General features: G+C 39.0%; 2 protein-coding genes, 1 non-coding gene and 2 pseudogenes across 12 annotated transcripts; 2 read left to right on the plus strand and 3 right to left on the minus strand.

Annotated features, from left to right (window-relative positions):
* Positions 1-16,795: 16,795 nt before the first annotated feature.
* Positions 16,796-142,413, minus strand: ARFIP1 (ADP ribosylation factor interacting protein 1). Of its 7 annotated transcripts, none has more exons than XM_007084183.3 (10): positions 142,048-142,410; positions 127,767-127,846; positions 92,937-93,038; positions 75,793-75,901; positions 69,399-69,494; positions 67,702-67,814; positions 59,006-59,227; positions 50,882-51,039; positions 44,250-44,424; positions 16,796-16,977 (listed from the first exon to the last, which is right to left on the minus strand). In XM_007084183.3, the coding sequence occupies exons 2-10, from the start codon at positions 127,842-127,844 to the stop codon at positions 16,822-16,824; spliced, it is 1,209 nt and encodes a 402-aa protein (XP_007084245.1). In that variant the 5' UTR covers positions 127,845-127,846; positions 142,048-142,410; the 3' UTR covers positions 16,796-16,821. The 7 variants fall into 7 exon arrangements, with proteins under 7 accessions (XP_007084245.1, XP_042839693.1, XP_042839692.1 ...); XM_042983755.1 differs by lacking the exon at positions 16,796-16,977 and adding an exon at positions 33,713-36,394 and having other exon boundaries at positions 142,183-142,413; XM_042983754.1 differs by lacking the exon at positions 16,796-16,977 and adding an exon at positions 33,713-36,394 and having other exon boundaries at positions 142,048-142,413.
* On the minus strand, positions 63,009-63,117 carry LOC122238189. The gene has a single exon (XR_006217151.1). It is a non-coding gene; the product is annotated as a U6 spliceosomal RNA (small nuclear RNA).
* Positions 98,024-99,415, minus strand: LOC107179811 (annotated as a pseudogene).
* On the plus strand, positions 99,693-100,922 carry LOC102958544 (annotated as a pseudogene).
* Positions 142,414-142,525: 112 nt separating the features above from the next.
* Positions 142,526-173,508, plus strand: TIGD4 (tigger transposable element derived 4). 4 transcript variants are annotated; one of them, XM_042983762.1, is made up of 5 exons: positions 142,526-142,807; positions 144,683-144,766; positions 149,642-149,720; positions 169,397-169,591; positions 173,005-173,508. In XM_042983762.1, exons 2-5 carry the CDS (start codon positions 144,755-144,757, stop codon positions 173,136-173,138), a joined length of 420 nt encoding a protein of 139 aa, XP_042839696.1. In that variant the 5' UTR covers positions 142,526-142,807; positions 144,683-144,754; the 3' UTR covers positions 173,139-173,508. The 4 variants fall into 4 exon arrangements, with proteins under 4 accessions (XP_042839696.1, XP_042839695.1, XP_042839694.1 ...); XM_042983761.1 differs by lacking the exons at positions 144,683-144,766; positions 169,397-169,591; positions 173,005-173,508 and adding an exon at positions 153,519-153,779 and having other exon boundaries at positions 149,642-151,067; XM_042983760.1 differs by lacking the exons at positions 169,397-169,591; positions 173,005-173,508 and having other exon boundaries at positions 149,642-152,088.
* The last annotated feature ends 52,907 nt before the right edge of the window (positions 173,509-226,415 follow it).

A 226,415-nucleotide genomic window follows, 5' to 3' on the forward strand; every position in this document is an offset into this window, starting at 1 on the left:
TCAAGGAGTGGGAATGTAATGAAAGGGAAAGCCCCATGCTCAGGAAGATAATATTAATCCCAAAGGAACAGCGACTGCACAGGCAAAAGCTGAATTATAGAGTATCAAAATCGAGGAGCCGAATGGTATCCTCTCCTTTTCTTTTATGTGGGCCTGGCCAGATGAGGGGTCTACACCCACTGAACACTTCCCACTCTTCAAGCACCCCCCCACCCCCCCCCAACCCCCCAACCTGGGCTTTACCCACACTGTACTAAGTATGCACTTTAAAATCAGCCACTTTTTTGAAGGGTCAAATCCAGTGACCCATCCTTAACCTCGTGTCTTTTTGATCTCCCTGCAGCATCCTGACCTACCGGCCTTCCCTTTGCCTCTCTGGCCTCCTCTGCTGACCCTTTTTGTCCTTTGAGGACAGTAACTAGATTCTTCCAACTCTTTATCTCTCATTCCCCCACGGGTGCTACCTTCTGACTTGAACCTGGAAGGTCCAGATTTTATGGGGCCTGAAGTTCGTTTAACTCTTGAGGGAGCTTTTTAAAGAGAAATGATAACAACCTACAGACACAACACTAGGTATGTGTCCTTGGTAGTGTCCGGGAAAGTAAGGGGCAGCAAAACTTGAGCTCCAAGGCAAATCCACTTCTGATTTCACCTCCGTGTCACAGACTCTTAAATCTTAAATTGTCTCTGTAATATCTCAGGTCCAAATTAAGTGTCCAAGGGTCAATTCTTCTTTCTCTTAAAACTAGGACTCTTCCTGCCTGCACCTCTTAAGACCTGATTTTTAAAATTTACAATCAAGGGGTGCCTGGGTGGTTCAGTCAGTTGAGCATCTGATTTTTGATTTCAGCTCAGGTTGTGATCTGATAGTTCCTAAGATTGAGCCCTGTGTCAGGTTGGGATTCTCTCTCTCTTCTCTCTGTCTCCCTCCCCTCCCTCTCAAAATAAATAAACATTAAGAAAAAATAAAATAGGGGCACCTGGGTGGCTCATTGGGTTAAGAATCTGACTTTGGCTCAGGTCATGATCTCACAGTTCATGAATTTGAGCCCCAAGTTGGGCTCTGTGCTGGCAGCCAGGAGCCTTCTTGGGATTCTCTCTTTCTGTCTCTCTCTCTCTCTCCCCCTCCCTCCTCAAAATAAATAAACTTTAAAAAATAAAGTAAAATAAAACTCACAATCCCAGCTTTCCTCTGGTTCTTTTTCTCTTCTAAATTCCTTAGATCTAAGTATTTGCCAAACTTGCTCTTTCCACAAGTCATGTCTCTTACATCTGTACTTTGTATGCACATCCATTAACCCCAGTTAGAGGAAGGAGGAGCTGATACTTGCTGTTGGCCTTGTGTCAGGCATCACACTTGATTCTCACAACAATTCTAGAAACTCTCCATTCTGCATTTTCTAGCTTACAGAAGTTAAATTGGACTCCAGAGTCCACTCCTTGGCATCAGTACACGAAGAAAGCGGAGATCTTCAGTCTGATGCTGGCTGCTTCCTACCTCCCCCTCCTGCAGTCTGAAGTGTTCTATTGTGCCCAAACAGCATTGTGTGCTGGTCCTGAATGTGTCAGCCTTAATTTTTGGCTCTTATTTACGTTTTTTAAAGTTTATTTATTTTGAGAGAGAGAGAGAATGCGTCGCAAGTGAGTGGAGAAGGGGCAGAGAAAGAGAGAGAGCGCTCGCTCGAGCCAGTTGGCGAGGGACAGATAGAGGGGAGAGAATCCCAAGCAGGCTCAGTGCTGTCAGTGTGGAGCCCAGAGCCCAACGCAGGGCTCAATCCCAGGACGGGGAGATCACAACCTGAGCCAATATCAAGAGTCAGAATCTCAACTGACTGAGCCACCCAGCACCCAATTTTTGGCTCTTTTTATATGGTGTGCAAATGAGGTGGCCAAAAAGTAGTTGAGTAGCACAGAGCCCAAGTCTGAAATACAGTCAGTGTCCCCATGGATTTGAATCAAAGGCTGCAAATCTGATGGGCAGTTTGTTCTTCATCTGTTTATATGCAGATTGTTAACCAAGCCTTCATCTCACCTAAGTTTGTGCTTGGGAGTTAGGGTCTGCTGTTTGTCTTCTGTACCCCAGAAACGCCAGCAGCCCTCTCTGGGAGGAAGGCTGGAAAGACTCCTGAAGCCAAGTGTGTTCCAAGTCAGCCCAGGCCCTGGAATTTGTGGCTTGGAGGAAGCTGCTGTTTGACCACAGGGACATCTGAGCAGCAGGGAGTGTGGCCGGCACGCACTCTTCCAAGCAAGCTGACCTCTCTGGAGCGTGTTCTAGCTTAGTGTGGCCCAGGCCACGAGCCTCACAGGTGCCAGCTCCGACCCTGCAGAAGAACTTCTCTGTCTGCGGTTTGCTTTTCCCTCTCCCCAGACTTTCCTTTCCAGATGGCAGATGGCTCCTTTTCCTTTGCCCAGTTCATTTTTTCTCTTCTGGCTTCACTTCTTCAGCCCTGAGAAGCTTTCGGTTTCTCCTACATCAAGCATTTTGTATTTGAATCTGTCATTAGGAGCCACTAAACAAAACCTTGAAACCAAAATGAATCAAATGTCAGAATCCATCCTTTTAAAAACAAAACAAAACTTTCAGTTCTAAAGCAGGCGTGTTTGCTTAAGGAGTTAAGTCTAATGCATGAGCTGACTTACTGGGCCCTCTAAGGAACCACAATGGACACAACGAAATAAGTCCCCTCTGGCATAGGATTGAGGCATCAAACTGATTTTTTAAAATCTCTTTCTCTGATGCAGACTGAGATTTACTTAATCTTTGTTCTTAAAATATAGCTGATGAGATCAGTTGTTCAGTATTTAGATTATAGGCTCTTAAAATTGGACACTGCAAAAGAAACTAACTCTACCAACTCTAGATTTAAACAGACTTGCAGACAAATGCAAAGACTCACCAACCCTTCTAGTAAGAGCCATGTCTAAGAGAAATCACTAGGCCTTGTTCCATTCAAAGGTTGAAAAGTGTAAAATAAATAAATTCAACAGAATTGTTGCCGTCACCATGAATGTGAATTTGCATCGCATACCTTATTGGCAAAATGCAGACACTGGGTTGCTATAGTTTTCTAGACAACTTTGAACTGAGAAGATGATGTTTTCTTGTTGCAGGCTAAGAAATGTAGACAGTAAATTGCTTTTAAGTGTAGTAAATAATGACTGGGCTCTGATTATGAAGAGGGAGAAAACTTTTTTTGTGGGTGCTAACAAGTGATTTCTGAAAAGTTTTAAATAGAAAATGCTTTCACATGTGATGTTGATATCCATGGTAACATCAACAGGCATTTCTCTTGCCAGAAGTAAACACAGGTACTTGGTCAACAACAATGCCTGATTTGTTTGAGGATAAGAGAGATTACAGACAATCCCTACCAACATGTAAGAATGAGGTAATTAGGCAGCTGATGACCTTTTTCTCCTGCTGTCTATGTTTCCTTAGAGCACATTGTTCATTTGCTTTTTAAGGTGTATGTGTGTGTGCGTGTGTGTGCGTTTTGGAGACCAGGATGGAAGCGGAGACTAAGGTAAGAGAAATAGTGTACACATTACTGAGGCTCTCCCTCATCCAGAAAACCCTCAGCTAGGCCTTTTCTTAGCTTACAGTTGATACAGTGCTTAGAAAACCGCTCAGTACTGTTTGAAAATGTAGGTACTGGCTGTTATAACATTCAAATTTTCAGAAGAAAAATACCTTTAAAATACAACATGAAAGTGTATTACTTCTTTCCACTTACCACCATCAAAAAACAAGTATGTGAGTCTCAGTGAGAGGAATTAAGTTAATGAGGATGTCAGATGCTAATTTCTTTTGCTACTGGTTTTAACTGTTTTAAATTGTTTATCCTTTGAAGAAGTTAGAAGAACAAAGAGTAATTTGAAACCATAACACTCACAGTTACAGGCAGTCAGCAAACAGAAACTCAATGAATCAACGATATTGGTATGTGGTGGTGGTGATGGTGTGTGTGTGTGTGTGTGTGTGTGTGTGTGTGTGTACTTCCCTGGGGAAATAATATGTGCAATCTTGTACAAGATGTATGGCATATAAAGGTGGGCAAAAGGACATGTTGGTGACTTAGCAATTTTGTAAAGCCCTTTTTATTTCCCTTGCAAATTGAGTTTGTACTTAGTTTAGGGACCAATTATGCACAATACTTCAGCGCTAAGCTTCTATTTCCAATAAGATGGTAAATACTTTGGGTATGATAGGAAATAATAAAACCAGCCCGTAACAATTAGCATCTTAGTATTACTTAAGCCAGATACCTAGAAAGAATTCAAATGGACCCTTTTTTGAGAACGACAGTAAGCCTTTTGGTGGCAATACCATTCATTATTCACGTTTTGACAGGCCTTGGCAGCAAGGAAGATCCCCACCAAAACATGCAGCATCACAATTAGCTCATATTTGCATCTCTTTGTGGGCCTGACCAGGCCAAACCTGAACAGGGTTGTGTTGGGGTTAAACCCTGGACTTCTCTGTTCATCTTCACTCCTAACTCCTGGCCCCCTCCTGAAGAAGGAGGTTCTTATATTTAATCTAACTCAGAGAGGTGATATTAAACATCCAGCCATTTGTAGTTTACAATAAATGAAAGACATTCCCCTCACATTTCTAAGTTTCTTTTACCTGGTGTTTTTTGTGCACATGATCAACTTTTCTGTGTTAAATTGTATATTGAGCTATAAAATGGTGGTGATTTCTCAGGACGAGGCTACAGAAAAGAGCAAATAATTTTACTTTTAATTTTTCTCGAAATGTTGCTGATATCTGAAATTAAACCTAGGCTCTTTCCCCACTGCACCTCTTTGCTGAAGGCACGGGTACGTGAATTTCTGGAATATTTGCATTTTGAGTTGTGTCGTGTTTCCTGTGGGGTGATTACTAGGCACTGGCTCTCCGGGTGTCCTTTTTACACAGGGGCAGAGGGGATGTGGGCAAACACACAACTGAACACAGGACTTTAACTTACACTATGAAATGGAATCATCTTTATGTTGGAAATTGTGCCCCCACCCATCCCCAAAAAGGACAATTTCTCTTCCCAGGGAAATTGAATACCATCTCACTGTAGATTCTTATTCTCCCCAAGTTTGGGGTCACAAAGACACATCACATTTGTAATTTCAAGAGGAATATAAATAAGGGAAAGCAGAGAAAATGCTAGCTGTTCATCCGTCTTCATTTCCCCTCTACCTTCCGGCCCCCTTATCAAAGATTTGAACATATCTTCTAGCTTTGCATTCTTTTCGTTATAAGCATGCCCTTTTCAGACTTGGTCTCAATAAGGAGACTAATTTCCAAAGGCGCCTATTTGCCTGCTGGGCACAATCAGGTTAAACCTTGTCTACTGGAGGGGAGGGCAGAGGAAGGAATTCTGCCCTGGCAGCGTCCTGCACAGGAGCTCATAAAAAAGGGGGCCCCTTGTGATCCTCAGGCTCATGGTACAGAGTCTACAGAAATCAAGTTGATGGCTCAGAGACCTTTGTCCTATGTGACAGGCTAGGTAGAGCCACCATAAAGAAATCAGAGGGGCTAATTCAGAAGGCTGAAGCAGGGATGGGGGATATAGGGGGCAAAGGGGAACAAGGAAGATTATGACTCACTCCCAAATTTTTATTGGCATCTAGATTTTAAAAATGTTTTTCTAATGTTTATTTTTGAAAGAGAGAGAGAGAAAAAGAGAGAGCACGAGCAGGGGAGGGGCAGAGAGAGAGAGGGAGACACAGAATCTGAAGCAGGCTCCAGTCTTTGAGCTGTCAGCACAGAGCTTGAACTCTGGGCTTGAACTCATGAAATGCAAGATCACGACCTGAGCTGAAATTGGCGCTTAACCGACTGAGCCACCAGGGCCCCTGGCGTCCAGATTTTTAATAGTTGATAAAAATTAATCAATTTTTAAAGTAATCTCTACACCTAATGTGGGGCTCGAACTCATGACCCCAAGATCAATAGGTGCATGCTTCACCAACTGAGCCAGCCAGGTGCCACGGCATCCAGGTTTTTAACAAAAGTTACATCTTCTACTTTAGCCAAAGCTCTAACGAGATTACCACCAAAGACATCTTCCGCATGCATTTGTATTCCATGTCAAAATAAGCTGATTTCTTCTTCATCAGGCTGCAACGATCAAAACTGCAATAAAGGACTTTACCAGGATTGTGTTCAAATTCTCATGACCATGAAACACTCATGCACCCCACTGCTTGGGTGCCTACTTATAACCCACACATTTGAGCGCTAGGTAAATGGTTATTAATTTATTAGTTCTTTTCTTTCTCAAAAATGGGAGCACTCAGGTTGGCCTCCAGATGTTCGTATCTCCTTAAGGTCATATACTAAACTGCTAAACCTTCTGACCAACAATTTTCTCCCGAGAATTGAATAACCTAGAAGCTATAGACAAATTCTGTCTCTTTGTCCAAATTCACACTAGTCCTAGTTGGTAAAAAGGAATTGAGCATTCTGTTGAATGACCGGTAGGGGAAAGGAGTGTTAAGATTCAGAGCCTACAAGGAAATAATATTGTATTCATATTGAAGATGTGATTTATGTGAGGTTTAGTTTGACAACATGGATTTGGCCATTTCCACAGACCCAGCTGTGGTGGCAGGGTGGTAAAATATACTCTTCTGTACCCAACACACATAGACACATGCACAAGACATTCCAATTTGGAGCTGAAGGCTGGCCCCTTGCACACTCAACTGCAATAGCATGTTCGGCATACTGGTCCCTCTCCTTGTCCCACACCATTCAGTCCCAGGATTTGCATAGACTTTCTCCCCATTAAATCAAAAAGTTTGAGGGGGCACCTGGGTGGCTCAGTCGGTTAAGTGTCCGGCTTTGGCTCAGGTCATGATCTCACCGTTCATGAGTTCAAGCCCCTCATCGGGCTCTGTGCTGACAGCTTGGAGCCTAGAGCCTGCTTCAGATTCTGTGTCTCCTTCTCTCTCTGCCCCTCCCCCTCTTGTGCTCTGTCTCTCTTTCTGTCAAAAATAAATAAACATAAAAATTTTTTTTAAAAAATGTTTGAGAGCAGGGCTGTTTTATTAATCTTTATATCCCATGGCACATACTGTCAAAATTCTGACAATGGTTGGTTGCAGTGTCTGTCAACTACACTTGGGCCTCATCACCAGTAAATGACACGAGTGGGCCTCATCCTTCAAAGTGAGAGGCTCCACCAATGATAATCGCCATTACTGACAAAACTGAATGCTTTTTGTACACAAGGCACAGGGAGAGCCACACAAACATTCTGTCCTCAAGGGGCTTCCCTAATCCAGAAAGGAATCCACCAGATCAAGTTCTTTGAAGCAGGATGTAAGAGCACACAGAGAGAACGGCCAGCTATGGTAACATTTTATGGGGAACCAAAGACATGGAGGCATGCATGGGCCAGTCACGCGAAACCTCTCCGAAGACATGTTGATGATCCACAGAAAGCCATGTGGCTGGTGCCCGACTGAAAAACACTTCCAGCTCTGACATGGTTTGTGGAGAAGACTGATTGGGATTGAGTTCTGGCTTCTGAAATCAGATACAGAGGACTGGGAATCAAAGCATGAAGCTTGGATCCTCTCCTTCTCTCAGGGCTTCACCACTGAGCTGTGGATTCCGGATTTCAAAAGAGAAGAGACTAAGCATGCCCAGGTAAGCCAGCTGTCTGGCTCTGTCACTGCCTGGGTAAACTATTTCCATAGGCTGTGTGTACAGGATTTCAAAGAGGCTACTGTAAGGAAAAGAGATACTCAAACAATGAAAAGTCAGCGCACTAGTAATTTAATTAATCATGAAGTTTTTCTTAATTAATTGGGTGATCTCAGCTCACTATGAACAGAAATTCACATAAAAATGAGCTAAAAGGACTAAACAGAAAGAGTTCTTCCTAGAATAAGTAAGTCAAGGTCAGTGTTAAGGTCACTGGCAAGGAAGTCTGGAGTGGCTTGAACTGAGGCTACTTGTGTCTTGGGGAAAAAAAGACTCGTTTTCATTGCTGTAGTCATGAGCACAAATAGTGACTCCAAAAGCTTGAAAAGCAAAGACAGCACAATGACTCTTATTATGTCACTGTAATTTTTTAAAAGGACAAAGAGGCAAGTTAAGACTAGAGTCTGCTATGAAGCTTTTATACTTTCTCTTCCATTGGCAGTTTAGGCAAGTTATCAATCTCTCTCTCTCTCTCAACATATATATGTGTGTATATGTGTATATGTATGTGGGTATATTTATGATATGTGTGTATCTATCTACCTATCATCTATAGTTGGACTTGTAGCTATTCATTTGCAATTTCTAACCAATTTCTCTTAGTTTTTGGCTGGCTTAATTGAAGGAAAATGTTAACCAAACTTTACAAAGAAAATATAGGGAGGCTTTTAGATAAATAAATTTTAGAGAATATAAAAATATATTTTTATACGAAATATATATAATATATATATACGAAATCTAAATGATAAACTAAAGGTCTGGCCTTGTCTGATGGTCAACATCGGTGCAAGAAGAAATTGTTAGACCCACTTCAGGGACCATCTGGACCTCTGGAGGGTATTAGTGGAATCAGGTGAGGAAAAGTCAACATGGGTAAACAGACTGGTCCTTCAGCAAATACTCATGACTGTTTAAACTTAAACTTACTTAAACTTTTTTTCGACTCACTTGATTGTACCAGTGATTATTATAGTAACCATTGCCATGGTAAAACTCAGTTCTCAAACATCATCTGGGCTTTTTGCTGCTCCTATTATTGAGGCAAACTAGTTAGAAAATTTCAATCCGCAACATTTTCTGTGTTTTGACCTAAGGGAGGGGAGGGGTGAGGGAACAGGAAACAGAGGATTTGAGAACAATGTAAACATCCATTATTTATTTGGGGAATTCTTTAAAGATTTAAGCTATTTTATTAATTTAAGAAGTGTGCATTAGGAAAAATTTGACCAGCTCATAAAATAGCTTTATAGATTGAAAATAACTTATTAGAAATTATCAATGTACAAGTATAATTTATTTTAAGCAGTCTAAGTTGTTACAATAAATGAACTATATAATCAGCTACGTTTTAAGAAATCCAGAGTAGCAGTATGGAATAGTAGTATATACTTATTTATGAGAAGGGGGGACGGGGAAATTGAGACAGTAGAAACCATTGGTTTTAAGCTAAAATAAAAGTGTTTTGTTTGGGGGGTACCTGGGTGGCTCAAGTCGGTCAAGCCATCCAACTCTTGATCTCAGCCCAGGTCTTGATCTCAGGGTTGTGAGATTAAGCCCCACACTGGGCTCCACATTGGGCATGAAGCCTACTTAAAAAAAAAAAAAAAAAAAAAAGTGTTTTATTTGGGGCTTAACTTCTCTTAGTTTCAAATAGCTATTTAGAAAGCTGAGAGAAAGTAGAGAAAAGAACCTAGTTTAGTGAAATGCAGATTTTCCTACATGACTTCTTTTTCTAACTAGCCTCATATCCTAAACTAGTTATGCCTCTTTAGTTGCCCTTTTTCTTCCTTACTTACTTCAGTTGCCCTAATTCTTACTAATAGAAACTTGTTCGACTTTACACTTTCTTGCATTTCTGTGTTTCCACATACAAACCAGTTTCTTTCATATGCTAGGGAAGGGATTTGGTTATTTGCAGGAGTGAAGCCAGTGTTATCATAAGCTTTACCAAAATAAGCCCTTGATTGCCACCCTGGTGCAAGAGGGAAAACTTGGCAGAATCCTACCTGCATTTCTAGACAAAATATCCTAATAATTTTTTTTTTATTATGAAAAATTTGTAACAGGAAGAGTTAAAAGACTGGTACAACAAACCCCCCCACATCCACCCATTTCAATTGCTAACATACTGGCATATTTACTTTAAAACATCTTTCTCTTCTTCCTTTTTCTCTCCAGCTTTCTTTCCACATACATAAGTACATATGAATGTATATATTTTTGCTGAGCCATTTAAAAGTAAATTGTAAGCATCATGCCACTTCTCTTTAAATGCTTTAGGCATGGATCTCCTATAAGGCTATTCACCTACAGATATAATAACATACCTAAAAAAACTAACAGAAAGCCCCTACTAGCATCAAACATACATTCGAATTGTTCTTGTTCCCCAAACGTCTTCTGTAGTTATTTTCTGAACTGTGATCTAAAGTATTTTATTTAAAACTTTTTTTTAATGTTTATTTATTTTTGAGAGAGTGAGAGCAGGGGAGGTGCAGAGAGGGAGACACAGAATCCGAAGCAGGCTCCAGGCTTTGAGCTGTCAGCAGAGCCCAATGAGGGGCTCGAACTCACAAATCGCGAGATCATGACCTGAGCAGAAGTCGGATGCTTAACGGACTGAGCCACCCAGGTGCCCCATAAAGTCTTTTATTTTATAACAGTATTTCTAAAATATTTTTTCTTTTGTGGCTCACGTTTTAGAGAGACCAAGTTAATTATCTTGTAGAATGTTCCAGATTCTGGATTTGTCCAATTGATTCCTCATGGTGTAATTTAAACTTGTATTTTAATCCCCTCTATTTTCTATACACTGGAAGTAAGGGCAAAGGCTTGAGTAGGCTTAGGTTAAACACTTCCAACAGGAATATCTCATGAGTGATGTTGCATAATTATATTGCCTTATATCTGGAGGCACATGATTATCAGGTTATTAGTGATGCTAACTTGATCACTTGAGTTGGATGGTAAGCACAAATCTTTTATTTTTTAAGAGATTTTATTTTTAAATAACCTCTACACCCAACGTGGGGCTCGAATTTACAACCTCGAGATTAAGGGTCACATGCTCTACTGACCTGAGGTAGCCAGGTGCCCCAACACAAATCTCGTATTAATGGTACTTTTTCCTTTGCAAATTGAGTAGTATGTAAGGTCATACTTTGGTATTATGACATAATCTGTTTTCCTTCAATCTGATGGTTTTAGCATCAATTGGTGATCGCTGTGTGAATCAGTATTAAGTGGGGGCTGCAAAATGGTGATTTTTCTAATTCTGCCAATCTTTCTACATTTAAAAAAAAAGTTTATACTTGAGAGACAGTACACACACATGTGCAAGTGGGGGAGGGGCAGAGAAAGAGGGAGACAGGATCCAAAGCAAAGCAGGCTCTGCACTGATAGAGAGCCTGATGCAGGCTCGAACTCATGAACTATGAGATCACGACCTGAGCCGGAAGTCAGATGCTTAACTGACTGAGCCACCCAGGTGCCCCTCTTTCTACATTTTTTAACAGGCCATTCTTCTGTAAACATCCTAGTATCTGATGTAACATCCTAACAATTTAGAATAAGTTATACATATACTGCCTTTGTTAACTCCTACCAATGAAATGGCAGTGCAACCACCAAATGCTTTCCTGCATTGAATTCTGTATCAAAAAAACTGAACAAATGTTTATTACATGGCTCCTTAGAAAGAATTATGCATGGAGTTGGGAACACAGGGTAAATAAGAAAGCATACACCGTGTCTTCCTTAAGAGCTTAGAGTCTAGCCATAATAAGTATATGCTCCTCAAAGGAAAGAACTGTAATTATCTGCCTAAAACTTTAGCTAGGTTTTCATAAAGAGATTCCTAATATAGAATTAGAAATCATTTAGGGGGAAGACAAAAATAAAGTTACATTATATAAATAATTTGGGTATGTTGTTATTCTAAAAATTTCATCATTTCGAAATTTTTTTAAATGTTTATTTTGAGAGAGAGTGTGTACATCCAGAGGAGAGGCAGAGGGAGAGACAGAATCCCAAGCAGGCTCCACGCTGTTAGCTTGGAGGGGGTGGGGGGACTCGATCTCATCAACTATGAGATTATGACCTGAGCTGAAACCAAGAGTTGGACGCTTAACCAACTGAGTCACCCAGGTGCCCCTCATCCCTAAAGTATTTATATAAACACATACACCTTTGCTTTACAAAAGCAAAGCGATATGGAAGTCTAAGTCATGGAAAGTTACTTTTGTCTGAGATCAACAAAATGGTATCTTGTCCCTTTCATCGTCCTTATGAATCAACAATTCATGATCAACCATGGTTGCAGAAAGCTCACATTCCTTTACAGAGGATATTCATGACAAACCCTAGATTTGGTCCAAACAAACAAACAAACAAAAAAGTGTTTGGCTTTTTTTATGTTTAAGTTTTTTTAAAGTTTATTTATTTTGACAGAGACAGAGACTGCGTGATCAGGGGAGGTGCAGAGAGATTGGGCAAGACAGAATCCCAAGCAGCCTCCTCACTGTCAGCACAGAGCCCGAAGTGGGCCTCAACACATGAAACCTAGAGTCAGATGCTTAACTGACTAGCTGCCCAGGGGCCCCAGTGGTTTTGTTTTTTTATGAAGTTTCATTTGTAAAAATGTCACTGAAATTCCTAGCTCTGATATTAATCCAATTAACTGCACAGAAATAGAGTCCCAGTTCTTGGACTGGGTCTAATTTCCTTTCCTTGTATCCATAGTCTTCTCTTCCCATATCAGAGTTACCACCAGAATACCAAATAGTTCTCACTTCATTTATATAAACTACTAAGAGTTAACTTTCATTTCGCAAAACAAAGATGAACTGCACAGTTTTCTGTACATTTAAGAAAACCACTTGGCAATTTATTATAAAGGCCCATTTCTGCCAGAAACCTGTTGAGCAGGAAACCTTCAATGGGAACATGGAGTATGAATTCATCTTTTTTCCTAAGTTTGTTTATTTATTGGGGGGGTGGGGTGGGGAAGAAAGCATGTGCACAGAAGTGGGGGAGGAGCAGAGAGAGAGGGAGAGAATCCCAAGCAGGTTCTGTGCTGTCAGTGCAGAGCCCATTGTGGGGCTCTATCCCATGAACTGTGAGATCATGACCTGAGCCAAAACCAAGAGTTGGCTGCATAACTGAGCCACCCAGACGCCCCTTTGGAATAGAATTTAATAAAAGTCTTCAAAAAGAAGGAAGTTGTTTGTGTTGTCTACTTTCGTGTCTTGCTATATTGTAACAATAGTAAAGAACCTGTGGCCCTTGGAAAAGCTTTGAGCCAATGCAAAATATAACTGGCCTTTTGATTAGAAAGTAGCTTATTCACAACTGGGTAGTCTGAGCCAATATAAAAATTTGCAGTCTTACAGGTGGAAGATGTTTTAAATGGCTAAATATGGTTAGAATTGAGTGGTGACGGATCTTACATGGTCTCAAATCTCCTAGGCAACTGGAAGTTTCAAGGAAAGAGCTACCTGGCAAAAGATATTTAGGAATATTATTACAAAATACAGGCATTCTTAATACTTCACAAAAATTAGTACAAATTATATACAAATGTTACACTTAACTATTAGATCATTTGCTTTTATTTTTCACATCTACAGTCATCTCCAGTGAAGGAATAAGGAGACTGGGCACATTTTGAGGTAGACACATTATTCTTCAAATTAACAATTCCATGATTGAAAGACACTTACATGTAGCCTTTCCAATATGCTAATTTTACTTTATATAGCACTTATCAGGTTCACATGATTTCTTTTTCAGAACAGTTTTAAGATAAGTAGATTGGAATATATTGTAGATATATGAAATACACCTAATATGAATCTATTTTAGGGTGAATGGATTATTTTTTGAACCAAAAAGACCTTTAATACACATTGTACTTGAGGAGAAGAAATGCCATTTTTGACACATTGATTTCATTATATAGTTGAAATGGCAGGATTTAAAGGGAAATTCATATATTTAGTTGCGAATAACTTACCTGGCCTTACGCTTGGAAATGGGGGTTGTCTAAGCCAGTTTAATGTATCTTTGGGCCTTCATATCTTCACCTGTAAAAATAAAGACCTTGAACAGATCATCTCTAAGGAAGCATCTAGCTTCACACTCTGATGGGACAAGCTTGGCTAACATTATTAGTGCAGTGCACTTTGAATATGGAAAAGATGGTTCTTAAAGTCTAGCAGATTTCAGATAAATTGCTTCTACAAGCCCTGGTCCTTCCTGGGCCCTACGATTTGGAAGCTTTGGGGCTATTTAATTAAACAAGGAGGCCATTAGATTGAGGTGGTTTTAAAGACTTGGTAGCCTACATAAGCAACCCAAAACCGAAGCCTGAAACACCTCAAGGTTAAATCAAAATCTAAGGATAATGACAAATAGTCAACAAGTCCTTCCTAAATAAGGCAACGCTTCAGCTATAGCCAATCAAATCATTTCCTTGCTTTGCTTCCACTCTTCTAAAATGTCTTTTCCCTAGCTCCTGTTGGTGGAGGGATCCTAACCATTTCTAATTTGATCTTGCCTGATTTGAGTCCATTTTTATTCAAGTAAACTCTTAAGTTTTTCTTTTTAGTACACTCCACACCCAATGTGGAGCTTGAACTCATACCCTGAGATCAAGAGTCTCATGCTCTACTGACTGAGCCAGCCAGGCGCTCCTGGTAAAATCTTCCTTGAAAGCCACCAGCACTACTTAAAAGTCTTAAAAGTGAATATATACTTTGAGGGCTCATCTTCACTTCTAAGAATTGAACTCAAGGAAATAACTACGTAAGTGGACAAAGATGGATGCATGCAGGTTAAAGAATATTCAAACTAGACCTTATAATATAAATAACTGGGAACTAAAGAATCTCTAACTCCAGGGGAGTTAGGTGGTCCCATGCAGTACTTACAGACTTGGGAAGTTATTTTATCTTCAATTTTTTGAAGTTATCTTCTAATTTTTTCTACAATGAATATAAATTACTTTCCTGACCAAGTTAATATACCACTGGCTAATATGTTAACTCTTTCTTTTGCACATTTACTCACTACTCAGAATCACTGACATTTTTAGTTTAGTGTAAAAAATCATCAGTCCCTGAAACTGCTTAATTCCTGAGCTACTAAAATTGTTTCCAAAATGTGGTAAGACTGGACATGTTCTGCCCCCAAAGGGGCTCCAACTGAGGAAAAAGAATAACTTACTGAGAAAAAAGCAATTATAAGTGACAGATCAACCAATTATTTGTTGTTTTTTCTTAAAGCCAGGAAAAGACAAAACATATGTCCTCAGAATTTCCAAAGAGTTGCTTCTTAAATCATGAAGAGCCAGAGAAACAAGGTACTGCAGCAAACACTTTTAATAAGAATACAAAATTCACACCAGAGGCACATTCTGGGGAATGTAAAGGAACTATCACAAGTATTAATTCTGCTGGAAGAATAAAATAAGGCTCTCTCAGAGTACAAATATACAGGAAGGAATGATTTAAAATAGGCTTATGATTTACAATCACATTACATTGTACATATTAAGCACTGAAAACAGGCATATTAATTAAAAAGCCAGCTAAAAGGCATTTGAACATATATAACAAATCTTACAGTCCACAAAGTTCATGTATAACAGTAATTTTAAGTACTTCATTTCAACACAAAAGAAATGAAGATATATTAATTTATGTTTATGACAAAAATCAAGGGAACTTATATTTAAAAGGCTTACATTACTGATAGAACCACACGGCAGACAGGTCAACCACATAACATGAAACCAACCAACAGTGCTGAGCAACTAAAACAGTACTGGCCTTTCCAATCCCCTTTCTTGTTACCACCGCGCTGTCCCGTATTACCTTTTCATTGCTCGAATGAAAAATATTTCTTTATCTTCTCATTCCACGAAAGGAATGAAGAAACACCAAACAGCAAATTCAAAAGTTGATTTTACCATAAACCTTAAACACGGTTTAACGAATACAAAGAAACCCAACACTGATACACGGTGTTCCTCTCCAAGGAAGGAATAGACACGTCAAACATTATCTGAAAGGGGTTTCTTTATGGATTATGTACATTGGTTGAATGAGAATTACTGTATCTGAGAAGGCACATATCTGTGATTTAAGGCTTAACCGGTATTGTTACATATGGAAGTCCATGAAAGCTGTCTAGGAATTCACTTCTGTCAAAATGGAATTTACCCCAAAACTAGCATTCTAAGCACAGATTTCTACTCTAGAAACCATCAAGAGTTTCTATTCCAAGTCCACCTGCCAAAAAAAAAGAAAAAAAGAAAAATTCTCTTAAGCAGGTTTCATTGTGAATCAAAAGAAATTGCTAACATAACTGCCCAATGACTTTGGGTGATGCAAACTCTTAAGCTCTAAAGCCTCACAGAAATGACAGTGTGATTCCTGCGTCTTAAAAAAAAAAAAACCAAAAAGAAAAAAAAACCCCTAAACAAAAGTACAATAGTACAGATTCATTTTTAAAAAGGTATTTGCCACAACTCCACAAGCCAATCAGTCATTCATCAGAGCTGCTGCCTCTGTGTGGATGCTGCAGGAACACCATATAATTTTACTCTGCAAAATAGTTTCTTTTTTCTTTAAGACAATACATGAAAATGAATCTCTCAAAGATGTTGAATATATTCATATATAAAATATCTGATGTTGATACAAATCATGTAAACCTCCCTTTGGAAAAGTTACAACTGGCCCTCACTGCCAGGACCAAAAACCTTGAATTTTTATCTTGTCAGTGCAAATCTATATTAGATGTTTTCAAACTACAGAAATAGCCATCAACCCTCACAATACAAAAGGATTTCTCAAAAAGGAAAATTATTGTGTTCCGATTATAGAAATTATGTTTACATTAAAATCACCCACCTTCCCATCAAATTTAACAGTTCAATTGTTAAAGTATGAAAAAGGGAAAAATTAAAGCTGTTTGTGCAAGAATCACTACAATGGTTGTGGTCACCCCTTCCCTAATCTTAACCTAACTCTGCTTAATTCTTATTAGGTTTGTTTAGAAATAGAACAACATGACTTTTTTTTTTTCCCCCAGGTATGCTTTTACTGTTCTTCAAGCCAAGATGGGGCATCCACTCCAGGGGTTTTCAATTTGATATGGAACTGTTTAAGCGTCTGTTCAAGCTGCTTCTGATTCCCAGCAAAGTAAGCGGCAATGGCATTGTGGAAAAGGACCAGCTGATTGTGCAATACCTTAACCTGTGAACAGGGCAGAGTTACAAGACCAAGCATTAACACCAATGGCAATGAAATTTAAGGTGACTTATTACATGTCCTAACTAAATGGTGTATCTCTCATCAGGAAAAGCTGCTTTAATAACGACAAAGTATTTCACACACACACCAACTGTATGTTGCTTTGCAGGGTCACTGAGGCTTTGATGACTTTTTAATTTCTCTAAAGGGAATAGGTCATTTTAAGAAGCTGAACCATACACAGACATTATTGAGGGCATTAATTAAAAATATTATTAAATATTATTAAATCCCCCCTCAAAATAAGTATATTCAAAATTAACTACTGCAGAGGGAAAATTACACAGTTACTCTACAGTATATGTTATATACCAAGTACAGACATCATTAAGGCTAAATCTTCTATAAAACTGAGTAGGTCAGATACTTTGAAATACTGCAGTTCCCTGCAAAGAATCAAGCCAAGTGGCAGCAAGTGTTGCCCAAAAGCCAATTTACTTGAAGTTCATATGACTCTCCAATGTTTTCAAATACTTAGCGTTTCTAACGATACCAAGAGTATGTTTTAACCAAGTAATGCTACTTGTGTAAATCTTTATTAAAGAAATCAGTAAAGGATTGCAAAGATTTATGAATAAAGGTGTTTCTTTAGCTCTCATTTATAACTGTAAGTGCTTGACAATAAAGTATAAAATACACTCTGACTTACCCAGCTAATGCAATATTTATTAAGATTGAACTTTAATAGTTTTAATGATGTAAAAACATCTGATATAAATGCTAAGAAGAAATAGGATATGGCATTTTATATGTGGTATGACATTTACATTCACTTTATTATACACACACGCATGGTCTCTCTAACTATTTCTTCATCCATTTACCTCTAATAAAGGACACAATGCAAACATTTAATTGGATATTTTTGATTTGTAAAGCCTTGATTTAAAAATTAAAATATTATAAAAACAACACACTCAAGATTATAAAGTAAAACCTTCTGATCCATACTTTTGGCACTTATCCCCTCCCCTGCCACCCAAAAATCACTATTAACATTTTACTGTGTTTCCTTTGAGAATTTTTCTAGGCATATACATAATATTTAAAAACACAAAGAGACTGCACTATGCACACTTTCAGTACTGCTGTTTACTCAAAATATCTTAGTTTTTTTATTCTAGTCATATATTTATTCACCTAATATTAAAAAAAATTTTTTTTAATGTTTATTTATTTTTCAGAGAGAAGGAGAGACAGAGCCCAAGTGGGGGAGGGGCAGAGAGAGAGGGAGACACAGAATCCAAGGCAGGCTGTAGGTTCCAAGCTGTCAGCACAGAGCCTGAGGCAGGGCTTGAACTCACCAGCCGTGGGATCATGACCTGAGCCGAAGTCTGATGCTTAATGGACTAAGCCACCCAGATGTGTCTCAACTATTATTACTTAACTACCTTCTATGTACCACACACTGTTTTAGGTGTTAGGGAAATAGGAAAAAATCCCCTCCCTTATGAGCTTTTAACCTTAGGGGGTGGGGAAAGAGAGGAGGGAAGTAAGAAACAAAAATAAGGATTGACATCCCAGGAAATTAGTATCTCAAGCCTTGAGAAGAGGTTGGGCTAACTCTCGGACCCGGAGGGCATCTGGCATTGCTGATTTATCTAAAAGTTATTTAAAACCAAAGAAATTTCTTCTTTCCGTCTGATAAAGATTAGAAAAATTTCTAGCAAGGATATAGTTTAAGAAAACCAGATAGCATGAACCAATGAAAACTAAAAAATATCTGTACAAACTAAAAGAGGTACATCTTGCATTTACCTGGTCAGACCTTTAAGGCCTGCAACCTTTGTAAATAAAAACCTTTGGTACCGGGTACAACAAGGACAACAATGAAACATTTAACACCACGTGTCAGGCACTGTACTAGGGATACAAGAATACAAGAATAGTAAGACACGGTCAGTAGAAAATGCCAGTATGATAAATGGGCAGCACAAGTACCCTGGGTTAACTTTTTTTTTTTTTTTTTTAAAGGGCACTCCTGGGAGAATAGGGTTTTTTCCAGAAAGGCTGGAGGAGAAGTCTGGGACAGAACAATAATTCCTCTGCCCTCTGCTTTTGAGATATGAGGGCTATTTCAAAAGATGATGAGCCTCAACCTAAGAGCAATTACTAAGGAAACAGGATAATCATACGGAAAGCAGGTTTCTAAAAGGCAATTTAGTAAGCAAGCAAAGTATTTGATTATATTGGATTGTTACCATGATGGCCCCAAAGAATTACTCCTTTCCGCATCCACACCCTTGGGGAGCCTTCTGCCGTGAAAATGAGCCTGGCCATGTAATACTAGAAAATGAGGCCTGATAAGCAAGTGCTTGCCTTCCTGGACTGCCTCCACCTTGAGAGGAAGCGCAGTCTAGCCTTTCTCCATGAAGCTCACAAGGAGGACCTGTCATTTCTGCTATGCCCAGTGCCCCAGCAGGCCTACCAGCTGAAAGTGAAGCCAGAAGAACCCATCTACCCAGCCCACATAATTGTGGTAAATAATAAATCATCGCCGTTCTAGTCTACTAAGTTTTGGGTATTTTGTTATGCAATAAGAGAGAAGTGGTACATCTATGAAAAAGGTTAAGAATGCAGCTTCCTCACAATGAATAAGGGGGAGAACAGGCTTAGAAAGAGGAAAGGCTAAGCTGGGTGATAAATAAAGGAACTGAAGAAAGGCCTGTACTTGGGGAGGTTAGGAGTTGGGAGATGACAGAAATGGAGACAAAGCAGCTAGGAAACAGATTCAAATAAGAGAGGCATACTGCTACTAACCAGTCCCAAGATCTAATTGCGCTTTTGGAGTAAATGTAATATAGGTATCTTTGAAAACTTTTACTTCCAATTTTCTAGGAAGACCTAACAATTGCATTAGGCATAGTTTGATACTGGTCACAGCTTCCCCAAATTTGTATTTGTTATTCCTAAAATTTTTTTTTAATGTTTATTTATTTTTGAGACTGAGAGAGACAGAGCAGGGAGGGGCAGAGAGGGGGGAGACACAGAATCTGAAACAGGCTCCAGGCTCTGAGCTGTCAGCACAGAGACTGTCGCGGGGCTCGAACTCATGGAATGTGAGATCTTGACCTGAGCTGAAGCTGGATGCTTAACTGACTGAGCCACCCAGGCACCCCTATTTATTCTTTATTTGAGAGAGAGCAAGTGAGCGAGTGGGGGAGAGGGGCAGAGGGATGGAGAGAGAGAGAAAGAGAGAGAGAGAGAGAGAGAGAGAGAGAGAGAGAGAGAATCTTAAGCAGGCTCCATGCTCAGTGAGGAGCCTGATTTGGGGCTCCATCCAATGACCCTGAGATCATGACCTGAGCCAAAATCAGGAGTCGGACACTCAACCAACTGAACCACCCTGGTGCCCTTGTTACTCATTTAGATTATTAAGTAAAACGTCCCCATTATTGGTATTGTTCCTTTACAGGAATTACCCTAAAGAGCTTTGGAATCAGAAAGCATATATGGCGATCTTAGTTGTACTACTTTCCAGTTTTCTTTGTGATACCAGGTACAGGTCACTTCCAATTTCACTGCCCAAGGTCTTTATCCGTTTATCAGGGATGCCATTACCAAACTGAATTTGCAGGGCTATTGTAAAGGGTTAAGTGAAATGAGATACTACCTAGCACAGTGTCTGACACAGAATAAGTACTCATTCAATTTCAGTGGAATCTAAGTCTACCTAGTGGACAGTCAAATCCTCAAACGACATGGACTTTTCCTGGTAAAATTTCACTTATTTAGAACCCACTGATTTGGAACTTGCAAGAAGTAAGACTGTAATATTGTGATTTAACATTAAGAAACACATACTTGGTCTTAGTCCTCATTTCTGGCACAAAGCTCCTAAAACCCTTGTAATTTCCAAAGTGATAAGAGTGAAGGGAGCAACTTTTGTTCTAATATTTAGTGTGTGTCTTGTTCCTGAAATAGCCCCAGAGCTATACAGGTGGGAGGAATGACTTTTGTTTGGAACAATCACTTTCTAATCATACCTGACTTTGTGTTAATGAGATTTCTGGAAAGCCCCTAGAAAACCAGAGCTAAGAGCTGGTTGTCAGGGGAACTAAATTGTGATTACAGGGTGGGAATTTCAGCTCCACTCCCTAACCTCTGGGGAGGAGATAGAGGTTACAGGTTGAATAATTCACCAATGGCCAATGATTTCATCAATGATTCCTATGTAATGAAGAGTCCTTAAAAATCTCTGAAGTATGAGGTTTGGAGAGGTTCTGGGTTGGTGAATATAGCCACATGTTAAGAAAGTGGGGCACCCCCAACTCTATGGGCACATAGGCTCTTGTGCTCAGGAACTTTACAGACCTTGACCCCTATGTACTTCTTTATCTGGCTCTTCATATGTATCCTTCAATATTTCCTTGTAATAAACTGATAATCTAGTAAGTAAACTGTTTTCCTGAGTTCTGTGAGATACTCTAGCACATGACCCAAATTGAGAGGTTGTGGAAACCTTCAACGTACGGTCAGAAGCACAGGTGGCAACCTGACTTGCAACCGGTGTCTGAGGGTGGAGGGGATGGGGGCAGTGTCAGAACTGAACCAAACTGGAGGATACCCAGCTGGTGTCCAGGATCGAGCATCAGTTGGTGTAGGAGAAACCCCAGACATCTGGTGTCAAGAGTGTTTGAAAAGTGCTATGAGTGTAAAAGAAGACAGAGTTTTCTCCTTTCCAAAGGAAGAAACGGATGTGAAGTTTACCCTAGCATGATGGGAAAAAAAAAAAAAAAAAAAAAAAAAAAAAGGTGTGTGCTAAGCAAATAAATTTTGTTAAAAAGGTGCAGGGGCACAGCTGGCTTATCAACGCTGATTGCCTTGACATGGCCTTCCATCCAAGAGGCAGAAAACAGCCAGGGATGCTGCAGAAGGAATTCCTCTGCTTGACAGATCACTCAGAAGAACTATTTTTTTTTTAAATGTTTATTTATTCATTTTTGAGCGAGAGAACAAGCGGGAGAGGGACAGAGAGAGAGGGAGACACAGAATCTGAAATGGGCTCCAGACTCTGAGTTGTCGGCGCAGAGCCTGATGCGGGGCTTTAGCTCACAAAGTATGAGATCATGACCTGAGCCAAAGTTGGATATTTAACCGACTGAGCCACCCAGGTGCACAAGAACTTTTTTTTTTTTTTAAAGATTTTATTTTTAAGTAATCTCTACAAACATGGGGCTCCAACTTACAACCCCGAGATCAAGAGCTGCATGCTCTACTGACTGAGTGAGCAAGGCACCACAACTCAGAAGTTTAAAGGGTCAATTTACAACCCCACAATTCTGTGCTTCTAACATGAACATATTTTTCAAGCACCACAGAGGCACTTCTTCCAAATTATTCATCAGTAAGCACCATTGGAGTTAATAGTATTACATATAAAATTTGTTTAAAACATTCTTAATACAGACTTCTACTAAATTCATATTGACCTTTCTCCATGTCTAGACAGAAAAGTTTTACATTGCAATCGCTTTTAAAACAAGCTTTAAAATGATACGCTGATTTGCATAAGTACTAAGAAAATGTCAGATTATTCTAATTAAAGTTATAACCAGGGTTCACCTTACATGGGTAGAGTTTAATTTCAGGACCAAATCTCTTTCTTTTTTTTTTTTTTTTTAAGTTTTATTTATTTAAGTAATCTCTACACTCAACATGAAGCTTGAACTTACAACCCCGAGATCAAGACTTGCATGGTCTTCTGACTAAGCTAGCCAGGAGCCCCCCAAATCTCTTTCTTGTAAGACATTGGTCAATTAAAATTATAATTAGCAAAAAATAAGCAAAATAAGACACTGCAGCTTAGCTCTCATTTGATTCCTATTTACATAAAAATGTTTTTAAAAACTGAGCTCTTCTCAGTCACCTGTTCTTCTGGAGAACAGGTTATGAGGGAGTGGTCAAAAGAGGGCTCCAAGAGCAGTATGTTTTAACAGAGGGTGGAAGAGTCCCCACATGACCTTAGATAGGGAAGAACTTTTTTGTTTTTAATGTTTTTTTTTTTTTAATTTATTTTGAGAAAGACACACACATGCAGAGAGAGAGAGAGAGAGAGAGAGAGAGAGACGTTTACAGTGCAAGTGGGACAGGGGCAGAGAGAGAGATGGAGAGATGAAGAAAGAGAATCCCAAGTAGGCTCCATGCTTTTGGCACAGAGCCCTATGTGGAGCTCGAACTCACTAACTGCGAGATCAGATCATGACCTGAGCCAAGATCAAGAGTCTGATGCTTAACCTGAGCCACCCAGGCGCCCCGGAAGGAACTTTTCAAAACTAAAAACTCATAAAGAAAGGATTGAGAAATTAAATTCATTAAAATTTAGAGTTTCTATTCATCCAAAGACAGTGAAAAGACAAGTTACAAACTGAGAAAATATATCTGCATTACATGTACTGACAAAGGTTATGTATCTAGAAAATGTAAAGAACTCGACAAACCAAAAGCAACCCAAACCAAAAGAACAAATAACGTGGATGGGTATTTCACAGAGGAGGAAACAGCGACAGCCAATTAAATCTGAAAATATATCCAGCCTCAGTAGAAAACAGGAAAGTTCAAATTAAAACTAACTTGATGAAAGAGGACTTCAACTATCTCCATTTTGACCTCAAAATCTCTAATTGACGAAGTTCTTTCCAGCTTATCTCTTAAGTCAGGCACAATACCCTGCGGGCAAGGCATCCAGTGAGGAACAAGAACTATCGCCTCAAGCAACAAGGACTGCCGAGAGCCCACAAGACCCCACGAGCCTCATCCCGAGACAGTGATTGACTTGACCTTTACTGCCTACCTGTACAAACCCATCGCCCTTTGTCCCACATTTTCCTTACAGAAACGGAGAAGTATTTCTAGCACTTTGGAGGACGGTCTTTGAGACATTGTCTTCCCAGTACTGGCCTCACTGAAATAAATTCTTTTTCTGTTTCACCACCGCTGGTCTCTCTTGCCTTTGGGTTCTGTCAGCAGTGAGTGGCCAAACCTGGTCTGTTTGGGACCCTCGGAACCAGGCTCTCTGGCACCCCTGCGCCCAGCGACACTGGGATGCCATTTTATAGCCTCTACATTAAGAAAACTTAAAACAGTTAAAACTCTTGCCCACTGTTGATGGTTGTATAAGTTCGTACAACTACATTTGAAAACGACTTGGCATTAATCCGTAACATGAAGGATGCATATACCCACCGAACAGCGTTTTAACTTGTAAGAATACACCCTAGAGAAATCTGCACCTGTGTTTTATGAGACAGGGACAATTATGTTCACAGCAGCACTGTTTTCAGCATTAAAGAACAGGGAAACAAACTAAAGCTTGTATTTACAGGAGAATGGATAAACAAACTGCAGTCTCTTCACGCAGTGGGGATACTATATAGGAGTGAAAATAAATGCACTGCAGCCACGTGCATCAATGTGGATGAATCTTGGGAACATCAGACAGAGCAAAACAACAAGCTGCAGAAGAACACCCATAGGAGGATTCCATTTATAGAGTTCAGAAATACACGTGTGACTGAATGACACATTCACAGGTGGCAAAACTGTGAAGAAAACCAACAGGAACAAAAAAATAGGGGTTCAGAATAGGGGTTCTGGAGGGAGGAGAAGGAGAAGGATGAAGTAAGAGAAAGCATGGAGGAGGCTTCATTTCTTAACCTGGGTGGTGGGTGGATGGCTGTTTTGTTGCTGTTATTCTTCATATTTTGCCTATATGTTAAACATTCTTTTGAATGTACTTAACATCTTTACATTATTAAAAAAGGGAAAAGTTATGAAAGATAAAGTCTGTCTATATATCATAACTTTGCTGAGCATCTGCACTATTCAGTGCTCTAATGAACTAGTCATCCCCCTTTTATATTCAGAGAGAAAAAACACCACACCTAAAATGTTACTTACGTTCATTCATTCAATAAATATTACTAAGGGTCTGTTGTTGTCAGGCACTAGTCTAGGGTCTGGAATGCAAGCAATCAACAAAAAGACAATTCTGCTCTCAAGAAGCTTATATTCTATTGAGAAGAAAGAGAAACAAGGTAAGTAAAATATACAGTATGTTAGATGATGGCATGTGTTACGCAGAAAAATTAAGCAATGGGGAATATGAGATACATATATGGCAGAGTGCAGCAATGTAAACAGAACGCTAGAAAAGGTCTGAGGTGACATTTGAATAAAGACCTAAAGGAAGTGAGAGAGTAGCTTTAAGATACTTTAAGTTTTCTTGTTTTCTTTTTTTTTGAGAGAGGGCGCGAGTGAGGGGCAAGGGAGAGAGAGAGTTCACAAGGTGGGGGAGAGGGGAGGGAGGGGGGAGGAGGGAGAAGCAGGGCTCACCCAAAGTGGGGCTCGTGCTCACTTGAAGCAGGACTCGAATTCATCACGACCTGAGCTGAAGTCAGATGCTTAACCGAATGAGCCACCCAGGCACCCCGATACTTTGTGTTTTCTAATGAGGCTAGAAGAATAAATAATACTCTGGATAGAGGAAATAACAAGTACTCTAGTCCTAAGGTGGATGGTGTGCTTGGTATGTTTGAGAAACAGCAAGGAGGCTGTGGCTCCTTGTGTGAAGCTTGTGTGAAGCTCCTTGTGTGAATGACCAGTGTGGCTGGTCATTGTATTAAGGGTGTGGTAGGAGATGTGGTCAGGTAAGTAATGGGGGGGCTAGATAATGTGGGACCTTAGATGTCATCATAGAGACTGTGGCTACTTTTTTGAGTGAGATGAGAAGGCACTGGAAGGTTCTGAGCAGAGACATGACAATATCTGATTTACTTTAATAAACATGCAAAGGTAGAAGTAGGGAGACCTGTTAGAATACTACAGCAATAACCCAGGTGAGATAATGGTGGCCTGGACAAAGGTGGTAACAGAGGAAGCAGTGAGAAGAGGTGGGATTCTCAAAATACTGTGAAGATAAAGCCAACAGATGAGGCTGTGGGAGGGATCAAGGACAAAGAAGGTGCCGAGAGTTTTGCCCTGAACAACTAACTGAAAGCATAAAGCTACCACACACCGATATATGGCAAAGGCTACGAGAAGGGCAAGTGTGGAGGAGGGGGAAATGTGGCTATCAAGAACTCAGTTTGGGACAAGTGAGAGATGGTTTTTCAGGCAGACACATGGCAATGCTGATTAAGTAACTATTTTTGAGACTGGATAGAGTTCAGGATAGCAGTACAGTGAAGAAACAGATTAAGATAACTTTTACGGTTCCTTTCTACTAAAATTTTGAGAAAACTGCTTTCTAAATAGAGGTGTGTGTGTGTATGTGTGTGTGTGTGTGTGTTTGGAATAAAATATATATATTTGGAAACTCAAATGGCTCCCCCAAAGCCTTTCAGTTGAAAGGCTCTCTCTTTCAACAGAAAAACATTATTTTAAGGACAAAAACTAGCTTTTCTTTCAGAGATTTTTAAAATGCAATTGAAAGTTTATGAACCAGCCCATTAATTAAACACTCTTCCCTATTTAAAGGTATTCTTAGCTTTCACACTAGTAACCTACCTGGGTCGCAAAGTAATTTTACAACTTGCCTTACTAGTATGATCTGGCCTTTCTTGTTTTTTTTGTTTTCTTTGGATGATCCTTGGCTCCTGGAGTTATAGAGCAACTGAGGGGTTTCTGTATTTTTAGTGTGAGATTCTAACTTTTAGAAATAGATTCTAGACAATTACTTTATGGCTTTTTGGGTCATGAAAATTTTTGACTTGAATGTTAATTCCCAGTGTTTTAGAATGAAAGGAGACAGTAAGCACGGAGTGCGGGATTTGATTCATGTGGTGTACCTGGAGAGAGCTGTTACAACAGTCTGAAAGTTACTGTCAGAAAGTGGGAAGGGCGTCAGACAATTTTGTAGCTAACTCTACGAGTGTCAATCAACACAGATGTCCACTGAAAAGTCAGTTTCTGTACCCCCTTGAGGTGGCTGACAAACCCAACACAAAGACACAGCAACAAAGCCTCAAGCCAGGTGTATTACCTGTATGCAAAATGTTCCCCAACTCCATTGAAACTTAACCCGTGGGAAATCAAGGAAAGAGGGTGCTTTTTAAGACTGACTTCTGGTTTTCACAACAAAATGACACAATACCCATTTGCACCAAAACATTCTTCCAGTAATTGTGAGAAGGTTGATGTGTAAGCCTCTTGAAGTATATACACACTTCAGGACAGTTCCCTGGTATAGAGACAGCCGGTAGGGATTCACAGCTTTTCAATTGTAATCATGGAAATAAAGTATAAAACTTCATTGTTACTTTCATCTCAGAAGCCTTTTTATACCAAAACAGGTTAACTTACCTCATTTTTCCATTAGCACCGATTATGTAAGTGTTATCCTAGTACACTATTTAGTTTTGGTAGTAGGTCTTAAAAATCAGATGGACATTTAAATAGGAATGGTAAACTGACTCTTAACCACTCAAACCATTACTAGCCCAAATATAAATGGGAACTAAAATAAATTAATAAAGTCAATTATCAATATGAATATACTTGCTTTCTACATAAACAAATTAAAAGCTTTGGGCTTTTCTGCCTATTTTTGCTTCATTTTCTCTAAATTTTTGGTAAACTAATTTTCACTATAGTATGTATTCATATGATGTCTTCATGTAATGACTGTATTATTTATAGAATATCAATGCAGCTCTGACCGATGCCACAAAGAATCCTCAGGACGTTTAAGAACAATTAAGTAATACAGAAAAAGAGCTGCAAATACAATTTTAAAGAGAACTAATTTTTGCAATCTTTATAATGACTGTGCAGTTGTCACTATGTATAAGTAGTTTTAATGAGACTTAAAAGTGTTGGTCTAAGTTACTTGGCTTGTTTATCAGGTTTACTTTAGTAGACTATTTGGCCTTGTGAAAGTCAGTGTAGGGTAGATACCAGTTTCTCAAACACAACTGGGAGGAAGATAGACGAAGAAAGTAAGGTGGAGGAAAGGTCAGAATGTACTTTCAGGAGAAGGTGCAAAAAGCCAAAAATGCTTGAGGAAGTATTTTAGGGTCATTACACTTCTGCAATTTACGTTTATATTTATATTCTCGGATCATGAGAAGTGATGAGCACACAGAATAAAAAAAACGCCAAGTATTTTTGTCAGACTATTTGATATGGTGGGTGACACTCACTTTTGTGAAGCACTTTCTATGTGACAGGTAATATGTTACCCTTACATCTACTCTGTACAGGCTTCTCTTCTCTCCATGTTACAGGTAAAAAAACACTCAGAAAGTTAAGTAACTTGCTTAAGGTTAGATAGTTAGCAGATGAGCTGGGAGTGGAAGGTCTTATCCCACGACAGGTCCATGTTTTTTTACCTATGCTAACCTGACTCTATTCATAAGGCAACAGACATTTTGGAAAGCTTTTAAACAAAGCTTGAAACAAATAAACAAAAGGTATGGCAGGGCACTTAAAGGAAAGGTAGCAATGTACAGAAGGTAAGTTTTAACCTCCTTCTTCATTTTGTCACTGGCTCTGATGTGGCATTTAAACATCCTCAAGACAGGATCTAACACAAGGTTTGGAGCAGATGAAAGAAATAAAAGTTAATTCTTTTTAAATTATGAAGAGTAATGCAATATTAAACTTTTGTACACTCTTTCCATACTTACACAGCAGGAACTATTTATTTATGTATGTCCTAACTTAGAAAAGATTTAAAGAGGCTATAAGGATGAGTGAAATACAAGAGAGAAGCAGAGACTTAAAAAAGGAGCAAAAGAAGATAGAGGTAACAGTTCCAGGCAGAAATGGGATGATGACAAATTTGACAAATTTTCAAAACCTAACAGCAGAAACAATTACAGTAATTTAGAAATACACTAAATCATTGTGAACTCAATTACAAAGAACTTTCATAAAGATCTGCCAAACAATGAGCAACCCGGATCAGACATAAGCAAAACCACGATAGCAACATCTGGTGAATGACCTAAAATATGCCATACAATACTTTGATTGTTAAAGGGCAAAACAAACTTCAACACTGACTACTAAGGCAGAGACAAGCTGAGGTTTTAAATAGAAACTGGGTAAGAGAAATTTAAGAGCAGGCCTGAGAGCTGATGCCAAGTGGATTATACTGAAAACTTTCTCCTGCTTACACAGCATATATCAATAGAAGATAAATACCATTTACAAAGTTTACCAACCGAAAAATTTAAAGTATTACTGCACAGGCATTAAAACCATAAAAAGGTACTTTATTTCTACCAAATGAACTTTTTTTCCAAATCAAATTTAGATTAATTACCTACTTTCTTATCAGAGATACTTTAAAAAAGAGGCACTTTTTAAAAAAAATTTTAAATGTTTATTTCTCTGAGAGACAGAGAGACAGAGCATGAGCAGGGGAGGGGCAGAGAGAGAGGCAGACACAGAATCCGAAGCAGGCTCCAGGCTCTGAGTTGTCAGCACAGAGCCCAACGCAGCGCTCGAACCCATGAACGGTGAGATCATGACCTGAGTTGAAGTCAGATGCTTAACCTACTGAGCCACCCAGGCGCCCCAAAAAGAGGCAACTTCTAATTCAAATAAAAGTAACTTGTTTTAATATATTTATAATTGTTCAAAGCATTGACTCTCCCAATAACTCTATAAAATAAGGGTTTATATTAAGTGAACAACAATACCGAGGTTAGGTTAAACATGTGAGGAAAAGTTGAAATAAAATCATTTTTTTTTAAGATTTTATTTTTAAGTATCTCTACACAACGGGGGGCCTGAACTTACTACCCCGAGTTCAAGTCGCATGCTCCACCAACTGAGCCAGCCAGGCACCCCTAAAATTATTCTTTAGTAAGAAGTCTCTAAACCACTAACATGTAAAGAATTAACTCCTTTCTTTACCTCTAATTATTTAAACAGGGAAGTATACTTGTCTTGGCCTTTTATTAGGTTTGTGAAGTGTAATTTTATTACTTTGTAATAGCTTTGGAAATGCCTGTCATGTCAAAGCAACAGCTGAGAAAAAAGTACGATAAAAAATATGGGTGTGGACACTGGGAAGGGAGTTAAGGGAAGGAAAGACAAATATGAACCACAAGTGGAGGTGGAAGAATAGATTTTATTTTTTGACTCACTGGGATAGGTTTCAACAAATCTTGGACAAGTATGTTTCAAAAAAAAAAAAAAAAAAGCATCCTAGGAGGGAAAAAAAAGGGCAGTCCTATTTCGAAAAGCAGATAACCGATGACACATAATTCCAGTAATGATAGGTCACAGAATGTGCTGAGGCCTTATAATTCTTTATCCAATGGTAGGTTAAAATTCTCAATGCACAGGTTTTCTCCCCCTTTAACAAAAATGTCTATCGCCCTTTCGTTCTATGGTTTACAGTGTTAGCTCCCTCCCCTTCTCCCTTCCTTCTAAGAGCTCCAGTTTTGGATATGACCCACATGGCTTCTGTTTTTCAAGGTTATCTCCCATCTTCTTCCTCTGCTATGTTAAGAACCCTACTTGGAGCAGCATTATAGCACATTAATTAAAAGCAGGGTTGTGGAGTCAAACAGATCCAGATTTGAATCCTGGTCTGGTTGTGAGACTTTGGGCAAATTATTTAACCTCTGAACCTCATTATCATCATCTGTACGCTGGTATATGATCATCTAGATTACAGTAGATAGATACACACATAGGTATTAAACAAAATACTTATAGAGCATTTCCTCCATATACAGATTACTCAAAGATCAGTGTGCAGCAATTCACTTGCTGGAGAAGGAGAATGCTCTATAGATGCAGCCATGGAGCTTACCTCTAAGGAAAGAAACAGACTAACAGACATTCACAGCACAGTATGGTATGTGCTTTAATTGGAGAAAGCCCTGGGTAGCAGGGTAGTACACAGGGGAAGAAAGAAACTTTCAAGTTGCTAGTGGAAATATTAAGTACCAACAATCATTCAAGATAGCATCTGAGCTCCTAGATAAATATGAATTTAGGTACAGAAGAGTAGTTAAGGAGCTGAGTATTTCCTTCAACCAATTAGGTGACCTTGTTCTCACTGGCCTTTGGACATTGGGCAACAAGAACTTCCAGCTAAACCAATGGCCCATTCACACCCATTGTTATATTCATAAAATAGTTTTCCATTGTAAGTGTGGTTCTGTATTATATCTTGGAAAACTTTTTTTTTTTTTTAAAGATTAAGAACCCAATCTCTTATATGACTTACAAAAATTCTGATCGTATGTACCTAACAACTGTTTATAAGCTTAATAAAAAAGCTTTATCAAAATTTGTTATGATAAAACCACTCTTTTTCTTTAAAAAAAAAATCCACAAGCAGTTATACTACACTCTACTTTAAGAACAGAAAATTTAACAAAAGTTTACAGATAACTTAAAACATATGCTCCAGAGTTTCTTCAAGAATTTTTTTTTCCTAACCTTTTCCACTAATGCTCATGTTACTCATTCTTGTGTGGTTCTGTTCAAGTCATCCCACCTAGCCTAGCAGGTACTTCTAAGAGCCCACACTGTCCACACTAATATTCTTCATCAAATTCCGTAGTTCTTCTTTCTCCTGCATAAATCAACATTTTGTATATAGTAGGTTTTACTAAATGTCCTCCATTAGATTGTATATTGCTTGTCAGCAAGAAGTCTGTCATAATACCTTTATACAATACTTCCTTAGGATAAGGCATTATAATAGCCCCAAACAAGCACCTTAAAAATTTTACTGGAAGTCTGTGAAAAGTGCATTTTTTGAAAATTTAATGGGAGAAATACAGATAGAAAACCAGAATATTGTAAGGTGTAACATTATAGGTGGAAGGCATATGGTCAAAACCAAAGTGTTGAGTCATTACGGAGAGGACTTCAAGTAAAGGTTAAAAAGAACAATGCTAAGTCAAATGATTTATTTTTTTTAAAGTTTATTTATTTTGAGAGAGAGAGAGAGAGAGAGAGAGAGAGAGAGAGAGAGAATATCCCAAGCAGGCTCCCCGCTGTCAGTGCAGAGCCCTCCATGTAGGTCTTGATCATGTCCTGAGCTGAAATCGACAGTTGGGACACCAACTGGGCCACCCAGGCATCTTAAACACTGCTAGTGTCTTCTGCAATTTTACTCAGAGATGCCAATTAAAGGTTTTATTTTTAAGTAAATCAAAAGACTGTAACTAAGGAGAAAAGTACAGTACTGCCACTGCCACCAAAACTAATGCAGATTACTAGTGATCTGTTCAAATCTTAAATTGATCACTTGAAAACTCACCTTAATCACAAAACCTGGCAATCTGACTTGGGTGATACATAAGGTTGGCAAAATAAGTGAAATGTGGATCTGAGCAGTACACAGGTATCAACCATTTTATAGAACAGATAACACTACAGAAGTAATAAGAAGTAAATTTTTTAAAATGTTTATTTTTGAGAGAGAGAGAGAGAGAGAGAGAACGAGCGCAAGGAAGGGAGGGGCAGAGAGAGGGAGACACAGAATCCAAGCTGTCTGCACAGAGCATGACTCGGGGCTTGACCTGAGATCATGACCTGAGCCAAAGTCAGTCACTTTACTGACTGAGCTGAGCCACCCAGGTGCCCCAAGAAGTAAATTTTTATAACTGCACCCTATTCACACAAAGTGAAAGCAAGCAATCCATTCCCCTCTAACATACACAAAAGGAAAATGAAACTCAAACTCTAGCCTCCAAATGAACTGATCACTTCTGACCAAAAAGGGTCAGAAAACATAAGTACCTTATAATTGCCAGAGAGAGAGAGAAAGAGAGAGAGAGAAGACTAAGTCAAATCTATAAAAGCCAGAGAAGACCAAGTCAAATCTATAAAAACAACAGTTGATGACTATAAAGCTATCCCTTCTGGGAGGCTTTTAAGTCTTGTGTATAAAATACTTCTTCATGGGGCGCCTGGTGGCTCAGTCGGTTGAGCGCCTGACTTCGGCTCCGGTCATGATCTCAAGGTCCATGAGTTCGAGCCCCGCGTCGGCTCTGTGCTGACAGCTCAGAGCCTGGAGCCTGCTTCGGATTCTGTGTCTCCCTCTCTCTCTCTGACCCTTCCCCGTTCATGCTCTGTCTCTCTCTGTCTCAAAAATAAATGAACATTAAAAAAAAATTTTAAATACTTCTTCACAAAAATCTGGAAATCTCAGCACAACTGACGAATTGGTTAGCTAGTTGTACTCTCTCTCTCATTCACCAGTTGATGATTACAAATTTCACACTGATTCCAGACAGGTATGCCTTAGATGATACTAATTTCAAAAGCAACCCTCAACTCCCAATTCTTTTTGGCTGCATGGTTTATACAAAGATAGTTAATTTCTGCCTCTTTTCCGAAGAAAGAGAGGAGGCAGTGCAGACCCCAGACAACTTTTTCCTCCTTCACGTGGGTCTAGCAAAATGTTTAAAGAGGCATGGAGGGGCGCCTGGGTGGCTCAGTCGGTTAAGCGTCCGACTTCAGCTCAGGTCACGATCTCACAGTCCGTGAGTTCGAGCCCCGCGTCGGGCTCTGGGCCGATGGCTCAGAGCCTGGAGCCTGCTTCCGATTCTGTGTCTCCCTCTCTCTCTCTGCCCCTCCCCTGTTCATGCTCTGTCTCTCTCTGTCTCAAAAATAAATAAACGTTAAAAAAAAAAAAAAATAAAATAAATAAATAAATAAATAAATAAATAAATAAATAAATAAAGAGGCATGGAAGCCAAACCACTAGCAATAGCAAACGCAGTACTATACATGAAAACATTTTCTTTTCAAATTTGTATTTAGGAAATATTTTCTGATATAAATAAAAGGTACTATATCACACCATTCCTACATTTCTAATCTGTCACTTAAGAATAATGTAGGGAACTCATGTCCTGGCAAGTTAACTGTTTTTCTATTCTCTCCAACACAAAATTGATCATCTGATTTTAAGCCTAAAGAAAAATTATAGGCTATATAAATACATGTATTAGATCATGTCTGAAAAATAGAAATCTAGTTGGGTCTCATTTTGAAACAAAGATAAGGTGTACACTCCTTAAAAAACAAGTATTTTCTAGCTATACTTACTTTCATTTTTTTTAAAAATTTAGTCTTATCATTTCAATAAGTAGGATCAAAACTGAAAGAATATAAAAAGTATATAATGAGAAGTCTCACTTTCACTCCTGTCTCTGACCAGTGTCCCCTTATAGGTAACTGATTTTAGTTAATTCTTCCAGGTTTTCCTATGCAAGCACAAATCTTTATGTAAAATTATACATTTTTATTTCCTTCCTTTCTTACACAAAAGATATTCTACCATTTACACTGCTTTGCACCTTACTCTTTTCAATTAACACTATGTCCTAAGGATCCTTCTATCAATAGCATACTTACTCTTTTTTTCTTTAATAGCTACAAAATATTCCATTCTGTAAATGAACCACAGTTTATTTAACTTGTCCTCTACTGGTGAACTGCTGCATTGTTTCTCTTCCTTTGATATTACAAGTGATGCCGTAATGAATAACCCTGAACCTATGTCACTTCATCCTTATGTAGGCCCTATATACCTGTCTGGTTTCATCCAGAGCTATTCTTCCCCCATCCTCATTATGCTCTGGCCTCACTGACCTCAATTGGCTTTTGCATATTCTACTCCTTTTATTTGAAATCCCTTTCCTCCACACACCTTAAGTCAGCTCCTTTGTAGCCCTCTGGAATTCAGCCTCAATGTCACTTCCTCTAGCCTTCCACAATACCCCACACCAAGCCAAGTCCCCTTTGTATACTCACATGACTCCTCTATTTTCCCTTTACAACACTTATCATAGTTTGTATTTATATAATTATTTGGTTAATGCCGATTTCTCTTATTTGACCATAAGCTCTACAAGGGCAAGCCCATTTATATTTTTACTATTTATCCCTGGCTCATAACAAAGCAACCAATAAATATTTGATGAATAAAAGAATAAAATGTTAAAGGTGCCAATTACGTATCGATCTGCTCTTAGTATTTTATATGTTTTTTTGTTTTACCTTTTAAGTATCTCTTGACATCCTCAGTTCATTCCATATCCACTACCACCACCCTAAACAAGTTCTCATCATCTCTTGTCTAAACTACTATATTCACTCTCAGGTTCTAACTAAGATCTATGCTCCATATTTTAGACTTCTCATTGGCCAAGAATTCTTTCAATGGCTCCCCACAGATACTAAAACAAACTTTTCCTTAATGTAGTCTATAAGACCTGCATGGATGGTCTGGCCTTTGCTTGCCTCCCGGTCAGTCCTATACTCTAGTCACATTGGCTCCTATCATATTTACTCTCTGAACATACCACACCCTCTCCTACCACAGGGCTGTTACATATGTGGTTCTTTCTATTTGGAATACTCTTTGCTTCTCATTTTACCTAGTTAATGCTCAACATCACTTTCTCATGGAAGCCTGCCCTGACCACTTAATGAACTATGTACCTCTCCTCGAGACCACCGCTACAGCGAAAATTTTATATACATGTTTCGGTGTGATTTGATCAATGTTGTTTCTTTTATTAGGCGATAAGCTCTTTGAGGGTAGAATTTGTTTCACTGGGTATCAACAATATCCAGAACACTTCCTGGCACGCAGTATGTATCTAATAATTGTTTGTGAAATGAATGAAAAAAAGAACAATAACAACACGATATTATGATACCAAATTATATGATGAAATATACTCAGGAATTAAGTCTGGAAGTAAAGTTGCATGAGTAAGGGAATGTTCCACAGAATCCAAATGTAGGTAATCATATTTGGCACAGTGTTGAGGTTGCTTATTATACATACTTACATATTTCAATCTATAAATGCTTATTTTTTTATTTAGAACCAGTAGGGTTCTTTTACTGTGGAACTTAATTTCATTTGACCTATGAGCAAATACCAAGAGGTAATCCCATTTATACCTCCAGTTGTAGAAATAAAGATGATGGTAAGTCATTGGCATGAATATTTAAAAATTATCAAGAGTAAGAAGTTAGGGTCCTTTTCTTTTGACAGTGAAGAAAAAGACGTCAAGAATATCTACTTGTACATATTAAGTAATGATTAACATGCTTCTTAATATTTGGCAAGAAATAGCCAGTTTTAAAATTTAGACGTTTATTTTTTTTCCTCTCAAAGACAAGTTTTAGTAAATAAGAATACCTTTGCCTTCCAAGCTTTTCCAAACATTTATAGCCTATTTTTACAAAGATGTACTAGGTTTTAAATATCTCCTATTACCGTATGTATTTGCATAGTCACCGAAGCATCACAACTACACATATAGCTGGATATTACATGAATATGTTTACTTTGTTCTAGGTGTTTTATTCTCTGTGTATTCTCTCTTTCTCCTGCGTCCCATTTTAGTTCATGGATTTTCTGAAAAGCCAAATTCATAATACGATACAAATGAAATAAATCTGTAATATACTAGAAAAAATAGTGTATTAAATAATATATTAGAAAAGAAATCCTAATATTCAAGAATATTATTGTATTATGATTATATATGAAACATGGCATCAAGTGAAAACAACAGTTTTTTCATCAATCTAAGATTCAGAATGACTATGATTTTTTTAAAAAAGGTTTTTAAATTAAGTAAGTGCATTAATCAAATATGTGTCCAGGATACATCCCCAAGTCTGGTTCATCTTTTTTAGTCCCCCTTGTCATCCTCAAGTCACTGAAATATAACAGAGGGAAAAACCCTGCATTTAATGGGTATTGCTAATTAATTGACATTACCTTAAAGTAGGAGTATATTTCATCTTTCTTAAAATAATAACATAATAAAATCAATAAGATCCTTACTTTTTATTTTTACTCTAAGCTGCTTTGTTGACTCTTTTGATATATTCAAGTTTTCCTCCCCTAATACATTAGGAGCCCTGATGGGAGATTTACCACTCCCAAATTAAATTATAGTTCTGTTAAAGGAAATATTAATCTTAAATGACTTTTCATGTTTTATGTGATTCCAAGCCATGTAAAAAGTTGTTTTAAAATAATAAACATGAGGGTTGCCTGGGTGGCTCAGTCGGTTGAGCGCCTGACTTTGGCTCAGGTCATGATCTCAGTCTGTGGGTTCAAGCCCTGCGTCTGGCTCTGTGCTGACAGCTCAGAGCCTGGAGCCTGCTTTGGATTCTGTGTCTCCCTCTCTCTCTGCCTCTTCCCTGATCACACTTTGTCTTGCTCTCTCCCAAAAATAAATAAAAACATTAAAATTTTTTTTTAAAAAACCATGGATTGCTCACTACGATGTGCATATTTTTTCTGTAAATTTTTTGCCTTCTCTTCACAAGCAACAGTACACACTGCAGACGATAGCGGCATTTTTGAGAGTATGCTTTGCCCTCACTAAAGCAAAGAATGAAGTAATCAGGATTTGCCCTTTTGTCCTGTTATGGTGGACTCTCATTTTCTTCCATCTCTTTCTCTTCCCTGCAGTATACCTCAATTCTGGGAAGACACACAAACTCACGTTTGCTAAAATAACTATTATATATTTAAACACCATTGCTAGGCATCATGAGGCTGTAAAAGGAGGCATGGTACCTTTCTCACAAAGTCTACAAAATTCCAGGAATGTCTATTCTCTTCTTGTTACTAAAGTAGCCTATGTTTTGTTTTGAACCATGAAAGGAACAATGAAAGGTAAACAAACTGCCTTAAGTCACAAAACAGTTCATGTTACATTACTGAAAAGACAGGAAAAAGAGAAATAATGATGAAACAGAAACATTAGAAAGCCTAATTAACTCTGTTGTTACTGCTATGCAACTCAATGTTGTTTAGTAAAACAGGAAGAGAATATCAGAGATTAATAAGGATTGTTTAGGTTAAAGGTAAACATAATATATCTTGGGGGTGGGTGGATAAAGAGCACAGATTGTACATAATAGAATTCAAATTTCTCCATTAAAAGTAAATGACAAGAGAGATGTGCACGTATCACTCAGCATGAATGCACACACAGGAATGTGTGTATGTTACACATCTATTTTCTTTGTTTTCCCAGAAAGAAGGAAGGCTAGACTAACTACATATAAACACTTCAATTTTCTAAAATATAGAGAAGAATCCACCTTTCAATCCTTCTCAAAAAAATTTTTTTTAAGTTGTAAGAATGAAACAAAAACATTCTCACAATGTTTGGCTACTAAAATATATTACAACAGTCACAGGAATGGTTCTTAGTCCTTTACTCAGTGACTGTTTGCTTTTACTTTATGCATCATTTTAACTGTTGGGTTATCTGGCCTCTCATTTTAGAACAGAAGTGTTGCTATGGGAAGACACTTGAAAAGCCATGAAACGAGAGATGTCAAAGAAAGCCTCCTCCCCCAAAAGCTGCAAAAAACAGCTGTAAAGACAAGCATTAACCTTTGGGATATTATCAAATTACAAACTAACACACTACATTATGTTTAAAATAACCTATGTTTTAAAAAATTCAATATACAATATTTAAGAAATAGGAAGAGTATATTTTGTTAAAATTCAAGTGCTACAGGGATTACCTGACACTTTGTATAAAGGAGATATTAAGGTACAAATTCAGCTTATTTTAACAAAAGAAGAAAAAACACAAGATTTCAGGCATTTCACACTGCCAAGAAAGCAAACAGGGATGATAAGACAGTTTGTAAGCCTAAAGGCTTGCTTTTTCCTCCTTTTGTTAGAGTTATTAAAAATAAAAGGGTAAAAGTTGCTCAACAATAAAAAAGTTTTCTCATGAATCTAAGTCTTCATCCAAATTACAGTTATTGATTGCTTAACATAAAACAGAGATCAATATTATCTCTTTATAGTTTTTAAGAGTTAAATAAGAGAAAAAGATCAGAGTTTCTTTATAGATTTTACTTTAGTTGATTTTTAGCTGATTACGGAGTTCAAATTGAAACTTAGGTTAATGACAACTGTGGAAAGCTGAAAACAAAGACTATCTCTAGGACTCTCTAAGAACATAAATCCTTGAGAATAAAGGCAAATTAAAAAAAATTTTTATAGTAAGGTCAAAAGAAGATGTGACAACAATGTTATTCTCAAAGGCAATGACTTCCAAACCTTTTATCTCTGAAGCCTTGACCCTGCTCATTCCAACTCCAAACTCACATCATTAACATCCTACCAACTGTTTCTATGTGAATATTTTGTCATCACCTCAAACTGAGCACTGGGTTAAACGGAATAAATACACATTCCTCATCCCTTACAACCTTCAAGCCAAATTAGCTTCCTCTCTTGATTTCCCAACCCCTGTCATGCAGACTTGAAATCACTGTATTCTTTCCTTTCTGCTCTTATTGGAATTTACCCTACGTCAGGCTCTTTATCACTTCATTTGGCTATAAAAGATTCCTCACTGGTCTGCGTGCTTCTACTTTCTTTCTTCCTTTAAACTGTAGTGTTTTTAAGTCATATATTTTGTTTTACTCCTAACTTTACAAATTCTTCAATGCCAACAAGATAGAGTTGGATTTTAAGAGCCATCTTGACAGACATTTAAACTTCACAGAGATGACCTGGCTGGTCCCTCATTACTCAGTATGCATCCTTTTTGAGGCCACAATTCAATCTTTATGTGAACAAGGCTCTATACAATGTGGCTTCCAATTACCTTTCTGATTCTCTCTTCCTTTAAAGCATGTGAAGGTTATGTTCCATCATGGTAGTCTATTTCTCTACTAAACATGAGTATTCCTCTATTCTTACATGCAGGCCACTGCCCTTGCCAAGAAGGTTCTCCTCCCAATTCTTTTAGGCCTGTCCTCCTGATCTTTCAAGGCTAGGCTGAAGTCCTTATCTCTTCCATGGATCTTTAAGATTTCCCTGAACAGTCAATGCATTATCTTCACTTACCACTGAGAAAGTATTGCTTATGTAATGCCAAATGATATAAATTTAATATTTCAAATTAATATGTTTGTTGAAATAAATATAGTTCATGTCTCCTGTCACATCTTTTCTAATGTCAATTTCTGCTCGTATCCGCAAAAGAGACACAAGGGAGGCAGGATATAGGTTAAGTTCAAAAACCACCAGGGGAAGGTGTGAAGGTGATGACTTCTAGAAAACAAACCCATCCTATGTTTTTGTAACTCCCTAAGATCATAAACTTTATTTTCCTTCTCCTTCATCCCTTCACCTAGCCAAGTGCCTGGCATACAGCAGGAATTCTATAAATACTGGTGAACAGTACTTTACCCCTTATAGACAGTGTGTTTTTTTTTCACTTGCTTAACACAAGGCATGATTTACCCTCATTTTTCCAGAGGAAAATACAGAAGCTTGGAGAGACTTGTCCAAGATCATAATGTTATAGCAGGTGGCAGAAATGGGTCTGGAACCCAGGTTTTCATGTTCTTACTCTGGAATTTTTTGCAAAAGATACAGTCCAACTTGCCTATTCATTAGCCTATGCTGCTCAACTCTAGAGCAGAGCAGAGGACAGCAAAAAACAAGTGAGGCAAAGCAAGGACAGAGGAGAAAGTATACAATTTCTTTTCTACCTGCCACCTCTGTACCTCCTTCGTATTTCTCACATTAGCAACACAGGGCTACTTCAGCCAGTCATGACACTAGATTTAGGCCCCAAATCATTTCTTCAGTCTATCTTCCACAGCTCAAATATTGATTTTGGTGTTCCCAGATCTAGAACTTTTCCTGGACACATGAAAAGGAAGAGCCTAGGTTATGTCATACAACTCTTCCTCATAAGTGAGGAGCAACTTTGCAGTGGGCAGATCAGAGAGAGGTTCAAAAGATCAGAAGTGAAGGGGATACATGATCACAGAAGATTACGTGAGATGAATTCACTCATCTGGGAAATACAGATGACGAGAGTATATGACTAATCAGAAAGTAAGCTTCAAAAGGACAGAGTTTTGTCTTTTTTTTTCACTGACCTATTCCCAGTATAGAAAGTATCCAGTAATTTTTACTGAAAGAATGAAAGTATGAAGATTGTCATGAGGATTGAGAGAATACATGTAAAATGCACAGTAACTGACAAATAAGAAGTGCCTTCACTAATCCAAGTCTACATCTGGGATCTCCTAAGATCCAAAAGTAGTTCTATTAAGACACGTAACAGTCACGTGGCCACTGCTTATCTTTGTGTGGTTTGTCTATTTTTATTTACTCTGGCAAGACCATATAAGCAGAGCTGCTTTGGGATACTGATTCTTTCAACATTACTTTCTCTTTTTTAGAAAGGCAACACAATCATCTAAAATATAGAAAAATATATAGAAAACAAAAATTACCCATGATCTCACCATCCAGAGGATAGCACACAATACCATTACATTCCGACGGAACAGTTACCATTTTATAGATTTCCTAAAGTCATTTTCTTTATTTGCAGAGGTCCTGTACCCGTAAATTAGGTGAATTCCTTTCCCTTCAAATTAGCTTTGGATAGAGCCTCTAAAATGTTAGCTGGCGCATACCTCAAGTAGCACTATACAGTATACAGTGCTGAACTGTTACAGTGGGAGTATATAAAAAATATTTTTGTATTTAAAACATATATCTAAGTATTAATATATTCCTATCCATTAAAATATTAAGCAGTGTAACTGATCTATCTCTCTGTACATATGTACATACAGAGAGATACATCTACAGAGATATATACGAATGACTAAAAAGAATGACATCTGATGTGCTAGCTAATGAATGCTGAAAGGCTGCACTGCATTCTTGCTGGAATGATGCGGAAATCTGTCTGATAACTCTGCTCAGGTTTCCTTTACTGACACTGTAATGGCTTCTGGTGAATAATTTTCACCCACTGCTGCTAAAAAAAAAAGTGAGTGATGGTGCAGGACTTGGTCGATCCTAAGGAAATGTATTATTCTGCAACTCTTATGGTAGCCAAAAGAGGTTCTAAAAAAATGTTAAGGAAAAACAAGAAGATATCAACAGACAATTAAAACTGAAGAATAATTTTGAGAGGTACGGTACCTAAAGAAAGCAGATTTGAAGACCTACTGTGCCTTCAGAGGATGCGAAAAGCACGAGTGGACCACTAACATGCAGTGGGAAGACCCCATCGCCACAAGACTGAGCCACTCGCCTGCTCTGTGCTGCGTCCACTACTGGCTCCTCTTTCCAGAACTGCAATCCCCCTCACAAAACTGAGTATGCAGACATGTTAAACAAAGGAACCTGTCCTATACGTAAACCAAAACTCGGGAGCTTGTTACTATGTGAATCCACCTCCACATGAAGCCTACAGCAGGCCCATCTCAGCTCTCACCATTCTCGCCTTTGGATGGGTTCACGTTACAGAGAAGTAATGTGGAAAACTGATTTCTTGGCTTATTCCTTCTAGGTTATGCTAATGAGCCTTTTAGTCATTCCTCATTTATCAATTACTAGGAAGAATGTTCTTCTCTTCCTAAAATCTGTACCTATCATTAATAAAAAAGTTTCAAAATATTCAAAGCAGAATCTCTCACTATGTAACTTTTTATTTTATTATTTACTTATTTATTTGTTCTTATTTAAAGATTTTGGTTTTTTTACGTAATCTCTACGCCCAGTGTGGGGCTCGAACTAGTAACCCCGAGAACAAGAGTTGCACACTCCCCCAACTGACCCAGCCAGGTGCCCCAATTATGTAACTTTTTAAAGCATCTGTTAATCAACACCAATCTGAACATCAATAGTTAAACATCAAATATTTTTTTGCAACTCCATGTGAAAGACTGGGACAGTAGGGTTGATGATGACTTTTATGACAGAAAGATAAATATATTTTTTGTTCTTCTAAAAACTCAAACACTGATTACAGCTGAAATTCCATTTTGCAACTGTAATGAAAGGGAGTTAACAGAAACAAAAAACTTTCTATTTATCTCTCTTTAGGGTGACATTTTATTTTATTTATTTACTTTTTAAATGTTTATTTATTTTGGGAAGCCTGGGTGGCGCAGTCGGTTAAGTGCCTGACTTCAGCTCAGGTCATGATCACACAGTTCGTGAGTTGGGCCCCACATCAGGCTCTGTGCTGACAGCTCACAGCCTAGAGCCTGCTTCGGATTCTGTGTCTCCCTCTCTCTCTGCCCCTCCTTTGCTTTCTGTCTCAAAAGTACATAAACATTAAAAAAAATTAGAAAATCATTTTTAATTTTTTTAAAATTTATTTTTGAGAGAGAGAGAGAGAGAGAGAGAGAGAATGAGAGAGAGAACATGAGCGGGGAGGGGCAGAGAGAGAGAGAGACACAGACACACAGACACACACACACACAGACACACACACACACGGAATCCAAAGCAGGCTCCAGGCTCTGAGCTGTCAGCACAGAGCAGGATGAGGGGTTCTAACTCACAAACTGGGAGATCATGACCTAACCTGAAGTCGGACGCTTAACTGACTGAGCTACCCAGGTGCCCCAGAAAATCATTTTAAAAAAAATGTTTATTTATTTTGAGAGCGAGCGAGCTTGTGTGCATGCCCGTGGGGGAGGGGCAGAAAGAGAAAGAGATTGAGAGAGAATCCCAAGCAGGCTCCACACTCAGCACAGAGCCCAACATGGGGCTTCATCTCACGACCATGAGATCACGATCTGAGTAGGAACCAAGACCCAGAGGCTTAACCAACTGAGCTGTAGGGTGACATCATTTTAATGTCCATAAACACATGCACCCCAGTGTTTATAGCAGCACTATCAACAACAGCCAGATTATGGAAAAAGCCTAATGTCCACTGACTGATGAACGGATAAAGAAGGTGTGGTATACATACACAATGGAATATTACTCGGTGATCATAAAGGATGAAATCAAAAGGCCATTTGCAACGTGGATGGAACTAGAGTGTATTATGCTAAGCGAAATTAAGTCAAACAGAGAAAGAAAAATATCATATGATATCACTCACATGTGTAATTTAAGAAACAAAACAGATGAACATAGGGGAAGGGAAGCAAAAACAAGATAAAAACAGAGAAGGAGACAAACCATAAGAGACTCTTAAATACAGAGAACAAACTTAGGGCTGCTGGAGGAGTGTTGGGTAGGGGTAAGGGGTAAATGGGTGAGGGGGAGTAAGGAGGGCACCTGTTGGGATGAGCACTGGGTGTCATATGTAAGTGATGAATCACTGAATTCTACTCTCGAAATCATTATGACACTGTATGTTAACTAACTTGGATTTAAATTAAATTAAAATAAATAAAGTCCGTGAAAGTTTATCTCAGAAGGTAAAGACTGAATTTACCTTATTTTCTTCTAGAAATTTCAACTTGATAGAAACATCATTGCGCATCTTATCGTATTTTTCCTTATGTGCTTGAAACAGATGCTGTGACTGCTCAATCTTTGGCAGGGTGTTTGCATCCCGTGGTCCAAGATTCAATTCTTCCAAATCAGTGCGATAGGCATCATATTCGATCCTGGAAAGAACAGAGTAAGTGAAGCATATTACAAAAACAGAATGAAATAAATTCAGGAGGTGAGCTGGAAATACATGACAGTCTCATACATTAATAAATAATAATTCTCGTATATATTATACCTTATGCTTTTAAAGTCATATATTTCTTTAATACAAAGAGCTGTTAGTACAAGCATGAAGGGGGAGCTGGTTATTAATCTAATTAACTATTCCTTCCAAAGTACAGTATTTTTTTTTTTTTAATTTTTTTTTCAACGTTTTTTATTTATTTTTGGGACAGAGAGAGACAGAGCATGAACGGGGGAGGGGCAGAGAGAGAGGGAGACACAGAATCGGAAACAGGCTCCAGGCTCCGAGCCATCAGCCCAGAGCCTGATGCGGGGCTCGAACTCATGGACCGCGAGATCGTGACCTGGCTGAAGTCGGACGCTCAACCGACTGTGCCACCCAGGCGCCCCTCAAAGTACAGTATTAACTGACATGCAGAATTTCCAAAATTGAAAAACCAGTTTAAAAAACAGGTGTCAAAACCTAATGCTAACAAGATCAAGTGATCTATCTCCCATGGGAATTGGTTAATACCAACAAAACAAAGCATATTAAGATGGCGGACTTGAGGATGACATACTTTAAGTGGGAAAAGGAAGGTATATTGAGGGTCAGCATCCTTAAAGTATGATCTAGCCAGCAAGGCACAACAGAAATAAAATGCAAGCCACATATGTAACGTAAAATTTTCTAGCATTCACGTTAAAAGAATAAAAATTAATTTCACCTTTTAAACAAAAGATTTTATTTTACCCAATGTATCTACAATATTATCATTGTAACATGTAATCAATGTAAAAAAAACCTGTTACTGAACTATTTTACTTTTGGGGGTGGGCTAGTACTGAATCTTTGAAATCCATTGTCTGTATTTCACTTCTATCACATCTCAATGTAGGCTAACCACATTTCAAGTGCTAAACAGACATATGTGGCTAATGGCTACCATATGGGACAGAGCAACTCTGAGTGGATTTCTGAAACATTAGTATTGACAACGTGACAGTGCCATCTATTATAGAGCACTTAACACCTTGTGCTCCTTAAAACGCCTACTCCCTAATATTCTCCTACCACTAACTGAAATACTACCCACCACCATCACTCCATGATCACACAGCACCTCACGATGCCTCTGTCACAGTACTTGTGTACATAGTACTACCTTGCTTATTAAACAGGGACTTATCTAGCAGTCTCTACTGAAGAACAATGTGACCTCTGATTTAGTCAAAATCAGCATTACAAAGCTTATGCCGTAGAACTAAAGCTCTTTATTCAAGTATCCAGAGTACAATCTATATCTCCTATTGTGGCAATTAAGAATATTTTAAACAACATAAACTATATCGCATATGTGACTTGAGAAAGAACACATCGGTCCCTTGTACTGAGTCTAATTTATTTTTATCTTGTACTGAATTTAACAAACTTGAACTTTCAGGGCCAAAAGAATCATTCATTCATTCACTGGCACATTCAACAAATATTAAGTGAGCACCTTCTATGTTCCTGGCACTGTACTAGAAACCAGAGCTCTAAAGATGAATAGATAAAAGTTTATCTTCAAGAAGCTTGCAGTTTAGAAGGAGAGAAGCTCTTAAACAGCTATAACAAAATGAGACAATGGTAACTGCCATGAGGGAGGGAGAATAAGGCAGGGTGGAAATCAAGAGGAAGAGTTGCCTAATTAGGTATCTCAGAACAGAATTAAAACACCACAATTAAATTTTAAAGGATGGTAAAAGCTTCCAAGGTGGACTGGGGCAGGGAAATAGAGCAATCCAGGAAGAGAACAGTACGTACAAAAGCAAAGAATTGTAAGATACCATGATACATTTGGGAAGTAATTCACTATGTTAGAACCTGAAGTTGGAACATGATAATGGAAGGAATTAAAGTCAGACAGGTAGGCAGGACTGCCATTATGCAGGGCCTATAGACAATGTCAAACGGAATCAGATTTAATCCAGAAGGTCAAGTAGTGATGGGAAGCCACTTAGGAACTCTGATCTAGAAAGTAACATGTTCTATCTATTCAGAATAGATGGATGGCTCTAGTGGTAAAAAATGGAGGATGGACTAGAGGAGATTAAGAAACAGAAAGCAGAAACCAAATAGAAGACCATGGGCAAAAGACAAATGAGTCACTGAATCAGGACAATGGCATTGGGGCTAAAAAGGGGAGACAGATATTAAAAATTTAGGAAGCAAGACTGACTTAGTAATGATAACAAATTAAATTCCATGGGTTTCTAGCCAAACTGAAACCACTCTGATCTTTGCTGGCTCTAATGTCTTGAACTAGATGTTTTTACGTTTCCGCTCTAGTTTTTCATCTATAAAGGAGAATAACAATCTCCACAAAATAATCATGTAAAGTACTTAGGATACCTGGTAATAACTAATATCTTTAGAGTGCTTATTATTATGGCCAAATTAGAAGGGAGCTAGCCAGAAGCAAATATACTAAAAACAATAAAATGTGAAAGAAAAAAACAATGAAAGAACAAAAATAGTGATACATGGTGATTTAATGTGAAGACAAATATCCTTCATTAGTCTTAGAGAACATTTCTAAACAATAAGATTAATTTCAACATATTCAAGGTTACAATACTGACCTTATATCCCTTAATTTTTACATCCAGAGTTTGTAGATGGTATCAAAGTAAAACTTTCCGTAAGAGCTTCTCTAACAGTGCTCATTACCAATAAGAGAAGCACACTAAATTTTCAAAATGCAACTCTTCACTTCAAGGGTGCCAGTCTGAACTGAATCCATATCAATATAGTTAGTGATAGTTGGTTACTCTATGGCTTATGTAAAACTTCTAGAGAACAGGTGTTGACATCTGAAAAGTCCTGACCACAAATGACTCCCTTGTTGGTGCTGCTATGGAGAAGTGCTGAATGGGCTGTTATAAGATTTTCTATACACGAAGCACCAGAGGGCTAGGAAATACTTGTACACAATGCATAATAGGGAGCATTAAAAGGCCACCCGGACATTTGCCTAAATTGCCACTTTTTGTGCTGATCAAATAGCTGACCCTTGCCCTAAAAGTCAGTAAATTCTGGTTTTGACAGAGAAGAAAATTCAGCTACTGAGAAACTTTTAATCTGGGATTCTTTTTTAATGTTATCCCTCTGTAGGCAGAGGTTGTCTAAAGGTTTCCTGATAAGTACATACAACCTGATTTATAACTCTGTTCAAAAGTTTCAAATAAACCTATATAATGGATAGATTGAGATCTTTTATCACATTGTACTTTAAACATCAGATATCTCAATATAAGATGTGAAAATTATTATTATTGTTAAAGATTTTATTTTTAAGTAATCTCTACCCCCAACATGGGGCTCAAACTCACAACCCTGAGATCCAGAGCTGCACGCTCCACCAACTGAGCCAGCCAGGTGCCTTATATTTTTTAAAATAGATACGAAAATGTGAGATAAATCCAGTTCAAATTTGAGGCTGAATGATCAAAAGTAAAAGGTAGAAAGCCAATGGGCTCTCATTTTGGCTTTGAAATTGGCTCCAAATGAGCAAACCTTTTAATCTCCAGAGGCTCTTCTCTACAAATTAAACAAAAAATGATCTGTGTGCTGTTCAGTGCCTTATCTAATGAAATTTGTCTTTCTCTAATACAGGTAAATATTAAGAAAAAAAATTTTTTAAGTAAGCTATACGTCCAAGGTGGGGCTTGAACTGATGATCCCAAGATCAAGAGTTGCATGCTCTACCAACTGAGTCAGCCAGGCACCCCATTATATGGGTTAATTTATATTTAAAATTTTATTTTATTTTAGAAAGAGAACAAGAGAGAGAAAGTGCGCAGGAGTTGTGGAGAGGGGTAGAGGGAGGGAGGGAGGGAGAGGGAGGGAGGGAGGGAGGGAGGGAGAGAGAGAGAGAGAGAAAGAGAGAGAGAGAGAGAGAGAGAATCTCAAGCAGACTCCACGCTCAGCATGGAGCAATGTGGGGTTCGATCCCATGACCCTGGGATCATGACCCGAGCCAAAATCAAGAGTTGGACACTCAACCAACTGAGCCACCCAGGCACTCCTATTTTTCTGTTAAGGTTTATTTATTTTGAGAAAGAGAGAGAGAGAGCAAACATGGATGTAGAGAGAGAGGGAGAGAGAGAATACCGAGCAGGGTCCTGTCCGTCAGCACAGAGCCTAACGCAGGGCTCCATCTCACGAACTGCAAGATCATGACCTGAGCCCAAATCAAGAGTCAGATGCTTAACTGACTGAGCCACACAGGCTCCCCTGGGTTAGTATTTTTAAAAGCATTAAAAAAAAATTTTTTTTTAACGTTTATTTATTTTTCAGACAGAGAGAGACACAGCATGAACAGGGGAGGGGCAGAGAGAGAGGGAAACACAGAATCGGAAGCAGGCTCCAGGCTCTGAGCCATCAGCCCAGAGCCCAACGCGGGGCTCGAACCCGCGGACCGCGAGATTGTGACCTGAGCCGAAGTCGGACGCTTAACCGACTGAGCCACCCAGGCGCCCCAAAAGCGTTTTAGAAATAAAGGCTGAAAAGAAAGATTTTACATGCTTAAAATAAAACATATTTTAAAACATACTAAACAAAAATATATTTTAGGCACTAAAAACGTATTTCAGGATAGGTGGACAATTACAAAGTACAGAAACAGAAACTAGATTCCTATAGTTCTTTACTGGGAGGTGATAGTGGGTAATTTTGGAATAAGAGAATTTTTATCTTCAAAACCCACAAATATTAAAACAATCTGAAACAACAGAAAATAAGAATGCTTAAAATAACTAAAGAGATAAAAGGAAGATTCACTATAAACAAATTAGGGCATTATGAATAAGGGAACAGATTTGGAAAAGGACCAAATAAAATTTATAAAAATAAAATAATATACATAATATTCCTTTGAAAAATATAGACAATGTCCACAAAAAGATTTAAATAGAGACTGGAGAACCAATTACTAAGAGTGTTATTGAAGGGATTCCTATTGAAGGGTATCTTACTGAGAAATTCCTTCAGTGTTACTGATAGACTCCTTCAGTTTATTTTTTTCTACCTTCTGATTTTAATACTGTGTTATTAAATAGTTCAAACGATAAGGAAAAGTAAAAAACCAAGTCTAAAACCTAAATAAGGCACACAACCCCATCTCTACCCTTCTATCAAACACCCGCAGCTATTTATCTTGACCTTCATTTCCAAGTCATTAAGAGTCACATTAATACTAAACCTAAAATTACAAACACAGAATAAGACAGAAGCATCTGTTCTTGTGAAAAGATTAAAAGTTAACTTCCCAAGGGTTTTGGACTTTACTTATGTAAGGCATAAGGAAACATATACTTCAGAATAAGCACTGAAAGACTAGAGAGATGACTTTAGTTTTCATGGCCATTTGTCATGTCATTATATCAGGGCAAGGGGCCCAATACTTCTAAAAGGTATAGTTTGCACTTATTTTCAACAATGCTATAAAAAGTTTAACAGAAAATAAGGATTTCAAGTATTTAGAGGAAAAAAAACTCAAAGGAAATCAGAATGAATGGGAGAAAAACTGGGCTGGAAATCAAAAGTTAAAAAATGCTATCACTGATCTGCTACTTTTTAGATCTTTGTAAGTATTTATTAAAATGTACTTGGGTTACCTAACAGGGGAGTTATGAGATAGAGGAATAATGAGTGTATGTGTGTGTGTATAAAATGTATGAAAACACTGCATTCAAACAGTTCTGAAAATAAGTAAAAGGTAAAATATGAAAGAGTTCGAAGCTGGTCATAGCCTAGATAAACGGAAGACCAGGAAGTTGGTATCCAAAACACAAACAAAATCACGAAAGCAGGTATGAGCTTGTACACTGAAGAGAAAGTGAAACTGTACGTCTGCTGTTGCACTGCTCCTACTGGGAAGCAGCAGTAAGAAGGCTGAAAAGATAGGCCCAGGCCAGACTGTGGAGAGCATCTAGTATCTACCTGGTAGAACACAAGGCCCTTGTCCTCTTCTAAGGAAGCTGGAGCTGGGAGATCTTCCACCTCCCTATTCTCTAGCAGGCAGGGTTGGGCACATGACCAAGGTTCAATCAGACACTCTCTAGGCAATGAAGCAAAGTATTCAGGGGCCTTTTGGAAGTGACGTATGGTAGCGGTGGCAACATCAAGTACCAGAGGTACCCAGCCTCGAGGTCCTAATTAGATTCTTCTGAGGCATCACCTTGACTTTGGTTCCTGCTTGTTTCTAGAATCTGTTCTCCTGCCTTTCTATTAGTTCTATGAGCTATCCTATAACCTTGCACTGCATTCTTTTTCTGGGTTGACTTCTATCACATGCAATCTAAGACCTTAAATGAATTATGTACCATCTGCAAACAGACAATATAATGAAAATTTACACCTACCTCGCACTTTCATATTGTTTCACAGTCATTAATGTATCTTCAATTGTTTTATTCACCAAAGTGTTCACACTGGCAATAAAAAAATTAATGGCTCCAAGAAGAGTCTCTCCATTTTTTGCCAGTAGCTTCTGGGTATCTGCATTATAGCCAAATTCTTCCTAAAACAAAAAAGTCACCTTAACTTACCCACTAATAAGTTAGTGAATGTGACAAAAAAAAATCTCAAACATATCACTAATGGGAAAATATTTGACTTAAAATACTTAGCTATAGAAGTTTTTTCTTTTATTTTTTTAATGTTTATTTATTTATGTATTTTGAGGAGGGGGGTGGGGTACACACACAGAGAGAGAGAGAGAGAGAGAGAGAGAGAGAGAGAGAATCCCAAGCAGGCTCTGCACTGACACTGCAAACATAGGGCTTAATTACATGAACTGTGAGATCATGACCTGAGCCGAAATCAAGAGTCAGATGTTTGACTGACTGAAGCCCACCCAGGCGCCCCAGAAGTTTTTTCATTTAATGTTTAAATAAACGGAAATCTAAATCACAGCTAGCTAGCTATATAGTTACCAAAAAAGTTTAATAAACCAAAATTGCCATCAGCTCAGATGTATAGCTAAAATTAAATGATTTTGAAAGTTAAACTACTTGAAATAGAAAGAATATTTTCATTTCCATGTTTTGTTTCTACTATACTATAAGCACAGCTGTTAAAAAGAAAAATATAGCAGATTATTAATCAAAGAAAACTATAACTTTCACAACCAAATTAGGTTAACAATTGACTAAAACTTTCAGCCATAAGACAGATTGCAATTTTTGTGTTTTGACATAATCTCCTCAGTCTATAAATATTAACAATGTACGTTTCTTTGTAAACTCAGTGACTAGTTGACTCCCAAGCTCAGGTCTACGTAGGTGCACGGCTGGGGAAGGATCACTCAACACCAGTTTGAGCACATTCTCTCTGAATAAACTGAGTCTTGGCTTAGAAAATATTACATATAACTCCTTCAGATATGGCAAGTTGTAACTCTAATTTTCAAACTTGGACTGGTTTTCCAGTCCAAGTTTGATTAATTAACCTATTATGAGGACACATCTGACCAAATAAAAACTTTGGTCATATCTTCAGAGTTCTGAAGTTATGAAACACTTTTTAATTTCAGCTGAAAAAACATATAACATTAAATTAAATATTAGAAAATGCAAGTTTAATGTTAGTGCTACAGATATAAATCAATTTCTAGGTGATAAAATATTCAATACTAATAAATAGCAAGAAAGTAAGATTATCTTTATTGTGCTAAAAGCATTTTCCATTTAAGAGACATCCATATAACTGTTTACTCTGGAATCAGTCTTCAAGATTTTATAAACCTTGATTTGTAAATATTGGCAGATACAGGATTACATAAAGGGAGTATCAATTAATGTATATAAAAACAAAAATGAAAGGCAGGACAGCTGAAGCTTTTTGGCATCAAGTATTTGCAAGCTAAGTTATATACTGAAGACTATATGTTACTGGAAGTATGAGCGCCTGGGTGGCTCAGTCAGTTAAGCATCTGACTCTCGATTTCACATCAGGTCATGATCTCGTGGTCATGAGATCAAGCATGAGCCCCACATCAGGCTGGGTGTGAAGCCTGCTTAAGATTCTATCTCTCCTCTCTATCTGCCCTTCCCCTGCTCACTCTCTTGTTCTCTCTGTCCAAAACAAACAAGCAAACAAAAATGCTACTAGAAGTAGAATAATACAAGAGAAAACAAGCTTTGTGCAGTGGCAGTATTGTAGTCAATGAGGTTTATCCGAGGAGCTATTGTTGCTAATACAAGAGAAAACATTTTTACAACTTTTAGAAAAAGTTCACATAACATACTACAAGTACTTATTGTCTTTGGCATTCATTAAGAGACACAGGGTAAAATTAAAAATTCTATAAATAAGAGGAAGAAAAATACGAAGTTAAACTGGTGTTAATACCATGGTTCATAAAAAATAAGAAAGCCTTTTCTACTCACTGTATAACAAAGTATATGTGATTAAAACATACCCCTGTAACACTGTTCATATCTAAAACTTCTCAACATCCACAATTTTACATTATTAACACTGAAAATGCCACAAGTCCTAACTTAACCAGAGAGATCTATACAACCTAGAAGACTACTCTTTTACTAAAAACAAACAAATAAAAAACCCCAGAGTGTACTAAGATGAAACAGCAGCAGATTGAAAAGTTGTAAAGCAGAATTTGCAATACTGTATTTACAATAACAAAACAGGCCTAAATTCAAAGCAGATAGGAAGAGTAAACTGCCACTGTTCTGTTTCACAAATATAAATCCCACCTGTAATTCTGTGAATATAAAAGTTAAGGTTTTAATGTATAATTTGAAAACTAGCTAGAATAAAAGGGCTTTTTTTATAGTAAGGTACAAGAGACATAGTAATAAAAAGATATACAACTGGGATGCCAGAAAGAAATGAATATATTATGTATATGCATTATAAAGAAACACATAAATTAAGTATGCTCTTTTATAATTAAGTATGCTTTTTTGGCACTGAAAATAAGTAAAACACGATTTGATTCATAAACTTCCTTTAGTTGATAAGTTGTCTCAGTATTTCTGGTTGGGCAGGGATATTTTATACATTGTACACTGCCTTCACAATTACAAATAAACTGTACATAAAGTAATCAAAGGGTATATGCATTAAGAACAGGGCCCTGGTTCTAATCTGCTGCTGAACAGCGAAGGCCAATACAATTCCTTAATCTCAATATTTGTTTGCTTTGTACAGAGAAAGAATAAAGTTTCAAAACATTTCAATTTTTTTTCTCTTTAGCAGCTCCTACATCATTTACAACATTTACCAGATGTAAATGACCACTATTTCCCATTAAACTTATACATTAGGACCAAATAATAGAAACGGCCACTGGATCTAAAACCTCCAATTTTAGTACTATAAATTATCACCTAATTAATAACAAGTGGGTTAATTTAAACCATGCAAAGCAATAAAAAATTAGTCTCACAGGTACTAACTGATAATTGACAATATTATGGACTGTGTGAAATTCCCTAATCTTGAAGTATATGTTACTTTCTAAACTGAGAAAAAACAACTTAATGAGGTGCCATGGTAGAACACAACTGGGAGTCAGAGGCACATAAATGGTAAAAATCGAGTTTGGGAATTCAGTTTGGGATTTCCTACCGTGATTCTGCTGACTGGATTTGTCTCTTGTATGAATAACTCAAATTCTTTTTGTGTCAATTTCTTAGTAATAAAATGAAGATAATTCCCTTACAAGTTTGATAGGAAGCGTAATAAGAGAACCTTCATAAAGTTTCTGACAGATGACAGGCATTCAATAAAGTTCCATCTCCTGTCCCCCTCAGATCTGTTTTCTCTACTGCTGGATACTAGTTGTTTCTCCAGAAAATGAAAGAACTGAACTGATCTTTAAAATCTTCCTTCCCAAATGCCACAATCCCCAAACAGCCATAACCATCATACTTTCTTCAGTGCCACTACGTGCCATGCCTGTGCTAAGTACTGTCAATGAATCTCCTGTCCTAAGGCAGAAGGAAGTGAACACCAGCTCTTCGTCACTGAACTCTATAAACTTTTTTTCAAGAACAATCCATTGACAAAGAAGAGAGTTATTTTGCTGGCTTGCATAATTGATTCTGATTACCGAAAGAAAGGAAACTGGACTGATAAGGAAGAGGTTGCCTGGAATATAGGCAACCTCTTAGGGCATCTCTTAGCACTACCAGGCCCTGTGACTAATGTCAATGGAAACTACAACAACCCATTTCAGTCAGGACTACCAATGACCTGGACCCTTCAGGAATGAAGGTTTGGGTCATCCCACCAGGCAAAGAACCATGAAAGGCTGAGGTGCTAGGGCCAATGTAATATGGAATGGGTAGTGGAAGAAGCTAAGACCTTGTAACAATTTCTACAACTGAGGACTATAACTGTTCTATTTTGTTACTAATATGTGTGTGTGTATATAAAGCAAATAACTTTGTTTTCTTCCCTCTCTTATCCCCTTAGCATACAACATAAGATATATTATTTTTACATCGTAGAACTTAACTTACAGGATATCAAGGAAAAAAGTGAATGTCACTCAAGAACTCTGCATCCTTTTCTGGGGAATAGGTTACTGAGTCTTTGGTAGCATGCTGGATAGTCATATCACGATAGGTAAAAGTAAGACTTTGTTACTGTCTTTATTTGGAGATTAAGTATGGCTTAATGGTGATGGTTAATTTTATGTGTCAACTTGATTAAAGTGTCCAGTTATTTGGTCAAATACCAGTCTAGATGCTGCTATGAAGATACAGATTTTGGGGGTGCCTGGCTGGCTCAGTTGGAACAGTGTACAACTCTGATCTTGGGATTGTGAGTTCAAGCCCTGTGTTGGATGTAGAGATTACTTAAAGATAAACTAGAATAACAAGATACAGATTTTGTTGATGTGATTAACATTTACAATAATAAACATTCCAGATATGATTTAAAGTTGACTTTCAAGAGATTATTCTCCATAATATGAAAGGACTTCATTTAATCAGTTCTTCCAAGCAAAAAGGTTGAAGCTTCCTGGAGGAGAATTCTGCCTTAAGATTGTGACATTAGAAATCTGGCCTGAGTTTCTACACTACTGACCTACCTTTAGGATTTCAGACTTGCCAAGTCCCACAACTGGGTGAGCCAATGCCTTAAAATAAATGTGTGTGTGCTGGTGTGTGTGTGTGTACAGTGTGTGTTATGTACACATCTCCTATTGGTTTTCTCTGGAAAATCCCGATACAAAAATATCCACCCTGTAAATACTGACTCCAAATTTCATAGTCTCTAATAGGTTCTAGTTTACCATTATTTTTATATTTATAAACACCAGTTAGAATGTTCAATCCAATAAATTTTCTATTTCTTACATTATTTCCTTCAAATCACTTCTGCGTACACATTTGACTTTAGCATTTGTTCACTAACAAATCATATCAAGTATGTTTTGGAGTATAAGCATCATAAAAGAAGAATATAGTATGTCTTTTTAGCAAAATAGGATAGTCCAAATTCTTGTTTAAAAATGCTGCATGATGGTGTCATGCCTATTAAACTACTAACTAGATAAAACTACCTGTGATGATTAATTTTACATGTCAACTTGGCTGGGCTATGATGTCCAGATGTTTGGTCAAATATTATTCTGGATGTTTCAGTGAAGGTGTTTTTTGAATGAGAGTAATATTTAAATTGGTGGAGTGCAAAAGCAGTAAAGCAGACTGTCCTCTGCAATGTGGGTGGGTCTCATCCAATCACCTGACCTCCCTAGAGGAAAAAGGAATTCTGCTAACAGACTGCCTTCGGACTCAAACTGCAACTCACATTCCTTGAGTCTCCAGTCAGCCAGACTACCCTACAGGTTTTAGATGTACCAACGCTCCATACATAGTGCTGTGAACCAATCTCTTAAAATACATCTTTCTACATATCTACATATCCTATTGGTTCTGTTTGTGTAGAGAACTGGACTAATATAGTACCACATTTCCTTTTTGTCCTTAAAAACTCATTGGCTCTTGAATTTAAGAAAACTCATCTAGTATCTCATCATCAGAAGACTCATAAACTGAGATTTCACTTGTATTATCTATTTTGTCATCACCGTTGAGTATCTTTGCTGCTGTCTCTTTGCAGTCATCTTCTGATTTGTCTAGTAATTGTGAAATATCTTCCTCTGGTAGTATCTTCTCTTTGCCATTATGGGAAAAAAAGGAAAAATTCTACATTTTCAACTATGTTGCATAAACATTAAAAAAAAACCTACAGAAACAGTTTCTTCAGATTTCATTTTGGAAACACAAAGAATACTTATCTATTTCACTTTTTCTAGGCAATGCTATCATTCTTTTATTTTCTTATCATCTTGGTAATTTTTAACATGGTTGGAAATAACTGATGAGTAATGATGAAATAATTCCTAAGATGATGAAATAGCAAAATGTTTTAAGTAGCAAAATATGATCATTAAGATCCCATTCTGTGTCTTTGATTTCCAATGGACCCGTATGGTAGTTGTAAGATAAAAAGTTGTATTCTGTTAAAAAAAAAAAAAAGGAATAAGTACATTTTCTCACTGGACTAAAACTCATAAAATATCAATCCTTGCAAAGGGTTAGAAATGTTCAAATAAGAAATTCAAAAATTAGAGGCACCTCAGTGGCTTAACTGAGTTAAGCATCCAATTCTTGATCTCAGCTCAGGTCTTGATCTCAGGGTCAAGTTCAGGCCCCTCACTGGGCTCTGCACTGGGCATGAAGCCTACTTTAAAAAAAAACCAAGAAACTCGGGGCGCCTGGGTGGCTCAGTCAGTTGAGTGTTCGACTTTGGCTCAGGTCATCATCTTGCAGTTCCTGAGTTCGAGTCCCGCGTCAGGCTCTGTGTTGACAGCTCAGAGTCTGGAGCCTGCTTCTGATTCTGTGTCTCACTCTCTCTCTCTGCCCCTCTCCTGCTCACGCTGTCTCTGTCTCTCAAAGATGAATAAACGTTAAAAAAAAAAAAAAACTCAAAAACTCAAACTGGGTCCAATGGACGTGAATACTGAGGATGAACCTCTCAGTTCTATAAAAACAACAACAACAAAAGGATCTGACATCTAGAAAAGATATCAAAGGTACCTCCTACTAGCTAAGACAGAGCATTAAATGAGCTAATACATAGATAAACCACTTAGAACAGTATTCGGCACATAGTAAACTCCTAATCCGTGTTAACTACTATAATTAACAGGGTCTACTGAATGTAGCATTACTGAGAACACTGAGAACACTGTTGCAGCACTTCTGCAGATCCTATACCCTGGCTACCTCCTTCCACACTGTGGGGGTTTTTCTCTAGATCACAGACCCTCTAAATATTCTACTTACAAGGGATAGCCAAAAGGCCACTGAGAAACATAGACAGGCCTGGTAGCTCCTTCCTGTGCACATGCATAGGTGAGCTCCACCCAGAGGTGCCCCCTCCTGGCCTCACTGTCTGTACATGGCCTTGGCTACTAGACAAAACAAATACGTGTGTGTCCGTATGTATAAAATACAAATAAATTCTACATATAAAATACAATTTTAAGCTCTACCTCTTATTTGTTTTGTGATCTTATAAAAATTACCTAACCTCTCTTGGCTTCAGTTTCCTCATCTATAAAATGGGGATAACATTTCTTGCAGTCTTGCTACATAAATTATATGATATAATGGCTATAAAGCACCCGGATCATTACAGTGAAATTGTGGACACCCAATAATTGCAGCTGTTATGATTAATCAGCTTCCCAAATATTCGATTAGCTCTTTTTGTCTATCTAATGACTCAGAATTGAATCTCAGTATTCTTTGCTATTATGATATATATTGCCATGTCTAGCCAAACTTTCTTTTCCAAGACTGTAGATATTATCAAATGCCTTAATGCTCTAAATTATCTAACTCTTCAAGTTAGATGTCTGTAGGAAAGGGATTTTGCACCTTTTGGCTCCAGGTGAGGAAAAAAAAAGACATCAAAGAAAACACTTCATATATCTTAAGAAATTCTTAGGAATTCTCTGCTGAATGCTTATAGGGATATATACAGAAAAATGATTTCATAATTATTCTAAAATTCTTAATCTCTAAAATTCACAATTCCTATTAATGAGTCAGTAAAAGTATATTATGAATCCAGTCAAGCACGTTACTATTTGTTCAAGATACTTGGACAACTGGTAAGAGATTTTCAATAGGTACCTGAATTTACTTTTTATCCATGCTCACATACACAGAGCTATGATTCTTTCTAGATTCAAGCAGGTTGAGTATTTTCCTTTTCCTTTCCTCTAACCAAGTTCCCTTCCCCTGAAACCTCCAGCTGACATCTCCGGTCACTTGGGCCTTATTAAAAATCATATAAAGTATCTTGAAAGAACACCTCAAGATTCCAGTTTTATTAAGAGTTAAGCAAATCAGAAACATAACAAATTATATCTTGGAATACTATTGCCGTTCTCCTCCTCCACACTCTCCAATAGTTATTTAAAATAATCTTACATGGAGTTCTAGGGACTTCAAACTCAGGTCAGCAAATGCATCTCCAAGTTGCCTTTGGGTATGCACCATCTGGAAAAGCTGGGTCGACAGTGTCTGAGCCAGTCTTAAAATGTTTTCATATTTTTTCTTGTTATCTCTTAATATATCAATCTGAGCTTCAAGTTCAAGGTCCACAGTTCTTGATCCACGGCCTAGCTTCTCAGAGATAATTTGTCGAGTACACTAAAAGTGGAAAGATGCACTTTGTTTAGGAAGAAAAAAAAAAAGAACAAAAGAGAAAAGAGTAATATAGGATCCAAAGTACTAATGCTAGAGCATTTGGCATGTAGCATTTTTGGCTTCAAACAAGCTACCCTTAAGAAAACTGAAAACTATCAGTCCACTTAGAAGTTCACTCAGACTCAAATAAACTTACCAGTAATATCTACTATTACTAATCAGAGCAAGTTTTTTTTTTTAATGTTTTTTAAATTTATTTTTGAGAGACAGAGCACGAGCAGGGAAGGGGAGAGAAAGAGAGGGAGACACAGAAGCCGAAGCAGGCTCCAGGCTCCGAGCTGTCAGCACAGAGCCCGACACGGAGCCCAAACCCACAAACTGTGAGATCATTATGACCCGAGCCGAAGTCGGACGCTTAACCAACTGAGCCATCCAGGCGTCCCACTAATCAGAAGAAGTTTTAAGACTTAGAGAGCTAATTTATATACTGCTAGATAAGCTCTCTCACATAATCCTATTTCGGGCTTAGTGTACTTGGGTAGATTATTTACAACAACTGAGATCCTTGGCAGTGACTTAAGAATATTACTGGGTTGTTAATAGAGGAATAATAAACATACCAAAATTCTACTCTCCTGTTTGTTTCAAATGCTTTTCTTCCTTCAATCTTCCTCTTAAACTAGCTGTGTGTATGTGTGTGAATAGGAGGAATGAAGGGAAGACAGGAAGGAGAAAGAATAAAGAGGTGGAGGTGGGAAAGAATGAGGAGAGAGAAAGGGGTAGAAAGAGAGAGAAACAGGGGTTGGGGAAGGGAAGGAGGAAGAGAAAGAGGTAGAGATTAGAGATTCCTGGATTCTTTTACTTTATTCAGAAAGAATAGTATTAAATTATGATATTATTGTGTCCTAACCCAGAAATAATAATACAGGAAATTTTTGTTAGCAATAAAAAAATTATAAACAACTTCACTACTCAATAATATAAGAGTAACCGTATAGGGCACTAATAAGCTTTTCATCATTTAAAGTTAACACAAATATTCTAAAAAAGTAATAAATAAATATTGTCATTTTTAAACTTTACAAATTTGCTCTTTTATCATGTCTTTCAAAGTTTTGGTTATAGAACTAATATCTACTCCAAAAATTAACATAATGAATGAAATAAAAGTTGAATTTTCTCTTCCTTGAATCCCCCTAAATAACAGAAAACTGCTATTTACATAGTCTAAACTCTTCTGTAAACCTCTATACTCATATATGTGATATCTGTCAAGTAAACATGAAACCAGGCTACGCTATACATAATATCCTCAATATTTTTCCTATGAACAAGTATCTTGAGACTTTTCCTTGTCAATACATATAAATCTATATTTATCCTACTAATGTCAGTATATTATGTACTACTCATACTTTTCTATTTAAAATTGAAATGAATTCCCTGACATATTCTCTGTTCTCATCAACTGAGGATCTTTTTTTTTTTTTAAGTTTATTCATTTATTTTGAGAGAGAGAGTACAAGCAGAGGAGGGGCAGAGAGAGAGAGAGAGAAAGAGAGAGAGAGAGAGGGAGAGAGAGGATCCAAAGCAGGCTCTGCTGTCAGTGCAGAGGCCAATGTGAGACTTGATCTCACAAACCATGAAATCATGACCCAGGCCAAAATCAAGAGTTGGATGCTTAACCAATGGAGCCACCCTCACACCCCAATTAAGGATCTTTGTGAATAAACCTTTAAAAATAAAGGAGTTCTTTTTTTTTTTTTTTTTTTTTTTTAAGGTAGAGAAATTAACTATACGGAAAGTGATAGGAAAGGTGAGAGGTCGAACCCACAGAAGAGAGATAAAACTATTTCTAAGGAAAACATACAAACACACACTCAGGAGATTAAAATCATATCCAGAGAAAAGCTTAACTGCAGACTTGTCATTTTTATGAGGGAAACATCAGCAAGAAATACTACCTGAAATGGTAACGAGATAAAGGAGATATACCATTGCATTCACCCACACAAAACAGATTTATTTCCCTGTGCAATATCATCACACACATTTACTCCATTTGAAAGCCAAAGCATGTGGTGCCTTCCACAGCAACCCAGATAAAACAGTCTGTTCAAAGTCAAGAAGCCAGAATTCATTGAAGAAGCTTGGTAGACTGGACAAAATGAAAGAAATGTCTACTGTTGTCTGAGTGGCCATTTTTCCTCAGAAATAACAGCTATAAGCAGACAGCAGGGTCAAAGGTTTAATGAGGGAATGTTTTTTGTTTCCAGGAAGCCAGGGCAGTAAGAAGCATAAGGTGACAGTGATTATGAAGCATGTTAAATCTTGACACTGGAAACAAGTGTTGAAATGGAACTTTCCAACCTTGTATTCTAATATGGATAACGTACAACCTTAAGGACAATCTAAGTAACCTGGAAGTGAGAGTACTTCAGATAGCCTACATTCCTGAAAATGCAGATGAATTACAATGAGCTGGCAGTCCCATTCAGTTTTCCATACTTATAAATTAAGAATCCATTAAGATAATGAGACAAAAGGAGCAAGATTAAAGGGACAGAAAGAAGCAAAAGTAAATTACTGCTCTATGTAGATCTCCTACTTGGGGGAGGGTGAATATAATAAAGTGATAAACAGTATACAAAATACTGTGAATCATTGTCATACAGGTCATGAATTTACAAGATAGTCACTGTGTACTCTGAGTATTTAAATAGCACCAAGAGCTTTTTCTGTAAAACCAAAAAGTGAATAAAAACACTTAAATACTATCAAAAGAATAATTTCATGGTATAAGCTGACAGACACTAAAAGAGTTACTAATGGTGAAGGATAGGGAAGTAGGGACCATAAAAGAAAATACTAGAAATTGAACAGGGGAAATAGGTTAACCAGTAAATGAGTAAGGCAATATGACAAGAAAAACAGGAATGAAAGTTTAAAAGATACTGGCTTAAAGGCAACAAAGATTAATTTGAGGTGTGAATACTGATGGCAAATTCTTAAACATTTAAAAAAAGTATTTATTAATGTTTGTGAAACATGCCAAACAGCTCTGAATGCTGAAACCGAGATTATTCTTAAATAAATAAAAATAATAATAAAATGGACTTCTAAAAGTACTCTATTCTTTTCTTTTTTAAGATTTTTTAATTTTTAAGTAAAAAATCTCTACACCCAACATAGGGCTCAAACTTACAACCCTGAGATTAAGAACTGCATGCTGGCTCATCCACTGACTGAGCCAGGCAGGTGCCCCTAGTCTATTCTTTAAAAAAAAATTTTTTTTACCTTTATTTTATCTTGGGGGGCATCTGGCTCTTTTGGTAGAATGTGCAACTCTTGATCTCAGGGCTGTGAGTTTGAGCCCCACATTAGGTGTAGAGATTAGTTAAAAATAAAATCTTTAAAAAAATAATAGTAAGTTAAAATTTATTTTTTAATTCTTTTTTTTTTTTAAGTTTATTTCTTTATTTGGCAGGGGGAGGGGCAGAGAGAGACTCCCAAGCAGGCTCCACACTGTCAGCCCGATGTAGGGCTTGATCCCATAAACTGTGAGATCATGACCTGCGCCAAAATCAAGAGTCAGACTTTTAACCAACGGAGTCACCCAGGCACCCCTAAAGTAAGATTTATTTTATTTCAATTCTAATACAGTTAACATATGGTGTTACGTTAGTTTCAGGTGTACAATACAGTGATTCGACACTTCCATATTACTCAGTGCTCATCAAGATAAGTGTACTCTTAATCGCCTTCACCTATTTCACCCATCCCCAGAAATATGGAATGCTTCACAAATTTGTGTGTCATTCTTGCACGGGGGCCATGCTAATCTTCTCTGCATCGTTCCAATTTTTTAGTATATGTGCTGCTGAAGCAAGCACTAAAAATACTCTATTCTCTACTAGGAAAATACAAAAACAAAAGGGATAAACCAGAGTTCACTATTCACTACTATTCCTGCAGATGAGAATAAGTAAGAACATAAATAAACTTTGGATTCAAATTTTATGAATAAAATCAGGTAGATTAAAATAATACTTAAGAATACTTATATTCAGGGCCTAAACTTACATTTGTTCCCATTATAGATTTGGTTTAAACCACCAGCCTGGTCTTAGAGCCCAAATTAACAACCAATAAAGGAAGTGCTAAATATTCTTGTTGACGGAAAGCCTTTCGGTGATTAATGTATCACAAATAGCTCAAGCCCCAAATCCACTTAGTACCTTCAAATCTTAACAGGGCCAAGACAGTAGAATTTAAAGAAGAGTTAAGTGGATGAAAGCTCTAGCTGCTCAACTTAGAGCACTGGCCATAACACTCTATTTGTGAACTGTTTGTGGCTGTAGTGGTTTGCAAATCACGAATAGTCTGTATTTTTATACAGAGCGCACGTCTCTTATGCGTCTTCTCAAGAGTAACACAGAAGTGAATTTATTCTTTCAGTTAATACTTTTAAAATATGGTCTGAAATCTTTCACAGAGGCACCTGGGTGGCTCAGTTGGTTGAGCGTCCAACTTTTGATTTCAGCTCAGGTCATGATCCCCGGGTTGTGGGATCGAGCCCCGTGTCAGGCTCTGTGCTGAGCATGGAGCCTGCTTGGGACTCTCTCTCTCCCTTTGCCCCTCTCTGCTCATGCTCTCTTTCTCTAAAAATAAAAAAATACAAAACTAAAATCTTCTTTGTCATTAAGTAGATTCTGCCTCCTTAAAATTGTTTGACTTTATCCCCTCTTCTCCGTTCCAGTCTTCACAGCCATAGTTCATGTCTTAATTACTCTCTCACATTACTGTAACAGCTTCTTTTTTAAAATTAAAGTTTATTTAGGGGTGCCTGGGTGGCTCAGTCGGTTAAGCGTCTGACTTTGGCTCAGGTCATGAGCTCACAGTTCGTGAGTTCGAGCCCTGCATTGGGCTCTGTGATGTCAGTGCTGAGCCCACTTTGGATCCTCAGTCTCCCTCTCTCTCTCTGCCCCTCCCCTGGCTCACATTCTCTCTCAAAAATCAACAAACACTAAAAAAAAAATTAAAGTTTATCTGTTTTGAGGGGGAAGGGCACAGAGAGAGAGAGAGAGAGAGAGAGAGAGAGAGTACCAAGCAGGCTTTGCTCTGTCAGCGCAAAGCCTGACGTGGGGCTCGAACTCACAAACTGTGAGATCATGACCAGAGCTGACACCAAGAGCGGACACATAACTGACTGAGCCACCCAGGCGCCCCTACTCTAATAGCTTCTTGACAAAATCTCTTACACTGCATATTCTACTCTGCTTGATGTGTAATATGGTTCACTCTTGCTTAAAATTGCTCAGTTGATCCCCACTGTCTTTAGAATGGCATGAATCAGACCCATCTGCCTTCCCAAGTTTATCTCCTACTGCTCTTCTCTCCCACTCAAAGATCCAGTGATACCAGTTATCCAGAGATTTCCCAAACCATGCTTTCTCACATGTCTACAACTTTGTTCATGAGGCTATATTTGCCTGCTGCTTGGAATTCCTCTTTTTGCTCCCTTTCATTTAACTTATTCATCTTTCATACCAGACTGGGTTTCATTTATTTATTAAACTTATTTATTCAGCCATTCCTTTGTTCATTTATTCATGAAATTTGCCTCTAAATAGGAACATTCTATATTCACACATTTTGAAACCTAAAGAATACAGGCCTTAGCAGTGCCTGGCTGGCTCAGTTGGTAGAGAATGGAACTCTTCATCTTGGTATCATGAGCTCAAGCCCCACGTTGGCTGTAGAGATTACTTAAAAAAATTAAATTAAAACACTACAAGCTTAAAAAAAAATACAGGTCCTATTTCTGAACAAAGTTCTAGTAGTTACAAATTACGAAATTTAAGATTTTTGTTCATTTGAGCCTTCCTCTCTTGTGTCCTTTAGTTCACGTTTCCCTTGCTCTTTATCTTGTTTTCCTGTATGTTTATTATCTGTCCCCCTTGTTTTGTCTTTTACTTCTACACTAATCTGAGTTGAATCATTAAGACTCCATATTTACCTCTTATATTGACATACCACATTCAGCCTTTTTATAAAAGTTTATGTTAATGAAACTGACCAGCCTTTAAAATGTTGCACACATAGCATAATACTAAATAAAGGAGTTTTTAACTGAAAACTGAAAACACTGAAAAGTTTTTCAGTTTTAACTGCATTTTTTTTCATCAAAGCTTAATCAGGAGGGGTACCTGGGTGACTCAGTCAGTTAAGCACCTGACTTTTGGTTTTGGCTCAGGTCATGATCTCACGGTTTGTGGGATTGACTCCTAGGTTGGGCTCTGTACTGACAGTGCAGAGTCTGGTTGGGATTCTCTCTCTGCCTCTCTTTCTGCCTCTCCCCTGCTCCAGTACATGCATGCTCTCTCTTTCTCAAAATACATAAAAAACATTAAAAAAAAAAAAAAAAGCTCAATTGGGATATTGTAGTGTCAATCAGAAGAGAGGGGTGCCTGGTTGGCTTAGTCAGTAGAGCATGAGACTCTTGATCTTGGGGTCCTGAGTTCAAGCCCCATGTCAGGCCTACAGCTTACTTTTTAAAAAAATTGGAAAAAAAAAAAATTGGGGAACCTGAGTGGCTTAGTCAGTAAAGCGTCCGACTTCGGCTCAGGTCATGATCTCATGGTCTGTTGAGTTTGAGCCCCGCACTGTTCTCTGTGCTGACAGCTCAGAGCCTGGAGCCTGTTTCGGGTTCTGTGTCTCCCTCTCTGCTCTTCCCCCACTTGTGCTCTCTCTCTCTCAAAAATAAATAGAAGAGAAAAAGAAAGTTCTAACTTATACAATTATTCTTTTCATTTAAAAATTTTTGTAAGTGTATTTAAACTTAAATAAACTGTCAGCGCAAAGCCCAATACAGAGTTCAATCTCTTGAACCGTGGGATCGTGACCTGAGCAGAAATCAAGAGTGGGACGTTCAACCGACTGAGCCACCCAGGTGCCCCGAAGTCATGTGAGTTTAATGGAATTTATAGCCCAGTGTGTCTGGGCTGGCATATGCCTCTCAACTAAAAGAACCTCAAAGTGTAATGACCACATTGGGTCTCTTTGACTCTGTTCTTGTGGCTTTTTTACCTTTTCATTCCAAATTGTGAGCTATACTGGGCATGCACTGTCATTTCAATAATCCTTCAAGGATAAGATTTTGATTTGGTTGATTTAGGACTGTGCTTGCCATCCATTTTACTTTTGAGTAACTTGATTCTAGCCATGACTTTGATCTTCTCTTTCTTGGACTTCAGTTCCTGCATGATTTCTGCCTTTAATTTCTGTCTATTTCTGTTCTCTAACAAACACTAAATAATTTTTAGAAAGATTCATGAGCATGTTTCAGGGTACTTTTATCATCTTAAGAGAACCTGTACTTTTGTAGATGATTTCAGATCATATTTTAAAAGTATTAACCACGAAGGGCACCTGGGTGGTGCAGTCGGTTGAGTGTCCAGCTTCGGTTCAGGTCATGGTCTCGCAGTTTGTGAGTTTGAGCCCCGCTTCAGGCTCTGTGCTAATAGCGCAGAGCCTGGCACCTGCTTGGGATTCTGTCTCCCTCTTTCTCTGCCCCTCTCCCTTGTATGCACGCTCTCTCTCTTTCTCAAAAATAAACAAAACATTTTTAAAAATGTAAAAAAAAGTATTAACTGAAAGAATAAACTCACTTCTGTGTTACTCTTGAGAAGACACATAAGAGACATGTGCTCTGTATAAAAATATAACAGACAATCCTTGATTTGCAAACCACTACACCCACAAACAATTCACAAACATAGGGTTTTATGGCCAGTGCTCTAACTTGAACAGCTAGGGCTTTCATTCACTTAACTGTTCTTTAAATTCTACTGTCTTGTCCCTGTTAAGATTCAAAGGTACTAAAGTGGATTTGGGGTTTGAGCTCTTTGTAATACATCAAAAATTCTATAGATTAAATAATCTGCTTATTGTTTCACAGAGGTCATAAGAAAAAGAGTCACGAATTACTCTGAAGCAATGCAACTAACAACATCAATAAACTTTTGAAGTCCAACTCACTTGCAAACTGATGCTACATGTACAGTTAATGCTCAGTCATTATAATAAGATCAGTGAATTCCAACTCTGGATAATGAATGTATCTCTTTTGCAATTCAGTTCCATAAAGTATCAAAAAGAGGAGGTAGGGACAGACATATCTACAGCAGTTCTACAGCTAAATGTGTTCTAAGGCAATATATTTCTTCTTCAATTATGTATCAATTAATAAGCATTTTGGTAACTTTACTCTTTTGCTACTATTTAAACTACAACTATGCAAACAAAGAGTAATAAAACAAAATGCTTCATCTTCTAACTGTATTTTTATGGTTAGATGGCATCATTCTCTCCTATATATTCATACATTTGCAAAACACTAATTTGAATAACATACAAATGAAAATTCTTAGAGCCAGTTAGGGTGGAAACATTAACAAACAAACAAACAAACAAACCTTGTAGGTGTTCAGACTCCATTTTCTAACAAGCTCTAACTTTTCCATTGCAGGATTTTTTATTTCATCTGCTAGAATAACTGGTCCACCTTTGGTCTGTGTTCTCTGGCCACCTGCATGATCATAACAAAAGACAAAACACAAACCAGATAAAGACAAGTAAGTAAAAAACCAAACCACTGATGCTTATTCAAGTTAAACTAGTTATGCATTTAAAAATAAAAAGGTTTTGACAAAGTGAAGAACTCAAATTTCCTGGAATCATTGAGAATAATTTCCAAACACTTAAAAAACATTTCTGTCCGTTAAATGCAAATGTTATGTGGCTTGCCTGTCTTAAAAAAAAAAAAAAAAAAATGTTGTAACCAAACTTCTTTTCTAAGTAAGCTCTTTACTTCTAGAAAACAAAATTTTGACAATTACTCTTATAGCCTCATGACCCTAAAAAAACTGTGCCAGTAAAAATCTGGAAGGCTATGAACTCTTCACAGTGATCTCCTTTCATCATACTATGAAGAACAGAGCAACAACAGAATGTTACTATAATTTTGGAGGATTTAAAAATATAATCCAAATTTCAAATAGTCATTAAAAATATCTTACCACCAGTATGAAAGGCTAGGCTAAAACAAGGTCTACATTGTACCTCCTTTTTTTCTCAAGAGACCACCCACCCTCCTGCAAAAAGCCATAATTAATACAGTATAAAGCCCTGACAATGTATTGCTACAACAGCTAAGAAATTATGACATAAAAGCAACTCTGCACCTAAATAGTTCCTATAATAAAATGTTTTTCATAGAAAAAAAAAGTTAAATGCTTAAGATACTAATGACTTAGAATAAAAATTTTCATAATTTAAAGAGAACAATGAAATAAGGAAAAGAGAAAAAGTTCTTAAAAATGGTTTTAAACTCAGAGTCAGCAAAAATTTCTTTTCTGACTTACTCTTATAGTCAGACCAGCCTTTGCCACAACTTTACCACAACCTCAGATCAAGAACGGTATGCAAAATCAAATACATGCAAGATGTACAAAATCCTCATGGAAATAAAATACAGAATGTTAAAGTTTCATATGTTAAAAGAAATATGTACTTTAACTTTTTCCTGTTTGTACAATTGAGCATATTAAAGTATAGAACAAATTCAATGCAAAGAAATGCATTTTTCCCAAGTGTTTTTCACTGGCCATAACTGGTAAATTACATATTCTTTTGTTGCAATCTGCAAGCTATTTGTAAGCTGTGGTTGAAAATAGGAAGACACAACATTTTCCACTTGACCCATTCCAAATAATGAACAACCCAATTGTTGAAGGCTCCTTTTTTGTTGAACTGAAAACAGAGTAGAGCTGCAAAGCGGAGAGGATCAAATAAGTGAATCTACATTTTATAGAGCAAAGAAAACATGATTTAAAATGAATCAAATCTTACCATGTTTTTAAATCAAAGGGAATTAAATTTCAGGTTTAAGTTAATAACTTTGAAAAGCCAGAAAGATAGGGATGGCTAGAAAAGATTATTTACATTATTGTTAAAAAAAGAAAAAAAAAAAAAAAAAAAGAAGCAGCCACCACAAAAGCCAGAATTACACACACCTAAGAATATAAAGCAAGGGATTATGAAACTGAGTGAATTAGTTTAGTTTCAGAAGGAGCAAGAAGGGCTTTATCCAATCAGTGAGTGCAGAGAATACCTGCAGGAACAACTAAATCACTTCCTTGTTGAGCCAGGCGACTAGCTGCCACCCTGCTAGGAGACATAACAGATGGCAATGGTGGTGCCGGGGAACCTGAAAAGGGTAGACATTTAACTGTGAAAACTCTTTTCCTCCTCCACATGTTGTACACTTTGAATATAGGTTTAATGACATTTCCGTTAAAATACTCAAAAACGAGGATTAAAAATTGGAATTAATATAGTTTGCTTTCTTGCAAGAATGGACTAACAATAAATGGGTGCTACCAGGCTGAGTTCTTGTAGAAACTTCTCATGCCAACTGTTGAAACTAAACAATACACAGAGCTATAGGAAGAAACTTGGCAAGACCTCGCAAAATCAGGACTTTACCTGGGTTCTGCTATTTCCAAATCACTTAACAGAATGTGGTTAAAGTTCCATAGTTGAACGATTTAAAGCTTAAGGAAATATTTTGTACATCGTTACTCCTACATTCGAAGGAAAACTCTTCAAGTAAAAATCCAAAGGTATGTAAAAATGTATCAAAATTATAACTAAAATTCACAAAAATGTGAATGAATCACAGCCTTCACAGGAATTATAGCCTAAAATTTTACATCATAAATCCAATAGCACATAGTGTAGATCACTGCTATTCATACTATGGATGCAAGGGAACTATATCAATTATTTCACCTGAAAGGTCATTGAAAACGCAAAAACTCAGGTCCTGCCCTAGACCTACTGAACTAGAATCTGCATTTTCATAAGATCCTTACGTGATTTGTATGCATTCTGATGCTTGAGAAGTGCTGATATAAAGTGCTATTCTAGCTAATCATAAGAATGGAGCTTTTAAAGCATAGCTGTGACACTCCACCGCATCTACTGGTCATCAGTGGGCATCTGTAAGGTTTTTGTTTTTTGGGGTTTTTTTTTGACAGTATTAATTTTTTCATTTAATTGTTTTTATTTATTAAACAAATAAAATTTAAATATATATTTAAGGTGCACAATGTGACGTTTTGATATATGTATACGCTGTGAAACGATTACCACACAAACCAATACACCTATCACCTCTTTTGCTTTCTCTTGTGTGGTGAGAACATTTGAGATCTATTCTATTAGCAAATTTCAAGTTTCTAGTACAGTATTATTAACTATAGTCACCATGTTGTGCATTAGGCATCTATAGTTTTTTAAAAGCCACTCAGATTATTCTCTAACTCAACCAAGTTTGAGAACTGAAGGGAAAAAAAAAATAGTATTTTAATCAAACACAACTGAATTTTAAATTCTTAACTCTGTGTTTGAAATTCTGGCTCTATTTACCACATAGTATCGGGAATATGTTAGCAAATTAGTTAATGTCTCTGAGCCTTAGTTATCTACAAAGTGAGAAAACGGACTATCCAACATTGTTGATAATGTCCAGTATTAAACCAAGGAAAACTTATAACTTCAACTGCTTTCTTTATTTTAAAGTCTGAAGGTCGTACATCTTTAAGGGAATGATCATTGCAAGCTGAAAAATTATTAATGTCCTTCAGTATTCAGTTGAAAATATTTTAACACCCATAAGCATCTTTTATTTCAGCTATACTCTCTTCCAGTTCTCTAGAAATGAATCAAATTTATAATTAAAATTTTCTAATAGGACAGAAATCAAGATCAAATTTCTTTACTTAGAGTTAGTAATAACTGGTTATATTCCAGATATACTAAGATCTGATGGAGAAACAGTCACCACTTTTAATAATAAGAAAACCTTAAAATGAACTAGATCTAACATTAAAATCCAAACAATAGATCGAAATAGACTAGCATTACCCTTCAAAGTGAGAGATATTTATCTCTTTAAATCTGCCGAACCATAAAATTTAAAACTAGAAGGAATGACAGAAATCAACTAACTCTGACATTAAACCACAGAAGAAAACCCAGAGGGGTTAAAACAGCTTATCAGAGACTCAGATGTTCTGAATTCACACCATAAAAATCTCCATTATTAAATTCAATACAGGAAACACTGATCCATAAGTTACTTGTTGAGTTAGAAGGCATTTAAATAGGTTATCCAATCCAATCACCATTTTAAACAAAGACTATCTCTACTCTCCAAGGCACAAAGGTTTCTATCATAGAAGGAAGCGTTAAATAAAAGACAACTACTGTAGTTCCATTTCTTGATGATCCCTGAACAGAGCTCCGTTGTTCTGGTTATTACTGTGTATTAACCTTGCATAAGACATAATCCCATGACACAAAAGGAGATGTGTATAATATATTCAACAAATGATACAGAACTTTGCAAACTAAGATAGCAAAAGCTATGGTGCCCTGGTAACTGGGTACTTCAGCCTTCTCATTTTACTTTCAAGGGTAATTATCACTTCTCTGTATCTTCAATATTCCCTATCTTCAAATTATCATTTCTATGTAACTTCAACCCTTTAAACCACTAATTTAGATGAAGTTAGCTACTAAAATCATTCACTATCCAATAAAAAATAATTCTTAAAAAGCAAAAATCTTGCTAATGGACTAAATTTGGGGAATTAGCTCCATTTCACGTCAACAACAGAACTCTAGGAATATGAATATATGTATGTAATGATCGATACCCCATTAAAACAAAACTAGGTACCAAGTATAATTCACTCTCATGAGCTTTGATTTATTTATAATTTCCTTGTTACTAATTTTGCAATGTATTTGTTAGGTAGATTTCAATAATTGTTGTTAGGCTAAACTTAAGTATCATTTCTCCTAAATTTGCTCTAGAGATGGAAAAGTAAATGGTTAATACTTTTCTTGGAGCAACTATTCAAGTAATAAAGTCATTGTTATCATTCAAGTAATAAAGTCATTGTTATCATTCAGTCATTTTTCCAGAGAGCTAAAAAAACAGCCCCAACTCCTTTAACGTTTTTTTCATAAGATCTATTTCAGAAGTTTTAATCATGTTACTTTTTCTCATTCCAATTTATCTGTAAATACCTTAAAACAAGTACACTTAGGGGAGCGAGGGTGGCTTGGTAGGGGTTGATTAAGTGTGTGACTTCGGCTCAGGTCCTGATCTCATGGTTTGTGGGTTCGAGCCCCATGTCGGGCTCTGTGCTGACAGCTCAGAGCCTGGGGCTTGTTTCGGATTCTGTGTCCCCCCCTCTCTCTATCCCTCCTGTGCTCTGTCTCTCTCTCTCTCTCTCTCAAAAATAAACATTAACAAAACAAAACAAAAACAAAAACACAAACAAGGGACTTAAAACAACTACAACTTGAGGTGCCTGGGTGATTCAGTGGGTTAAGTGTCCAACTTAGGCTCAGGTCAGTGATCTCACAGTTCATGGGTTTGAGCCGTGCTGGGCTCTGTGCTGACAGCTCAGAGTCTGTAGCCTGCTTCAGATTCTGTGTCTCCCTCTCTCTCTGCCCCTACCCCACTAACACTGTCTCTCTCTGTCGCTCTCTCTCAAAAAAACAAAAACTACAACTTTTTTTTTTTAAGTTTATTTATTTATTTTGAGAGAGACAGAGCACTGGAGAGAGCAGGGGAGGGGCAGAGAGGTGGGGGAGGGAGAGAGAGAATCCCAAGCAGGCTCCACACTATCAGCACAGAGCCAGATCTTACAAACTGAACCATGAGATCATGACCCGCACTGATATTAAAAGCCAGACACTTACCGATTGAGCCACCCAGGCGCCCCAAACAACAACTTTCTTTAAAAAAAAAAAAAACCCAGAAAACAAAAACTACAACTTTCTTGTAAGTGCTTAATTAATCTGCATATGGTAGAATGATTATCTTTTTAATATACACATCAACAATGTAGTTTATTTTAAAAAATGTTTTAATAAAGTCAATTCAAAGAGACATACATTATTGCCATTATCAGGAAACATATTTTTTATTCCAATCTGAAGGACTAGTATGTATCAATAAGAAAGTGAAACTGATCAGCATTTCCATGCTTACACTCAACAGTTTATAATGGTCAATTTCAATCATTGTATAATATTTTTCTACTTAAGGGAAAAGAGATTAACCCAAACGTCAGTTAAATAATTTCATTGGGAATACTTAAAACACCTTAATAGTAAAAGTATTTTGGGGGGTGCCTGAGTGGCTCAGGTCATGATCTCACAGTTCGTGAGTTCAAGCCCGCGTCCGGCTTTACGCTGACAGCGTGGAGCCTGCTTGGGATTCTCCCTCTCTTCTCTCTTTGGCCCTCCCCTTGCTCTCTCTCAAAATAAATAAATGAACATTAAAAAAATTTTTTTGGGGGGGCGCCTGGGTGGCTCAGTCGGTTGAGCGTCCGACTTCAGCTCAGGTCATGATCTCACAGTTTGTGAGTTCGAGCCCCGTGTCGGGCTCTGTGCTGACAGCTCAGAGCCTGGAACCTGTTTCAAATTCTGTGTCTTCCTCTCTCTCTGCCCCTCTCCTGCTCACGCTCTGTCTCTCTCTGTCTCAAATAAATAAATAAATAAATAAAATTATTTTTAAAGTATTTTTTAATTCTCTATTGACATTTATTTAAAAAAAAATTTTTTTTTAATGTTTTATTTATTTTTGAGACAGAGAGAGACAGAGCATGAATGGGGGAGGGTCAGAACGAGAGGGAGACACAGAATCTGAAGCAGGCTCCAGGCTCTGAGCTGTCAGCCCAGAGCCCGACGCGGGGCTCGAACTCACGGACCGCGAGATCGTGACCTGAGCCGAAGTCGGATGCTTAACCGACTGAGCCACCCAGGCGCCCCTCTCTACTGACATTTAAATTTGAAAATTGGTGACTGGTCCAAAACTGGTCACATTACATAAAATAAGCCTTTTATCTTTAAGTACTCATAATTTTAGGCACTCAGTCAAGACTTTCAAAATCAAAGTTATCCCCTAGATAACCTAGATAAGAATGCCAGAATGCTACATAATGACTACTGAGATATGGACACATATGCTCCCTTTCTACGGTTTTATTTCTCTGAATATAAGGATGAAAAAAAATCACTTAGATAGTCCATTCACTTTACAGCCTAGAGTAGAGGTTGTTATTCTGGATTCTTCTAAATGCTTATTTTCAGGACCCATTTAGGAAAGAATATATTTCAAAACAGAAGTTGTTTTTCAATAAAGTACTGGCTATTAGTATAATAAAAATATAGAATACTATTTATCTACAAGAGGGCTAAGGATTACAAAGATGCCGAGAATTTTTTCATTTTATGAAATTATAATGAATTATTAAAATATATTTCACTGAACATCGAATGTAGCTACTATTTTTAACTATAGCTCTGTCAAGAAAACAATCCATTATTTACATCCAAATGTTTACATGGTTTTACTTTCACTCATGTGAAAATGAAAAAAACACTTGAAAAAGGTTATCATAGGGAAGAGTATTAAAAGCACATCACTTTTTTCTTTATATACATGAAATGGGTGTAGAAAACAGTTAACATGGCAAGTCTGTTTATCCTTAAAAAGACCAGCTTACAAGATTGGCCCTTGGTTGGCATTCGGAAACTTTTTTTGAGGCAGGGGGACAATTCCCTCCATTCCTCGAATGGTTAAGACTGGCTCACTCTGCCTAAACTATTTATACAAACAATGTGGTTTATGCTAAACGCCTTTTTTTCTTCTAGGAGTCTGGAATCTTGGTACATGCTAGGCAGAGGGTGCCTATGCAAGCAATCTCCAATAAAAACACTGAGCACTCAGTCTTTCCTGAGCTTCCCTGGTTAGCAACGTTTCGTACACGTTGTCACAATCTGCTACGGGAATTAAGCATAATCAATGACTGCCGACTCATGTCCTGTGTGACTGCACTGGAAGAAGACCCTTGCAAGTTTATGCCCAGTTTTGCCAGACTCTGCCTCAGGCATCCTTTGCCTTTGCTACTTGTGCTTGGTATACTTTCCTTGTAATAATCATAGTCATGACTATGTATGGAGTCCTGTGAGTACTCTTAGCAAATTACTGACTCTGAGGGTGGTTTTGGAGACCTCTTATATGGAATGTATAATAGGAAAAATAAAAGTTATTTTTCTAATTGCTTTGAAACAGGAAATACGTACTTATACAAAACATTGACTTATTGCTATAAATTTTGTAGTTAAAAGCTAAAATAGCTTAAATCTGCATTTTGGATATAACTTTTTGAGTATTTTAATATTCTAAAACCAATCCTTTAATAATCAGTGAAATTATGCATATTGATTTATTTATATAAAGAAGACTACTAAGACAATTCCTAGATTGTTTAAATTGAAGAGAAACAGATTATGCTTATAAAATCAGTGTTTTGTCACAGAATTAAATGACTTTACTATGGTTTATAAATGAAGGTTGCTTTTGATGCATTTCTCCCATCCTCCACCCCAGCCATCTTTAAAAATACATGGGCTCTTACCTTGAAATGCTCCTGCTTCAATAACCCCCTCTTTGGTACTGTCAAAGCCATGAGATGTAATTTGGGTTTCTGAGAGACCAAGTCCAGCTGGTAATGAACGCTTCAGATCCTTGGCAACATTTGAATAAAAGAGAAAATCTTCATAAAAAATCTCACACCATGTAGCAGTTCAGCATAATGGTGCCCTTTTAATCACATCTTCAACTATCTTTTTCTCTATATGTGGTATTCTCTCATGCTGTCGTAGCATTCTATAATGATGTATAACCAGCAGCAAATTCAGCAAGATTTGCTATTAAGAGGTATAGTGAATGTCAAATACAAAATATTTGTTATTCTAGAATTAAGCAACAGGCAGATATCAAAAATTCAATTTTCAAATTTCTAAGCTACTGATACATCAGAAAAATCATTTTAAAGGACAGAATTAAGATGACTAAAAAGTCACTATTATGTAAAAACTAACTGATGTCTAATACAATCATGAGCCTGGTCAATATAAACAAATCATTCACTTGCAGTATTAATTTTCCTTTGATTTCAAGGTTATCTAGGTAATAAGCAAGGCTTCTTGGATTTCAATCAGGGTGGGGAAAAAGAAATCTTCTGCTATTCATTTTATGTTAAATACTGACATTAGTCAATCCAACTGCAGATTGGCTTATAATTGGAAGCTAGCTGTAACAAATACAATATTCCACACTCAGTCTTACAGTTCAAAAAAAAAAAGAGAGAAAGCCAAGAAATACAGATGTCCAAAATTTCTTTATTTCGTCTGGCTTGGATATGAGGAATTACCCAATTTTCATAATCAGTCTATGAATGGATTCCACTGGTTTCCCACGATAATGACAAATGATGCACTAAAACATAAATATGTCTTTTGAAATCTTTAATACAGTACCATATCACATATAATGTAGTTATAATTTGAAAACTCAGAACTAACGTTTTGAATTTTCTAATTGGCAAAGTCAAAATTTAACAGATACAATCTCTCATAACTGGCATGTTGTTGAGAGGGATTTTCTTGAGAAGCTCATTAATTTTGTCTAGGCAATTATTTGATTGGTGTGATGGGCCATGAATTAATAAATAATGAGGTCGATTCTCATCTCATCAAACATTTGATTGATCAAATTTATCATTTACCATTTATCAAACAGGTAATTTGACACAAGTAACTGTCCTCTCCTGTGGTACTTTCAACATCTCAGCTAGCTTCAGATACTCCTGATTTTCCTCATACAACATCTGTTATGTTCTATTGTCTCCTTTGTGGATTCCTCCTCATCTCCTCCAAATTCTGGAGCGTCCCAGGGTTCAGTCAGAGGACTTCTTCTCCTATAGTCTCTTCTTGGGTGACTGTATTGATTCTTCTGGCTTTGAAAACCATCTATACATTGACAACTCCCAAATTTAGGTGTCTTACCTGGGCCTCCCTCTTTAACTCCTATATATCTGATCACATACTTTTATTTCAACTTGGATATTAAGTAGGCATTTCAAACTTGGTATGTCTCAAACTGACTGATTCCACAGTAAATCCCCAATGCCCAACAGACAAAACAAAATAATGGCATCTTTATTTTCCCTCCTTTCAGTTAAACAGCATCTCTACCACCAAAATCTTAGGAGTTATCTTCGACTCTTTCGCTCAAGTCCATATCCAAACCATTAAGCAGATTCTATCCGATCTACTCTCAAAATACATTCAGGATGAAAGCAATTCTCACCACCTCCACTGCTACAACTCTGGTCTAAGCTAGAATCATATTTCGCCTGGATACTCTAAGAGCCTCTCAACTGGTTTCCCTGCTTCTATCCAAGACACACACCTCTAACTGCACACGTCAACCAAAATTAGCCCCTGTACAAAAACTCTCCAACAGCCTCCTATCTCACCTAATGTAAAACCCAGACTATTAAATGTTCTCAAGGGATTACAGGATTTGACTTCATCTCCTACCAGCCTCAGTCTTACAGCCACACAGTTCCTTCAAAAACAATAAACCTATCTTTGTTTCAGGGCCCTGTACTTCTGTTTTTTCTTCCTGAATGCTTTCTTGTACCTGACATCTATAGGGCTTACTCCTTTAGGTAGAGAGAGGCTTTCCCCCTTGAGCAACTCTCACAACCTCACACTGGAACTCCCTATTCTGCTTCCTCTATTTTATCCTCCTCAGAGCAGTTATCACTCGGTAACATATTACGTGTATTTGTGTTTATTTTTACCTCCTCTTTCTATATGCTGTAAGTTTCACTAGAACAGGGATGTTGCTTAGTTTGTTTACTGCTGTATTTTTAGCACCTGAAATAGCGCCTGGGATGTAGGAGATGTTTAATAAATATTGTCAAATGAATAAATGAATTTGTTGAATGAACTAAAGGACTTGTGACTCAACACCATATAGATTAAGAAGCTGCTACAGCAACAGGTTTACTTTAAAATTTAATTTAATGAGTATCTGCTTCCTCTTGCTGTATGTTAGACTTTCTGCACAAAGAAAAAGGTAAGGTACAGCCCTTGCCTCATTGGAGAGACAAGATATACAAATATTAATGTGAAAGTTGAACTTGTCGCCAAAGTAAAGACAACAGGTATCAGAGGAATTAAGAAGAGGGACTCAATCCATGAGAACCAAATAGGAAAAGAGAAAGTTCTGCATGAGCTCTGGAACATAAAGGATTTATTTATTCATTGTCACAACATTTACTGAACACCAATGACAGTCACTGCTCTCGACACTACAGATGGAGCGGTGTAGGAAACAGTCTCTGTCCAAATCTGACTCTCATGGGGGGAGGAAGGAAGACTAGCCCGATAGTAAACAAATAAATGCATGCCATGTAAGGAGTGCTGTTAAGTAACAAGTAGTAAATCAGTATGTTTCTTTTCAAGTCAGGATAAAAGGGATACAGAGTGACAGGGAAAAGGGTGCTACTTTGGGTTGGGTATTGAGGGAAGGTCTCTCCGGGGTAGTAAAATGTGGGCAGATTCCTCAAAGAAGTGTGAGCGAGTGAGCCATGTGAGTTTTAAGACACAATTCCCTTATCAGATATATGATTTGTAAGTATTTTTTCCCATTCTGTGGGCTGCCTTTTTAGTTTTTTCATGGTGTTCTTTGAAGCATAAAAGTTTTACATTTTTATTAAGTCCAGTTTATCTATTTTTTTTCTTTTGTTGCTTGTGCTTTTGGTGTTCTAGAACTAAGAAACTAAAGTACCTAATCCAAAGTCAGAGAGTTATACCTGTTTTTTCTTCTAAGAGTTTTATAGTTTCAGCTCTTATATTTAAATCTTTGATCAATTTTGAGGTTCCTTTTTTTAAAAGATTTTATGTTTAAGCAATCTCTACAGACCCAACACGGGGCTCAAACTCACAACCCCAAGATCAAGAGTCACACGCTCCACTGAGCCAGGCAGGCGCCCCTGGAGTTAATTTTTGAGCATGGCGTGAGGTCCATGTCCAGTTTCATTCTCTGCATATGGACATCCAGTTGTCCTAGCACCATTTGTTGAACACTATCCTCTCCTCACTGAAAATTCCTGGCACCCTTGCTGAAACTCAACTGACTATGAATGTAGAGATCTGTTTCTGTACTCTCAGTTCTGCTCCACTCACCTATGTCTCCTTATGCCAGTCCCAACCTGTTTGGATTATTGTAGCTTTGTAGTAAATTTTAAAACCAGTGAGTCCTAAAACTCTGTTCACCTTTTTCAAGACCCTTTTAGCTATTCTGGATCCCTTGCATTTACATAGGATCAGTTTGCCAATTTCTACCCTAACCCCCCTTCCCCCCCCTGCAAAATCAAACTAAACCAAACTAAACCAAACCAAGATTCATTAGCAAGACCAAAAGAAACTGTTCGGTAATCCAATGAAAGTGACAGGTCTACCCCCAAATAGAAAACTAATTAACATCAGTTTTACCAGGGACATCTCTTTGAATTGGCCTTAAAAAAGGTGCCTACTCCAATAATTTGTTATCCAAGCAAAACTAGAACAATTTTTTTTAATTTTAAAAATCTTATTTGTAATCGTTATGGGGACAAACAAAAAATAATAAACATTAAAAAAACAGCACAATAACACAATAATAAATACAAGCAAGCCACAAAGATTTAACCTTGCTTTCTCCACCCTAATTAGAATCCCTCATAGAATTATCTTTTGAATTTTGTACAGCATATTTTAAAGATGTTTATCAAGAGCAAAGACCCTTAAATTACTTTTTAAAGATTGTCACAGTCTCATCAAGAACCAACTATTACTAGAAACATGAAAGACCTGGAAAGATAATTCAGACAGACCAGCTTTCCTATTAAGGGGCTATATGACCCTGGGCAAGTGCTTAAAAACTTTGTTAGTCCCTGTTTGCTCAGCTGTAAAAAGAAGCTAAAAATTACCTCAGAGTTCTATGAAAATTTATGTGAGACAATTAATATAAGCAAAGCACCTCGTACATATTTTTAGGCACTCAGTTAATGTTAGCCATCCCTCTCCCCTACTACAATCATATTTATAACTAATTAATGCTATTGCTAATAATTAGAGTGAAAAACATTTCGTGAACACTTCCTATGTGCTAGGATTTGTTCTAATCACTTTAACGTACAGGCAGTCCTCTCTCCGCATGACAGTGCAGGACCGTAAAAATGATCAAGCAATTGGTACTATTACTACTATTTCTCAGATGAAAAAACTGGGACACAAAAATGTGTCATTTAGTTACTAACTAGCAATATAGTTAGGGCTAGGCCTCAAGAAACAATATTAACTGTAATGTAGAGTAAATGTAAAGAGCTACAAGCAATTTGTTAGAGACTTAGAATTCATTAGCTCCTATTGTTTTCAAAAAGATTTAAAGAAATACCTTTTAAAAGTGACAATTTCAGAATCTGAAGTTTAAACACTAATGCAAATACATTTTCAACTTGTAATTTCCTAATAGCACTAAAGAAATGAGCTCTTTTGTTCCTTTTCCCTTTTCCTAATGCCACTTAAAACCTCGTCACAGGACAATATTCTTTTCATCTGAATATTGTTTTGAAGAGTACTTAGAATTAAAAAGAAAAATAATTACACTCAGTTTTATCTACTTCCCATTTTTAAACCAAATCTGAGTCTGTTCATTTCACGGAATAAATTATCTTTCCAGTTTATTTTTTAATATACTAAATCAGTAATTTCTAGGTTTTAAAAAAAAGTTTATTTATTTTTGAGAGAAAGCAGGCACATGTGAGTGGGGGAGGGGCAGAAAGAGAGAATCCTAGGCAGGCAGGCACTGTCAGCACAAGCCGATGCAGGGCTTTAAGTCACAAACCGTAAGATCATAACCTGAAGCTGAAATTGTACACTTAGCAGACTGAACCACCCAGGTGCCTCCAGTGGTTTCTAATATTTTTTAAATATTAATGATCCTTTTATTAATATTTACATTAAAACCAGACGATCTTTTCTCTCCGAAAGACAAATCTATCACTTACAAAATAAATACTGCCAAACTACCAAGACATTTTTTAAACTTTGCAAGTTTGGTCATTAAGCTCAACTATTTTTGGAATGGCTTCCTTGAATGTTGCCTTGCTCAAAGTCTTGACAGCTTTTAGCTCTCGCTAAGAAAATAAGTATCGAAGACATCCCTCAAAATATGAGGAATAAAAACATGCATGCAAACAAAATTAAAATGGCATACAGTAGGTACAGGACAACTGTGTTTGCTGTATTCTTGGAACTTATCTGAAAGAACATTACTCATTTTAATCATATGTCCTGTCCCAAAGTATTGTGTAAATTCCCAGTAAAGAGATACAGCGTAGTAGTAGTTGGTAAGAGGTTAAACAGTAAACATGATGGATATCTCAGATTACCTAAATTTTCAAGAAGGTACAGGGATGTCTCCCATCTTGTCAGGCATGGCCTCTAGAAGAAACTCCTGGTTGTCTGAAGATACATCTCACTCAGACCCCTCCCAATGATCTCCCAGGGGTCCTTTACTCAACAAACAAAAATTCTTCCAGAAAAAACCTTTATGTAAAACAGCTGTAAAATCTGAAAAGCACTAAGGTCTTCCTAAGCCTAAACTGTCACTAACAAAAGGAGCCTAACCAAAAGTGGTACAAATGGGTCCGTTCAGATTCGGAACAGAATTATCATTTTGATAGTTGTCCAGCAGCTGAATGCAACACAAAATAATATGGGTTATGTGAGGGGAATGTATGACTTGTAAGATAACACACGTAAGTATTTTACGTGTTTGTTGACTTGTTTTTGTTTTTTATAAAATACACACTCTCTAGCTAATATAGTTTAGCCTCATAATTCACAAAAACTTAAAATGTGCCTTTACATGATCTTTAATTCTTTTTAAAAGTGTCTTACATAGCTTAGTAACTATTCAAATGTCTGCTACTGCATTTACCCCTATGGTTTCCAGAATGTATTTCAGAGACAATGAGCCCACTATAACCAACAACATAAAATCCCTAATTTGCATTTTTATGTCACTGACATTCAATTCAAAGTTTAGGACTTAGCAGAGTCATGCTTAACCAGTATACAATAAAATGGAATAAACCCAAAGTTAACTTTCTGTTCAAGCACTAGGATAATACTCAGCATTTAATACTTTTTAAAAATAAATTTTCAAACAATTAAGCTGAAGCAAAATAGAACGCTTTTGGCAAAAACGTTTCATGTATGTTTCAAATCCTTCTGAGAGGATACAAAATAGTATCTGTAGTAACAGCTTCCATAAAGCTGTGAAGGGATGGCAACAATCTGTAAGGATTCTCCAAGTAGTCTACAAATTACATGAACTCTCTTCTCCCTTAGTTTCCTTACACTACATTCTCCCAATTTTCCTCCATCTACTTCTGTAAAAATGGCTTGGTTTTCCTTACTGCTTCTAGCTTCTCCACAAGAGAGAAGTCTTACATCTAACTTCTCTACTTCCCTTGGCGACCTAACCGATCCATCTCCTGTGTCTCTAGTCTTGGCACCCCTGAAATTCATTCTTCAAACTGTAGACAGAGATAGCTTTCTAAAATGTGACTCTGTGGGCACCTGGGTGACCCAGTTGGCTAAGTATCTGACTTCGGCTCAGACATGATCTCGTGGTCTCTGAGTTTGAACCCTGCATCGGGCTCTGTACTGACAGGGCAGCACCTGGAGCCTGCTTCGGATGCTGTGTCTCCCTCTCTCTCTCTGCCCCTTCCCCGCTCACCTGTCTGTTTCTGTCCGTCTCTTTCTCTCTCAAAAATAAAAATAAACATTAAAATTTTTTTTAAAAAATGTGAATCTGATTGAGATACTTCCATTTTTATGTCCTTTAGTGCCCCTCCCCCCATTGCCTTTTAGGTAAAATCCCAAACTCCTCAACATGATTTTAAGGTGTTGCAGGATCTGGTCTCTACTTAACTCTAGCCTCATTTCTCACACATCTGGCCCCACAGTCTCCACTTCAACAACAGCAAATTTTCAATTCTGCAGTTTCACACACTTTTCAGCTCATTATAGTTGCCTCTGATGGGAACACCCTTCACTTTTCATTTGGCAGCTCATCCTTCAGATTCAGCTTGCCTAGCAATGCTTCAGGTAATCTTTCCATACTCTTCCTATCAGTTCTCAGACCATGCTATACTTGGACTAGTATATTACTTTTCACATGATATTAAAATTAATTTGTGGGGGTGCCTAGGTGGCTCAACTGGTTGAGCATCTGACTCTTGATTTTGGCTCAGGTCACAATGTCATGGTTCGTGGGATGAAGTCCATGTTGGGCTCTGCCCGGACAGTGCAAAGCCTGCTTGGGATTCTCTCTCCCTCTCTCTGCCCCTCCCCATCTCGCATGACCACATATGTGTGCGCTCTCTTTCTCAAGATAAACATTAAAGGAATAAGATTAATTTGTAAATTAATTAATTTCTATATTCTCTCCTCTTGCAGACTGTAAAAGCTTTCTAAAGATCAGGATGCTTATCTATCTTGTTCCCCTTTAGTATTCATTCCTAGCGGCTAGTAGATATAACACCAATATATTCATTTACTAGCAATTTTCTCAATTTATGCATCTTATCTCATCCCTCAAAATGTATAAAACCTTCCAAAACATTTACATAATTTTTAAAGAAACAAATTGAAAAATTTCTGTGAAATGTTCTATGAATTTTGGTAATTTAAAATCCCCTTTGTTGTTTTAACAGCTGCCTATCAAGAGTATCCGCTATTATTCAAACAGATCTCCACATCCCCAATCCTACTATAAACATATTGCAACATCCTTAACATCTTCATAGTGACCTCTCTGCCTCTCCACAATTACTTCACGTCAAAGCTGATTATTCTCCAACATGCTATTTATCAAGTGAGTAAAAGGCAGGGTTAGCATTTTCTCAGCTTTCTGCTGGTACTTCTAAACTACCAGTTCTCAAACTTTAGTTTGCGTAAGAACCACCTGAGACCGTATTAAAATTCGGATTCTTCTCAGCTGTCCATTGTGATCTCATGAAGTTGGAGTGCGAAGTCCAGGCACCAGAATTTCAAACAAATAAGCCACATGATTCTGATGCAGGTAATTCTTTGTCTACATTTTGAGGAACTCTTGTTACGTAGAACAGTTTTTCCATACTTGTGTAATACGTGGACTCCCATCCCGCATTTCCCTGTGGGCCACACTACCTCATTGCCCTCTTCTCCACTTTAACATTCTCATCTATCTTCTTTCTAGTTAATCCCAAATATTTATTGAGGGCCTTCTGCTCTATCCTTAATTCCCACCATTATTCTCGGTGTTCCCAACCTTTTGCAAGCCATCGGGCAGTTTCAGAAAATGAAATGATTCCTTGTTCAGTCTGCAATTCTTTCCAAACTGAAATATAAGGTCCAAGCTGAGTTTTCATAGCTCATCAAAAAAACAATGTATAATGTCACGGTATGTAGTCTGTTGCTTAACTTTTTTTAATACAAAGTATCAATTACTTAAAATGAAATAAAATCTATTGCATGAGCTTGCCTACCTATGTTGATACAGAATAATGGGTTGTAGTATTAGCAATCTGTCAAAGTGTATGATTTTTTTTTCCCTTAGTATACTTGTAGGAAGCCTAAAGTTGGTAGTTTGATACAGGTTTGGTAATTTGTAGGGGACAAAGGGCCAAAAAAAGTGTGAGGACAAATAAAAGATATACTAGACTAACATAGTAACTCCAACCTACTCTTCTGTCTCAGATTGCAGTAACCTCTACATCTCTAATGCCTTTCATCCTTCATGCCCCATTTTACTTCAGCCACCAGAACTCCCACGGCCACTCTTGGGAACTTGCCATCACTCAGGAAGCAACACTTCTGGAATTTTAAGTCTAATAACTCTCTTTGTGGTCATAAGCTCCTGTATCTGTTATTCCACTTGATCAAGTTAGCAAATATGACGCATCCATTTTCTCCATTTTACACACACATATACAATTCTCAGTCTCCTCTCTCTCTCTCTCTCCTCTCTCATTCATTCCACAAACATTTAACAAGAACTTACAGAATTACTATCTTTTGATGGTTTACTGCCTACCTCCTTGACCTCATCCCCATCCCCAAGTCCCCTTAGTCTAGATTCTAAGTAGTAATGAAGTCTGGTAAGAATGAATCACATACCAGCTTGCATCAAGGGAATGCTGAATTCATTCAAAGGCTTATCACCGTGGGAATATTTATACGTATCTACATTCAAAACAATTCCTTCTAGAAATAAAAAAAAATATGACAGCATTTGCTTATAAACAGAGGCAGAATCTATCTTCTAGGCACAATATGTCATAATTAAGATAGATAGGCTTCAGCCTCTCATTAAAAATTATATTTATTCATATTTTTTCAATAGAAATCCTAATCTAGAGTTAATTTAGTAGACTTCTATATAATGCACATACTTTAAAACTTAATTTGTGGCAATAGTACTAAGAATATATTCAATACTTTAATATTTTGAAGTAAATATTAAAATGAATCTAGGGGCACCTGGGTGGCTCAGTCAGTTAAGCGTCTGACTTGGGCTCAGGTCATGATCTCACAGTTTATGGGTTTGAGCCCCATGCCGGGCTCTGTGCTGACAGCTCAGAGCCTGGAGCCTGCTTTGGATTCTGTGTCTCCCTCTCTCTCTGCCCCTCCCTGCTCATGCTCTGTCTCTCTCTCTCTCAAAAAATAATAAAAAGCACTAAAAAAATTAAAAAAAAATGAATCCAGATTTGCATGGGTTAAACGATCCTTGAAAAATATTTGCCATACTTCTAAAAGGGTCCAAGCTATACATTTGGTAAAAATTGGTCTTTGGAGAAAGTCTCCATCAAATCAATGTTGCCACTGACAGAACTCCTAAATTTTTCAGATGTGAGTAATGCAGAAATGTTATACTGAATAGTATATAGCACGGAGACAAATGGTCATCATATGCTATTCAAACTCTAGTGTAGGACGGCTGAAGTAGAAAACATGTTAAATTTTAAGTCTTTATACTGGAATCACTTCCTTTATTGAGCAACTACCGTGAATCATAAACTGTGCTGTGTGCACACAAGCTGCCCTAAAGGTGATTTCAATCTCTTAGGAAAAGCAGATAAGTAAATGGACAGTTACAACACTGAGGGGAGGGGAGGAAATCTATCCAAAACAAGTGTTCTGACAATTCCTATTCTTATATTCCTTTCCAAATCTTCTCCAGACTGCTAGAGTTCACTGTCCAGACTGATATGTACAGGGGAATGGAAAAACTACTTAGTTCAATAAAAGCATTAAAGAGTGAAACAACAATAACAACAAAGACCACATACACAAAACTTCAACAACAACAACAACAAGTACAACAACAGCGATGATGCATGCTGGGAAATTAAGGACACAAGATGGATAGATCAAGTCCAAAAGCAGTACATCTTCCACAAAAGTCTAGAAACATGTTTCTAGTCCTGGCTTTAACATGTGTTTATTCATTTACTCATTTATTCACCAAACATTTAAATGAAAGCCTCAATGATCTATTATGTGGCAGCACTGTAGATAAGGTAATGAATGGAAACATTTTTTGCCCTCACTTTCCTTACAATCAAATCACACAAGCCTTTGGTACAGCCAGTTAATCTGGGTAATTCCATCACAACCTCAAGGGCCCTTTTCCTCAACTGTAAAATAAAGTAGTGGAACTCAGGGATCTCTAAACTAAAATCCTGTGATTTAACTCAAAACTTGTAGACCGGGGGTTTTTAAGACCCAGGAAACTAAGGATCCATAAGCAGGCTTCAGTTTAGGGAGTCCTAAACTCCCTAGAACTAAATGCAAAATTTGGTAGTTTTGTATATATGTACATTTTTCTTGAGGAAAAGGTCCATAGGTGGAAAAACAGAAATTATGGATTTTAGTTTTGGGCCAACCACAGAAAAAATTTTGTTTCAGTGATATATACTAAGGTAGTTTCCCTATCTGCCAAGTATAACTTAATTAACAAGAAATTTCAACTACATGGAACTGATATTTGCTTCTTCTCTTTAATTCATGGCATGAATTTCACGATTTTAATATTTTGACTAGCACTTCAACAGAATTATAAATAATATGCAGTTTACAACTCAAAGAATAATTTGTATTCTTCAGAGATTAAACTTTACTAATCTTTAAAAAGGAATTTTTATTTAGAAAAAAATATTTTTGCTGTAAAAAACTGTGATGATACTAAGATTCTTATTCTATCCTCTCTAAATCATTGTTGCTCCTTGTCTTAAGAAAAAGAGTAATAAACCTCAAAATATTAACATATGTCAAGTTGCTACCAGGGGATTTCTAGGACCAGTTCTTTCATTATAATCTCTATCAGAATGTGAATGCTAAGTTAGAGTCTAACCAGGGCCTCTTGTAGGACAGACTAAGAGGGGAAACCAAATTAAAAATGAAACCTCTGCAATGAGACACAAAAGCGAGGACAGAAACATTTAGTTTCACTGCCTGTGCCACAGTGACACCAATTGGTCAGCCAGGATACAACAACTTAAACTACCATCTTCATTTTATACAAGACTATATTTTTTAGAGTACATTATGCAGTTAAGTTGTAAATAAAAACCAGTATGTGGGGCACCTGGGTGGCTCAGTCGGTTAAGCATCCGACTTCAGCTCAGGTCATGATCTCATGGTTCGTGGTTCGAGCCCCGTGTCAGGCTCTGTGCTGACACCTCACAGCCTGGATCCTGCTTCTGATTCTGTGTCTCCCTCTCTCTTTGCCCCCTCTCCTGCTCACGCTCTCTCTGTCTCTCAAAAATAAATAAACGTAAATAAAAACCAGGATACGATTTTAAACAACAAACAGGTGTAAAAGGAAGATGTATATAAGTAAAATACTTGAGCAAACTCTGGTTATTATCCAGTTTACCATGAGACCTCTTTGCTAGTCTATAAAATACAGTCTAACGCTAAACAATACATTTTAACACTTATTTTCCATATGAATTTTCATCAGTAATAAAATATAAACATGAATTTCAGGCTAAATGCAATTTTCCTTTTATTTCTCAGGAAAACAAAGGAGTATGCTAAAACTGAAGTAAACATATGCCTAAAAGATCTTGAGTATAATTTATTCAAAATGGTCAAAAGTTGCTTTTGAGACATTATTTTCACTCGTGGTGAAAGGGATCACACAGCCAATTTTATTTTAATTCAACATATCAAATAAAAGACTCTTGTGATACATATATTTTTAATAAGAGCAGATACAGAAATTTTATCATGTTGAATTTCTTTAGGGAGGTGAAGTGGGGTATACTACTTGAAGTAGATATTGTTTATTTCTAAATTATTTATTTATTTTTAAATATTTATTTATTTTTGAGAGACGGAGAGAGAGAGCAGAGAGGGCCAGAGAGAGAGGAACAGAGGATCTGAAGCAGGCTCTGTGCTGACAGCACAGAGCCCGATGCGGGGTTCGAACCCACGAACCGTGAGATCATGACCTGAGCTGAAGTCAGACACGTAACCAACTGAGCACTTTTATTTTTTATTTTTAGATAGAGAAAGACTGCATGTGAGCGGGGAAGAGGGGGAGGGAAGGAAGGGAGGGAGGGAGAGAGAGAGAGAGAGAGAATGAATCTCAAGCAGGCTCCACACTCTGTGGAGCCCAATGCAGGGCTCGATCTCCCAACCCTGGGATCATGACCTAAGCCGAAGTCAAGAGTTGGACACTCAACTGACTGAGCCACCTGGGTGCTCCAGGTTAACTGCTTCTTAAGGAGCCTTTCCCAGGTAAAGTTCATATCCAATAAAAGGAGGCCTCCAGGAGAACATCTTTTTTTCTTCTTTTACCACCCAAGAGAAGTGAAATAACACTGCAGGAAAATGTCCAAGAAGAATCTGACGTTAACCAATGAGTAAACTTACAAAGCAGCAAGTTAACTGGCTTTAACTGCATAAGCAAAGAGCTTATACAGATATTTGAAGGTTTAAATCACTTCACTCTAGTAAGACTCTATTTTTTTTTTCAGTGCTACTCAAAGGCAAATAAGGTTAAGTAAAGAGTCATGAATAAGTTTAAGTACAAGGCAACCCAGAAAAAGAACAGAGCTGGAGGAATTACCCACCAGGTATTAAGGTTAAAGATAATATTTGTTTCAGACTTAATTAGTGTAGTAATTAAGTAACATAGTGTGGTATTATTGTAAAGATAGACAAAAAGACAAAGAAATAAAACAGAGTTCAGAGACAGTCCCACACATATATGACCACCTGATTGACAGCAAAAGCTCCCAGTGGAGAAAGGACAGTCTTTTCAATAAACAGTGAATAGCAATAAGATATTCATATGAGGAAAAAAAAAAATGAACCTTGGCATCTGCATCACACTACACAAAAATTTAATTCAAGATGAATCACAGAGCTAAGTGTGAGAAGCAAAACAAAAAAACATTCAGGAGCGTCTGGGTGGCTCAGTTGGTTAAGCATCTGACTCTTGATCTCAGCTAAGGTCATGGTCTCACGGTTTGTGAGTTTGAGCCCTGCGTCAGGTTCCGTACTGACAGCTAAGAGCCTGCTTGGGATTCTTTCTCTCTTTCTCTCTTTGTTTCTCCCCCACTTGCACCCTCTCTCTCTCAAAATAAATAAATAAACTTAAAAAAAAACTTTTAGAAGAAAACAGTATCTTTATGATACTGGGATAGGCCAAGATTTCTCAAAAGGGTCACAAAAATCACTAAAATGACACAGATAAATTTGACTTCATTAAAATTAGCAACTTTTGTTCATCAAAAGATACCATTAATAGAGTACAAAAGCAAGCTACTGACTAGAACAAAATATGTGAAATACACATATCCAAACAAATGACTTATATCCAGAATAAAGAACTCCTGTAAAAAAATTAGAAAAAGGCACACGCCCAATAGAAAAATGGGCAAAAGGCTTGAAAAAGGACTTCATGCAAGATAATATCCAAACGATCAATAACAATATGAAAATACGCTTAACATCATTAGTCATTAGAGAGATGAATATTATGCTTCCACCAGAATCGCTAAAATTAAAAGGCATGACAATACTAAGAATTGGTAAGAATGTGTAATAACTAGAACTCTTACCTGCTGCTGGAACCACTTTGGAAAATTAGTTGACAACATCTACCAAAGCCAAACATCGTGTATCTAGCAATTCCACGCTAGGGTATATACCCAATAGAAATAGGTGGTTACGTACACCAAAAGACTTGCACCAGAATGGTCACGACAGCTTTATTCATAATAGCCACAGACTGGAAACCTAGGTATCCATCAACTGAAGAATGGATATACAAAATTGTGACATATTAACAGAATGAAAAACTACAGCACAGTGAAAAAGAATGAAATACTGCCACAAACAACAGTACTGAATAAACTTCACAGGAATAACACTGAGTGAAGCCAGTCAAAAAAGAGTACATACTGTAAGATTCCATTTATTTGTAGTTCAGGAATAGTCCAAAGCTATCTGTGATGCTAAAGTCAGAGTAGCAGTGATTATTCTGGGAGACAGGGCAGTGTACTGCCTTGAAGGGGGCAAGACGGAGCCAGTTAAAGTCCTGGAAATGTTCTACATCTTGATGTGTGTGGTGCTTCCACTGAGCTGTATACTTAACATCTGTGTTTTACTGTGCGTAAGTGGTAGCTCAAAAGAGAACAAAACCAACAGAAAAGAAAAAGAAACAGGCTTAAGGTGGCAGGTGAATATCCAAAACAATGCAGCATTTGTATGTACTGCATTTTCTTGGACTAAAGTCATTAGACTGTCTATTAGAATATCAACTCCCTGATGGCAGTATTTTTGTCATTTTTATTCACTACCATATCCACAGTGTGATACACAGCAGATACTCGATACACAGCAGATACTCGGTAACTATCCGCAGAATAAGTTTGCAAAAGGACTGTTACCAAAAATAAAATGAAGCAATCATTAACTAAAATCTTGGTATAATGAGTTATTTGAATTAACGGAAGTTTATAAAGTAATTGCTAGAGTCTAATGATGGTAACGTGATTAGCTTATTATGCAGGTGTGTCTTAGTACTTTCCAACACAAGAAAGACTAAAACCTGAAGTGAAGATTTCCTTTGTGTGCCCAGAATTTAAAGAGTCTCTATTCTGTGAGTTCCTCTATTTTAAGGCCACAGGTACATAGACACCAAATTAAAGCACTCACAATTAAAATAACCCTCAAGTTTGAAGACACATTGATTCCTTCCAAAAAACTGTGAAGGCAAAAATAAGTGAAATTCAGTGGAATTTACTAAAATCAATTAAAACAATCTAAAACAGTGGTTCTCAACCAGAGGTGAGTTTCTCCTCACACCAGGGGTCATTTGGCAATGTCTGGAGACATTTTTGCTTGTCACAACAGGAGGAAGAGGCCAGGGATGCCGCTAACCATCCTACATGCAGAGGCCAATCCTCTACAACAAGGAATTTATCTGACCCCAAATGTCAAATTTTGTTAAAATAAAGGATTTTATTCTTCAGCATATGAAAAAGAGTCCTATTTAAACTATAAAATAATTTGGGGCGCCTGGGTGGCTCGGTAGGTTGAGTGTGACTTCGGCTCAGGTCATGATCTTGCAGTCTGGGGGTTCGAGCCCCACATCGGGCTCTGTGCTGACAGCTCAGAGCCCAGAGCCTGCTTAGGATTCTGTTGTCTCCCCCTCTCTCTGTCTCTCTCCCGGCTCATGCTCAGTCTCTCTCTCTCTCTCTCAAAAATAAATAAACATTAAAGAAATTTATTTTAAAAAATTAAATTAAAAAAACCTATAAAATAATTCATTTCTTTCAACTATTCCTTTTTCAAAAATATGAACATTATATTTTTAAAGTTGTACACGTATCAAATGTAATAAAAAGGGGTATTTATTGTAAATTTATCCAGAAATAATAACCATCACTACCATTTCTAGGACTATCCTAGGCATATTATTTATTTTATCTCATTTAATATCAATATCCCCATGAAAGTAAGACTCTCACTTATAGAGATCATAAAACAAAAACTAGAAGAGATTAAACACCTGCCCAAGGTTACACTGCTAGAAATGACATAGCTAAAATGTGCACCCTAGTTATCTTCAAACCCATGGTGTTTCCATTAAAATGCATTAAATTTCAATTTCAAATGAGAGGCAGATCAAAATTGAAAGCACTGCATCTTTCATTGTCCACCAAGTCAAGTATGCCACTTTAGAAAGTAAATGGCAAAGTCAGGAGAAGCCTACTTAGGAAATATGTACTAAAGACACACAGAAAAGAGATTACTGCCAATTTTTGAAAGGATAACCTATAGTTAGTATTTTTTCTTATCACAAATATTAAATAATTTCATAAAGTCATATACCAAAATTATCAGATATACTTTGTTCCAGTCATATAACAGAACTACTGATGATAATATCAAAGCATGAATGTTTACTGGCTAGCAGCTTAACCTTGACAAATCACGAACATAACCCACCTAGTCATCCCTACGTGGTAACATTAGGTTCCTAACACTTCAGCCAATCTAAGAAAATATTCCTAAATTAAATTCTATTACTTTCATCTGATAGGCTTATCGTGGTCCTCTGTATCAAGAGAAAGGAAAATATTCTTACCCTATTAAAGCCATGTTCATGAGAGTCATCAACTTCTCCATTACTAGTCACTGGAATTTCTGCTGCTGAATTTTTGGGAGATTCTTGAGCCATGCTAGACTCCTAAAACAAAACAAAACAAAACAAAACAAGAAACAGCTGTAAATAGCACCAAATCATAAGAGGCAAATATTCAAAACACTGTTAATGTTTATAGCACTTAAAAGCCATCATTATAGCATTAAAAAAAATAATTACAACCTACCTAACACATAATAAATATGATATTAATATAATAAAAATGTATCCGGCTTTTAAAACTGGAGTCAACTTAAATTTCTTCTTTAAGAACAAGTTACTTGCAGATCCCAGGGGGCAATAATAAATTGCCTCATAAATAGTATTATGGTAAGGCTACCAGTTACAACTGAAAAAAATATCACAGAAAGCCACACTTCATTATTAATTCAACTACAGCAGCTCTACTTTTCCTGTTGTACATAATGGGCTTCTCAGGCAGCTTTTGTTTAAAGAGTTGCCCTGATACAACAAAACTGTGTAAATCTGTATACTAGGAGAATTAAAATTTTACATTCTGGCTTTACTGTTCTAACAGTCAAATAATGTTTAAAAATACATTCCTTAATTTTATAAGCACATTTTCTATAAAATATAAATTTCTTTCGGAACTTAATATAGTTAATCGGTAACAGAAAGTCAATTCTGGTTAATAAAAACTTTTTTTGCTCCAATCCTATGTGATTTAAGAAACATGCATGGCTACAAGATAAAATGAGAATTTTATACCTGTAAAGGGTCTTAAAAATTATCTAGTTTCCCTCACTTTAAAAACTTCAGAGTAAATAACTAAACCATTGATTCCACTTTTCACAGAGAACAGGTATCCCTCATCCCTCTCTTCTCCTTGCCTCCCTTCCCTTTTAAACCAGTAATGGCTTTAAAAGCATTACATGCACATACACTCACACTTATAACAACAGTGCCCACTAGAATAAAATACATGTTAGGTACACAATTGATACCTAACATTGTATGTTCTAACACTCAGACCTGAATCCTGCTACCCCTGATTCTGCACTGCACAGAATTACCAAAACCAAACCAAATAACTAAAATGTGTGTGTGTGTTTAATTTACAGAACTGAACCTTACTGCCAAGAGCATAAGAGGTTCTTTGATTTTCTCTGAAAGAATTGTTTTTAAGATTAAAATAACTAAGAGTGTTGTCATATCTAGCTCATGCATTACTAATTTTTAAGGGGTTAAGGAAAGGTTCAAGGCCAGAAAACTTTATTTAAAAAAAAAAAAAACACTTTTATTATTTTTTTTAAGTAGGCTTCACACCCAGCGCAGAGCCCAACACAGGGCTTGAACTCACGACCCCAAGATCAAGACCTGATCCGAGATCAAGAGTCAGACGCCTAACTGACTGAGCCACCCAGGCACACCAAGGCCAGAAAACTTAAAAAAAAAAAATTGCACTGAACTTTTATAATTAGGTAAGTTATACTACTAAAAGCAAGTATGAATGCAAATTGGTTTGTGGTCTAGTCTCTACTTCCATGAAATATAAAAAGGCCTAATTAAAATACTGAATGACACCCAACAATACTTTTCATATAGTGTGTATATCATTAAGTATGTGAGACAGAAGATACTGTCAAATATATAAGGTAGGTCTTAAACGAATCTATTGATAACACTATACAGATCAGCAATTCTCAAACTTTTTGGGCTCAAGACACCTTTACATTCTTCTTCTTTTTATTTTAATGTTTATTTTTGAGAGAGAGAGAGAGAGAGAGAGCAAGCAGGGGAGGGGCAGAGAGAGAGAGAGAGAGAGAGAGAGAGAAAGGGAGACGGAATCTGAAGCAGGCTCCAGGCTCTGAGCTGTCAGCACAGCCTCTGACTTAAGGAGCTTGAACCCTTAATACATGAGATCATGACCTGAGCCAAAGTCGGATGCTCAACTGACTGAACCACCCAGGCACCCCTAGACCCATTTACATTCTTAAAAATCATTAAGTATCCCCAAAAGCTTTTATTTATATGGGTTATATCTATCAATGTTTACTGTATTAGAAAGTAATGCTGTAAATTAAAAAAGCTAATTATTAATCCATTTTAAAGTAATAATACAGGGGTGCCTGGATGGCTCAGTTGGTTGAGCATCCAAATCCTGATTTCAGCTCAGGTCATGATCCTGGCATTGTGGGACTGAGCCCTGCATTAGGCTCTGTGCTAAGATGGAGCCTGCTTAGAATTCTCTCTCCCTCTCTCTTTCTCTCCCTCTACCCCTCTCCCCAGCTTGCACTCTTTCTCTCTCTCTAAAAAAAAAAAAAAAAAAAAAAGTAATTATATACACGTTAACATAAATTCTTAATATGAAAATAATTATACTTAAAGCAACAAAAACTTAGAACAGTAGCACTGTTACATGGTTTTGCAAATTTCTGAATTGTTCTGCCTGTATGAGAAGACAGCTGGACTCTTCTATCTATTCCCACATTCAATCTGTTGCAATATGTTGTTTTGGTAGAAGTATATGAAGAAAACATGGCTTATGTGGCTACTGTCTTTTCAAATAATTGTGGATATACTTTTTTGATACTATATCAAAACTTGACAAGGGTCAATTTTTTAAAAAAATTTTTTATTATTATGTTTATTTATTTTGAGAGAGAGGGAGAGAAAAAGAGAGACAAAGTGAGAGCAGGGGAGGGGCAGAGACAGAGGGAGACACAGAATCCAAAGTAGGCTCCAGGCTCCGAGCTATCAGCACAGAGCCCAATGCGGGGCTCCAATCCACAAGCCGTGAGATCATGACCTGAGCCAAGGTCAGATGCTTAACCGACTGAGCCACCCAGGCGCCCCAGCAAGTGGTCCTGTCTTAAAAGTTAACTACAATGTGGAATATAAAAGCATGATACCATAATGATGAACATCTTTCAAAATCTATAGCATTAAAATCCATCGGTCTACCCTGTACTTTGAATGTGTCTTTCACATATGCATGATTTGGTAACATCGTGCATTGGTCATTTAGAAAACATTGGTTTGATGACTTACACATATCATCCAAATATTGACACAGTTCCTTATATAATAAAAAGTCCTACTTTTATATCTGATTTTTATCAAAAACAGTCTTTGGATTCAAATTTTCCAAAATTCTAATTTTTGCTGGAAAACTTGAATTTGACCTCTGGCAAAAAATAATGTCCATTATTTTACTTACAGTAACAGGTTTTCCAAAAGTATGTCTCCTAAATAACCAAGTCTGAATATAGCCACAGTTTGCTTCTGCAGTTAGTTCAGCTACCCCTGTTATGCAGCAAGAGTGCTTTATACATACTTCCCATTTTGTCCCACAGAATGTTAAAAAGGCTTAATAAGATTGAAAACTTTTACTGCTTCACTAAAGACATTCTTAAGTGAAGCTGGTAATTAAAAAAAAATTTTTTTTAATGTTTATTTATTTTTGAGAGACAGAGTGTCCGTAGGGGAGGGGCAGAGAGACACAGAGAGAAACACAGAATCTGAAGATGCTCCAGGCTCTGAGCTGTCAGCACAGAGCCCAACATGGGGCTCGAACTCACAAGCCGTGAGATCATGACCTGCGCCGAAGTCGGACGCTGAACTGACTGAGCCACCTAGGTGCCCTGGTAATTTTTTTTAAATGCAAGTACATAATGGTCTAGAATATGACTACTCCTACAGCTTGGGACAACCACCTTGATTCCTGCTAAGACACCAGCAGTTTTATTTACCTATTCTTGTGCACCATCAGTGCAAACGACACAACAACGAAAAATGCAAACAATTCAAATGTCTTCTCAGTAACGTTTCAAAGTTTTACCTTGTAGACTCCCTAGAATATTCCTGGGGACCTCTAGGGCCTCCAAGCCACACTTTGAAAAACACTGGTGTAGACAAATTTACCCAACATTTAGTGAAGGCTTGTTATGTGTAAGGCATTCTTACTAAATTCTAGAGAATATAAAAAACAAATAAGGTAGTCACTGCTCTGGGAAAAAGCACCACTGATTTAGTTTGGGAGCCCAACTAGACTCTTTAATAAATACCTAGAACAGTAAGCGTGTGCCCCTCTTTCTTTAGGACCCTCTAATACCAAACCTACCGGAATAGTTACGGATAACATAAATCCTAGGGTCATTCTAGGCCAAATCTCTATTTCTTGGCAGCTCCAGAAATGTTCTGTTTCCCGTAGATCCTCATTTATGTTACATTCTACTCGTTATACAAACCTTTTTATCACGATAAATCTTATACCTAATAATGTTTATACTATCTGGCACAAAAATGGACTATCTCTACATCCTTGTATCCCTGTTTGTATTCCTAGGGCAAAAGAACAAAGATCTGAGTGAATAAAGTAAGGTCCTTGAGGATGGAGACACTCTTAGCCATATCTGTGTGCTCAGAGATTAGCCCAGGATTTGGCAAGCAAAAGGTTCTCAATAAATGTTTATTGAACGGCAAGGACTGCCATGAGTTACACCAAAAGTCAGATTTGTAGTTGGGAAGGTGTTAAAATAATCATTATGCATTTGTGCTCCACATCCACTCTCTCCTTTGTCCCACCCAAGGAGTACAGAATAACACATTTGTTACTTCTTGTGGATATCACTGTAGTAAAACAAACCAGGGGGAAACGTGTGGAATAGAAAAAAAAGTTAATTATCAATATTTCAAAATTAGTGCACTTTAATTATTTTGAGACAGTTATAATGAAAGACTAAAATGTCAAACTGAAATACTATTTGGTTAGGCCAATGAAAAAAGAACTTTCAAAATAATGCAAAATCCTTACACATTTAAACATTAATCATTTAATTAAACGTTAAAACATTTACCAAAAAACTTATTTCCCTGCATTCCTAAATATATTATAAAAACTACTGATTTTTAAATTTATTTTTAATTATTTTATTTTAGAGATAGAGACAAAATCCCAAGCAGGATCCATGCTCTGCACGGAGCCCAATATGGGGCTCAATCCCATGACCCTGGCATCATGACCTGAGCCCAAATCAAGAGAGGCTCAACTGACTGTGCCACCTAGGTGCCGCCCCCCCCAAATACTGATTTTTTTAAAAAGTCTTATTTCAGAGCTCATCTTATCACAGATTTCAAACAAGTGAGGAATCAGTAAAACTAAATCTTACTTAAGGCTTGCAAGTAAAGGGAAAAATAAATTAGAGAAGATTCCAAAAGTTTAAAAAGGGAAAACAAAACTCCTCCACTTTAGAGGGGATTCCAAGGGAAAGAGTCTCTGAAATAGATGTGAAAGAGAAGTTTGCATTCAGACAAGTACTGGAGAGATCTCCAGTAAAGTACTTCAGTAGAGGCCAGTAAGACTGGATAAAATAGCAATGTTATTGTAACATTATATGTGTTGGCCAATACCATAGGGAGCGCTGAAGCTGAGATGGCTCTTTACAGTTGTCCAAATTAAGGCAAGGCGGCCAGGCCCTTGTACCCCCACATCTCTACCAGTGATCATTAGGTGCAGGCTATCCTCTAGGGGTATAACCATGGACAAGGCAACTGTCATTGGCAGAGGCAATTCCTGGGAAGACTCAGCTATGAGCTCTCAGCAAGCAATACTCTTGGCATGAGGGCTTTAGTTCCAAAGGGAGTAAACGGGCTACGCACCACAGCATCCACTATATCCTCCTTATTACTATTCTATTTTTTTTTCAATCGAAAGGTCTCACATATTTATAACTGAACCAACCTACGGTATAGAAGCATAGTAACAGAGAAAAATCATTTCCCTGATAAAACATCTGCTGTTCAGGTAGTAGGGAGGTTTACAGAAGGATGGGACAGAACACATGACCTTCAGGCAGCACAAATATGTGTGCCATCTCACATGCGATCCCTTATATATATAGACCCAGCTTGGTTCTTCTCCAATGCCACCGTTTGGAGTTGTACCTGATTTTATTACCAGTTTTCATCTGAATCCACAGGCGGATGGGACAATTCTGCTTTTATTTCTTGGCAAGGAATTGCCTGTTCCTGAAAGTCTTGTGAGAAGACCTGGTGAGGAACGGTCAGCTGCACCATGATGGTGGAGAAAAGGAGAGAGCTCCTTATTACTAAGGTAGTACCTATTCTATTTTTTTTTTTTTAAGTATTTTATTTATTTTTGAGAGAGACAGACAGAGAGCGTGAGCAGGGCGCAGGGCAGAGAGAAAGGGGAACAGAGGATCTGAAGTGGGATCTGTGCTGACAGCAGACAGCCCAATGCAGAGCTGGAACTCACAAACTGCAAGATCATGACCTAAGCTGAAGTCAGACTTGCTTCACAGATTGAGCCACCCAGGTGCCCGAAAATAGTATCTATTTTAAAAGAACTTGAAATGTCTTGTTTAGGGGATATCTGGCTACTTTATGCATAAATTTACAGAAATTCACTGGTCTCTACTAAGAGAAACTGTTTCTTTCATAGTCCCTAATTAAGGGGTGCCCAGTAATTGAAACAAAGAAGAGCCCCTGACACAGGCTGGCTGATCCACAGGTCACAAGCTAAGAGAAGGCCAGTTAGAAAAGTATTGCCCAATAGAGGAAAGAGAAATGTCCTGAGCTAATAAGACTCTTTCTGAAGGGTAAATAAGGGATGCTGAGAGAATTAGTCAATGGGTGTATTGGAAGACAAATGAGTGGAAAAGAAAAGCAAAGAGGAGAATTATGCAGGTGACAGGTCACAGCTTAAACATTCCCAAACTCTAGCTCACAAGTGTTAATCAAGCTTGTCAAAGTTTATTGACAATGTTATCTGTGTCCAGTTCTTCCTTTCTGAAATATGACCTTATGAAAATCTTCTGTTCTTAGATTCTTTTTTTAAAATTGTGGTGGATTCTGTGCAGGAGGGAGCATGAGAGCAGCGTGGTCAAGCCTCCAGTGTCCGAGTCAGCTAGGTGTGAGCATGGCTGAGCAGGAACCCATAGCTCAGTGGCTAGCACAGACTGCGGCTGAAAATGAGGAGGATGAACACGTGGTCAACCATAAGCCCCCCCACCCAGAAGGGCATCCAGGAGATCCAGGAGCTGGACAAGGATGACGAGAGTCTGCGCAAGTACAAGGAGGCCCTGTTGGGCCACGTAGCTGTGTCTGCTGACCCCCAAATCCCCAGTGTTGCTGTGACCCGCCTGATCCTGGTGTGCAGTACAGCCCTGGGTCTTCTGGAGCTGGACCTGATAAGTGATCTGGAGAGCTTCAAGAAGCAGTCCTTTGTGCCGAAGGAGGGGATGGAATACCAGATGTGAACTGGGAGACTGTGTCCGGCATGAAATACATCCAGCACACATACAGGAAAGGTGTCAAGATTGACAACATCGACCACCTGGTACCTGATGGAAAGCTATGGTCCCCAGGCAGAGGAGTATGAGCTTCTGACCTCCATGGAGGAGGCGCCCAAGGATATGCTGGCTCATGACAGCTACAACATCAAGTCTTGCTTCACAGACAACAATAAGACTGACTACCTGTCTTGGGAGTGGAACCTTACCATCAAAAAGGAATGGAAGTCTCCTTGGTGGTCTCGCCTTGCTGCTTCTGCCTGTGCTGGGGGGTAGAGGAGAGAGGGAGCCTCCAGCCCAGGTCTCCACCTTCCCTTCCATACCTCTTCAGGTTCCCCTACCTGTCCTAGCCTGATCTGAGGTCCCGGCTTTTCCAAGGGAATCTCATGGGGTGCTCAGATCCTTGTGGGCCTTTGCAGTTGCCCTGAATCCTGTTCTTTCTCTTCTTCCAGGGTGGGAATGGGGTGGGGTGCATAACTGGAGGCTTCCTGGGGGCCAGCCACCTTCCAGCTTTCACCTGTGTCCAGTCAATTAATCCAACACTGTTAGTAACCATCTAACCATGATGCCTTAACATGTAGAACATGTGCTGTGGGGGCCGTCACTAACCTCTAACCTCCTACGTCTGCATGAGCACATGATCTCCCCCGTCCCAGCCCCATCGGCAATTCCTGAGGCCCTGGGGAGGTGTGTGGGACGTGCTGCTGTTGCTCTCCTGCCTGCCGGGGATTAGCCAGCCCCCTCCCTGAGCCAGGGCTGTGGGGACGGCTCCAGGGGCTTGGGGAAAGCCAAACTGCCATAACTGAAGTAGTCTCCATTCTAACCTAGGAGGCCAGGTGTCCTGACGCCCCTGCTTTCTCTGTCCCAGCGGGCAGTGCCAGAGCCCATGGTCCCAGCAGACAGCCCCCCTCTGGACAAGGTCAGTGGCTGAGCCTTACTTATCCCACCTGGGCCTGCCAGCCTGGAGTCGTGTGCCTGGCCTGTCAGTGTCTCCATATGTGCCATCCTCTGGGCCCCCTGGCCTGCCACCTCTGCCCCAAGGCTTGGTGCCACCGTCCCTGACATGCCCTCTCCGGATCCAGCCAGGACAACTGTGGGACCAAGTGGACACAGTGGGAGCCCACCCCTGTGCCTCCCCTTCCCCTTACCTCCCCTGTCAGGCCTGAGCCTAGAATGCCCAAGAACCTGACCCTGCTCCTTTTCTAACCAGGAAATAAACTCCCCCAAAGGAAAATAAATAAATACATACATACATATATAAATAGACACATAGATAGATAGACAGAATTGTGATAAAAACACATACCATAAAATTTACCATCTTAACCATTTCTAAGTGTATAGTTCAGTACTATTAAATGTATTTACACTGTTGTACAACCAATCTCCAGAACTTCTTCATCTTACAAAACTGAAACTCTACACACATTAAACAATAACTCTCCATTCCCCTCTCCCCAAGCCCTTGGCAAGTATCATCCTACTTTCTGTTTCTGTGAATGTGACTACTCTGGATACCTCATATCAATGAAATCATATAGTATTTGACTTTGTGACTGGCCTATTTCACTTAGCACAATGTCAAGATTCATCTAGATTGTAACATGCACCAGAATTTTTCCTTTTTAAAGATGAATATCCCATTGTATGTATACACCACATTTTATTTATCCATTCATTCAACAATGGACGCTTAGGTTGCTTCTACCTCTTGGCTATTGTGAATAATGAGTCCATAAACACGGGTATGTAGGTATCTCTTCAAGGTTCTGTTTTCAATTCTTTTGGAAATATACCCAGAAGTGGGATTACTAGATCATATGGTAATTCTATGTTTAAATTCTGGAAGAAACAGCATACTGTTTTCCGTAATAGTTGTGTCATTTTATATTCCCGCCAACGGTACACAAAAGTTCCAATTACTTCATATATTCACCAGCACTATTTACTAGTTTTTTGGTTGTAACTATCCTAATAACTAAGAGGCAATACCTCATTGTGGTTTTGACTTACATTTCTCTGATTAGTGCTATCAAGCACCTTTTCCGATGCTTGTTGGCCATGTGCATATCATTTTTGGAGAAATGTCTATTTAAGTCCTTTGCTCAGTTTTTTAATTGGGGTGTGTTTTTATTGTTGAGTTCCAGGAGTTCTTTCTATATTCTGTTATTAACCACATCAGATATATGGTTTGCCAATATTTTCTCCCACTCCATAGGCTGCCTTTCCACTCTGTTCATTGTATCCTTTGATGCATAGAAATTTCCAGTTTTGATGTAGTCAATTTGTCTATTTTTACTTTTGTTTCCAGTGCTTCTGCTACCATATTCAGGAAATATTTGCCAAATCCAATGTCATGAAGGTTTTCTTTTTAAGAGTTATATGGTTTTAGGTCTTAAATTCAGATCTTTGATCCATTTTGAGCTACTCTGTGTATAAGTGTCCAACTTCATTCTTTTGCACGTGGATAATCTAGTTTTCCCAGCACCATCTCTTGAAAAGACATTCCTTTTTCCACTGGCATCCTGAATGTTCTTGTCATCTTGGATTCTTTTGAGATTCCTATTTTCCTCACTACTACTACATTCTAACAATACAGCTGGATTATTTGTGGCTGCTGGAGTTAAGGGTCTGCTTCTTGCAAATAAGAGACACTAGGTTCTTTGGTTTCTAATCCAATCTTTATGACTAAGATCTAGCTATCTAAATAGTCATCACTTTTTCAAGCTGTAAGAAAGTTCTTACTCCTCTTCCTCCTAGAAACAGCTGGTGATTCAACAAGTATTTACTATCTTCTAGGCAATGTGCAAGGGATAAAATAAAAATAGAAATAAGGTCTTGGGCGTACAGAAGTTTAAAGTGTACTGTGTATTTAGGAAATAATTATAATACAATGTGGTGAACACCAGAAGGAAGCACTTAACAATGTGGTGAACACCAAGAGGGAATCAGAAGTGGTATCTAAGCTGGATCTTGTGGGGTAACAGAGTAAAGAAAAGATTCTAAATAGATGGAATAATAGGAGCATAGTGGAAAAGAAGCTGGTATAGTCTAGAAACTGCAAGTAAAGCAAATTGGTTAGAATGGTGATTACTCATTCATATACTCACGGGTTCAACTAACTTACTGAGCTCTCTAATGTGCAGGTACAATTTCAAACAGGACACGGGACACAGGACAGAAATGGTGAATAAAACAGACAAGACTCTCCACCCTCATAAACCTTACATTCTAGTTAGGGGAAAAAACAAATAAATATACATGTCATACAGTTATAAGTGCTAATGGGCATGTATATGTGCACATATATCAGGGAAAACTTCAGAAGTTTTAATATTTTTGTTAAGACCTGAATAAAGTGAGGAAGTAAGCCATACAAATATTTCAGAGTAAAGCATTCCAGACAGAGGGAGTAGTAAATACAAAGACAAGACAGTGAGAAGCAGCTCAGCTTTTCAAGCAAAGACAAGAAGGCCGTGTGGCTTGAGGGAGGGCAAGGGAAGAAGAGCAGGAAATGTCAAGAGGCAGCCAGTGGCAAGAACATGTGTGGCTTTAGAGACCATCATAAGAACTTTGGATTTTATTTTCAGTGAAATAAGAAGCCACTTTAGGGTTCTGAATGTAAGAATGAAATGATCTGACTTGTGTTTTAAAAGGATCACGCTTTTCCTGCTGTGTTGAATTAAACCAAAAGTGAGCAAAGGCAGAAGCAAAGAGAACAATCAGGAGGCTAACAGAATAATCTAAGCAAGAGACGATGGTGACCTACAAAGTCAATGCAGCTTTATTAATACCTGACTAAAACAGATATGAAGAAAGCCTTCTCTTCATTACCAGAGCTAAGAGGGACATCTCATAATGATAAAAGGATCAGTTCATCAGGGATATATAACAATCAGAAATGCATATGTTGGTCCCAATAACAGAGCTTCAAAATAAATGAAACAAACACTGACAGAATTAAAGGGAGAAACATACAAGTCCATAATCACAATTAGAGATTTTACCACTACTCTCATAGCAATTAAAAGAACTAGACAAAGAAAATTTGCATAGACACAGAAGATCTGAACACTATCAGCCACCTTGTCTACTATTTATAGAATAGTAGACTCAGTAATGGCAGGATATACATTATTTTCACATGAACATGACATGTTTAGCAAAACAGATCATATTTGGGGGCATAAACAAGCCTCAATAAATTAAATTTTAAAATACTAAAACCACACGGAGTATGTACTCGGAACAGAGGGGAATTAATTTACAATCAATCATAATAAGATATCCATGAACTGCCCCCTCGCCAAAATTTGGAAATTAAATAACACATCTAAGTAATTAATGGGACAAAGAAGAAATTATGAAAGAAAATATGTTGAACTGAAATCATAAGAAAAACAACAATGTTCGTGTGATGCTCCTAAATCAATGCTTAGAGAGAGAGCAATTGTAGCTTTACATGCTTACATTTGAATAGAAGATCTTAAACCAATGATCTAAGGTTGCACCTTAAGAAAATAAAAAAAAGGAGCGAATTAAATTCAAAGCAAGCAGTAGGAAGGAAATAATAATAAACATCAAAAATCAAGGAGGGGCGCCTGGGTGGCTCAGTCGGTTGAGCATAGGACTTCGGCTCAGGTCATGATCTCACAATTTGTGGGTTCAAGCCCCACTCTGGGCTTTGCACGGTCAGCACAGAGCCTGCTTCAGATCTTCTGTCTCCCTCTTTCTCTCTGCCCCTCCCCCACTCATGCTCACTTTCTCTCTCAAAAATAAACATTAAAAAAATCAAGGAAACAGTACAAAAACTGTCCTCTACATTTAAAAAGCTTAAGCTCGGGGCGCCTGGGTGGCTCAGTCGGTTAAGCGTCTGACTTCGGTTCAGGTCATGATCTCGTGGTCCGTGAGTTCGAGCCCCGCGTCGGGCTCTGTGCTGACAGCTCGGAGCCTGGAGCCTGTTTCAGATTCTGTATCTCCCTCTCTCTGACCCTCCCCCATTCATGCTCTGTCTCTCTCTGTCTCAAAAATAAACAAAGGTTAAAAAAAAATTTTTTTTTTAAATAAAAATAAAAATAAATAAATAAAAAGCTTAAGCTCGTAAGAAACAAAAATAGATGAATGTTGCACATAAGAAGACTCTTAAATGACAGCTAAGTATGATGTACGATATGGATTGGTTCACAAACAAGGGAAAAAACAGCTGTAGAGCATGTTATCAGAACAACTGTGGATTAAACAATAACACAGTATCTATTTTTTAATTACATTTTCTAATTTTGATAAATATATTGAGGTTATATAAGAGAAAGTTGTTCTTAGGAAGAAAGGCACATGACGTCTGCAAATCACTCTCAAATGGTTCAAAAAAGAAGTTGTATATACCAAGAGAAAAAATGTTACAGCAAATGGGACAAAACAATAGTTAGTGAATCTGGGTAAAGAGTTTAAGTTTTCAGTATGAAATCTTATCAAAATTAGAATTTTTTTAGTGTTTACTTATTTAGTTTGAGAGACAGATTGACAGTGCATGTATGCACGTGAGTTGGAGAGGGGCAGAAAGAGAGAAGAGAGAATCTACACTGATAGTGTGAAGTCTGACATGGGGCTCGATCTTACAAGAGCCATGAGATCACGAGATGATGAGATCATGACCTGAGTCAAAATTAAGAATCAGACACTAGAAGACTGAGCCACCCAGGCACACCAAAATTAGAAGTTTTTAAAGTAATAATAATAAGGAGGCTAGAAAAGTATGCAGCAGCCTATCATGATGGGCTTTATAATGCCAGACAGCTTGGACTTCATCTTGAAAGGGATAAGGAGAAAGTAGCAGGAGAGCCTGATCAATTATTGTTGATCTAGTGGGAGGTTAGACTGAAGGGAAAGTAGGAAAGACTGCACACAGAAAACTATTTAAGACACTATTTCACAGTTCTAAGAAATAATAATGATCTAAATTAAGGTTATGGGAATGGAAAAAAGTAGATTCGAGAGTTATTTAAAAGTCAGAAGAGACTTACAGAGTGATGAGATTGCTGAAAATAATAAAGGAAGAAACATCTAGGATGACCTATGCCTCCTCCTGACCCATACCCAATTTGTGGTTTGGACAGTTCGAAAGACCACCATGTCACTCAACAACATGGGAAAAGTGGAGGTTTATTTGCCTTTGGGAAGGTCAGAAAATGAGTTCTGTTGTAGATGTTCTGAATTTAAGATGTTTGTGGGGTATCCAAGTCCACTAGTACATTAGAAATTTCAAAATCAGGTCTAGAGTCTCAGAATGAAGACATAAATCTGGGAGTTATCAATCCAGGGATGTAGATGGCATGAATTGATAAGAGTGACAAGAGAAACTGAAGAGGAGCATCCAATGGAACATTTAAAGGCAAAGAACACTGCAAAAGAGATGGGGGAGGAGGGACAAATAGTTAATGATACAGACGCAGCAGATAAAATTATAGCAGTTAAACCATGTGTTGTTTTAATTTATAACGAATGTTCTGAAAATGAAAAGTATGATAAACTAATACCACTTTATGCCATAAATGAGGTTAATAGGAATAGTCATTTGCCAAAAAAAAATATAAATATTCCAGCTATTATCTATTCACTTACCCACAAAGAATGACCTACTTTTAGAAACATCATTTACAAAACATTAATTATAGAAGTGAAAATTAATAGCCGATACATAAATTGGCAGGGGCTCAACACCAAAAACTCCATGCCATCTTCCAGGACAAAATCCGTTCACGGTACTTCACTCATGCTTTAAACTGAAACTGAATTTGAATTTAAATTTAAATTAAACTTGAATTTGAATTTAAATTAAACACTCAAAATAATTATACAAAAGGCTTTGAGGATTATGTCCTTTAGAAATAAAGTTAGAGCCTCTTCTAAGATCCATGTCATTTAAGGTTTGCGAAGGTCTTGAGTGTTTGTATCCACCACTCCCCAAATTCACATGTTAAAATCCTATGACCCAATGTGATATTAGGAGGTGAGTCCTTTAGAAGGTCCTTTGAAAGGATGGATGGAATTAGTGTTCTTAGAGGCCCAAGAGAGCTCCCTAGAAGAGGGCTTTCACCAGAACCCAACTTTGCTGGCACCTGATCTTGAACTTCCAATCTCCAGAATTGTGAAAAATAAATCTCCATGGTTTAAAAGCCACCTAGTCTGTTCTGTTATAGCAGCCAGAATGGACTAAGACAAGGTCCTCCACAATAGGGTCCAATCAACTTTTCAGGCTTTATTGCTCTTAACTTTTACCCTTCTAAAGAGCCTCTACCAATAAATCTACCTGCCATTTCTGGAATGAAATCTGCAAACATTTGCTCAAATGGTTTCCAATGTTTAAAATGTTCTTTCATCTTCAAATCTAGTAAAATCCTGCCCATAATTTAAGGCTGAGCTCAAATGTTACCTCTTTAAAAACATATTCCAAAGCATCAGAAAAACAGCATGATATAATGAGAAGGGTAAGGACTTTGAAATGAGAGACTTAAGTTAAAATACCATATCTACAATATAGTTGTTTTGTGATCTTTGTTAATCCTATATTTCTCATGTATAAAATTAAGAAAATATATACATCTTAAATAATACTTAAGGAAAGATATATTCAAACAACTGATAAAGAGTACCTACCCCACAGTAGGCATTAACTGAATAAAAGAAAGATGCTTCCAATACTGTGCTTTGTGAATGTTTAATAACCAGTTCTCCAAATTAAAAATAATTTTTTAAAAGCCCTAATTTGTGATGTTTGCCCATTTCCATGATGCTACCTTAAAAATAAAAGATCCAGTTACTTTACCAGCAAAATGAATTTATTCAGGAATAGTAGAGAACTGCAATTCAGGACATGTAAGCTACAAGCAAAACCATAGCTAAAATATGGGCAAGTCCAGAGAACAAAGAAGAGGAACATTCTTTTATTGAAAAAAGGTGGGGGGGGGAGTTAGGAGGGGCTGTTATAAACAAAAAGTCTACTGAAATAAACTGGGGGTCTTAGTGGCTTTTCATTGGCTGAGTTGTGACAGTCTCTCATTGGCTGGGCTATTGCTGGGCAACAAGAAAAATCTTTTCTTGTTCCGCTGGGGTAGTGAAGTATAGGTTGTTCTTATCAGAAAGGTACTCTCTCCCTGTTGGGGTCTACAACTGATGATGAGTGGTAGGGCATGAGAGCTCCCCTTTCTGGCCTCTACCTCCATTTTATTGAGGCTTCTCTGCATTAATTTTCAGGGTGTCAATGCTCTCACTATGGCCAATTTCAAGCTTCCAACATGACCTCACTGATTCCAGAGATGGAACGAGATGCGCAGTAACACATCATTATATAGTATTTCTACCAGAGAAATACCACAGACACAAATAACCTCAAGAGTACAGATAATAGTAAAATATTTAGGAACTGACAAGTTTTAAGTATTTACTGTTTTTAATATATATATTTTAAGTTTATAAATCTTAATTTTTATATAATGTCTGTATTTAACAGCTGGCTTACAAAATTCTTGGAAGTTTAACAAACAGCTCTTACAGGTCAGTACAAATCTGCTCCAGCCAGCACCAAATTATTTCCAAGTCAGAAAATAAGTATGGACACACATTATATAGTTCAATCTTTAGAAACAATGCTGATACGTGGAATTTGAGAAACTTAACAGAAGACCATGGGGAAAGGGAAGGGGAAAAAATAGTTTCAAACAAAGGAGGCAAACCATAAGAGACTCTTAAATACACAGAACAAACTGAGGGTTGACAGGGGCAGGGGAGTGGGGGGGAGAGGGGGAAGGGGAGAGGTGGAAACTGGGAGGTGGGCATTGAGGAGTGCACCTGTTGGGATGAGCACTGGGTGTTTTATGTAAGCGATGAATCACGGGAATCTATCCAGGAAGCAGGAGCACACTGTATATACTATATGTTAGCTAACTTGACAATAAATTGTTAAAAAAAAAAAAAGAAAGAATGCGGAGATATAAATTAAAAAAAAAATTTTAATCCTATATATGGATATCACACCCCCAATTACGATTCTATTTCTTTGGAGACGATCAAAAATCATCCTCATGCAGAAGAACTATGTATCTACAGGAGGTTAGGTTTATTCCTATATTCATGAACAAAAAGGTGAACACATTTTATTCCCTTTTTATTTGATAAAGCAACAACAAAGTCATGCTCCTTTTCTTTCCTTCCTTGGTAATTCCAAATACATTCTAAATTCATACTCCTATTTAAGGAGACGATCAAAGCTGAGCATTTAATACTACATGTGATTGTGATAGTGCTGTACATACTAACAGTAAAAGTGCATCTATTATTTTTTTAAGTCTATTCATTTATTTTGAGAGAGACAGTAAGTGTTCTAGTGGAGGAGGAACAAAGAAAGAGAGAAAGAAAGAATACCAAGCAGGCTCCACACTGTCAGTCCAGAGCCAGATGTAGGGCTTGATCTCACAAACCTTGAGATCATGACCTGAACTGAAATTGAGTCAGATGCTTAACTAACTGAGCCACCCAGGCACCCCAAAATGCATTTATTTTATAGTAAGTGATTGTCTTGATCCATTATGTGCTAGAATGCACCTGAAAAGCAGAATTAGCCTTGTAACATGAAGAGAAATGCAAAACCAAAACAAGGAGGCTAGAACTGACCTGGAGAGTTAATATATTCTATGACCAAAAAAGTGCAAGCTCAGTACTAGTTTCTTAAACCCCTTCAGTGGGTCAAATTGGAGATAAATTAACATAGAAGTACCTAATAAAGGTTTTATTGTTGGTGTTTCATTTCTAAAGAGTATACAGCAAAGCCCTGAGAAGCACGGAATGTTTCATTCATATTATGCCAATGATTCTCAACCTTCTCTGCATCTTAGAACTAACTAGGGAGATTTTTTTAAAAATACCCCACAGACGAGAAAGGCTTGGAAATTGGTGGAATAAGAGGACTCTAGGATCATCCTGTCCCACATTTAAAAATAGATATCACTCACATCCTAGTAAATAAACCGGAGACTGATCTGAAGACTGGCAGAACAAACTCCACAACTACATGTAGAAAAGCCACATTGGAGAGGTTAAGAAAGGCAGAAACGGGTCTGGAGCTGCCCACAGGAGGGAGGGAGCTGCTGCCACAGAGAGGGGAAAAACGCCAGGGAGCCTGTAAGGGGAAAATGAATTCCTGTAACATCTTGCCTTGAAAACCAGAGGGGCTTAATTCTGTGAGTTTGGACAGCCAGCAGGACTTGGAAGGCTAGAGCTTTAAAAGTCAGCTGGGCAAGCTGGAAGGGAGTGTGTTGGGGGAACTTCTCTAGAAACAAAAGAGCTAGCAGGTGCCATTTTCCTCCTCTGCCACCAGCATAAACAGAGCCACCTCCAGGAAGGGATGCTGCACGGATACTTGCTACCTAACCTGCTAGCAGTATGTCTCCACAAGTTCTCCAGAGACTCATCCATTCCAAGCCTGATGGCCTTGATCCTGCACTAAGCACAATTTTTGCTAATGCTGTGGCCCTGCCCCCTGAGCCCTTCTGTGGCCAGGTCCCCCAGAGCCAGCCTGCCTGGGTCTTACTAACATCACAGACAGCAAGCACAGCCCTCAACAGGCAGAGAGTCAGCGCAAATATCTGAACTGAAAGGAAAAGTGACTCAGAGACACTTAAATGCCGGGTTCTGGTGAACAGGGGACACTGCACTCCAGGGCACCTCAGAACCTCTTCGTAAAGCCCCTACCCTCAAGAGCAGAAGAGGTAGCTGATTTTCTAACACAGAGAAACAGACGTAGAGAGGTAGACAAAGTGAGGAGAAAGAGAAATACGTCCCAAATGAAAGAACAGGACAAAATTACAGCAGGAGATCTAAGCGAAACAGAAATGAGTAATATACCTGATACGGAATTTAAAGTAATGATCATAAAGATACTACTCACTGGACTTTAGAAAAGGGTAGAGGACATCAGAGACCCTTGACAAAGAAATAAAAACTAACACATCAGAGATGAAGAACTCAATAAGTGAAATTAAAAATATACTAAATGGAATAAGCAGGCTACAAGAAGCAGAGAAATATTATCAGTGACCTGGATAACAGAGTAATGGAAAGCAATCAAGGTGAACAGGTGAGAGACAAACAACACTGAATAATGACAACAGACTTAGACAACTCAGTGACTCCATCAAGCGTACTAATATTTGTATTATACAGATCCCAGAAGGGAAGGGAGAGAAAGGGAGGCAGAAAATGTATTTGAAGAAGTGACAGCTGAAAACTTCCTGAATATGGGGAGGGAAACATATCCATATTCAGGAGGCACAGAGCTCGCCTGACAAATTCAACCAAAGGAGGTCCACACCAAGTGGATATAGTAATTAAAATAGCAAAAAAGAGTGATAAAAAATTTTTAAGGTTGCAAAAGAAAAGAAGATAGCTACGTATGTACAAAAAAAACCCCATAAGGCTATCAACTAATTTTTCAGCAGAAACTTTTCAGGCTAGGAGGAAATGGCATGATGTATTCAAAGTGCTCAAAGGGAAAAATCTGCAGCCAAGAATCCTTTATCCGGCAAGGCGATCATTCAGAATAGAAGGAGAAATAAAGAGTTTCCCAGACAAAAGTTAAAAGAATTCATGACCACTAAACCAGCCCTATAGGAAACGTTATGGAGGACTCTGAGCGAAAAACGAAACCCATAAGTAAGAAAGAGTAAGAAAAACAGAAAGCACAAAAGAAAAAGGAAATTAAGCATATCTGTAAAAAATCAGCCAAGAGAAGCACAAGATAAAACAATGTAAAATATGATACGAAATATCTGAAACATGGAGGGTAGATGAGCAAAGAGTGAGTTCGAAATTAAGAGACCATCAAGGGTGCCTGGGTGGCTCAGTCGGTTAAGCGTCTGACCTCAGCTCAGGTCATGATCTTGTGGTTTGTGGGTTTGAGCCCCGCGGCGGGCTTTGTGCTGACAGCTCAGAGCCTGGAGCCTGCTTCAGATTCTGTGTCTCCCTCTCCCTCTCTGCTCTTCCCCCACTCACGTTCTGTCTCTCTCTGTCTCTCAAAAATAAATATTTTTTTAAAAATTAAAAAAAAATAGATTAAGACCTAAATGTGAGACCTGAAACCATAAAAATCCTAGAAGAGAGCATGATGTCTCTGACATAGGCTGTAGCAACACTGTTCTAGATAGGTCTCTGGAGGCAAGGGAAATAAAAGTAAGAATAAACTACTGGGACTACATCAAAATAAAAAGCTTCTGCACAGTGAAGGAAATAATCAATGAAACTAAAAGGCAACCTACAGAATGGGAGAAGATATGTGCAAATGACATATCCGATAAAGGATTAGTATCCAAAATACATAAAAACTTACACAAATCAACACCCCAAAAAACAAATAATCCAATTAAAAAATGGACAGAAGACATGAACAGAGACTTCTCCAAAGATGTCCAGACAGCCACCAGACAGATGAAGTGATGCTCAAGATCACTCATCATCAGGGAAGTACAAATCAAATCAAAACTACAATGAGATACCACCTGACACATGTCAGAATGGCTAAAACCAAAACACAAGAAACAAGTGTTGGTAAGGATGTGAAGAAAAAGAAACCCTCATGTGCAGCTGACAGGAATGCAAACTGGTGCAGCCACTGTGGAAAACAGTATGGAGGTTCCTCAAAAAGTTAAAAATAGAACTACCCTACGATTCAGTAATCACACTACAGGATGTTTACCCCCAAAATATGAGAATACTAATTCAAAGGGATACATGCACCCCTATGCTTATAGCAGCATTATTTGCAATAGCCAAATTATGGAAGCAGCCCAAATGTCTAATGATAGATGAATGGATAAAGATGTGGTATATATACATACAATGGATGCAATAAAAAAGAATGAAATTGAGATTTATAACAACATGAATAGATCTAGAAAGTATGATCCTAAGCAAAATAAATCAGCCACAGAAAGGCAACTACTACATGATTTCACTCAAATGTGTAATGTAAGAAACAAAACAAATGAGCAAAAGAAAAAAAAAAAAAAGACAAACCAAGTAACAGGCTCTCAACTATAGAGAACTGATGGTTACCAGACGGAGACAGGTGGGGGGATGGGTGAAATAGGTGATGGGGATTAAGGAATGTACTTGTTGTGATGAGCTCTGGGTGATACATGGATTGTTGAATCATTATATTGTACACAAACATAACACTGTGTGTTAACTATGTTGGATTAAAAGAAAAAAAGAAAACAATTGAAATACCACCATATATCAATGATTTAATGATGGGTCCCAGTAAGTCCCATATGAATAGCCAGTAAGTTTTATTTTATTTATTTATTTTTTTATGGCACACATTAGAATCACCTGGTGAGCTTTTAAACATATTTTTAAAAAGTACTGGCCAGGCCACCTGGCTGGCTTAGTTGGAGGATCATGCAACTCTTGATCTTGGGGTTGTGAGTTTGAGCCGAGATTACTTAAATAAAACTTAAAAAAAAAAAAAAAATCACTTGCCATAAAAAACCTCACTGATTTGATCATGCTCTAGACTCTAAACAAACATATACGCAAAAAAACTTTAGTAATGGGATAGATCTACAAATCCTTCAGTTCTACTTATCATGCAGATTAAAATTACACTATTGTATACCTGTTGAAATGGCCAAAATTAGAAAGACTGACAAAATCAAGTGTTGGCAAGTATGTGGGGCAACCAGACTCTTCTACATTGTTGGTGCAAGTAAAAATCAGTAAAATCACTTTGGAAAACTATTTGGCAGTGCTATTAGAGTTAAACATATGCCTATCCTATGACTCAGCAATTCCACTCCCAGGAAATATAACCAAGAAATAAAAGTGCATATGTTCATCAAAAAATAGCTGAAAGAATATTCATAGCACCTTTATTCAGAAGAGCTAAAACCTGGAAACAAGCTGCCCATCAACAGTAAAACAGATAACAATATAGGCATACAATGGAATACTATACAGCAATGAATACTATACAGCAATGAAATAGAACTACTACTATAAAAAACAGAAAAATAGCTCACAGACATAATGTTGAACAAATGAAGACAGACCTAAAGAGTATACACTACATGCATGATTAAATTCAAATAAAAATAAATTCAAATAACCAGTAAGTTATGATGATTATAGGCAGAACAGTGGTCACCTTGTGGGCAGAGATAGGATAGGAGTACTAAGACATGACCTTGAAGGTGGGACTTCCAGTTTCTATTTCTGCATGTAAGGAGCTTGGAAATCACCACGCCATCCTAACAAGTAAAAAGCTGAACAGACTGAAAAATCAACAACTCTGCTTGGATTTTTTTTTTTTAATGTTTATTTATTTTTGAGAGAGAGAGAGAGAGGCAGAGAGAGAGGGAGACACAGAATCATAAGCAGGCCCCAGGCTCTGAGCTGTCAGCACAGAGCCCGATGCGGGGCTCGAACCCACAGACCGCGAGTTCATGACCCGAGCCGAAGTCGGAAGCTCAACCGACTGAGCCACCCAGGCGCCCCTCTGCTTGGATTTTTAAGAGTGAGGAAGACTGCTGGAGAAGGTCACTGAACAGACATGATGACAGCCAGCTGACCCATGAACTGGACCCAGGCTGTTGGAGGCTCCTCACCCTCTTCTCTGTCCTTGGAATGTGGGTTCCACTTGCCTTTTATGCTACAGAGGCTCCTCCAAGGACATAGCCTTGAGACAGTAAAGTGGTGTTTAAAACAGCTGCACGGTGTACATGTGACAGAACCCAGTTAAGGCCTCTGCATAAACTTAAGATCTGGCAGGTAGGTACAGGGATCCATTCATCTTGTTGCCACTCAAGACAAGGGTCTCGTACCTAAGTTCCCTTAGCTTATTAAAACTGACACCTACTGACCTGGAGTGGCCTGCCTCTTTCTTCAGTTTCTCCCTGCCCTCCAGGTATTTCCGGGGCAGGGGGAGAATTCCAGACTACACCAGGGAAGCTTCTGAGAGGGATGCAAACCAGCAAAGACACAGGGCAAAGTGCTGCCTCCAAAACTGGAGAGACAGATAGGTGAATATAGAGAGTCAAGGCTTAGCAGAGCAAAAACTCACTAGTAGAAATCATCTTGGGAACCAGTGCTGCGGTAGGAAAAGCTGAACCGTAATCAACAAATTACTGGAAGCTCACTGTGGAAAACTCTGAAAGTTAAAACTGCAGGGGTACTCTGTCATAAGGAGGGCCCCACAATATTGTGAGTTTTACCTCCAAAAGCTGGACGAGGTTACCACAGTAAATATGGGAGAAAAATCCCCTCATCCTTTCGGTAGGGAAAGGAGATATGAACCATTTTGAAATACATCAGACCACTCTGCTCTCCTTAAAAAGGCCTACCCTCAGGGGAAACCAGAACCTAACCTGCTTGGGTATAATCAGCCCCTAAGTGACCTCAGGAAGAGAAATAAACAAATCCAGCACACTCTAGCTATCTTGTCCCACCCAGGCAGGGGAGAGAAAAACTGAGAAACACTTATGAAGTTTACCGTCTGGAGGCACAGGCTCACTAAAAAAACTGAGACCTAATCATAGGACTATATAATGCTTCCTTTCTCCCATATCCTACCACCACATTGCTCAAGGCCTATTTATAGCAGTTCCTTTTACATCATGTCCGGTTATCAAGAAAAAAATTGTAAGGCCTACTAAAAGGCAAAAATCACAACTTGAAGAAACAGAGCAAGCATCACAACCAGATATGGCAAGGATGTTGGAAATATCAGACTGGGTATTTAAAACAACTATGGTTAATATGCTAAGGGCTATAATGGATGAAGTAGACAGCACGCATGAACAGATGGGCAATGTAAGCAGATAAAGAAGTCGTAGGAAAGAACCAAAAAGATATGCTAGAGATCAAAATCACTGTAATGGAAATGAAGAGCCAGAAACGGGCTTATTTTACTATCTAATGACCTTGGAGTAGGCAAATATTTCTTAGGACACTAAAACCATAAATAATAAAAAAGAAACACTGATAACCTGGACTTCATCAAAATTAAAAATTTGTCTTCAGTATCCAAATTCTACAAAGAACTTATCAAACTCAACACCCAAAAAACAAATAATCCAGTGAAGAAATGGGCAAAAGACATGAATAGACACTTCTCCAAAGAAGACATCCAGATGGGCAACCGACACATGAAAAAAATGCTCAACATCACTCATCATCAGGGAAATACAAATCAAAACCACAATGAGATACCACCTTACACCTGTCAGAATGGCTAACATTAACTCAGGCAACAACACATGTTGGCGAGGATGTGGAGAAAGAGGATCTCTTTTGCATTGTTGGTGGCAATGCAAGCTGGTACAGCCACTCTGGAAAACAGTATGGAGGTTTCTCAAAAAACTAAAAATAGAACTACCCTATGACCTAGTAATTGCACTACTAGGCATTTATGCAAGGGATACAGGTGTGTTGTTTCGAAGGGACACATGCACCCCCATGTTTATAGCAGCACTTATCAACAATAGCCAAAGTATGGAAAGAGCCCAAATGTCCCTCGATGGATGAATGGATAAAGAAGATGTGGTGTGTGTGTATATGTATATGTATATGTATATATATATATATATACATATACATATACACACACACAATGGAGTATTACTCGGCAATCAAAAAGAATGAAATCTTGCCATTTACAACTACGTGGATGGAACTGGAGGGTATTATGCTAAGTGAAATTAGTCAGAGAAAGACAAAAATCATATGACTTCACTCATATGAAGACTTTAAGAGACAAAACAGATGAACATAAGGGAAGGGAAACAATATAAAAACGGGGAGGGGGACAAAACAAAAGAGACTCATAAATATGGAGAACAAACAGAGGGTTACTGGAGGGGTTGTGGGAGGGGGTATGGGCTAACTGGGTAAGGGGCATTAAGGAATCCATTGAAATCATTGCTTCACTATATACTAATTTGGATGTAAATTTTAAAAAATAAAAAATAAAGTTAAAAAAAATTTGTCTTCAAAAGAAAACATTAAAAAAATGAAAAGGTAAGCCACGGATGGGAAGAGAACAGACATAATTTATGTATCTGACAAATGCCTAGTATTCAAAATATGTAAAAAAAAAAAAAAAAATATATATATATATATATATATATATACATATATACATATATATGTGTATATATATATATATATATATATATAAATGAGTCTTACAATTTAGTAATACGAAGACGAATAGCTCAAAATATGGCCAAACTTCTAACAGGCACTTCACAAAAGAAAATATATGAAACATCACTAATCATCAAGGGAATGCAATTTAAAACTACAATAAGGGGCGACTAGGTGGCTTAGTTGGTTGGGTGTCTGACTGTTGATTTTGGCTCAGGTCTTGACCCCAGGGTCAGGGTCATGGGATAGAGCCCTGCGTCAGGCTCCTCGCTGAGTGTGGAGTCTGCTTGGGATTCTCTCTCTCTCTGCCCCTCCTCCACTCGCTCTCACATACACACGTACATGCACGCTCTCTCTCCCTTTCTCTCTCTCTAAAAAATAAATAAATCAATAAAACTATAATAAGATACTACTAAATACCTACTATTATGGGCTGAAGTTTAAGAAGACTGACAGGTGTTGGTAAAGAGTAGCTGTAATCTGTATACAATGCTGGAGGGAATGTAAAAAAGTACTTCACTTGGAGAAATGTTTAGCAAATTCATATAAAAGTAAATACACACTTGACCATATGACTCTAATCATTCACCACAGAAATTAAACATCCAGAAGAGACTTTTATGAGCATATTCATAAGAGCCCCAAACTAGAAAAAAATGTCTATCAACAGGTTACGGATAAACAAATTGTGGTATATACATATAATGGTATATTCCTCAGCAATAAAAAGGAATGAATTCCTGATGTATGCAGTAACTGTTGATTAATCTCAAAACATTATGCTGAGCCAAAAAAAGCCAGACACAAAAGAATAAATACCAAATGATTCCATTTATATAGGAGTTAAGAACATACTAATCTATAATGACAGATCAGCTGTTGCCTTGGGAGAAGGGTAGGAGAGGGGAGGACTGACTTCAAAGGGACATGGAAACTTGAGGATGATGGAAACATTCTGTATCTTGATTACAATTATGGTTTCCCAAGTTTATACATTCACCAAAACTCATCAGACTCATCAGACTGCATATTTACAATGGGTGCCTTTTATTATACAGAAATTTTATCTCAATAAACTGTTGATTTTCTTTTTCAAAGAAAGAGTAAAATTCCATTCTATCATGCCTAATGGTAGAGGATCCATTTCTCCTGTTAGCCCCAAATCCACCCAGAGAGCCCAAGCTGGTGGGGGAGGTTTATGGCCTTATCATAGTACCCACTTATAAGGACTGACTCACAGCTCTACAACCTAATAGCAAATGAAGTTTGTCATTTTGCAAAATATGTCTCCATCACAAAAATGTATTAGACCAATACCCTCTCACTATAAAAATCACTGCCAAGTCCTAAGTGTCATTTACGGATATATAGTCCCCGTTTTAAGCCAGTCTGAAAATCATAAGCACTTGCTTTCTAAGAGAATATCTAATAAATGGCAGAAGATTTTAAAAAATCCCTCTGTTTCTCAGATCTAGTGTCCCTCCTTCTAGATCTTTTAAATCAGCAATAGGGGCAATAACCAGTTTGCCAAATCAGACTTTAGTCAAGTATTGTATATATCTCATTCATTTGGCTGCCCAGCCACAGCCTGCTTCCAATGTTGGGGAAAGCCTCCACGTGATAAGGCTGGTGAAAGGCAGAGCCTGTGTCTTCTTATATAAAAACTCAAAATACCAGATAATCAAGCAAATATCTGGATCCAGATTACTTGGGTTCAATCCCTGGCTCCTCCACATACTAGCTATGTAACCTTAGGCAAATTTCTGAAGTTCTCCTTCCTCATTTGTAAAATGATAATAGTACTTACTTTGTAGCACTGCTGTGAGAATACAATGAAATAAATATAAAGTACTTAGAAGAGTGCCTGGCATACAAGAAGTGCCATATAAGTTATTATTTATTTCCCAAGCTCTGCTGGCACTGCCATAAACCTAGGTTCTGTCAAATCGAAGGCAATTGCCCCAGACCTGGAATCAGAAACCAGTAATAAAAAGAAAGAGGGACAACAGGAACTCACTCTGGAGCAGCCGTAACTTGCAGCAAGATCAAACTCTGGGTCAGCAGAGGCCATAGCACTCGTGGCAGCATCCAGGCACCATAGCTAGAGGTACTGGCAGTGCAAGCTGCTGTCTGTCGCTAGGCAATGGCAGAGCACTGGTACCCCCACTAAAACAGTGCTGGACCATGATTTTGGGCATAGTCCTAGGCACAAAGCCTGGAGTCTGATTTGGCAATCTTTCTGACAATTCTGTAAGCTACCTCATGTCCTCTTAGTAAATGTCTTTTCCATGTAAGTGAGTTGGAGTTGGTTTCATTGCTTGCAACATAAGACCCTGACATCAGACCTGCATAAGTGAATAACGGAAAATGGTCTTAGAATATCTTTGTGAATGTTTCTGAGTATCAAGTGAAAACTATGAAATGGTCTAGAAAGTTTTCAGAATGTTAGAATGCTATGAAACTTGTTTGATAGCCATGGCTCCCTAATCTAATACAACAATAGTAACTGAAAACCTGATCTTTATTGACTACTTTCTATGTGCCAGGTACTGTGCTAAGCACCTCACATTAATTATTTCATTTAACCTTCAAAGGTGCCCTGGGAGGTAGAGGAGACTTTCCCAATTTTACAGATGAGGAAACTGAGGACTAGGAAACTTAAGGAATTTAAGTAACGTATCCTCTTGTGTACACAGCCCACAAGAATATTAAGAGCTAACATTTAATGAGCACTTACCATGTGTCAGGCACTATTGTGTTTTTGTTATATTATGTGTGTTGTGTGTGTTATATTATTATATTAACTGATTTAGTTCTAATTGTTCTATGTGCATTATCTCATTCAACCCCACAACTCTCTAATATAGGTTCCATTATTATTCCTGTTTTACAGGTAAGAAAACAGATTAAGAAATTTGCTTCATAACATGCAGCTAGCAAGTGATGAACTGGGATTCAAATCTGGCTTTAAGAACTTCATTTTCAACCTCTACATTACACTACCTTTCCAAAGGTGACTGAAATACATCATTGGGCCATGCCAACCAATGTATATGTATTCAGGTTTTTATGTGGGTCAAACCTACTGCTTTCTTAATGTTGACAACTCGTACTGTTGTTTCTTCTATTTCCGTACCATCATGCATAGTTAAAGAGTAGCACTGTCTTTACCTGACCCTCATTTCCAACAACTGAAGAATGAACGAAGCATCAGCCTCCAATTACATCATTAGCACTGTCTTTTGCTAACACCAGAGCCCTAGAGACAGCTGTACCCCGGAACTTCCTACTCCTCACTGTGGGCAAATGCAGAATTAAGCTAGGACATCTGTGAATCAGGAGGTTCAGGATACCAAGTCTGTTACTGCAAATGGCATCAACTGCCAGAAAATATGTATGTGTTATCAATGATCCTGATAACTCAATGGTTCTCAACCAGGCTGAATTGCACACCCCCTCCCCCAAATATTTAGCAATGTCTGGAGACATTTCTGGTTCTTATAGCTGAGGATGGTGTGCTACTGGCATCCTGAAGGGACAGGACAGGGATGTTGCTAGACATCCTACAATGCACAGGATAATCCCCCACAATAAAAAATCATCCAGCCAAATATGTCACAGTGCCAAGGATGAAAGACTCTATAAACAGCTTGATGCTATAAACTGCTTCGTACACTAGTCTTAATACTTACTCACTTTAATGTCATAGAAATAACCCATTCCAAAGCATGAGACCAACTGCACTGGGGGGAGAATTACTCCCCCCCATGCCCTCCTTTGCTGAACCACTTAACACTGTCCATCATTCCAGCAAACGTTTTCAACACCATAAGAGCTATAACATGGCTCATAAAACTGCTTACTGTCTGACCCCTACCTACTCCTCCAGCTGCTTCTCATACCATTCTCTCCTCTAACGATCTCCACCTTGGTCAATTAGGCAACCAAATAACTTCATCTTCACACTCAGGATGCACAACAACTCTTCTCCCTGTCAATTCAACTTTCAGTCTATGACCTCTTCTGTGGTTACCGAAAACCTAGGCTAAAAGAAAAAAAGCTCCTCATGTAATTTTTTCTGGTACAACTTATGTTTTTCAAATTCTAAAAATATACCTTGACACTAACATTTAAAAAGGCCTTACAAATGACAGTCAACATTTATAGGTGAACACCCTATGGAAAATAAAAGATACAACATACACCAAAATTCACCCAGACTAAAAATCTAGCTTAAGTTTTTTTTAATGTTTATTATTTTTAAAAGAAATAAACAGCATGAGTGGGGGAGGGGCAGAGATAGAGGGAGACACAAAATCCGAAGCAGGCTCCAGGCTCTGAGCTGTCAGCACAGAGCCCGACACGGGGCTTGATCCCATGAACTCCAAGATCATGACCTGTGCTGAAGTATGATGCTTAGCTGACTGAGCCACTCAGGCACCCCAAAAATCTACCTTTTAATAAGGAAAGAGAAGGCATACTGGAAATACAATTAATTGTTGTTATCAATTTATTACCTTATTAATGGTAAAGCCTAATTTCTACAATGCTTAGAAACAAGGTAGAAACTTTCTAAAAAAGATGTAAAAGAACTTGTCTTAGCCTTAGGCTTCTGGAACTATACAAGGCACTGTATCTTCTAAAACACACACATTTAACATTGGTTTTTATTCCAATTGACCACTGAACAAGCAAAAATAAAGTGATATAGTAATAAGCGTAAAGCTTTTCCAATTCTTTCTTAAATCTATTATTTAAAAAAAGTTATTTGAAAATTCATTAAAAAGTACTGTGAAATATTTTCAGTGCTCAGATCACTGGATGCATATATTTAATAGACATGTTGTTCAATCACGTAGCTATATTTTCTTCTAATTTAAAAGACTAACTTCTTAATTTCAATCAATTTGAGACAAAAGAGCAATGAAAAAAGTAAACAGTGTGAAAGAAGAAAAAGTAGCCATAAATATTTAACTCTAATTGTTCTAGTTATGGCTTCAGACAATGAAGGTTGCAGTGTTTACTGGGGTAATTATGCATGTCAAGAGAGACCATACTTTGTTCCAATACCAAAAAGCACAAATGCCTTCTGTGTTAGATGAAATTATTTACATTTTTGTTTGCCTACAAAAAGAGAAAGCAATTATATTAAACTCATAATTCAAATAGTCTTTGAAATTTCCTTCTGTATTAGTAAAAATAGGACCTTCTTTTAAAAATGATTAATGTATTTATTATAAAGTGTTAACATAGTTCGAAAATATTAGGTGAATAAATCTCCTGCATGAAGTTTCACGAGAACTACCCAACCTATCAGGAAACGTGGACATAAGGACCAGCTTTGCCCCTTTTTATAAGTTTATAAATATTCCTAAGTTTCAATTTCCTCCTCATAAAATGAGATTATTAACCTCACCTATATACCATAAGAATCAAATATGAAATTGCTTTGAAAACTGAAAATGCTATCTTATATAAAGATGTCATAATTATAGCACATTGGTTTCAGCTCGGCTCCAACAAGATGAATACTGGAATAGGTCCATCAACACTAATACCTGCCAGCACATCTCCCCTTGCTAACTACACTTTTCTAAACAGACCAATATCAAGATAGTTGAAATGGAATCCAGATGTTAATGTTTGTAACCTTGTTCTTTTTTATTTTGTTCTATCTCAGAGATTTCATGGTTTTGAAGGGAATATGACCCTCAAACCTATGATAAAAGGATGGATAAAGCAAATGCGGTAAAATCCAGATAATTATTGAATCTGGATGATGAACATATGGGAATTCATTTACTATTTAACCTTTACTTCATATGTTGCAAGTTTTCCTTAAAAAAATGTTTTAATATATTAGTATCAATACCTAATTTGTCTTATATTTTCAACCAGGTGCTACCTGAACACTGCATTTCAAACCTTCCCCCAACTTTCTCGTCTCCTGTCATTCTCTTTTCTACATCAAGCCAATCTCAGCTGCCAGCCACCACTTGAACCACATTTCCTCCCACTCTTTCCCCACTGACACTCAGTTTCAGCCACAAAGCCCTCACCACTGTCCCTCAAACACATCAATCTTATTTTTGCCCTTCTTTCCTCTCTCTGGAAAGTTCATACTTCCAGATTTTCACGCAATTCTCCTTCACCTCATTCAGGTTTCTGCTTAAACATCATCTAAGAAGGGCCTTCCCTGACCAACTAATGCAAATTCAGTTTTCATCACTCATTAGCCCTTTAGCCTGCTTTATAGCAGTAAAGACTATATTAAATTATAAAATTACTTATGCGTATGTTTAACATGTCTGTCTCCCTCCCCAATATGTTTACAACATAAAAGCTGTCCTCTTGACACTCAAGATCCTTCCATGACCTGGACTATCTTTTTTCCACCAATTATGCTTACCCTATTAAATCAAACTTAATTATTCACACTTCCACATACATGTCTCTCAATTTCCCTTCTCTATGCCTTTGCTCAAGCAGTGATCATCATCACTCATATGCTCAAATTTTACCCACACTATAAAACTAAAACTCAGTTCAAAATGCCACTTGTGCTGATATTCCTGGCTGATACTCCTCTGAACTGCCAAAATTCTTTATTTGTACCACTCTACAGGCATTATTATTCTACATTTTATTTATTTTAAATTTCCTCTATTAATCAACATGTACCTAGAATGCAGGATCTCGGGGCGCCTGGGTGGCTCAGTCAGTTAAGTGTCTGACTTCGGCTCAGGTCATGATCTCACAGTCCGTGAGTTCGAGCCCTGCGTCGGGCTCTGTGCTGACAGCTCAGAGCCTGGAGCCTGTTTCGGATTCTGTGTCTCCCTCTCTCTCTGCCCCTCCCCTATTCATGCTCTGTCTCTCTCTGTCTCAAAAATAAATAAACCTTAAAAAAAAAAATTAAAAAAAAAAAATTAGAATGCAGGATCTCTATTTCCTTTTTAGACCTCTGAGTTACTTATGTAAAAGAAAAATGCAATTATTTGTGTATGTTTTTTGGGTATTAGAAACTGGTATACGTATTAGTGTTACTATATTGAAGAGCAGACAGAAAAAGAGTAATTCTGGCAATAATCCTAGAACACACTAATAAATACCTAACAGAACTATTTTTCTTTTCTTTCCCTTTTTGTTGTTAAAAATACATCTTATTTGCTTGTTTTCCTAATATCCTTGCTTCTACCTTTAAGTAATTTTTCCCCTATTTAGTTCCTTAAATTTACTTCTATTTTTCACTTTAATTAACTTGAGTTCAAATCACAGCTCTGTTCCTCATTAGCTGTATAAGCCTTTTCAGGTCTTTGTTGCCTAAATCTGTAAAATGAGGGAGAAAACCTCAACTGCAAACAGGGTTATTATGGTATTAAATGAAATAATAAATACGTAAAACACCATACGGTATCTGGCACCAACAGACTCTCAGTGAATGGTGCCTACAGATAGAGAAGCAGCAGTTTAAACACATTTCCAGGTATAAAGTTTAAATATTAAAAACGCAAAGAACAAAATCCACTTTCATCTGCTCTAATCAAGACTGGACTAGGGTACAAAGCAAGCCAACCCCATGTTTTCTTCTCCTTTTTTAACTTAAAAAGAAAAGCTAATGTCACTTAAAAAAAAATTACATGTAGAAGAAAGCATTTTTATGATCACTGATGAGCATCCTGGATTCCTCGGTGAACTAGCTGAGCGAGCCTGAGCAAGGCGATTCACCTTACAGAACCTAAATGAACTTTATGTCTCTTCTTGTCCAGGGTTGACAATGCTTTTGGCTCAGTTCAAAAAGCTGGAGTTTTTCCCTTGTTTTTTTGTTTTGCCTTTGAAGAAATAAAAACTATCACCCATGTCATCATATTCTATTCCTAAGAAACAAATATTAATATATCATTTATAGCAGTGGAGTAAAAATTAATTCATTCATCAAACTGACCACCAGTGATGTGCTAAGCTTGAAGATTAGTCTGAATTACTGAAAAGTCTGATACATAGAACATTTAAGAAGTTCACAGCCATAATACACACAGCAATATATTAAAAGAAAACTTTTTTAAAAAATGTTTATTTTGAGAGAGAGAGAAAGATCGAACAGAGTGGAGAAAGAGGGAGAGAGAGAATCCCAAGCAGGCTCCATGCTCAGCATGGATCTCACAACCATGAGATTGTGACCTGAGCCAAAATCTGGATGCTTTAACAACTGAGCCACCCCACAAGAAAAATTCTTGTAAGCAAATCTGACCCCTGAAAATGTTTTCATCATGGACTTTGGAAAAAAAAAAGGTTCAAGTCAGTATTATACTAATAAAGGGGGAATTAAAAATGTTTATTTATTTATTTTGAGAAAGAGAGGGAACTTGCAAGTGGAGAGGGACAGAGAGAGAGGAGAAAGATAATCCCAAGCAGGCTCCGCACTGTCAGTGCGGAGCCTGCTGCTTAACCGACTGAGCCACCCAGGCGCCCCTAAAAGGGGAATTTTAAACCCCAAATAAACCCCTAAATCCTACACTGGTGAACTGTAAACTCAGACAGTATTTTTAAATTAAATTTGGACATAAATTCAGACTATACTCACACACCTGATCTTTTTTAAAAAAATTACAATATTCCCTGTGAAGAGTGCACAATGGGTATGGCTAAAAATGCAGGGAATGCTTAACATGGATCTTAATGTTAATATATATTAAATTTTCAGAACAATTACATGGCAGTGGTTTCCTTCAGATCATCGTCATCCAGGATTAACTCTCTATTAAGCAAGAAATTTCTAGCTTAGCATCTATGTGAGTGACATTCACATAGACGAAATTCACAGTGGTAAACCACAAACACAACACTTTCATTTTTTATGAATCCTTTTATTGGCTGGGCTGCCAATCCTTCCTGTAGTTCACATGCATGAAACCTCCTCTGATCATCTCTCAACAGTATAGATTCTGAGATCTGATCATAAAAATCAAATCCATGAGTTAAGATAAATACAGCATACATAATTTCCTAGTTTCTCTGAACTAAACGTAATTAAAACATTGCTTTCACAAATAGTAAATAGCCAAACTATTTTAAATCACAAAGAATCTTGAATCCTCCCCTAGATAACACATATTTTGCCAACCAGAACTCATCTTTGACTTTTGGACTAAAAGTAAAGTATCTAGTTCTAAATCCTACATTAAAGCTTTCACACAGACTCACAGTATCTTGGCTTGGTTGAAGACACACTACATCTAGCATTGTGCACATATACTGATGGCAAATTGGTTCAGACTCCATGTAGTGTTCCAGGCTTGCCAATTCCTCTGAGTCAGTCACTATCTCTTTGAAAGTTAAGTATGTTTAACAAATAAATGGGGAAAACAATAGTTGTTCTAATACCTAACTGAATGATACCAAATTGTTCTAACGTTCAAAATGGGACAATATAAAAGTGCTACTCTGTAAATCATCAAACACTATAAACCTGAAGGCTTTACTAGTATTAGGTATTCAAAAAACATCTGATAACTTGAATTCAATATAAAACTAACTTTTTCATATCTCTTCCCTTAATCTAATGAGCTAGTGGTTCACTGAACCATCAAAGTGGTTAGAATCATTTGTAGAACTTCCAAAAAGAAACAAAAACAAAAAAATCCCACACGGCCGGTTGTCTTATCACTATAGATTCACATTCAGTGAGTCAAAAGTTAAGTCCAGAACTCAGGTTTTTGGTTTTTTTTAACTCTACACTTGGATTCTAATGCGTACCTAACCAAAGAGAGTAGACAGGAGTAGACAAGCTCAAACATGAACCTATTACTGTATTATTTCAACAGAAATCTCATTTCATATTTATAGTAAAAGCTATAGTTTGGGGCGCTTGGGTGGCTCAGTTCGTTGAGCACCCAATTCCCAATTTCAGCTTAAGTCATGATCCCAGGGTCGTGGGTTTGAGCCCCGTGTCGGGCTCCGTGCTGAGCGTGAACTCTCTCTCTCTCCCCCTCCGCCCCTCTCCCACTCATGTGCTCACTCTAAAAAAATAAAAAAAATAAAAAATAAACAACTATAGTTTGACCCCAACTTTTACATTCATCTTTATGTAACAAATATACTCTAGAATTTTAGATGCCGAAGGCAAATAATAATTTCCCATTATGAAGGAATCTCTCTCTTCCCACTCCTTAACTGTGTCTGTGTCTATGTGTGTAAGAGTTTATTCAGAAAGGCCCATGTTTAGACCAACTGAGTCAATCTGGACAGTGTGAAACTGATTGAGATGGGCTGATTTCAAAAATCCATAGAAATACCATCCAATCACCTCAGAATTAGACTTGACTTCTTCTGTGTCTGGTTTAGATGCACCATGAGTTGTAGTATCATTGTTGCAGTCAGACATACCTAAAAGTAAAATGTGTTAAGCACACATTAAATAATTTAGTTTAAAAAGCTGTACAATCTCAGTGATATTCTTATAAATATTCTGTAACATAATTTATTTGCGGTCAGAATGTGCTCTGCAAAATTACAATCACATGAGTATCTATTGATTATAACAGGTAAACAATTCTAACAACAAAATTTGAGAAAAAGTATTTATGCAGAATGTGAAAACATATACCTCAATGATTAAAAAATAATTTCATAAAACATTTTAGATATGAAACAAAATTTAAAAGACAAGAACATCAACTTGATTTGACAGATGAAAAACTCATATACAAGATATCTGAAGCAAAAATATTATTCATGGCCTACATAAAACCAAAGTTTTAGACTAGAACTCAGACCTCTTCTACCTCCCTGGCCAGTGCTCTTTCATATTGATAAACACAGACATGACTATTCATTCTCGAAGTGAAACACTATACCCAGATTTCATTAAATAAAAAGTTTGAGCTATTTCTGCTTCTAAGTTATGCAACAACATTTATAGAATGCCAACTATACATGAAGAACTCTTCTAGGCACTAAGGAGAAAGAAGAGTAAAATCGAATTCATGGTCTGCAAGTACTCTGAATCTAATCAAGGAGACAGAGAGAAATAATTACAAGATACCACGTTAGGTATTACAATGCAAAGAAACAAATTTTTACTTTTGAAATACACTGGAGGGAACAATTTTACAATTTCAGTTTGTAAACCGAACCCAATACCACATTAAGAAAATAATACAACATGAACAATTGGGATTTATCCCAGGAATACGAAACTAGCTCAATTAGGAAATCTATTACTATATACTGTATTCCTAAACCTAAGGGAAAAAACACAGTTTTCTTCACATATGTTGAGAGATCTTTTGACAAAATGCAACATCCATTTTCAGTACTCAAGGAAAAGGGAACTAAGGGAGATTTTCTCAACATGATTTCCAGTAACGACCTTGGGTAACTGAATTGGAGAAAGTAAAACTGCAGCTAAAGGAAAACGACTGTACATATTAGGGATATTAGTCTGTTGTGTTTCAGTTCCCTACAGTCAACTATGGTCGATTAGCACATTATCCTCCTCTTGATATGTTGTCAAAAAATTAATAACAGCTTCACACTGCATCACAGTGTCTACATCATTCACTTCATCTCATCGCATGGGCATTTTATCATCTCTCATTACCATAGGAAGAAGGGTGAGTACAGTATAATATATTTTGAGAGAAAGAAAAAGACCACATTCACAAAACTTTTATTACCATATAGTGTTATAACTGTTCTATTTTATTATTGTTGTTGTTAATCTCTTAACGTGCCTAGTTTATAAATTAAACTTTATCATAGGTATGTATGTGTAGGAAAAAGCACAGTATATAAAGGGTTCAGTACAATCCCCAGTTCCAGGCATCCACTGGCAGTTTTGGAATGTATCCCCCACAGATAAAGGGAGACTACTGTAAAGAACTCTTAAAAACAAAAAGAAAAAACTCAAAAGCCAGATTGAAAGCAGGAAAAAGACATAAACAGAAAATTCACACACACACAGAAAGACATTAAAACGGCCCTCCAACATATAAAAATGTTCAAATTCACTCATAATTAGAGAAATGCAAGTTAAAACAACACCGAGATAACCATTTCTTACCTACCAGACTGGCAAAAAAATTTTAAATATAACAAAACTTTCCGTTCGTGAGGAAGTACGGAAAAACAGGGACTTTCATACAGTGCTGATGGGAACACAAATTGGCACAGCCATTCTGGAGGCAACTTTAGTGATGCCTAAGATCATCATCACATATGCACTTACTGCTATACCCAGCAATCTCATTTCTAGGAATCCATCCTAGGAATATACCTCCAGCAATACAAAAAGACATAGACATTGCAGTATTCTTCATAAATGTAAAATATTGGAAACAGCCTAAGTGTCTATACATAGGAAAGTGACTGAATAAACCATGGCACAGCCAAAAAATAGAGTACTATGCAACTATTAAAAAAATGAGGAGGATCTCTATGATATGGAGTGATTTCCAGGACATACTGTTAAGTGAAAAAAACACAAAGCCCAAAAATACTTATAGGTATACTACCTTCATGTAAGAACAAAGGGAATATAAGAAAATACATGTTTCTGTTCATTAGAGCAAAAAGAAATACAAGAACAGAGAGACAGACAGACACACACACACACAGACACACACACACACACACACACACACACACACACACACACACACAGTCCAAAGCAGGCTCCAGGCTCTGAGCTGTCTGCACAGAGCCCGGCATGGGGCTCAAACCCATGAACTGTGATATTATGACCTCAGCCAAAATCGGAGGCTTAACCGACTGAGCCACTCAGGCGCCCCCCTAAATACCATTCTTCAGTAAGGAACTGTAACTCTTAGAAGAATTGGTTGATTCTAAGGCTGGAGCAGGGAAAATACAAGATGAGTCTGGAACATTTTCTGGAAATGAAAGAATACAGGAACCAACCTGAAGGAACCCCTAAAGGCCAATGCTAGAACAAACTGAGCAACAAAATAACTTATGATAATACTGTATTTAGACCCATAGATTAAGACAAATGAGTCCATACTGATATAAATAGCCAAATAAATAAGTAAATGGGGGTAAAGAGGCAATACTTCCATATGACAAAGTCTCAATTAATAAACATAGAAAAGAGGGAAACAGAATCACCATCTGGCAAATACCACATTAATAAATGTTGCAGACAAGATCCACTGATAGATGCTAAAATTAGAAGGCAAAAGTTAGAGAGGAGAAACAGGGTTTACATAATTTCCAAGTATCTCCCACAAGGTACTTACGAACTGAAAAGGGAAAGACAGTAAAGGAAATCATGGTCTGTAGTGAAGAAACTCAACAGATATAACTTAACCAAGTGATCAAGCAATTACCAGTAGTAAGATATAACATCATAATCCCCTTGAAACACTGCACTGAGAAGGACACATCATTTCTGTGATATTCTTGCCAAAAATGCATAAGCTCAGGCCTATCATGAGAAAACACTGGACTAACGCAAACTAAGGGATGCTCCACAAAATAACTGATCAATACTCTTTAAAAGTGTCATGTTTCCTAGATAGGATTCTGGAACAGAAAAAAAGACAACTGAAAATTTAGTGAAATTCTAATAAGGTCTGTAGTTTAGTTAATAATATGATACCAATGTTAGTTTCCTATCCTTGATAATTATAGTTATGTAAGATATTAGCATTCAGGGAAGTGGGGTGAAGAATCTAAGGAAACTGCACTATTTTTGCAAGTCTAAAATTAGATCAAAATTAGTTTTTTAAAAACGGAAAGAAATTCTGAACAAAGGTTGAGGAATTACCCTTAGATAAAAGTAGGAAACCTCTTCCACTGAGGGAAGAATGAAAAGGAGGAAGGAAAGGAAGGAACCCCTGGAGATAGCAAAGAGTGGAATAGAAAACAGAAGAAAATTAAGGCAATTCACTTTCACTGTCTTCTACTTTCTTATGAAACAGAAGTTATCATCGGCTTCTCTGTATTAATCAGTAGCATCAATTAGGAAAATATATCATTATCATCCAACTGAAGAAAAGGTCAAATAACCCTGGACATAGAGAGAAACAGGAAATCAAATTTCTGAGAATTATAGAGATAGGTACTAAATAATCTGTGTTTTATTGATATTCTTTAAATGCTCTGACCTACTTCACATTTATTTTTTAGAAGTTTGTTCATAAAGTTTGATAACTAATATACATGGGGAACAAAAAGATTTAAAAAGTTAATGACTTCTAGTTTGTACTGTTTAAGATACATGGTTTTTGATCTTTACACATATTCAGTTATCTTTAAAAACTGTTTTCAAAATAGAATGATAAGCTACTCTTTCAAAACTACCATTAATGCTCAAGCCTCTTAAGCAAATTTATACTGCAGGCCAAAAATGCTTCAGGTCATCTCTGGGGCTCTGATTCTATAAATCAGCCAGAGGTACTCATTAACTAAGGAGTGTTAAGAACAAATGACCTTTGGCGTGAATTATTAATGAGCACTAGAAAAAGTGCTTAAATAATATCACCCGAAGTTTATAATTCATCCAACTGTCTGGGATTATTTTTTATTTTATTATTAAAATCATATTTTAATTTCTATAAACTGAATAAACTAGATCTATCCAAGGGGAATTTATATAAGAACTTTAACCAGAATTCAATGAGGGAGAATTCTATACCCTATAATACTTAATTGCATTTAGGTTCTTCCTAAGGACCCAAGAAAGAGAGGCCAGAAGGTACCAAATTTGCCAGGATACTGGAAGAGGAAATAGAAGATTCTATGGACGCCAGAAAAGAAAAAACTACATTTACAGTCTCCATGTTTCCAATGAGTTAAAGACTAGAAGTTAGAAGTCTAACACTAAAGGATGTATGTATGGGATGATGTTGTTAAACAGAAACCCTGAATTTTCAAATTAAGGTACTCACATACCACACAGAGTCTGAAACGGTGTGCTCAAGGCACAGGAAGGCAAATAGAAACAGGGCAGAGTTAAACAGGATAAACATGGCACATCATATTGGAATGAGAATTTACATTCTTTTTATTAAAATAAGTACTAGAATATTATGGGATCTAAAACAAAATTCACTTGAATAAAACAATATACATAAGTCTTCCAAGAAATTTCTTGAAGTTTTGTAATAAAATATGTGTCTCCAAAGAAACATCTGGGGGGAGGGGGGGAGAAAGAAACATCTGAAGAGGGATACTTCCTTCTAGAGGTACTTTAGTAAAAACGTTGGAGAAATACTATAAATAATTAGTAATATATGTGACCAAGGAGTTCGAACTGGTGAGATAAGGACAATGCTAAGGAGGTAAATACAGAAAATTGAAAGCAAAAAGTAGCAAAACCTGGGCTTTCTTTAATTTAAATTTGCTTAGTTTCTTTAGACTATTGTATTGCTGATATTCCAGAGACTGGTTACCAGGCTAAATATTAAAGAAAGTTACTCTATTTCTTTCATTCTTGATGGAATTTATTAGAATATGTCTAGCTTTTCTCGCTTATGAATAAACAGAATGGAAAGACTTGTTTTAATTTCATAATTTAATACTAATTTTAAAGTTGAACTAACTTACAATAAAAAAACTTAGTTAAAACATATAGTGACATTAAGTAACTACATGTGTTCGAGTTGAAAAATAACATCTAAAATACAGAAGCTTTCTGCTGTAGTCAAAACAATTTAATTTTCTTTTTTATGACAGTAGTCTTAACGTAAGGAAAAAATCCTTTTCCCTACTATCTAATGCAAATGATATTGAACTAAAAATGGTTCACAACACAATATGTTCAAAGTACAATTACATTCCCTTTCATAAGTATAACTAAATAAAAGGAAATAAGATAATAACGAATCATTTACATTATGCTGCTGCCTTATGTCAACAATTATCTCATATCTGTAAAAGCTATTTTACCATACACCTACAAGTCCTTTTAGTGATAAGTTAAGATTGCATTGCTCATCAGTCTAGACAATTCAAAAGTAGAAAGCTTTGACAAAATATAGTTAATTCCCCATTACAGGTAATAATGGGAAACAATTTAAAAATCAATATTCAGGGGTGATTGGCTGGCTCAGCTGGAAAAGCATCCAACTCTTGATCTTGGGGTCATGAGTCTGAGCCCCATGCTGGGTGTATGGATTACTAAAAACAAACAAACTTAAAAAATAATAATAATAATAAATAAAAATCAATATTCAACTATTCCCATCTCCACCATCATTACTAACTTTCAACCAAGTAATAAAATTAACTGGGAAAGTCTTATTTTCCCCATTTAGATTGTGTTTCAGAGAAACTAATGAGAAGTAAAATGATAAGAGTCTCAAAACTAAAGTACTTCCTGAATTCTTCAAGATAACTAGTTGCATTCCAGAATATTAGCAGTGAGGCCAACCAAGAACCGAAAGAACTGGGGAGTTACTTTAATTCTGTAACTAAATTCCCAAAACTATATAAAGTAAACCCCTCAATATTTTTTTCAGTGGAAAAAAGCTTCAGAATAAATAAAGTAAGAATACAGCTTAAACACAGACACAGATAGTAACATATAAAAAAATTTATAGATACGCGTATTTACATGAGTTGGTGTATATTTCTTAGAAGCAACTGCAGCCAGAATGAGCACACATAGTGCCCAGATATTGGTTTCTAATACCATTCTCCAGTAAAGGGAACCAGCACTTCTTGGAGAAATAGCTGAGTCTAGGCCTGGGGCAGGAAATATACAAGATGAGCCTGAACATCTTGTAGTGCCAGGAAGTAAAGATGTGCTAAAAAAAATCCCAACAACAAACCAAACAACAAAATCCTCACAACGATAGGGATGTGTCAAAGGGATATAAAAACGAACTGAAAGAGCTCCCAATAGCCAAAGCTGGAGTAATCTAAGCAACAAAATAAAGTACTACTGGATTATATAACTCAAAGTATAAAATAAATATCCACGAGACAATATTCATGTAAATAAATGACTAAATAACAAATGAGGACAAGGAGACAAATTTCCCTTGCAAAAGAATTCCAAAAAATTTATGTACATACTGCACTGTTAAGAAGGTGGAATATAACTCCCTACTTCTTAAGCATATACTTCACATAGTGACTTTTTTCTAAGTACAATATGCAAAGGTTGGGGAAGGAGTAACTTTACGGAGGACAAACCTAATAAACCCAATCTCAAGCCAGGGGACTAAGTCAATAACAACCACTGATAATATTTACTCTTTATATAACGAGAATGTCACTTTATTCCTGTGGGTCTTCCTCCCAAAAACATATTATCCAGTCTAATCCTAAGAACAGCACCAGACAAATCTCAATTGAGGGACAGTCTACATAATACTTGACCAGTAACTCTCAAAACTATCAACTTATAATCAAAATCAAGGAGTCTGAGAACTGGTCAAAACCAAAAGGGCACATGACAACTAAATCTAATGTGGTATTCTGGAACAGAAAAAGGACATTGGGAGAAAACTGAAGCAATCTGAACAAACATTAGTACATATAAATATTGGTTTATGAATTGTGACAAATGTACCACACTAATGCAGTATGTTAATAACAGGGGAAGCTGGGCATGGGGTATACAGGAATCTCTACATTATCTGCAATAATTCTAAAAATCTAAAATTTTTCTAAAATAAGAGCTTATTATAAAATAATCTAAGAATACTGTTATATGTTATAGTTTTTAATAATTAATATAAACTTAAAATAAGATTTTTCATACACTTAAGAAACAGTATAACTCAATTTAACTACTATTTTAACTACTATATTAAAAATAGTTATATTCAAAATCCTGTAGTCTAAAACTTCATGAACTGAAATCTTTAATACTATATACTTGGAAACTCAAGCAATATTTAGGCATGAGGTACTGAGCTAGAAGATAGGGATTTAAGAACAAGCCAAAAAAGAATGTAAGATTTGGTCCCTATCTTCATGGAGTTTGGAGGCATATAATCACACACAAAATGTAAACTGTAACTGTGGTAAATGTATGATCTGGGTGGTTAGAGTATTCCCTAAGGAAACAAAACTTCTGTTGAAGTGTGAAGGATAGTTAGGAGCTAATAAGGAGCCTTGTAATGGCAAGGATCAAGACAAGTACAAAGGACTAAAAGGTGGCCAGCACAGTTGAAGTGGAGAGTTAAGCAGAACATGGTAAATGATGAGGCTGGAGGGCAAGGATGAGTTAAGCACTGTTAAGGAGTTTTATTTTTATTCTAGAAGCAATGGGAAGTCGTAGAAAGATTGGGGAGGAGAGAAAAGTGACAATCAGATGCGTGTTTCAAAATAAGCCACTATGCCTCCAGGATGGATAATGGATTAGAGAGGGGACAAAATAGAAGTGAGCAGAGACGAATGGAGGCTACTATAGAAATTTCAGGCAAGATGATGGTAACAACTAAAGTGGTAGCAGTGGAAATGGAAAGACGTAAACAGATTCAAGAGATATTCAAGGGGCGCCTGGGTGGCTCAGTCGGTTAAGCGTCCGACTTCAGCTCAGGTCACGATCTCGCGGTCCGCGAGTTCAAGCCCCGCGTCGGGCTCTGGGCTGATGGCTCGGAGCCTGGAGCTTGCTTCTGATTCTGTGTCTCCCTCTCTCTCTGCCCCTCCCCCGTTCATGCTGTGTCTCTCTCTGTCTCAAAAATAAATAAACGTTAAAAAAAATTTTTATGAAAAAAAAAAGAGATATTCAAAAAGTAAGAGTAATAAAACTTGTTGACAGTAACTGGGAAAGGGAGTTATTAAGGATCACTCCCAATTTTCTGTTTTGCACAACTGGAAAGATAATAGAGTCACTCACTGAAATAAGGAGCAAAGAAAAATGAACATTTGTTTTGTTTGTTTTGTTTTGTGTGGGAGTGAGGGGGAAATCAATTTAGTTGTAAACATATTGTATTTGAGAGAACTTTAATATATTCAACAGAGGGTGCCAACAAGGAAGCAAGATATACAGGCCTAGAGCACAGAGGAGATCGAAAACACACCCTTAGAAAAGCTGTCGTCTTTAGCCTAGAAAAGCAGCTAACTATAATCCCCAAATATCCAAGAAAAACATTAGACTTTGACCATCTGGATTTAATTAAAACAAAAGCTGAGAGAGAACATGGCAATAATATTTCATCAGCTAAAACGAAAACTGCTAGGCACCACGGGAAATACAGAGTTTTTTAAAATCTTGGTTCAATAGTACAGTAATTATGTCACTAATCATGCAGTATTTTAAGGTTTTAGCACGGCTGGCGAACATTGTTGGGAATGTTTTATACCTGTGCTGTCCAATAAAGTAGCCGCTTAGCTTCATGTGGCTGCTGAGCACCTGAAATATGACTGGTGTGACTGAGGAACTGAATTTTTAATCCTAGTTTATTTTAACCAATTTAAATACCCACACGTGGCTAGTGGCTACAGTATTAGAGCTGGTTTAGAACTTCTTCATCTATTTCATCTAATCCCCAACAACTACCCTGCAAATTAACTGTGAGTGGTTGTGGGTGATAGAGGGATTAGAGCACTAGAAACTTTCATTCCATCTGCCCACCACATTGTTCGAATTTTAGTTTCAAGAATATATATTACTTGTAAAATTAAACATATTTTTAATTTTAAAAGTAATTAATATGCCACATAGAAAAATTAGGAAATACAGAAAGAACAAAATAAAAATAATCTGTACATCTATCTTTAAGAAATAATCTGTAATTAACATTTACTCATATCTGAAGAGGATCTGTATTTTTAACCCTTTTGTTAGAAGTACTTGTAGCACAATGGCCCAAGTTATTCTCTGAGTTTTATCACATTACTGTTCTCTCCCACCCCCATCTCCAAACACCTCGGAAATCCTTTTAGACAGCCACTATCTCTAGAACTCAACCTTGAACCTGCCAAAAATAAACACAGTCCACTCGCCTGTCTCCCTTTATTACCATCACCCTTTGCCACTAATGTCACACACTTTAACTGGAACCCAATCTGTACCCCACAATGTCATGAAATCATTTAGTCACTATCATGAAACGAGTATAAGCTTTTGGAGTAGAACAACTGCGATTGTGAGTCTGTGGTTCTCCTTTTACAGCGCCGGTGACCTTGGACTACTTACTTCTGCTGGTTTCTGTACCTGTTTCTTCATTTGTTAACAGAAAATAAGAATACTTAATATACAGTATCTATAAAGCATAATGCCTAGCCAAAGTAGCACTTAATAAACGACAACTATTATGGACTTAGCACTGCTCTAGATGCCCTGAAGGTAGTAGCACTCAAACAAAACAGATAGGGGGCTGGCCATCCTGGAGGCTACATGCCACTGATTTAACCCCTAGGGACTCTTTCCACCTGGGATTTGAACTCCATCCCTTATTAGGTGTGTGACCTTATACAAAGCACTTTAGCTAAAATCTCAATTTCTTCATTTCTAACATGGTAATATTATCATATCCACTTGATATGGCTAGAATAAAACTATGTATATGAAAACTGAGTATATGAAAGTATATAAAACTGAGTATATGAAAGTGCTTTGTAAATTATTACATGCTAAATAAACAGAAGGTATTAAACAAAGAGTAACATATTCCTCTTGTCCCAGACAAAGCTTTCCAACGAGTATGCCGAGAATGAATTACAGATGTGCTGAAACATTGACTGCCCCCTCAGCCTTCAGGGAACCAGAGAGAGCCTGAATATAGTCTGCCCTACAAATATAATCATTTTCTATGTGTGCCATGATGCAGAACAATTTGGAAGCCTTGCTCTAAAATACTATCGCATGCTAGCAGAAACTGGAGTTGGCTAACCGACTCTCTCCTCTGTATGACTTAGGCTTCATCACAAGTTCCACTGTTCTTACGATCCTGCTTCAAAAACAGTGCCTCGCAGTTCCCTAAAGGGCTAAAGAAGATCAAGGAGCTGTTTAGTCCAATGCTATCAGAGATATTCAAAAATGAAACAAAATAAAAAACTCTTAGATGAGAATATGGCAAAGATTTTGCCATATTTTCACAAAAGATTAGAGCAATTTCCAGTAACACCTATCTATGACCACCACAAGACAAAGGTTTAGAAGTCATGGAGGAGAGGAGAATCAGAGATAGGAGAAAGAGAAAAAGAATAAAGGAAAAAAGAAAACATATACTTTTGTAAAAAACAGCTGAGAATCTGCAAGAATCTGAGAATTCGGTGGCTTCCATGTTTGCCTAAAGGTAGTAGGCCAAAGATAACAAGATTATTTTCAGATTCTTTCGTTTTATAGTCTTTTTCATACATCCTAGAACTAACGCTGCTGCATAGTTTTAGACTGTCATGGTCCCTAAATCATCATCTTTCATTATGTAGAACTACTCTTTCCAGTGTGTACATACATTGTTAGTTTTTTCATACATGGCCAAAATATCTTAAATTCCCTGTTGAATTTATTCTTATTCTTTCCTTCATCCTGAGTTTATTCCTTTCTCCATCCCAAATTGATCATTCTCAAATGTATTTATACCTCCAGAATCTCACAAAGCCAAGTTTATTACTTAAAACCTTTTTCTCATTTACCACTCTTCATGTCATAAATGCACATACACTCCATATACACACAGATTTATATCCATCCTGATGGGAAAACTCTACCAAATAACACTCCATAAGCTTTCTCCAAGTTCATTTCTCTTGGTCATACTTTTAGATAGGACATTCAACAAGGTGTTCATCTACTGAAGATTATTAAGGGAAAACATATTCTTTTCTTAACAGATGGTAGAGAAATCAGGTGAGATATCCCGAAGTCATGCCAAAAACAATGTAACGGAAACACAGCAGAAGCAGTCTAGACTAGACTAGTCTACTACTAGGTTCAATCCTGGCTCCATCAGTGTAATTTTGAGCAGATTCCTTTGGCCTCAGTTAATTGTTTAGTTTCAGTTTCTTCATCTATAAAAATGGGGATTTTAGCCACCCTGTAAAAGTTGCTGTGAGGATTAGATGAGATAATCACATAAAGCAATTAGCATAAGGCCCGGCACATAGTAAGCAAACAAATGTTAACTGTTGGTATGGTGTCAGATATAACTTATCTTCTGACTCTGTCATTACCTTTTTAGAAAGAAGCTAATTTAGCATAATCCTCTCTTTATGAAATTATGTTTTCTTCTCCCCCAAGTGAGGATGCTAGACAGCTGGAAGTTCTCTTACTTTGTGAGAAGAATCTAGTTGCTCTGCGCATGAGCTTATGACAAGCTGTATAGGTTTCTGCAAGTGTCAAACATTTTACTACTTCAACCCTCAACCAATAAACATGTGGCAACCAAATCGGTAAGTTCAAGTACACACTCTAAACTCGTACTACATTTGGAGGGATACTAACTTTTTTACATGAAAGAACAATCATTAAAATACTTGATATAGAATAGAGGGAAAGGGGATGACTAGATAAGCAGCAACATACCAAAAGTTATGAACCACACTACTAAACCATCTTATTTGCCATTCCTAGCAAAGCCAAAGTCTAAAATAATGCCTCAAGTAAAAAACAAGAAAATGAAAGCATAGGATAGCCAAAATGTAATTTTTTAATTCTGAACTGTACCAAGCAGGATGGTGATATTTAATACGTATTAAATAATAATAAACACATTAACTTATAAACCCATTGGATCTCCGCAGCATTGGCCACAAACAGCTATCCCTAAAAAGAAACCTCAAAACCACAAATCAGGAACTAAGTAAATAGGCAGTCTTACTTCCTTCTCTAGGTCTAGGAAGGAATTTAGAAACGCAGATGTTTTGAAGTAGTTAAGAAATTTCAGTTTAATGCCTAGAATCTCTGCATTCTACTCTCCCAATACAAGCTATTTACAGTTTGAAAAAATAAAAAGCTCCACAAAAAAAAGTTGTCATTAACTTAAACAAGACACTAAGGAATAGTTTTTAATCTATCTGGAGGTTATGTACTTAAGAATTTGGTTTTTTTAAAATGGACAATCCCCCCTACCTCCCTCCAAAATGCATTCAAACAAAACTGCACATACTTTAAAGGTGGGGATGAGGAAGACCCCTGAAAGTTACAGACTTCTAGACCATGGACCCCACGCATAACTCATGATTAAGGCAAACTAATTTATCAATCTGAAAAGGAATGAAAGTAACGGAGGCAGAGATTTTCATACAAAAAATAAAATCAGAAATATTTTCTATTTTCTCAGGTAATGAGCATTAGATGTGGTGGTTGGGAGAGGGTGTTGGTCATGTTGAGCAAGGAAAACAAAAAACCATGGGACAAACAAGAAAAGTAGAGTTAAAGCAGTATTATTAACACACAGTCCATTGTAGTCACTCTGAGACAGCAGCAATGAAATGGCCTGCAGCCTTAACACAAGACTGTTTTAACATAACCAATTCTGGTGCACATTTCCATGCCAATGAAGCTAATTAAATGGCTAATGTTAGCACACCCCTGTAGGTCAAAGCACAAGTTTATGAAAAGTTCTGTAAATATTCCATTTTTCCTTATCAGATAAGAGCTGAGTTAGATGGAGTGCTTTGGGTGGCTCAGTCAGTTAAGCATCCAACTCTTGGTGTGACCCACTTCATGATCTCGCCCTGGTCGGAAAGAGCCCAGAGTCCAGCTCTGAGCACGGAGCCTATTTGACGTACTCTCCCTCCCTCTCTCTCTCTGCCCCTCCCCCACTCGTGCTCGAGCACGCGCTCTCTCTAAGGTAAATAAATAAACCTTAAAACAAAAAAAGGACCAAGTAAGAGAAATCATGTACTTTAACCTAGGAGAAAACAAAGGGAGGGTACAGAAATCCTAACAGGGGGTGGCTTAAGGATCTGTAGGAAGTATCAACTACAAACTTTTTGAGATCAATGGGTACAAGAGGGAGATGAAAGCAAAACAAAGGAAGTAATAAAGTAAAAGGGAAAACGTCTAGAAGCTGTTCTTTGAAACAAAACAAAACAGAACAAAAACCTCTTTCCTTTTCCTAGACACGTAAACAGTAACTTGGCAAAAAGGAACGGATGAGAAGACGACAGCACGACTTCCTTCCCAAACTCCAGCATTCGTTGGCCGTCCTCACAAGCACAGTCAGACTTGGGACATTTCTTAGGCAAGGCTCCTCCCTGCACCACTGCCCAGTGAACTTCTTGGAGGGACTACCAACTATCTCCATTCCTCTCACTGCGGGAGAGAGGAAGTAGGGGATGCAGTGAGCGGAGGAGAAAAATAAAGACTGGACACCAAACCTGAAGGTGGCCCACTTCGAGACTTAGCCGAGAAAGACCTGGATCCTGCCACCCCTTCTCCCACCCAATGCATGCAAAGATGAGAGGGCGCAGCCCTGCAAGGGCCAGTCTTCCCTTTCCACCCGCTGTTTCCGGGACACCGGGGGTCGGGGCAGAAACCAAATGCCGAATACTTGGGCAGATATGTCACAGACGAGGGGCAGAAGTGTCTAGTGAAAAGTCTGGAATGGCAAGCTCCACAAGCAATGTGTCCACCCCCGCCAACTACCTCAGACCAGCCTTCCTCCTCCCACCCCCAACCCCCTCCCACTTCTTTCCCGGCGGGCCAGCACCGCCCTCACCTGTCTGCGGGGAACCCGGCAGCTCTCACGTCGAGGATTATCTTTGCCGCTGCTCTCCGGAATAGCTTCAAACCTGGCAAGAAGTGAGCGGAAACGCGACCTAGGCCTTTTCCTTCTTCCCCTCCCCCCACGCACCTCGGATCCTCGGGGGCGGGGAGCAACTGCAGCTGTCACCGCCTCACACTGACCAACCGCCGAGGACACACAGACCGGCTGCCTCTCAACCCGGCCTGCAGCACCAGCACTGAGAGCAGCGGAGCCGGAAGTGAGGAGACCGGAAGTAGCGTTGTCCTTGGCCCTGGACGGCCTCTCTCTCCCTCAATCTGGCCCGGCCCAGCCGCATCTCGGTGGTGCCAGCGCGCTTCCCTTGAGGCCTCCTCCGCCCCACTCCTGGAGGCTGGCCCCGCCCCTCCCGTTGCGGCCCTAGCAACCACATCCGGGGCTCCGCCGGCGCCGTTGCCCGGGTAATTTTCTGGCTCCGGCCGGATCACAGAGGGGTGTGCGCTCGGGTCCCGATGCATCTGCCAGAGCTGGGAGCTTGCGGAAGGGCGCGCGCGGGCCTAGTCTTGAGGGGTCGGAGGTCTCCAGAAGCCCTCAGCATCCCTTCTTTCTTACTTATACACCCCAGCCTCACGCGTTAGGCGTTCCCCCTGCAGACGGTGAGCCGGCGGCGGGAAGGTGGAGGTGGACGTAGCTCGCCGCCACGCGTACCACAGGAGAGCCAAAGCTTCTTTCTCAGCTGCTGGAGAGCACTTAGAAGGTTGTTTCAGTCCCGCGGCGGGTGGGAGGGTGGAGGGAATGCGGGTTTAAGGGAACAGACGGGATGCGGGCTTCCCACAATCGTTTCCCCAGTGCCTGGAGCGCCCCACTCCGGCTGCGTCGCTCACGTCCACCCACTTCAGGAAGACCAGACCCCCAAGCCTGGCATCCCTGAGTTCTTGTCACTTGCTGTCTTTGTGATCACTTTCTGCACTGCTCACTCGCTAACGGTGGATCCCGGATACTTTTATTTCCTGCTCCTCTTTCTTTATCCGTATGACTGATTTCTGCTTTATTTGCCCGTCCCATTTCTTCTTAAGCAGATCACTGCCCTCTCTACGGAAACCGCCGAACAATCCTTTTTCTCAGAGCCCTTTGTAGTTTACTAAGTTGAGACCCCAACCTGTACTTTGGATACTCTCCCCATCCCCGGAACTCAATGGAGGGAATGTATGGCTGTGCAGTGGTGCTAGACATACCTGAAGCTCGTTTGCCTACAGTACATACAGTTGATCCATCCACATTCATCCCCCTTCAAGGCTCCGGACTGCATTTCCTTTGACAGCCTTGGGTGCTCATTTTTACCACTTCACTTGTAGAAATGCGAAGGGTAACAGTGCATTCCGTAGAATTTACCATTCTTTTACGGTCTAAAGACCGTACTTCTTACCTCCTTTATTTGTCATATTAGTTGATGATACATTTTTAGTGGCTAAGTGCCCGAAGGCAGAATTCTGCCTTTACAAATTCTAGGGAGTTTCAGCATAGTGAATCGTATATCCCTGTACAAATATCTTCCCCATAGCCGTAAATGGTTAATACCCACGACAACGCAAATGTTTCAGAAGTGAATAACAATATTTATCAGCTGAGATCTCCAGGACACTTCCTCTGACAAAAACAGTACTCAAGTCCCAAAATGTAAATCTATGTATAAAGGACCTTTATCTTAAGTGGCTCTGTCCCTAACAAAAGAGAAGAGCAAATATATATGCTAGTTCACTTAAACTGTATCTTCAGTTCTATAGCCCACTGTGGAGTTTTCTGTTTAGAGCCATCCTGTTAGTCTTTTCAATTGTAAGAAAAGGATCCCAATCTAGAATAATTACTGCCGTTCTTATATAGGAACAGAATGGAACATAGTAGCAAAGTGCAAGTATTCTTAGAGTTCTGGAAGGGTGACTAGGAAGAGGTGCATGGCTGAGCTCAGTCGTGCTTGAATGACCTGTACGTGACTGAGTTGGCTGGTGTCTTAACGATTCCTGCCAGGTGTCTCTTGAGTTCGGGAATGCTTAACTTCATTAGAATCCGTCTAGTTATTAAATTGTTAGGCTCAGAGGTGTTTCTTACATTGGAAGGGTGGACGCTTGCTTTAATTATTTGTCCTTAGCTGGATAGTTTCCTTGGCAGCTGCTGGCGGTTTTGCTAGAGATTCTGATGGACTTGGAACCACTTGGAACTCATGCTAATTTCTGTTTAGTGAAGGTGCTGTTAATCATGTTAGGTATTTTGGTCAGTGCATTTCTGGTACTGTGCATTATTAGTCCTCATGCATAGTACAGGGCGACACACAGGATTAATCTTCCCATGACTTCTGCTGCTCCGAGGGAAATTAGAATGTAGGTTGGCTCAAAGAAAACACTGGAAGCTACTTCAGCTGGTGATGGAACACAGTGAAATACTATGAACTTTATTTTGGAAAAAGAAAGCAGAAGCTGGTATTCTTTGATTTGGGGGAAATTTTTGATTCTAACAGAAAGTTCTTATTTTAAATCTAACTCTGCTTAGATGGAGACCTACCTTCCTTCCTTCCTTTCTCTCTCTCTCTCTCTTTCTTTTCTCTCTCTCTCTCTCTCTCTTTTTCTTTGCCCTAGAGTTTGGGGAATTCTGCCTGCCCATTCTCTTTAGGAAGAATAGAAGATTACTACTTTTCTCTAAATTGACATCTATGTTTGGAGAGGTAAGAAAAAAGGTAATAGTTGTCTGCCATATATGTTTATGATATGGGGATTATCTACTCATTTACCTTTGTACTGCTATTGGCTATTATTCAGCTTTTGCAAAATCAGGTGCCACTTTTTCACTTGGCTTATGGGGAACTCTGACGGCCTATATTTCATTTATTGACCAAGAAGGAAAGAGGGCAACAGGTTAAAGAATATTATTCCTTTCTGAATGAATGAAATGTGCATTCAACTTTTTTTCTTTGCTTTAGATGTTAAATACTTTATATTGTTTACAAATAATACTTTCTCAAGAGAAAGTAAGAGGTGCTACCTTCAAATCTTTTCTAGGGGGATTCTGGTAATGTCACAATAATTTTGTTACTCTCTATAATCAGCTCCCTTTTCATGGAGACATGTTGTGTTAATGATTGCACAATGTAATTCTCTGGAAACAAACCCTGTGTTGGAGGGTACTGATAAATGGAACATTTAAGAAGCCTGTGAATAGTAGTATGATTAGAACATAAGAGTAGAAATTGTTTTAACTACAAAGAGAAAAAAACTGAAGCTATCCATAATTCCATTATCTAGAATTAACACTGAACATTTTTGTCAATGTCTTTTTTCTATAAATATATATTTTTCTACATTTATTTAACAAATTGTTATTTAGAACCTACTGTTTGCTGAGTACTAAACACGGTAGGAATAGCCACGAGCCCCTGTCCTCATGTAACTTTCAGTGTATGTTGGTTTTGTTGGCATATGGTTTTGTATTTTGCTTTTTTCACTGAATATATTATGGAATTTTCTTCCAATCATTAAATGCTCTCCTTCAGTGGCTCAGTATTTTAGCATATATATTTCTTAATTTATTTAGGTTCTTTCCCATTTTGTCTGTAATTAAAACAACAGTGGGAGGAATATTGTGGTATGGTAAAATTCTATGATTTCCAGTGATTCTCACTTTGTATAATTCCCTCTCATTTGAACATGATAGGATATCATTCTCATTGTAATATTTTATTACATGTACAAGGGATTTTGCAGAAGCAACCAGCTGACTTTAAGTTCATCAACAGGGAGATAATCTGGATGGGCCTAAACTGATTGCATGAGCCTTTTAAGAGCAGAGTTTTCTCCTGCTGGTTGCACCAGAGAAGGCAGAGAAATTCAAAGCATGAGAGAGATTTGACAGGAGGAAGGTTCTCTGTTGCTGAAATGAAAAGGGCCACAGTCGAGGACCTGAAGGAGGCCTCCAGGAGCTGAGAGCAGTCTCTGCTAACAGCCATCAAAAACTCAGGGACCTCAGTCCTACAACCACAGAAGTTGAATTCTGCAAATAACCTGAATGAACTTGCAAGCAGATTCTTCCCTAGAACCTCCAGATAAAAGTCCCATTTGACTAACATCTTGATTCTGCCTTGTGAGATCCTAAGCAGAGGACCCAGTTGAGCTCACCTGGACTTCTGACCTGCAGGACTGTGAGATAATAAGAGGGTATTGTTTTAAGCTACTAAATGCAGGAGTAGGAAATGAATACATTTGTAAGCTAGATTATTTTTACATCTCAAATTATTATCTGGGGATAAAATCATAGGCATGGACTTGCTGGATAAAAGTGATGCACATTTTTTAGATTTTTGTATCATGTTACTAATTTGCCCTTTGTAAGCTTTGTACCCGTTTATATACCGCCTCACAACCTATGTTATATTCTGGCAAACACTAGATACTGCCATTCTGGTAGGCAAAAACAAAAAACAAAAAGGGTATCTCCTGGTTTGAAAGAAGATTTACATTTCTCTTATTACCAGTAGAAGTGATTATTGTTTCCTTTACTTGGAGTTCACTTGGTAAGTCTTTTTTAGTGACTTGCCAATTCTTTTTCTTTAGGTAGCTTTACCATTGACATGGAGAAAATAGTATCTAATGTGTACAGTATTTTTCTGCTGTAATATTTTCATGGAGTAGAATGATTAATGAGCATAATTGAGAGAATGGGTACTTCTGAGAGATATTAGCTACTGCCATTACTCCCTGCAAGAAATATCCCAGACATTGTACTGTGCAAGAATGGAAAATGTTAGCTTCATTGGTTAAGCAGTATTGGTGCCTTGTTCTTTTCTAGGGAAAAAAAGTCTGGCTTGTCTGGCTCAGCATCAGAAATGTGGTTGTTTCGGGTATAAACATATATTGTATATTACCATGGAAAATTATAGGTTTCACTCTTGTTCTAGAAGGAGATATATACTGTTAACTCTCAGAAAACAACTAATATCTTCCTAAATGAACATCATTATTTTCAGTTTGATCAAGATAATCACTAATCTCTGTGTATATTATATTGCTTTATTTAAGAGGGAGTGAAGGAGGAAATTCAAGTTATTTTTTCTATAATCCTTGTTATTTGAGATGAGAGGGTTTATTTCTAACAAATGAAATAAGGCAGAAGGAAAAAAGGAAGGAAGGAAGAAAAGAAGAAGAAAGGAAAGAACAGAAGAAAGAAGGAAGGGAGAAGTTGGGAGAGTCCCTTTTTCTCTTGGAGAGTAGTTCTGTGTGGTTTTGTCTTAAAAAATTGTTTCTTGCTACCTCAATTTCTAAAGGTCGGTATCTTCCTAATAAGAGCAAGATATTTAAAAATGTTTATTTTGAGGGGTACCTGGTTTGCTCAATCTGTTGAGCATCTGACTCTTGATTTCGGCTCAGGGTCACGGGATCAAACCCCTATGTCAGACTCCACACTGAGCATGGAGCCTGCTTAAGATTCTCTCCCTTCCTCCCCCCGCCACGTCTCCCCCCACCCCCGCCCCTCACTCCCACTTGCATGCTCTCTCTCTAAATTTTTTAAAATTTGAAAAAAAATTTAAAAATGTTTATTTTGAAGTAATTGTAGATTTACAGGGAATTGCAGAAATATGTATAGGGAGGTCCCATATATGAGCAAATTTGTTTTGTTTGTTTTAGTTGAATGCTCAAAGCTTATTTACTTAGAAAGGTCAGCCCACCCTAACGTTGGGATATGGTTGCTATTTGTGTTCACAGAATTCATAAAGGCCTATTCTTCTGTAGAGGTTTGATGTTGCTTTGTTGTTGTTGTTGTTGTTGGGTTTTGGATAGGCATTGCAAATGCTGCCTTGTTGGGTGCTGGGGACACAGAGTGTACAACTATTATCAAAGGAGGCCACACCAGTGTGATCCAAAGGCACTGTAATATAGTGAAGAGAATGGTAGATTTTATATTAGTGCCCTCAACCACGTTATAACTACATGAGCTTTGAAATTCAGTTTTATCTTCCTCCTGAGTTGTTTGAAATACAGGAAGTAAAGGTGTTTGGAAAATAAAGCCCTGGGCTATCATAATTATTATTAAGGTCTTTTTACAACAACAACAACAACAACAACAACAAAACTCCTTTACTGGTTGTAATTCCTATGATAAAAACTACTTTTTTTAGACAACAAAGGCGGAGGAATTTTGACAAAAAGTTTTGTCAAAAAATTTTGTGCAAAAAATGCATATGACATCTTGAAACCTGGGAGAAGAGAAAAACTAGAGGAATGGAGTGCCCACACTATATCACACAGCAGTAACACCTGCTCATCAAATTAGCTTGTTACCTTGGCCTACAGTAGGCCCGAAGCCTGTGGATTCTGGTATAGTAGATGCTACCTGGGAAGGTAGGGGCAAGCTTATCTGGTCCATGTGACTGTTCTCACAGTACTGTTTGATTTAAGAAGATCTCTGCTTTCAGTATATGTTTAAGGTGGGATTCTTGCTTCAGTTTGCAAGTAGGATTTTGTAAAATCTTTGAATTGTGTAGATTGTCACAGCCAAAGGGACGTTAGAGAGGAAATAATGATAACGAGATCATGACCAGGCATTCACTGAACACTTTGCAAGGTGCTAAATACTGGGCTGAGCACTTCACACTCTCTCGTTGAATCTCATTGAATGTGCAATGACCCTATTTGGTAGGGGCTGTAGTTACACCTATTTTACAAACAAGGAAGCTGAAGCTTCAAATGGTTAAGTAATCTACCCAGGATCCCGTAAGTACTAAATGGCAGAATCACTTGTCAACTCAGGTGTGGCTGGCACCAAAGCCCATATCCTTACACTATAATAAGCTCTATTTTACAGATAAGGAAGTGGAGGTCCTGAGACATTAAGTAAGACCCATGGTCACTCTCCTTCTTACTCTTAGTCTAGGTCTTTTTCTGTTTTATATCCTCGTAAGAATTTGCTTATTCCTATGCATTTTGTCAACTATTTCTGGCCTCTGCGCGTCTGGCTGATGTGTCAAGTTGATGGAAAAGTTACTAGGTTTGTAAGCATTTAGATAAAATAAGACTTGGATTTTTAAAATTTGTAATCGAATCACTTGTTTTGATTTTTAGTGGAGCCTTTTCTACCAGACTCCTATAAAGGAGACACTGTCTCCCATGTGCTATTAAAAGTTGAACCTTGTGACTACTGTCTGACTATGTTTTTCTTTTAGAGGAGTCAGAGGGGGCAGGCTATGACTTCATGTGAAAAATAGCCACCAAAGATCTATCCAGCATAATTTTTAGTTTTTTAATTTTGGTAAGTGCCCATTTTTAAAACAGATTAAGTTTGTCTGAATTATTTTGAAAGTATATATTACAAAAGATTCAAAAGCAAGTGAGAATTCAAACGCATAGAGCAAAGCTACAGGGCTTTTTACCGAGGCCGTTTAGGAGGTAAGCCTTTCTCCTGGATGCTTTTCTTATTATATTTTCAGAAACATGGTCCCATTCTTTTCTTTATTATTAAAAGCATAACTAATTAGTATAAATATTCTTTTTGATATTCGATTGACACATAATTGCTAAAATAAGTTGTTGTTTTTTTTTACATTTTCAAGAGGCGGAAGATATACCATCAGGTCCTAGAAGGAGTCTACCACTTTCTTCTCTACCCTGAAGAGACTTGGAAATTAATGGGTAACATTTTGCATGAAAATTACTGAATGCTATTCCTTCTTATCTCTGAGGCCTTCTGTGGAGAATTAATAGGAGGTTGAGTATGCATGGATAAAATGGATCATCTTAAAGGATTGAAGTTCCAAAAATATATCGGCAGGACTGGACAGGTTTGACATAATGAGATTTCTATTTTAGCTTGACTTCTGGAACTCTGAATAAACTATAAACTGAGCCGCACAGGTCCTGGGAAGGAAGTTTCTCTTCTAAAATATTCTAGTTGCATATAACATTTTCCTTATTCAGAACCTTTGAAAAAATATATTTACATCTCAATTTCCTGAGAATTAAGACTAATAGACACTTGCCAACTTTTAATATATGAAGCGGGATAGAAAGCAGCAATTTGTATCATTTTGGAAAAGAAATTTAAAGAAACAGACACCAGAGAGACAAGAAATCTCTACATAAGCACTGGTTGAGATGGCAGAAGCTTCTGTGGATGCCTCGACTCTGCCCGTAACAGTGAAGAAAAAGAAAAGTTTATCCATTGAAGAAAAGATCGACATTATAAACGCAGTAGAAAGTGGCAAGAAAAAGGCAGAAATTGCAGCTGAATATGGAATAAAGAAAAATTCACTGTCTTCTATTATGAAGAATAAAGACAAAGTTCTAGAAGCCTTTGAATCTCTGAGATTTGATCCAAAGAGAAAAAGACTGAGAACTGCTTTTTACACAGATCTGGAAGAGGCATTAATGAGGTGGTATCGTATTGCTCAGTGTCTAAATGTACCAGTTAATGGTCCAATGCTACGTCTAAAAGCTAATGATTTTGCACAGAAACTGGGACATAATGATTTTAAGTGCAGTAACGGTTGGCTGGATCGCTTTAAATCCAGGTACGGTTTAGTATTCAGAGCTCAACCTGTGGAAGCTACAGGTGTTTCAGTAGACCCTTCAACTGTCTGGCACCAAAATGTACTTCCTTATTATTTAAATGATTATCATCCTAAAAATGTTTTTAATATAAAAGAGACTGGGCTGCTTTATCGAATGTTACCTACAAATACATTTGCATTTAAAGGAGAAACCTGCTCGATTGGAAAGTTATGCAAAGACAGAATAACTCTAGTGGTTGGGACAAACATGGATGGCTCAGAGAAACTTCCTTTGCTCATCATTGGAAAACACAGAAATCCACATTGTTTCAAAGGTATAAAATCATTGCCTGTGTGTTATGAAGCTAACAGGATGGCATGGATGACCTCAGATGTATTTGAACAATGGATGCGGAAGCTCGATGAGAAATTTCAAGCCCAGCAACGAAGAGTGGTGATCTTTGTTGATTCTTTTCCTTCACATCCAGAGGTAAAGAACCTAAAGTCCATTGAGTTAGCATTCTTTCCATCATGTGTATCTTCCAAATTTATAGCTATGAAACAAGGTGTTATTAAAAGCCTTAAAATCAAATATCGACATTGTCTTATCAAAAAATTTTTAAGCTCTGTTGAAGGCAGCAAAGAATTTACATTTTCCCTACTAGACGCAGTTGATACTTTGCACCTTTGCTGGAGGGCTGTAACCCCCGAGACTATTGTTAAGAGCTATGAAGAGGCAGGATTCAAATCTCAAAAGGGAGAAAGTGACAAGACAAATGCAGAGACAGACACTGGTCTTGATTTGGTTGCCCATGCTCAGGCAGCAGGTGTGGAATTTCCTGAAGGTTTATCTCTAGAAGAGTATGCTGCCCTCGATGATGATTTGGAGACCTGCGAAGCGGCACCAAAAGGTGATTCTGTATGGACCGAAGGGAGTAAATCAGATGAAACTGGGCTTTATACTTCTGATGAAGAGGATGATGGTGGATCTCTAGGAACTGAGCTCCCTTTACCATCAAAAAATGAGGCCATAACTGCTTTAGATACTCTTAAAAGTTTTCTTAGAAGTCAAGATATGAATGAGGAGCTTCATAATTCTTTAGCAGACCTTGAAATTTTTATTAACTCATCATCTAAATAATTATCTGTGGTATAACATCTTTTCCTAATGTATTTTACTAGATAAGGTATATGAAGGGAAACTACCACTTAAACACAAAAAATTTAAAAACTAGCAATCTTTAGTTTAATTGCACATGTCTTTGACCTGAATAGCAAAGTTACCCTAGGTAGATTAAATAAAGAGTAAATAAATGAAAAATATGAATTTCAACTTACCAAGGTTTTGGGGAGTAGAAACTGTATTACAGAGGCCTTGTACTTGAAATATATGGTACATATGTCAAAAATAGAAAACTCTCCAGCTATTTGATTCATACAGGTTGAATTGGTGATTGCTATTTTTCTCTTTTTTTTTTTTAAAGCACAGATCATGTTCTAGAATATTTTAATTTATCTACCTCATCTAGGAAATAAAATATCTATTACTTAGATATTTATTTTTATAAAGACATATATTCTAGCCTCATATCAAGTATTAATTTTAAATTACTTTATTTTTCTTGTAACTAGCTTATCTTGCTAACAGGAAATTATGAATAAGCACTGAAAATAAAACCTGACCCAATTATATACCAAAATGATTAAAAATATATGTCTCACTACTTTCCAGTTATTTCTATATAAGGTCAAATGAAAGACTATGACCTTATCAGATTCTTTCTGTCGTCTATAACCAGAAGATGATATAGTTTCTTCCTAAATATTTATATGTATGTGCGTACATTTAATAGAAAAATACATTACTGAAACATTTGTTAAATTCTTATAATATATTTTAATAAGATTACTCTTGAAAAGTATATATGAAGATATATATGCAGTTACTAAAAAAGAAAATATCTTATGTGGTTCTTATGTTTCTAATTTTAACAGCTGAAACTTTTAATCTATAATATTTAATTATTTCTTGATTTTACTGAATTTTATTTTCAGGAAAAACTGAGTGTTTTCAGCATATTTTGATATATTTAATCTTTTTGTCTTTCAAATTGTATTAAATTTCTGTTTGAGGAAGTTTTGTCTATAGAATATTTGAAAATACTGTATGAAATTATTTACTCTCCATCCATAAAATCGTCTTTAAAACTAGAAAAATATCATGTGTCAGACTTTTCTGTTGTTACATTTTAAAAGTCATGCTTATTTAATGTATTACATATAAGTTAGGGTACCCTTTGAAAAATATTTTGGAAAAGTGTAAAATGTTATACAGATTATTTTTATTATGAATTATTAGTCTGCCAACATAAAACACATTTGGAAGGAAATATTTATAGAAAGTAGTTTTATTTTCCACTGTTGATTTACTCTGCTTTTGAGATTTAGTAATAGTAAGCCTTAAAAATATATTAAGCTGAAGGAAATTTCTCATAGAGTGAAATATAGATTACTGAAGCTTAATTGAAAACATTTTAATTAATGATTTGATTTAAAATTTTAGCGTGATTGGAATTGTGTACCTAAATCATGGACCTTAATCTCTCTTAAGAGCCCTGGCTGTAATTAGAGTACCTGGCATATATCCAGCCTTCAGTAATTCTTTTCTCTCTCTTTCTCCACTTCTTTCATGCCATCTTACTATCAAATGTTCTTATTTAACCATTCCAGATATTCTGTGACATAAGAATTATTACCTCCATTTTTGGTAAGGTGAGGACATTGAAACCTGAAAAGATAATTTGGTTAAAATCTCAGAACCAAACCCAAAATGCAGTAGTTCCCTATCACCTAGACCTATGTTCCTCTAACTATACACCCCTCTGCTTCTTTTCTCTACTCTGTAAAAGAAAATTCTGTTGTTTTTTTCCCTTGAGTTTAGGGACCCGAGGGTGAAATATTTCAGAGAATATGCTGGATCTATGCTGATAGTTCTGTTCCCGAGATCTCTCCTGAGAACACCGAGATAATGAAACACTGGGACCTTGTGAGTGGGTAATCCTGTATCACTCTAACACAGAGGCTCTAGGGGAGTTCAAACAAAAATACTTGAAACAACTTTAATGTCCAAATACTGAAAGTACCTACTGTTTTTTCTCCTATATGACATTCCTTTTTTTTTTTATTTCTGGGGCATAATAAATCTAAAGGTGATAAAGGAAGATAAGTCTCCTATAGAGAATTAGAAAAAGATGCCTGCATATTTAAATTTAAAGATAAACTTTAAGTTGTTAATGTTGTATATTCTTCTGTGTACTTTACAAGCTGTATACATTTAAACTATTTTCAGAACAATTTTTTTAAATGTTTATTTATTTGGAGAGAGAAAGAGTGCAGACGATCAGGAGAGGGGCAGAGAGAGAGGGAGAGACAAAATCCCAAGCAGGCTCTGCACTGTCAGCACAGAGTCTGACTAGGGGCTGAAATTCACAAACTGTGAGATCCTGACCTGAGCTGAACTCAAGAGTCAGACGCTTAACTGACTGAACCACCCAAGTGCCCCCAGAACAAAAGTTTTTTTAATTTACTTTTCCCAGGACAATCCCTGCATACCTCACTCCTGATTTATCTTCTCCATACATAATCAGCACAAAGTTGGGACTAAATGTCACTTGTCTTTTCAGAAAATAACTTCATTTAGCAATTCACCTGCTTTTCAGTTAAATATAGTATTGTTTTTATTGTTCTTGCTATATAAATTTTTACTGTTACAACAATGTTTTTCCCTTTTGTCTGCTTCATCAAGCAACAAATCTTATGTTGAATTTAGGACACTGTTGCACTTCACTAGTGAAAGGTTTGGTTCAGGATAAAGTAGGACAATGAGTAAACCAAGGCCTATGGGTTTTATGTTTCCTGCCTGGCTTCTCATCTGGACCTAAGATCAAGTGTAAAACCTCCCATTTACTGTATACAAAGCAGAATAATTGGCAGGGGGGCGGGGAATAGGGGAGGGAGAATTGAAGGAGAGCTTCTCAAGCAAACACCTCCAATGTGAAGGGAGGTCCTTTTTCAATCATTGGCTCAGTAGGGACTCCATAGAGACTGGCAGAGAGAGGTTTGTCCCTTAGGGGAGGCAGCACACACATCTGCCAACAGGTTCAGAGTCCAGTGGTGGGCTGGATCTTTGGGGTCACCTAGAGCTACCTAGCTAAGTACAGCATGGCATAAGGCAGCCAAGAAGCTACCAGTAGCTGGGAGGAATTCCTACCATCAGAGGAGAGAAAGGCCTAGATTGCAGGACCATAATGTACATCACTAAGTTCTCAGAAAAAAAATTCTTCAATGGAATAAATTAAATCTAGTCCAGTTCAATGCTACCTTGCAAAAGACATTTCATTTCTCCAAATAGCAGTTTGTACCACCCATAAAATGAGACTGACACTTCATTTGAATTTATCAAGGATGAAAGAAAATTATGCAGATGAATACACTTAGCAAACTCTGAAGTGTTCCCCAACTATAAGGTATGACTAGAAAGGCACCTCGGTGCTACTACTGCCAGATATGCTCAGATATTAGCCTTGTGGTCACTAAATACTAATGACAATTTTCCCATTGACATTCTTCGATGCAATAAAATAGGGAATTCAACATTTCTAGGAATACGCAATTTATCTGTAGAACTAAAACATTTTCACTTTGAATGAGGGAATAAGGTGACTTAGAAACTTTCAAGTTTTCCTGAATTGCTCCTTATGCAAAGCATTTCAGCAAAATATTGTAGACAGTCAATTGTTCACCATATGCTCACATGACCTCTTTGTGCCAGCATGGGGGCGGGGGGCGAGATCTCTTTTGTCTCTTCTTACAAGAGCACTGATTCCATCATGAGGCACCCATCTTCGAGATCTCATCTAACCCTAATTACCTCCCCCAAACTCCGTCTCCAAGTACCATCACACTGGGGGTTAGGGCTTCAGTGTATGAATTTTGAGGGTGACAAACATTCAGTCCATAGCAATTACCTAGTACCAATAAAGGCATTCACATATTAATTAATATGGACTTGCTGTATCAGTTTCCAACTTGCTCTAAGCTAAAAGGGTATGTATATTACAGAACCTATAGCTATTAGCAAGGTCCTTAAAGTTTATAAAACTTTAAGAAGAAATGAGGACATTTTTCATGGCCTTCAATAAATGGACAGACCCAAAATTGAAATACATATGTTTGTTTCTTCTAAGTTAATCCCAATCAAAATCCCAATGCAGGTTTGTTGAAAATTTTGCAAAATAATTCAGATTTTTCCAAAAGAATAAGTATGTATTGATATCTAAGAAAATTTTGGAAAATAAAAATAGGGAGTATTTGACCTATAGCAGAATTTTAAACAATATGGTATGGGCAACAGAATTAATCGGTCAATCAAAAGAATAATATATGATGTCTAGAAAAAGAAAAATAATATAAAAATGGCTTAAATTTTTTTTAATGTTTATTTTTGAGAGAGGGGGAGAGGCAGAGTGTGAATGGAATAGGGCAGAGAGAGAGAGGGAGACACAGAATCCGAAGCAGGCTCCAGGCTCTGAGCTGTCAGCACAGAGCCCAACGTGGGGCTGGAACTCATGAACCATGATATCATGACCTGAGCCAAAGTCAGATGCTTACCCGACTGAGCCACCCAGGCACCCCCAAAGATGGCTTTTAATCATTGGTGAAATTGATGGATTATTCAGTAACCGACATTAGGGCAACTTGGCTAAAGATACAGGATTTTTTAAAAAAAGTCCTACATCTAAATGAATCCCAAAAGGATTAAAAAAACTCTTAAAAGAAGTGGAGGAAGGAAAGAAAGAAAAAAATGAAGAAAGAAGGGAGGAAAGGAAGAAAGACAAAAAGAAAAGGAATGTGGAGAAAGAAAACTTGTAAATACTAGGAAAGTAAAGGTAAATGTAAATGTTTAATAATATTTTAATAGGAAAAATATTTTAAAAGGTATGACACTCAAGAATAGTTGAGTGTAAAAATACTAATAAAGTATGAAAATATTGTTAACATCACTCAAAGAAATGCAAGCAAAAAAGTGGGACGTCTTTGGGGGGAGGGGCCATCACATTAGACAAGATTATAAAAATGACAATACCAAATGTAGGCAAGAGCATAGAGAAATGGGTGCGCTGGTGTTGGAACTATAAATTGGCACATTTAGTTATTAGAGTTGGTATGTGTTAAGTGTTTACTAATTACCAGATTGTTCTAAGTGTTTTGCTGTGTTACTTAATACTCAGAATAACTCCCAACAGTTATCATCCCCATTTTACTGCTGAGAAAATTTAGTTATAGCTATAGCTAATAAGTAACAGAACTAGAATTCAAACCCAGAAAATCTGACTCAAAAATATGCTGTACATGGAATAAATTTATCCTAACAAAATAAAAACATTGAGGACATTTGTTGCAGTGTATACAAGTCCATAATTCTTTATCCAAAACCCTGGGGACACATATGTTTCAGAATTCAGAATTTATCAGATTTGCAAAAGATAATATATGCATATACTTCATGTTATATAATATCCCCAGGAGATTCTAGGGCAACATCCCATAATCAAACATTAATAATTTTGTAGTGAAATGCATTCATGTGAAGTCAGATATGTAAAGGTAATAAGTAACTTAATAGCTTCATAGTTTTTATTGTCAAATAAGTTCATGGTAGGTCGGTTTTTACTATCAAATGGGTAACAAAAGGGCCTTCAGATCCTGTAGTAACTTAAAACAAAAAAATAGACTGAAAACTGTATGAATGTTTGTTTGAGAGAAAGAGAGAGCACACATAAGCAGAGGAGAGGGGCAGAGGGAGAGAGAGAGAAGCTTAAGCAGGCTCCACTCAGCACAGAGCCTACCCTGGGGCTCTATCCCACGACCCCAGAATCATGACTTGAGCTGAAATCAAGAGTTGGACTCTAAGAGACTGAACCACCCAGGCACCCCGAATGTTTTCAATAGAGAATTGGTTAAATGCACGTGTTATATGGAGTGAAATGTCAAGGTCCAAACTTTTTTTTAACTTCTTTTACTTTCATGTATATGAAAATTTGCTTGCCTGAACTGGATATTTCCTAAATTTGACTTGCAAATTCTGGAACTGAATCTCCTATTCCTCTGATTCTCCTTGCTGAACATCTTCCCATCTCTGCCAGGCTAGACATCTTTTTGCCAAGTGAAACAGGATCTATAGCATAGTATTGAATTGGTGAAAAACCAGACTTGCTGGTTTAATGTACCATAGATTACACGTTCATCTTCATGCATTAGCCCAATTTAAATTCAAAGAAATCAACTTCCTAGGTCAGAGAACTCCTAGACGGTGTATCAGGCGAAACAATTGAAAGGGTAGGGGCCCCACTTCACTCACTTCTACTTATTTTTTCTTATTCATCAAATCCAGCAAGATGATTTTTTTTAAGGTGGGGCTGTTGTATAATCCCTTTATATCTATCTCCCCAACAGTACCTATTAAATACAAACAAGCTATTGTTATATTAAATATTTGCTCAGTTGGAGGACTAAATGCAAAGTTACAGATAGTCTTGTTTCCTGAATTCGTAATTAAGATGGGGTTTTTGTTTTGTTTTCTCCTAACTTCCTCTTTGTACGCTGCTGAACTCTTTGTTAATGCAAAGTCACTGCCTGTGTTATTGGCTGATACCACGCCTTATTTTCTATGTTGCAAAATAGGTAACCCAGCATAGAGATAAGAGCCACTTTCCTGTCACTATCTGCCCAGTTGAGGAACCATTCCCCCAAAAGATCCAGAATCTATCTCTTAACTCTTGCAGAGATAACTGCCCCGCTCTAAAGTAAATATCTAAGAGAATTTCATATTGTTATTGAATGAACAGTTAATTACCAAATTGAATTAAACCAAACAGTTACCAAAAAAGGAGACAAAAGAAACGAAATAATAACAAGACTCAGACTTACCCAATGTGCCTCCCTTAATTTCTTCTAATTATTGTAAAGTCAGCCAACAGTAAGCTTGGGAAAAAACCTCATGTATAATGCCACAAGAGGGTAATCATTAATTTGGCATACTCTAATCTTAAATTTTTAAAGTACAGGAAAGTATATGCAATACAAATATCTATCTGCCAATTTACATAATTACTATTGTGTTTACTTCAGATTACCATATATATCCTTTATTTTCTTAATTTATTCCTACGTATTTTATAGTTTAGTTGCTACTGCAAATGCAATATTTTCCTTTTAATTTTCAGATTACTACTAGTATAGAAAAAGTGAGTGGTTTTTGACTGTTTTGTATCTAGTAACATTACCAAAGTTTCTTATTAATTCCAGTATGTTTTTCAAATCAGATCATTTCATTATCATTTATTAATAAAGATCATTTAATTTCTTTATTTTTAAATTTTTTTAACATTTATTCATTTTTGAGAGACACAGAGAGACAGTGTGAGCAGGAGAGGGGCAGAGGGAGGGAGACACAATTCGAAGGAGGCTTCAGGCTCTGACCTGTCAGCACAGAACCTGATGTGGGGCTTGAACTCACGAATCATGAGATCATGACCTGAGCTGAAGTGGGACGCTTAACTGACTGAGCCCCAAAATCACTTAATTTCTTTATACTAATTATTTTTCTTATTCCTACCTGAAGGCCAGGAAATACTCCTCTGTATTTTCTTCTTCATATTTAAATTTTTGTCTTCATATTTAAATTTATTTTGTGGGTGGTAGAGGCAAGGATCTAACTTTATTTTTCCTAAAGGGAACCCCCCCCCCCCCCATATATTGACTAATTTACTCTTTTGTAATAACTTTGCTATTCATAACAACTTCCTGCACCTGTACCAAGAGGTCATTCTGGGGAAGAGTTTAAATCTTTCCATGTCTGAATAAATTCTAAGGAAAAATTAAGTCTCTTTTTTCCTTTTAATATTTATTTATTTATTAGGAAAGCACAAGCTCGGGAGGAGCAGAGAGAGGGGGACAGAGGATCTGAGGCGGGCTCTGTGCTGACAGGCTGACATCAGCAAGCCCGATGTGGGGACCATGAGATTATGACCTGAGCCAAAACCAGACACCCTCAAAGGACTGTGCCACCCAGGTGCCCAAAGAAATTAAGTCTTAAACCAAAAGACAGTTACATGTACGTGAAAAGATTAAGTTTGTTGGTTTTTTGCTACTGAACGGAAATGGCAACTTGTGAGCAAGTAAAGCTTATTTTTAAAAAATAGTTTGGGGCACCCGGTGGCTCAGGTGGTTAAGCGTCCGACTCCGTTTCCGCTGCGGGTCATGATCTCAGGATTCATGAATTCAAGCCCTGCTTCAGGCACTGTGCTGATAGCATGGTGCCTGCTTAGGATTCTCTTTCTTCCTCTATCTCTGCTCCTCCCCTGCTTGCTCTCTCTCTCTCTCTCTCTCTCTCTCTCAAAATAAATAAATAAACTTTAGATTTTTTTTTTTAAGTTTATTTTGAGTCACCTGGGTGGCTCAGTTGGTTGAGCATCTGACTGTTGATTTCGGCTCAGGTCATGATCTCAGGGTTGGTGAGTTTGAGCCCAGCATTGGCTCTGCACTGACAGTGGGGAGCCTGCTTGGGATTCTTTCTCCCTTTCTCTCTGTCCCTCCTCCATGCACGCGCGCACACACACACACACTCTCTCTCTCTCTCTCTCTCTCTCTCTCTCAAAATGAATAAACTTAACAACAACAACAACTTTAGGGCTGGGTAAGCATCAGCTCTCCTAGCGATAGGAAAAAATGTAGAAGGAAAAGAAGTCTTCCCATCTTTGTCTTCCAAAGCCCAGGCCCTAGCAGAGTAATGGGACTTGGAACATACTCAAAATGTTAGCGAGAATATGGAGTTTGAAGGAAGTGGAAGTCTCCTCTCAAGATGAACAAGAGTCCCTGCTGCCATGGAGAGAAAAGAGATAAAGGCCTGAGAGCAGAGCCATCAATGTAGCCATACAACAATAAGAAAGATGAAAGCCAAGGTCACTGAGAGGGACATTATTTGAAGGTCAAGAACTATGGGAGCTCAGTTGGCTCTGCAGATGGCCCAGACCCCACTGGCGTGAGCACCAGGATGAGCTGAAGTGAGGCCAGCCATCCTCCCTCCTCACACCTGCTTAGAGAAATCTTCCTCTGACAGCAGCAGCCAGTACTTTGCTTGGTAATCACCTTGCAGAAAGGATGCCAGTCCTAGCCTCCAAATCTTGGCAGATCTTATCTACTTCCTCATGTGAGCAACCCACTGTTAATGGCCCAAGAGAAGGGCAGATGAGCCCTGGACATCTCAAGAGAGGGTGAAAGAGTAAAACTATTTCCTTTAGGCTAATAATAATGTAAATTACAACCTAGAAGGAAAGAATAGATACATGGAACAAATAGGTAAGGTCACACTATAAGACATACATTTTTACAAAAACAAAATCGATTTCAACACTTTCCTACAACATTCTTGATTCCCTTTCTGCCACTTCTCTATAAATATGTATGACTGTAGTGTGTAATAAGGAAGCACAGGTAGAATAATAACCAGCGTTCCCCGAATTCTCTGCTTTGAGGTGTGATTTTTCATGGGGCAGCTTGAGTTAGGTTAGGCCAATGCACTCAAATGTCTTCACTGGGAATTAACATCTTACTTAGAATAACACATCTTCAATGCTATTAAGAAAGAAACAATCCACCTAAAAGGTATGCATTTTAAAGTTTGAGCCTCAAAAGGAGGATTTGACAACGTGTAAGGAGGAAAAAATATGACAAAAGGCAAAATAAATTTTTATTTAAGAAAAAATGATTCTCTAATAAATGAGTCTCTCCCCCTCCCCATTTTTTTGTATCTAATGTAGTAACAAGATATGTTTAGACTGGGGCTTAGGGGTCAAAGAGGAAGAGTAAAAGTATGTTTTAGCACAGGTAAAGCCCAACAGGCAAGGTTCTTTCCTCTAATTTTTTATTTTGAGTATTTTCTTTGGTATTTTAATCATATTCTTCAGCTATCCTCAGCATAAAAGATAGAAAAAAATATTTTTTAAAGAACTCTTTGCTGTCCTCTCCAAATTCTATTGTCACTGAAGTGACTGCTCTTCTTAGCTGGAGTGTCATTCTCTACTTTATGATGAGCACACTGGCAGGAGCAGGAGTCTTTAAAATCACCTCCACTAAAAACCTATTTTTCTGGAGCACCTGGGTGGCTCAGTCAGTTGAGCATCTGACTTCCGCTCAGGTCATGATCTCATGGTTTGTGAGTTTGAGCCCCACATCAGTCTCTGTGCTGACAGCTCGGAGCCTGGAGTCTGCTTCGGATTCTGTGTCTCCCTCTCTCTCTGCCCCTCCCTCGCTCATGCTCTGTCTCTCTCTCTCTCTCTGTCAAAAATAAACATTAAAAAAACAACAACCTATTTTTCTCACTCTGCTCCACCTCCAATGTATTTAATTAACAAGAAACCAGACTTCTTAAAAACTCACTGTATTTCTCACAACACCTCTGGTTGGCAAATGGTTCTTTTGATTTTTATTTTCTGTAAGAACCTTTCCTATAAGTTCAGGCAATTTTCTTTTTCTTTTCTTTTCTTTTTTTTTTTACTTTCAGGAATGTGTGTAATAGACACGTTGTGCTGAGCAGTTTGAAACATTCTTTGAGTCTAGGAAAGGCACAGTTCCTAATTAACTGCCCAGGGAACGGTTACACTGTGTTGGAATCTGTTAAGTACTTCTAGTCATTTTTGTGGGACCTGGGGGAGATGACACTATCTTTTTAATCAGGCCAACTAAAAAGCTAACACTTTTTAATGATCTAGCAGTCCCACTCTTATGAGGACTCCAGATGTTCAAAGCTTTCAAGAGCAACTCCAGAGATCCTTGTCAAGCTCCATAGGCCCATGGGATCGTTACATACATTTAGCCTTTGAACAACTACCACCTGTGGATTTCCTTTTTAATTTTGAGTCTGTTAAAGGTAGAGGTTTTTTACAACTTACTTTGAAATTGGTGAGAAAGGCATTGAAACTTGACACGTACTTGGAATAAAGGTAATTTGGAAGTGTCTTCAGCCCGTCTGTTAAACTCAGAGTCGTGAGTAGGAAGAACACCCATGTTTTCAGATCTCTTCTGATCTATAGCCCTCTTTGAGAATCCAGATAAAACTTTAGATTGTCTCCAGAAAAAGAACATGAATGTACAACTTGCTTAACATTTCGGAAGATTCACCACTAAGAAATCCTGCTTCGTCTTCCCACCATTTATACTCTTCATCATTAAAAACTATACAAAGATGTTTACAAAAAAGAAAAAACTCAGTCTCTGAGGAGATTGAGCTAACAGCCCACATCTGAGTCATCTTTTTTAAACACGTGTTTCCAATAAATACCTGAAGAAATTTTGATAGAATTCTTTTTCTTTTTTTTTTAAATTTTTTAAAATGTTTATTTATTTTTGAGAGAGAGAGTGAGACAGAGTGTGAGTGGGGGAGGGTCAGAGAGAGGGAGACACAGAATCCAAAGCAGGGTCCAGGCTCTGAGCTGTCAGCACAGAGCCCGACACGGGGCTCGAACTCATGGACCACGAGATCATGACCTGAGCTGAAGTCAGATGCCCAACTGACCGACCCACCCAGCGCCCCAAATTATTGTTCTAAGTTTGCATGTGAGTGAAGCAATTTGCTCTTCCGTTGCATATTATTTTTAGCTTTCTTCTTTGAATGTTATTTTTAATAAGTTGCTTGTATATTTTTACAAGGAATTTTTGCCAAATCTAATTAATAAATAGAACTGTCTGAGGCCTTGTGCTCTCTAGACGCTGAACACAGAGTCCAGAATGAGTACCAGGCTGAATCTCTATAACCAGGACTTGCTCATTGCGACACTCTGTGACAATATCATCTAGTGAAGCCTCAGAAACACAAGGTTTAAACACTTAGAGTTACAGACTCCAAGCTAACATCCCAGGAATGCCATGTGTTCTATTTTTAGAGCAAAGAAAATAATGATTCAGTCATACAAATATTATTAGCCAAGCTATTTCAGAACCGGGAGGAGGACTGTCACCTATGGGGTAAAATATTATTTTGAGAGCCTTCTCTGCAGTGTATTGTGTTAGGTGGTGAGGAGGGACACAGAGGAGTTAAAGACCTGGTCTCTACCTTGGATTGTGCTTTCTAGTTGGGAAGACAGAATAAACACACTGGGTGATACAAGCCGCTGTATGTTAAGTTTCAAATCAACTGCGGCAACAGAATTCCCAGAGTGCAGAGAAGAGTGTGGTGTGAGGTGCCATGATCAGTAAGGCTTCAGTCCTGGACAGGTGAAGTGCAGGGTAATAAATCCAGGTTGGAAGAATTACTGAAGGGTTTTAGTCTGATATTTTCTGTGTCATATATAAAGAAGAGTGTCCATGGCACAAAAACAGACACATAGACCAATGGAATAGAATAGAAACCCCAGAACTAGACCCACAAACGTATGGCCAACTAATCTTTGACAAAGCAGGAAAGAACATCCAATGGAAAAAAGACAGTCTCTTTAACAAATGGTGCTGGGAGAACTGGACAGCAACATGCAGAAGGTTGAAACTAGACCACTTTCTCACACCATTCACAAAAATAAACTCAAAATGGATAAAGGACCTGAATGTGAGACAGGAAACCATCAAAACCCTAGAGGAGAAAGCAGGAAAAGACCTCTCTGACCTCAGCCGTAGCAATCTCTTACTTGACACATCCCCAAAGGCAAGGGAATTAAAAGCAAAAATGAACTACTGGGACCTCATGAAGATAAAAAGCTTCTGCACAGCAAAGGAAACAACCAACAAAACTAAAAGGCAACCAACGGAATGGGAAAAGATATTTGCAAATGACATATCAGACAAAGGGCTAGTATCCCAAATCTATAAAGAGCTCACCAAACTCCACACCCGAAAAACAAATAACCCAGTGAAGAAATGGGCAGAAAACATGAATAGACACTTCTCTAAAGAAGACATCCGGATGGCCAACAGGCACATGAAAGGATGCTCAACGTCGCTCCTCATCAGGGAAATACAAATCAAAACCACACTCAGATATCACCTCATGCCAGTCAGAGTGGCCAAAATGAACAAATCAGGAGACTATAGATGCTGGCGAGGATGTGGAGAAACGGGAAACTTCTTGCACCGTTGGTGGGAATGCAAATTGGTGCAGCCACTCTGGAAAACAGTGTGGAGGTTCCTCAAAAAATTAAAAATAGACCTACCCTATGACCCAGCAGTAGCACTGCTAGGAATTTACACAAGGGATACAGGAGTACTGATGCATAGGGGCACTTGTACCCCAATGTTTATAGCAGCACTCTCAACAATAGCCAAATTATGGAAAGAGCCTAAATGTCCATCAACTGATGAATGGATAAAAAAATTGTGGTTTATACACACAATGGAGTACTACGTGGCAATGAGAAAGAATGAAATATGGCCTTTTGTAGCAACGTGGATGGAACTGGAGAGTGTGATGCTAAGTGAAATAAGCCATACAGAGAAAGACAGATACCATATGTTTTCACTCTTACGTGGATCATGAGAAACTTAACAGAAACACATGGGGAAGGGGAAGGAAAAAAAAAAAAAAGAGGTTAGAGTGGAAGAGAGCCAAAGCATAAGAGACTCTTAAAAACTGAGAACAAGCTGAGGGTTGATGGGGGGTGGGAGGGAGGGGAGGGTGGGTGATGGGTATTGAGGAGGGCACCTTTTGGGATGAGCACTGGGTGTTGTATGGAAACCAATTTGACAATAAATTTCATATATTGAAAAAAAAATAACAACTGTTTATACCACTTCAGATATTAGCCAGGAAAGGAAAAATTACACTTAGTTTTAAGAAAAATAAATAAATAAATAAAGAAAGAAAGAAAGAAAGAAAGAAAGAAGAGTGTCCGTTTACAACGCTTCCAAATGTAGATTGTAGAAGCTGAGTCTTTTGATTTACCACCTAGGGCTTGTGCAGCTTGTAGATGAAGCCAGCAAGCTCCACCCTTGATCTCATAAAGCCCCAAAGAGAAAATGCCCTTCCGTGCTACTTGTGCATGTAACCTTCACAGACAAACTTTTACAAATCATTAAAGTATCAATTCCTGCCGTAGACGTGAAAGAAAAAGTCAGACAGACCTAAGCTCATGCTTTTGAATGTAAGCTCTCTGGGGTAGGCTAGCATGAGAGGATCAAGTAGGGAACACCAGGAGTCCAAGAGAGCACTGAGGTCAGGAAAATTATTTTGGGAGCTAGAAGTTTATATCAAGCCTGTGAAGGAGTGGCTGGAAAGTGATCTGGCTCATGTTACTCCTTGCTGCCTGCCCCAGCAGCACAAGGTGACTTCAAAGAAGTCTGCGGGAAAGGGTGTGCGGAAAGGACAAACTGCCTCTCCACTAAAACTTACTATTTGGTTTACTTTCCAGTAATTTCAGTTTCTCAGTGACTTTAACCAATTTAAGTATAACATTTACCCTAGGTAGTATGCTCAAAATCACTTCCCAATCCCCATGCCCCAAATCCAAACCATTAAAACTTGAGGCTCCACTTAAACCAGATTTGTGCTATCAATAAGGTTTTACGTAGGTCAAAAATAACCACATTAATGATATATTCTGAGGAACCAGGGCTCGCTGATTTCTTGGATAGAATCAGCTACTTTTCTCACTGTCTCATAAACATCAGTTTCTGCCCGTCTATTTCTTCTATGATGATGATAGCTACCTTATATTGGATGCTTATGGTGTGCATGGCACTATGCTAAAAATTTTATGTTCATTATTTCATATAACAGTTGAATAGCAATTACCCTGGGCAGGCATTATCCTGATTTACAGGTGGGGAAACTAGTAAGTGTTGAAGCTGGAATTTAAGCATAACTTTAGAGGATAACTCTAACTGCATCCCTAGCTACATATCTTTTTCCTCCAGGAATGCCCTTCCCACTTCCCTCTGCCCAATAAAATTCAGTGAAGGCCCAGCTTAAATTCTGTGTGCTCTGATAAGCACTCCTAGTGCCTATATCGATCTCATCACAGAACTCGTAAAACCTTTATTTATTGAACTCAGAGGAAGAGCGCATTAGTAAAACATGGAGTATTTGAGATTTCACAACTGATCACAGTTAAAGCACAGTGAGGGCTTACTGTGTACAAGGAATTGTTCTAAGAATTATAGACAATTAACTGATTTCATGATCACAACAAAGCTGTGAGGTCAGAACTATTATTATTTCCACTTTACAGATGTGTAAACTGAGGCAGAAGTTAAATGTCTTTCCTAAGGGCACAGATTTAATATGCATGAACACATAGAATAGTACCCAGTACACATTCTCTGTCTTTATCGTCGATTCACGTTCCCAGAAAGAAAATAAGGCCTCTTCCCTGAAACAGATGTTGGGCTAGAAAGTATCGGAATTGTTATTTCATTTAATTCACTCAACAAATATTTATCGAGGGCCTACCATATGCCAGATACTGTTCTAGGCATCAGGAATACAGCATTGAAAACAAGGGCCTTGTCATAACAATCCTGTAAAGGCGATTTATCAGCTCCATTATTACCAACGATAAAACAGGTTCATACAGTTAGCCAGTGAAGGCTTAAGGTTTAAATAGAACCCTCGCAAATTTAAAAGTTCCAGGTCTTTCCCTCGCAGGAAATAAGGTTAACCTCTGCCTGTGATCCACCTAATATTACCTATTCTCCCCCGTGGGACATAATGCACTTGGAAATTAGAAACTACTGTTTCTCTTTCTTACATTTAGGTTACAATTTCCCAATAACATCACCGCCATCCTTAGATAGTATTTATGTAATGCATGCACGCTGTGTTACTGGTGAGGCTGCTCCCTTCCTCTCCATGGGAAAGCCTTCAAGCAAATGTACTGTTTGTTCAGGGACTACCCTTGTTGGGGGCTTGGGGTAGGGTAGGATGGATGGATCTTAAGTCCCAGTTTCTTTGCCTTTTCCTAGAGTCCCTAAAGTGACCCCTAATAACCCCCAAAGACCTCTACTACACAGGACACAAAATAAACCATTGTGATCAAGAGAAAAAGCTGTTTTGGGAGTCAGAAAGCCTATTCTATTACCGTTTTTCATTTTTTACTTAACTCATACCTGTGTATCAGGTACTATGATCCAGACACCGTCCAAAGCATTTTACAAATACTAACCCCTCTTCGATTCTTGATTTGAGTCCCGATTTTCCACTCACAAGTTGTGTGATTATGGTCAAGTCAGTTAACTTTTCTGAGCCTCCGTTTCTTGATCTGTTAAATGAGGATAATAAATTGCAAGAATCCAATGAAATGAGTCACATGCCAGTTTAGAAACCATTACAAGTATTAGTTCTTGGCATTTTGCTAACCATCACTCTATAGGCGTTAGATGTTTTTTCCCCCGAGGAGCTCCTGGTCTGTGATGCCAGGAGTGGATGTGGACAAGCCTAAGCTTGTAGGGACTGGGTAATAGAACCGGCAACTACATCTCAGGTTACAGAAGAGCATGAAATACAGTAAGATGTCTGTGATACTTAGAGTGCCGTGTGTGTGTGTGCGTGTGCGCGCAAATGATTACTACAATAAACCTAGTCAATGTTTAATCCACAGGAGAGTTTATCATGGTCCCCTCACTATCCCCTTTTCGAAATCCTACTCACCCTTCAGGTCTCAGCTCAGTTATTGCTTCCTCCAGGAAGTTCTCCTAATTCCCCAGACCCACATAGGGGCTTTGTCTGTGTGTTCCCCCAGCATTCTGTGCTTCCCATCCCCTTTCCTTAATAGTTTTCTCCATCCAGCTTCTCAACCAGACCACAAACTGTATGAAGCGCAAAAGCAATTGCGCTAAAGAAACATCAGCCAGACCACCAGCCACACCTACTTTCTCAGCACTGTATTCTCAGCATTTAACAGATATCCTGGCACTTAGTAGGACCTCAATAAATATTTGTGTGAAAAAGTGATCCTGTTTCTGGACTGAAGGGATATAGGGAGAACTGAGAACCACAGTTTGTTTATAGAGGACCTCCAGAAAGCTACCGTGCTGGGAATAATGATCTCTTCTTATTACAATAAAGCACGTAGCAATCATGTGCTCCTAAGGGGGCTCTGAGACCAGCCCAACATCCAAAGTCACACTGCAAATGCGTAGGAAATCTCTGTTGATTTCTCATTCCTAGAAGACCTTTGCTCACTAGCCCGTTAAGCACCTTCATGTGACTGCAAATCCTTGAAGGTGGGTGTCTATAATGAAGGATTAAGTCCAGTTTTGAAAGTGAAGCTCAGGTCGGATAGGTGATCTTTTTTAAGAACTTGGTCTCCAAACTATAGACTAGTTTGGAAGAAACTGGAAGGGAAGCCAAACAGTGTTGTATTACGAACTTATTTGGAGTGTACAAGTATCCTTGTCAGTTTCGGAAGGGTCAGCGAGTATCCTGTTCACTCAAGAATTTCATACATTGCAAGGAGATGAAATAGTATTGAGAATGAAATGAAATGTCATCCACAATGAAATGCAATGTCTGGGAAAGGGAAAAGAAGACAGGCAAGGATGATAGGGCTGACAGTCACGGGCAGACAGCCGTTTAGCATAAGTTAATTTACTGGCCAGCTCGATCCAAAAGGATGCTTCTATCTGGCTTGCAGTATGATATATTAGACTCTGACATGATGGGAGAAGGGGAGAGGGGAAGAAGGACGTTTCCAAGGACGTAATATATTTTATGTATGAATTGCAGAAGCACAAGAAAGACCCAGAAGAAACTGATGAGTGTTTTCATCTTTTTAGACTATGCTGTCCTTGTGTCTGTGCCAGCTCCTTCTCTGGAATTGCCCAGCTCAAGCAATTTGATGCATGATGTTAAACTATGTATCTCCATGGAGGCAAACAAAAAGTGTCATTGGGACTCAGCCAGGGATACGCATATACCCACACCCATATGTATAAGTGTAAGGTTAACTTTCCATGAGAGTCAACTAGAAGGTAAGTCAGTCCTGTTACCTGCATATTTCTTATACTATGACTTTATACTGGATATGGGTAAACAAGGCCTCTGGTTGTAATTCAGAAACATGTTAAATGTGATGACCTTGGTTTCTGAAAGCTCAAAATGTTCACAAAGATTGGAAGACAACTTGACATGGTGCTTTTATAATTATAAGTGGCTGACAAAACCAGCTCCTAGTAAGGCATCTGAAACTTTTGCCTTTTCCCCCTGAATGTACAGGGAGGGAAGCACAGAAGCAATTGTACAAGAGAAACATCAAGGAGGTAATGAAGACAAAACATGATTAGACTTCAGCCACCCTCCTGGAGCACTTTGGACAGAGGATGGGGGTACTCAATACTTCCTTTAAATAACAGGGGTGATGGGGCGCCTGGGTGGCTCAGTCGGTTAAGCGGCCGACTTCGGCTCAGGTCATGATCTCACGGTCCGTGAGTTCGAGCCCCACGTCGGGCTCTGTGCTGACAGCTCAGAGCCTGGAGCCTGTTTCAGATTCTGTGTCTCCCTCTCTCTGACCCTCCCCTGTTCATGCTCTGTCTCTCCCTGTCTCAAAAATAAACAAACGTTAAAAAAAAAATTTAAAAATAAATAAATAAATAAATAACAGGGGTGAGAGTTTCCATCTGAAGGAAGACAGGTCTTCTGACAATTGAAAGCTATTGTAATAACGATCTAATGACTCTGCCATTGCTATCATTTTTTGTCACATGATTGTCAATCAGAGTAAGGCCCAGGAAAAAGAAAAGCCATTGTCCTGGGCAGAATGACCGGGCTATGGCTCCTACCTTTGCAGTCATTCTACCTGCCTGATCTGAAAGTGTTTATGGGGGCAGGGAGGAGCGCCCAGGTGGCTCAGTTGGTTAAGCATTGGACTCTTGATTTCCACTCAGAACATGATTTCACGGTTCATGAGTTTGAGCCCCTTGTCAGGCTCCCCACTGACTGTGCGGAGTCTGCTTGGGATTCTCTCTCTCCTTCTCTCTCTGCCCCTCCCTTTCTCTCTCCCAAAATAAATAAATAAACTTAAAAAAAAAAAGTGCCTGTGAAATACCTTGCCTACTGACAGCTGCCTCTGGAAAAAACAGGAGGTATAATTTGATTTGCAAAGTGTCTATACACTTGCAATTTTGGTTTTAAGTATAAAATGAAATCGTATTATAAATGCACTTTAGGAGTTTAATGTATAAAGGGTATCCATGGTGTACCCTCTCTCAAGTGCAAATTCTTAAAAACATTACAGATAATAATATTGTAACAAATGTATCCTTTGAGTTTGACTTTTAAATGGCAGGTTTTCTTATAGTGAAATACCTTTATATTCTGGAACCTATTTCTGTAATCATTCTTTGTTTCAAAGCAATTCACTAATAAATCACTGAAATATAAAATATGTTCAGTAAATGTTTTCTTAAAGTATGGAACCAACACAAAGTTTCCCCCTTTATATTTCCTGAGGTAGAAATCTATTTTAACTATTATTTCATAAAAGAAATAAGAATTTGGCATCCAAAAAGTAAAAAGGACATGGCATAAAGGACAGTTGATAGTCTGACGACAAACACAGATGAAATATACTTGTATGAACATATACATTTTTGAGTTTAGAAGAATTGCAACCTGAAATTTTATTTTACAGTATGACATTGTATGTAATTGTTAGTTTGATGATAAATGTTCAATTTATTTTCATGTTTTACCTTTATCATTCTCTATTAAACTCTGTTTCTCACAGATTTGTTAACAAAATTGGAATGACATTTTTTTTTTTTTTTTTTTTTTTTTTTTTGAGAGAGAGAGAGAGAGAAAATACCAAGTTGGGCTTTAAGCTGACAGCATGGGCTTGAACTCGTGAACTGTGAGATCATGACCTGAGCTGAAACTGAGAGTCTAACCAACTGAGCCACACAGGCACCCCCCTCAAAGACCCTATTTCAAAATAAATCCACATTCTACAATTTTTCATTGAACACAAGTTTGGGGGGGACATTATTTAACCCACTACAATGTGTGGCCCATTGCAAAAAATGGACAAAGGGGGCGGTTATCCATTTATAAGATGGAAAAGTTATTTATTATTAACTTGTTTTTCTTACTACAGTTAACTATGTAATGATTGTTGGCAATCAAAAGCAAATTTGACCTTTACCTTATCCTCAAGGACTGTGGCTCCCACGTGCTATACCATGGAACAGCACATGTCCAGGGGATTTTCACAGCAAGGCATCTTTCCCCATACACTCTGCAGGCTCTAAGGTGAGGCCCCCAGGGCCAGCCTCAGTTAAGAGTCACTGACTAGGAGCTTCTTTTAGGCACATGTATTCACGGTTCATGATCTCACGATTCGTGAGTTCAAGCCCCATGTCAGGCTCTGTGCTGACAGCTCAGAGCCTGGAGCCTGCTTCAGGTTCTGTGTCTCCCTCTCTCTCTCTGCCCCTCCCTGCTCGCTCTCTGTCTCTCTCTCAACAATAAATAAAAACATTTATAAAAAAGTATTTAAAAAAAAAGAGAAATAGGGTCTTTGCAGGGGTGCCTGGGTGGCTCAGTTGGTTGTGTCCAATTTCAGCTCAGGTCATGATCTCATAGTTCATGAGTTTGAGCCCCTCATTGGGCTTTGTGCTGACAACTCAGAGCCTAGAGCCTAATTCAGATTCTGTTTCAGCCTCTTTCTCTTCTCCTCCCCCATTCACACTCCGTCTCTCTCTCTCTCTCTCTCTCTCTCTCTCAAAAATAAATAAACATAAAAAAAAAAAGAGGGTCTTTGCAGACATAATTATATGTAATTTGTTAAGGATCTTGAGATGAAATCCTCCTGGATTTAGGGCAGCCCTAAATCCAATGATTAGTCGTCTTTTTTTTTTAATTTTTTTTAACGTTTATTTATTTTTGAGACAGAGAGAGACAGAGCATGAATGGGGGAGGGTCAGAGAGAGGGAGACACAGAATCTGAAACAGGCTCCAGACTCTGAGCTGTCAGCACAGAGCCTGACGTGGGGCTTGAACTCACGGACCGCGAGATCATGACCTGAGCCGAAGTCGGCCGCTTAGCCGACTGAGCCACCCAGGCGCCCCTGATTAGTCTTCTTATAAAAAGAAGAAGGGACACAAAGAGACACAGAGCAAAGGAGGCCATGTGAAGAGAGGCAGAGATTGGAGTTAATGCAGCCACAAGGCAAGGAATGCCAGGAATGGCCAGAAGCTGGAAGAAACAAAAGCATCCTCCCTTAGAGCCTTCAGAGGATGCAGGGCCCTGCCAGCCTTTGATTTTGGATTTCCAGCCTCCAGGACTGTGAGAGAATAAAGTTTTGTTGTTTTAAGTCACAGAGTGCTGACAGAGCTGGGAAAGTAATGCAAACATCTTTTCCTTTTTATGACTCTCTTCTCTTTCTTCCAGAGCCTGCAGCAGCAAGGCTACTATGTTCCACTGGAGCTTCTGTGTGGAACCTCTTTCTGGACCACGTGACACATCTTCACAAACTCCTCGCTGGCTCTCAGGCTTCATGTGTCGGTCATCATTCACCATCTTGACTTCTAACCCTGTGCCATTTCTCCTGCATTTGCTTCTGTTTGCTTCCTTGTGCCCTGAGTGTGTTTGTGCAGGCAGCTGGGTGCTTTGTCTGCTGCCCTTTTCCCCCACATAAGGCCCAAGGAGGCTCAGAACCAACCCAGTGGATTTACTTCTGGAAGAATCAGTTATGTCCAGGTCTTTTCTAAGACAGTCCTGTTCTTACTATTTATCTTCTTGCCTCAGCATTCAGGCATTTGCCACCAGTATTTATAATTATTGGCCCATTTCAGAGTCTCTCTCTCTCTCTTTTTAACCAAAACAATGTCTCCGTATTTGGTGACCCTCCCTGGCCCCTGTATGTCTGCTCTGGGACTATAATAATCCCCTACTAAATTCTAGGCTAAAAGCAGACCCTCACTGCTCTCTTTAAGACAGCCAACATCATACCTTAATCAGCCAAGAAAGTACACGAATATTTACCGAGCACCAGGTTAAGGGCCCAGAACTGCATTGGAGGGTTTCATGAGTACATATCACCAGGTATCCACCAACAGAAAGGAGGGAAATCCCTTAGTCTTCCTTTCCAGCCCTCTGGCTCTCCCCAAATGCTGGCCCTCTAAATTCCTCAGGGCACCCTCACACTGCAGACAAGATCTGTTTCCCTGCTCAGATACTTGGAGTTTCTCCAGCTAATGTAGAAACAGAGGAGAAAATAATTCCCTGCCTTTCCTGCACCCTATTTTTGTCTTTTGGGTAATAATCAGAGGGAAATGAAACCAGCTATGCAGCAGACATACCTTAAAGCCCCCTGTCCTGGGTTGTCCTCTCTGGCCCCTCGCCCAGCCTCTGCTTGTTCCCAAAGGCAGCCTGCTGAGGCTGAGCAAAGCTACCTCTGGTGCAGGGGCTCCCTGGAGTTTCCAGGCTACAGGGAGTTCTGGAGGGCTTGCAGGAGAGGGGCGCAGGCAGCAGGGGTGATGGGGATTCTCAGGGAGCTCGGGCAGTAGCCATTGCCAACTTGTATAGAACAATTTATCATTTTAACAACTAATATGGCCACACTGATGGGTGTCCAAGGATATGAGCCCTGCCTTACGGTGCCACCAATACTGAACAATTTAACTCTTTGAGATCTAAATTCTTCATGCATCAAAGGAAGCATATTTGTCCTGCCTACCTAAAGCATTATTATGGGTCATAGTCTGTAATGAATACTCACTGCTGAATTGCAGAATTTAGATGACTTAAAAAATTTTTTTTAGGTTTATTTTTGAGAGAGAGAGAGAGCACAAGCCAGGGAGGGGCAGAGAGAGAGGGAGACACAGAATCTGAAGCAGGCTCCAGGCTCTGAGTTGCAGCCCGATGCGGGGCTCGAACCAACGGACCTCAAGATCATGACTGGACTCTTAACTGACTGAGCCACCCAGGCGCCCTAGATGACTTTTTTTGTTGTTGTTAATGTTTAGTTATTTATTTTGAGAGAGAGAGAGAGACAGAGAGAGGCAGAAAGAAAGGAGAGAATCCCAAGCAAGCTTCGCGCTGTCAGCCCAGGGCCCTATGAATCAAACCGCGAGATCATGACCTGAGTCAAAATCAAGAGTTGGACACTTAAACCAACTGAGCCACCCAGGTGCCCCATAATTCAGATGAGTTTTACATAAATGTTACCTTTATATTCACCAGGACTACCTGTATGACCTTGAGCAAATTATTTAATTTTTCTGTACTTGTTTTCTCATCTGTAAAACAAGAGGTAAAAATAGCCCCTAACTCATAGGTTCGTTGTGAAGATTACATGAGTTGATACACATAGGATGACTGGCACCATAATAATAATTAGGTGGCACTGAGCTGCCAGCTACTGAAGTCCCAGAAGTTGAAGGAGAGGTGTGGGTTCCGGTTATAAAATGAAAGCCCCGAAGAAGACCAGAAAGGGAGATTGTACTTTTGTTCTGTTTAGTTTGGTGGATATTTGTATTACTAGATGCTGATAGCTACTAAAATGAACAGAAAAGGCAGAGAGGATTATTTTTCAGCCCTCACAAGCCTTCTAAAAAGTTGTCTCTAACTTCCTGAGTCATCAAATACCATGCACTGTCTTTTCTTGACAACCTTGTTATTTTTTCCACTATTCCCTTAGGGGATGTTGGGCAAATCATGTCACTTTCCAGAGCCTCACTTGCAATTCTGTCAAACAAGGACAAACAAGTGAGAATCAAGCAAAATAAGGTATATGGGAGTCCTTTGAAAATGAGAAACATTGTATGAATGTTATGGAGGAAGACATTTTATGATTTATTAAATACACAAGCACAAACATCTCTTTAAGGTTGGAAATACTCCCATAGGAGGCATTAAAGCCTCGAGAGAGACAAGACCTATGGAGATAGTCAAAAGGATGAAGACTATGTATCGTGAAGGCAGGTAGACCAGAAGGCTGGAGAGTGACTTAACAACAGTGCTTACCTACAGAAAAGGTTAGACAGGATTATGGTCAACTCTTTCCATCTTCACTGATGACAGAATACAAGAAAATGGGCATCAACAAGAGGGATTTAGATTAGCCATAAAGACTTTTTCTGCTGGTGAGGATTTTCAAAGATTGAATGCCTGGCTCGATCTGCTTGGGGTTTCTTCCCCGAAGGTCCATAGATTTGGTAGGCAGTAAGGACATGAGAATCAGCACTCAGGGGGCAGATCAGAGGTTTTCTAGGACTGAGGAGCTCCGCGTGGGAAAGGAAAGGGAACCAACCTCCCATTCCCAAAAAGATCCCCTATGTTCCCAAACTGCCATGTCCACGTCCACACTTTTCTTGAACAAACTTAAATTTTGAGCTTTTGTCAATTTACTGATTCATGGCCATCCTCTATCTAAATTAGCATTCTTGCTTATTAAAGGATTGTTGCATTTACAGGTTAGGGGCACAGACATGGAAGTGGAAAATTCTATGTTCCCATCCTGATTTTGCCCCCTTCCAGTTGTGTTGCCCTGGTTAATTAGTTGATTGCTTTACATTGATTTCCTTATCTGTAAAATGGAGATAATAAAGGTTCTTACCTTAAGGGGACTGTCAGCATACTTGGCACAGAGCAAATGCCCCAAAGTGGTGGCCAATATTATGCTAAAGCGACCTTGACATAGTTTCAAAGAGGTGCCTCTTAGATCTTGCACTTGGAGATTTGTTTGTTCTATTAGCTCAGCGTTTTAGACTCACCCACTTTCTAGTCTGCAGTGTCTTCTTTTTTATCTAAAAAAAAAATGTATTCTCACTAGAAAATACATCTCTTTCCCTGTTTACTCTAGTTGCAATTCTCTGAACTTTCTCAAACTCCATTACATCCGCCTTGAAGGGAAGTGACCTGGAATTGTCCAAGCGATGTCCTCCCCAAAGGCAGAAGGATGGATTGAATAATTTATTAAGGTACCTTCTGGCAAAATGAATCTATGCAGTGATGCTTAGGTTAAGGAATTTTTGTTTGCAGCCCGCCTCATCGGTTAGCAGAGATCTCATTGTAACACTAGAGGTCACTGTTAAAGCAATATTTCAAAAGCATAAGCCTTACATCAGCAATAAAATTGAGAAAAAATCCTTCAGAACACGGCAAGGGAAAAGATATTATACGGATAGTTTGAGGGCAGCAGCTGGGATTTTGTCAAGTTCTTAAATTGAAATCTGCTTCTAATCTCTTCTTGTTTCTCACCCCTAGAAAACAATTCTGCTTTCCCCGTGGTAGTAAGACCTCTACCTGGGAAGACCTAGGACTGAGAAATCTGCTCTGCCTGGCCTGCTGACTTCGAAATCAACCTCTCCTGCCCAGACACATGAGCCAAGACTACTTCTGTATTTCTGAGCATCTTCAACTCCCTTCCATTTATCAATCTTCCCTGTCTGCACCTGCCACTCAAAGCCTGCTAAATGGGAATTGGAGAATCTGCTTCCCAGACCCTTCACCTCCTCCAATTTCACATCCAAATAGACTCCCTTCTTAACTTCCCCACTGGTAATTAAGACCAGATTCAACCTGCAAATTAAGGCCCTCCATTCACCAAGTCCTGTTGATTTTACATCCTACCTGCCTTCTGTGCAATTGGAATAATAGCCGTACTCCCTTCCCTGTGTTGTGGAGATCAGATAAGGCTACCTTTAGGCAGCAGCCAGAAGAGGCCACCCCTGTGCCAGAATCACGCCTCTCCCAGCAGCCATCCAGGGGGATCCCAGAACATGTGTAGCTCCTGTCAAGATCCCTCAGTCCCTCCCAATCTGCCATGTGAACATCAGGGCTGACCTCACCATGTCCCCTATCCTCACTGATGTCCCTCCCCATGAGACCCTCAGGTGACCTCTCATCCCTGGGAGTCTAATGCCCACCCTATTTCCTGACCTCATCTGGCATTCCTCCCTATCTCCGGCCCTCTGGAACTTGGGTCAGTCATCGGCAGAATCTTCCTTTCACTCTATCTCCTCGGAGTATTCCTTTCACCTCCCTAACTGAAACTTGGCTCTGTCCCCTAGGGACACTGCTTCCCCTGCAGCCTCTGCAGTGGTGGTTGGATCTCTTCCATGGGGCTGGAGGTGGGATGGAGCTCTTTTTGCTCCTTGTTGCTACCTCTAGACCAGGCTCCAGTCATTGTTACCACATTTTGATTATTTTGATATCTGTCTCACCTTCACTTTCCCCAGAATCATCCCGTCTTGAGTCTTGCCATCTCAAAGGACACACAGATCAGCTTTCCAACACGCTGATTTCTCCTCCAATAACCCTCTCCTCCACCTACCGGGCCTCCATTGCTCACCCCCACGACCTTACCTTAGACAAGCACTGGCCAAAGGAACTTCGGGAGCTCATGATGGAAATGTTTAATCTACTCTGTCCGGTTGGCATACCCTTAGTCACAAGTGGTTTTGGTTGCTAAACACCTGAAATGTGATTAGTGCAACAGAAGGAAACAGGTTATAAATTTTATTTAATGGTTAACTAATTTAAATGTGAAGCATCTATCTATGCTTGTATTCTCCTTGTGCTGTCCTGCTTCTATAGCTGAACTTAGCTCTATACTAAGATCAACTCACTTCCAGCGTCTTAGAGCCCGCCCCTCTCACTACTAAATTCTCCCCCCTTTCTTCATCAGTTTCTTGGTCTCCACAAGGTCATTTCCATCAGCCTACACATACGCTGTTGTCTCTCCCGTCTTAAGAAAAACCTCCCTTGACCCCAGCTCCCCATCTTGCACTGCTGTATTCCCCTCATTCTCTAGAGCAAAACTCCCAGAGAGAATGGTCTACACTCACAGAATCAACTTCTCTCCTCCTATTATTGCTTGAATCTCCACTCAGAAACTGCTCTTGACATAGTACTCATGACCCCGTATTGATAAATCCAGTAATTATTTCCCAACCCTCATCTAACTTGATCTATCAGCAGCATTGTACGGATTCTTGACTCTCTTCTCCTTGGAACACTTTCTTCACTTGGCTTTCAGGACAGCACGCTTGCCTGGTCTTTCTCCCGCCTTTCCGGCTGCTCCATCTTTCTGTCCTGTAATAGCTTCTTCTTCTTCAATTCTACAACCTCTGAATGTCAGCAGGCCCAGTGGTTAGCCCTGGGACCCTTTCATTTTTCTACCTATTCGTTCCTTAGCCGATCTCATCCAGTCTCATGGCTTTAAACATCACCTACATGATGATCATTCCTGCATTTTTATATCTCCAATGCAGCCCACTCCTCTGAAGTCCAGCCCAAATTATCCAGCTGCCAACTTGACATCTCTAATCTAACAGGTCCCAAACTGAACTCCCAATGTCTACCTCCCTGCAAAAATAGCTTGCTCCTCCTACAGTCTTCTCCATGTCAGTTAAGGCCAATTCCATTTTTTTCCAGCTGCTCAGCCAAAACCATTAGAAATACCCTTGGTGTCTCTCTATCGATCGTGTACACACACACACACACACACACACACACACATACACACACACACTATATCTGATCCATTAGCAAATTTTATAGACTTTGTGTATCTTCATCTGTAATCGGAAACTGATCACTTCTCATCACCTGCATTGCAACCACTGTGTTTGGAGCCACCATCGTCTCTCTCCTGGATTACAGCACTAGTGGTTTCTCTGATCCTGCCCTTGTTTCTGCAATCTAGTCTCAAAAATCAGAAAAAATTCAAGTTACATCATGTCACTCTTCTGCTCAGCATGTTCCAGTGACAGTCACTCGGAGTAAAAACCAAAGTTCTTATCATGGCTTTCAAGGTTCTATGAGACTGGGACCCTATTATTGCTTTTACCACTTTCGTAATTTCTCTTCCCCTCCTTCACCTGAGACTGGCCAAACCAACCTTCCCACTGCTACTGGAATTTATCACGTATGCTCCTGCCTCCGGGACTTTGCACCTGCTATTCTCTCTGCATGGAAGACTCTTCCCTAGATACCTTTGTGGCTAGGTCCCTCATTCCTTTAGGTCTATTCAAATCTCACCTTTTATTGAGGTCTTTATGGACTCTGCTATCTAAGATTTTTACACCCCTCCTCAACACTGCATTTTCCCTTTTCCTGCATTATTTTTTCCCTTTAGCTCTTAGCACTATCCAACTAACTAAATTTTTTAATTTAGCTTTTTTATTGTCTGTCTCCCCAAGTAGAATATAAGCTCTATGAGGGCAAAGATTTTTGTTGGTTTTATTCACTGCTATCTCTGGATCTGTGTCTGTGATATAGCAGAAACTCAGCTATTTATTGAACGAATTAATAAAATAATTCCCATCGCATCCTTAGAACAGTGCCTAGCATATAGTAATTGTTTTATGAATCTCAGTTGGTATTTTTTTATTTCTTTTACTATCATCTTCTCCATCACTACTCGATTAGGGCCTCCTTCCATCCCTGCAGCAGTTTGCAAGCCTCAGACTCTCACCCTCTCTGGCCTTGACTATCTCTCTGGTCTCAAAAGTTGTCTTCTAGCCGCTGGTCTTGCCTCGTGGAGACCTACCCACTGCTTCCATAGTTTGCTTCTAGAAAACAAATTTGATTCTTTCATTCCTCCTATGGTCTCTGAAATCTCAGTTCTCACTGTTTCCATGAAGCCTTGCTGTCCACTCCAACAAACACCGGGTCCCCTTCTCAACTCCAATGGCACTCACTGTTGATGCCAAGCAAATTCAACACTTGTCAGTATACTGAGCTATCATTTCAATTCAATCTGCTGGGCTATAATATAGTGCGCTGTTATTTAGTAGTTTCATGAGGATTCATTGTTTCTCCTCAATTCATTTCTACTCCCCAGAACAATCTAATACTGCTTTTGTATAGTGCTTTAGCAACAAAGAATTGGGCTAGAAAGAGTATTGTATGAGCCCCTATGTCTCCATCCACAGCATGGAAGGCTTAATAAAGAGTAGGTTCATCCTGTTACACGCTAGCTGAATTTTCAGTACTTACAGCCCACATAACAGACAGCACAGAGGCTTCAGGGCCAGACTAGTTCTGTCGCTTTATGACCCGAATGAGAGACTTGTTTATGGAGCCTATTGCTTCACTTGCACAAATAGAGAAAATACCTAAAACACATGGTTATGTGAGCATTAAAAGTACTCATAAGTAGGGGCACCTCGCTGGCTCAGTTGGTAAACCATTGAACTCTTGATCTCAGGGTTGTGAGTTCAAATCCCACGTTGGCGATAGAGATTACTTAAAAATAAAATCTTTTTTTTTTTAAAGTACTCATAAATAAAGCCCAAAGTACTCAACATGATTTGACGTTCTCCTCTCTTGCCACCATCCCTCATCTAAGATGGTTCTCAAGAGACATCCGGGAATTATTTTCTTCTGAACAAAATCAGGTAAAACAGGATTTCTCAACCCTGACATTATGTCGCTCTGAGCCCAACAGTTGTTGTGGGGATCTGTTTTGTGCATTGTAGCATCCCTGGCCCTGCCCCCTATCTACCACATGTCAGCAGCATGACCCTACCCTCCAGTCCTGAAAAACAAAGATGTCTCCCCTGGAGGACAAAGTCACATTGGTTAAGGACCACTGAAATGATGCTTATGAAGTCATTCTGTAGGACATGCAGTTTATACAAATGGCATACTATTTAACAGTTTATATACAAATCCTTTACAACTGAGAATGACCTACTTACAGCTTAGGTAATTAGACAAAACTTGGGGATCAGGTAAGGGAAACAGAATGGAGAAAGAGGTCTTTGCTTCTCCCTGAAGAAGGAGATTCCTTCTGACCTTTTGCCTAAACTGCCCCTCCCTCCTGTGGGGGGACCAATTAAGGCAGGGAATGGGAGGCTGGATCAAACATACCCAGTTCCTATATCCAGGAGGGTCCGAGCAGATAAAGTGCCTTAAAGATCTGAGATACTTTCCTCTCCCCATTTGAAGTCAAGATATTAAGAAAGTAGAAAGAGATCTTTTCTCCTATATGCAAAATGATACAAAAGTCTGCTATAGTATCTTGGTAAATGTTGGAAAACCCCTGACTTGATGAGTTATAATCAATATTTAAAATAATTCATAGAGTGCCTAATAAGATTCTTAAGGTGAGTATTTTGAAGAAAAAGGCAGCCTATATATAATATGATTGCTCTTACTTGGATTTAAAGAACATTTTCAATATTTCTGAATCCAGCTTAAAAATTTTATTAAGAAAAACTATTAATGTATAGTGAAGGTTTAACTATTCCTATGTATAGCTATGGTCATCCATTTTATGAAACAACAATTTTTCTCTTGCTTCCTTTTCCATTGCAGAGGATTATGGAATTTCAAAAACTGAAAAACGCTTCTGAATTTTTTAAGTTTTCAATCTTCTTGTGTCATGGGTCCTTTTGGCATTCTTGTAAAGCTTGTTGACCTCTTCTAGAATAATTTTTTTCGGGTTAATTAATTTTTTAATTTACATCCAAGTTAGTTAGCACATAGTGCAACAATGATTTCAGGAGTAGATTCCTTGATGTCCCTTACCCATTGAGCCCATCCCCACTCCCACTACCCCTCCAGCAACCCTCTGTTTGTTTTGTGTAGTTTTTTTTTTTTTTAATTTTTTAACGTTTACTTATTATCGAGAGGCAGAGAAGGAGCATGAGAGGAGCAGAGAGAGGGGGAGACACAGAATCTGAAGCAGTCTCCAGGATCCAGCTGTCAGCACAGGGCCCGACATGGGGCTTGAACTCATAAACTGAGAGATCATGACCTGAGCCGAAGTCAGACGCCTAACTGACTGAGCCACCCAGGCGCCCCGTTTGTTGCCTATATTTAAGAGTCTTTTATGTTTTGTCCCCTCCCTATTTTCTATTATTTTTGCTTCCCTTCCCTTACAGAATAATATTTTTAAATGCATAAAATAAAATGCCTAAGATTCCAGAAATGTCCATCATGTTGAGATAAAGTTATCAATATATATTATTGATATTTATCAATATATATTATTGATATATTATTGTTTATTTTTATGTTTTTCTTTCTGATAAAATACACATAACTTAAAACTTGCCATCTTAACCATTTTTATTTTTATTTTTTTTTAACATTTATTTATTTTTGAGACAGAGAGAGAACAGGGGAGAGTCAGAGAAAGAGGGAGACACAGAATCTGAAACAGGCTCCAGGCTCTGAGCTGTCAGCATAGAGCCCGACGCAGGGCTCGAACCCACTGACCGCGAGATCATGACCTGAGCCGAAGTCGGACGCTCAACCGACTGAGCCACCCAGGTGCCCCTTAACCATTTTTAAATATACTGGTTGAGTGACATTAAGTCCATTCGCTCTGTTATGCAACCATCACCACCATCCATCTCCAGAACTATTTTCATCTTGCAAAACAAACTCTGTACCCATTAACCAATAAGTCCCCATTCTTCCCAGTCCCCCAAGCCCCTGGCCACCACTATTCTACTTTCTGTCCATAGGAATTTGACTACTCTTAGTACCTCACACAAATGGAATCATGGATCATTTGCCCTTTTGTGACTGGCTTATGTTACTTTGCATAATGTCCTCAGTATTCATCCATGTTGTAGCCTGAGTCGGAATTTCCTTCCTTTTAATGCCTGAATAGTATTCCAGTTTGCTTAGCCATTCATTTGTTGATGAACATTTGGGTTTTTTCTACTTTTTGGCTATTGTGAATATCGCTGCTGTGAACGTGGGCATACAAATGTCTGTTTGAGTCCCTGTTTTTGATTCTTTTGGGCATACACCCAAAACTAGAGTTGCTGGATCATACAGCTATTCTATTCTTAATTTTGTGAGGACCCACCATACTGTTTTCCACAGTAGCTTCATATTTTACATTCCTACCAACAGTGCACAAAGGCGCCAATTTCTCCACATCCCCACCAACACTTGTTATTTTCTGATTTTTTAGCAGTAGCCATCGTAATGGGTATGAGGTAGAATTTTCAGTGTTTTTTTTAAAAACCAGTTTGTAATATGGTAATATATATATGCTCTTTATTAACATATTAATTTTAAAAACTCTAAGAAGTTCTAATCCTTATCATAATTTCAAAGTAACAGTGAGCCCGAGCAATATTTCAAGATATCTGCAACAATTGTCATATAATATGAAGATGCCCATGGTTTCTATTGGTAACAAAACCCAGCTAGTATACGGCAAATAATGCTGTAGCTTGTTGACGACATTCACAATGGGAGAAAATGCCCCTTTTTGGTTAAAGGTTACTGGAAACAAAATGCAATATTTTCTCCCATACAAGTTTATAGACCTCCGGATATTATCTTTGAACATCTTGGGGGGCGAGGACCCCATGTTAAGAATTACTGATCTAGTTTCTTTCTCATTTGATAAGTGAAGAGAGTGAGGCCTCCAGGGGTTAAGTGATTTGCCAAGAGTCGCAGTCACATAGCTGGTGACAGAGCTGGGACTAGAATTCAATTTCTCAGTTCCCAGTCCCATGTGTTCCTTATCCTAGACATCTCATGCAAAATGATCCCCACGTGAGTCCCCTCTCTGTGTACCACAGACTTTCGTGTATTCCTTTGCACACAGTAGCCTCAGTCAAAAGGATGAATGGTGTATATTATAAACAAGAGAAACCAAATGCATTATGTGATCAGCGCCCTTTGCTGAGAGTCTTAGTGTGAGGCTATTTTTTTCTAGCCAGTGGCAACAATGGGATAGACATTACTATTTAATTTGTATGAATTTAAGAAAAGGAGATTAAAACTTACAGGTGTTGTTTGCTTCCAACATAAGTATGTAACAAACATTTTTCCCCCCAGTGAATTAGTGAAAGGCTGATCTTTTAAAGTCATCTGACTAATATTTAGACATAGGTCTTAGAGATCAGTTTCAAGTTTCCAACTATTTTAAAAAATACTGTTATCGCGTAAGTTGGGTGTTGTAGAAAACATCTCAACAGCACATGTTACCACATCTGTTCTTACCTGTTTGGTTTCTTAAGAAAGGGCTTGCCCCAGCCTGAAAGCAAAAGAAACAGAAGTAAAGCCTCAAAGAAAAAGAACACAACGAACTCAACTTTTGCTTACGTTGCCCAGGTCATCTCCAGACCCTTGCTTACACCTGAAGGAATCTGCTTAATCTTGCTAGTAGTTTTACGTTTGTTCTTAAAACTTACGATGGCTTCTGATGAAAGCTAGATGACAATTCTTCTAAAGCATGTGTCTATTATTAGATGTATTTAGATTGGTTACATTAGTCACCTGTATGACATGAGCTCTGCTGCAATGGATGATTTAATGCCCATGTTCCTAGTCGGTAGTGGGCTGGTTAGTAGGACCAGCTTTCTGCATCTTTGGTTCTGAGAGAAGTGACAGAAACTTCCAAGCATCTGTTTGCTTCAGTTTTATCTGTCTGCCAACAGGACGCTTACCTATTCATTTGCCAAATAACTAGACTGGTATTTGTTCCTGGAAGGGAATCACCTCCATTGCTGATATGTCTGTGCACTTGGCGTGTCTAGCTTTCACCTGACGCAAAGGGCCAAATCTCTTAAGAAGTTTTACCTGTGTCAAGGCCAAGGGACTGTTGCTCTTTTTGTCTAAACAGATGGACCGTTCCCTAAGAAGATTTTAAACTCACTAGCAGAGAGAAACATCGGAATACTTTGGCCTAATCTTTATTTTGTTTTCTTGGCTTTGGGGAATGATATCAAAACCGTGTTAGACTTTCAGGCTTCTCGAGCTAGTTCCTGAGATACTTCCAGTGTTTGCTCTCTGACACACAGACCACATCTGACTCACAAATCTTATTTCTATGACACGGCATGTCCTATTTTTACTTTAAATATTTGACAATCTCAACGTGTTTAAAGATGAATAAATGCACACGTTTCCAAGGCCGGGAAGCAGCCTCTCAGGTTTCCCAGTACCACATGCGGTGCTATGCTTAAGAAACCTGCTGTTCTTAAAACATGTTTGACAAGAGAGTTCGGCCCTGTGGCATGTATCCAACTCTGGTTTTTAAAGTCCAGAACTATCATTTTATTCGATCTCCCAGACAATTATTTTCTTTCCCTTTTTATCTAAGCACCAGAATAGGCTAAAAGTGATGAAAAAGTGTGGCCCTGGATCCTCTAATCTGCCAGATCATCAATATTCTGAGCAAGGTAATGTAAATCGCCATTTACTTATTTATTTATAAGTTTCATGTGTGTGTGTGTGTGTGTGTGTGTGTGTGTGTATTTAATGTTTATTTATGTTTGAGAGAGAGAGAGGGAAAGAGAGAGAATCCCATGCAGGATCCTCACTGTCAGCTTGGAGCCCAAAGTGGGGCTCCAAACTCAGCGGAAGCAGGGGCTGGAGCTTGCCCCATCCGGAGCCCAACTCAGGAACTGTGAGATGATAACCTGAGCCAAAATCAGGTGCTTAACCGACTGAGCCACCCAGGCGCCCCTAAATCTCCCTTTAAATCCAGATTGCTACTGTGTGTTTCCAAAGTGAAAAATTATAATAATAAAATCAGTCAGTGGGTTATGGCTAAACCTTAAGAGATCAATTCTAACACTGAAGCCCACTGGGGAGCTTGGCGAGGGGTCTTAGTGGCATTTGAACCCTTGCATCTTTGAATTCCTGTTTCTGGTGAGAGTTGCTGAGCAAAGAAGAAGTAACACCGGTAGCAACTGAGCACCCCACGCCCCCACACACGTGTTTAGGAGAGCCCATGCAGGGAAAGGGACCATGGGGTCCAAACTCTGTTCATACGGAACAGAGCTTCTCTGTGCAACTGACATTACTGATTCCTTTCCACCCCTCAGGACAGCAGCATGCAGAACCAGGGGACAATGTGCTCTTGACGTTCTTGGGGTAAACGATCATTTTGACTATTTATTCATGCGTTGTCACTGAGGCAGCAAACACTTAGTGAGTTTCTACTCTTGTAGCACTATTCTAGGTGCTGGGATACAGGGATATGGGGTGAATAAGAAAATAGGTCCCCTCTCTACTGAGCTTATATTCTAGTTGGGAGAGAAACAAACTACAGGACAGGGTAAGTTCATATAGTGATAAATTACACTATGATAGGATACAGTGGGATCTATAAGGGATACCTGTTTGGTTTTGAAACCCAAAATGTAGGCTTTTAGCTCTGCCACATTGTCTGCCAGGCTAGGGCACTCTGGTTCATGGCTTTGCTCCTGTGGTTCCCTGTTCTGGAATGTTCTTTGTCCACATTTCCACAGTGCACAGTTAGGCTGTCCCTTACCACTACATACATATTAATATATTGTACACACGCACACACACACACACACACACACACACACAAAACATACCCCTGAACCATCTGAAAATCAGTTGCAGGCATTCTGATGCCCTACCCGCAAATACTTAAGCCTGTATCTCTTTCTTTTTAATTTTTTTAATGTTTATTTTTGAGAGAGACACAGAACCAGAGTGTGAATGGGAGGTGGGGCACAGAGAGAGGGAGACACAGAATCTGAAGAAGGCTCCAGGCTCTGTCAGCACAGAGCCCGACATGGGACTCAAACTCACAAATCCCGAAATCATGACCTGAGTGCCACTGCTCACCTGACTGAGCCACCCAGGTGTCCCATGCATGTGTCTCTTAAGAACAAGATGATTTTCCCACATAACCACAATAATGGAGATGAGATCTTGGAATCTGAACTTCTCTGGTGCAGTGTTACCCCCGCGCAATGTAACAAACCATGAAGCAGTTCTAAAGGGCCCTGGATGCACAGTCAGGGCCTCCGCAGTGTTGCCGCTGGGTGTCCATGAGTCAGAGAAGCAGAGATTTGTCGTGGAGGGATGTAAGTGTCAATGTCCCATGGGGGTCCACAAAGAACTCAGTGATTTCTGGGGTTGGAATTGCTCTGTTCTGTAGAGGTGCCTTTCCTTCCAGTGTGTGATGGGTGAAGATAATGAGTATTCATCTCCCCATTTCAACTGTTAAGGAGCATGGCCTGCAGGACCAGCTTCCTGGGCCCTGCAGTCCACAGGCTCCAAAGTTTAGAGGGGCCCAATGCTGGGCTTAATGCTCGGCTGTTGCCATCTTGAAATTCTTAAATATTTTGAGCAAGAGCCCTACATCTGCATACTTGGGCTTCATACCTGTTATGTAGCTGGTTCTAATCACAGGTCATAGGAATCCTAACAGTTCAGAAAATTATCAACTTCTATCTGCTTATAGAGAACCTTAACAACATGTGAAAGTTAGTAGAAACAGGAGATTTAGATCTACGCAGACTTCTTTGAATCTGATTTCTGTGGGGATTCTGTTTTCAGAGCAAGCTAAGTGAGGATGATATCATTTTTCAGTGTCTGGCAAGCATTCTTCGGGCTGCTTCAGACAAGGATGAGGATCTGAAGGCCTACCGCACTTACCCACCTCAAGGCAACACTGGTCTAAGGCTTGAACATGGCTTTACCCAGGCCAACTTCTGTATCCTTGGTCATACTAACAGGTATTGATCACTTCTGTTCCATCATTCACTGACAACTGATGTATGCTTTTCAACCGCTAATGATTCTGGATCCAATTACCAATTTAAAGGAATGACAGAGGCCAGAGGAATACTGGACTACCACGAATGCCATCAGCAAAATCCAGACTGGAAAACTCTCAGGATATACAACTGATTCTTTCATAAATAAATTGCAAGTCTCGAAAGAGAGAGAGAGAGAGAGAGAGAGAGAGAGAGATTGAGGGAGAGAGAGAGAAAGGGGCAATTTAAAGATTAAAAACAACAACAGCAACAGCAACAAGATTTAAAGAACACATTGACCAATCACAATATATGGATCTTATTTGGATGCTGATTTAAAAGAAAAACTGTAGGGGCCCCTGGGTGACTCAGTCGGTTAAGTGTCCGACTTCAGCTCAGGTCATGATCAGTTCGAGAGTTTGAGCCCTGTGTTGGCCTCTGTGCTGACAGCTCAGAACCTGGAGCTTGCTTTGGATTCTCTGTCTCCCTTTCTCTCTGCCCCATCCCCACTTGTGCTCGTTCTCTCTCTCTCTCTGAAAAATAAATAAAAGCATTAATTTTTTTTAATTTAAAAGAAAAACTATATGATTATGAAACAATTCAAAATTTGAATATTGACCATTTGCTCTACAGAATTTATTGTTAATTGTTTTACCTGTGGTCATTGTGTTATGGTTATGTTTTTAAAAAAACCTTGTCTTTTACACATGCACCCCAATGTTTATAGCAGCACTATCAACAGTAGCCAAAGTATGGAAAGAGCCCAAATGTCCATCGATGGATGAATGGATAAAGAACATGTAGCATATAGATACAATGGAGTATTACTCGGCAATCAAAAAGAATGAAATCTTGCCATTTGCAACTATGTGGATGGAACTGGAGGGTATTATGCTAAATGAAGTTAATCAGAGAAAGATAAATATCATATGACTTCACTCATATGAGGACTTTAAGAGACAAAACAGATGAACATAAGGGAAGGGAAACAAAAATAATATAAAAACAGGGAGGGGGACAAAACATAAGGGACTCATAAATATGGAGAACAAACAGAGGGTTACTGGAGGGGTTGTGGGAGGGGGGATGGGCTAAATGGGTAAGGGGCATTAGGAATCTACTCTTGATATCATTGTTGTACTATATGCTAACTAATTTGGATGTAAATTAAAAAAAATAAAATTAAAAAAAATCCTTGTCTTTTAGAGTTACATACAGAAATATTTTGGGATGGACTGATATGATGTTTGGAGGGCGGAATTGCCCTTGGCTTACCGGTTATTGGGGCTGGGTGACTGGGATATGAGGGCTTATTATACTATTTTGTTTATTTTTGTATGTATTCAAAATTCTTCATTATGAAAATTTTTTTTAAATGCTTATTGGTTAAAGTAGTATTGGATAATAACCTGAAGTACAAAATAAATGTCCACAAGTCAATAGTAATATAAATAAGTATATTTATATTGAGTGAATAAATAAATGGGGAAGAAGAGACAAATGGAAAAGAACTCCAGTAACGAATGTAGATACTTTCCCCTCAAGGAGAGTAACTCCTCACTCCCTGAGTGTGGCCTGGGCCTGGGTCTTGCTGAGAGTGCCATGGGAGGCGGGGAGACAAAGGGGAACTTTGCAGTGGAGAAACCTGACGAACACTACCTCAAGCAGGGTGATCAAGGCTCATCACATCAGCAGTCAGGCATATTGACACTATTGTCCTTCGTACAATGTAATGAGAATGGCTCTTGGCCTCTGTGGTCTTCCTCCTAAAAACACATTGACCCAGTCTAATCAGGCAAACCCAAACTGAGGGCCATTCCACAAAACACCTGACCAGTATTCCTCAAAACTCTCAAGGCCATCAAAAACAAGGAAAGTCTGAGAAACTGTCATGGCCCAGAGGAACCTAAGGAGACATGACAAATGTCATGTGGTATCCTGGTCAGGATCCTGGAACGGGATCCATACATTTTGCCAATGGATATTAGGCAAAAACTAAGACAATATAAATGACGTATGGACTTTAGGTTAATAATGACATATTAGTATTGATTCTTTAATTGTAACAAATGTACCATACTACTGTAAGATGTTAATGATAGGGGAAATGGGGTATCTGGGAACTCTTTGTGCTGTCTTTACAATAGATCTATAAATCTAAACTGTCCTAAAATAGAAAGTGTATTGTTGGTGTAAGTTGGTTATTAAGTAGCGTGTGGTAGTACGATGGACTGAACTTCTCACTATTTCTCATTTCTTTTATTTCTCTTTTCTTTTTTGAGCGAAAGAGCGAGTGAGCAGAGGAGGGGCAGAGAGAGAGGGAGACACAGAATCTGAAGCAGGCTTCAGGCTCTGAGCTGTCAGGACAGAGCCTGACCAGGGCTCAAACCCATTAACCCGAGATCATGACCTGAGCCGAACTTGGAAGCTTAACTGGCTGAGCCACTCATGTACCCTGAGAGAGAGAGAACCTTAAGCAGACTCCGCACGAACCGTGAAATCATGGCTGGGAGGTCATGACTGTGAGATCACGACTGTGAGATCATGACCTGAGCCAAAATCAAGAGTCAGAAGTTTAACTGACTGAGCCACCCAGGAGCCCCTAATTTCTCATCTCTACTTTTAATTTTCTTTTGCCCCCCACAAACCTGCATTCCTTAGCCAAACACTGTTTTAAGTATGTCTATGAGAGAAGACATTGAAAGTGACTAAAACGTGCTATCTCCTAGGCACCCTCTTGTCCTCCTGTTCCTCCAGGAGAGGCAGGTTGGTGCTCACTTCACACTTGGTACCAGATCCTACCTCAGGGCTGCAGATGCATTGGCATGCCTGCCTCTTCTGCAGGAATGGGGAGTGGGGGTGCCAAAGGAAGAAAGCTGTGATTAACACAATAATGTTTTCTAAGAATTCAGGTGAATTGGGCCTGTCCCCCCTCCCCCGTCTCAGCAGAAGCATCTCTCATTTACATCTTTATCATTACAGGGAGAAAACGCTTCTCTTGGAGAGCTCTCTTGAAAGACTTTGGTGGTAATTGTAATATGGGGAGGGAGAAATCTGGTGAGGTTACAAGATAAAGAATGAATCATACAGAGAAAATATTTTTCTTTATTTTTACTTAAACCAGGGAGGGAGAAATATTCTAAGCAGAGTATATTCACAGGCATTTCACTCACAAATGGGTCCACTCGCTTGGCTGCCAGCTTCTTGTTCAAACATCTAGGATGTATCTCATTTACTCTGCACTTGGTAAAGTTTGTCTAGCAAGAGAGCCTATGCCAGCAGTGTGGGACTTTCCTGTACTTAAATTATCTTTCTCTTACTTCCGGTGACAGCTGAGAAGATGCAGTTCAATACTCTGAGTCTTCCTATCACTCAGCAAGAATGCCCGGTGGGGCTTGGAAAACAACCTTACTGCTCGGATCACAGCCAGGTAGAGGGTGGTCTCCTGGGTGGAAACGTTCCTGCAGGGACAAGGTTTATCAAGCATCTACAAAGACAATTCTCTCTCTCTCTCTTTTTTTCTTTTCTTTTCTTTTTTTAAGAAAGGAAATGTAGGAGGCCTTGGATCAATTTTTCAATGTCTTTGGAAGCTTTAGGTGTTTGTTTTTCCTAAGTATATTCTTTGGAAAGCCTGGAGAGGAAAGAAAAGTGGTCCAATTGCACACAGATGGTAAACCCACAGCTCCCATCAACAGCAGCAAAGAAATAATCTTGACTCAAGCAGGCAAACTCTGAAATAGGAAATAAAGCCTTGTGAGAATGAGGAATGAAAGTCCCCGAGTCAGAATGATAGGCTGCTCCCGGGAGACCCACAAAATGGCACGGAGTCCTGTCCTTCCCCAAGAGAGGCATTTTAAAAATGGCAGCAAAGTAGATATTGAGCTGGGCAATCAATCAAGTCATTGGATACGTTGTTCAGATTTTCTGCAGTTTTCCTCACTGGACCATAAAGTCATGAAAGGACATTGCGAAGAACTACAAGAGAATATAAGTGAATATTCATCTTCTCTTGAGATAGGGAAATCCTTTCTAAATATGCCATTAAAATAGAACATAAGGAAAAAGATCAGTGAATATGATACAGTGTAAACTAAAAATGTCTGTATATATATTTTAAAACACTGTAAAAAAACATTAAAAGGCAAATGGAAACTTTGAATAATGTTTCCAACACACCTTGCAGACATGAGATTTAAAATCTTAATATATATGGCACAAAAACAGACACTCAGATCAATGGAACAGAATAGAGAACCCAGCAACAGACCCACACACATATGGCTAACTAATCTTTGACAAAGCAGGAAAGAATATCCAGCAGAATAAAGACAGTCTCGTCAGAAAGTGGTATTGGGAAAACTGGACAGCAACATGCAGAAAAATGAACCTGGACCACTTTCTTACACCATACACAAAAATAAACTCGAAATGGATGAAAGACCTGAATGTAAGACCATCAAAAAAACCATCAAAGAAAGCAGGCCAAAACCTCTTTGACCTTGGCCACAGCAACTTCTTACTCAACATGTCTCCAGAAGCAAGGGAAACAAAAGCAAAAATGAACTATTGGGACCTCATCAAAATAAAAAGCTTCTGCACAGCAGTGGACACAATCAGCAAAACTAAAAGGCAACCGACAGAATGGGAGAAGATATTTGCAAATGACATATCAGATAAAGGGTTAGTATCTAAAATCTATAAAGAACGTATCAAACTCAACACCCAAAAAACAAATAATCCAGTGAAGAAATGGGCAAAAGATATGAATAGACACTTCTCCAAGGAAGACATCCAGATGGCCAACCGACACATGAAAAAATGTCCAACATCACTCATCGTCAGGGAAATACAAATCAAAACCACAATGAGATACCACCTTACACCTGTGAGAATGGCTAACATTAACAACTCAGACAACAACAGATGATGGCAAGGATGCAGAGAGAGAGGATCTCTTTTGCACTGCTGGTGAGAATGCAAACTGGTGCAGCCACTCTGGAAAACAGTATGGAGGTTCCTCAAAAAATTGACAATAGAACTACCCTATGACCCAGCAATTGCACTACTAAGTATTTATCCAAGGTGTGCTGTTTCAAAGGGGCACATGCACCCCAATGTTGCATCACTATCAACAGTAGCCAAAGTATAGAAATGTCCATTGATGGATGAATGGATAAAGAAGATGTGGTGTGTATATATATATATATATATATATATATACACACACAATGGTGTATTACTCGGCAATCAAAAAGAATGAAATCTTGCCATTTGCAACTATGTGGATGGAACTAGAGGGTATTAGGCTAAGCGAAATTAGTCAGTCAGAGAAAGACAAATATCATATGACTTCACTCATATGAGGACTTTAAGACACAGAACAGATGAACACAGGGAAGGGAAGTGAAAATAATATAGAAACAGGGAAGGGGACAAAACATAAGAAACTCTTAAATATGAAGAACAAACAGAGGGTTGCTAGAGAGATTGTGTGAGGGGGGATGGGCTAAATGGGTAAGGGGCATTAAGGAATCTACTCCTGAAATCATTGTTGAAATCACTATATGCTAACTAACTTGGATGTAAATTAAGAAAAAATCTTACTGTATAAATAAAATAAAAGAGAAGGCCCTAATATAAAAAAGTATGTAAATAAACAAACTGGCTATTTATAAAAGAAAAATTCAAATGGCCAATAATTTTATGAAAAGAATTGTCTAGGAAACAAGTAAACAAGGAAATGCACATTAAAACAATCACGAGGAAACATTTCCACCAAATAAACCACAAAGAAAAAATAACTAGCATTGGTAGACATTCATAAAAAATAGTACTTTCTTTTTTTTTAATGTTTATTTATTTTTGAGAGACAGAGAGAGACAGATCATGAGCAGGGGAGGAACAGAGCGAGAGGGAGACACAGAATCGGAAGCAGGCTCCAGGCTCTGAGCTGTCAGCAGAGAGCCCAGTGCAGAGATGAAACTCACAAACTGTGAGATCGTGACCTGAGTTGAAGTCCGACGCTTAACCAACTGAGCCATCCAGGCTCCCCAAAAATAGTACTTTCATATATGCAGAATACAATTTGGTATGTTCCTAAAATTTGGCAATATGCATCAAAAGCCTTAAAAGTAAGTTTTTCTTTGGCCTAAGAATTATCATTAAGAAATAATTGAGCATGTTTATAAAAGTGTTCAAGGATGTTTATAAAAGTGTTCAAAAGGATGTTCAGCTCAGTATTGCTGATGATAACAAAAAAGCCTCTGAGTTGGGTTGATATCCATCAGCTGGGAAAAGGTTCGGTAACTTATACTGTGGCGTAAGTGGTTAAGAGCATGTACACTTGACAATGCCTGGGGTTCAGATCCTGGCTCTTCACTTAGTAGCTGGGTGGTTCTCTGTGTTTCAGCTTCCCTGCTTGTAAAATGAGGATCATTTTATAGCATCTGCCTCATTAAGTCACTGTGAGCATTAAATGGGTTACTGTGTGTAAAGTGCCTGCTATATTCGATGTGCTAACTGCTGTTACTATTATTGTTCTTTCTGTGGATCCAACATGGCCATTAAATATGTTGTAGAACATCTAAAAATACAGAGAAATGGATATGATACATGAAGGGGGGAAAAAGCAGATTGCAGAAGAGTATCCATAATATCGATAACAACTTTGTAAATACATGATTTATGCATACATAGGCAAAGAAAATGTATGTCTATATAGGCAACAGATCATATGTTAGCAGTGTTTATTTCTGGGGGACCTTTATTTCTTCTTAATCCTTTTCAGTATTTTATGAATTTCCATCACAACAATATATTAAGCTTTTAATCAGAGATGTAAAAAAAATACAAATCCGGGGTGCCTGGGTGGCTCAGTCGGTTAAGCATCTGACTTCAGCTCAGGTCATGATCTTGCCATCCGTGAGTTCGAGCCCCGTGTCAGGCTCTGTGCTGATGGTTCAGTGCCTGGAGCCTGTTTCAGATTCTGTGTGTCTCCCTCTCTCTCTGACCCTCCCCCTGTTTATGCTCTGTCTCTCTCTGTCTCAAAAATAAATAAACGTTAAAAAAATTAAAAAAAAATACAAATCCATTTTTAAACAAGCTTTATTTATTTATATTTATTTAAAGTTTATTTATTTTGAGAGAGAAAGAGACAGAGTGGAGGAAGGAACAGAGAGAGAGGGAGAGAGAGAGAATCCCAAGCAGGCTCTGCATTGTCAGTGCAGAGCCCAATGCGAGGCTCGAAAACATGAACCCCACGAACCATGAGATCATGACCTGAACTGAAATCAAGGGTTGGACGCTCCACTGACTGAGCCACCCAGGCACCCCTACATGAAGATTATTTAGATGTGGCCCTGTTGCACATTCCCTTATCTGACAGGGGCAGGGTGAGGTGGAACATCCTTCCTGCTCCTTTGTTAAAGTCTTGAATTTCACTCCACCTTGTAGTCGGTAGCGCTTCCGTTTCCTTTCCCTGGCTCAAGGCTGGGCTCCATCCTGGTCCTCGAGGAGCTGGCAGGATTCTGGGTCCCATGAGTCCTATGAAGGAAGGAAGTGGAGCAGGAAGCCGGTATCTCCAGGGTAGGACTGGGATGAGTGGGGACCACTGCTGGTTTCTCTGTGGTAAGCAGCGGAAATTTGAGAAGACCGTATCGGGGCTTCTGCTGGAGCGGAGCCTGGTGTTAGAGTTGAATTTCAAATGTTGAAAACACTCGTTTTCCTGTTGTCTTGATGAACAGCAAGAAGTATTAGACAGGTAGCGTTCATCCCCACCTCTTGCTTTGGCAATCAGGGCAAGGTCTTTAAATGACTCGGCCTCCTGTGCTTGTCTTATTTATTTCCCAGAATTGCAAAACGATGGCTTTGCTCGCGCCTCGCCGGGGAGAATGAAGGGTGAGAGAGGCCTGAGATCCTAATTGGCTAAGGAAGGCCACAGTACTGAGATGTGCAAATAAAACAGGTTTTTCCCTTTCTCCTTGGCTGAAAGGCAAGAGAGAATTTGGGCGAGTCTAGGTCTCTGAGTCACTGATGGGCTAGTTTCAGTCTTTCCTGAGGCTTCTTGGTGTTTCTGTCTCTTGTTTCTGGAAGCTGGCATACAGTGGGTGCTTTACAAAACTTGCTGACTGGTAAACAGATAAATGAGCAGTTGAGAGGATGAATAAATGAGTAGATAGGTGAATGGCTGGTTGGCTGGAGAACAGGGAGCTGGAGGCTGACCTGCCTGAACATCTTAATCTTCCCCCTCCTTTAAACTTCCAGGGAGTAAAGAGTGCAGTTCCACTCACAATTTCTCCTGCTTTCAACACCAAAGCTGAGGCATTAGCAGGCTAAGCTAACTGGAGACAGCCAAATACTGATGATTTGGTGCAAATCAGGCAGGTTATTAATAGCTGTGGGTTAGAAAGGTGTTTTCCACGTGAAGTCTCATGGGAGAAGGACCACTAGCAAAATTTCCAAACCAAGTTCCAAATCCTGGGTGTTGATATAAATAAAGCTAGCGTGCATAGAGATCTAGGCAGACAGGTGGTCGGGAGCTCTCTGTCATTGGATATCAGGGGAATCTGGTGCTCAGGACTAGGACAACCAGTTTCTTCAGATCTTTGCAACGGGTCGAGTTTATTTACAGGTGAGAATGCAGAAATAAGGGCACTAGAGCAATGGGCTTCAAGCCACCCATTCACTCTCAGGGAATTGGAGCACAAGGGAGAAACCACAGATCACAGCAGAGTGGTTCCAGAAGGACTCAGGATCCAACCAGAGTTCTTCTGCCTGGGGCCCCTAGTCTCCCCACCAAGGGCTGCCACCAGAGGCGAAGGCTAGGTGATTCCATAGGGACAGCAGAGTCCCCAGAGGCCAGGAGCTGAAGAGGCCTGTACATTCTCCTGCTGGGATCTAGGTCATTATTATCTCCCCCTTCTTTGAACACTCCCTCTCGGCTGGCTCCTTCTTCCTCTGGAAACCAACATGCCTTGGGCTTTCTTATCTTAAAAAAAAAAAAAAAATCCTAAATTGCTCCCATCTTGAACTACCAGCACTCATTTCCCCTTTTATTATCAAACTTCTCAAAAAAGAGACCCACACCCAGTGTTCCTCCACTTCTTGGTAACTCGTGCATTCCTTAATCTTTTAGAATAGAACTTCCCGATGCTTCTTGACTGAAATTGGAACCCAACGTCACCATGCCTTCTGAGTCCCTAGATCAGTCGTCTCTGCCCAGTTCTTAGCCTTCTTGACTTTTTGGTAGCATCTTCTGACACTGATGACCACTGGTATCACTTGAAACTCTTTTTTTTGACTTCAGAGGCATTTCAGTATCTTGATTTCCCCTCCATGTCCTGCAATTTCTCTCCTCTGCTTGCAGAGTGCAGACAGTGCTTAGTGGGACAGTATGGCCCAGTGGTCACAGGCCCATACTCCATGGTGCATAGAACAGTGCCTGGTGCATTGTAAGCACTCAAAATATGTAGCCCACAGGAAAAGAGCCTTCCCTCCATGGCCCTGCCTCCTCAGACCTCTTGCCCACTCCAAGGGTCTCCCCCATGGGCAGTTGTGTCTCTGCAACACCCCAAATGCCCCTCTACTGGAGCACTTCCTCCAGCCCAGGCACCGGAATCTGTTACTGCAGGAAGGACCTGTTTCCTCTACAGATCTGAGAACTGCACAAGGAAAAGACCCTGTCTTTTTTCACTTTTTCAGACCCAGTGAGTCGCACTGTGTGGAGTTCCAGAGAGTCTCATGTTTTTGTCTGCTTGTTTCTAGAAGGAACTTAGTGTAACCAAATGTGTGTCTTCAGGAGGCCCTTGCTTTCAAAGCTACAGATTTATGTTACTAACTCCCTGCTGGACATTTCCCATACATGTCTCAGTTTAAGTGGACCCAAACTCATGGTTCAGAACTGTCATTCTTCCAGAAAGACTCAAAATCACAGCATGCTCACTGCCTTCTCTCTATCATCCCTGACATACAGACCCCCAATTCTGGGGTATTGTATCTCCCCGCTCCTTCATCCAACCCATCTTTTCTTTTCCCAGAGCCCCATGCTGGCCAAGGCCCTTCCACCCAGACTGATACGGTGGCCTCCTAACTGTACCCCTTACCTCTCCACTCACCTCGCTTTGATCCATCAGACCACACTGGGGCCAAGTCAACCTTAAAGCTCCATTTTGGTTCTGTCACTTCTGTATCCTCAATTAACCACTAACAGGGTGTAGATAGTAATGGAGTCTGGGTGGGCCTCTAGTCCCTCTTCCCAACTTCCTGTGCCATTCCTTCCAACACAAACACTGGGTGACTTCCTTTCCCTAAAGACAGCAGGCATTCTCACCTTTGTGCCCTTCACTTGGAATATCCCTTCCCTAACTTTCCACCTAACAAGTTCCTAGTAATCACCCAGGTACATGCTACCTGCCGTGGACTGCCTTCTCCCAGTTTACCGTGGCTAGAAATGACACTTCTCTTCTCTGATCTCCTCAAACATTTAATTCGTACCTCCCAATATGAATGAGGGTAGATATATCCGTTTCTGTCTCATCCTCCCTTGAGGGAAGGGACATTATCCCTAGTGCTTTGCACATTTTAGGGGATAAATATTCATTTGCGTGATTGAATGAATGAATTGCTTTATCAAAACTTTGTACTCAGGAGATCTGTGATCTCCAGTTACCATCACGAGCTCATTTCGACTCTAGCTAAGTCTGTGATAGCTGTCCCCTATGGAAAAAAGATTCCATTAGAGTTAGGCTCTGGGGAAGTATATACAGCCTAAAAATGAGCCAAAGTAATGAATGAGCCATTCCTCAAACGTAGGAGTTATTGAGCGCCAATGAAAGTAAGGGTAGGGGCATTTCATGGAAACAGTGGACCAGATGAGGCTCATTTGGAAAGTTTTTCCTAGAGATCTAGGCCTGGAACTTACAGCATGTCTCAGATTCACCATTTAGTCCTTGGGTCCCTGGCTGGATCAGCCTGGGGAACGTAATTAGGAATTCCTCCTCCCTTTCCTGTTCATACATTTGTTTCTTTTCTCTCTTTTAGTCTCTGCCTATCCCATAACCCATTTTCTGTAGAATCTTAGTTCCAGAACTTAGTATTTCCCGGGAACTAAAGGATAAGGCAGAAAACAGGAGGAGCAGTCGATATTTTGCCAGCAAGAGGTGCTGTTTGTGACCCTCTAAAATCTGACACCTTCCAGCTCAAAAGTCAGTCCTAGTTTCCACAGAGAATTACAGACATTCAGTAGGAGGCCTGACCAATTCAGAATAGCCGCAGGGATCTCCAGGAGATAGGAAGACAGGAATTAGCCTGTATTTAGTGGAGTTTTATAGGTAGTGATTAGACACTTGTTAAAAAGCAATTATCGAATGATTAAATACCTGTGACTGACCCCTTCCAAGAGCGTGGTCTGAAAAGCAACATCTTTACATCATCCAGGATCTTGTTTGGAAATCTAGAATCTGAGGTCCCCATTCAAGCCTAGTGAATCAGAATCTGCATTTTAGCATGATCTTATACTGATCTGGGTCCACATCCAAGTTTAAGAAGCACTGCCATAGCTATTTTATATTGGTCTCTAAAAAACATGTTCCAAGAGCCAGTATCATAAAATCTGTCTGTGACCTGCTCCACTGCAGAGACTTGCCTTCTTCTGAAAGGGCAAATGGTGGGAGGTATCACCGTGGAAGATGTCATTAACAAACCGTCCATTCCTCCCAGTGCTCAAATGGTCACCTCCCTTCTGGCTCAGATCAAGGGGCTGTTGTGACTTAAGAGGCTGTTGGAATGGAGGCAGTGGGGAAGAAGGGGAGAAGTGGAGGGGTGTATGGAGATACCAGTTCTCCACGGCTGTTCCCTTACTCTGCACACTGACTCCTGCCACTCCCACTGTGGCAGATCAGGAGGGATCAGAGCAAGAAGCCTTGGAAGTCTGAATGTTTCCTAAAGAACTGCCAGCCCTGCTGGTTTAAGAGAAAGGCAGCCCCAAACCTGGAAATAATCAAAATATCCACCAGCAAATGAATGGTATAGCAAACAAATTATGGTATAGTCATATGATAGGATACTACTTAGCAATAAAAAGGAATAAATTATTATTATTATTATTATTTTAATGTTTATTTATTTTTGAGACAGTGAGAGACAGAGCATGAACGGGGGAGGGTCAGAGAGAGAGGGAGACACAGAATCTGAAACAGGCTCCAGGCTCTGAGCCATCAGCCCAGAGCCCAATGCGGGGCTTGAACTCACAGACCGCGAGATCGTGACCTGAGCTGAAGTCGGACGCTTAACCGACTGAGCCACCCAGGCGCCCCTAAATTATTATTTTTTAAGTGTTTATTTATTTTTGAGAGATAGATACAGACAGAGACAGAGCATGAACAGGGGAGGGGCAGAGAGAGGGAGACACAGAATCTGAAGCAGGCTCCAGGCTCTGAGCTGTCAGCACAGAGCCCAACATGGGGGTCAAACTCACCAACTGCAAGATCATGACCTGAGCTGAAGTTGGACGCTTAATGGACTGGGCCATCCAGGCATCCCAGGAATGAATTATTGATAAATGCAGCAACATGGACAAATCTCAAAATAATTCTTCTGAAAGCAGCCAGACCAGAGAGAGACAGAGAGAGAGAGAGAGAGGGAGATAAAGAGAAAGAGAGAGAGAAATACTTGTATGATTGCATTTTTATAAAACTTTTAAAAATTGTGAACTAATCTATGGTGACAGCAGATCAGTGGATCTTGAGAATGAGGGACAAGCAAAGGCAGGAGACAGGGATTACAAAGTGGGCATGAGGAAATTTATAGGGGTGACAGACACATTCTCTGTCTTGATTCTGGTGATGGTTTCCTGGATGTATGCACATGTCAAAATTTATCAAAGTATATGCTTTAGAATGTGCAGCTTATCATATGCCCATCATATGTCAATAAAACTGAGAATGAGACAGAGAGGGGTCAGAGTGACCAAGAGCCAGGAAAGAACAATGAGGAGAAAAGAGTAATAGAAGCGTGGAGCCAGGGTGAGGTAGGAACCAGAGTTAAGGCCAATCCTGGCACCTTCCGACCTCCACACTGGGAAGGCAGCCTGCCTTGTTGGGTCCCATCCAGGACATGCCAGACTAGAAATGAACTTAGCGGAGGGAGCCATCGAGGCTCCCAGTTCATCTTTGGTCCAAAGGATTCTTTTCAGAACCAATGGCAGGCTGGCTCCCAGGAACATAGGCTTTCTGCGATGAAGAACCCATCCTACCAAACTGGTCCTGAAATAGACCTCACTTATCAGAGAAAAAAAGACAATGGGTGGGGAGGGACTGTCCATTCTGAGCCATACCTGGTTCTCTGTTTTCTAAGCCAAAGTCAGATGGCTTTCTGGTGGGAGAGTGAGGCATGGCTCACCAGGACAGTGGCCCCTGTGGCCTCGGTGTGGCAGAGGGGAGGCACAGAAGGTAACCTGGGGTTGGGGACCTCGTTGAACTTGGCACGTGCTTAGCACATGGTAGGCGGGGCTGTCTCCCCATCACTTTCACCCTGGAGGTTATCCTCGTATTGAATGGCTTATGGTGACCGTGTTCAACCTCAGTGGCTACCACCTACTATATGACCACTAATGATATGACATTGTTTATAAAGGACAGCCCTGACAGAGTCCCTCGCAGTTGGATTTAATCAGCCACACAAGCTGACTTTCTTTTTAGTATCACCTCTGTCAACTAATCGGCAACAGCAATTTCCTCCAGAGCTAGAAGCCTGTGAGGGAAGCTGTACTTATTTTCAGTGGCTCTGAGGTGACCTCTCTTCTATAGACGGGGAAGGAGGCAGTGACATGCCTCTTCAGGAAAGGCTGACTAGAGATACGGTGTCATGGCCATTGACACAGCCTTCTGGAAGACAGATTCCAACTCTGGCTTCACATTTTTAAAATTAAGGTATAATTTACATATGGTAAAATTCACCCTATGTGTATAGTTCAGGGAGTGTTGATAAACACATAGATTTGTGCAGCTACCCCCATAATTAAGATATACAAGAGCTCCATCTTTTCCAGAATTCCCCCATACACCTCTGTAGTCAACCCCACTGCCCAACCCCTCTCCCTGGTAACCACTGATTTTTTTTCTGTCCCTGTGGTTTCTCCTTTGCAAAAATATCACATAAATATCCCATAAGTGGAAGCACATGGTATGTAGAATTTTGAGTCTGGCTCCTTTCACTTAGCCTGTTTTTGAGGTTCATTCATGCTTAAAGCATGTCTCAGTGCTTCATTCCTTTTCATTGCTGGGTAATATTTTGTTCCATGGATGTAGCATAGTTTATCCATTCCCGGTAGAAGGACATCAGGGTTGTTTCCAACTTTGGGCGATTTTGAATACACCAGCCATAAACATTTGCATAAAGGTTGTTATGTGAACGCAGATGTTTATCTGAAGTGATTGCCCCATTTTATGTCCCCACCAGCAGTATACGAGAGTTCCGGTTGCTTCACAGCCTCACCAGTACTTGGTATTGCTAGCTAGGGTTTTTTTTTGTTTTTTTTTTTTTAAGTTTATTTATTTATTTTGAGAGAGAGAGTGTGCGTGTGCAAGCAGAGGAGGGGCAGAGAGAGAGGGAGAGACAGGATCCCAAGCAGGCTTTGCGCTGACAACGGGGCTCAAACTCATGAAAGGTGAGATCATGACCTGAGCTGAAACCAAGAGTCAGGTGCTTAACCAATGGAGCCACCCAGGTGCCCCTGTTAGGTTGTTTTTTTAAGCCCTTCTAATGGGCGTGTGTGGTGTTACATGGCTGTGGTTTTAATGTGCATTTCTCTAATAACAGGCAATACTGAGTATTCTTTCATGTGCTTGTTTGCCATCTGTGGAGCTTTTCAGGTGACCTGTTCAAACGTTTTGCTGCTGTTTTAGCAGCTGAGGTTGCCGCTTTCCACACGCCAGGGCTGTTCCCCTGACACCTGCCTGCACAGGCTGCTTTCGAAACTGAGAGTAAAACAGGGCACCCTGAGAAATTGTGGGGAGGGGAAGAGCAGATAAAAAGATCAGTGTGATGCTGTCCAAAGAAAGGGTGTTTAGGTACAGTGTAGAAAACAGAGGGGGTGTTTTCTCAGATGGATCTATAAGGAGGAGGAAGACAGGAAGGGGGAAGGAAGCCCTGTGTCTCCTGCAGGAGGAGTAAAGGTATGCTACATTTGGCCTGGGGAGATGAGAAACACTGCTATTCTGGAAGACTACCCAGTGAGATACTGTTTCCTTGGGCCTTTCTGGAGAAGTAGGGGGCAAGTAATAATATGCAGAGGCTAGGAGTTACAAATACAAAAGGTGCAGCTGTGAGTATGAGACCATGGCTAGCAAACCACTTTGTGCCTCATTGTGTCTAGCTTGTTGTCAAAGTTCCTAAAGAGTCTTCTCCCCCATGTGGATGTGAGGTGCGGGGTCAGCATCCCTGCTGAAGCAGAGGCGACCCGGCCACCGCTGTGCATTTACCCCTTAGATTGGTCACAAGTGCTGCTTGTGCCCAGGGCTCGCTATGTGAGGTGCTGCCGGGTTGGTCATTTCCCTGCTGACCTGCCCTCCCGCTCTCTCTGGGGCCCCCTGGGGGTGCGCACAGGAAGAGAAAGAACGGCTCACGGACAAGCCGTGGCGCTGCTGATGGCGTGGACCCCAGCGTGGATGGGACTCATGGTAGGAAGGCAGGCTGGGGCAGGGAGCAGAAGCCTTCCACGCACATATGTTCCGAAAGATCACCTCAGAGAGGAAGTGAGCCTGGGTTACAGTTATTTCAGCAACAGGGTCAACGCATAATTCAGGAGAAATCCCTTCCAGGGGCATCCGGTGGAAATGTGGCACCGTGGTGCCTCTTAGCCATCAGGCATCCTGCCGCAGATAGTTACCATGCTCCCCGACATGCAGGGCAAGGGCTATGAAGTCATTCTTTTTGGTGGGTATTTTTTTTTTTTTAAGTTTATTCATTTATTTTGGGAGAGAGGGCATGAGTGGGGGAGGGGCAGAGAGAGCGAGAAAGAGAGAGGGAGAGAGTGAATCCTAAGCAGGCTCCACACTGTCAGCACAGAGCTAGATGCAGGGCTTGAACTCAAGAACCGTGAGATCGTGACCTGAGCGGAAACCGAGAGTCGGATGCTTAACTGATTGAGCCACCCAGGCGCCCCTAAACATTTTCTAATTTTTTTTAAGTTTATTTATTCATTTCAAAAGAGACAGAGGGAGTGGGTGGGGGAGGGGCAGAGAGAGAGAGAGAGAGAGAGAGAGAGAGAGAGAAAGGGAATCCCAAGCAGACTCCACACTGTCAACGCAGAGCCTGATGCAGGGCTCAGTCTCACAAACTGTGAGATCATGATCTGAGCCAAAATCAAGAGTCAGTTGCTTAACTGACTGAGCCACCCAGTCACCCTTTTTTTTGTATTCCCCACTCCCACATGATAGGGTCTAAGGGACGGTGATGGATAAGGCTTGGGAGAAGCAGCAAGGATGCCAGAGGCCGACTCTCCAGATAGAAAACATGAGATGCTTCTCTTACTTGCTCTCCCTGAGAGCTCTTTAGAAAACAATCATCCGTTTAAGCAACAGGCCTTCAGGCCAGGCCGAGTGGGTCTTGAAGAGGGGTGGACTCTTTTTTTTCCTTAGAAGGATTGTCTGGATGAAGCACTTCGGGCCAGAAACTGCTTTCACTCTCAGGATCCTACTCTGAAGGTTATAGGCGTTTATTTGCAGGCTTGGAGATGTTCTGATTTCAAATATTTCTCTTTGCTCAGTACGTGGTTCCCCCGCCCTCCAGCCTTTCAGTGAACTCACCTGAAAGAAGTATTCCTTCCCTTTCTGGCTTGAATGGCATTAGAGGTCAAGGGTGGTTCTGTTCCTGGGGATAGAAGATAGCCACCCACACTCCCTTTAAGTTGGTGGGTGGTTTGACCCAGGGCACTGTGTGTGACTAAGCGAGTTCATCAGAACCCAGGGCATCACGCGGTGGTTTCTGTTTCACTGCAGAAAGATCTAAAGAGGCCTGGCGCAGAGGCTTGCCCCTCAAAGGGCGCTCGCTTCGCACTGCACAACCTTCCTCCTCCAAACTTACACATCTCTGAGTCCTCACTGTCCTGCAGTCCCAAGCAGATTCCCTCGGGCAGAGAATTGCTAGAGAACATACTGCTTACTCTATGGAAGGCTTCAAAGTCCAGCTGTTAATTTTCGAATGTGGTCTAGGCACTGTGGCAACATAGGAGTTTTGTGCATCGATTTCCGTAAGTACTGATCACGGCACCTTTGCTCTTATAAATCATTTAGATTTATGAGGTGGTGTAGTCCACTCTTACTTGTACCTGGCGGAGCCCAAGAACCTGAAGAAAGAATTATTATAGATGTGCCGTTCGTAGATGCCCTTGAATAGTGCTCTCACCGCACATATAAAATGTGAGCCCAGGGAGGTTTGGTAGCAGCCCTGTTTTCTCTTCGAGGTATACTGACAGGGGAGGCTGGGGGGGTTTCTTTCTGTTCCCAGAGAGCTCTTATTTTCTGGTATAGAGAGGAGGATCGAGCTAAATATTTAATTAGGCGAATAAACACCAGGAAAAAGTGAAGAACTTTGGATCGAGCTAAATATTTAATTAGGCAAATAAACACCAGGAAAAAGTGAAGAAGTTTAGTGCAAAGAGGGAGGTTTTAAGGATTGGCAAAGGTGGCCTTCCTACACGGAATAATACATACCCATGGAAGAAAAATGACAAGATTTAGAAAAGCAAATTGTAGAGAACAAAAAAGTTGCCATAATCCCTCCCACCCGGGGTTCATCACCGTGGCCATGCTGATGCACACTCTTCCTGAGTGTGTCAAAATGTGTGTGTGTGCACTTGCCTATGCGCATGTGTGTTTGCTTATGATTTTATTTTTACAGAAAAAAGGTATACCTTGCATGTTTTCTAACTTGCATTTTATTTTATTTTTTAAGTGGTTTTAATTCCAGAAGTTAACATACGGTGTTACGTTAGTTTCAGGTGTACAATACAGTGATTCAACACTTCCATATTACCCAGTGCTCATCAAGATAAGTGTACTGTTAATCCCCTTCACCCATTTCACCCATGCCCCCACTCGCCTCCCCTCTGGTAACCATCAGTTTATTCTCCGTAATTAAGAGTCTGTTTCTTGGTTTGCCTTTCTCATTTTTTCCCCTTTGCTCATTTGTTTTGTTTCTTCAATTCCACACATGAATGAAATCATATGGTATTTGCCTTTGTAACTTGCTTTTTAAAAAATTGCTTTTAGGGGCGCCTGGGTGGCTCCGTCGGTTAAGCACCTGACTTCAGCTCAGGTCATGATCTCACCGTTCATGAGTTCGAGCCCCGCATCGGGCTCTGTGCTGAAAGCTCAGAGCCTGGAGCTTGCTTCCAGTTCTGTCTCCCTCTCTCTCTGCCCCTCTCCCACTCATGCTCTGTCTCTTTCTCTCAAAAATAAATAAACGTTAAAAAAATTTAAAAAAATTGCTTTTATGACAGTTTTTTCATTTCAATATGTACGAAACAGAATCATATGGATGTACCACAATTTACCCAGTTAGCTCCTTCTTAGGTAGGTCTTTTGCATCAAATGAATCAGTCAACTAACAAGTGCCAACTGATTTTGGCACCAAAGTCCAGAAAAGATCTTTCTCAATTAGGAAGGAAGTCAATATCATGCCATAGGCTGGGGAGAAAACGACTATGTAGAATGGGGGAAAGAAACATAGTTTAATGTGCTGAAGCCCTAACAAAAATTAGGGTGAATATAATGGAAATCAGGTAATAGATCTAAAGTAATTTATAGTTTTGAAGCCGGATATTCTAACTTTTTTCTTATCACATCGAGCCTCAGTTTCTTAATCTATAAATGCAAATAATTGTTTCTATATCAAGGAGTAACTGCCAGCATTACATAGGGCATGTAAAATACCTTGAAGAAAGCCTGCCACAGAATAGCATATGTGCTCAATATTTCTTAATTTTTTGCCCCGCTTCTACCTCTTTGTGGATTGTGGTTGTGGGAAACTGGGAAGAATTAGACCTTTACACTGTAAACAGATGCGTGTGCTGTTTTGATCTATTCTGCCAGTTGTTTGCAAAGGTGGTCAGAGTTAGGGAGTTCCATGGAGATGATTTTTCAAGCCAGATAAAACTTCTACGGGTCTGTCGCCTTCAGGAAAACATTTTTTTCTACGGTTAGTCTAGTCGGCCGACAGGCGTGTTGTGACGCTTTTGTTCTCAGGGTGTGGTCCCCAGAGAGCGGCAGTAACATTGCCTGGGAACTTTTTAAGAAATGCAAATTCTCAGGCCCCGCCTCAGACTTACCACATCAGAAACTCTGGGGGTGGGTCCAGCAATCTGTGTTTTAAGGAGTCCCATAGGTGATTCTAACGTGTGCCAAAGGCTGAGAACAGCTAGTGTGGCAAGAGTCCCGGAAACCAAGACTCCTAGGTCTAGAATATACTCCAGCTCTCCAATACACTGTGGGACCTTGGGCAAGTCACTTTACTTCTTTAATCCTACATTTCTCATCTGGAAAATGGGAAAATAATATCTCCTTGCCACCTCAAATGATTGTTTCATAGATAATAAATTTAGGAAGAGGAAAGATATTCAGATAATGTGTTATCTAAGTGGAGGGAATACTCATCATCCCCTGTCCTCAGGGAGGGCACTGTATAAAACATCCCTATCTGACGAAAAATGGTTCCATTATTATTTTTTTAAAGTTTATTTCTTTATTTTGAGAGAAACAGAGACAGTGAGAGTGGGGGAGGGGCAGAGAGAGAGAGAGAGAGAATCCCAAGCAGGCTCCCCACTGCCTGTGCAGAGCTCGACGTGGGGCTTGAGCTCATGAAACTGTGAGATCATGATCTGAGCCAAAACCAAGAGGAAATGGTTCTATTTTTATTGACCATAAAGAGTCTGTGACCTCCATGGAAAATCACGTTGGACACTTTAACAGCCCTCACAGCGTTTTCTCCTGGGTACATTTTTTTTTTTTCTTTTGAGAAATAAAGAGTGAGAGCAGGAGCAGGGGAGAGGAGTGGGGCAGGGCTGGTGGGGGGGGGGGCGGGGAGAGAGAGACAGAGGGAGAGAGAGAGAGAGAGAGAGAGAGAGAGAATCCTAAGCAGGCTCCACTCTCAGTGTGGAGCTGGATGTGGGGCTCGATCTCGCGACCCTGAGATCATAACCTGAGCCGAAATCAAGAGTCAGGCGCTCAAGTGACTGAGACAGCCAGGCACCCCTCTCCTGCATAAATCTAAACCACCTTGCATAAGCATCTTCAGTATCTCAAAGATGTTCTGAGGATGGTATCATCCGATGGGAATGAAAGGTGTTTGTTTGGCAAAGTAAAAAGCACGTATGAGAGGTAACATCTATTATTTGTTCTCTCTCTCTCTCTCTCTCTCTTTTTTTTTTTTTTTTGGTCTTGGAGAAAATGAACATCACCCTGTGGGTGCTAACCCTTCATCTACATGAAGAGCATTATTAAGATGTCCCTCCAACTTCCTGACTTTTCTGGCTGAATAGTTCTGCTTTCCTTTTGCCTTTGCTTGAAAGCCTTCCTCTTCTCAGTCATTTTTGCTTCTCTGAGCTCTTTCAGGTTCTATAGGGACAGTCTCTCGTGATGGTGCTGCCCAGACCTCTTGAGTTCGGGAGGGCAGAAATGCACACAGAACCCTGGTCACCATCAGAGAGAGTGCTGGGGGCATGGCTGCTCAGTGCTAGCACCTGCCTCCACAAGCAAAGCGTTGTGCTGATGCCTCACAGCAAGGCTGTGGGGCTCTGGACACAGCTCAGATGCATTTCCCTTGGACTGTAGTTGCCCTAGCCATTCATGTTTTATTTTTCATTTCCCTTGGCGTGGCATCTATTTTATCTGTGCCTAATGATCTTTGCTCTTCTCCTGACACTTTTGGTTACTCTAATAGAAAAAGAAACCTAACATATTCATATACATATCGAAATTTAGAATATATGTGGGTAAGAAATGCCAGAATCGTAAATACAGTTCTCTTTGGGAAGTGAGATTACAAGCAATTTCATTAATTTTCTTCTTGCTTCTCTGAGGATTTAAAATTTTCTATGATTGACGCATCAGTTTTTTAATTGTTTTTCAATAGTTTATTTTATTTTTTTAGTTTGTTTTGAGAGAGAGAAAGAGAGCACGAGCGGGGGAGGGGCAGAGAAAGAGGAAGAATCTCAAACAGACTCCACGCTGTCAGCACAGAGCCCATGGGGGGCTCGAACTCATGGAGATCATGATCTGAGCCAAAATCAAGAGTCAGATGCTTAACTGACTGAGTCACCCAGGCACCCCTCAATTGTTTAATGTTTTTAAAAAGCAAAAAATGAAATTGGAAAAGTAACTCCCTGCATGCTCACAGGACACCAAACAGGAAATGCTTGTGTTAGGTAACGTCTCACTGCTGCACCTGAGGTTCCATTCTGGAAGAATACAAAGCTTTGCTTGACCATAAGACCTGGTTTGTCCAACACTGTCCTGGTTTTAGCACTGAAGCTTGGCAAACCAGGACAGTTGGTCACCCTACTGCCTGGCCCTCTCCATCTTCTTCTTTTTGTTTGATCCACCATGGCCACCAACCAGTCTCTGCATGGCCCTTCTCTCATGTATCTGGCTCTGCCTTTGCTGGGGAGGTTCAGCTCAGTTGAGTCTTGAGGACAGAAAGGAGCCTCAGGAGCATCATTTGGGTCTGTTGGCTCAAGGGAGGCTCAGCAGTAGAGGGCTAATGTGAAGAAGCAATTGAACTGAGCTCACTACCCAGGGGAGGGAGTGTGAGCAAAGCCTTTGGGACACGAAAAGATGAAAATTCAGTAGAAGAGTCAGTGTTATGAAGGGAGCTGTTGATAGTGCTCCGTGGTAGTGCTTCTCAAGAGGGTAAAGGGAAGGAGGGAATAACAGTCGAGGTCTTCCTTTTGACATGAATTATTTGGGGACTTTGGTTAGCTGTATTTCTCCATTTTCTTTTAAATATGTTATATTTGCCTAATCTGGAGATCTTGGTTTACAAAGGGGTCATTCTCAATCAGTGGTTCTCAATCCTGGCTGCATAGGAAAATCACCTGAGAAGTTTCAAGAAAATATATGTATTATATATATATATATAATAAATATATATTATGTATAATAAATAAATATATAATTACGTATAAGGAATTTACATATATTACATATAATATGAAAGTTTACATAAAGGAATTTTATATATTGTAATTATAGACTGTGTAATAATATGTAATTAACATATATGATAAAATTTTATATAAATTCATTTATATATATAATTATATGATACATATATATAATTTCCGAAGGATATATTTAAAAGACTTCATATAGGGGAGCTTGGATGGCTTAGTTGGTTAAGCGTCTGACTTTGACTCAGGTCATGATCTCATGGTTTGTGGGTTCAAGCCCCGCATCAGGCTCTGTGCTGACGGCTCGGAGCCTGGAGCCTGCTTCAGATTCTGTGTCTCCCTCTCTCTCTCTGCCACTCTCCCACTTGTGCTCTGTCTCTCTCTCTCTCTCTCAAAAATAAAATGTAAAAAAAATTTTTTTAAAGACTTCATATATATATAATTACATATGTAAATTGTAATACAATTATACATAAATATGTAATAACGTGTCTATTACATATGTAACATGTAATAACATGTATATGACATATGATATACATATTATATTTGCTATTTTATATATAAAATAAAATTATATATAATAAAATGTGTTAGGAATTCACATACATGATATTATCATTACATAGGATATATAAAGGAATTTACACATATGATAATGTTATATTTGTAATATATAATTATTATATATGTAAATTCCTTTAGATATATGAACTTACATATTACATGTAATAATATATTAATATAGATTCATTTATACATTATATATGTCATTACATAAATTCCTTGGGTTCCTTACAACCTTCTTTGTTTCCTCTCTGCCCTTACCCTTGTGAGAAGCATTACTACAAAACACTATCTTTCTAATCTCAGGGAGTCTAGTCACAATTGAGAATCATTGATTCAGACACTTAAGATAAGGAAATGAGTCAGCAGGTCCTATCCACACAGTGGATAAGGGCAGGTAGGCAGTAAGGCATGCAGAAGAGAAGGAATCTGTCTGTAGAGACATGTGAGTCAAGGAAATTGTTCAAGAACTGGTCCAAAGGCCTGGATTCTGGTCCTTTAATGTTCGGGACTCCAGAAATCTTTCTCCAAGTCAATAGGAAGCGGCTTACCTTGTAGGCGCTGGTGATTCAATGAAGGGTCAGTGGTGTGGGCCATGAGCCCCTGGCATCCAGTGCATTAAACTAAGGGATTGAGCAAGCACAAATGTCAGAGAGGGGATGGAAATGAGCCAGGAAGGACACATGGCTAGGACACATGACCAAGATTGAGATAAAAGGGTTGCTCATTCTTGATGAGAAAGCCAAGTACCCGACGAACCTAGATAGGGTAACTTTTTGAGGGAGTGTTTGGCTGAGTTGTTGACCACCATGGTTTGCTTTTAATGGCCATATCCAGTCTCCGTGGGACCCACGCTGTGCCCATCCAAAGCAGCTGCACTAATGGGTTGCTGGCTAGCTGGGGGACCAGCCCTGTCTGGAGGTGAGGACATTGTGTTCCCAGCAGGTATTCAGAAAACATAAAAGACATCAGTCAAGGATTTCAGCATCAGCCTATGCTTTCCGAGCCTGGGTGGTCTTATTGGAGGGTCAGATTTGTATGGGTAGGACGGGTATATGCAGACCTGTTGGAGAAAAGAAATAAGCTGCTCACATGTTTGCTTTATCTTTTCCTCAATGTTTTTTCCTAAATGTTCTTAGCTGTGCAGGATATAAGCAGCAAGTGTGAGGAGGCAAAGAGCCACGGAGAGCAAGAGCCCTTTCTGACCCTCAGTTCTTAACCCTGAGGCTCTCAGCCAGTGGTTCAAAGTTATGGCTGTACAGAAGAATCACCTAAGGATTTCTTAAAAATGCAAATGCCAGGTCCCCACCCTCAAGGATTCTGGCTTAATTGGCTTGAGGTGGATCTGTGATACCACGTTATATAAATATCCTCCAGTGTTATTCTGACTTTGGGCAGCCAAGTAGGGGGTCAGTTGGGAGTGGTCAGAGGACCTGTTGGCCCAGCGCAAGGGCATTAACCCTGGAACTGGTCCAGTGTTGGTTTTTATTTTGCCCTTTTTGCCTATTGATCTTTTACATCTTACAAGGCTTGATGTTTTAAAATGTCTATTTTCCTTTTGGATCTTCAAATTTTATCTCCATCAGAATCACCAGGAAAACTTGTTAAAACAGAATTAAAAATAGACCTACCCTATGACCCAGCAATAGCACTGCTAGGAATTTACCCAAGTGATACAGGAGTGCTGATGCACAGGGGCACTTGTACCCCAATGTTTATAGCAGCACTCTCAACAATAGCCAAATTACGGAAAGAGCCTAAATGTCCATTAACTGACAAATGGATAAAGAAACTGTTGTTTATATACACAATGGAATACTACGTGGCAATGAGAAAGAATGAAATACGGCCTTTTGTAGCAATGTGGATGGAACTGGAGAGTGTTATGCTAAGTGAAATAAGTCATACAGAGAAAGACAGATACCATATGTTTTCATTCTTATGTGGATCCTGAGAAACTTAACAGAAATCCATGGGGGAGGGGAAAAAAAAAAAAAAGGTTGGAAAGGGAGACAGCCAAAACATAAGAGACTTAAAAACTGAGAACTGAGGGTTGATGGGGGGTGGGAGGGAAGGGAGGGTGGGTGATGGGTATTGAGGAGGGCACCTGTTGGGATGAGCACTGGGTGTTGTATGGAAACCAATCTGACAATAAATTTCATAGTTAAAAAAAAACAACCCAGATTTCTGGGCCCCACTCCAGGAGTTTGTGATTCAGGAGCCCTGGGGAGGAGCCCAGTCATTTGCATTTCCAACAAGTCCCCAGGTTACCCTGGTGCTGCCTTTCCAAGAACCACACTTTGAGAACTGCTGTCTTATTTTCTCCTTTCATCCTTTAAGTATTTTGGTTCTCTGGATTTAGTGTGTAGCTAGATCTTAATTTTCCTCAGCTTTTGTTTCCCTCTTCCCATTAAACTATGCTACACTTGATTTTTTCTTATAGTTTATTTAGATTTTTCTTACTGCCTTTAATTTACACTTCATTTTATCTATCTATATATGTATCTATCATCATCTATCTTTTTTTGTTTGTTTGTTTTTGCCCTTTTGGCCCACATAACAGAGTGTTAGTTGCCCACTCAAGGGTCATTTTATATCCCCCTTTCCTATTAGCCCCGCCCCAGTTTTGTTGAGGTGTTGAGTGGTCATCGGCCTCATGAGAGCCTCTAAAGTCTCAGGGGTGATCTTTTTTCCAGCTTCATTAAGATGTAATTTATGGGGCACCTGGGTGGCTCAGTTGATTAAGCATCCAACTCTTGGTTTGGGCTCAGGTCATGATCTCATAGTTTGTGAGTTTGAGCCCCGTGTTGGGCTCTATGCTGACAGCGTGGAGCCTGTTTGGGGTTCTATCTCTCCCTCTGTCTCTCTCTCTCCTCCTCCCCTGCTTGTGCTCTCTCTCTCTCTCTCTCTCTCTCAAGATAAATAAATAAACTCTAAAAAAAAGTGACTGGCAAATATATTTTAAAAAACTGTAATTGACAAATGATATTGTAAAATAAAGTGGACATCATGATGATTTGATGCACACATACACTATGAAAAGGTTTTTTCCCATCTAGTTAATTAACACACCCATCGCTTCACAGGTTTATCTTTTATATGTGTCTATGTGGAGGACTTTTAAATTCTACCATCTTAGCAAATTTCATTTATGTAAGACAGTGTTATCAGGGGTGACTCTTAATTAGACCAACCCAAGAAAGGTAATTCTACTTCCTTTGCCAGTGACTAGCATAAAAATGGCAATGTGAAGGGAAGTCAGCTGGGGGGCCCTGGGAAACTTTTCCTTGTAACAGGAACCAAGAACGTTCTTTGTGCCAGACTTCAGACTGTTGTGTGAAGGTTTGATCCTTAGAGAAGGAATAGCCATGTAGCATCGGTGAGGGAACAAGCCTCAAGACCAAAGTCAATCCCCTGAAGATAACGGAGCAGAAAGGTGGAAGGAAACCGGGTCCTTGATGATGTCCTTGAGCCCCTGAACTAACTCTGGACCTGCTTTGTTTCCAGACTTTTTGTCACGTGAGATTCTCCTTCTTTAAGCCATTTTAAATTAGGTCTTCTTTTTCTTGAAGCCCAAAGCATCCTATGTGATACATGTTATTTTAACCATCTTAAGATTACTCTATTTTTATTTGTTTGCAGATATTTGTGGACACATCTTAAATTTCTTGAGATCAGGGATCATGATATTTTTTTGTTTAAAAAAATGCTTCATTTTTTAAAGAGCAATTTTAGGTTCACAGCAAAATTAAGGTACAGAGATTAACCATATACCCCTTCCCCCCATATATATAGCTTTCCCCATTAAAACATCTTCCACCAAAGTGGTGTATTTGTTACAGTTGAGGAAGCTACACCGACACTTTCCAAAAGTTTACATCAGAGTTCACCTTTGGTGTTGTTTGGACAAGCGTACAACGTAAATCCACCATGACGGTGGATATCACACAAAGTTAATTTCACTGACCTAAAAATCCTCGTACTCTGCCTGTTTATCCCTCCCTCACCCAACCCCTGGGAACTATTTATCTTTTTACTGTCTCCATAGTTTTGACTTTTCCAGGATGGCACATTGGTTGGAATAATACAATATGTAGCCTTTTCAGATTGGTTTCTTTCACTTAGTAATATGCATTTATGTTTTCTCCCTGTCTTTTCATGGCACAATAGTTCATTTTTTTAATATGGTTATTTATTTATTTATTTTGAGAGAGAGAGTGTGAGCAGGGGAGGGGCAGAAAGAGAGGGAGAGAGAGAGAATCCCAAGCAGGCTCCATGCTGTCAGAGAAGAGCCAAGCCATGGGGCTCCATCTCATGGACCGGGAGATCATGACCTGAGCCGAAACAAGAGCCAGATGCTTAACTGACTGAGCCACCCAGGCGCCCCAATAGCTCATCTCTTTTTAGCACTGAATAATATTCCATTGTCTAGATGTACCACAGGTAATTTATCTACTCACTGACTGAAGGACATCTTGATGGCTCCCAAGTTTTGGCAATTATTATGAACAAAGAGGTTTCGAACATTCATGTGTAGGAGGTTTTTGTGTGGACATAAATTTTCAACTCTTTTGGGTAAACACCAAAAAGCATGATTGCTAGATTGTATGGTAAGAGATTATTTCATTTTATAAGAAACTGCCCAACTGTCTTTGAAAGAGGCTGCACCATTTTGCATTCCCACCAGCAATAAGTAAAAATTTCTCTTGTTCCACATCCCTCACCAGTGTTTGCTGTTGTCAGCATTCCAGATTTTGGGCATTCTGATAAGATATGTTGTTTTAATTTACATTTCCCCTGATGACATATGATGTAGGGCATCTTTTCACATGTCTCATTTCCATCTGTATATCTTCTATGGTGAAGGTCTGTCAAGGTCTTTGGCCCATTGTTCAATCAGGTTGTTTGCTTTTTTATTGCTGTTTTAGTAAGTTCTTTGTATATTTTGGATTATAGTCCTTTATCAGATGTGTCTTTTGCAAATATTTTCTCCCGGTCTGGGTCTTGTCTTCCAATTATCTTGATATTGTCTTTTGGCATCGTGACATTTTATGCAGAGTTTTTCCAAGGTCTCTGATACAACTCTGAGAGAACAAATTAATTATTTCATTTCCATAAATATTAAGACTTACTTTGTATCAAACTTATGCTAATCACTTGGAACTAAAATGAAAATAAGCATATATGGGTTTTGGTTGTTCAAAACAAAAACAGGACATCTGACCACCTTTAAAGACAGAGGTTTTATTGTAAGGATGTGTGTGGATTGACCTCTCACATCTCATAGTTCTGGGCCTATCCTCTCCTTGCCTCCAGGTTATCTGACCCACGTAGGTCTCTCCTCTTATGTTTGTGAGTTCTACCCTTCTCCTTCCACTAACCAACTGCCAAAGGGCCAGAAATTCTTTCAGATTTCAGAGGGACATATTTATATTAGTTTATTATCACCTTTATAGGTAAAAGCCCTCAGGCCCACCACTTTGTGATCACTAGACAGCTTTGGGTCGAGTGCCACCTTCGGTCAGCCAATAAATACCGCAAGACAATAAAATACCCTGATATATCTTCCTTGAAACTCTAAGAAGTTAGCAATGAAAGGCACCATGACTAGCATGCTTAAAGGGTTTAAAAGGGTGATTTAGAACATAACTCCAGAACTTCTATCTTTATTCATTGTTGTAATACCTTCACTGTGTGACCCGTTTTCCATGTTTTAGAGAGCTGTTAATGACTTCTACCTTTTCAGATCAGAAGAATGAAGTAAAACAGAATCAAAGTCTTTCTTCCAAAATCATTAATGATTCTTGGGGCATCTGGGTGGCTCAGTCGGTTAAGTATACAACTCTTGATTTTGGCTCAGGTCATGATCTCATGGTTTGTGAGTTCAAGCCCTGCCTCGGGCTCTGTGCTGATAGTACGGAGCCTGCTTGGGATTCTGTTCTCCCTCTCTCTCTGCTCTTCGCCTACTCATGCTGTCTGTCTCTCAAAATAAATAAACAAATAAAATAAAATCAGTAATGATTCTTAACTTCTTTTGAGGAAAAGAAAAGGAAAGTAAGTTATCAGGGTTAAAACCAAAATGTGCTCTATAGGAACAAGCAATCAATCCCCAGTGGCAGAATTTCTAAAGGACTAACAATATTTAAAAATATTAAATTAACTAGTTAAGATAAAAACAATGTATAAGGCAATGTTGTCATTCCCCCCCCCCCTTACAGTCAAATCATACTGGCATAAACTTCAAGAATAAAAAGAGTTACCTGGAAGATAGACTAGGTTCCTCTACTTAGTTAAATGGAAAATTTTTCAAGTTTTCATTTAAATTCCAATTAACATACTCTGTAATAACATTAGTTTCAGGTGTAGAATTTAGTGATTCATCACTTACATACAAAACCCAGTGCTCATCACAAGTGCCCTCCTTCACACCCATTACTCATTTAACCTATTCCCCCCCCACCCCCAATCCACTTCCCTCCAGTAAATCTCAGTGCGTTCTCTATAGTTTAGAGTCTGTTTCCTGGTTTCCCTTTCTCCCTGCCCTTGTATTCAACTGTTGTGTTTTTTAAATTCCACATATGAGTGAAATCATATGATATCTGTCTTTCTCTGACTGACGTATTTCACTTAGCATAATACTCTCTAGCCCCATCCACATTGTTGCAAATGGCAAGATTTCCTTCTTTTTGATGGCTGATTTTCCATTATATTCATATCACATCTTCTTTATCTATTCATCAGTCGATGGTCATTTGGGCTTCTTCTATACTTTGGCTATCATTGATAATGCTGCTAGAAACATTGGGGTACATGTGTGCTTTGAATTAGTATTTTTGAGTAGTGCGATTGCTGGATCGCAGGGTAGTTCTATTTTTAACTATACTGTTTTCCAGGAACATTTTTATTTTTAAATGGGAAAACACAAGTGTGATTTCAGAATTATTCTTTGAAAAAATAATTTTTCTTTCTTTTCTTTTCTTGCCTTTTCTTATTACTTAAAAAAAAAAAGCTCTGGAAAGGAAAAAAATGGGTGACGCTTTTATTTTCTGCCATCTACTGACCTGCATTTTCTCATGTTTCTACAGTGAGTGTATGTACAGTGAGTGTATATGACTTTAAAATATTAAAGTGTTATATTAATATAAGAACGGTAAGTAAGTAAAAGGCAGAAATTTATTTGGTGTACGGCCCAGTGGGGTGCCATAAGTAAATAAGTGTTTTCTTTTTTAATGCTTTTGAGGGTGATGATCTCTATTCCAGAGTTAACAAATGTAAATGACACTAGATATCCTGGGGACACACTGTAGCCTATTTTGATTCATTGGAATTTAGAATTGTAGTAATAAACCTATTTGGGTAAGTGTCAGATGACAGCTACTTATACGAGTATTCGTGCTATGACTTCACTTGCCGTGTATTTAGATTGCACCCAAAAGGACAGCTGTGCAAGATTCTATTTTTATGTGCCTCCAATTCCTCAGTAACTTGTTTCATCCAAATTGTAGCAAGCCACCCAGTCCTCAGCGAAAACCCACCAACATCAATGCAATGCTTTTAAATGCAGATCCTTTTTTGAACATGGGCAGGGGAATAAATGTTATTTAAAAGAAAATGTTTTTCATGGGGTGGACTTTCTAGACCACCCATCAAACCATACCGCTATTTCATTGCCAAGGCATCCAGTTCCATTCCTCCAGGACTTTGTCCCTGCCTTCCTTTCCAACATTACACTCCACTTTCCAACCACACGAGATGGCCCTTCCCTGAGCAAGCCAAACGCCTTCAGATCAACCCAAACAAACCTCCAGATACAGCTTTCAGGTGTTCAAATACAAAAACGCAAACATGAAAACCTCTATTCTATTGTGTTCGATTTTTTTTTCCCAAAAAAGAGGCAATGTGTTTTGCGAAACAAAACCGAACAAAACACCACCCTGAGGATGGAGAACAGTTTTATGCAATGGGAAAAAAATAACTACACTGGAGGAGGAAAATTTAGGCAGCGTGTGCACTGGGGAGTAAATATTCTCCCTTGTGAAGTTTCATGAATTTAAACTCCTGGCAGGGAGAAAGCGAGAATTATCTTGTTTTTGATTTAGTAACTTGTGACCATTTACAAAGGCATAAAAGAGATTTTTTAAATCCCATTTGAAAAAGGGCCGTTTTTAGATTCTTTAATTCCTCTGTTCATTCAGCATGTGTTAATTGGTTTTAGGCTCTCTTGTGGGACAGAGCTTTGAGCTAGAGGAAGTCTTCAAGTTAACTCACACATGGTTCCTGCTTACCAGAAGCCAATGGTCAGTTAGGGCAGAAAGAGATTGTCTAAATTATAAAATCTAAATATGTTGTGATAAAGGTCATGGGTAGAGCTAAAAGGCTGCAGGTCCTATCAATATGCTTCCTCTCCAATAAACACTGCCATGGACAGCGTTTCGAGTACAGCTGTTCAGGGACTCAAGTCCAGAAATGCCATGAGTGGTAACACAGCATGACTCAGCCATATATATTTGCTGGCTCTGGACTGAGCAGTGGCCCTTGAAGGAGGAAGCAATACGATGGCAGTGGCGAGTTGCGTGTGAACCGCCCTCGCTTTGCTGTCCACACTATGGTGTGATAGCCACGTTATGCAAAACTTCATGGCTTTGCCAAAAATAGCTCTTATTTTCTTCTGTGATTTTCTCCACTCAGGTTTGCAACTTGTGAAGGAAGAGTCTTAAGAGATCCACTGGTCAGCTATTGCTGCAATCCTAAATCTCCCCGTAGCTTATAATCATAAACATTCATTTTCATACCTGTGGGTCTGTAAGTGAGCTGAGGTTTGGTTGAGCAAGGCTGGATTCCAGGTTTCTGACCTTGTTGAGGTCTGCTTCACATTATGGGGCTTGTGATCTCAGATCACAGAAATGCAAGAAGGCAAGCCAGATTATGTGATGGCTGTTAAAGAACTTTGCTCACACCCGGCATACTCTCTCCCCCTCCCCCCATATTTCACTGGCCAGAGCAAGTGATACATGGCCCGACCCAACATCACTAAGGCAGGAAAACAAACGCTGCCTATTTGGGTGGAAGAACTGCCAAGTAACAAGGGCGTGGACATAATTTCTATAATTCAGAGAATTATGACATACATAGGTAAGTGACGTCTTCCCACGCAGTGGAGCCGCTGCTGACCTTTGGGCACTGAAACATGGTAACTGACAGCAGTGCCCGGTGCCCCTGTGTGTTTATGAGCCGATGTGATCATAACTGCAGACTTTGAAGACTCTTGTTCCTGTCTTTAAATGAGCTTTGAGCCTGCTGCTTTCCCAAACAGTGAAGGACACACATCCTCTTTTGTTTTCGGTGCCCTTGCCTGCCTATTCCCTTCCTCCTGCCCCTGTTCCACAGCCGCCGTGGTTGTCCAACCCACCATGTTTATGGCTGCTCTGTTCCACTCGGTGATTCTCAGCTGTCAGGCAGCTCTGGGAGTCCCCTGCCCTCCATTCACATTCAGCCCGGTGCTGTCACGTTGCTGTAAATACATGCCTGCATTTCTGAAGCTCGGTGTTGAAGAAAAGTCTTGAGAACCTGGCTGGGCTGTATGTAAACAGGTCCTGTCTTTGTAAACAGAGGGCCAGCTCTCCTCTGAAGATGTTTATGTGAGCTTGCCCCCCAAAGAATCTCACAGCCTCATAGTAAGTATGTGGGTACTGGTGCTGTAGAGGCTATCTAGTCAACGCCGCTGTTTTATTTACTTTTTATTTTTTTTAAGCTTATTTATTTATTTGAGAGAGAGAGAGTGCGAGCCGGGAAGGGACGCAGAGAGAGAGAGGGAGAGGGAATCCCAAGCAGGCTCTGCACAGTTGTTTCTCCTTATTTCTTTCTTATTCTGATTTTCAATTTCTCCCGAAACCTCTCTGCCTTTATATGTTCTAGTGTCATTGGTGCTGAGGATTCAATTGGGCCGGACACCATCAGCTGAATCTAGGAAGTCAAATGAAACACGAAAACCAATAAAAGGCAAAGCATTTGTCATTCTGAAGTGCATGGTACAGATACTATGTATTTGCTAATGACATATGCCCGACTTAAAAATTACTAGACGGAACTTAGAAAAGAAAGTTATCGACATATGATTTGATCAAAAATGAAGCAGCAGTGGAAGAAGCTGAGTTCCTTTTAACAGGTGTGGGAGGCCCCCGATGAGTAAGACTGGGGCAGTCATGTGGGGAGGACTTTCTCAGATCTTCCGGGTCTATTCTGACCAACGCAGTGGAGCCGGGGACAGAGGAAGGGCCTTTAGCTGTGCGGGAGGCAAGAGAGAGACTTCTGGGAGGGCTCCCTAGTGGAGGTATCTCCCAAAGATGTCCTGAAAGATGAGTTGCATTAGCCAGGGAAATAAATGTTCCTAGAAGTGGTAAGGGAAGCTGGGAGTAAGGAAAGTTACACAGTCAAGCTTTACTCTTAATTCCAGGCTTCCTGGCAAACAAGGCAAAAAGGGGAACAAAATATAAGTACTATTTATTTCTTACTATGTGAGGATGGGGAAAAATCTTTCCAGGAGCTAAAAACGAAACTCTAGAATAGTGATTCTTGAGTTTTAGCATGTATAAAAATCCCCTCAAACATCACTAAACATGCAGAGTTGTAGACCTGAGCTCCAGAGATTCTGACTCAGTAGTTCTGAGGTGGGGTCCAGGACTCTCAAATAAACAAGCCCACCCAAATAATTCCAATGTAGGCTCCTTTTTCCACCCACTTAAAAAAATACTGCTATAAAAGGATTTTTTAAATCTACCTGCTCTTCATTTGTTCATTCAAAAAAAATATTAGGCACTGCCCTAAATGCTGGGGATAGACTGGAGAACAAGACAGAAAGGTCTTCTGCCCTCAGGGAGACTCTGGTCAGTTAGAGGATGGCCTCTGGGTCCCTGGACCGGTCAGCCTCTTCTCCTCAGGTGCTCCCCAAAGGGCCCTCCAGACCCGAGATCGGCACTGCGTCCCACATGCTAATCGCCACTTCTGTTCCTAACCACAGTCTTTCTCAGTTTCATTTTTGGTGACAAGGCCATCTGCCCAGACCCTGGAGACTCTGTCACAGAGCAGGGGCAAGCTGAGGCCTATGGTGGGAGGCCCTGGGATTCTCCAAATGTTGCAACAGCTTCTCTGAGTGACCAGTTGAAGAGGGTGTTACCAGAGTCAGCAGCAGCCTGAATTCAGGGACAGAGACCACTGAGGGTTCTGACAAGTGCAGATGGGCACTCGGTCAGGATGGACCAGCTTCAAAGACAGTGTGCTACTGACTATTTTTGTCTCCCCCAAATTCAGATGTTGGAGCACTCCCCTGCCAATATGAGGGTATTTGGAGATGGGGCCTTTGGGAGGTGTTAAGGTTTGATGGGGTCAGGAGGGTGAGGCCCTCGTGATGAGATTAGTCTCTCATAAGGGACACCAGAGAGTTTTCAATGCCATGTGAGGACACAGCAAGAAGGCAGTGATCTATAAACCAGGTAGAGGGTCTCCTGAGAACATGACCATGTGGGCATCCTGATCTTGGACTTTCAGTTTCCAGAACTATGAGAAAATACAGTTGACCCTTGAACAGCATGGGTTTGAACTGCATGGGTCTATTTATACACAGATTTCCTTTGATATGGTATAGCACTGTCAGTGTATTCTCTGCCTTATGATTCTCTTAATAACATTTTCTTTTCCCCAGCTTCCTTTAGTGTAAGAATTCAGTCTATAATACATACACAAAATTTGCGTGAATGGACTATTTGCGTTATTCGTAAGGATTCTGGTCAACGGTAGGCTATGAGTAGTTAAGTTTTGGGGGAGTCAAAAGTTATACTGGATTTTTGACTATGTGAAGGGTTGGTGCCCCTAACCCCTGTGTTTTTCAAAGGTCAACTGTAAATGTTGTTTGAGCCACCCGATCTATGGTATCTTGTATGGCAGTCCAAGCTCACCAAGATATAACAGAATTGCCGTCAGCCCCTCTCCTCGCCGTAGTTTCTCTGCACACTCTGGGGCTCAGTTTAATCCTGCCCCAGCCCTGCCCTGCCCACTTATCTGCATGGGGGCTCCTGCATGAGCCCCCCTACTCTTCCTACTACCGTGTCTCAGATCCGGCCTTCTTGTTAAGCAAGCACTGAAGAGTCATCAGCTACCACTATCTAGCATTTAGACAGAGAAAAAAGCTTCAGAAAGTGTGTGCATGTGTCTCAGTGTGGGTGGATGTTTTGTGTGAGTACGCACGTGGGTGTGTTGAGAGACAATATATAGATGGACAAAGGCCAGACCATATATGTAATAATAAGACTGTAACCCACTGTCTGGAGCAAACAACTCAGGAACCCAGACTACTATAAATCAAATTTGTACAAGTCAGACCCTATCTCTAGTAACTGGTCCATAACAACAGGCCCTACCTTTATTCTTTTTCCTAGTTGGAAAAGCCAAATATGGATCCTTAACCAGACACCAGAGCCAGTAATTAGAACTCGATTCTAGTTCCTCAGGTCAACATCCTCCTCTAAGGGCATACTCGAAGCCTTCTCTTTTCTGTCCACCATCAAGTTTTCCTACTCCTCTGACTGCCTTCGCGTCTTGGCCAAAATGCAAGTGATGGTGGTCGACTCCTTTGCTACAGCAAGTTCGGAATAAACAGTGTCTGCCTGTTCTCATTTGGATAAGTGTGCGGGAGTGTGTAAGCATGTGTATGTGAGCATATGTGTTTGTGTGTGTGTGTGTGTGTGAATCTGTGTGTGTTGAGAATGGCAAGGTTGTGGAGGAAGGAGAATTATACAGGAGGAGCCTGCACTCACTGTGAGATCTTATCACTTTTTGGTTTGCTCCCTGGATGTCCCTCCTTTCAGGGCCAATGGGGAGAGAGGGGTGGACAGGGAGGAGGCAGGAAGGGAGCGAGGAGGATTTGGATGACAGTCACTTCTGTAATACAGACACTTGATTATAACAGCCAAACTTTGGGGGGGAGTAATAGAGTCCCCAGAACCTGTAACCAGTTTCCTCCCCTGCCCTCCTGAGCATGACAAGGTCTCATTGCATTTCCCAGCCATCATCCTTCCTTCCTTCCCTTTCTCCTCTCATCGTTGAAAGCCAATGGCAGGCCCCAAGATGAGGTCGTGTGCCTGCCTATGGGCCTGCATTCCCTCTAGAGTCTCCCCCGCATCTTGTGGTTGTGACTGGGCCCCTGGCTTCCTGTTACAAGCTTATCAGGATTTAATCTGAGGCCAGGCAGCCTCTTGCCCAAATTAGCGGTTAGTAAAATTAGAACAGAGGTAAATAGCCCTTACCTAGCACACGGTATCCCTGTGATTTTAACTGCAGCACAGAGATTACTGAGGTGCTACAATTTTCTGATCGGTGATGGTAATTTTCCACCCTTAAGATAAGCTTAATCACGCTAAGGTTCTTAGACAGCACAAGGGTCAAAAGCAAATGACATGGTTGTGCAGGCTTTCTCCAAGGCCTCAGTTTATTTTGCACATCATTCTAACTGATGTAGTGTTGCTCTGCTCAGGAGCAAAGCAGGGCACGCTGGGAAAACTTGCGAGGAGCTACCTGGCGGTGCTGCGGGGCTCCATAGAAAACTGTAGAGAAGAGTCTGTGGTCCAGCCACAGACACCTGACTCTGCAACCCCTCCCCTCCCCCCTCCCCTCTCCTTCCCTCCCCCTGAGCCCTGGGCCTCCTCTCCTGCACGCACTTGTCACAGATGGGGATGTGCTGTTAATACAGGAATATCTGCCAACCAGACTCAGTGCTAGTTTGAGGGGGCGGGGGGAGTGGTGCAGGGCCTACACACTTGCTCAGGGAAGAGTCTGATTACCAGGTCTTTCCCTGTTGTTTTCCAATCAATCACCCAGTTTTGAACTTGCCTATTTTCTTCAGCTGTTTGTCCTGTATTGTCACCTAAGCTGCAAAAGCATATTTTATCAGCTGACTTAAGCCAGTTTAAAACATTAAAATGAATACTGTAAATCCTTTATCAAACTGAACATTTCATGAATCACCAACGCATTTCTTGTGAATAAGAATGAAGGGCACTGAAAAGCAGCAACGCACTAACCCAATTCCATTTACCGCGAGTGTTCACACCAACGGGATCACTGGAGAGGAAGCTGACTGGAAGGGGGTGACGCATGGTACCTGCAGGCAAGGGTTAGACACAGGACGGGTGTCCAATGCCTCTCTCTCTCTGCCTGCCTTTCTTGGCATCTCCACAAACACGATTATGGAATTTCACTCTGTAGTGCTTAGGCCCTCAACCCAAACCAAGGGAAGGACTTCCATTAGAACACAAAACCAAAAACACTCTAATCTCCACAGCTGGCTGGTCTAAACAGACACCCCCTTCCTGCATTGTTTCAACTGGGCAGGGTTTCCACCCCCTTTCTACTCCTCCAACTCAGTCCTATTTTGTTGCTAACAACCTCTGAGAAATGTATTGTTATGTAAGGAGGAAGAAAAGTGGAATGCGGATTCCCGGCCCCCTTCCCCCACCAGAGCAAATTCTGCTTCAGAAAGGGGCCCTTTAAAAGATCACTTCTATCTTTTACCATAGATCCAGCCATCAAGCTCTTTGGTATTTTCCCAAAGGGGTTAAAAACTCATGTCTGTACAAGTGCTTGCACACGGATGTTGCCGGCAGCTTTATTCGTAATTGCCAAAACTTGGAAGCAGCCAAGACATCCTTCAGTAGGTGAATGAATTAAGAAGTGTGGTACGTTCAGACGATGTAGCCTTATTCAGCACCAAAAAGGAATGAGCTTATCACGCCACGAAAAGTCACGGAGGAACCTTAAATGCCTATTACTAAGTGAAGGAAGCCAATCTGAAAAGGCTACATACCGTATGATTCCAACTATGTGCCATTTGGGGAAAGGCAAAACTACGGAGGCAGTAAAAAGATCAGTGGTTGCCTGGGGTTAGGGTGGAAGGAGGGATGAGTCGGTGGAGCATGGAGAATTTTTAGGGCAGGGAAATGATTCTGGAGGATACGATCATGGTAGATTTATGTCCTTACACGTTTGCCGAACCCATAGAATGTGCAACACATGAGAGAATGTAAACTATGGATTTGGGGTGATTACGATGTATCAGTGCAGGTTCATTCGTTGTGACAACTGTACCACTTTAGGAGGATGTTGATCATGGGGGAGGCTGGGCATATGTGGGGGTTGGGGCTATATGGGAACTTTCTGTACCTTCCTCTTAATTATGCTGTGAACCTCAAACTGCTCTAAAAAATTAAGGCTTTATAAAGAAAAAAATATAAAAATAAAAACAAACAGTAAAAATCATTTCTCTCTAGGGAAGCAGAGCACATCCAGGCATGTGGATAGCATTGTCCTTTCTCTTCCTAGGAGTGAGGCGGCACTCAGGGCCCCTCAATGGTGATGTGCTTGGCTGCAGAGAGGTGGCCCGGTCATTTTCTGATGGTACAGGTACGTCCGCTCTCTGGGCCTGAGCTGTCCAACACAGCAGCTACACGAGTTATTTTAATTTAATTAATAAAAAGAAAACTACAAATTCATTATGCACTGGTCTCATCTCAAGTGCCCAATAGCCTATGTAGCTAATGGCTACTGCACTGGACAGTGCAGATTTGGGACATTTC

Source organism: Panthera tigris, chromosome B1 (genome assembly GCF_018350195.1).
Source record: "Panthera tigris isolate Pti1 chromosome B1, P.tigris_Pti1_mat1.1, whole genome shotgun sequence".
In the NCBI taxonomy this organism is placed as follows: Eukaryota; Metazoa; Chordata; class Mammalia; order Carnivora; family Felidae; genus Panthera; species Panthera tigris.

What these genes read in the sequence shown, in the direction of transcription:
- ARFIP1 (XM_042983755.1), bottom strand. Translation starts at nt 127,844, where the DNA reads ATGTCTGACTGCAACAATGATACTACAACTCATGGTGCATCTAAACCA. An exon ending in GGAGTCTGAACACCTACAAG is followed by an intron (nt 59,228 to 67,701) that starts GTTTGTTTGTTT and finishes TTCCACTTTTAG; the next exon opens with TGTACTCGACAAATTATCTC. An exon ending in AATTTCTAGAAGAAAATAAG is followed by an intron (nt 36,395 to 44,249) that starts GTAAATTCAGTC and finishes TTGGCTTTTCAG; the next exon opens with AAAATCCATGAACTAAAATG.
- TIGD4 (XM_042983760.1), top strand. Translation starts at nt 150,183, where the DNA reads ATGGCAGAAGCTTCTGTGGATGCCTCGACTCTGCCCGTAACAGTGAAG.